Source organism: Ochotona princeps, chromosome 4, assembly GCF_030435755.1.
Source record: "Ochotona princeps isolate mOchPri1 chromosome 4, mOchPri1.hap1, whole genome shotgun sequence".
Lineage (NCBI taxonomy): Eukaryota > Metazoa > Chordata > Mammalia > Lagomorpha > Ochotonidae > Ochotona > Ochotona princeps.
The window spans coordinates 71,397,325-71,671,385 of record NC_080835.1 but is presented as its reverse complement, the minus strand read 5'-3'; the positions used below and the strand labels follow the sequence as shown (position 1 = coordinate 71,671,385).

The 274,061-nt window shown below is 48.4% G+C and overlaps 9 protein-coding genes, 1 long non-coding RNA gene and 1 pseudogene across 16 annotated transcripts; 4 read left to right on the top strand and 7 right to left on the bottom strand.

Moving 5' to 3' along the window:
* Positions 1-30,372: 30,372 nt before the first annotated feature.
* On the top strand, positions 30,373-63,720 carry TMPRSS4 (transmembrane serine protease 4). 4 transcript variants are annotated; one of them, XM_058663838.1, is made up of 13 exons: positions 30,375-30,633; positions 45,188-45,221; positions 48,616-48,732; positions 51,393-51,545; positions 52,315-52,444; positions 55,103-55,210; positions 56,023-56,063; positions 57,684-57,843; positions 59,117-59,283; positions 61,072-61,170; positions 61,373-61,515; positions 62,698-62,847; positions 63,235-63,720. In XM_058663838.1, the coding sequence occupies exons 1-13, from the start codon at positions 30,631-30,633 to the stop codon at positions 63,244-63,246; spliced, it is 1,317 nt and encodes a 438-aa protein (XP_058519821.1). In that variant the 5' UTR covers positions 30,375-30,630; the 3' UTR covers positions 63,247-63,720. The 4 variants fall into 4 exon arrangements, with proteins under 4 accessions (XP_058519822.1, XP_058519821.1, XP_058519824.1 ...); XM_058663839.1 differs by lacking the exon at positions 56,023-56,063 and having other exon boundaries at positions 30,373-30,633; positions 59,121-59,283; XM_058663841.1 differs by lacking the exon at positions 48,616-48,732.
* Positions 63,721-74,463: 10,743 nt separating this feature from the next.
* On the bottom strand, positions 74,464-91,933 carry SCN4B (sodium voltage-gated channel beta subunit 4). The gene is made up of 5 exons (XM_058662512.1): positions 91,637-91,933; positions 83,440-83,612; positions 82,402-82,630; positions 76,625-76,754; positions 74,464-74,980 (listed from the first exon to the last, which is right to left on the bottom strand). Exons 1-5 carry the CDS (start codon positions 91,695-91,697, stop codon positions 74,887-74,889), a joined length of 687 nt encoding a protein of 228 aa, XP_058518495.1. The 5' UTR covers positions 91,698-91,933; the 3' UTR covers positions 74,464-74,886.
* Positions 91,934-103,848: 11,915 nt separating this feature from the next.
* Positions 103,849-111,885, bottom strand: SCN2B (sodium voltage-gated channel beta subunit 2). The gene is made up of 4 exons (XM_004585118.2): positions 111,627-111,885; positions 105,561-105,727; positions 105,092-105,302; positions 103,849-104,514 (listed from the first exon to the last, which is right to left on the bottom strand). The coding sequence occupies exons 1-4, from the start codon at positions 111,694-111,696 to the stop codon at positions 104,315-104,317; spliced, it is 648 nt and encodes a 215-aa protein (XP_004585175.2). The 5' UTR covers positions 111,697-111,885; the 3' UTR covers positions 103,849-104,314.
* A 9,631-nt stretch (positions 111,886-121,516) lies between these two features.
* On the bottom strand, positions 121,517-148,054 carry JAML (junction adhesion molecule like). The gene is made up of 10 exons (XM_004585236.3): positions 147,905-148,054; positions 142,473-142,535; positions 140,078-140,232; positions 138,379-138,604; positions 134,326-134,438; positions 131,642-131,879; positions 127,741-127,879; positions 125,436-125,496; positions 124,728-124,811; positions 121,517-122,017 (listed from the first exon to the last, which is right to left on the bottom strand). Exons 2-10 carry the CDS (start codon positions 142,513-142,515, stop codon positions 121,925-121,927), a joined length of 1,152 nt encoding a protein of 383 aa, XP_004585293.2. The 5' UTR covers positions 142,516-142,535; positions 147,905-148,054; the 3' UTR covers positions 121,517-121,924.
* Positions 148,055-150,834: 2,780 nt separating this feature from the next.
* Positions 150,835-175,471, bottom strand: MPZL3 (myelin protein zero like 3). Its single transcript, XM_004585237.2, has 6 exons — positions 175,399-175,471; positions 163,167-163,333; positions 159,476-159,686; positions 158,093-158,258; positions 156,150-156,213; positions 150,835-151,519 (listed from the first exon to the last, which is right to left on the bottom strand). The coding sequence occupies exons 1-6, from the start codon at positions 175,469-175,471 to the stop codon at positions 151,493-151,495; spliced, it is 708 nt and encodes a 235-aa protein (XP_004585294.2). The 3' UTR covers positions 150,835-151,492.
* A 1,337-nt stretch (positions 175,472-176,808) lies between these two features.
* On the bottom strand, positions 176,809-186,753 carry MPZL2 (myelin protein zero like 2). Of its 3 annotated transcripts, XR_009245349.1 has the most exons (7): positions 186,436-186,753; positions 185,326-185,495; positions 184,124-184,334; positions 180,714-180,861; positions 179,701-179,776; positions 178,585-178,645; positions 176,809-177,997 (listed from the first exon to the last, which is right to left on the bottom strand). XR_009245349.1 is itself a non-coding variant. In XM_004585119.2 (6 exons), the coding sequence occupies exons 1-5, from the start codon at positions 186,491-186,493 to the stop codon at positions 179,713-179,715; spliced, it is 651 nt and encodes a 216-aa protein (XP_004585176.1). In that variant the 5' UTR covers positions 186,494-186,753; the 3' UTR covers positions 176,809-177,997; positions 179,701-179,712. The 3 variants fall into 3 exon arrangements, 2 of the variants coding, with proteins under 2 accessions (XP_004585176.1, XP_058519819.1); XM_004585119.2 differs by lacking the exon at positions 178,585-178,645; XM_058663836.1 differs by lacking the exons at positions 178,585-178,645; positions 179,701-179,776.
* Positions 186,754-194,550: 7,797 nt separating this feature from the next.
* LOC101524294 (ubiquitin-like protein FUBI) lies at positions 194,551-194,979 on the bottom strand (annotated as a pseudogene).
* Positions 194,980-237,019: 42,040 nt separating this feature from the next.
* LOC131480221 (uncharacterized) lies at positions 237,020-239,350 on the top strand. 2 transcript variants are annotated; one of them, XR_009245351.1, is made up of 3 exons: positions 237,020-237,232; positions 237,342-237,447; positions 239,261-239,350. It is a non-coding gene; the product is annotated as an uncharacterized LOC131480221 (long non-coding RNA). The 2 variants fall into 2 exon arrangements; XR_009245350.1 differs by lacking the exon at positions 237,020-237,232 and having other exon boundaries at positions 237,239-237,447.
* Positions 239,351-245,528: 6,178 nt separating this feature from the next.
* LOC101521312 (T-cell surface glycoprotein CD3 epsilon chain) lies at positions 245,529-249,018 on the top strand. Its single transcript, XM_012926920.2, has 4 exons — positions 245,529-245,889; positions 246,620-246,787; positions 247,566-247,612; positions 248,450-249,018. The coding sequence occupies exons 1-4, from the start codon at positions 245,802-245,804 to the stop codon at positions 248,504-248,506; spliced, it is 360 nt and encodes a 119-aa protein (XP_012782374.2). The 5' UTR covers positions 245,529-245,801; the 3' UTR covers positions 248,507-249,018.
* An 8,076-nt stretch (positions 249,019-257,094) lies between these two features.
* LOC101529860 (T-cell surface glycoprotein CD3 delta chain) lies at positions 257,095-261,852 on the bottom strand. Its single transcript, XM_004585120.4, has 5 exons — positions 261,663-261,852; positions 258,419-258,634; positions 257,841-257,972; positions 257,479-257,522; positions 257,095-257,242 (listed from the first exon to the last, which is right to left on the bottom strand). The coding sequence occupies exons 1-5, from the start codon at positions 261,715-261,717 to the stop codon at positions 257,177-257,179; spliced, it is 513 nt and encodes a 170-aa protein (XP_004585177.2). The 5' UTR covers positions 261,718-261,852; the 3' UTR covers positions 257,095-257,176.
* A 2,848-nt stretch (positions 261,853-264,700) lies between these two features.
* On the top strand, positions 264,701-273,731 carry LOC101521553 (T-cell surface glycoprotein CD3 gamma chain). Its single transcript, XM_058663837.1, has 6 exons — positions 264,701-264,896; positions 270,229-270,252; positions 271,132-271,356; positions 271,984-272,115; positions 273,148-273,191; positions 273,552-273,731. The coding sequence occupies exons 1-6, from the start codon at positions 264,842-264,844 to the stop codon at positions 273,615-273,617; spliced, it is 546 nt and encodes a 181-aa protein (XP_058519820.1). The 5' UTR covers positions 264,701-264,841; the 3' UTR covers positions 273,618-273,731.
* The last annotated feature ends 330 nt before the right edge of the window (positions 273,732-274,061 follow it).

Sequence of the window (274,061 nt, the reverse complement as noted above, 5' to 3'; positions counted from 1 at the left end):
TCTGGCCTGGCCCAATCCCTGTGGTCGTAAGGGGAGAGAACCAGCAGATGCGAGTTTGTCTCTCTCTGCTTTGCAAATAAATAAAAATAATTTTTTTAAAAGGGGGGAGTAAGTTCTTGAAAAGAAGGCATCGGATTATAAGAGGGTACTTTCGAAAGTTCATGGAAATAGCTTTAAAAATAAGATTAGGGGCTGGTGTACCTTTCATAAGAAATAAATAATGAAGAAATACTCTTCTTTTTTTTTTTTTTTGTATCTTAGGAGGTTTATTCCAGTGGGGCAGGAACGGGGTGGCGGGGGGAGGTGGTGGAGATCAGCGGAAAAAGGGGAAGGGGAAGGAAGGCAGGAAGGACCTGGGGGCCTTTTTGTCTGCAAGGTGTGGGGGGCGGGGTTTGGGAGGGTTTGAGGGCAGAACCCAGGGGATTGCTGCCTGCAGGTGAATGCCTAGGGATGATTGGTGAGTGGGCAGGGTTGGGGAAGGGGCAAGAAATACTCTTATTAAAAAAAAAAGATAAGCTTTTCTGTTGTAAAAAAAAAATACCTGAAATCCATATATAGTTTTTTCATGATGTTCCTTTTCCACAAATTTCTGGAAGACTCTTACTAGAGACCATTCAGACTTGAGAAGCCGTCCCAAGCCACAGGCATCTGCTGGCTGAAAAGGCACTGCCTACTAGGGAAGAAGCCAGAGCCTAACCTCAGTGTGACCTGGTAGTCAGGACCAGGGAGGGTGGCCGGCAGACCCCTGGGAGCCACTGTTTCCGCCCCTTCACTAAGTCTGTGTACCTACCCAGCAGGGTGCAGGCCTGGGTTCCTACACGGACCACTTCTTCCCTTTTGTGGTATGAGTTCTTTACTAAATTTATATTGTATTTTTTAAAGCTAAACCAAGAGAGAAAGAGAGAGAGAGAGAGAAGAGAGAGAGATGATTGGAAGTCTCCACGGGGATGGGGGCCAGAGCAGAAGCAGAGGGCAGTTCAGGTTCCAGGAAGAGGCAGATGGCAGGGGTGCCATGGAGCAACCACAGCTCCTGGGGAAGGGCAGACCAAGGGTGCCTGGAGTGCTGAAGAACAAGATGCTTCCTGGTTTCCATGGGCTGGTGTCCTGAGGCTCCAGGGGTGCTACCAGGAGGCCAGCAGGTGCAGTGGTTGGGTATAAACTCTGGATGCAGCTTGCCTCCCTGGCCCAGCTCCATCACTTGCAAATGGAGAGTCTTTGGCAAGTCTCTGTCCTCACTGAAGTTCAGTTGCTCTCATACTAAATATGTATAATTGCATTGGGAGGATTCATGAAGATGTGTGCATGAGAGAGAAAGAACACTTAGGAGAGGCTGTGGCACACGCTGAGTGCTCAGTGGATGCCCTATTGTCATTATTATTGTGAACTAGCACACTATGTTTTTTAAGATATTTCATAGCTCTCCACACGCAAGCCTCCCCCCCGCCCCATCCACACTCTTCCCATCAAAGCAGCCAGACTATTCCCTATCTGGCAAAGGGAATCCAACAGCCAAATGCTAAAAAGAGGGATCATTCTGGATGTTAGATTTCAGAAGTCCAAGCCCTAGAAGAAAGGGAAAGACTTTACAGCAGAGCCCAGTGGAAACCAGATTCATTCTCCTTCCCACGTTAATACAAAGGGCTGTTGCATGGAGAGAAGCAGCATGGGCAGCATGGGTTACACCATGTTGGCGGGTGCCAGGGAGGAGCCAGGTTCCCTGCTCCAAAGCCAAGCCCGGGAAAAGCAGTGATTCTGAGAGCTGGGAGAGCACTGGGGAGATTATGAGAGCCCCAATGGGAAAGTTGCACAGCATGGCTTGACCAATGGGGCATCAGACACCATGGTTGTGCCCCATGATAGTGTGGGAGTAGGCCAGTGAACCCATTGCCATGGGAGCCACTATGTCCCAGCAACTTCTGGGATGATGCACTTTGAAGAAAGAGGGGCAGAAAACGGGGTATCCCCAGTGCTGCTGAAATTAAAGTTCTGCCAGCTTGGCAAACTGGGACTAGAAAGAGAAACTGTATTTTCTGAAAAACAAAGAAGCATTTCTTCCAGCCCCTGACTTTGTCCAGGTGTGGGAGATTCATGCCTGCTGCTAAGACCAGGACGATGGAGAATGAGTTTCACTACATCCTAGGAACAGCCAGGCAGCCACCTGAAGCCCTTCCCTTGGCCTGCCCTGCAGGTGGGGCCATGGCCAGGGTGAGTTGGGAATGCTGAACGGTCCCACTACTCAGCCATATTCTGATGTGCTCTCCTACTGGGCCTAGAGGAGGGCGGGATTCTGTGTGTTTGTACCAGAATTAGTTAGAATTTGCTCTTGCATTTGGGCCCACATTGTTTCCTAACTTGTGATCTCTTCCGTGAGACAGCTGGGCAAAAGGGAGTTGCAGATGACACACTCCTGGACCCCAGTAATGGCACACAGCACAGAAGCGAGCCATGGCCTCCATCCCCCAGAATGCAGGAATCAGCTAGACTGCAGTTTGGGTCTCCCATGTAGGTAGCAGGAACTGGAGTACTTAGCTCATCCTCTGCTGCCTCCCTAGGCACGTGTCAGCAGGAAGCTGCATCAGAGGTGGAGGAGCACTCAGATATGGGATGTGGGCAACTGAAGCAGCATCTTGACTACTGCACCAGATATCCACCCCGTTCCCTTCTCCATCTTTCTAGAATTTTCCTCTAACTAATATTCTTGGCTTAGTCCACCTTTTTTTTAAATTGTTCTTTATTTGAAAGGCAGGAATATACAGAAAGAATCTTCTATCTGCCTGTTTACTGCCCCCATCCCCCAAATAGCCTCAAAAACAGTTGCTGGGTCAAGCCAAAACAAGGAGGCAGGAGCTCCTTCCCACATGGATACAGAGGCCCACGGCCTTGGGCCATCCTCTGCTGCTTTCCCATGTGCATTAGCAGGAAGCTGGATCAGAAGCAGAGCAACTAGGATTTGAACCAGTGCTCATATGGAATATCGGTGTCTCGGGTGGAGGCTCAACTTGCCCTGCCACCATGCCACTTCAGTCCGCGTTTCTACAGCCTGAAACTTTTGTGATAAAATACTTTATGTGGGGATGGTATTGTGGCCCCAATGTACCATACCCATTATCATCAGGTCACAAAAGCACTCAAACTTCCATTGTGTATAGCAGTGAGATGTACACCCACGTTAACCCAAGGCAGTTTGAAACCACAGAGATGCCCATGTAAAATCAAGTGCTTCACAGTCAGGTGCGGTTTGGTGCCATTTACATTTGTCCTCTGACCTGGGAGGAACCCTTGCTCTGAACCTGGACTTTAACCACAGAGACTCCCAAAACTTGTGTGTGTCTGGACTGGAGGGCCCAAGGCGAGACCAACGTCTGAATCACTTATTTTTCATCAGCCCCCCTCCCACAAAGAACCCAGAGCTCCTGGAGGAGGGGTGCCCTCCACATGACCCTGTGACTGCCCCCTTTCTCTCCTTGCATCACTTCCTTTCTGGGGATCACTGGCAGGCCAGGCCCATGGGCAGCCCTCCCTCTCCATGGCGCAGAAGGAGACCAGCACAGATGCGGTGCTCTCTCTTCATTTCTGCTCGGCCACTCTTCCCGTGACTCTCAGATTCAGGACTGGGGTTTGTATTAAGAAGGAGAAAAGCACGTTATTTGGTGATTGCTGCAGCCACCAGGTATGTGGGGACTTGGGATGCAAATCCAATGACACAATGCCACTGCTTCTTTGCCATTTTCCTCTTATTTCTTTATGTATATCTGCCTCGAAGACTTGTGTATCCCATGGTAGTATTTCAGCATTCCTGGGTCTACTCAGAACACCACCTTAATTCTATCAAAATCTCTTTGGAAAACTGCTTTACAAGCAAGATGCAGGACTCTCCTTATTCAATTGTTCACCTAGGTTGGGGCTGGTGTTGTAGCTCCGAGGTCTAAGATCCTGTTGGCAGTGCAAAACTTCCCCCAATTCAATTCCCAGCTGCTCCACTTCTGATCCAACTTCCTACTAATGTACTTGGGAAAGCAATGGCAGATGACTCAAGCCTCGGGCCTTACACCAGATAGAAGACGCTATTGAAATTCCAGACTCCTGACTTCAGCCTGGCCCATCCCTGACTGTTGCTGCTACCTAAGGAATGAACCAGCAAATGGAAAATCTCTCTCTCTCTCTCTAATTTGATTGTTACAAATAAATCTTGAAAAAAGGAAAGAAATGTTGATGTGTCTGTATAGCTTCATTGACTAAGCTTAGCATTAGGTCACAACACAAATGGGTGCATCTTTTACCAAACTTCGGCTTCTCAATGTCATTTTCCACCCCCAAGGAACCAGGGTTCCTTGGAGAAATACAAGAAATCTTTGTTACTTCACAAAGATCATGGAAAGTGAAATGAAAAGATCGGTTTATGTTGGTGCAAAAATTATTTTGAAATCCATGCACAGTTCTTCCATGATACATATTTTTCATAGACATTTTGAGCTGCTTTTGTAGCTGATTTCAGGATTGGCACAGAAAGCACGATGAACTTAAATAGCTTTCTGTGCCCAACAACCTGAAGCAAAGAGCTGAACAAGAATGAGGAGACAATCAAAAGATAACTCGGGCAGCATTCAGTGCACACATCAGTGCTCACTGGAGTATCCAGGTACAGAATGTCAGAAACAGCTGATTGGATAAAATAGAAGCTGTAACTACATAGACACTAATTAATTAAGAAGCTTGGTGTTAACCATATATGTATTTATATGGTTCCAAATTGTTCGCTACGTTAATCAAGTCACCCATGTGCTCATCAGCTACGAGAGCCACAAAAACAACATGCAGCCTCAGAGGGTGAGTGCAGAAGAACCCAGCATCATTTCCGGAACTTTCCTTCTAAAGATGCATAGCTTGAGGTTTTTTTTTTTTTTTCTTGAATAGACATCATAGAAACCCCAGCTGGGTGGCCAGCTTAGAAGGGTGCTGCCTGAAATTTGCTAGTATGAAGATCACAAAAGTCAAGAAAAGACTGTGGGAATTTTCACACGGAGGCAAACCACACAGACACGGCAATGGAGTGGGCATGGAGTCTTGCAGGTCAGACATCTGCATCCCACAGCTGAGAAGCTGGGCGCCACCCCAAGGATCCTTAGAGGCAGCAGAGAGAGCTCAGTAACTGGAGTGCCTGCCATCCACCTGCAGACAAACCTGGCTTAAACTCCTGGCTCCAAGCTTTGGCCTTGGCCCAGGCAAGCTGTTCTGGTTATTTGAAGTGAAGGTAATAAATTTCAGTAGGATTCAGACTGGATGAAAAATTTAAAATGAAATTTAAAAATAAAGTCACATCTGTGTGTTTCTTTTTCTGTTGTTTTTCACACTGTTATGTTGGTCTAGTCAAGCAGTTTTTTTTTTCTGCTGCTACTGCTGCTGCTGTTATTATTGTTTTGACTTCCTGATAACACTCTGACAGGATCCAGAAAAGTCAAGGGCAAGCCCCACCTACAGTCACCACAAAATGGCCAACACAGACTGGGTTTCAACAATCTTTCAATAAGCGACGAAACGGTCTCCCTTGAAGGTACTTCAAAACTCAAGCTTCAAAAGGCACTTCTGATGAAAGTGTTGAGGTTTCAGGAGTCTGCCAGCCAGCAAGAAGCCACTGTCGTATGCTGGGACAGTTCAGAAGCATAGAACAGAGCTTTAAAGGACAGCAACTGTGCTAGACGGAGGCGAACATGAAACCCAGCTTCACATATATGCACAGTGCATCCTGAACAAGATACTTAATGTCTGCCAGACCCTGTTCATTCAAGTATAAACCATAAATGATAAAAGTACCTGCCAGATGCAATTACTATACATGTATTTGAAATACCAGGAATGTACTTAATAAATATTAGTTGTCATTGACTCCTTGTTAAAACATCATTACTGTCTCCACCTGTACTCTCAATCTCATAGGCACAATTATAGGTTAAAACAGACTCAGAGATCACAGGGTGAAGGGTAAGCGCAATAGGGGAATAGTGATACTTGAGGTGCGCTGAGACATTTAGCAGAAGAGTGACAGGTAGAAGAGAGATCGGCCACCACAACACAGCACCAACCCAAGGCTGGAGCTGCGAGCAAAACTTCCCTTGGAATGGGTGTTCATCAAGTTACCAGTTATTAAGACTGAGTTGTGATTATGAATATTGTAAGGGAAATGAATACGACTTTTCTTCCGAGGTCCCTTGACTCTGAGCCCCAAGCCTCTCCCCGTGTGCCCTGGCATTCTGTGCTCCAGGAAGCAGAAATCCTTCTAGTCACCAATACTTGTAGAGTTCTCCCTGTGTGCCAAACCCTGTGCTGGACATTGGACAGGAGTGGGCAGGCAGTGTGTGGGGGGCGGGAGCCCTGCACTCACAAGATTCCTGTTCCACGGGGAGGCCTGTTGGGCAATAATCAACTTCATGGGCTGTTGCTCAAAAAACCTGTTCTATCAGTGGTCCTCAGGGTCAGAGCGTGATCAGCACTGGGGACCGGAATTAGTTTGGGAAGTCAGGGAAAGCGTCCCTGTGACGTTTCAGAAAAACCTCAAGATTGGCAGGAGTTGGAGGAAAAGCTCAGACCAGCACTTAGGGCAAAGAGAACCACCTATGCAGAAGAGGGAAGCCGCACAAAGAAACAATTGAAAAATCCATGTAAGACTGGAACAGGGAAGGCTACTTCCAAAAGTCTGTGTGAAAAATAGAATTAAGAGGTGATCATCTCGGTGTAAAAGAGAGAGAGAGAGATTCATGCATAGTTTGTTGAGCATTTGGTATAAAGAAAAAAGAGAGAGACATCATGCAAAGTTTCTTGATCACATGCCTTTTCCAGGAGCTGCTTGAAGATCTGCCATATCAGTGCTGTGGGGCAAGGAGGGAAGGACAGGGGAGACAGTGGGAGACGGGAACATGGGAAGAAGTAGAAGAGACTAGTGGGGCCTCATGACCCATACTAAGGAGTTTGGGCTTTAGTGTAAGAGCAAAGAAACCCACTCAAGCATTTAAGCCAAGTCATGTTATGACCAAACGTATTCTTTCTAAAACAAAACCAAACAAACAAGCAATAACAACAACAGAAACAATTACTCTGGCTATATGTGTTGACTAAATCAGAGCCAGAAGCATACGCTGGCAGAAACAAAAGGAAGGAGGCACCATACAACAACAACGGTCGAGAACTTCAAAAATCTTGCTTTCAATATCGGCTACAATCAATAGGAGATTAACAAGGAAATGGAAGATTTGAATAGTACTATAATGCTATAATGTTAACCACATCTAATATGTCTGTAGATCACTACAATCAAGAACAGAAAACAAAAAAATGCATTCTCAAGAGAACAAAGATCATCACGTGCTAGGCCATAAAACCAGTCTTAATAACATTTTAAGGATAGGACAGACCTGCAGCAAAGATACCCGCATCCCACATCCAAACACTCAGGCTCAATACCAAACTCTGCTGCCTAAATCTCCTTCCTGCTAACACAGACCATGCTGGGCGGCAGCAGGGCTCAAGTAGCTGGCTGCCTGCCATCCCCATGGGAAGCCTGCACTGAGTTCCTAGCATCAAGCTTTGATGCCGAGCCCAATCCAAGACTGTAGCACTGTAGCTGCTTAGAAAGTGAACCAGAGGAAACTCCCCATATCTCTCAAAAAAATAGAATTTAAAAAATGTAAAGGATAGAAAGAACAAAGTATGTCCTCTGACCATAAAAGTATGAAATTAGAAATCAATAGCAAAAAAGGGGGGATGGGGGAGAATTCACAAATATGTGGAAATTGAAGATCTATTTGTTATTTATTTTCATTGGAAAGGCGAGGCAGATAGATTTGCGGACAGACAGAAAGGTCTTTTATCTGTTGGTTCACTCCCCAAATGGCCATAATGGCTGAAGTTGAGCTGATCTGAATGAAGCCAGGAGCCAGGAGCCTCTCCCGGGTCTCCCACGCAGATGCTCAGTCCCAAGGCTTTGGACCGTCCTCTGCTGCTTTCCCAGGCCACAAGCAGGAAGGTAAAAGGAAAGTAGAGCAGCCAGGACACAAGCCAGCACCCATATGGAATCTAGTTCTTGCAAGGTAAGGAGTTAGCCTTTGAGCCATCATGCTGGACTCAAATATGTGGAAATTAAACAACACATTGTTTTTATTTATAACTAATGAATCGAAGAATAAAGTAAAAACTAGTTCAAGAGTTCACTGACATGAATGAAAATAAAGGTACCATCTAGCAAAACGTATTGGGTGAAGCTAACATACTAATTAGAAGAAAATGTCTATGTGTAAACGCTTATTTAGGAAAGAAGATCTCTAACCCTCCACTTGGATACACTAGAAAAAAGGGATAGGCCAGAGAAAGCAGAAGGAAGAAAATAACAAAGATTAGCATGGAAACTAATGAAATAGAAAAACAAGAACAATAGAGAGTAATGAGTGAAACCAAAAATGGACTCTTTGAAAACACTGATAAAATTGAAAAGTCTTTATCTAGATTAATCAAGAAAAAAGAGATGAAAAGACTCAAATGATTAGAATCAGAAATGAAAGAGGAGACATTACCATCAACTTTATGAAAAAGGATTACAAAGAAGTACTATGAACAACTGAACACCAACAAAACACAGAACATGCACGGAGTGGACAGATCACCGGAGACAGACTACCAAGACCGAGTGAAGAAGAAATAGGTGATCTAAATAGACACCACCTGCGAATTAGTAATCAGAGAAACTACCCACAAAGAGACAAACTCAGACAACTTTCCCACTCAATTCTGCTGCACAAAATCTTCAGACTGTTCCAAAAAGAGTAGACTTCCCAGCTTACTTCATAAGGTCAGTATTGTCTTGATGCCAAAAATCAGACAACACGTAGTAGCAAAAGAAAATTACAAGCATGTTATATGAATATAGACACCAAAATTCTCAGGAAAATACCAACAAGGCAGCACCAGCATCCTCCAAAAAGAATTATGCACAATGACCAGAAAGAAGGGCTTCCCTGAGTCTCTCTCAGGTTAGCTGAGCAACTGAAAGGTCAACTAATGTAATATACAGTATCAATGGAATCAGCTGTCATGTGACCATCCTAATAGATGCAGAAAGCTTTTGACATAATTAAGCATCCTTTTGTTAAAAAAAAAAAAAACTCCAGGCATACTAGAAGAAAATGTTCTCAACCTGGTTTATAACCTTTATGAAAAATCCACAGCTAATACATCATGGTAAGACAACAGAAAACTGACCTATCATATAATAACAATGAAAGATCAGGGCTACACTGTGGCATAGCATATTTAGCAACTGTTAGACTGACATCTCATAGGAGTGCTGGTTCAAGTCCTGGCTATTCTGGTAGAGCTCTCTGCTGATGCACCTGGAAAAACAATGGAAATGGCCCAAGAACTTGGGGTCTTGCCATCCACGTGGGAGACCCCAGTGGTACTTTAAGCTCCCCGTTTCGGTCTTGCCCAGCCCTGGCCTTTACAGCTATGTGGGGAGTGAACCAACAAATGGAAGATATCTTTCTCTCCCCATCTCTCTCTCTTTCCTTCTCTCCCGCTCCCCCATTCTACATTTCACATAAGTAAAAATAAGTCTTTTTGAAAAAAACAAGTTAGCAGCCACTGAATTCCAGCTTTGGAAACCCTCTCTGAAAAGATGAAATTTTAAAGAGAAGAGAACAAATGTCACGCTTTTCAAAGCTAAACACATGGCTTTGCTCACTGTTTCCCAAGTCTTCTTTCTCCTTGATGAAGTTCAGCCCTGAGATCCTCAGTCCAAAAGAACAGAGTATAGTGCAGACAAACCTTTCCAACACTGGGGTTAATGGGCCATGATCCCAGACAGGGACTGGAGTCAAGCCATCTGGGGCTGGGGGACAAGCACTGTGGGCCAAAACACATTTAGGAATCCTCCCCTAGTCAGGGGTGAATGTCTGGCAGGGGTTAGGATACCCACAGCCCATCCCTGAGTGCCAACTCCTCCATTTCTGACCCAGCCTCCTGCTAACACACGCTCTGGAAGGCAGCAGGTGCTGACGCAAGAATCAAGTTCAAGACTCTTGAATTCAGACAGGGCTGGGTTTATGGGATGTAAGTCAGCACATGGAAGGTGTGTGTGTGTGTGTGTGTGCGCCTTTCAAATTAAATGAAAACAAGTTGTTGCAAATTTAAGTGAGATATGTGTGTGAAAGGGAGAGTAGCATGATAGTTCTCAGATGTGTTCCTGGAACATGGAAGACAATCAGGAAGTTACTTTCCTTCACTTGCAGTGAAATTTTCTAGAATAACATGAGAATGCTGCTAGCTTGTTATTGATACACCAGCAGTCTTTGATCCACCAAGGCAGAAGCCAGCTGGGCAGAGAGCCCCATGAGCCCAGACAGATTTGCACTTGCCAGCATTTAGAAGTCTGCCTGTGATGGCCAATGCAGGAGAAAGCCAGTGGGCAGAAATGGCTATTTTCCACGACATAAAATGAATCTTTTTAGCTGAGGCCATAATGGTCTGATACGACTTTTAGTCTAGAATTACATGTGGTCTCTTTCCAAGCATGCAGAAAGATAGGCATGGACCTCTATGCTTGAGGAGAGGTGTATGCAGAACAGGCCTCAAGAAATTCCAAAGGGTTGGGTGATACAGCACAGCACATTAAGCCACCACCTGTGATGCTGGCATCCCATATTAGGGCACCAACTTGAGTCCCAATCTAGTTTCCTGCTGATGAACCTGAAAGGTAGCAGATGATGGCTCAAGTACTACTTATATAGAACACCTGGATGAGTCCCAGGCTCCTGGCTTCAGCCTGCCCCAGCCCTGGCTATAAACAAAAATAATAAGGAATAAATAAATCTGAAAGCAATAGGAAAAAAGAAGGAAGGAAGGAAGGAAGGATGGATGGAAGGAAGGAAGGAAGGGAGGGAATCCATCCTATGTATCAAGGACCCCAGCTTGAGTGTGAGCCAAGTTCTCCTGACAGTTTAGTTTTAAGACAGATGTAGAATAGGTGTTTCTGAATGCTTCCACATCCCGTGAGGATCCTAGAATAGAGCTGCCTGGGACTCATTCCAGACCCAGTCAGTCAAATTACCCCCAGAGGTGGGTCTTGGAGCCCCCACGTTTCAATAAGCTCCCCTGGCCACACTTTTGTGGCCACCGTGACCACACTGAGTGGGAAGGGCAGAGGCATGGGTCCGCACCTAGTCTAGGCACAGGAGGCCTATCACCCTCCCAAGTGGGAGACCCAGAGGAACCTCTTGGCTTTGGCTTGGGCCAGCTGTGATCATTGTAACCATTTAGGAAGTGAATTAGCAGCTGAAAGATCTCTCTCTGTCTCTGTAACTCTGACTTTCAAATAATAAATAAAACCTTTTAAAAGTATTTAAAATGGGCATAGTAAAAGATAAATAACAGGGTTTGGCACAATTGGCTATGCCTCCAACTTGCAGGTGCTGGGATCCCATATGGGTGTTTGTGTCCCAATTGCTCCACTTCCCATCCAGCTCCCTGCTTGTGGCCTGGGAAAGCAGTCAAGGACAACCCAAAGCCTTGGGACTCTGTACCCATGTGGAAGACCCGCAAGAAGCTCCTGGCTCCTGACTTCAGATTGGCTCAGCTCTGGGCCACTGCAGCCACTTGAGGAGTGAATCAGCAGATGGAAGAGCCTTCTCTGTGTCTCTCCTTCTCCCCATTAAGCTGCCTTTCCAATAAAAATAGTAAATCTTTTTTAAAAAGATAAATAATAATAAAAATAACAATGAGTGATAATAGGATAAAATGATGATATGATAATAATAAAATTTAAAAATAAAATTCATAATAGAATCAGCACTCCTGTGCCTTGGGACCATGATGAAGGAAAGTCAGGGTTAGCTGACCTCAAGCTGGGATACCACAACAGAGGATCTGATGACCAGCAGGGCTGCCTGCCGGGGGACTCACCGTGGGCAGCATACAGTGCGTGGGCATGCTGAACAAGGGGTGCAGCACAACCCAGCGGGATGGAGAGGGACAGCCCAAGAACTCAGCACACCACTCAGAACAACGTTCAACTGAAAACTGCTACATTGTTTATTCCTGGAATTTTCCATTTACTGTTTTCTAACCACAATTGACCGTAACTCAAACTGCAGAAAGTGAAACTGCAGATAAGGAGCCTGACAGCAGGAAGCCATCCCACAAGGCCCAGGTGAAGAAAACAGTTCCTCCCGGGTGTCAGCGTGGACCTCCATCATGGCACACATACCCACACCCACACCCCACCTCCTCACCTAGCACTGCATGCTCCAGGGCCCACCTCCCTGCCCAAGCACGCTCCCATGATGCCATGTCCTCTGGCCCATCAGCTCAGAGCTGACTCTCCCAGGTGCAGGGGCAATATCCCCGGTCCTTAAGTCACCCTGGAGAGGGATGATGAGCACCCAGGTTAGGGCAAGGAGGTGCTCAAGGTGGGGGAGGTGGCAGCAGCAGAATTTGGTGCTCAGTTGTATATGAGGGATAAGGAATCGATGAATGGCCAGAGACCAAAATTTATAAGGTGGTAGTCATTCTAATGTCCACCCAGGCAAGGCTTTCTTCCGGCAGCCGGTCTTGTCCTGGCAGCAGAGCCTGACAAACCGTTCCTGGTGCCTGGGTGCCCTCTAGTGGATGAAACAGTACCTTCCCGACAACTAGAGGCAACCCGCAAGGTAGGGCCAAACCCTCCGGGGCCTCTAGCAGTGCTCCCAACCACTCTTCCGCACAGCCAGGTGCGTCTGGGAGGGTCTCTCTCACTGGGAACCTCAAGCTCTACAATTTCTGTCGTTCCCTGCCCTGGAAAGCCCCCCTATCAGAACCCCTCCCATCCCCAGGCCCTATTCCACTGGCAGCTGCTTCCTGTGGCAACCAAGGCCAATCTGAGCCGATTCCTCATGTCATCGGGAGAATCCGCCCTGTTCTCTGGCTTCCTATGGGTTCACAGTGACTCCGACAGCCATGGCCTGGAGTGGCCTGCCCCAGGGACGGTGCTTGTTCTCATCACAGTTAGACATGATGCATTTGGGGGCCGTGCCTCCTACTGGTGTCCCTCAGCCCTCAGGCTCGCCAGGCACCTGGAGGAATCTGAGCCACAGACCCTTCCCCTACCGCTCTAAATAATTCATTCATCCCTCTCTTTTTTCCTACCACTTTATGCCTACCTATAAAACACCAACCTAATAGCCACCTCTCCCAGGAAACCCTCCTGGATTATTTACTGAATGACTATCCACTGTTCTGTTACTACAGAGGACAGGCAAGTGAAACTGGAACTACAGACCCAGGTCTCCAGCAACGGAGATGAGGGGCTGAGCTGTTTTTCTAGCAGAGATGTGGGGGCCACACACAGGGACCCACATGAGATAAGCATGAGGTCCCAAACATACAGGGTGCATTAGGAATGCATTCCTGGGCCTGGCGGTTAAAGTCCTCGCCTTGAACTGCCGGGATCCCGTATGGGCGCTGGTTATAATCCCGGCAGCTCCACTTCCCATCCAGCTCCCTGCTTGTGGCCTGGGAAAGCAATCGAGGATGGCCCAAGGCCTTGGGACCCTACACCCGTGTGGGAGACCCTGAAGAGGTTCCTCTTTCCCGCTTTGGATCGATGCAGCACCGGCCATTGCGCTCACTTGGGAGTGAATCATCAGATGGAAGATCTTTCTCTCTCTGTCTCTCCTCCTCTCTGTGTATCTGACTTTGCAATAAAAATAAAATAAATATTTTTTTTAAAAAGAGAATGCATTCCTGGGTGAGGGAATATCTGCCTGCACTGTGAAGGGTGAGCGAGCCATCAGCTGCCAGACAAGGTGAAGGGAGAAGGGCTTCCAGGCTGTAGGTGGAGGGGCAGAGAGACCAGGGAGCATTAAGGGCCCCATGTGGCCTGGCCGAGGCTGGTCCAGCGGGATAGTGCTAAAAGATCAAGGACAGGCATGGTCAGATGGATAGTTCTGCGAATGCCGGGGAGGAGGGTTAAGTACTGGTGAGAAGCAGGATCAGGCAAAGGCGACCTTCAGGCAGGTGTAAGGGTCACCCTAGAGAGGGATGATGGCAGCATGGCCTAGGGGAGGGGTTAAGTAAGAGCTGGGCATGGTATTCCAGGGCAGATGCAGGGAAGAGCAGCACCTGCAATCCATTGGGTGTTGTGGGTTAAATCCTGGTGGCTCCCAGAGTATTGACAAAAGTGACAGTGTGGGTGGCAGTGCCGCTGCTCAGTGGGCCAGAGAAGGCAGTTGCGCTACGTGGGCTCCAGGTGTCTGCCAGACCCCTAAGAGAAGAAATCCACAGAGGACAGTGGAGGCACACAGCCTAATTCAGGCTACCTCAGCACCCAGGTGTGACCTTGGCGGTGCATGAAAGCCCCTGGAGAGAATGAGTCAGAGAGAGGAGCCCGGGAGGGAGACATGGAGGCAGGGCTGGAAGCAGGGCCATCGCGTGGGAAGACAGACAAGCCCCGTGGAGAAGCCGTCCAGCCCCATCACAGCATGCACAGTTCCCATGGAACCAAGGGACTGGATGCAGATGACCGTGACTATGGGCTGTGGACTGGATGACAGCAGAGAAAGCAGTGAAAGAGAATGGCCATTGATTCCCTTGGGGAGCAGAGGTGTTGGGGCTGACCTCTCTCCCCTAGGCTGAGTGGAAACAGACATTTAGCAGGAGAGCTGCAGCAGGTGCAATGCTGAGGGAGAAAGACACATCTGGAAGAAGCGAGACTGGACCAGAATGACTTGTTGCAAAAGGAAAGATGCGGATCAGGTCCAGGGGACTTGCCTGCCAGCCATGATTACTGCCACGTAGAGAAAATAGGGTTTGGAGGGCTCAGTCCCTCCCCTGAAACAAGAGCTAACAGGGAGCATTTGGCTGTAGCTCTGTCTGTGGACTTGGGAGTGGTTAGGAAATGCAAGAAGTTAAAGCACACCTGCCTAGGGATCTCTCTCCATGCAGGAGGTCAGTCACTTGTCAGGAGCAGTGGAGCAGGCACAGCGTGATGGGAGGAGCCCAGAAAAACACTCAGGGCCACTGTGAGCATAGAGTTGCCCCTGAGCAGAGGAAATGACTGCTAGTGCTGGTGCTGAAGACCAAGCTCCTGCTGTTTGGTCACCTCGGTGTGGCTGAGGGCTGGTCAGCACCCAGATCCAGAGGTGCCATATGGGTGGAGGACTGCTTTTTAGGGGCTGGAGTTAGGCTGGGCAGGTGTCACAGCGAAAAGGACAAGAGGCCAATGTTGTGGCACGGAGGATTAAACCGATGTCTGTGATGCTGGCATTCCATATAGGTGCCAGTTTGAATCCCATTTGCTCCACTTTCAGTCCAGCTCCCTCCTAATGCACCTGAAAAAGCAGCAGAGAATGGCCCAAGTGCTTGGTACCTACATAGGAGATCCAGATGGTGCTCCGGGCTCCTGGGATGGGCAGAGCAGACGTGGTAAAAGCAAGCACAGGTGCAGACTGGCGTTTATGGTGCCAAGAGGCAATGTTTGAGGAATTACACACGAAGAGCTTAAAATAAATGATGATGTTCATCATCAGTTGTTCCAAGGCTGTCATCTGACACCTGGCTGCAGCAGCGGGGTAACCTCAGGCAGAGGATTAAACTTCATTGATCCTATGACCCAGCTCTCAGCCTGAATGCTGATAGGTGGCTCTGTGCCCTGGCACCCATCACCCTGGCATGGGGCCAGAGGTACAGTGTCCTCAGGCAAGGGGTGGCCACCACCTCCTAGGGCACACTTAGGCTGCTACACTACATCCCCTTGGGACTTCCCTACAGCCCCACTCTGCTGTTGGCCCCATCTCGGGTCAGAACTTAGCCTAGGCCAGGCAGGTGGGGAAGGGACTAGAGCTGGAAATGTCCCCTAAGAAAGGGAGTTGGTGCAGGCTGTGGGCATGTGTGCAGCAGGGGTCCAGCAGCCACTACAAAGCAAACCCAAGGAGAAAAGATGGTATGTATGTCAGGATGCCCAGCTACTGCCACGGGCTTCGGACAAGGACCCAACTGGAAACCACCGGTAGAAACAAAACTCAGAACTAGAGGAAGCTTCAGCGGTGGGTTGCTCTGCTAAAGGGAGGGGAGGGCAGTGACCCAGGTTGGGGACCCAGCTGGACTCTCCCTGGAGCACTGAGCGAGTTCCTCCTCCAGGTTGATGGCTCTGGGATACGACCCAGAGCACAGCCTAGGAAGCCTAGAGGAGGCATCCTGTAACATGGGTCAGACCCCTAGTCTGGGTGGGTCCGCATCTTAACAGCAAGGTTAGAGAGAGATCTTCCAGTTGCTGGTGTATTCCTCAAGTGACAGCAATGGCCAGGAGCACTGGGCCAAGCTGAAGCCAGGAGCCGGGAACTTCATCTGAATCTCCCATGTGGGTGGCAAGGCCCAAGCCTGGGTGCTGCTTTCTCCAGTGCATTATCAGGGGGTGGGATGGGAAACAAAGCAGCTGGAGCTGGAACCAGAGTTGCGAGTGGGATGCTGCCATCTGGACTGGCGTTGGGTAGGTGCTCTGATGTGATTCAACTTCCTTTCGGGGCTTGTCTAGCCAAGCAGGTGACTGATCTCTTGCAATGCCATCAAGAACTCACAGGTTTGGGATGCAGGATGAGGTTCCTGCCTGTGCTGGATGAACGTGTCAAGAAGTGCAGGTCCCACCCAGAGCTGCAAGGGACGGTAAGAGCTGGCAAGGGCTTGTTCTGTGTTTTATCTCTGATGAGCTCTTTATCTCAGCTACCTGCTGGGAACCAGGCAGCTGCAGGCCAACCTGCAGCCTACCTGCGTGGGATAAGGAGGAGGAGTGTCTGGGTGTGAGGCTGGGCAGGACTTGGAGGAAGCCACCAGCCTGATTCCCACGCTCACTTGGGAGTTCTTACACCACATCCATGCACCAGTCTCTCCCCGGGGAATGTTGGTGGAAGGCCTGTCTGCAGTCTCTGCCCAGTGCCCAGGCATCTTCTCCCCACCTTTCCTGCCAACAGGAATCTCCTCTCTGCCTACCTTACCCCACCCCACCTCACCCCCCTGCAGGTTGCAGCAGTCCACTCTGGGCACTAATAAAAGAGCTTGAAAAAAACAACCAGCCTGAGATCTTCTGGCACTAGACGGGCATGAGTCAGGGTTTTGCTGCAGCTCTGCTTTGCTCCTGCCCATGTTAGAAGCATCCCAGGCTGGCAGTGGAGGGTGGCAGAGGCAGCCCTGGAAGGCGTTAGCAATGGGAACTTGGAGGTGGCTGCCTCACTCCCTGCAGGGTTAGAGGGTTGTTCTCAGCCTCCTTCCCTTCCAGGCTGAGCCTTCTGTATTGATCTGGGTGCTGATGGGCCTGAAGCAGGTGCGATCTAGACCATCCCCGCCAGACCTGGGGGAGGCTGGGAGTCCCCGCTTCCTTTTTCCTGTTGGTTCCTGGCCCCTGCAAGGTTGGCCTCTGAATCCTTCTCCTGTAGGCCCTGAGGGCAAATGGGTCCTCTCACTACCTCCCCTCCTGCTTGGCTGCCTGCCTTCTTGCCTGCTAGGCAGACACCCACTCTGGCACCCTCTGGTCAGCATCTCTCTGCTGCCCCTGCCCCCAGCCCTGCACTCTCCTATCACAGCCATCCTGGCTGCACTGCAGGGACTCTGACGGGGTGGCCCCAGAGACCAGAGGAACCTCCCTGGGATGTGTCACTTCTGCCAGGTCACCTGTCCTAGCATGTGCTCCCAGCCCTGGTGCCCACAGATGGGACTCTTTGCACCACCATCTCAGAAACAAACACAAACTGCCCACAGAGGTCATGACCAAGCCACCGCAAACAAGCCAGGATGCAAACCACAGCCGCAGTACCTACACACCTCCTGCAGGAAGGGAGGCCAGTGAGAGACCGGTTGCTGGCCCGGAAGAGACAGAGGCTCAAACTCCACGTCTGAGCCCATCTCCCCACCTGCAGTGCAGAGGAAACAAGATTGACAGAGGGACTGACTGCATGAAGAAGTCACCAAAGGCATTTCCCAGGTGTTTCCTCCAGAGAGAGCTATTCATGTGACCTCACCAGTTGTGTGTGTGTGTGTGTGTGTGTGTGGTTTTCTTATAAGTAACGAAGGATTCTAGGGACTGGTGTGGCCGGTCCTCTGCTTGGGTCATCTTCCTCCTGGCCAATCAGTCACCACATCACCAGGAACCAGATAAGAGGAAGCAGGGGAAGGTGCCACCTTCACTGTTGGGAAGGTCCCAGGTCACCCCTGGCCCACTTAGGGCTACCCTCAGAGCTGCCAGCAGCTCTGGCAGTGTGGCCCTGCCTCTGACCTGGGTTGCTCTGGATGCTAATTCGCTGGGATCCATCAAGTTTGATTTTGTCTGCTGCCTCCCGCCACCTGCACCCCTTCCCCAGCATCTGTGGTGATGTATGTTCTTTCTCTAGCTGTGTGCATGCGTGTCACTGGCAGGGTAAGAGTCCAGCCACGTCCTGGGAGTCTCCAAGAGGAGCTGAGACTCTCACATTATGACTTCACAGAAGCCCCACTCCCAGCTGGGGAGTTCCTGTTTTTGCAGCCTGCAGCCCAGCAGCTGACGTGCAAGTGACAGATCCGCTCAGCAACCCACAACCGAGTTCATTTCCCTCTCTGAGCTGCAGGATCCTTGGCTTCTCCAGCAAGCAGCCTTGTAATTTTTTTTCTGTCCCACATCAGGTTGGGAAAGATAATGCAGAACAAATGTATCAAATCAGGCACGGACTTTTGTTCACAGCAGCCCTGAGTGCAGGCCAGCCTGGCACCTTGGACCCTGCCCCCAGGGACCCTTGTCTGCTGAAGCAAAGATCATGGAAAAGCTCATCACTCTCTTCCCATCACCCAGCTAGGTTTCCACAGGCTCAGCATCTCTGGCTTCTTTGATTTTGCCATTGGGAATCAGTGCCTAGGAGGAGGTTGGGCGGAGGGGTACTGGCTTCACATGCCCACTAATGATTCACTCCCCAAGCTGGCACAACAGCCGGAGCTGAGCCAATCCAAAGCCAGGAGCCAGGAGTTTCTTCCGGGTATCTCATGCGGGTCCATGGTTCCAAGGCTTTGGACCATCCTCGACTGCTTTCCTAGGCCACAAGCAGGGAGCTGGATGGGAAGCAGGGCTACCAGGATTAGCACTTGCGCCCACATTTTATCCCAGCACGTTCAAGGCGAGGACTTTCGCTGCTACACTGTTGCGCTGGGCCCATTCCCCACTTTCTCTCAGGATCTTCCTTGCCCCTTTAGTTAGAATCTGTCTACCTACCCACAGTACTCCAGCCTTCCAAAGAAACATGTTTTTAAAAACCAGGAGATTAGATAGTCAGCAAGTTTTCATTGATTCCACACCCTTATCTCCCATACAAACAGACTTCCAAACCTGCCAAAGGTGCAAGCTGGCAGCTCCTGGATCCTCACTGATTTCAAATGCCAGTCCCTCCCCTAGGGGGACCACATCAGGTGGACTAACAGCAGAGTGGTCCAGAAATCCCAGCGCAGGACTGACCAGATTCCCCCAGAAGGAAACATGGGACCACCTCAACAGGTTTGTGGAAAATCGAGTGAAAACACAAACATGAAAGACAAAAAAAAAAGTCTTCTGAAAACGCACAGCTGCACATACTGAAAAAAAAAAAAAAGCCCTATGTGGTTTTCAAGACATTTCTACACCAAATAAACTTTTCTTTAACTTTAACAAGGTTTCTTGAAGTCACCTCCTATTTCCGTTCTGCAGTCCTTCCTTGTGGCCAAACCCCTGGCCCTGCCCATCCTCTGCACCGCAGGCTGCCCACAACTTCCCTTGCCCTGCCCCCTCCTCCTCTGCCTGAGATGGTGACAGCCAGGACATGCCCAGCCAAATTGGGGTTTCCCAATTCCTGCGGCCTGGGCATCGAGGGGAGGTAGGCCGAGCAGAACAGATGGCTCAGAGGAGGAGGAACAAGTGCCCGAGACTTTGGGTTTCCCCGGGGTGAAAGCAGTGAAGGGCCAGGGTGTAATCCCTGGGACGTGTCACCCAGTAGCTGGCCAGAAATGTGAGGGCTGTACTGAAGGTACTGTGACTGCTCAGTTTGCCTCTTCCATTTCCTTCCAAAGTTAGCATGACATCACCTGCACCTGCCATGGGGTCCGTGGAGGCCGTCGGAGGCCTCCTGTGCCCAGAGGGTCCCCTGGCACCTCTGGCATGACCTGCTCAACACAGTCGATCTCTCTGCCTTCCTGCCTGCTCCACCCTCATCTGTATCAGCTATGTTGGTCAATCAAGTGGTCCCCTTCTTTCCTAGACTACCCAGAGGAAAGGGAATTCCCCTGGATTTCCCACCGTCCTGTGTGAATTCCGCTCCCCTTGCCTGGGTCGCCTAATCTGGATTCCCAGTCTGTCTTCTCTCACTGGAGTTTCTCACCTGTCCCCTGCTGTTTTCCCACCCCTACCTCTTCCTCCGCACCACTGCCAGCTGATCTGTCCAAATAACCACAACCAAACAAACGAGTCATCATCCTGCTTTGACAACCAGCTCCTGTGTTCTGGTTGCCAAACTTCTTTGATCTCTGCTGATTATTTTCAAATGTCAGCACCCACCTCTCGTGAATGCATGCTTATTGATGTATAAATTATGCCAACAGGCACCGCCATCGTTAGCATTGTGGGAAAGCCTCGTGCTCGTGTGTTACTCACACCTGGAGATTTCAATCTGTCCTTCAAATTATTTTGATAATCTGGATTCCTCTTTGCCAACTCCTTTTAGTCATTAGATTGCTGTGACTTTTAGCTTGAAATGTATCTCCTTTTCTCTGTATGTCTGCCTTTCCAATAAGAATAAATAAATCTTTTTTTTTTTTAATGTGCCCAAAGCCGTCAGTGGAAGGTTTCTGACAACCGAGCTATTTCACAGCTGGGTACATGTCCCAAAGAATTAAAATCAGCACAGCAGAGACCCTGTGTTGCCATGTTTACTTCAGTGGCTTTCCCTATAGCTGGACATGGAATCAACCTGGGCTCACTCAAGGACAAGTGCTGAATATCATTCAACCATGAAAAAATGCTATCCTATCATTTGCAGTTAAAAAAAAAAAAAAAAAACAAAACAAAACTAGAGGACTCTTTGCTAAGCGAGTAAGTCAGAGGAACACAAAGACTGAATTTCTCCCTCATGTGTGGAAGCTAAAGAAAAAAGTCTACATCTTGGAGATTGGGAAGCGGGGGCTGGGAGGGGTGAGAGACAGAGGGAGGTTGATAGCAGGGACCAGAACATAGTCAGCGAGAAGAGCTGTGTTCAGGTGCCCTACAGCTTGGGGACAGAGGACTACAGGCCAGAAGACTTTACACTTTATGACTGCCTAGAAATCAAGGGTTCAAAGTCTCCATGCAGAGAGAAATGAGAAGATGGAAATGCTAACTGCCCTAATCTAGACACACTGTATACATATAACAAAGTATCATATTATACCCTACAATAATACACACGTTTAACAAGAGGAGTGCATGTGGTGTCCTAGGGGAGAGCCCTGCCTCCCACTCCAGCTCCCTGCTAAGGCAAACTCTCCCTGGTGGGTAGTGCTGAGGGCTCCTGCCATCCACCCATGTGGGCAACCTGGATGAGGTCCCAGCTTTCAGCTGCATCCCAGCCCAGCTCTCATTTCTGGGGAGTGAACCGGTGGATGGAACAAAACAAATACATATACAAATGGTGAGTAAAAAGGGCCCGGTGAAGTGGCTTAGTGGTTGAAGTCCTCACCTTGCGTTCACCAGAATCCCATACGGGCGCTGGTTCTAATTCTGGTGGTGGCCCCGCTTCCCATCCAGCTCTCTGATTGTGTCCTGGGAAAGCAGTGGAGGATGGCCCAAAGCCTTGGAATATTGCACCCATGTGGGAGACCCAGAAGAAGCTTCAGGCTCCTGGCTTCGGATCAGCTCATCTCTAGCTGTTGCAGCTGCTTGGGGAGTGAATCATCAGAGAGAAGATATTCCTCTCTATCTCTCCTTCTCTCTATATCTGCCTTTCCAACAAAAATAAATAAATCTTTTTTTAAAAGGAGAATAAAGAGAGAGATGTCTTTTGTGCAAGTTTCTCACAATCAAGGCCACTAATGATTGCTCTTCCTAGGGCTGGCACAAGGCCGGCCTCACCAGGGTGCCCAGTGAGTGCCTGTGGCATTAGCTGTATTCTCCAGGCACACACAGCCTCCTCTCTGGGCCATGGGCAGGGGAGGAAGAGACACAAGGGTGGGGGGGTCAGGTGAGAGATACCCAGATGGTTCTGGAGATGAAATTAACCAAAACACTGGGAGTTTCCACCACTGGGCGGCATTCGTGTTTTGTATCACTGGCAACCCCATCCAGCGAGGTCAGGGGCACCCCTGAGCCAGCAGCCTCTTCCCACACTTCACTCCTTGGCCAAAAGCACTCAGTCAAGGCCGAGGCACCAACACCATCAATAAATTAGCATCTGTGGGGTGTGCCAAGGCCTGGACAGAGACCATCTACAAGCCTCCTCTCTTCCAACGGGGTAAACCCAGTGAGCTCAGTCCTTAATGCTTCGCCATTGACTCCATTGCCTGAGTCATCGCCCCCACATCCCTGTTCCTTCCTGCCTCAGTCAGGCCATCAGACGCTGTGTCAGCAACATCTCCACACTGCAGCTAGCCTGCCACCCGCACAAAGTCCGTGCCCTGGATCTGCCAGCCAAGCACAGCTGTGCAGTGTCAGGTCAGTTTCTGCAGTTCCCTCGCCTGCAAAATAGGAACCTTAAGACACAGTGTGCAGTTAGCAGTGCACACAGCAGCATGCATGGTCAGCCCTATGAACGACTTTCAGGGCAAAGTTAGGCAGAGAGTGCAAAACAGAGTGTAACTGTGCACATGTCCCTGCCTTTTCTCCTTCTCCACCCCTGTGGGCCACACTTTTTTTCAGACCTTCCACAGCCTTCACAGGTACAAGATAAAGGTGGGAGCCCAGAGAAGAGGTTCTGTGAGCACAGAGAGAACTGTGTTAGTTCCATCCCTGGGCAGCCATCACTTGCAATGCAACAGCCCATATAGGTGCCCATTTGAATCCCAGCTGCTCTGCGTCTGACCCAGCTCTCTGTCTGTGGCCTGGGAAAGTTGCAGAGGATGGCCTAAGTGTTTAAGCCACATAGGTATCTGAAAGAAACTTCTGGCTCCTCCATTTGGATCCATTGGGGGAGCGAACCAGTAGATGGGAAGGTATCTATCTCTCACTCTCTTTTTCTAACTTTCAAATAAATAAATAAATCTTTTTAAAAAGATTTATTCATTTTTATTGGAAAGGCAGATATATAGAGAAGAGGAGAGACAGAGAGGAAGATCTTCCATCCAATAGTTCACTCCCCAAGTGGCCACATAGGCTGGAGCTGGGCCGATCCAAAGCCAGGAGCCAGGAGCTCTTCCAGGTCTCTCACGCAGGTGCAGGGTCCCAAAGCTTTGGACCATCCTCCACTGCTTTCCCAGGCCACAATCAGAGAGCTGGATGGAAAGCGGAGCCACCACCGGGATTCGAACCAGTGCCCATATGGGATCCTGGGGAATGCAAGGTGAGGACTTTAACCACTATGCTATTGCATCAGGCCCAAATCTTAAAAAAAAAAAAAAAAAAAAAAAACACCAGAAAGCAGGAGTCCAGAGCTCCAGCTTGGTTTCCCACGCAGGTGCAACAGCCCAGCCACTTGAACCATCTTCTGCTGCTTTCCCAGAAGAATTGGCAAGGAAAGCATTAGATGGAAAGTGTAACAGCTGAGACTCAAACTAGGCAGCAGTTTAGCTTGCTTGGCCACAAGCCAGGCCCTTCGTTCTCTTGCTCTTGGGAGGATACCATGATGCCAGTCACACAGCATATCACAGCATCCATATCACAGCATCCTGCCCAATCTTAACTGATCATGTCTGCAAGGACCCTGTTTCTAAGCAAATCCATATTCTAAGCTTCTGCGAGTGATATATGCCACTCAGCCCTTTTATGGGTACCACCAACCCAGCAGAAGGTTCCAGAACAAGCTGTCAACAGAAGGCAAGATGAAGCCCTCTGGGAAAGGCTGGGAAGTGGGTCAGTTGCAGGTGGATGACTTGGAAGTCATGCAATCCTAGCTGAGTCCCTCTGCTTCTCTGAGCCTCAGTTCTCCAATCAAACACACAACACTCGGCTGAGAACGAAGTGCGTTGTTATGTGATGCTTCTTCACCAGCAGGTGCACTGACTTCCTCACCAAGACTGGATGAAACGTCCATACTCCCAGTGCCTGGTCCTCTGCTTCTGCTGAACCTGCCATTCTGCCTGTGAGAGTCATCTCACAACCCCCACACAGATGGGAACCAGCTGAGCTCACCAGCACCCATTTCCAAGGCACCAGGCACAAAGCAGGATTGTTTGATGAGGCAAGATTTCCTGCTGGTGTCTGGCGTTGAGAGGCTCAGCCAGAAGGAATCAAGCACAATGTCATCTGGTTAGGTTCCTGACCGTGGCCTACCCTCTCCTCAGCTTCAGGCCCCTGTGTGCACTGTGCTCCCCACAAGCAGGGCTGGAATTGCAAACTACTCTTCAGTGAGGTGCACAAGCCAAACACCTGGAAATGCAGAGCTATCGGCAGAGTGCAGCTAGCATGAGCCAAGCACACAGCTGGACATAACTCCCATGGGTCAGAGACAGCCCAACCCTGCCCAGAGCAGGAGAGCAGCCGCCTTGGGCTCTTCTCAGTTTCCATGAGTCACAGATGTGAAAGAAGCTAGCATTCCACACGCACAGTAGATGATGGGCAAAACCCTCAGGTCATGCCTTCTCCCCTCACCAAAAAGGTGGAGGATCCTGTCCTTACCAATACAGCATGGGTCTGGAATGCAAGTTTAAAACATGGAACAGGGCCCAGCATGGTAGCCTAGTGGCTTAAGTCCTTGCCTTGCATGAGCCAGGATCCCGTATGGGTGCTGGTCTGTATCCTGGCTGCTTCACTTCCCTTCCTGCTCCCTGGGAAAGCAGTTGAGGACGACCCAAAGCCTTGGGACCCTGCACCCGCATGGAAGACCCAGAAGAGGCTCCTTTTAATCAGCTCAGCTCTGGCCGTTGTGGTCGCTTGGGGAGTGAACCAGCAGACAGAAGATCTTTCTGTCTGTACTTCTCTCTGTAAAATCTGATTTCCCAATAAAAATAAATAAATCTTTAAAATATGTATACATATAAATACATAAGCAAAACATAGAACAACAAAGCTTGAGCAATGTGTGTGGCCAGCATGGCACATGGGTCATCAAAACAGCCAGGCTGAAGGGAATGATTCATGAACTTGGGACTGAGTTGTTCCTTTTCACTTTGGTACCATAGGTACGTGGCACTTCCCGCATGCCAGACACCGTGGTCAGTTCACAAACCTTAAGTTGCTCAATCCTCATGAACGCCCATGGGGAAAGTGAGGCACAGAGGTGAACCATATGCATAAGGCCACACAGCTGGCAGGCAACAGTTGTCACACAGCTAAGATTGACAGCTGTACAGGGAGCTTGTCCCATAGGCCTAGAGATTTTGAAAAGTTTGTGGCAAAGGGGATTAAAAGATGAGGTTACTTTGGATGCAAAAAATGATTATGGAAATGCAGGCATCTAAGAGTTTGTCAAAAAGTCAGGTCATTGCCTATTACAAATGGACCATGCATGGATTTCAACTGCCAATACACAGGCGAGGGGGAAGCCACCTCTGGAACCCCACCACAGACCCAGCAGAGTCACTGTGAGGTGGGTGCTTCTGTGGGACTGTTGATCTCACTTCGTAGACAGGAATCCCCCAGTGTAGGCGCAGAGGCTGTCAAATGGAACCTCATGTTTGGAACCAAACAAGAACAGGGAAGGTGCTGGCTTTGATGTAGCTGTTAATGACACTGCTTGGGCCACCTGCACCCCATATTCTAGTGCCTGGGTTCAAGTCTTGGCTCCCACTCTCTAGTCCAGCTTCCTACTAATGTGTTTCCGGGGAGGCAGCAGATGATGGCTGAAGTCTGTGGGTCCCTGTCACCCACAAAGAAGATCTAGATTGAATTCCAGGCTCATAGTCTTCAGCTTTGTCCAACCCTGACTGTTGAAGGCATCTGCGGAGTTAACTGATGGATGCAAGACCTCTAGCTGTCTTTGTCCCTCTTTTAAATAAATTATATATTATTTGTTGAAAAAATAAAAAAGAAAGAAAGAACTGAGACTCCTAAACCCTGGCTGGTGCCCAATCCCCTGTGGGCTAAGAGCCAGTCTTCCTCCTGTGACTTGGAGAAGGATGAACTTGTGTGCCCTCCACATGTGGGGTTGAAAGACAGCATGGCAGGGCATGTTCACTTCGGAGGAGTCACAGCAGGGGAAAGCGCCAACATATGCACCACACTCCACATGCCAGGCCCTTGTGCCTGTGGACAGAAGTCACGTGTCCTTATATAGTGCCCTCAGCCAAAGTCGGATGCAGGTACTGCTGTTACCTCCGTCTTACCAAGGAGGAAGCTGGTAGGGTTGGCAGTCAGGTAGTGCACCGGTGGAAGGCTGGAGCTTTAAGAAGCACCCACGTGGGCCTTGCGTGGACTGTGGAGAGGACCCATGATGGCCTCTGCAGGCCTCCAGGGACCTCTGAAGCACCACCCTGGCTAAGAATAAAAGACCTAACTCAGAAACTGAAATTCATTCTCCTAATTTGGGGGCGAGGGCAGAGTGAGAAGAAGGCTTCCTGCTGAGCCATGGGCTCCTGGCTGTCACAGCATGACACACATTTCCTCCACACTGTGCAGCACGGCTGATGGGGCACTGCCGACACTTGTCAGAATCTGATGCTCAAACACACCTTTGACTCCTCGGGATCAGAGAGAAGTTCAGGTGGGGAAGAGCAGGAGGGTTTTATGTATGCTGATCTCCAGTGTCTGATTTTAGCTCACCCCGAAGGACAGCATCTCTCCACTCACGTGGGCACATAAGAAGGGATCTGGACCAGCATGTCTCCCACCGTATAGTGCCTACGAATCACCTGGGGCTCTTGAGGTGCTACAGTTGGGGCCAGGGGCTCTGAGACTCAGCTTTTCCAACAAACTCCAGGTGGCACTGATGCCATCTGTTCTGGGACACCCCTATGAGCAAGGAGTAGGGATCTTGCTGTCTTTAGAAGTTCCCTGGGGAACTGCAGGCTAGGGACAAGCTGAGCACTCCAAGGCAGGCACTGCTGGGTTTTCTCCAATCGTGCTGTCTGATAGCACTGCGGAATATTATACATTATATAGGATACTTGTTGGGTGACTGGATGATGGAGGGGTAGATAGCCTATTTGGATGAGCAGGTGGATGACTGAGATGGTAACATTAAATGTACAATCAGCAACAACCAGCAGTTAATATATAACCCTAGAAGTTATTTATCTAGATAAAAATGTCCCAGAGGGAAATTAAGCTGGGGAAAAGGAGAACACAGTGAGGCAAGCTGAAAATAAGTTCCCTGAATTCCCCCTAGAGTTCTCTTTTATCTCCACAGTTTATCTTTTCATGCTTACAGGACTCTAGGCTGGAGCTTCTTTCCTCCAGTGCCCTACGAGGTGTGTATACTGGGCGCTAGTCCCCTCTCTCTCCTAATCCCCAGCACCCAGCACAAGAGCTGATTCCAGCATTCTGTGAAATGAGTAGGGATGACAGCCTCACTCACCAAGTGTCTTTAGGTGGCAGACACTTCACACGGATTACCCCATTTAATCTTCTGAACCATCTTATGAGGCCAGTGGGGATATTATTATCCCCATTTTATAGATGAGGAAGGCAGAGTTCAGGGAAACTAAATAGCATGCCCGTCATGCAGTTAATTGGGGGTTGAAATGAGGGCATAGGACTCGAGGCTATTGGAACCCATGGTCTTGATCAAAGTTGAACCAGTTTGTGTGAGGACTGAAGTTTAGACATTTTTGCAGAAAAACTATGCCCCCAAAATTCCTACAAAATTAAAAAAAATACAACCACTTGAGTATAAAAGAGTATTTCAAGAATTTTTTGGCAGGCCTGGCGGCGTGGCCTAGCGGCTAAAGTCCTCGCCTTAAACGCGCCAAGATCCCATATGGGCGCCGGTTCTAATCCCGGCAGCTCCACTTCCCATCCAGCTCCCTGCTTGTAGCCTGGGAAAGCAGTTGAGGACGGCCCAAGGCTTTGGGACCCTGCATCCATGTAGGAGACCCGGAAAGAAGCTTCTGGCTCCTGACTTCGGATTGGCTCAGCCCCAGCTGTTGCGGCCGCTTGGGGAATGAATCATTGGATGGAAGATCTTCCTCTCTGTCTCTCCTCCTCTCTGTATATCCGGCTTTCCAATAATAATAAAATCTTTAAAAAAAAAAAAGAATTTTTTTGGCAAATGACAGTAAAACATAACTATTTTGATGCCAAAAAAAAAAAAGTGAAATCCATGCACAGCTTTTTCACGATACATATTGTCCTCTCTCAAGCACCTGTGGTGCTGAAATCCTTCTCAGAGCCTTGGAAAGGGTTAACTCTGCCCCTGACCTTGACACACAGAAGGAAACAGAAGGAAAAGAAGAAGGATGAAGAAACATTGTCAGGGAAAGAGAGCAGGGTGGTAAAAGGAAGGAGAGATGGGAAAAATCCAAAGAGATCTGAGACAGCTGTCACAGCACGGAGAGTCGGAGAGTTGCATCTGGCACCTTCTCTCTGCAGGCCATCTGGAAACCTTGCAACCGCCTGCCCTCGAGCATCACTGTGGCCCTGCCCAGACCTGCCCACATGTCTCCTTCCCAGGCTCCCAGGACCTACCTGGATGTGAGGCGCAAATTAGAACAGGAGGGCTGAATCATCATGCCCCCAACAGCAGCCTTCTTGCTCTTGCCTGGCTCCCCCGAGTGCCAGGTGAGGCAATGCAAGCCTGTGTGCCGACTGTTCAGCAGAACTGAAGCAAAGGAAGGCCAGGTACAGGTGGTCCACCTGTCCACACCCTGACCACCTCCGTTTTAGGCAGAGGCCTGCCTGGATCTTCACAGCCCTGTCACATGAAATCACCTGCTCTGAAGTCCCAGCCTCTCGACTCTGCCTGAAATTTCCAGCTTGAAAGGCCATTGTTCTAGAGTAGGGGCAGGCTGGGGCCATGTTGGCTGGGAACAGCTGAGATTGGTTCCCACAGTTGCACCCAGGCATGGTCCCTCCACCTGCTCAGATGTCACTGAGGTCTGCCCAAAGTCATGTCATCTCAGACTGTATCTTGGGCTTTCAGACATTTGTGCACATGGCTAGCAGCAGCAGGAGCCCCTGAACACTGTGCCTCCTGGGGTTGCGGTGAGAACCGCAGAGATAATGTGTAGGACCACAAGTTCTGTGGAGGGGCTGATGCACAAGTCCCACCTGGGCAGGACTCCTGGGATGATCACAGCTGAGAAATGGCAGAGGACCTGGGCTTGCTCAGCCTGACCTTCACTGGCTTCCCACCATTGAGCAGGAGACAGGTCGCCAAGTCCCTTCTATAGCCTTCCTTCGGGCTACAGCTCAGGGGTTTCACCTTGCACATACCCCTGCCAGGGGCTGCTCCAGCCTTCAGCATGGGCAGAGGAGGCCTTGGTCCCAGATGTGGCACCTCAAGGATCTCCATGATCACCAATAAGCTGTAGGGCAGAATGCTTGCCCTGCTTATCCACTCCTTAACCGACACTGCCAGGCCCACTCGCTGCATTTCCTCTTCCTTATTCTTCTACTACACTTATGTGTTTATTTGAAAAGCAAAATTACAAAGAGAAACAGACAGACACAGAGAGAAACCTTCCATTGGCTGGTTCACTCCCTAAATGGACATAATGGTCATGAGCTGGGCCAGAACAGAACCAGGGACCTGGAACTCCATTGGGGTCTCCTACATGGATGCAAAGGCCCAAAAGACTTGAGACATTTTCCGTCGCCTTCCCAAGCGCATTAGTAGGGAGCTGGACAGGAAGCAGAGCACCTGGGCCTGGAACCGCAGCTCTGATTTGGGATGCCAGTGCTACAGGTGGTTGCTTAACTCACTGTACTACAACCCTGGCCCTATATCCCATCTTCTCAGGGGAAGAATTACCCTGCCCTGCAAAGCAAATTCTGTCAAGTGCCTCCTTCTGCTGAGCAAATTCTGTCACCCCAGTCCCACCCTTCGAACTTTGCATACAACTCCAAATCAAAGCACCTACACTGAAGGGGAGAGAAAGAGAACTGAGTTCCACATCTCCCTCAGCCAACACCTAGTTGGGTAGAAGCCATTCAGGTGGGAAGGCTTTTGGGACATCTTAGGTGATCTGAGGTGTGTCTCCTGCTGTGAGGCCAAAGGGCCCCAAGAGTGGAGAGCCCAGCCAGTGAATGACTCCAGGTGCTGGTCCAGCCCCTAAGGCGGGTGTCGGGTTACAAGACTCATAACCATTCCAGTTTGGCAACTTCACCTGTAGGGTTGATTTCATAGACCTGCCTACAGTCCCCAGATCACTCCTGGAATATAGCAGTGGGAGGTGGCCGGCTTGGGCAGCAAAGGCAACAGAGATGCTGGCCACGAGGCACCCAGGGCTGTCCTGCACTTCGGCGTCTTCCAGCCAGTGTTGACCAGGATTTCTGACCTGCCGGCCCACTTCCCAAGCCCCTCCTCCTGGGACCCAGGGGCTGCAGGGACATCACAGGATCACAGAGCCAGCATGGTGAGTGTGGGGGCCTAGGCTCCCAGGACTTGGGGGGAAGGGGAAGTTGGGTTCTCCATATGCAGCTCTTGAAGTGGCCCAAGAGGCCGTGGGCTGACAATTTCCTAACACCTCCCAGGTTAAATAAAATGAGGTCACAACCAAGCAACTCTGCATTCAACTCCTTACACGTCTATGCCCCCTTGACTTCCTCTCTTCTTCCACTGGCAGTGGCCACCTCCCACTGGTGCACCCAGGAAACCATGGGCTCGCTCTTCTCACCATTCCTTCCTACACCTTGCATGCTCTTTGGCCAAGTGCTTGCGAGGCTGGCTAGAGGTTGGCACTATTTTGCCAATGGCAGGGGACTCTTTTAACATCACGGTGGCGCTCTGCCACCCACAGGGAAACTGACTCCTTTATATTCTCAAGGAAATGGCACAGAGATGGCTCCACACTCCACACAGTCTCTGGCATTGGTGGTGACCACCTGGTCTCTGCCTTCCTCCTCCTCCTCCAAACACCTAGAGCATCCTCACTGTCTCAGGGAAAAGAAAATCCGCCTCCTCCCCCCAGGAGCAGGACAGAGCCAACCCAGCAGGGTCAGTGGCTGAATGTTCAGTGGGACCCAGTGGTCTTTCCCCCATCCTTGGGCAAGATGCATGGGAGGGGAGGGGGGCAGCTGTCCCCGCTACAGAGGCCCCTGGGTAACTGTCTCCTGACTCCCAGTCCCAATGCTTGCCACCACACTCTCAGAGAAGGCTGGCAGAGCACTGACCCCGGTGCTGGGAGGAACGGGAGGGGGCTTTTTCTGCTTTACTTGGGCATGGAGCCAGGACCACAACCCCAGCTTCTTGCTTCCCCAGACAAAGGAGGTGCCAGAGGGAGGCTCAGCCTGTGTATAAGGGTTCTTGGGGAGAGGTGGGGCACACCTGCCTGCCTGGCTGTGAGCTACTGGGAGGTGCTTTTTGGGGAGCAGCAGAGACCGGAGAAGCTTCCAGGCAAGATTGCCTGAGCCCTAAGGGCAGGAGGCCAGCTCTCGCCTTTAGCTGTGTTGCTTGATCCATTTGTCCTCGGACACTCATGTTCTTGCTCTGTGAAATGAGCAGAATAAGACCCATGGCAGGTGCGCATATAGGGTTGGTGGGGAGACGAACGGACTGGTATGGCTCTGTGAACCAGGAAGCCCTGCAAGCACGTAAGAGGAAGTCCCTCCAGGAAACAACAGCCCTGCGTCTCTGCCCTGGAGGTGGGAGGGTGGGTGGTGGCCCAGAGGGTGTGGGGGTCAGGCCTGGGGCTCCACCAAGGCAGTTTCCAGGGGTGGATCAGAGAAAACTGCTTGTGCCTGAGCTGCCATAATCCAGCTGTGTATAATAGTTTTGTCAGCTCCCTCCCACAAGGCCAGGACTGCTACAACTCCCAGCTCTGCGGGACAGGTGCCCTGTCTCAACCCTAGCTGGTCCTTCCCTCCCCAGCTCTCCAACATCTATGGGCCCCTCTTGGGGGCTGAGGGGCAGAGTTGCCCAGGAGCAGCTTGGTAACAAGGTTTCTCCTTGGCCTGGTTCAGCTGGGAGCACTGAAGCTGGGGACCATCCCAGGGCAGAGAGCAGAGTTCTATCCTAGCAGAGAAGGGGGATACTGAGATCTACTCTGTAGCTAAGGCCTGCTAGGGGGCAGGGGCAGGGACCCTTTAACTCACCATCCCAGCCTGAACTTCTCACTGCTGAGGGGGCCCCAAATACTGCAGGGTTGTTAGCACCTGTGGTCAATTCTAACCCTTCCAAATCCTTCCAACTGCTCCAGAGGGAGCTGCTCCTCCCTACACCCTAAGCTGCATCCCCCTTGCAGGGAGCTGGACTGGGCTGAGCTGGAACTCAGGAATGAGGTGGGGCAGCAGCCAGTCAGCCAGCAGTCAGGATCTGAAAGCACATGCAGCACCCTGCACAGACAGAAGCATGGGGCCCAGGAGTCCACAGCCCTACCATGTCATCCTGGGTTCAAGGGGCAAGCTGAAGGTCAGGCATTGGCAAGACCCCAGTGAACAAGACACCAAACAGAGGCTGCTCTCCTACCTGCTGTTTCGGGTCCCTTGCTGCCTGGCTAGAAGGACTTCATGTTACAGTGGTCCCTAAAGAAGCTGCAGCCAGCCAAGCACCTGCCACTGGCCATCCTCTATGTGGAATGAAAAATATGTAGGGCCCACCCTGAAGGGGCTCAGAAAAGAGGTACCCCAGAAGAGAAGCTGTGTGCCTGGGACCCAGAATGCTGAGCCAACTTTCTCAGCTGCTGGCTGGAGCAGCATGCAAACAGCAACACGGAGTAGCAATGTCCAGGCAAGGGACCAGTGTGTTGTGGCTGCAGCCAAGGACCCAGAGGACAGAGGTGTCACAGGCTGAGGTCTTGCCCCAGGGTGGTGGCCACATAGGCCTCCCACAGTCTTGCCGCCGCCCCTGCCCTGGAGGTCAGAGGGGTCTGAATGGAGCACTTGGCAGAAGATATCCTTCCCCGCCAGCCAGGGCAGCAATTGTCCAGTTCTGCTTGCTCATGTCATAAAAGGGCAGCACAACCCATCCATGATGGGCATCAGACATGTGGTCGTTGGGCAGATCTGGATCCTGCTGTCACAGAGCTTACAGTATATAGGACTGGAGGGCAGGGCTAGGCATCCATCAGATGAGCCCACAAGCTTGTGTTGACCTACAGTGGAGTTACATGCTGTGGTACAGCAGGACCTCAGGCCTGGGGGTTTAAGGGGTCTGGGAATGGAGTAGAAGGATGTGGGGGTGCAGGGAAAGTAAATAGGAGCAGCACCCCCATGCGCAGACACACCTGCCACCTCAGCCCCATCTCGCACCCTCCTGAACTCTTCCCTCCTCACCAAGGGTCAAGCTCTGTGCCTGTTGCCAACCTGGAGAAGAAGGCCAGGAGTCCCTGTGTGCCCTGGTCCCCCTCCCCACCTCAGCTTTTCTGCAATGCACCTGAGCTGAGACCCTGTGTCCACTGGTCTGGCCCAGGGGGCAGCTTGAGAAATCTGGGGAGCTGAATGTGGGAAGTGAGGTGAACAATCCATCTGGGCAGGAAGGTGGGCCAGGGGACAGAGGAGAAGAAAAAAGAGCCCCCAAATCCAGCTCTGGAACCCTAGGGAGCAGTTCTCCAAAGCCCCAGAAATAGCCTAGGACAGAAAGAGATGAAGACTGATCGCCACCCCTATGCTTCAAGATCTTTAGGGGTTCAGGGTTTCCAGGCATCTCTTATACCCTCTGTCTTCCTCCCTGCTCAGATGAAAACACCCGAAGTTCCCAACCAGTGATTCCCCGAGACAGTGGATTCCCCAAACTTGACACGTGCTAGGCAAACACTTTTTAATGAAGCTGCTGCCATGGGACAGTGAGGCTCTATCATTTAGCCCCAAACTTAGCACAGGACCTGGATGGAACTGGCACTTATTAAAACTTTCTGAACGAATACATGAATGAATGCCCTAAGTGATCAAAGCCTGAATCCCCTTCAACCAGCTTCCGATTTATTGGATACAGAAAGCAAAGTCTAAGTTCAACCTGAAAACATACCAGACTTGATATACAAGGTGTCCTGGGGTGAGGGAGAGACAGGCCCGAGCATGCCTAGATACCCCAGTGATAGGGAGGAGGGAGGCGAGACAGAGCCCAGGTGGCAATTGTGGAGACATATTCAACTCCACTTCCCCACCTGCCACTCCCATCACTTTTCTGTGCTCAGAACTACACTCCCTGCCTTGTGCCCAAAGCAGTAGCTTCCAGCTTCCTCACATAATTCACATGTACCTAGAAATGCTCCCAGAGTGGCAAACAAAAGGAACACTGGTGGCAAAGGTGGCAGAGACAACCCCTGTCCAGGGGCATAAGCCATGTCTTTTCGTCACAAAATGCCTTGCACGTTGGACTAGATGGGCTGTGCCCTCTAGCATGCTTTAGACATCACACATCCTCTCAGTTTTTTCCTTAATCACAGTCACGTGTCTGTTCATTCATGTGTTCATCCATGTGCTGTCTGGGTCTTTGGTTGGTGCTGGAAGAGTCACAGAAGAACATGCAGAATCTAGGTCCTGCACTGGATACTGCGTGGGTGTGACAGGAGCAGGTCAAACTGCTGCCGCTTTTCCAGGTGGAACGGACACCCAGCCACTGACCCAAGACATCTCCCAGGAGCATGGGTCCAGTACTCAGAGGGGAGGCTGTGGGAAGGACCCACTCAGACAATAAGCAGGGTTTGACGTCTCCAACCTAAGCAGTGAGCACCGACTTAGTTGGGATCTCCCCTCAACCCAGCCCCCGTCATATGGCTATCTTCACTCTGCTGACAAGGAAATCGAGGCACAGACAGGTTAGTGACTTGACCAGAGCCACTTTCTGGAGTCCCTGACAATCTGCCAAGAGGTGGACCCCAAAAAACAGCATTTGGAGTTGCCTCATTAGCTGCAGAAACAGAGCGCCCCACTTGCCACCTGGAGGCCCGTGGACTCTGAAACAAGCATGCATGGAGTGAAACCTGCATCCGCTGCAGAGCAGGGTGAAGGCAAGGCACACCTCTTGGTACCAAGAGAACCGTTCTAACAACAGCCCACTGAAGGTCATGGAGGAGGGAGCGAATGCAAGGATGCAGAACAGCCAGTGAAGCATGAGGTTCTTGGACATGCAAGAGGGCTGTGTAAAATTTCATACCCAGTGCTGCTTAGGGACAAAACACAAGGTACCATGAGAAGTTAAGGACAGAGAACTGACTTAAAGAAAGGAGATGACACATCGACCCAACCTGAGGCTGGTCGGGAGGAGACAAGAAGTTCCATGCAAGCTCTTCATAATCCCAGACCCCAAGGAGAGACCCTCCCACGGAAAGCTGCTGTAGAACCCCCATCTTGAGCCCAGAAAAAGGCAGAGCTGCAGGTTGGCAAAGCTGGTGGCTCTGCCCACTTCTGCCAGGCCTCTCCCCTGGCAGGCCACTCCCTGAGGGGGCCTACAGCCTTTCCTAGCTCCACCCTGGTCTCTACAGCAACCTGCACCTTGCCCTTCCCCGCCAGCTCATCTTCCATTTCCTGGAAGCCGTGGCTACAGAAAGTCATGGAGCACCTCAGGATGGCATCACAGACTTGAAAGGAAGCCTTTGTCCCTTGCCTCCCAGCGCCTCTGCCTTCTCTGACCTACATCCTCTCCCTCTCTTCAGGGAGCGTTCTTAGAAGGATCATGACATGATGGCAGGTCCTCCTTCTGTCCAGATCATCATCCCCAGTGACACTTTGACACTTAGGCCACTCTCTCCCTGCCCTGAAGTCAGGCCCCTTGGCCTAAAAAATCACAGAAAAGCTACCCTTTGTTGAGCTATTACGTTCACACCAGGTCCTCTCCAAGGTCCCATCCATGAATAATGAATCATTTCTCAGCATCTTCTATGTCAAGCCTTGGCCAGGTTCTATTTTAATTGCTATCAATTATTAATACAAATAATAGAATAGATGCTGCTTGGACACAAAGGCATTGTCTCCTGCTCTCTGAATGATTATTAATTATGTCATTATTGTTATTATTATTTGGCTAATGCACTCTGTATGGACCAGACAAAGTGCTATGCATTATGTCCGCTTTAGGGAGTCACTAGGAGGAAGATCTCTCTCTCTATCTCTCTCTCTCTCTCACACACACACACACACACACTCACACACTCACACACTCACACACACACCATTGAGGCTCGCTGAGGGTAAGGAACTCTGCCCAGTGAGTGACAGAAATAGGCTTCAGACCCAGATTTCAGAACTCCAAGCTTGTCCTCAGCAAAGTGCTGGCAAGTAGCAGCCCCGGCGGGAAGCACTTCCTGCAGCCCACGCTGTGTTTCTGTGAGCGGGCAGAGAGGTGGTAAGAGACTGCAGGGTATGCAACGGGAGTCCAGTGCACATAGAGGCAGCACACAAGTAGCATGGAGGCACTTGCTCTAGGAAGCTGGGTTCAGCCTTCACATCTACAAGTGCCTTTGCCAGGAGAGTGTCCCCCAGAGTACCCAGAACAAAAGAGAATGCCTTTGTACGAAACCACAGTGCGGACTCTTCTTGAACTCTGTGTGGTGTTGGGGGTAGTGGACCGATTTCCACCCACTAATCTCCCCCTGCAGTTCCAGCACCAAGTGAAGTACACCATGCAAAGTATCACATTTAACCCTCCCTAATAATACTAAGAAGTAGATTGTATTCTAGAAAACTTCATCCACTTGCCTGGGGAAGGAAACCAGCTAACTTGCATGCCTGTTCAGGGGAAGCCAGAATAGAAGACAACTCTCTTCAGACCAGAGAAACTACGACTGCTGTAACTAGGAAGACCAGTCCAGGAAAGGCCAAGATGAGCCAAGACCATAGAGGGCAGCCGAGTGCTAACAGCCTTAAAAAGACATGTTACTGCCAACGGGTGCCACGCCAGCAGCTCATCCTCACTCTGGTCCAGTGGAGTTACTTTTCTTGCATCTGCATTCTAAAGGAGGAGGCTGGGTCCAGGGACTGCTGGTGGTTTGCCTGAGGTTGTTCAGCAGGCCAGGAGGGGAATCAGACCCTCCAACCTCCAGCTCCCACTTTCCTCCCCAAAAGGACATCTCTGGACAAACACAGGGGTTTTCAAAGAGAGCTCTGACTCTCTGGGATTCTTCTGTACATTTCAGACTGCCGGCTGGGCGAGCAGCTCCTTGGCTAGGGGCACATGGCAACATTAGAAGGGCCTTTCTAAGCAGTCAAATCTGGAGCAAATTTCACTGGGAAAGCCTGTCCCTTGAGTTCTCTCAGGTCCCCTTCCATCACTGGCCAAGCACTCCCTTCCAGAGCACCAAAGTGGAGTCTCACCTTCCTTCCCTCGCTTCAGGAAGGCCAGGTAGGCTCAGATGGGACACCACCCTGGGGTGGAAGGAAAACTGAACAAAGAACAACTGTTGAGAGCTCAGGAAAGCAAGAGAGATATTAGGCTGCTTCCCTGGGAACCAGAGAAAAACCCAGGAGGGAGTTCTAAGAGCCCCAGCTAGCAGCAGTGTCACCTGGGGGCAGGGCCCTCCAATGGGGAACCAGGTGGCCCAAAGAGTTAACCCTCACCCTGCCCTTTACTTTGTCCCTCCACTTGTGAGCCAGAAATCACCCTCCCCGCCAGCCTTACCTGGAGTTAAGAACTGTACCTGAATACCAAGCCTGATCCTTATAGGCCAGGACCCGAACAGCAGGCTGGCAGCTACCTGACACCTCCCGTCCGCCCCAGGCCCTGCCCTGGAGCCATTATATGCCAGGATGGGGGCCAGGTGGTTGGCTCAGATTGCTATTAGGTCAGCACCTATGTAGCTTAGAACAAGATAAAATGGATTCTAATGTAGCAGCCCAGGCTGAGGTTAGATCTAAAGGAAAAGGCACTGCTGTAGGGACGCCTCCTCCTAGCCCTTGGCATGTGGAGGTGTAGAGTCCCATCTATATGTGGCCCAGCTGGGCTTGGGGTGGTCAGAGGATGCATGAAAGCTGGCATGATTAGTCTTCTCTAGAACCTTCCATATGCTCTGGGATGCTGCATCACAGCAGTATATCCCTCCACGTCACCTGTCATCGTCTTACCTGTCATGACAGAGGTTCCTCTGGCCAGCCTCACAGATAAATCCAACTGCCCAGCCCAGCTGCAGTGCAAACCGGCTCAGGTGAGAGAGCAGCAGGAGACCTCTTCACAGGCCCTCAGCACCAAGCCAGCAGAGGCTGAGCCCCACTCCAACTATGAGCAGCCCTTGGCTCTGCCCCCACCTCACCCAGAGTTTCCCCGCCCCCTCCCCTGGGTTTCCTGCACACACACACCAGCCTCAGCAAACTGTCTGCTACCTGCTAGAACCTCAAGGGACCCTTTCCTCCACCTCCTAGCAACAGCAGCATCCCTACCTCTAGATTTTCCCCCTGGGAGACCATGGGAAGGGAGAGTGTTGGTCCCTGTGGGAACCTAGAGCTGGCCCTGATGACAACAGGCCCAGGACATCCCCTAGGATGTGCCCCTTCTTGTCTCTCACCTCTGCCTCTTCTGCCTTCTTCCAGAGTTAGCTTTGCAGAGAGGAGAAAAGAGACAAGGGCCCAGGGCAAGCTACCTAGCAAGGAAAGTAGAGAGAAGGGCCAGTCCCTTTCCCAGCAGCAGTGTGGTGCAATCCCAGCTCATTGCCCTGGTAGGGTTTTAACCCTTCTGTCTGCTTCCTCAATTTTAAGACAGAGCTCCGCACTGCCAAAAGGGTCCTTGTGATTGACAGAAGTTGAGAAGTGTGCCCGAGGCCAGCAGAAAACTCTTCTTCCTCCAGCCTGGCTCTCTAAGTCCCTCATGCATCACACTAGCCCTCACCCCGTTTACCAACAAGAGTTGTCTGTGTCTGGCTTTGCCATCTCTGAACTGGAAGGAAAGCAGAACCCAGAATCATCCACTTGCCATTCAGAGCTGAGCAGTGCTTCTCATGGTGGAAGGGTAGGGATCCCCAAAGGAGCAGGAGGCACAGGAGAACTGCAAATCTAATAAGAGGGGATTAGGTGCTGAGGGCCATGCCCTGCAATAAACCATCAGGGTGGCAGTGTGGGGAGGACTCTCCTGCCCTGTCTGGAGGATGGTTTTGCAAAGCCTGAGCTGGAGTAAGTCTCCAGGTGCTTACTCACCAAGGCTGGGGGTTTCTCTGAGTTTTGGTCTCATACTAATGGCATGCAACAAAACTACAGCGAAAGTAGAGTGAAAAACCAAAAGGATCCAATGAGTTCCTGAAACTGGTGGAGGGAGGGCATGGAAAACAGCCCACTGAGCCCAGTAACCTGGACCCAAACGTTAGCTCTGCTACCAACTCACTACATAGCCCTGGTAGTCATCTGGACCTGCAGTCCGAATTTGGGGGTAAATTTTTAGGGTTGTTCTGAGAATTAAACACTTCACCATGTACAAATAAAGGGTACTATGTGCTTTCTAATGGCAGCCAAGGGCAGTGTTGGTCAGCCTCCACACTCAGGTCCTACAGTCATGTCTTTCTACTGCCAATAGAGACAACAGCAACAAAGACTGTGAACCAATTGGATAGCAGCAGGTGCTTTTCCATCACCCATCTGAGCCCTCTCCCAAAACACAAACACATACACACTTCCTCTACCTTGCCACCTCTGGCCTGGGCGCCATGTGCCCCAAGGGCCTGGGCATTCCCACTCCTGCCCCTGAACTCCATACAGCAGGGCTGTATTCCCAGATGAGCTACCAGCCAGGTCAGGCTTACAGGAGCCATGAGTCAGGACTCTGCAGGGGAGACTGAATCAGCCGAGCCCATGGGCCGCTGTCTTGGCTTGCACCCGAAAGGCCGAGCTGCTGCAGTTATAGCCAAGGGCCAAGTTTGATTTGGGGATAAACAAGATGTCCCCAGCAAAGCAGAAAAAAGCTGGTGGTCTCTGGTAGCCTTTTCATTTCCCTCTACTAATGCCAAGGCAAGGCACTCACCTTCTCTGGCCTCAGTTTTCAGATCTGAAAATGGGCAGTTGCCTGAGATGATCTCTGAGACCAGGGCAAGGGACCCACTATGGCAATGGGAACTACGTGAATAATCAAACCTGGCCTGGGACCCACACCTCTCTCAGCCCCTTTCCTCTCCCTCCCTCAGCTCAGGACTATGTCTGGGCTGAGAGAGGGCAGAGTTGCCTTAGGTCCCTTGTTTCCATCCTGCCCAGGAATGTTACTGCCATGAATGCATTCAATGATCACACACAACCCCCTGTTTCCCACTAGCATGATAGCCATGACCCCGGCATTTGTCAGCCCATCATCTCTGATCTCTGAGTGTCCAAGATGTTTGCCTAGGAGTTTTGAGGGAAGACAGAAAGATGGGTCACTAAAAGAAGGTTCCTAGGACAGAGCAGTGTGAGGATAAGACTCTTCCCTCCTCAGCCTCCCACATAACGTGACAATGGTGGGGTTTTATCTATGTATATATTTGAAAGAGCAGAGAGAGAGGAAGAGAGAGAAATAATCTTGCACCTACTGGTTCACTCTCCAAATGACTGTGAAAGCCAGGGCTGGGCCAGATCCATACCAGGAGCCTGAAACTCCATCCTGGTTTCCCGTGTGTGTGGTGGCCAACGTACTTGAGCCATCACCTGCTGCCTTCTCTGGTACATTTTTGGGGAGCTGGATAGGAGGTGGAAGAGCTGGGACTCAGACAGACACTCTGGTACAGAATACCAGGCACCTGCCCACAGGAACCTTGGATACACAATATTGGATGAATCACAACCTTTGATTTTCTTTATTCATGAGACAAACAGCAAGACAGAGATCTCCCATCTTTGGGTCCACTCCCCAAATGTCCACAACGGCTAAAGCGAGACCAATAAGAAATAATAATGGTCTCCCATGTGGTTGCCGGAGAGCTGATTACTTGAGCCAACAGGCTGTGTCTCCGAGGGACTGCATCAGTAAGTTTCCTTCACCCCACCATCCCCAACTAAAGCTAGAATTTAATAACTTGCATGCAGCCATAAGACTTTTTTTCACACTCATTCATGTCTGCCAGAGGCAGTGAACAAGTCTCTTCTATTTACCAATTCAAATATTGCCTCAACATCTTGGATAGGTCAGGAACTCTGCTAGAAGCCACCTGCCAATGCAAATGTCATCCCAAATTCTGTGCTCATCATTCCCACTTCATGAGATTCTATGCTATAGGTCATCTTTAGGGACTCACTTTTTCTCCAGATAGTCGATTGCTAATTCCATCATACTATTTTATGTCTGTAGTTTGTCTTGACTGCAGCACAATATTTTTATGCGAAGGTATCAGTCAGCTGCATAAAGGTTGGCCTGAGATGGAGTCCTAAAACTGAGGCCTGTCCACTGGTTCTTCCATTCAACACATATTTATTAAAAGCTCACTGCACACATGCATTGCAGGAGACATTGGGACACTGTGACTAAGAGGAGCGTCACAGTCCCTGTCATTCTGTTGACAGTTTTGATGGGTTTATGTTCTCTTGTCTGCAAACAGGAATAGAATGCTTTCCACAACCACTTCTCACTGTGTGGTAACTGAGTGATTCCTATGAGGATTCACTACTGTGGGTGCTGAATCACTTCAGGGGTGGGGAATCCAAGACCAGAATGTACAGATTCTAAGCCTCCTTTGTTCCTTTGTGCCTCAGCGTCAAGCACAACTCCAGGTCCATCAAAGGGGTATAGTACTTACTACTTCCACTAACACTAACATGCATGAGGATTCTGTATGAAGTGTGTGCAGGAGGGGTAGTTCATTTTGCCCGATGGTTAAGACACCACATAGAACACCTGCATCCCATATCAGTCGGCCTGGCTCCATAGCCAATTCCAACTTGTCTGCTAATGCACAGTTTGGACAACAGTTCAGGAAACCGAGTCCCTGCCACAAGCGAACCTAAATTGAATTCTTAGCTCCTGGCTTGGGCTTAACCTGGCCATTGTGGGTATTTGCGGAGACCGTTAAATAGAAACGTTATTTTTCTTTTTCTCTCTGTCTCTGACTCTGCTTCTCAAATAAAATAATGTTTTAAAGTTCATGAGAAAATGGAATTTAAACATTTATTTACTTCAGGGCACAAAATTCTGCAATCCATGCATAGTTAGCGCATAAAATTTGTTTTCATGAACTTTTCCAAGACTCCTCACAAATATGGATTTCTAAAAACTTTCACACCAAAAGAAGCATGTTTTGTTTTCCATGAACTTGTGGAAGCACCATCACGTGCACAATCAGACACTGTGAGAAAGAGTGAAATGACAAGGGTGCTCTTAGCCCCTTCTCCCAGCTTTCACGTCAGCAAACACCTGCTTAGTAAAAACCCAAGATCACCCAGTACTTGTCTTCCAAACACCTATGGGACCTTTCCATTTTTTATTTTTTATTTCCTTAATTTTACTCTATTTGAAAGGCAGAGAGATAGAGTGATCCTCCGTTTGCTGGTTCACTCCTCAAGTGCTCACAACAGCAAGGGCTGGACCAGGCTGAAGCCAGGAGCCCAGAACTCATGAGTAACAGGAACACAAGTACCTTAACCATCACCTGCTTCCTCCCAAGATGTATATTAGCAGGTATGGGAAGCAGGGGAGTGAGGGTTTGAATCAGGCACTATGTCAGATGCAGGATTCCAAGTAGAGTCTTAACTGCTGCATCAAACAACCACTCTATTTGGAACCTTTCTACCACCTCTCCACTCGGTTCTTCCAGGACCCCAGCTTATTCCTGCCATGTCGTTCAAGACCCAGTTCCCATATCACCTCCCCAGAGTGGTTCTATTCACCCCAATTCTTTCCCTCCACCTTTTCCACCCTGAGTCCCCACCAGGCATTAACTCCTCTCACTTTATTTTACTCACTACATAGCACCCCTCGCTCTCTGATCCTTTCTGGTGTATCTACCTATGGCCTGTCCCCTACCCCTACCCTCTCCTTTCTCTGGGGTGCAACTTCCAGCTGACTTGGAATAAGGGAATTCTTCTATCCAGCTGCAACAATTTTTTTCCCCTTGCTTTTGAATTTGTAGCTCCTGGAGAAGAGCCTGGGGCAATGTACCACTGTATGATTGCTTAGTTTAGTAACTATTTTATGCTACCCTTCCTGGTTACCGACCATTACAGCAATCCTTTTAACCCTTGACCTGAGTTAAGTGAAAGGACTTCATAAATAACTACATCCTAATTGTGTGTAAATTGCTGCCTGTGCTATTATTATCTAATTGTGTAAGGCAAGGTCCAAGCTGGCCTCATCTTCACCCTGGAAATTATTGCCTCAGTCCAGCCCTGGTGATGATAGCTGGAAAGGAACCTCACACAGCGCAGAACCCTCAGTCCAGTTCAGTCCACTAGTGTTAAACCCCAAGGGTACAAAGGCAGTAAGAAAGAAGGAATGGAAACAGGATCTGCCAACAGGAACAGAGCTGTGGGAAAACACTTGTGCAGAAGACGGAAGGGCAGCAGGAATACAGTGCACCTGACACTTCCCACTTACTCTCACAGGAGCCCTTGTGAGGGTATGATTTCCAGAGGGTGCACCTGAGCTCAGAGGATGAGGCTCTCACACGCAGTTGGTGGGACACAGATCCTAGGTCCCAACTTTGGGGTTTTGTTTCTTCTTATCCGTTTTGTTGATATAATGTGCATTCAGAGAAACACTCCAGTCTAAAACAGAACACTCAGTGAGTGCCTGCACGTGTATACACTCACATTCCATGTTGTACAGAAGCTTTCTAGTATCTTAGAGGGCTCCATCCACTAGCGGCCCCACCTCCCCAAGCAGTAACTACTCTTCTGACTTAACTTGAACTTCACCTCCTAAATTCTGACTTTACCTTCTAAACCTCATGCAAAGAGAACCAGAGTATATTTTGTGTCTAATTTCTTTCCTTCATTATATCTATGAGATATATCCATGTCATTGTACTTAGCAATGCTCTGTTCTCTATAGATTAATTCTATTCCATTGGATGAATACACCACATGTGTTTCTCTGCTCTACCAATGACTCACACTTTCTTCCAATTCTGAGTTGTTACAGATAAAACTATTATGAACATTCACATAGAGATTTCATGCTAGAATAGTGGACTCATTTCTCTTGGTTACATCTTGGAACAGAATTTCTGGGTCAGAGGATCATATGGTAATCATATGTTTGCCCCTTAGTAGAGCCAGTCAAAATCATTTTCTGAAATGTTTGTGCTGATTTCCTTTTTTCCTGCAACCTATGAGAGTTCTAGTTACTTCACATCTTCATCAACATTTGATTTTGTTGGTGTTTCTTTGAAAAGATTTATTTATTTTTATTGCAAAGTCAAATATACAGAGAGGAGGAGAGACAGAGAAGAAGATCTTCCATCCTATGATTCACTCCCCAAGTGACCACAATGGCTGATGCTGTGCCAATCCAAATCCAGGAGCTCTTTCGGGTCTCCCATGTGGGCACAGGGTCCCAGGCTTCGGGCTATCCTCAACTGTTTCCCATGCCACAAACAGGGACCTGGATGGGAAGCAGGGCTGCCGGGATTAGAACCAGTGCCCATATGGGATCCTGGTGCGTTCAAGGCAAGGACTTTAACCACTAGGCCACACCGCCGGGTCCTTGTTGGTGTTTTAATTATGGCCATTCTGGGTCTATGTAGAAATATTTCATTATGGCTTGAATTTGCATTTGCCTCATGATTAATGATATTGAACATCTTTAGATCATTAGTAGTCACTTCGGCATCTGCCTTTGTAAAGTGCTCAAATTTTTACAGAAATATAATATCTGCAAAAATAGGCAATCAATAAAAATGGACTCTAGAGCAAATTCATGTAGAGAATTCAAGAATGCACACAGCAACCCAGTAACCAGTTGTCTCTACAATGGCTACCTAGTTGCCATAATTAATAAACTAGTTGAATCAAGTCAAATTGGTAAATAAGTCTGGTTTTCATTTTTAATCAATTATCTGGATTTAGCAGGATAAAGGCATCGCAGCTGAGAACCAAGAACTGCTAACGCCAGTCTGGAGCGCCTCACTCAACTCACTGTTTTCCCTTCCATTACAGGATCCTGACAGTGATCAACCCCTGAATGGTGCTGGTAAGCTCAGATCTGTCTCCCTTGGTCCATCTCAGCCTCTGTGCTTCAGTTTCCTTGTAGATATCAAGTAAGAGGTCTGGTCCTTGAGAAAGTAGGACCGACAATCCTGAAACTCTAAGAACAGTGATGTTCCCAGTCATTCATTCATTCATTCAGATTTCCATAAAACCATGAGTGTCTGTGACACATCAGGCTCTTGACTGAATGCCAGGCTACCACACTCAGAGAAATACCTAAAGTCTCTGCCATCAGAGAGTGAATGATCTGGCTATGCTGCCAAAGAGCGAGCTGGGCAAAGGCTGCCGCTGGGAGAAAAAAAAGCAGCAGTGCTTTCCTGACTTACAGGAGAAAAATAAGGTCATGCTTAGTTCATAAAAATGTTCCTATATTTCAGGGTTCGTTTCCTCCCCTTATGTTTTCCCAAGCCATGTTTACCTATGCCTATTAGTTCTCTGGATCAGCAAAACACATAATCAAGTTACAGACTAATTTGAGCAGACCCAGGCTTCCTTTCACACCTTATCTATTTCTCAGTTCTGAGTCCCAAGTTAATAATGATCACAAGCATAATTTCTTTTTTTAAAAAAAGGATGTATATTTTATTGGAAAGGCAGATATACAGAGAGAAGGAGATACAGAGATAAAGATCTTCCATCTGCTGGTTCACTCCCCACAACAGCCGATCAGGAGCCAGGAGCTTCCTCCAAGTCTTCCACATGGACACAGGGTCCCAAGGCTTTGGGTCACCCTCTAATGCTTTGCTACACCACAATCAGGGAACTGGATGGGAAGTGAAGCAGCTGGGAAACAAACTGGTGCCTATATGGGATCAAGGAAACAAACTGGTGCCCAGTGGATGCAAAGCAAAGGTTTGACCACTAGGCTATTGTGCCAGGCCCCACAAACATAATTTCTAGCAAGTAACATGGTGCCTAGCTGGAACTCTGAGCTCTCATATGTAGACAGATCATATCTCCAGGTAACATCACCTGAATGCACCTGAGAATTCCCAAGCCAGAAAACCAGTCAAATTTGCAACCAGCCTTGAGGGAAGGAAAGATTCTGGTTACTCATGTGCTCATGTAGTGCTATGGATAAAAACCCACCAATGAGAAAACAGTCATCAAACCCAAGGTTCGTGAACTTAGAGTTGGTAGGAAACCCCTTCCCTTCCTGTTAAGGAAAGCAGGTGCTCCTTGTGAGCTTCTAGGGGCTAGCTGATTCTCCAAAAACAAATCAGCCTCAAACGGAGACTCTAAGGTGAACTATGTCAACCAGTGGATTCTGGAGAGATTTCATCATGCTTGGAGTGGAGAGATCGGCAGTAATTTGGAACTGTTGAACTATTGAAAGCTCATGAGCAGGACCCTCAAGGCATGCCCCACATTGAGGACCCTGGGATGGTGTCAGGTGGCTGTCCTCTATCCCAGGGTGTAGAGACATTTGGGAGGGTGGGTGTGGCTTCTCTCCTTGTTTCTCTCCTTCCCCCAGATACATGAAAGAAAAAAAGAGAATGTGGAAATGGTGATCTCACCCACTTCCTGTAGACCTTGACCCTAATCACCCTAATAAACTATGTAAAAATAATCAAAAATAAAAATAATTAAAACCAGCCTCTTGTCCCCCATTGTAGGTGCTCACTAAGTAAATCATGCACAAATGAAAGAATAAACCTCCCTAAGGCCACAACCATGAGAAAGAGGACAGTTCAGAGGGTGGGTTGCTCCAACTCTGTAAACAGGCTCAGCTCCTATTACTGACAGCCAACTCCAAGCCTAGTCCTGTTGTGTCACAGTCAACACTGCGGGCAGTCCAGATCGCCCAGTGCCCAGCCTCTGTGTCTGACGGCAGAGTTGCCTTCTAGAGAAACACATGCTTTAAGTGTTGCTCAGCCAGTGGATCCATTCCTGTTAGCATCCACCTGGCATCCATCTCCGGAAGGATGCCATTCTCTGCTCCTGAAGGCAAGGGGAGGAGATGGACCTGGATGGGATGATCCATCCTTCAAGGAGGAACTGAACAAATGTGTGAGAAAAGAGGGAAGGATCGCGCTTAAGAGAACAGAGCCCAGAGCAATTCATCTGTTCTATCTGCAGCTATTTGCTGTGTTTCTACAATGGGCCAGGCACGGGCCTAGGCACCAGGAACCCAGCAGGGGACAAAACAGAAAGTCCAGTCTTCACAGGAAGATGGAAGGAGGTAGGAAATAAACAAAATATGCAAAATGTGAAGTATGGTAAAGGCAAGAGTGCTTTGGGGAGAAAGGAAACAAAGCGGACCGGGAACACTGGATTTCTTTAACTAGGGAACCATGGAGGGCCATGCTAAGGTGACGCTGAAGGAAGACAAAAGAGAAAAGGGAGCAGCCACATGGAGGTGAGGGGCAAGAGAACCAGCTTGGTGTCTTCCAGGGTTGCTCCCTCCTCAACCCTCCCCAGAGGAGAAGTCCTGCAGCACCTGCAAAAAGAGCCTCCCTTAGACACTTCCCAAGAGGTGCACCTCTCAAAGCCTTCTCCGCGTTCCGTCTTCTTGCATAGCCATGTGAAATGGATGCATCATTATCCTGACATCTGCTTTAGCTTCCTACCTGGAACCCCTAGCTCCAGACTCTTCAAGAGTCATCATTCAGCATTTCCCATGACTCTTCACCACCCTCAGCATAAGGTCCATGCTGCTCTTGGAGCATCTCCACCTACAGTCATCCAGCCCACCTGCCCACAGGTTTGGTTGTACCTTCACACCTGGGCCAGTGCTGGCGTGGCACTACCACCGCTGCCACTGCCTGATTCTGCCTACATTTGAGTGCTGCAGTATCAGGAAGCTTCCCCCTGTCTTCCCTGGATGAGCCACTATGATAGCACATCTCAACACCCCCTGGGGGGTCCGGCATCTGTGTCCCTGTTTACCACCCACCCAAGTTATCATCTCCTTAAATGCAAAGCTCACACTGGGGACCGGCTGTGGGGGGACCCGGTTGAAGATGGAGTGATTCAGCCACAAGGATTCATGAAGCTTCTAATACTGTATTGGATGTCTCTGCCCTGCTGGAGCTCATGGTTTAATCCAGGCAGAATCTGAGAAAAGGAGATGAGAGCACAGTGAACAGGTACCCATCCAAATACAGGCCTGAGTCCTCTCCCAGGGTAGGTGCAGGTCAGGCCACACAGAGGCAGACAAGGGGACAGGCAGCCCACGCCTAGGCTCACTGAAAGAACCTATAAAGGATGCAATAAGCCTCATCTGCAGGAGTAACTGCCCCCTCTAAGTGTCCCCCTGCACCAGGACACAGGCATTCTTGCTGCCATGGGAGGCACCATGGCGACAGGCTGGGGCCGGCACAGGTGCACCCAGTGCTGACCACACGCCCTTCCTCTCTGACTCCTGTCTCCCTCAGATGCCGCTCATTCTCCCAGCAAGCCCCGCACCTCGCTGGAGACCTTCAAAAGGGTAGGGGTCCCCATCATTGCAGCACTGCTGAGCCTGGTGACCATCATCATTCTGGCTTTCCTCAGTAAGTGACAGTCCTCCTCGCCCATACCCTCTGACTCCCACCTAGCACAGGCAAGAGCAGGTGACCTGCATGAAAACTCTATCTCTACCCCTGCTTTGAAGGAAGCCTTATAAGAGTGGAAGGGGGATGTGAACTCAGCCGCTCTCCCACGCCCAGATGGTTGATTTCTACATGCAGACAGAGCTGCTGCAGTGGCACACCCTGTACAAACCCACGCGGGCCATGGGAGGTGAGGCACACCCCCTGCCTCCCCAACACTGGGATCTGAGCAGAGTTGTGCAGCCCTGCTGCCTGGAAGAGCTGGGATCATCTCCTCTTGCAATGAGGGGAGGGACAGCAGCTCTGTGTTCATCATGGCCAGTGCCTGGGATGCAGAGTGCTCCTAAGTAGGTTGTGGGATCTCAAGGAAGCTTTAACTGAACAAGCAGCAATGCCCATGTCCTAGAACTGGGTCCCATGCACAGGACAGCTTTGCTTGATCATAACTTCCACTTGCAGCACAAGGGACCCAAATAGAAACCATTCTCCCTGGGACGGAAACCCTGACTCTACTACTTGCTGGGTGACCTTAAGACCTCAGTCTCCTTGGCTGTGAGATGTTCTGCCTCCCTCGTAACTGTGAGGGTGACAGAGCTGGGACAGCCCCTCAACTGGGCTGTTTCTGTCTCGAGCTAGCAGGAGAATGCGGACTCAAGGTATAAACCCTACCCAAGTTCCCAACAGCTCCCACTGCATGTGAGATGTGCTTAATCTCATTCACTCTGTGACTTGTACTGACCCATGCTCAAGGTGGTTTGTCCTGGGATCAGGGTTAAACCATGTTAAAGTGAGCTTGCTTCCTCTGGCACCATGGAGAGAGAGAGAGAGAAGGCCACGGTTATGCAGGGAAAGCCAGGCAAGGCACAAACGTAGAACTCAGTGTAAAGCTCTCCGTGTATCTCCCAATTCTGCAATCAAAGGTGGTGGCCCAGTCCTCCCTCCTGGGCTAGACTTCTCCCATCCTCCCACACACACCACCACCACCACCCCCACACACACAGCTTTTGGCTTCTGGGGGGTGGGGAGCTTTGTCTTAACTGGTCTCATCTCTCTCCCAGGAAACTGGGGTTACCCTCTCCTACCCTGGAGTCCTAACCACAACTCAAGCTCCAGTGCTGTAGGAAAAACCCAACACCCGCTGCTTCTCACTTGTGTCCCATGAACCAGATGCATCAGGGCCAGCAGATCACAAGCTGGAACCCGGAAGGACTCAGGCAGACCCTGGCTGGATTGATCAAGCACTGTGTGGAAAGAAAGCCTGCTGCTTTTCTTCTCTTTCCCCTGTATAAATTCATAATGACACCTGCCACCTAAGACGCCCGCTGGCCGTGCATGAGGAACGCCTGGGAAGCCCCTAGCTCAGTGATCACTGGGACCACTAAGCCCAGAGAAGGAAGCACCAGGCCTAGGGAGAGTCCAGCTGGAAATGAGGGATCCTTCGTGCCAGCAGAGTTTGCTAATGAGTTCTCACCAGGAAGAAATAGTTAAGTGGCTGATAGATGTGTGAGTTAAAAAAAGAAAAAATAGGCAGCATCACACATCGAGGAGAGTGGTGCTTGGGCAGCAAAACAGCACAGAACACCAACCTCCTCATGCGTCTTTAAACGCCAGGTTAAAAGACCCTAGAACTGTACTTACTTGTTACAAGACACTTTCCTAACTACCAGCTTTCTACATGTTCCCCAGAGGCAGCATTATTAGCCACTGGACACAGGAGCAAGGGCAAGGGATTGGCGTGAAATTGCACGAACACAGAGTTGGGACTCAGAACATGCGCAGGACTCCCCGGCCCCTGTTCAGTCTCCTCCACTATGAGCAGAGGGCCCTGAGCCAGCCTGGATTAAGAGTTGGCTAGGGTCTATTTCTTTTTTTCAATATTTATTTATTTTTATCGGAAAGTCAGATTAACAGAGAGGAGGAGAAACAGAGAGGAAAATCTTCTGTCCACTGATTCATTCCCAAGTGGCCGCAATGGCCGGAGCTGAGCCAATCTGAAGCCTCACGAGCTGGAACCTCTTTCGGGTCTCCCATGCGGGTGCAGGGTCTCAAGGCTTTGGGCCATCCTCAACTGCTTTGCCAGGCCACAAGCAGCGAGATGGATGGGAAGCGGGGCCGCTGGGGTTAGAACCGACGCCCAAATGGGATCCCAGTGCGTGCAAGCTGAGGACTTTACCCACTAGGCTACCGCGCCAGGCCCTAGGGTCTGTTTCTAAATCCACCCTCCTGCAAACAACTTACATACATATACACACTCACATACATACTCTCACACACACATGCACAAACGCTCATTTGTATGCACATACACATTTACATACACACACACATTTGCATATATATACACTCACATTTGTGTGCAAGCACACAGTCCTACCCATACACTCTCACACTTGATTCCTCAGCCCTCTTGGAGGCCTGGGGCTGGTGATTTTTACCTGCACTCTGCACACAAGCCAGCTGGGGCCCAACACCCAATGAACCTGCTACTGAGTGGCAGAACAGGGCCTGGATCCCACACGTGCCAGTCTCCACCTGGACACTGTTCTCAGGAGCCTCTCCATGTCAGGGGCTGCTCACCTGACCCTCGGCCCTCCACGCCTCTCCTTGTTCTTGCCTTCCAGTCAAGGTAATTCTGGATAAGCACTACTTCGTCTGCGGGAATCCTCTGCGCTTCATCCCAAAGAGACAGGTGTGTGACAGCCACATGGACTGTGGCTCAGGGGAGGACGAGGAGCAATGTGTCAAGGTCATTCCTGAGCAGCCCACTGTGACAGGTGAGTCCAGGGATGGAGGTACAAGGGGGGTGCCACAGGAAACTGGCTCAGGTTCCTGGCCCTAGTAGAGTGTCAGTTTTTATTCCTTTTTTTTTTTTAAAGACTGATTTATATTATTTGAAAGGCAAAGTTACAGAGAAAAAGGAGGAAGACAGTGAGATCTTTAACCCATTGATTCACTCCTCACAGTGACCACAATGGCCAGGGCTGGGTCAGTCCCCAACCAGGATAACTCCATCTGGTCTCTTACATGAGTACACAGACCCAAGCACTTGAGCTATCCATGGTTGCTTGTTGAGGAGCATTAGCAGGAAACAGGACTGGAAGTGGAGCACCTGGAGTCCAAACCACTGCTCATACAAGATGTTGCTATCACCGATGGTGGCTTAATCTAATGGGCCACAATGCTGGTCCCTGCTAAGATTCTTTAGATCACAGTCATGTCTTATCTTCCTTGAGATCCCAGCACTTAACACCCAGTGCCTATTTGACAAACATATGTGGACCACAGCAGACCCTGCACCTGTCTCATTGCTACTGCACCCGGTTGGTCTTGAGAAGGGGTACTTTGGGATGACCTTATTAGGGAATCCCTTATTTTTGTGAGATCTGAGATCAGGATTGGTGTTGGATATGTCAGGGTAGGCCACCACAGGCAGTGCCAGCATCCCACACAGGTGCTTGTTGGGATCCCAGCTGCTCTATTTGAGCTCTGACGGAAGCTGGTTGGTCCCTACCCTCCAACTGACCCACATTCCTCCCCTTCTAGTCCGCCTCTCCAAGGACCGATCCACCCTGCAGGTGCTGAACTTGGCCACAGGGAGTTGGGCCTCTGTCTGCTTTGACAACTTCTCAACATCTCTGGCAAAGGCAGCCTGCAGGAAGATGGGCTACAGCAGGTACCCACCCTCAGCATCCAGTGGCTGCCCCTCACCCCTGAGAACCCGCTCTTTCTCCTGCCTCTGTCTTCCTCCTTCTTTCCTAAAAACAAGAGAGTCACGGAGAACTGTCAGGGAATCCCAGTACTTTCACTTATCAGCAACATGAAACTGAATCACTTAAGTTTCAACTTCCTCAGAACGTAATTAGGAGAAGAAATGCCCATCTTACAGGATGATGGAGGGGTCCGTGAGCGAATGCATGCTGCCCCCTCTGACACAGGGACACACACACATGCTCACACATGTGCTCACATTCAAGTACACACACAGTCACATACATGCTCACATACACTCACACATTGACAGTCACACATACATGCTCTTATGCACACACTCACACATGCTCTCACACACACTCTCACCCACATTCATGCAATCACCTACATGGTCTCACACATACTCACACATTCACAGTGACATACATGTTTGCACACACTCACATCTCCATGCTGGCACACACACACACATGCCCACACACACAAATATCAGCTCCTTTGAAATCCTCTCCCTGCCTCTGTTCCGCAGATCTTTATCATGGCTTTGCAGGAGGTTGCCCAGGCCCAGTTACACAGTAGCCCAGCTTGCCTGTTGATAATCTCATTGACTCAAATGCAGGATTCATGAGCCAGCTTTCAGTGGGCTCTTTCCCAGCAGAGCCCCTCCCCAGTGACCCCTGTGCTCTCAGCTGCTGGTGTCAAAAGCAGCTCCAGCTGGGGAGTGACTGTGCAGGACTATTAGTTCTAGGAAGGGCAACTGGCATGCTAGAGAGATAATTAACATTCCCGGGTCTCAGTGTAGAACCAAAAGTGCAGTTGGTATACTCTGCTTCCCTAATGGGCTCTGAGCGCGCTGTTAGGATAGCAGCTAGAAGGAGAGGGCTGGAACGGCCCAAGACCCCAGATTCCTTGACATCAGGAGTCTCTTGCCTGTTCTTACCTTGCATAATTTCATCTTCTCTCAGAGCCTTTGTCTTTAAAGGATGGGGAAGTGGGACAGCTAATCAGAGAGCTCCCTGGAGAAGGTGGCAAAGAGCCTGAGGTGCAGAGTTAAGCAAGTAAGTAAGCCCGGAGACCAGACAGAAACAAGAAGCATCAGGGGCAGACAGTACCAGTCAGTTGCAGAACTCTCCTGCATGGGTCCCTAAGGCGACCTCAGTGTGCTCTGCTGGACACAGCTAATGCGGCCTTAAACCCCCCTTTTCAACAAACGCTCCCAGCCCCTGACCCCTTCCTGCAGCTATCAGTTATCAGGCTTCTACTGTTGAGTAACCTCCCTGGGGCTGAAGGGCTCCCCATCCACCTTCATTCTAAAGGAGAAAATGGAATGTTCTCCTGGCACCTGCTCATCCTCGCTCGACCTGCAGCTCCCAGCCCCGCCTGACTGGAGCTAGCACCACAGGCTGAGGCCTGACCTTCAGAACCAGTGACTGGGGTTTCCAGGGCACTAAGCTCCCAAAGCTCTCTAAAGCCCCAAGCCGCCTGGATTCTTGGGCTTTACGCAAGTTTGATCTGAATTATTCATTGAAAAGGAATTGCTGAGCCAAATTGAGCTATGCTGGGAACGGCCACTTTCTCCTGCAGGGGCTTGTGTTTCCTCAATTTGCTTCCCATCGGCTAGGGGTCCATCTTGTCCTAGGACCAGGCAGAAGAGATCCAAGGGACCACCTGGTCTACCCATCCGTTTACAGAGGAGGAGACCCAGGCTTGGACAATGTGACCAAGAAGGAGAATGTGACCTCTTGAGCTCATCTATTAAACCAGTGTGAATGCCAGGATAAGAGCCAAGGTCCTGAAATCTCTTCCATCAGAGCCCAGTCCTCCCGGTCCTGGCTATGGGTTCACCCAGGCAGTGCTGGCACACATCACTCAATCAGGGTCATGGTTTGACCCCGGACCTCCATAAAGAGCATGGAACGTGAGGGTGGAATGGAGAAGAAGGGCAAGAGGGAGGTACAATAAAGGTACAATCTGAGAGGTAGGATTCATTAGGAAGACTTGTAGAGGAGGGGAAACTTAAACCCAAGATCTAAAAGAAAAAAAAGACGAACTTGGATTAGTAAGCAAAGGGAGGAAAGTGGCCCATGGAAGGGAAGCACCTGATGCAGGGAAGACTGATGCAGGCAGGTCCTGTCTCTGGGGGAACCGTGCTGTCCCTCGCCAGCAAAGTCAGACCAGACACCTTGTTTGGAAAATCTGATTTCCACATTCCAGTTCCCTCCTGGATAAGAAGCGAGCTCATCTGGTCCCCTGTGTCTGACTGTGAGCCGGAAGGGACCTCTGGGACATGTGAAATAATGGCAAGAGCTGGAAGTTGGGGCAGGGGAACCTTAACATTTCTCTGAGCTTGGAGTCTGGAGTCCTTGCCCAAGAAAGCAAGACTATGCCCACTCTGCATCTGCAATCCTGGAGTATCAAGGGAATGTCTTTCTTGTACAGCCAAACAGACCCCAACACCCTGGGCCCAGGTCCATCCCACACTCACACATCCGTGCGTGCACACACACACACAGACTCACACCTGCCACTCCCCACTGCCACTCTCTGTCACTCTCTCTCCTGGGAGTGGGACTTTCCTGGTGAGTGCCCAACTCACCACTCTCTCTCTCCCTCCTGATAGCACCAGCAAACCCACTTTCCGAGATGTAAAGATTGGCCCAGGCCAGCGTCTGGATGTCGTTGAAGTCACAGAAAACAGCCAGAAGCTTCAGGTGCAGAACTCAAGCAGGTGGGTGTCGGGGCCTCCTCTGATGCCATGAAGCTGACCTGGAGCCACCTGATTGCAAGTGGAATGCAAGGCAGACAATAGGGGTAGCTCCCAGGCATGGCAAGAACCACAGAGGCACATTTCTTCAAGGTACCCTGGGGGACAGCTGGGCAAATTCTGGCCACAGGAATGGATAAAGGCATCTGTCCTTCACCAAATGTAAAGCAATGCTTGGGTTATTGCCCTAGGTGCCCTGGTAAGCTACAGAGTAGGCAAGACTCCAAGGTCACTTTGTCCTTCCCCAGGCCAGCAGCCCAACACCCCAGGGCAGAGGTCCTATGGGTCCTTGTCAAGGTCCCATTCCTCTAGCTAACCACCCTGCATTAGGACACAGCATTGAGACAGTGTCTGACACACTGCAGTGAGTTGGCTCCGAGGCAATGCAGTCGAGGGCTACTTACTGGTCAAGGAGCAGAGCTGGAAAGGAACAAGTTTGGCAGCACAGTGAGCACTGGGCCAAATCCCATCCAAATCCCATTCTTCCACCTGGAAATCCAGCAGACTGTCCCAGGCTCTTCTTGCCTCTTGCTTAGGCTGCTGGGTACTCAGAGGGCCCAGCTCCCCGGCAGTGAGGGCATTGGAACTGGTCCCATGAAACTGAATGCTGATGCAATTGTTACGCAGTCCTCAGGGGTCAGAATCCTCATTTCCCAAGTCTCAGGTCCCAGAGAGGGTGGAGGGACTGGAATCAACACCGCCAGATGGCCAGAGGCCCTGCTGCCCAGGCTACTGAGGAGCAGAACCCACAGGGAGGGCTCTGGTCTCTCTTCCAGACCCTGTCTCTCAGGCTCCCTGGTCTCCCTGTCCTGCATCAGTAAGTATACCACATCTCTGAGGGTTTGGGGCTGGGACCAGCCAGGAGTGAAGAGGGAAGGCTTTCATCTTCCTCCTGGATTTCTGACACCAAGTTTCAGCTTGTTGGAGTCTGACCTTCTGCATTCGTCAGTTTTGTAGGTCACTGCCTGCTGAGCAGGGCTGAGGCTGTGAACAGCACACAGCCCAGGTCTGAAGCAGAGACCCGAGAGTGAGAGTTGGGAGACGGGGAAGTGCAGCGCTAGGTGCCAACCCTGGTCAGGACACACAGCCTCATTTGTCAGCACCTGCTCAGGGATCCATAGGCTGAGCAGACTCCCAGCAACTGTCTCCTGTCAGGTCCTGGTCAGAGGTAGAAATACCCAGGAAAGTGAGAGGATTGACCCCTGTTCCATCAGGAGGGAGAGATGCAAGACACATGGAAAATGCTAGGCTGAGCAGGAGTCACAGCTGGCATGTCACAGAGAGAGCTAGACCAGGGTCGGGCCATTCACTCCCAGCACGACATTGAGCAATACACCTCACCTCTCTGAGGTCTTTCCAGTAAGGCCCCCAGGGTGACTATATAGCCCATTAGAGGAGTGAGAGTTAAAATATTTCAGAGAAAGCAGAGAGCATAATGCAGAATTCAGTGGGCAGCACTGATTTTTTTTTCAAGATTTATTTTATTTTTATTACAAAGTCAGATATACTGAGAGGAGGAGAGACAGAGAGGAAGTGGAGCTGCCAGCATTAGAACCAGCGGCCATATGGGATCAAGGCGAGGACCTTAGCCACTAGGCCATGCCGCCAAGCCCGGCAGCACTGATTTTTAACATTGGACCCCTACATGTATGTCAGTGTATGAAGCCCACATACATTGGTACATACATATCGTAAAGGAGCTTGCTGACAGAGGGCACCCACAGGGCTGTGAGTAAGCGGGCCACCTGCCATGGAGAAGCTAGCTGGAAACCAAGTGGTTGTGAAAAGCCCCTGCCCAGCACACTGCCTGGCACTGAGGTAAGGGCAGCTGCCCTAGCCCCTCGGAAAGACCCTGTGGCATGGATAAGCACCGGGAAGGCAGGGAAGCGGAAGGGAGCTGGAACTGAGGACCTCCCTCGGCAGGGAGAAGGAAGTTGAGGAAAGGTGGATTTGGGATGGGAAAACCCAGTTTCTGGAACATTCTTCCCACTTCCGGGTCCCCAGGCAGCCTGTGGGTGTGTGTTTACCGTTACTCCATGGGAGCGGCTGGGGACACTCCACTTGGGCAGGGCTTTCATAGTTCTGCTGTTTGTTTTGAAGGTCACAAATTCCCAGCAAGCTGGGCAACACCCAGGTTCAGAGCCTAAACTCCTAGACATGTCCAAAGCCCCAAAACAGAGAGAGAGGCTTAGGGAGTAGCCTGTGGTCTGGGAACGCTAAGAACCTCCATAAATGATTCAGAACTGCCATGATCCACCCCAGCCCTTGGGTGCCAGTCACTGGGCTCTACAGGGAGGTAGACCCACCCACCCGCCCAGGGCCTGATTCCCTGCTTCCCCGCTTCCCCCTCCCTCCACCTCCACATTACCTCACCTCCCTCACCTCCAACCACCCTAACACTCCCCCTACTCCCACTCCCACTGCTTCCTGCCTTCAGACTGCGGACAGAGCTCCAAGTCACCTCGCGTGGTGGGCGGGGAAGAAGCCTCCATGTACTCCTGGCCCTGGCAAGTCAGTATCCAGTACCAGAAGCAGCACGTCTGTGGGGGCAGCATCCTGGACCCCCACTGGATCCTTACAGCAGCCCACTGCTTCCGGTAAGGTCCTGCACTACAAGGAAGCCCAAAGGGACCAAGGTCATGGGGGAACCCATGGTTTGTTTTTTTTTTAAATTAAGATTTATTTTATTTTTATTGGAAAGTCAGATATACAGAGAGGAGGAGAGACAGAGAGGAAGATCTTGCATCCGATGACTCATTCCCAACTGAGCACAACAGCCAGCGCCATGCTGATCCGAAGCCAGGAGCCAGGAACTTCTTCCAGGTCTCCCACACGGGTGCAGAGTCCCAAGGCTCTGGGCTATCCTCAACTGCTTTCCCAGACCACAAGCAGGGAGCTGGATGGGAAGTGGAGCTGCCAGGATTAGAACCGGCTCCCATGTGGGATCCCGGTGAGGACTTCAGCTGCTAGGCTACACCACTGGGCCCGGTTTATTTTCTAATACTCCCCACCCCAAACCCCTGTCGGCACCATTCTCTCTTATGAACCATGGCCAAGGTGTAGCCCCATAGTTAGACACTGGCTATGCTGCTCTCTGTTAGGCAGTGGGATCCTGGTCCTTCCAATTGACTGCTGTCCAATGGGAAGCCAGCAGACACTCAAGAGCTCTTACCTCACCGTGTCGTCATTCACTCCCTGAAACTTCAAGAATGCATTCCCTCCCTCTAACAGGAAGAGGTTGCAGAATCTGACATCACTGGTACTTTCTCAGTACATCCAGAAACAGAAAAATTAGGACACATCGATTCCCTTCCAGTTCAGCACAGAGAAACCTGGCCACACCTCCAGGAAGGGCCACATGCAGACCCTCCTCACCTTGGCTTATTCATCCAGCATCCAGTGCATACCTACAGGGTCTCAAGCTCCAGATATGTGCCCAAGTACAGCACTCAGTCCCCTCTGATGCCCTCAAAGGGCTCATGGTCTAGGCCAGTGGTTCTCAATCTGTCTCGAGACCTTGAAAAGAGCAACATGTCCTTGCCTGAAAACGCCACCTGCTGGTGTGTCTGGTGTTCAAAGAAACATGAGGACACAATGAAACTACCCATGGTGTAAGCGCCATGGGAGCCTGGTGGAGCAGATAAAGAGCGTTGGAGAAGACAGTGCCAAGGCACCCGGTGCTCAGGTTCAAGAACAGCACCTCTCCCAGGCCTCCAAGGAGAAGTTCCTCCCATGGAACTTGACTCCGCCCCTGCCCCACCATCAAGTCACAACCAGCATCACTGTCCCGTGTCACAGCTGGAAACACAGCCTTTGATGACACCGCCCAAAACGTGGCTCGGGCCCCAATCCGACAGTCTCTGTCCCCAGGAAGCATCTTGATGTGGACAACTGGAAGGTGAGCGCTGGCTCAGAAAAAGTGGACCACCTCCCCTCCCTGCCCGTGGCCAAGATCTTCGTCACGGAGTACAACACCACATACCCCAAAGACAATGACATTGCCCTGGTCAAGCTGCAGCACCCACTCACGTTCTCAGGTAAAAGTATGGACCTGGGGAACTTGGGTCCCCCAATGCCCTGGGGCTCTCCATACCAGCTGCAAGTCCGCTTTGTTCCTTCTACCACCTCAGCCCTCCCACTTATTTCCATCCAATGCAGTGAGGCCACCTCCAACTGTGCACCAACACCTCACACTGCCCCCTGCTGGAGATTTTTGGAAACTCCCTTTTCTCTGCACCCCCTCCCCCCCCCCCATGGGAATCACAAATTCCTGCAATCTTGGAATTTGAAGGGACTGATTAAAAAAAAAAAAATCATCCAGTCCCTCACCCAAAAGCCATGCTCAAGAGCCTCTTGCTCTCCTCCCAAGACAAGCAACTCCTCATCTTTCAAAAATAAACATCCTTTGCGTTTTTGTTAATAAAGTGTACTTTAAAAAAATTATTTATTTTTATTGGAACGTCAGATTTACGGAGAGGAGGAGAGACAGAGAGAAAGATCTTCCATCCACTGATTCACAGCCACAACAGCTGGAGCTGAACAAATCCGAAGCCAGGAGCCAGGAGCCTCTTCTGGGTCTCCCACGCTGGTGCAGGGTCCCAAGGCGCTTGGTCATTCTCGACAGCTTTCCCAGGTCATAAGCAGGGAGCTGGATGGGAAGCAGGGCTGCCAGGATTAGAACTGTCACATGCAAGGCTAGGACTTTAGCCGCTAGGCTGCAGCACCAGGCACATGAAATGTGCTGTTGAAAGATTTTTTTTAATGTTAATTTTATTTAAAAGGCAGATCTCCCAAATGCCAGTTCACTTCCCAAATGCCTGCAACAGTTCAGGGCTGGGTCAGCAACTCCATCTGGACCTCCCACATTGGAGTGGCAGGGACCCCAGGTGCTTAAGCCAGCACCTGGTGCCTCCCAGGGTGTGCCTTAGCAGAAAGCTGGATTGGACACAGGTAACAGCCTGGACCGGAAGTCAGCATGCCGGTGTGGGATGCAGATAACACAAATAGTATCTCAACCACTGAGCCAAAAGTCCTCCCCAGGACCCATTACTTTTAAGATGATCCGTGAATCTTTGCTTCATTTGACACTCTGTAATTAAAACAAGCATGATTTCAGTTGGCACTCCCCACTGCGGATTCCACAGGACAGTGGTCACTTGGCAAATAAGTTTGGGAAACATTTCCATACCAGAGCTGCCTTCTCAAAGTTTTTACTAAAAGTGTGCAATGCTTTTCAAAACTTTTCTTGGGTTCAGTCTGTATTTCATACCACCCTGATAGCATCCCACAGAGCAATGGTAAAGGAGCCCTAAATGGTGTGGCCCTTCCAGAGGGCACAGCTGCCAGGCGCTCCTGAACCCTGGCCCTGTTTCAGAATTGGTGTCTGGCATGTGCCTTACTCAGGTGTGGTAAGGTGACTAACTTGGAAGCACCTTTATGAGGAGAGAGAGAAGGGGACACATCAGGTCTCTCGTCATGGAGAGGATGGGCAAGGTACATGGGAAAGTGTGTGTGAACACGGGATTGTGTAGTGTGAGGAGCTATCTGGGTTCTGGAGTTTGAGCCAGTCCCTGGTTCTGGGGTGGTTCAGGAAGGGGTGTAGGGTATGGGGTCCAAGCAAGCGGCAGTTAGGACTGTAAGCTTTGCCTAGGTCAGTTTGCACATTGAAGGAGTCCTCTTGCGCAGCTGCTACCTAACTCTGGGACTTAACCAATCCAAATCTCTCCCAGACCAGCGAGATCCTCCTCCAGAATTAGCCTTGAGGTTAAAGCACAGAATAAAACCTTCAGTAACACATTAACTCCCTTCCTCTCGGCTCCTGGCAGATACAGTCAGGCCCATCTGCCTGCCTTTCTTTGATGAGGAGCTCCCTTCAGCCACACGACTCTGGGTGGTAGGATGGGGCTTTACAGAAGAAGGTGGAGGTAAGTCCTGGGTTCAGAACCAAAGGGCAGGAGAGGCCCTTGCATGAAGGTGGTGGGAAGGAGGATCATCCCTCCGGAAAATGCATCCTGGAGGACCAAACTCCAAGGTGCCAAGCCAAAGCAAAGTGCAAGTGAAAGGCAAGGCTTTCACACAAGTGTGTGTGTGTGTGTGTGTGTGTGTGTGTGTGTTTTCAATCTCCAGGGAAGATGTCGGACACGTTGCTTCAGGCGTCTGTGCAGGTTATCAACCACACACGGTGCAATGCAGAAGATGCCTACCAGGGGGAAGTCACCGATACCATGCTGTGTGCAGGCATCCCAGGAGGTGGCGTGGACACTTGCCAGGTGGGGTCTCCAAGAATCATGGGGAGTTCTGCGGGGGAGGGACAGAGGTCTGAGGGAGGTACAAAGACTCAGAGGCTGAAGGCCCCATGTGGTTTCTCTCTATGTGATGACAGAAGGAAGGAAGAGAGAGATGGAAGGAAGGAAGGAAGGAAGGAAGGAAGGAAGGAAGGAAGGAAGGAAGGAAGGAAGGAAGGAAGGAAAAGGAAAGAAGGAAGGAAGAGAGGGAGGGAAGGAAGAGAGGAAAGTAGGGAGGGAGGGATGAGGCAAGGGAAGGATGGAGGGAGGGATAGAGGCCAGTAGAAATTGAAGAATGAGTGGATGAATGGACAGATGTATCTAGGGATTGCTGCAGATGAGCAGAAAGATATCAACTTCATACACAAAGATGACATGACACTAGAGAACCCATCTCAAGCTGGATGCACCCTGCTGCATGTCCCTTGACCCTACACCACCAACCATCAGAACTGCTTGGCAATTTCTGCATCTATTATCACCACCCCATACCCCTAGAGGAATTTCTAAAACATTTTCATGAGAACCCCTATACCCTTTCCACTACATATCCAGACATTCAATTCCTTCATCTAAGAGGTATCTCCTAGCCATCTCTTGTGTGCCACAAACATGATGGGGTTTAGAGACAGATTCTGCCCTCAGGAAGGTCACAGCGATAGGAGTGCTAGAGGGAAGGGTGGGGGTGTGTTAACAGGCACGCATGCCATAGAGTTTAAGGATTTGCATGGAGGAAATCAGTGAGAAGGGCACCCCCATAAAAGCACCCTCCGCTCTCTGACATTTCTTGTTGTTTTGTCATTTGCTTGTCTATTGCCCATCTCTTTCCATTGATACTAAGCTTCCTGAGGGCAGGGATTTTTGGTTTTCTCATTCACTGAATCCCATTTGCCTAGACTATTCCCTGGCACAAAAGGGGTACTCTGTAAGTGGGCAACTACACTTGACAACTACCTAGTTAAACAAGGATAGCCAGACTCCTGCAGTCCCAGAAGGTGAAGGCACAACATGAGCAGGGACAGCCGGGCAAGGGGGACAGGGGTGAAGAGCACCAGGGAGCACCAGGGAGCATGGAGGAATCCACAGGCTGGTCCGTGGAGGGGGCGAGGAGCAGAAGCCCACCCCCAGCCTACCTCCCCCAGCAGCCTCTGTACTGTCTCCTCACAGGGTGACAGCGGTGGGCCCCTGATGTACCATTCTAGCCAGTGGCAGGTGGTGGGCATCGTGAGTTGGGGTCATGGCTGTGGGAGTCCAAGCACCCCAGGAGTGTACACCAAGGTCGCCGCCTATCTCGACTGGATCTATAATGTCAGGGAGGTGAGTGTCCTCCACTGTGCCTTCTCTCCCTCCCTCTTTTCCTCCATCCTGGGACTACTTACTTAACCATCCTCAACTGGGACTTCAATGCCTCTGAAAAGGTTTCACATCCTAGTAGCTTTCCCTCCTAGCAAGCAAGTAACAGCTTGAGAGTCCACCATAAAAGTCAGGCATGCCATAAAGGAGAGGGGCTGTGCAAAGCTCTTCCACTATTTATTTCCTGATCGAATGAGACTATCAGGACCTCTCCAGAGAGAAGATTCTAGAGTCTTTCTGGCTCCTAAGAGGGGAGAGCATGAGCAGAAACCTTTGAGGAAGGAAGATGAACTTTGCAGCAATCACCATGTAGTCCCATCACAAATTATTTGTCGTTTTCTCCCTCTGCAGTCCGAGCTGTAACACCGCTTCCCCTCTGCAGTGCTGGGAGCCACTTCTCTCTCTCCCAGACCCCATTGGGGATCACACAGAAGACTGACAAACAGCAGGAAGAGACCTCTGAGACTGCCCTCTCTGCCCAAAACCTCAGCACAGCTTCAAACAGCTCTGCGTTGTGCAAGAGATACCCAGAGCTCAGAGGCACCTGAAGATAGTCATCAGTTCCAGGTCAGCCTCCACCTGCAGACAGGCAGCGTGCTAATCGGGGTCAGTCTGGGAAAGAACTCTCCAGACCATGGACTTGAACCACATAAGGTTAGAGCCGAGGAGGAAAGGGTGTGAGGTAGCCTCTGCTTCTCCACTCCTCCCCAAACCTCCTGGAGCAAGGTGCTGGTCGTGATGGACAGTGCACTGCGCCACTGTGGGCGTCACTACTGTTACCTCCTGTGTTACTATTGTTACTCTATTGCACTGTTATTAAACGGGTGTGAAATGGTCTACATAGGCTGGCTGACTCCTGAATGAGAACCAAGTTAGGTCTATGGAGCCTCCAGTTGGGGGCCTGAGAGGAGACAGTCCTGGGAAGGCACTTGCTTCTCAAAATAGAGACAAGAGGAAGGAGGCATGGAGACCAGATCTGCTAAGTGGGGCAACAGGGAGCTGGAAGCTGGAAGGAGCCAGGGGTACAACCTCCATCCATCCCACAGGGGCCTTCTCCATGCCCTTCATGCCTGTGATGTCAGTCATACGCCAGGAACACATGCAACTTGGCTTAGGAGGGAATGATACTCAGTAGGGGTTCCTTGAGTAGCAAGAAGGAGATATTGCACCAGAGAACCCTTAAGATGGAGAAGAAGGGGAAGGGTCACCTCACAAGTCTGAGGTAGTCCCCCAGCTGAACACTCAAGTGTGGATAATCTGCACTCAAAGCACTTGGAGGACCAAGCTTCATGATGCCTCTGACAGCATGTGAAGGTCCAGGATTTATAAATCTATTCATTAATGGCTTAATGGGTTCTTGACCCAGCCCTGACTATTGTGAACCCTGGGTAGTGAACCAAGATGGAAGATGAAAGATCTTTCTCTCTCTTTCTCCCTCCCCATTTCCTCTCTATCACTCTACCTTTCAAATTGATAACTACTTTGTTTTTAAAAATCTGACAAACTAGGAGTAAGATGATAATCTGGGAATAATAAACTAAAATCCTAGATTGTCCTAGGGACAAAGACCTACAGACTAAGATCAAAACTAAACCTGGATCCCCTGCCAGCAAGGGTGCTGAGCTTGGGGCTCCCATGTGGAGGGGAGATGAGTGAAGGGGTGGCAGACGCCTGTTCAGAATCTCAGAGTTATGGGCCCAGCCTAGCTGCTTCAGAGCTGTTGGGGCCATCTTGGGTCAGATTTGGAGGGCTTGGAGGGATGGGCACACAAATGGGACTCCTCACCCTATCAGCCACTTATGGCTGGGGGTGGAGGGACCTGGCCTAGCCTGACTGTTTCGGAGCAGCTGGGCCATCTTGGCTCGGGTAGGCAAAGCACCAAATCGGCATCAGGCTCTGCCCACTGGCTCCTCATCAACCAACTCCGGGGACTTGAGGGTGTGGAATTACTGCCTACGGACATCCATGGATAAGGCCACAGTACATGTAGGTGAGGAATTAATCCTAAGGGACACTCAACAACAGGGCCACTGCACTTGCAGATAAGCGAGGGAACTGAGACCTGGTGGTTTGGAGGAGAGAGACTGGAAGATCTGTATGGGTCAGATTGATTCACCAGCCCACATGGAAGTTCTGAGATGGGCTTGTTAGCACAGAGCATCGCTGACCACCACATGCCACTCCACATGAAAGCTATGGTTGAGGGCCTGTCTAGCAGAGCTGGATTCCAGTACCCGACTGAGTGTCAGAACAGAGGATGGGTCACACCAGGTAGGGCCATGACACTAACCAGCACACAAAAGAACCAGGTCCAGGGGTAGATTCCATGGGGATAAGTGGGCCCAACCCTGTGGAAATACAAGTCCCACTGGTTAGCTCAAGAGTTGGGGTGATGATGGGCTGAACTAGGTGTGGACATGGAACCTGTCAACACTCACAGGTACTAGGACCAAGAACAGGCTGGGCAGATCCAAGCTGCAGCACCTGCATGTGCATCCTGAAACAGGGTGTGGGGCAGGCTGGCCTGCCTGCAACATCCACCAGCTCATACAAAGTCCAAAATGGAGGGGCAGGCTATCCCGAGCAAGAGCCTAGCATCTGCTGACACATGTGAGATCTGAGTCTGGGAGGGGGCCAAGTGGGAGAACCTGGGAAACTCCCCAGCAGGGTCATAACTCCTACTGGTGAGCACATGATACAGACCTAGAGGTCAGGCAAGCTGGGCAAGGTAGCCCCATCTACTGGCAAGTGTGTGGGTTGGTTATGGAAGGGGGCAGACCAGGCAGGGTCAAGCAAATCTTTTTTTTTTTTTTTTTCCAATTGTATATCTTATTTTTTTTTTTATTTTTAATTAATATTTAGCATTATGTGACAGTTTCATAGGCTTTGGGAATCCCCCTCCCCCTCCCCCTCCCCTCCCCCCTGGTGGATTCCTCCACCTTGATGCAGCATTACAGTTCAAATTCAATCAAGATTCTTTCCTTGCAAACATATATTAAGCATGGAGTCCAGCTACTTATTGTCCAGATGGGTTGAACAGTTTCTTGGGGAGACCATTTCTGGTCCGAAGTCAGAGCTGGTATAATATCATCACAGTCAATTAAGAGTCCCAATATAACATCAACAGCAATTTGCAATATTATGGAATTGACATAGTTTTGAGTAACCAGTATGTTAAAGGAAAAAAAAAAAAAAACAAAACCAAAGAACAAAATAACAAAAAAACAAGTCCTAACCACAACCTATGATTAGCTCATTGACATCTCAATTTTAGTTTATATACAGGACCGGACCGGCTGCTATATACCCCGAAAAGGCCACTGGGTACCATTCAGCTGTCTCATGTCTATTTCATTTTAGTATTTAGCCATTTGTTGTGTTGAAGTATAATTTTGTTGATCTTGGCAGATTTTGGGATAATCCAGACTGGCTTTTAACTCTAACAAGATATTTGTCGAGGGTCAAGCAAATCTTAACCCACTGGTGAGTACAGAAATCAGGCTGGAGTGCAGGTCATGCCGGGATAGGGTATCACACCTGCTGGTTTACATGAGCCAGGGATGAGAGCAGACTGAGCAGGGCCAGGCTGCAGCACCCACCAGTGAGAGAGAGTTGGGGCTGGGGGCTGGCTAAGTTAGGCCAGGCTGCAGAATCCGAAGGCAAAGGCGAAGACAAATGAGGGACTATGCCAGGCTGGGTCAGAGCAACCACTGGCATGCATGAGACCTGTGGATGGAACAGGCCTGATTGGGAAACAAAGGGGACATCGTGGGCAAGGTGTGATTCCCATTGGTGAATGTGACAGCCACCGTGGGGGTTGCAGTCTGGTCTGGATATGGCTGCAGGATCCCTTGGCATGGATGTGGGCTGGGTCTGGGATGCACCAGACTAGGCTAGACTCCAGCACCCACTGGTGCTCTACAGATCCAGGGTGGATGTAGGATGTAGTTTAGATCTCTACCCCTGTTGAGCCATGCGTGAGCTGTGTCTGGGTGTGTCAGGCTTGGTTGGGCTGTAACACCCAACAACAAGAACTGGAATGGGTGAAGGCCGGTCAGGAAAGGCCATTGTTCCTGTGGTACAGAAGGTAGACTAAGTAGGGCTGGCCCATGGACCCACCAGTGTGCGCAAGATCTGGCATTGGGAGAGATCCTCTGACGGGGCACATTCCCTGCAGGTGAAGGCAAGAACCAAGATGGGGAGTAGCCCAGACCAAGCCAAAATACAATATCCACTAGCATACATTTGGCGCAGGTTGAGGACAGATCAGGCTGGATCAATTCATATCACCTACTGGCAAATCCGAGAGTCAGAATGGAGCATGGGTCACGCCGGGTTGGGACACAATACCAGTCAGTCCACATTAGGGCCGGGACTGGGGGCTAGCAGGGCAGGGCTAGGCTGCAGCCTCCACCAGCATGAGCTGAAATTGGGGGTAGGCCAGGACTGGTTAGGCCATAGTACCTACTGGCAAATGCTGAGGTAAGGCAGGCTGAGCCGCAGCACCCAAACAGCACATGTGAAACCTGGGTGATGGTGGGGATGGACCCAGTGGGCAGGCTGTGGGAACCCCCCATTGGGCCACTACTCCCACTGGTGAGAATGAGAGCTGCGATGGGGGCAGACCAGGCTAGGCAGGGCCACAACATTTGATGGCCTACTCATGAGCTGTATCAGGGAAAAGCTGGGCTAGGCTGACTGTACCTTATGGTACATGCATAAGCTAGAGTGGCTGTGGGTGGGTTGGGCTTTGCCGCAGCATCAGCTGGCAAATGCTGGCACAGGAGCAAATTCTGTCAGGCGCAGGCATGGCTACACAGATGGTGGCACCCATTGGCACCAGTGTGGACTGAATAGTGGGGCTGGTTAGGAAGAACTGGGTTTTGATGCCCATTGATGTTTATGAGAACTGAATGGAATATGGGACAGACAGGACCTGCCAGCTGTACATACTGGCAAGCACGGGAACCAGGTTTGAGTACGTAGGGGACAGGATTGGGCTAGACTCCAACACCCATTGGTTTGTGTAAAACACAGGGCTGGAGACAAAACTTACCCAGCAACTGCAACTACCAGTGTGTGCGTAGGCTGATTTGGATGATGGACTGTGCCAGACCCCGTATTGGCCAACACATACAAGAATCAGGTCTGGGGTGGCCTCAGATGAGGTTCCTTTGGTGATTCCCTATCAACTGAAGCACTGGACTCAGAACTGCAACCGTGGAGAGAATTGCAAACTCCACGTCCTGACCGAGAAGCACATGTGTCGGAGCTGGATCTCCTCAGCGGCTCAGACGGAGCAGTGGACAGCATATCCAAATGGACAGGGAGGAAATGGAAGTAGATTGGAGCCTGCAGAGGACACCTGGTAGCATGGCAGAAGACGGAGGACAGAACAAATCGATCAACTACTCCAACCAAGCGTTGGCAGTGAATATCTGGGCAGACAGAGACTCTAAAGTGGACCACAGCAGCCAGTAGATTCTGGAGACATTTCATCGCGTTGGAGTAGCGGGATTGACACAGTTCAGCACTGTTGAACTATCAAAACCTCTTGAAAGCATCATGGTGTTGTAAGTTTCTATTTTTCTTCCTGTTGTTGATTTATATTGTGACTTTCCATTTAAGGGAATCAGCTCAGCTCCGGCCATTGCAGCCACTTGGGGAGTGAACCAGTGGATGGAAGCTCTTTCTCTCTGTCTCTCTTTTTCTCTGCAAATCTGATTTTCCAATAAAAATAAACCAACAAAAAATTGTGTAAGGCGAACATAATAACAACATTATGGAAATGCAATCAGAATTGTAAATCCTACAAACTGTTAAAAATAAATATGTTTTCAGAATGACAAAAATTGAAATTTACTACAAAAAACATCTTCTAGGTATATCTCAAGTGCTTGCTTTAGGAAGAAGGAAAATGGAGAGGCAACTGGTAAAAACAAATAAATCTTAAAAAGTTTGCCTATATAAATTTATAGCATTATTTTAGGTTAATTTCTTAAATCCATCTAAAATATGAGATAAAGCTGCATATAAGTCAAAAAGGATGGATAGAGTTGAAATATTCTAATGTTATGACGTTGTTCAAGAGAAAAGATAATACTGATAACGGTTTTGTTACATAAAATGTGTGTACCATATATTATGTAGTCAAAAAAGATAACCACTGGGCCCGGTGCAGTAACCTAGCGGCTAAAGTCTTCGCCTCGCACACGCCAGGATTCCATATGGGTGCTGGTTTTAATCCTGGCAGCACTGCTTCCCATCCACTCCCTGCTTGTGGCCTGGGAAAGCAGTAGAGCATGGGCCAAAACCTTGGGACCCTGTAGCCGCGTGGGAGACCTAGAAGAGCTCCTGGCTCCTGGCTTTGGATCAGCACAGTACCAGCCATTGCGGCCACTTGGGGAGTGAATCAGTGGACAGAAAATCTTTCTCTCTGTTTCTCCTCCTCTCTGTATATCTGACTTTGCAATAAAAATAAATAAATCTTTTTTTAAAAAAAAAAAGATAACCACTAACAGCATTGGAATAAAATGTTTCCCTTCCAAAACAATAGAAAGAATTAGATTGCTGACCACCACTCCCACTGGAGAGCGTGGGCTGGGATGCAGACAGACCAGACCAGGCAGGGCTACAACACCTGTGGATCTCATGTGAGCTAGATCAGGGAAAAGCCAGGCTGGGCTGACTGTTCCTACTGCTACAAGCATAAATCAGAGTGGGTGAGAGTTGTTTGGGCTTTGCCACAGCATCAGCTGGCAGAGGCTGGCACTGGGGGCTAATTCTGTCAAGTTAAACGCAGAACTACCTGGAGAGTGCATGATCTGGGAGTGGGAATGGCCCAGGAGGGAAATAATCCTTCTTGGGTTACCACTCCCACTGGAAAGCATTAAAACCAGGACTGGGGTAGGGATGGCTAGACAGAACAGCATCCGCCAGCATGTATGTGGGCTGGTAAGTAAGGCTGGTTGGGTTGAACTAGGCTTCAATGCCCATTGACATGTAGGAGAGCTGAATGGGATGTGGGACAGACTGAACAAGTCTGTTGTACATACTGGCAAGCACAGGAGCCAGGGTAGGGTCAGGCCTGGTAGGGGTTTTGGGGAGTCGCCCCAACTAGGCTGCAGCTCCCACTGGTTTGCGCGAAGATGGAGTATGTGGTGGGCAGAATCAGGCTGGACAGCAACACCCATTGGTTTGTGTAAAACACAGGGCTGGAGACAAAACTTACCCAGTAATTGCAACCACCAGCATAGGCATAAGCTGATTGGGGCAACAGACTGTTCCAGACCCTGTACTGGCATTCATGCACAAGAATCAGGTCTGGGATCACCTCAGACGAAGTTTCTTTGGGGATTCCTCCAACTGAACTGCTGATCTCAGAACCCCAACCATGAAGAGAATTGCAGGTTCCATGGTTTGACTGTGGAGTGTATGTGTCAAGCCGAGCCTCCTCAGAGGCTCAGATAGAACAGTAGACAGTATATCCAAGTGCACATGAAGGAAATGGTGGTCCATCGAAGCCTGCAGAGGACACCCGGTACCACAGCAGAGGACCCTAAGGTGGACTATGTCAGCCAGTAGATTCTGGAGAGATTTCACCATGCTTGCAATGGTGAGACTGGCAGCAGTTCAGAACTGTTGAGCTATCAAAACTACTTGAGCAGTGCCCTCAGAGCATGCCCCATGTTGGGGACCCTGCGATGGGGTGGGAGGTTGGGTGGGTCTTCTCCCTTTATCTCCCTCCTTACCCTAGATAAACACACAAAAAAATGTGGAAACAATGGTCTTACCCACTCTCCTGTAACCCTCGACCCTTTGTTCCCTAATCAACTATGTAAAGATTATTAAAAAAAAAAAAAGAATTAGATTGACACAAACAGAAAATCAAGCAACTCAAAAGAAGACAAGCAGAAGAAAAAACATTGAAAAGTGAAAAACTAGAATATGCAAAATGGAATTATTTTTAAAAAGCATCAATAATCAGAATAAATGTTAAACTTATTAACTAATATTTACAGATAGAAAAATTAAAATGTAAGAGACATACCCAGAACATCGGGCTATAAACTGCTAAACATTAAAAAGATATAAAAATATACAGAAATCAAACTGTTAATGAAATTTTTTTAAGATGTTTGCTTTTATTTGAAAGGCAGATTTACAGAAAGGAGAGACAGAAAGAAATTATCCATCTGCTGGTTAACTCCCTAAATGGCCACAATGATCGGTGCTGAGCCAATCTGAAGCCAGGAGCCAGGAGCTTTTTCTGTCTCCCACAAGGGTGCAGGGTCCCAAGCACTTGAGTCATCCTCCACTGCTTTCTCCAGTCCATAAATAGGGAGCTGGATCAGAAATGGCGCAGCTGGGACTAGAACTGTGCCCATATGGGATGCTCCTATGGGAAGGGGTATAAAACCATTCAGTGACACTGGAACCATGACCATGTTCATCAGCTCAAGGAGGGCCCTGGCAATGATTCTGGTCATCAAATGCCACTTTTCCAACTTCTCCAGAGAACTGAAGCTAAACAACCTGAATGCCTATTGCATATGCCAGGCACTAGGCATTTTTCATGTGTCCCCGCACCCAGGCAGGTCATGTTTTAGACATCACAGCTGACAAGAAATAAAACCTGAGGCCAGCACTATGGTGTATCAAGGTAAGCCTCTGCCTATGGTGCCAGCATTTCATATGGGCACTGGTTGGAGTCCCAGCTTCTCCACTTTTGATCTAGCTAATGTCCTCGGAAAGCAATAGAGGCAGACCCAAGTTCTTGGGCCCCTGCACCCATGTTGGAGACCCAGAAAAGACTCTTGGCTCCTGTCTTTGGATCAGCCCAGTTCTGGCTGTTGCAGCCATTTGGGGAGTGAACCAAGTGGCTAGATTCTCTCTCGGTGTGTGTGTGTGTGCATGTACGCACGTGCGTGCGTGTCCTCTCTGCCTTTCAAATAAAAATATTTTTTATAAAAAAAAAAAAAACAAAAGCCAACTCTTAATCAGGCACAAATGAAAACCTCCAAAGCCCAACATAGTAAATATAATTTTTATTTCATTCCAGGCAAAGCTAGATACAATTCTATAATGCAAAACATGTTGTCGAGGCACAACTATTCGGCCACCTCCATTCTGTGTGTGAACACAAGTCAGTGCTGAGAGGGTGCTCATCTATGCCTCCCCAGGTGCCTCCCAAGGCCATTGCTGCAGTCTGAGCTATAGTTCTAGAGGGAAGCTGACTATGGGTTGTCATCCAAGCCAGAGGCATAAACCATGCATAAGATAGTTGGAAGCACTGCGTAATGGGGGAAAGGGGCGGGGAGGGCAGGAACTCCAACCTGGGACAAAGTAAAGGAAAGCAAGCTGTAGGATTCTCCCCCTCCAAGTCCTCCCTCCTGGCATTCTGCCCCACCAGCCCTTCAATGGCAGGTGTCTGTCATGACAAGATGGAGTCACAGAGTAATGGAGTCAGAAGCCTGGCTGGCCTTCCTCTTGGTCTTTTTTCCTCAGTTTCCAGGGCCCCAACAGGCACATTTAGGCCAGCTGGAAGGCTCCTGACATGACCAGAATCTTTCCCATCATGCACAGGCCACCCGTCGCACACACCACTTCCTCTCAACCCATTGCTGGGCACGGCCTGAGCCCTACCACCCCCCTCCAAGGCCTCTCTGACATCCCAAGTTCACACAGGCTGCCTTCAGCTCCATTCCCACACCAGGAGGAACCAAGGCCTGAAATGCCAATATCCTATTTGGAGGTCAAGGGTAGGGAACTCTGAGCAATAGGTCTCTGACAGATGTCACTGTCAGTGCAAATCCATGTTGGTGTTTCTCCGTGCGGCTCAGGTTAGCACAAAGGCAGGACGACTCTTTGGGGTTTAGCACTCTTAGACCCCAACCACTAAGGGCCAGTAGTGCCTTCAGGCCTTGGGGCAACCAAAAGGGATGCTTCTGACAGCCTCAGGCTCTTCTGGTGAAACCACCAAGTAGGAAGCTTGAAGCCACACATCCCAATGTTACAAAGACTGGATGATTGCCAAGGGGGAGTGATGGAGAGAGCACATAGTAGGGATGAGACATGCAGAGGAAAACAGGACAGACTTGGAGCAATCCCACAGCCCTAGTGCTTGACTTCCCAGATTCCTTTCAAAAACCAAAACGATACATTTTTAAGCAAAACTCCCCAAGCCTCACAACAGTTCTGTGAGGTAGGTAAGTATGATTATACCCATTCACTAGATGGGGAAAGCTGAGCCTGCAGAAGCTCTGGGACCCATCTCTAAGCCAGCAGGAGTCCTGGCAGAGGAAAGGGAGGATGCTGTCCTTCCTCTGGCCCTCCAACCCCTGTGTCTTGGCTGCCTCCAGGCGTTGAGAGGAGTCGGGAAATGTGCAGCTGCCTTTCCCCATATTGACATCAGACAGGAGAAAGACATTTTGCATAAAGGCTGCTGGAAGAAGTCTTCTGAATGGCTGAGAGCCCTCTGTCTGCTCCCAATGCCAAGAAAAGCTGACCCCAGCTCATGATGGAGGCTGGACGGAGAAGGACAGGAGGGTGGGATCAGAGCATCAGGGGGAGTCTGTTACAGACTCACACAGTGGTGGGGGGAACCATCAGGATGCCCCACTTTCAATACCACCATATTCCCCCTCCCCCACCACCACCACCAATCAGAGACCCTGCAGAAATGCCTGGCAAAAGTCTCCAGGCTTGTCATTGGTCTAGAATCTGCAAGTGACACAACTCTAGCCTCACAGCCCACACACACACACACACACACACACACACACACACGACTTGAGGGATAAGAATGCTGGGAGCCCTGCCCCAGGCCCTGCTATGATGTCAGTTCTTGCAGGCTAGAATGGAGAAGTAAGAGCTGGGACCCAAGGAACTAAGGCACAGTCTAGCCCCACACAGGAGCATGTGCAAACTGGTTCCTGAAAGCACAGAAGAAAAGTGTGGGCAGCCTCTTCCTGCTCTTCACACTCCACCACCAACCACCCCGCCAAGCCTCAGGTGCGAGAGAGGGTGGCCCAGCTGAGCAGAAAACATCTTGGAAAAGCCAAGGGCCCTCAGCCAAGAAGAGGGTCCCTGAGACAAAGGTAGCCCCCCTTGACCCGGGGCTGGCAGAGGAACAGCCCTAGGGACAGGAGAGAAGATATGACGGGGCACTAAAGAGCAAGCCAACCAGACAGCAGGTTTCAGGGTGAGACCCCACAAGCAAGAGGACACCACCTGCTGTCTATGGGGAGGGAGGAGCGCCCACGGGGTGGCAATGGCCCTGCCACGCCAAGTTGAGCACTGCCAGCATTGCAGGACTAGGATGGGCCTTCCTCTGAAGCTTCAGTCCCCTCAGAGAATGCTAGTAAGATTCCAGGTCCCCTCTGGGAGTCCTTTAGCAACCCAGAAAACAGGGGCCAGGCTGGGTGGGAAGGGACCCCATAAGCCAAGGCAATCTGAGCTGGGAGGGCTTAGCAACCTGGAGCAGGGAGCTGAGATGCAGCTAGGTACTCCAGCGTGGGAGACAGAGAACACCCCCCCACTCCGCAAACCTAAGGCTCTTCTCTCATTGGCATCCCATCTCCAGCAGTCCCTGCCCCAGCCTACTCCCACCACCTCCAGGGCTAGCTCCTAGGTCAGTTCTCACCATCCCTCCAGCCCCTTTTGCAGGGAAACTAGGAAGAAAACCCAAGTCCAAGGAGACGGAGGGAGACTCCCTCTCCCCAGATGTTGGGAGAGCAGTCTGTCCATCCCTGCTTTCCTGCTTCTTGTCCTTCCTCGGCATCCCCACCCTACCACCAGCCTCCGTCCCTGGGGAGCAGCCCTGGCTGGGGAGGGGTAGGGCAGGACAGACACACCCCGGTTCCTCCCTGTCCAGAAAGACTACAGTTTGAGCCAAGCAGCAGGTGTCTCAGGCACATGGGTTCTACAGACAGACGGGGTGCAAAGACCAGCTGCATCCCCACGAGGCGCAGCTCCCTGTGGCTGCCCGGCCTGCGGCAGGGCTCACACTTTGGTGGGTGGCTTCTCTTCAGCCTTGGAGCCCGGCAGCCCGTTTTCTGTGTTGTCATTCCCGGAGGAGCTCACCAGGCACTCCTTCCTGGAGAGGAAGACAGGGGACACAGTGACAGGGATGTTGGGTTCAGAGGGAAGGGTGGACTTGACGAGGGGCTGCCATGACCCTTCACACCCAGTCCTGCGCCCTCTCCCCTGGCCTTCCACAGATCAAGAGACCAACAGCTAAGCACTCCATGCCTCCCTTTCTCCATCTGTAAAACAGACGCAGGGGCAGGAGGACTTAGAAGAGTGTCTGGCCCACAGAGGAATCTCATGGGGGCTTAACTCTCCCCCAAACTGTCTGAACAAGCTATAAATCCTGGGGTCAGGCCCCAAGGGGTTAAGAACCCAGAGATCTCAGTCCCCGCCGCCATGGCCCATCAGACCCCTCCTCCAGGAGCTATGACCACTTGGAGGGGCAGGGCAAGCCGAGGTCTGGCTTCCAATGCCTCAGCCTGCTGTGGGGCTTTTTCCTGCCCTTCCTCTCCCTAATTCCTCATTCAGACAGGCTCTTCCCTCTCAGCCCTCCCTCCCAGGGGTGCCTGCATTCATACACCCTTCCTCTTCAGGATTACCTTAGATCATCTGCAAAACCCACCACAGATGCTCATTATCCCAGAAATCCCTCCAAGCCCCTGCAGCACCATTTCAACATGCCTCCCCCTGGCATGACCCCTGTACCGGGTATGGCAGGTAGGATTCCCCATGGCACCTGATACAGAGCTTTGCCCCCAGAATGAAGAATGAGTGAATGAACAATCTCCAAATCTGCTCAATGGGTCAACAGGATGTGGTGGCAAAGGTTTTAAGCTCTGACGCCAAATGAGTCAGAGTTGAAATCCCAATTCCATAGCCAGCTATGTGGCCTCGGGCAAGTCATGTAACACATGGAGCCTTACTTGGCTAAAGCGCACATGATGAGTACAGAACATGCATGTCCAAGGTGGACCTGACCCACAGCAGGCATGTAGTGGAGGCCAGCAAGCATTCTCTACAGCCTTTCTCCATCTGCCAGAGGCCCAGCAATGAAGCATTCAGCCTTGTTGTGGGTGGACCCACGGTGGTTCCCATAAGGCACTGTGGGAGGCCCAGCTCGTCTCACCTGTCTTACTCAGGGCACAGCCCTCAGATGGCTTCTCCCTGCTCCGGCTTTGCAGGATACACTACCTGCTGCCAGGATGTGGCCTGACATCTGTTGCAGAAAGCCTGGGCCTGGGGTTTGCACCCCTCTGTCTCCTCCTTCCCCTGTCTCTTTCCCCAACCCCACCCCCGCCCCAGTGGACCTCAGTTCAAAGGATTCATCTCCCTAAGAGGCTCCACCTTCCCTAAAAGGGTGTTTCCATCTAAGAACCTCTGTACACATCTCTCTCTGTCTTTTGATAGATCAGGTCAGGTGACAAATGGAAAGGAAGAAATAAATGGATGCAGATTGGAGCCAGTGGGAGGTTCAAGGGCAACATGATTGCACTCATGTACTCGGTGGACCTAACAGGTTCAGTAAATTCATACTGGGAGGAAGATTAGAGGGAGCGGGGAGATGGTATGGGGAGCAGGGAAAGAATGGGGGAGAACTCAAGGACAGGCCAGAGAATGGTAGGGTTAGACAGAGAGGGTGGGAGGAGGGACCAGGGGCAGGAGGAGGCAGCCCAGAGGGCCGCAAGCACAGCGTGGAAGGGCACCTACTCACTTCTTCTCCCGGGTCTTCTTGAGGATGAAAGCAATGAACTTCTTGAGCAGCAGGATGAAGACGAGCAGCCCGATGACCCCGCCCACGACGGCCAGGATGATGAGCGTCACCGTGTTATCCACCTCCTCCACTGCAGGGCCACAGTGGGGGAAAGGGGAGAGAACGGAATGGAGCAGCAGTCACCTGGGGCAAAGCACTCCCATGCCCACCCCCAGGGGACCCCAGCCCTCCCCAGGTCTGCACCACTGAGCAGGGAAGCAGGAACCAGCATCCAATCAGGCTAAGGAAAGACCAACCCTCAGAAGCCCTCCCCATCCCCAGCCATCTCCACACAGGTAAGTTCTGGAACAAACCAGAAGTGGAACCCATACCACCCAGGTTTGAGTTGTGATTTCACCCCTAAATTGCCCAATAAGAACGTCATTGCTTCTTTCTAAGTCTCTATGGCCCATGCAAGAAGTTATTTCCATGGTGCCTTTTAGAGGATGAGAACACTCAAGTCAGAGATTCTGGATTTCATCTGTCACTGATTCAGGGGTAATGTTGGGCATATCATGAAGCCCTCCAGCTTTGGCTTCCTCATCTGGAAACTGAGCTTCCCAGCATCTTTCTGAGCCTGCTATAGCCACCATTTCCCCATCTCCCCTGATAACGATGCCATCTTCCCAACTGCTCTGATCAAGACCTTAGAGACATCCCCACTCCTCTTATTCGCTCAAATCTCTTACCCAATCCAACCCAAGAACCCTGATGGAAAACTCTAACTTCAGAAAAGTTCCAGGGGGCAGGAAATGTGGCCTGGTAGTTACGACTCTGTGTTCAGTTCCTGACTCCAGCTTCTGGCCAATGTGTGCCTTGGGAGTCACTGGTAATGGTTCAGGTAGTTGGATCCTACTACCCATGTGGGAGACCAGGATTGAGTTGTCAGCACCTGTATTTAGCCCCAGTTCAGCCCCCAACCCTACTCCAGCCATTGTAGATATGAAGGAATGAGCCAACAGAGAACAGCATTCTCTTTCTCCCTATCTTTAGCTCTTACTCTCAAATAAATTTTTTTGAAGATTTATTTTATGGTCTAAGGGTTGCCATCATGGCTCAACAGGTTAATCCTCCATCTGAAAGTGCCAGCTTCCCAAATGGGCACCAGCTCATGTCCCAGCTACTCCACTTTCCATCCAGCTTCCTGCTTATGACCTGGGAAAACAGTGAAGGACAGCCCAAAGTCCTGGGACTCCACACCCACGTGGGAGACTGTAAAGACTCTCTGACTCCTGGCTTCAAATCAGCTCAGCTCTGGCTGCTGCAGCCATTCAGAGAGTGAAAACCAGATGGAAGATCTTTCTCTCTGTCTCACCTGCTCTCTGTAGATCTTCCTTTCAAATAAAAATTTTAAAAATATTTTTTACAAAAAGATTTAGGGTTCAGTGCAATGACTTAATAGCTAAATCCTCATTTTGCAAGTGCTGGGATCCCATATGACCACCAGTTTGTGTCCCAGTTTGCTCCACTTCCCATCCAGCTCCTTTGTTAATGGCCTGGGAAAGCAATGGAGGACGGGCCAAAGTCCTGGGACCCTGCACCCATGTGGAAGACCAAGAGGAGGCTTCTGGCTCCTAGCTCCTGGCTTCAGATTGGCCCAGCTCAGTCCATTGCAGACATTTGGGGAGTGAACCAGTGCATGGAAGATCTTTCTGACCCTCCTCCTCTTTGTAAATCTGATCTGCCTTTCCAATAAAAATTAATTATTCCTTTTTAAAAAAGAATTTATAGAGAATCAAGATGGCACGATAGGGTAAGGACACATTTAAACAGACGAAGAAATATTAGCCAGTGTAAAGCAGAGGGCACATTCCAGGAGACAGGAGAGGACAGAACAATAGCAGAGGGACACCTGGAAACTGACAGACATGGGAAAGTGCAGACACAATGGCATGGTGTTGCAGTGACCAATAACCCAACAGCATTCAGCAAGCAGTGATCTGAACTGCACCATCAGCCGGAATTCTGACAGCAACAAGGGGGGAAATGATGTTCACCGGGAGCTCAGGAGGTGAACCCAAAGAACTGCGTGTCCTGCTGGTCTGTTTGATTTGACCAGGAGCAGAGACAGAGAGAGCATCAGGTCCCAAACGGGCAGTGCAGGAGCAGGGTAGATTTCACAGCCCAGTGGGCCTCCTAGAGCTGAAGTGGGTGTCATTTTGTGTAGGGAGACAAAGGCTATGGGACAGTACTGCACATGCATGGAGCTGGGAGTGAACTCATTTCTAGCTGTGTGAACTGCAACAGCGTGGCATCCTACAGGTTCCACACAAGATAGGACCTGATGGCCAGCAGATCAAGAACTCTAGTAGTGGCATATCAAGTACCATTTTGTACAGTGTGGCAAAAGCTTTAAGATTTCAGGGACAACAGTGAGCTGCACATGTGCTGAGCTGGAAGCAAACTCACTGAGCTCAGTGCATTGCACTAGTCCTGCAGAGAAAATAATACCGATTTCAGCATTGTACGGGTATAAATAAATAGGTCCATGTGTCCCCCACAGCTATCAGCCAACAGGTTCTGGTAAGATCACCACCACCAGCAACATAGCTATGTAGGACTCCTGGTGTCTCCCTAATCCTGGGAACTGCTCAAACCAGAAGTGGGACAAAGGTTGTACAGACAACAGTGCAGCCTCCGCATGGGATCACAGGATGTGAAGAGTGGTGAATCAGGAGCTGGGGCTATGGAGACCATGGTGGAAGTCTAACATAAGAGCCCAGACCTAGAACTTGCTGGAGGGAGTGGTACAAATGACTGCAAACAAAGAGCTGTGTACCAACCACAATAAGTAAAATCAAATTATAGACCTGTGGGTGACACAGCTTAGAAATATGCCCCCAGGAGAAAACTCTGCTAACTAGAAGTACAATGACCAAGAACAAAAGAACAGACGAAGGCACAATGAATGTTTTTGAAGACTCCCCTGCAAAAGGAGCAAAAGTCTTTGCCAACCTCAAAGTTAACTGAGGAAGACATCAAGAAAATGGGGGATACAGAATTCAAAACACTTGTTTTAAAGCTTCTGATCAACAGCAAGAAGCATGTAAAACAAGCATCCAAGGAATTCAAGCAATATGCCACACTGGAAATGAATCAAATGAAAGCTGATATATCAGAAATGAAGAATATAGTGAAGCAAACTAAAAGTACAGTGGAGAGTCTCCAAAATAGAATTAATGAGGCAGAAGAAATAGTATCAGAATTGGAAAATGTTTCCTGTCACCAGGGGGAACAAACAAAAAGCTGGAAGCAGAGCTGGGTTAAGCTAAAAAAAAAAAAAAAAAAAAAAGTATTCAAGAATTGAAAGACACTATTAAAAGGCCAAATATAAGAGCTATGGGAGTCCCAGAAGGTGCAGAAAGAGAATCTGGGTTTACAAATGTATTTAATGAAATAATAAGGGAAAAATTCCCTAATCTAGAGAAAGAATTGGGAAGCAACATCCAGGAGGGGCACAGAACTCCCAACAGACTTGATCAAAAGCGATCTTCACCAAGCCACATGATCATCAAACTCTCTTCAATTGAACATAAGGAAAAGATCCTTAAATGTGCACGTGAAAAAAAAAAGCAACTGACATATAAAGGAATGCCAATTAAACTCACAGGATACCTCTCCCAGGAAACTACAGGCAAGAAGAGAATGATGTGACATATTCCAGATTCTAAAAGCAAAAAATTGTTGGCCCAGGATAACGTACCCAGCAAAGCTTTCCTTTGTCTTTTAAAAATGAAATAAAATTCTTCCACAGTAAAAAAAAAAAGTTAAAAGAATATGCCTCTTGTAAACCTGCCCTACAAAGGATACTTAAAGATGTTCTCTTGACAGAGAAGAGGAATAGTACCCACCAAAACCAAAGGCAAATGCAAAGAACATCCCAGTAAAATAACAACAGAAGACTAAATCAATGAACAACCCATTGCCAACATGACAGGACCAAATTACCACCCATTCATATTAACCTTAAATATAAATGGATTAAACTCATCAATCAAATGTCATAAATAAGTAGACTGGATTTTAAAAAAAAAAACAAAACCCATCTATGTGTTGCCTACAGGAGACGTATCTCATTGACAAAGATCAGAGGAAACTATATCTCATGGATTTTGATTTGTTTTTGTTTCATCTCTTTAAAACACTTTCTTATTAAACTCTTCACTGACCCATAGATCAGACAGAAGCATCATTTTCTTCAAGAAAATGTTTGATTTTCTTTTTCATTTCTTCAGCAACACATTAGTCATTCAGTAACATGTCATTTAACTTCATGGCGTTTTTAATTCCTTTTTTTCTTTCTGCTGTTGATTTTGTTTTGTGGTTTTTCATTTAAGGGCTCTGTGTGGGCTCCTTGCCACACTGCTGCATGCTCCAGCCCTTGGAGAAGGGAAGCGAGCCAAAGTGGATGGCACTCTCACTTCCCTTGGCTCCCTGGCATCTTGCCAAGTCCCTTGGAGGTGGAGCCCTCTCCCTTGGTGCCATCACTCATCTGTAGAAGTCAGCAGCACCTGCCTCAGGTGGCCCCATTGCACATGCTGAGGGCTCAGCACGTACAGATGGACACAGACAAGAATGTGCTTAATGTGGATAAGCAAATGGAACAAGGGAGGCTGGGTGTGGGGAGTGATGCGGAGTGAGGACCCTGAAAGAGGGCAAAGGGGAAGGCGTGATTGGGAGAGTAGGCCCTGTGCAAAAGCCCAGAGGCAGATGCTTGGAAAGCAGTGAGGAAGTGAAGGTGGCTGCAGGCTAAGAAATGTCTCAGACCGAGCCACATTGCAGGGTCCTGTCTGTAGGAGGGATGTAGAGCCACAGGATAACTCTGAGACCTGAACATTCTCACACTGGCCACTGCACCAAGAAGAGAGGACAGTATGGAGACAATTTAGGAAGTCCCAGTAAACACCAGGGGGTGGGCCAGGGTGGCTGGGAGGACCAGATTCTGAAACAAAATGTCAGGGCCTGTATTGCAGTGCCGTTAATAAGCTGCTACTTGTAACGCTGGCATCTGGTACTGAAGCCAAGTGCTGGTTTGAGTCCTGGCTGCTCTGCTTCTGCTAGTGAGCCTAGGATGGCAGTGGGAGATGGCCATAGTTCCTGGGGGCCTGCCACTCAGCTGGGACCCCGGATGGAGTTTCAGGCTCCTAACTTCAGCCTGCCCAACTCTGGTTGTTGCAGCTTCAAATCAATCTGGTTACAGCCACTGGAAACATTTGAGGAGTGAACCAACAGATGGAAGACCTCTGCTTTCCCCTCTCGGAGGGGACATAGCATGTATTCTTCCACCCCTGTTTCTGTGCTATATCCTGTTTCAGTTCTTACTTTACCCGTCATCTACCCCTGAAAGACAAACACCATGTGTGCTCCGTAGCACTTGTTAGTGCAGTACCTGACGTGCAACCAACTTTCGCTAATAGAATCCACAAGAGTAGCAACAAGCGCCCTAGAGGGTGGGAGCTTTGCTGGTCACCAAACACTTGCAGGCGGCTTCTCAAACCACCCCTAACCCTGCCTGGAGAACGCAGCTAGATTCCCACGTTACATGTAGGAACACGGGGTTGGGGAGGCTGAGGACTTCCCAAGCTATTCTGCAGCACGTAAGCATTGCAACTGAATTCTCCCAGCCACTAGATAAAGCAGCAGTAACTCCTAAGTGTCCAGAGAAAGCAAACACCCACGGGCCCATCTCCCCATGTTAGCAGCCCGACCCCAGCTCCCTGGCCTTCCCCTGAGCATACGCTTATCGACGACTTGAAGGAAGATGGTGGCCTGGTGCTGGAAGTCCTTCTCCTTGGGGTTCTTCACGTGGCAGGTGTACTTTCCCGTGTCACTGAACTCCAGGCTGCGCAGCAGGATGGAGATGTTGTTCATCTTCTCCTTGGTGGTGCCCTCCAGGGAGATGCGGTCATTGTCCTTCAGCATCACCTTGGGGTCTGACTTCTCATTCTTCACAAGTCCTTCAATGAGCTGGGGAGGGGGGTGGATGGGGCAGAGAAGGCATCCACAAGAGAATCAGGGTCACCTAAGGCCCTGATCTCATGCCAGGGCACATCTCCTGGGAGCCTGCCCCTAATCCATATCCAGAGATTCTCCTGCCCGGAGCTTCCTCAGGCAGGCTGCACCTGCCCTGAATTCTGCCCACCTCGGGTTCAGGCCCTTCTCTTTCGGGCAGGTGTTCCTAGAGCCTACAGCTCCTACTACTGTCTCTGGAAATACCTTTTGGAGAAGGATTTCTCCAGTTCCCACTGTCACAGCCCACCCAACCTCGGCTACTGTTCTCTGGCCATCTGAAGGCTGGCCCGCCACCGAGAGCTGGAATAGTGCCATGGCTCTGTCCATCAGCGCCCCCTGAGGTCAACACCCAATTACATCCAGGGGACATTCATCTCAGATCAGCTCCTCTAGCGGACTACATGCCCAGGGATGCCCAGCCACACGTACCAATTCATTCAGCCACTGGCACACCTGCCCTCCCCTATCTTCTTCTCTTGTCTTTCCTCTTTTGGACTCTGCCCAAGACTGTCCAAAGACCTTTCTCACCTCTGGTTCTGAAATCAGACTACTCATTTCCACAAAGCCCGCTTTTGGGGATTGAGCAAGACTCTAGCACTCTAAAGATTCCAGCAAATCCCAGATTCCCACAAGACAACCCAAGCTTCCCTCCCCCACTCTAGCCAGCCCAGAGTGCCTCTGCAAAGCATGACAAAAGGAAGGAGTGGGGGGCGGCTGAGCCTGAGATGGGAGCCCTGAGATGCAGGCCGTCCTGTCCTGCTCACCTTCCGGTACGAATCACTGGCGTTGTAGGTCCACCAGAAGCGCAGGTTCTCGAAGCCAAAGCAGCTGGAGAAGGTGCAGGGCAGCAGGATCTCCGTGCCGTTGACGGCGTAGATGGTGGTGGCCTTGCCCACGGATACCTCCAGCGACAGGGCCACAGGGAGCAGGAAGACACCTGTGCAAGGCAACAGCCTCCCTTAGTTCCAGAAGGGGTGGCCTCAACAGGAACCCTGTGGCACTCGCGATGACCACCAGAGGTCACCCCAGCCCAAGAAAAAAGGCCCCTCGGCCGCTCCGCAGAGCCCGCTAGTCCCTCACCCTAAGACTCGGTCCCCAAAACGGTACAGTGGGCGAGTGTGTCCTGGCTGTTGCCTTGGCAATGTCCCCCAGGACAGCACGCGCCGTCCCCTAGAACAGCAGATTTGTGGACTGGAGAAGCGGGGAACTGCTGAGTCCCGCAAGGTGTGTTATCGGCGCGGTGAGAAGCCAGGGGCGGGGGTGTGCTCCGAGGGACCCCATCGGGTGGGATTAACCATCCTGTGTGAACCCGACATCCTCTGGCCACGCAGCGGGACCCCGAGAACAGAAGGGAAGCAGCAGCTGTGGTGGGGTGCGGCGCGGCAGGGAGATGAGGGGGGTCGGAAGGTCCGTAAGGAGCTCGACTGTCCGCCGACTCCGCCAAAGCCCGGGAGCCGCTGCAGCCGCTGGGTTCCTGCAGGAAGGTCCCGCGCGCCCGCGCGCTCTCCCCGGCACAGCAACGCGGCCCCTGCAGCTGGGACGCGGCGCTTCCATGCACGGCTCCCGCGCGCCCTCCTTGGTCGTACAGATGCCTCAAGGAAACCCCAACCGCCTCAAGGTCATGGGCTGGCAGGGGCACGGGTGGAAAGGGGCGACCAGCAGCACTGCTCCGGGCTTTGCCCTCGCTCTAGTCCCAGCTGGGAAATCCCAGCTTGTGGCCTGCTACTGGCGATAATGGCCATGAAAACTAGTATCTATTGAGCATTTATTTGCTATGCACCAGGCCCATCATCCACACATCTATCCTGTAAACCAGCTGGGCACTGTACTCCATACTACGTACCAAACAAGTGAGTCTGGAGAAATTAGCCAACCCGTATAGGGTAAATGAGAAAGAAACTTTTGCAGGCTCCTATAGAAGAAAATACTGCCCCCGCAACCATCAACACACCACACATCCTAAAATAGCCAGATCTGTTCCCCAGGGCTCTGGTGGGTACCGGGAAGTTCTTCCAATGAGCCCTCATTTTTGGTTGGCTGCAGTGGGTCCAGAGTTGATCTACAGGCTGGTTTTCAAGCTTGCAAGTGCCTCAGAATTCCGATTTTGCAGCTGCTCATTAGCGATTCTGGTGTTGCAGAATCCAAATTTCCACGAAGTTCCTGGGGAGGGGAGCAGGCTGTGGAAAGCACTGCTCTGGGCTGGGCCCACACTTTATGTATCAGGGCACTGGGGCTTAGGGCTGTGTCCCTCGTAACTCCAACCTTCGTCAGAATGCCGAAAGGTAGGCATCCCCTTTCCCATTCTACAGATGAAAAGATAAAGGTTCAGAGAGGTGAAGTGATTTGCTCCAGGCCACACAGGAAATGGCCAGCCTGGGACTCAGCCTTCACCCTAGCTAGGATGGGCATTTTACATGCACTGTCTGATGAATACTTGTAATGGCCTCAGCAGGTACTTAGCATAATGATTCCTGATGGACAAATGAAGAAGCCCGCTCTGAAGGATGAGTTTGCTGAGGGCCACACACGCAAGGAAACCACAGGAGGCATTGGGCAAGTGGCAAGGAGGTCTGCTTTTCCCGCATACCAGTGGTACTTCTCCAAATGAACCTGTTTCTTGGCACTGGGACCATGGTGTAGTGAGCTAATCCTCCACCTGCAGCGTCAGCATCCCACATGAGCACCAGTTTGTGTCCCAGCTGCTATACTTCAAATCCAGCTCCCTGCTTATGACCTGGGAAAGCAGCAGAGGATGGGCCAAAGCCTTGGGACCTTGAATCCACGTGGCCGACCAGAAGAAGCTCTGGCTACTGGCTTTGGATCAGCCAACCTCTGGCTATTGCAGCCACTTGGGAAGTGAATCAGCGGATGGAAGACTGCTCTCTCTCTCTCGTCTCTCATCGCTCTCTGCAACTGCTTTTCACATTAAAAAAAAATGATAATCTCTAAAAAGTCAGAACCTGCTTCTCCCGACTCCATTCCCCACAGCAACAAGGACAGGGGCCAACCTGGGGTCAGCATTAGAGGGCGTTCTCTGATGGGAAACCCCCCAGTTTGCTTCTTGCCCCCACAGGTAAAGACAAGATAGAGCACAGTAGATGAGCAGTGTTCAGGAGAAGACAGCTCCCGGAGAGCTCAGGGCCTCCAGTGCTCTTTTTTAATTTAAGATTTATTTATTATCTTTATTGGAAAGGGAGATATACAGAGAAGAGGAGGGACAGAGAGAAAAATCTTCCATCTGCTGGTTCACTCCCTAAGTGGCCACAACAGCCGGAGCTGAGCTGATCAGAAGCCAATCAGGAGCCAGGAGCTTTTTCCTGGTCTCCTACACAGGTGCAGGGTCCCAAGGCTTTGGGCCATCCTTTTGTTTTCCCAGGCCACAAGCAGGGAGCTGGATGGGAAATGGGGCAGCTGGGACACGAACTGCCATCCATATGGGATCCCAGCGTATGCAAGGCAAGGATTTAGTCACTAGGTTATTGCACTGGGCCCCCTCCAATGTTCTTCAGAAGGCACCTCAGGGCCCGGCACGGTGGCTTAGCAGCTAAAGTCCTTGCCTTGAACGTGCCAAAATCCCATGTGGGTTCCCATTCTAGTCCCAGCAGCCCAGCTTCCCATCCAGCTCCCTGCTTGTGGCCTGGGAAAGCAGTCCAGGACAGCCCAAAGCCTTGGGACCCTGCACCCACGTGGGAGACATGGGGGAGGTTGCTGGCTTCTGGCTTCGGATCGGCGCACCACTGGCCGCTGCGGTCACTTGGGGAATGAATCATTGGATGGAAGATCTTCCTCTCTGTCTCTCCTCCTTTCTACATTGTATATCTGACTTTGCAATAAAAATTTTAAAAAGATAAATCTTAAAAAAAAAAAGAAGGCACCCCAGCCTGGTGATGGGAGCCCTGAGGATGACGAGGGAACTGAAAGAGGAGCCAGACAGGCCTTCGCTTTTGGAGTCCTGGCCAGCATGAGATATCCAGGAGCACAGGATGTGCACATACAAGGGAAATTCTTATAGGTTGAGACCGTAGGAGCAACACCAGCAAGTGGGCCCAGAACAGGTGTAAGCCTCACAACACAGTGCATGGCCTGGCCTCACTGGTGTAGCTCTGCAGATGGCTTCCCTCGGACATGCACCAGCCTGTCCTCTGGAGCCTGGAGAGAGCAACAGAAGCCAGCAGCCAGGAGCAAACCTGGAAGTCCCACCAGCTGTGTCTGCACTGCTCAGGCACAGGGGAGCCCAGGGTCCCGCCTCCAATGCCACTCTCCTCCATGAGACCACCCCAGGCGAGAGAAGCGAACAAGAGCAAGGGCAGGTGTTGATCTCCTGGGGGCCCTGGCAGGCTGCTTTAGCTGGAGGACCACACTGGGCAGGACCCGCCAGCAGGTACAAGGTCAGTCTGCCGTACCTGTTGACCTTGACAGTCAGAGGTGCCAGTCCAGTGAACATATCCCACTCTAGGACTGGCATGGCTGTCTTCCCTATTCCCATGATGCTGGAAAACACAAGAAGTGCTTCCACGAGGGGGCACCCTGTGGTGCTGTTGGAAAGGGGAAAAGGGCTATGCTGTCCCTCCCCAAAGATCTGCAGGGACCCAGAGCACCCCTCCCTTCCCTTCATGACCAGTGTCAGCCACATATGCCTCCAGGCCACTCTCATAGCGATTTATCTGCCACCTGTGTATCCTGGATTATTTCCATGCAGTCACTTCCCTGGAGTGAAGGAGGTTGTATTTTCTTAAACTTAACTCCTTACAATGCCAAGGTGTGTGTATATGTGCAATGCACACATGTGTATGTGTACATGTGCATAGTGTGTGTTTGTGTGTACATGGGTGTGTGTGCATGTGTGCATTGGTGTGTTGGAAGCAGGGCCTCTTCCTGACATCATGGGGCTGACATATAGGCCCTCCTGTTGTCCAACATGCGCACTTCAGTCCTAAACCAAAGTTTGGCCTTTCCTCACTCAACAGCCCTAAGTCACTCAGCCGCTGTCTGAGCAGCTATTTTCTGAGCCATTCTCTCAAGTCCTCAGTCCTCTGCTATCCTCCTCAGCTGCTGGGGCTCCTCAAAGGACTGAATCAGGATTCTCAAGTTCTGTTAAAGTAAAAAGTACCTGGTGCACGTCAAGGTCCTTATTCAACATTCACAGAACCATCTGATGGCAACTGGCACCTATACCCAGGCAAGCATCCCATCACCTTATCCCACATGCACACAACCAAGGTGGTAGAGGGGAGTGAGCAGGGTGCTACCCACTCACGGTGAACTCCCATCTGGCTTTATTTTGGGAGTCAGACACTGGAGCTCTTGAGGAGACCAAGAGCTCCCAGGTTAGAGCAGGATGCAGAAAGTGGGTCCAGGGCCTGGCGGCGTGGCCTAGCAGTTAAAAGTCCTTGCCTTGAAAGTGCCAAAATCCCATATGGGTGCCGGTTCTAATCCCAGCAGCCCCACTTCCCATCCAGCTCCCTGCTTGTGGCCCGGGAAAGCAGTTGAGGATGGCCCAAAGCCTTGGGACCCTACACCCACGTGGGAGACCTGGAGGAAGTTCCTGGCTCCTGGTTTCAGATCGGCGCAGCACCAGCCATTGTGGTCACTTGAGGAGTGAATCATTGGACAGAAGATCTTTCTTTCTGTCTCTCCTCCTTTCTGCGTATCTGACTTTGCAATAAAAATAAATAAATCTTACCAAAAAAAAGTGGGCCGAGGCATCAGAGCAGGACTCCTTCTGGGGTACAGGCCCAGGAGCCTGTGGGAGGCAGGGCTGGGCCACACAAGGCCCCTGAGCCCAGCATCAAAGGAAAGATTCCAGCTCCTTCTCTCCCTGAGCAACCCGCCTGCTTCCTGCCTACCCCCAGGAGCTTTGCTGGGTAGCAGCATGCCCCTGAGACAGCGCTACAGGCTCAATCAAGACAGCTTTGCAAACAAGGTCACATAGTCAGCCTATGTCTCTGGCAAGCCACAGAGCAGGTATGCTGAAAGGGCCAACAATGGCCTGTGAAGGCACCCAGTGACCCTGGAGGGCCAGCCCTGGGGCCAGGTGGTTAGCTCCCTGGGTCTGCAGGTTGCCTGGTATCTTGAGGCTACCAGGAGGTGGCTGGTCCTCAGTTCTTGGGGACCCCAACTTCTCTCTGGGGTGCCTCCACGGGCCTGCTCTGACCACAGACTCAGAAAGCAAAGGAAGCATCATTTCTAGACTCAAAGCCGACCTCGCCCTCCACTCTCTGCTTCTTCTCCAGGCACTTGGCTTCCTCTGCCTGGGACGGAGCACCCTCCCCTTAATTGCATCCTCCTGAAACAAGCCCTTAATAAACATATGCCAAGGGAGAGAGGGTTGTATAACACAGCACCCTTACAAGTGATAATTAACACAGATCTCAGCAATTAAGCAAATCAGGGAACAATGGAAAGGGGTGGGTAGCACCACTCCATCGCCAATTCTCTGCAAAGAGAACCCACAGCAGCCTCAGCGGCAGTGACACAACCTTGCTCATTGGTACTACACTTGATCTTAGCCAAAAGGCCGAGAAAAGGATATCATGTTAGGTTTTCAAAAATAACATGGGGTTGGGGGGGGTGGCATTGTAGCATAGCAAATTAAGCCACTACCTGAAATGCTGGCATCCCATATGGGTGTCAGTTCGAGTCCTGGTTACACCACCTCTGATACAGCTCCCTAATAATGTCAGTGGAAAAGCAGCAGAGAATGACCCAAGTGTATGGGCCTCTGTTTCGCATGTGGGAAACTCAGATGAAGCTCGTGACTTCTGGATTTGGCCTGGCAACCCTGACTGTTTCAGTCATTTGGGGATTGACATCTCCAGGCACTTCTGCTGCCCCCGCCCCCACCTTTCTCTCTGTAAATCTGCCTTTCAAAGGAATAAAAACTTAAAAAAAAAAAAAAAAAAAAAAACTCACACTGGGCTCAGTTTGAGACATGCTGTGAGTTTACTGCTTTGTCCCCTGTCTCCACAACTGAAAACAGCAGCTCTGGGGTCCCCAAGCCCTTATGTTCCCATGCCACAGTCCAGAAAACCTCACTCCTTCTCAAACCCGAAACTCAACTTCTACTGACTTGCCCCCTCACCACCCTTGGATTAGCTGAGAGGCGGGGAACAACCGAATCCCAGCAGCCTGGAGTCTGTCCCATCTGAGTACCTCTCAACCATGTACCCTCTCTGGACCATGGCTCCCTCCTCCTTCACAGCATTCTGAGTTTGAGTTGCCAAAGTCCCTGCCCATTGTGATGCCTCAAGTCATTGCCATAGCTGCCCACGGACTGACAGCAAGGATGGGATGTGTGTGCTCTTCAGCTCAGGGCAAGGCCCAAGGAGCGCCCTGGCTGGGCTCCATCTGCAGGCCAGAGGGGCCAGGGGGCAGGGTCAGCAAGGCCAGTTCTGTGGCTACAGGGTCCCCACCTACAAGTCGCTCTACTCTGGCATGGGCTCCCAGACAGTGGCTCAGGGAGTCATCCATACTTGCCCCCATGGGCTCTGAGCCCACCTGATCCACTGAACAGTCTTTGCAGGAAACAGCTTGCCCCTAGACTCTGTAGCTATAAGCTCCCCAGTACATACACTCAGGCACAGTTTTCAGAGCCCTTTGCATTGCCCACAGACACCCAGAATATGCTATGAAAATCCTCACAACCCAGAACTAACATGCCACCCACCATCCAACCAGGCAGCTTGGGCAGGGGGGAATGCAGTATGGGAAAAACTGCATGACCCTGAGTTCCTCCGGGCGCCCTTGCCCTGGCATGACTGCAGCTGGGCTGAGAGGGAACGCATGTAGAGTGGCCATGTATGCACTCAGTGAAGACGACCCTCAGGCCTCAGAAGCCCACCTCTCTGAGCGGGCAGCAGCCATCTGTGCCAGCAGGAGAGAGGACAGCACAAAGTCTTTGTAGGTCACCACAGAATTGCAAATAGTGCAGTGGCCCCTAAGCAAAAAGATGCTGTCCCCCAGCCAGTAGGCAGTCCCCCTGGACAGATCTGCAGGCAGAGTGGGTTTACATAGCAGCAGGGACTTCTGCCTTCCCGGGCACCGCACAGACACCTCCACCACACGTGCCTCACCCAGGCGGGGAGCTGCTGTTGCCGGAAGTCCAATCTGACAAACATAAACAGAGGAGGTGTGGGTGCCAGGGATGGGGTCAGCTTACACATGGAAGTCCGGCTACGGTTTGTGATGAAATTTCATTCTGCATTAATAAATCTCAGGTCCTCATCTCCTGGAGCCAGCACTCAAAGCTATCATGTGCATTATAAATAGATCCTGGACCCTCTGCCACCTCTGGACAGGTCCCCTTCGATCGTCAGATTCACCCCAAAAATGGGAAGGACCAGGGGCAGGCCAGTCAGATTGTTCCCATGGATTATTTGTAGAAGCAAAAGGAGGCCGGTCCAGAAAAGGAGCTCTTCCAAGTCCCTCCAACCCCGACTACTGTTTAGTGTGGAGCTGCAGGGAACAGAGAAAGAAAGGCTCCCTCACCCCCACAGGTGCCCACCAGGGAGGGGTGCAAAACATCACCATCCCCCAAGCGGTGCCTGTGCAACCTCTACCCTCACGGAGCAGACCTTCACCCCTCCAGCCCTGCCAGCCTGACCCTCTGCACCCACGCTGCAGCCCCAAGTGCCGGTTTCAGACACCAGGAGCTGAAGGCACCAGAGACAATTTAAAAAAAAAAAAAAAAAAACTAATCCGGAGGACTGCCGGCTGGAGGGGGTGGGGGAGGTGCGGGGACAGGCACCGTCCCCGGCGAACACAGCTCTGGGCCAGGCGCATCGTTGGGGAGGAGGGAGGACAGTGGCCACCGTGCTCCATCTGTGTCGCCCTGCAAGGCCCAGCCCGTCTAAGGCGTCCCTCTTGATGAATGTCCCTTTCGGGAATCGGGGAGTTTGGGGGGGTGGGGGAGAGGGAGGGGGACGTTGACAAAGAGCAGAGACTAAGCTGGGGCCACCTTACCCAAAAGCCCAGTGCCCAGCCATCTCGCCGGGGCTTTGCCTCGATCCCCAGCCCCGGACATCGTCCTGTCCTCTGCGGAGCGCACTGGGAGGGCGCGGGGCTGGGCTATCCCGCACAGCCGCTCTCTCCTCCAGCGTTCTGCAGTCGGCCCCTAGGTTGCGGGAGAGCTCTGCGCCGCCGGTCGGGGCTCGGGAAAGTTAGCTGGGAGAGAGCGAGGGGAGGGAGGGGGAGAGCTAGGCGGGGGAGGCGCTCTCGCCCGCCGCCTGGAGCCGCGGCTGGAGGAGAGGAGGAGGCGGAGCGGAGCCGGGTGCAGGGGGAGGACGCCCGAGCGCGCGCAGAGGCGAGGGAGCCTGCGCCTCTGCTCTGGCTGCGCTCCAGCCGCAGCAGGGGCGGTGGCCGCGGGCCCATCCCAGGGCGCCCCTGCTCGCTGCACACTCCGGACTCGGTGCGCCCAGCCTCTTGGGCTCCTGGAGCCCTCCCGGAGCTGGGCAGGACCCGCCCACACTCCCCGCACCAGGCAGGCTAGGAAGCTGCTGCGGTTTGGCACTGCGGGGCCGGCCCGCGGTGGCCCGCATCCTCTCAGGCACAGAGCTGCCAATTAGGAGAGTTTGGCGGAGAGCAGAGGTGGAGCTTTTCGGGTGTTGGGAGGTTGTTGTGTTCTGCTTGGGAGAACAAGGGTAGGTGGTGACAACCTCTCCCGGGACCGGCGGGCACCGCGTGAAGGTCCGCAGCCTGTGCGGGGCGCAGCCCGGGAATGCTGTAGCCCAGCGTCCGAGTGCGACCCCACCCCATTCCCGCCCCAACCGGCTTCTGCAGAACGAACTCGGAAATCGCCGCTGCCGCCTGGGGACAAGCCGGAAGCTACTAATGCGGGTCTGGTCTGCGGCCTGCGCCCCACTTTTGCACCCCTGGCTAGGGCACATCCCTTAGACTTATCCCCTCTTCAGCTCCCAAACTTTCCCCACCCGCAGACTCTCTGCCTGCGTTTTGGGGCGGGCTATCAGGAGTCCAGGCTCACAATATGGTAGGAATCTGCCAGTTTTTCCCCAGACTACAATTCAAAGTGAGTCCACACTAGGGGTGGCCTAGTGGCCCAGCAGGTGACGCCACATCTTGGGACAGCCCTCAGAATTCCCGCTACTCCATTGGCATCCTGGGAAGACAGCAACTGCCGGCTGCAATGAGTGGGCCCCGGGCCACTGGCCCAAGCCTGGCTGTTGCTGGCATTTCCAGAGTGAAGCAGTGGATGGAAGCGTATGTGTCTCTCTCCCTGTGTGTGTGAGTGTGCTTCAAGTGGAAGAAAATAAACAAGTGTTTTCCTTCTGGGGTGCTTCCCCTCCACCACCCACTTTCCCAAACACTTTCCCCGTAGCCCAGCTCCTCCCTGTTGTCTGAGGACTGGTTCAAATTGGGACACACCCTTGCTCCCTGTTGGCCACACGCAAAGGCAGCCTCCATCTTAACCTGGGGTTTCCCAGGTGGTCCTGAGAGCCCCCTGAGGTTTCAGGTGAGATGCGAAATGTCTGACTTTCCCAAAAAAGAGGCCGTGTTCAGGGACCCTGGCAGCTCCACCACTGACTGCTGCCTGACTCAGTCTTGTGTGTGCCAAGGTGAACATGGTGATATTCACCTTATAGGATGCTTAGAGCAGGGCTGGGGAATGTCCAGCCCATGGGCTTTCCAAGGCAACCTCAGAAATCATTTGAGCCAAGGCTCGAGAGCAATAGCCTAGTGGCTAAATCCTTGCCTTGTATCTGGGCTATCTCTTCCAGCTCCTTGCTTGTGGCCTGGAAAAGCAGTGAGGATGGGCCAAAGCCTTGGGTCCTCGCACCTGCGTGGGAGACCAGGAAGAAGCTCCTGGCTCCTGGTTTCGGCTCAGCTGCAGCCATTGCAGCCACTTGAGGAGTGAACCAGCGAACAGAAGATCTTTCTCTCTGTATCGTCTTCCCTCTATATACCTGTCTTTCCAATTAAAAAAAAAAAAAAAAAACCTTAAAAACGATATAGAAATCATTTGGTCTGGTGGGCCCAAGCAGGACTTGAAATTCAGTCAAGCTATAGGAGGCTGTTTTTAAGTGGATTATTTTATACAGCCCATGGATAATGTGATAGTATCCAAATGATTCTTGGCAGAAAAAAGGTTCTCCACCGTCTGTGAGTGCTGGGGGATGGCCTCCACCCTGGGCTCACACTGGCCCTCCCCTGGCCATGTTTCTCCTCGTTGAGGAAGGAGTCATAGGACCATAGCCAGGGGCCTGTTCCTCTTCTGGACTGTCCTTCCAAGATCAGGGACCCCCGAGTTCCTTCCTCAGACATTGCTGAGAGGCCCCTTGCTCAGGGTTGTCCTCTCGGGAGCTGACGGTACAGGTGTACAGCTAGAGTTCCAGGAAGTAGCCAAGAGGTGAATTGTTTCCAGGCATGAGCACAAACCCCTGTCGCTGCAGCACTGGGGAAGGACATAGCCTGGAAATTCTATTTTGGACCTGGTCTTCCAGGTCAGCATGAAGGAAAGATAAACCAAAGGCAAAGATGCACATGAACACTTGGCTGGTTCTGTTTATGACTTGGATGCAGCGCCATGGGTCACTCATAGTCATTTATGCACCTGCTCCTGGCCTTGCCAGTATCACATGAGGACTTGACTCAGAAGATAGATTGTAGCATGCAGCAGTGCTTAGCAGGTTGTGCTCATGCAGCACTTCTCTGTGGCCCACAAAGCCTAAGCTTTGTTCCCTGTCTCCTGGTGGCTCCCACACCACATTCTTTTAAATATATATATATTTATTTTTATTGGAAGGTCAAATTTACAAAGAGAAGGAGATCTTCTATCTGCTGGTTCACTCCCCAAGTGGCCACAATGGCCAGAACTGAGTCGATCCGAAGCCAGGAGCCAGGAGCTTCTTCCTGGTCTCCCACACAGGTGCAGAGTTCCAAGGGTTTGGATCATCCTCCATTGCTTCCCCAGGCTACAAGCACGAAGCTGGATGAGAAGTGGAACAGCCAGGATATGAACTGGATAACCATATGGGATCCCAGCACATGGAAGGTGGTGACTTTAGCCACTAGTCAATGGCGTCAGGGTCCCCACACCACACTCACAGTCTCCCAGAACAGTGATCTGAACTGAGAGGAGGGAGGCCAATGGAAAGAAAGTGATTCCCTGCCCAGAGAAGGGGATGGCCAGGGCATGGAGTTGCAGGGGTGTCTTCAGAGCCTGGGAACTACAGAGGCTGGCCTCCCCCAGGCCCCTCCCCCAGGCAGCTCCTGTTAGCACCAGGCTAGGAGCCATCGTCCTAGGTTTTGTCACTCACACCACACTTGGCAGCTGTCCTTTGAAGAACACAGGGAGACCCTACAGTGGGACAGACACTGTGTTTGGGAAATACGCTGGTGACTAGAGGATGTTTGCATTGATAGACCACCTGCCTCAAGCTCAGCCCCTGGACCATGCCAGAATGGGGGCAGGGAAGGAGAGAAGGGCAGGGTTCTCTGCCTCCCGCTTTTGCACATGCGCACACACACACACACTAACCCACATACACAGTCTGATTGGGTTCCTGCTCACCTGCTTAAAAATCCCCTGTCGCTCGGTGGAGTGCAAGTGGGAGAGGAAACAGCAGCTTGTAGGGGGGTCTCTCCCTCTACCTACTGGAAAAGGACTGAGACAAAGTTCTCAGCTGTGGCCCCAACAGGCTTGACTCCTGGTGACAGGGTCATGTGCATTTCGGGGCTGGGGTGGCCTGGCTTAGAAATACCTGGAAGAGAACATTTTCAGGGATGCCCAGACGGCTTGGCCCCTGTGCCAAAGAACTGTCACAGAATTGTCCCTTCTTGGGCAGGAGGAGATGGGCTGGGATTCGAAGGACAGGAGGCTATTTACATGGAGGCTGGGATAGGCTTCTTTGAAGACTTCAGTCTAGCAGCTCTCTAGATCACATTGGTTCCGTGTGCCCCTCCCCCCCCCTCCTCCTGGAGAGCTGGGTTGGAACCTGGCAAAAGAGCAGGTGCCTGTTTTCCAGGAGGTGCCCATAGCCACGGGGGTGAGGGGGCAGAGCTGCTTGTGCTTTCCTCCACCTCTGATCACTTTCTGCAGGTGTCCTGGGCCACTGAGGATAGGTGGGACAGCTCCTGCTCCGCTCTTGGTTCTCAAAAAGCCCCCGAAGAGCCCTTGTAGGGGAGGAAGGGAAGCAGAGAGCTTTGATGAGGTCTCCAGAGCTATTTTGAGAAGAGTTCGTCCTAAGCAGCAAAGGCCTGGCAGGCAGCCGCCTTCCCCCTGCCTCCCCTATTGCCCTTGCTGCCGCCTCCCCCTCCCGCCTCCTCCTCCCCCATAAACCCTCGCGCTGCTCTCAGGGCATTGCAGGTAAAGGATGGAGCGGCTGGCGGCGGCCCGCGCTGACTCGGCTGTTGGAGCCAGAGGACACCAGGCTGGCTCTGCAGGGACTCCTCCAACACTTCCCCTGTGGCCCCGTTACCACCCTGCCCCGCTTCCCTGGGAATATTGGGATGCTCAGCATAACGCCAAGAGCCACCCTCCCCCAAACCCCTCAAAAGCTCTTCACCTGGCCCGAGAGTGACCCTGTGGTTGTAAACGGTGAGGGTGGGACTGCAGCCAAGCGTCTCCACCTGCATAGTGGAAACACCCACCAGTCCTCCCACCCGGGTCTCAGGTTGAGGTTGTAGGGATGCTACCCGCACCAGTCTTTGGAGTCCTCCTTCCTTGCCCCCAGGTCTGTTCTCTGTCCTTTCCTACTTGCCCCACCCCCACCCCCTGCGGCTCAGAGCAGTCCCAGCTTCCACCTCTGTTCAGAGGGGGTTAACCCACAACAGCATGCACAGAAGGGACCTGCGGGCAGGCACGTGGCTGGCTGAGCTAGTGGGCTGCCACCGGAGCCTGCCTGGCTCCCAGCACCCATGTGGAGTCAACGACCTGGGAAAAAGCAGACTCTTTCAGAAGCCTTATTCCAAGGCAGAGCTGCTTGCTTTTCTGCCATCTCCACTTTCTAAGGGCTCTGGGCGCAGGCAGGTACCCAGCTACCTCCCCCAGCCCCAGCTCTGCCTTCTTCTTCTGGCTTCCACCGGTTCTAGCCAAAAAAAAAAAAAAAAAATTTCTCTCCCCTGGCCAAGGGGGATGGGGAGCCCCAGACAGATGAGCTCATTGGAAGGAGGAGGGCCGAGGGAGGAGGGAACGGAAGCCTCCTGCCCAGAGAGGCTCATCGGACGTCCCAAGCCAGAGAGGGGGTGTGCCCTCTCCCAGGAGCAGGCCTGTGCCTCCCTCGCAGCAGCTCAGAGATGGGGTGAGTCCTGGGTGTCTCATGGGTTGGAGCTTGAAGCCCCCTAGGGAAAGGGCTCAGGCACCCTGCCCAGCCGGTTTTGGCCTCCCTGCTTTACAGGGCACACAGGTCGCCTGTTTTCTTATCAAGAGAGGACAGGGACTGGGTGAGGGGGTGGGGCAAGGGGAATTGCTGGCTGGACACATGGAAAGGCCTGTTGTCTGCCGCCACCTGCTACCTGGTCAGCTGAACAGTCAGTTTGGCCCCCTGTGGTCCTAGGCCGGGTCCTGACCCTGAGGATGGGTACCTGAGAATGACAAGGCTGGAAGCACAAAATGGCGTGGAGCACCCAGCAGGATCCTGAAATGGAATCTAAAGTTCCAGCCCTCTGGAACATTTTCAGTGGGGAAGTCAGAGTACTGTTGCAAAGTGAGGGAGGGGGTGTAGACAGCAGAGGAGGCGGGGGAGTGAGAGGAGTGGAGTTGGAGTAGTAGGGGAAAGAGGCATATTGCTCCAAGGGGCAGAGTAACTTGAAGAAGTGGCCAAGGAGAGGGGCTAGGACCAGGGAGGAAACCAGCCAGGCGGTGCAGCAGGAGGAGGAGCCGGGAGCAGAAGGGGGCGGCAGAGGCTGCAACACAGGGCCCTGGGGCTAAGGGCCAGGCAATGCCAGTGTGGGATGGGTCACCTCTGCTCCCAAACTCTTTGTACCCTTATGGGGGGGGATCCATGTCACTCTCCACACCCTCCCCAACCCATCCCTCACTCTGTGGGCTGCAGGGGAAACCAGCTCACAGCCCTTTCCCTGGCTGAAATGTGGTGGTGTTGGCCTCAGGCAGCCCTGGATTTGCATTCTGCCATTTCCTACTCTTATGCCTCATTTGTACATTAGTAGAGTAGAATCTGGGTAGCCCTAGCTGTAAAAAGAAAAGAAAAGAAAAGAAAAATGAGTGCGGTGGGGCGGGGGAGCGAGAAGGATGCACATTTTGGAGGCAGTCCCCAGCATGAAGGAAGCTAATAGAGGCAGAGTGCCCAGCCCAGTGTCTGCACACAGTAGTGTCTGGCAAGCAGTGGTTTTTCTTGGTAGCCTGGCGCTCAGCCTTCCACATCACTTGAGCATGCTATGAGGTAGAGCTGGGAGGGCTCTGGGACGTAGAAACAGGCCTGAGAAGAAGTGGGAGACTTGGCTTTGTCTTGAGGGAGAGGGGGCAGAAGGGTGAGTCTGACCTGGCCTGATCTTTGGGTAGGAAAACAATCTGGTCTCAACAGTCTCATCCTCTCCCCGCCTCTTCTTCCCTGTACACAGGGGTCTGCCCCACTCGGCATTCCTACCCCCAGTGACATGTCAGGCAAGGGCAGTGATGTACAGAAGGGGTGCACAGGTGACCCAGAGCAGGCGGTGGCAGTCAGTTGGCAGAGGCACAGGAGCTGGCTTTAACATGGGTCGTGTTTATCTGCAGGCCTGGAGAGTTAATCCCACTTCCGTCACTTGAGTTCTAAAAGGAGCGCTGCTGAGAGCCATTGTCGGTAACCTTACGGGCCCTGGCCTATGAATCTTCTCAATCACACCTCCAGGCTGTGCTTGAATACCTTCCGGGACGGGGATCTCATTACTTCAAGAAATTCAACCCTCTGCCTAGCTCTGGATCAATACCTGCCTCTGCCTGCCAGCCCTAATGTTTGGCCATGGGACAAAATGGAACAAGTCTAATCCCTCTCCCATGTGGCCACAACCAGCCACTGCCTTGGCCAACAGCTGTGCCGCACGCACATCCCCCTCCTGGATAAACTCACCTTCCTCCACCCTTTTGTCCACAGGAGGGGCCCTTCGGCTCTTGGAGCCAACAGTTTCCAGTCCCTTTGCCACTCGCTTCTAAGGAATGTGACCTAGCTGAGTTACACAGGCAGCTGCGCTGGCATAAGGAATTTTAGGTAGCCTACTCTTAACCTGTGACTTGGATGCTCAAAATTATTATCACCTAGTCCACCGCTCCCCAAACTCCTCTACCCACCCACCCCCGACTCCCAATTCATCAGTTCCCATCACTCCCCACCCCCAAAGTCCCCTTTCCTGGCCCAAGGTCTCCTGAGTCCTGAATGGGAATATCCAAAGTTAGCCACATCAAATCACCTCCCATAGAGCCCACGTGCCACACTGAGATGCCAGGAAATGGCTCTCAACTGGATTCTTATCCCCTGAGAGGGGGCTGGCACCCTGGCCATTGGCACGGTAGCAGGTGTCCAAGAGGGACGGGGCCTGGTAACAGGTGGAAGTCTAGGAAGCATGGAAGACAAGGCCCCCAAGGCTATCTGGACCCTCAGAGTCCCAGAGGGTCAGTAGAGAAGGCCCAGAGCTCTAGCCGGGGCTTGTCCTCCTGTCCCATGTCTACCAGGCCCTGCCCTGGACTCCTATCACCTGCAATGTTTGCTTGCCACCTCTTTCATCTGCAAAATGGGATGGAGACAAATAGTCCAGGAGAGGCCCATAGGCAAACAAACCCCAGAGTAAGGGAACAGGACTCTGAGGACTGCAGCCCAAGGACGTGGATTGCCTTTCACGCAGGTATGACATCAGGTCAGCCTGGGGGCGGCCTTCATCTGGGAAGAAAGTCCAGGACTCTAGCTGCGGCTCAGTCGCTAGCCGACTGCGTGTCTGTGGCTATGTCGGTTTCCCTCCTTAGCTAAGCACATACAGAAGCGTGAATGCCTCTTCCAGCTCAACCATCTGTGGAGGGGCAGGGTGGGAACAGAGAGCACCTTCAGAAGGTGTGGGCTGGAGCGAGAGCGCAGAGCCAGCCCCTGTCTGCATGCTGGACCCAGCAGGTGGCCCTCTTCTCTCGTAGGGTCCTCAGTTTCCCCTTCAGTTCTCAGCACCAGGGAGAGTAGGAGCTGGTTCTGCCCCTATCCCCTATCAGGCAAACTCACTATGCACTTGAAATTGTCACCATCTGACCCCCTGCAAGTTGGACCTTCCCTTTAGGGAAGACACCAAGCCAAGCCCAACCTCCCAGCAGCCAGGCCTAGCATGTATCCTCTAAGTGTTCTTGGAGGACAGCCCAGTGAGGAAGAGGTGGCTGGCCTGCTGGCCTGCTGGCCTGGCTGGAATCTTAGGGTCTGTGTTTGTCCCAGAAGGAAGAAGGCAGGACCCTGATGCTTCCTGCCTTGATTTCCATACCTGAGAAGTCGAAGAGCAGCCTTACTGGAATCCCTCAGAAGGACTTGGGAACTGCAATACGCAGACATTATTGTCAGTCGAAAGAGCTGTGCCTGATCAGTTAGAGCTGTTACCTTCTGGCTTCAAGCAGGCATTAGCACTACCAAATCAGAATTCCCCTTGGAGAGCCCCCGCCACCACCACCTCTCACCCCCGCACAGAGTCCCTAAGTTAGCAGGGAGCAGACAGAAGGAGACAGACAGCAGCAGAAAAGGAGGAAGCCACTGCTTAAGCATTTCCTGGTCGTTCTGCAAGCTGGAGCTTCTCTTGTTTGGCAAGTGTGTGTGTGTGTGTGTGTGCGCGCACGCGTGTGTGTGTGTATGTGTGTGTGTGTTAGAGAGATATGCAATGAGACACATGAGTGGAGACCAGGGGGACAAGCACCAGGGTGGGCCTAGGACCAGTGGAGCCCCTAGCCCTGGGGGTGGCCTTTGCTTGGGAACTTCTTAGAGCTGAGTCAGCAACCCATAAATAGGTTCCAGCAGGCAACCCGACTCCTTCACTGTGAAGTGAGGTGAGGGCAAGCGCCACTCAGCTGTCTCCTGTTCCTCCTTCTGAGCCCAGAGCAGGCCAAATAGATATCTACCTAACCACATAATGCTGGGAAACTGGGGCAGAGGGGCAGGTAAGAGGATGGCCCGTCTGCCCCCACCCCTCAGAGAAGAGGCAGCATCCATACAGTAGTTAACATGAGAGTCTCAGGGGCCACATTCATCTCAGCAGTAACTCCTCCCCAGAAGTAAGCATGCTGCCCTGCATGGCGAAGCGTGCATCCCAGGACTCCGGGAAGACAATGGGATGAAACACCTGTCCACCAGGCAAGAGGGACCAAGGCATTCTGATCCTTGGGTGGGGAGAGCATTGAGGTCCTCAGAGAACAGGGACCTGGCAGTGTCAGTGACACTGCCTGATCAGATCCTGGGCGACACCTCTGAAAACAAAAATCAACACGCCTGGGGTGTTCTGGGGAGAACACCTGTTTATTATAGCCCATAGATCCCAGCCACACACAGGCTGCCGAGGAGGCTCCGACCACTGCCAAATGTAGACCATCCAGCAGTAGGTCACAGACAATCCTTGCACCCTGCCGCCCCTCCCTACCACCACCACATCCACTCAGAAAGTGCATAAGTAGTCAGGTTTTCCCTTCCAAGTGCACAAAAAGCAATATAGAACATTCCGTTGTTTGCCTTTGGTGAATCAACGCAAAACTTTGCGAAGTGACCACAACCTCCCCCACAAAGGTCTGTTTTGGGGTGGGTGTCGTGACATGTTTCATATTTGTATATATAATATATCTAGACTTCTATAGAGAGACTATGTACAAATGCATTAGCAAGGTTCAGAAAAGGAAGACATCAGCAAGAGGCACAGCGAGAGACAGGGGCTGCCTATCCTTAAGACACAAGCAGAAAGGAAAATGTCTCCATTCCGCACCCGTTCCAACTGCACCAAGCCATTCATGTGGCCTGAGATGATCTTTATGGGCCTGGCCAGTGTGTTCAGCCGTACACTTGCTTAACCTGACCTTGGAGACGTTTGCCAGTTCGATCTCCCCAAGGAGACACACAGAGAAAAAGTCTGGACACGCTAAGACTTTGCTTTGTGTTTAACTGGAAATAAACATGGCGAAGTCCTAGTTAGGGGCCTGATAACTATTGCCAAAGCCAGTTCCAAGGCACCTCGAGGCATTTCGGTCCTGAAAGAATGTGCTTCGTTATTAGAAGCTAAACCCATGGGTTAGCCAGCCTGTCTGTCTTTACAGTGGCCCTTCATTAGGAAGGAGAGATAGATGTGGGGAACCTAGGTTCCCCGGGAGAGGCAGGGGTGAGGAAGGAGAACCAGCAACCTGGAACCCCACAGCATAGGGGTCAGCATGCAGCCAGAGGCGGGTTCAGGGCCAGGATAGGAGAAAGAGGCACAGCTTGCTGGCTGGGAGATGCAGGAAAGCGGGGTAGTGAGAGGACCGCGGGGGTAGTGTCCCACCGTGTCCCACCTTCCATACGTAGAAGCCCAACACTGGGCCCTGGCTGGGGAGGCAGCCCCACACGACCTCTGCAGGAGGGTCTGAGAGAAGGACGTGCATAGCAGGCGAGCACCTGGGGCAGCGATGGGTCCTGACATACCCCATTAGCTCAGGGGGCCTCCAGAGATCCATAGATTCACCCGTTGCTTTCCCTGGGCCCCCCTTGGCTAGAGCGGAGAAGGAAAAGGTCCCAGAAAGTCCTGGATTTCTTGACAGAGAGTTGGGATGTCAAAAGGAATCTTAGGAAAACTTGCAATAATGCCTCTAAAATGTTGTGAGTCCTGGAAATGGAAAATTCCCAGCATCAACGCAGGCTTTCACTCACTCTAGGATGGGGGGAGGGCACTTGGGAAGTGGCTGAGCAGTGGACCCTGAAAACTGCAGAAAGGTATCCCATCAACCAGGGCCTTGGCCAGCCTGAGGTGCCCACCGCCCACTTCCCTGCTCCCAGCTGGTTGGCTCCAAGGATGGGCAGTGTCCACCTGCTCGGGTCAGCCTGGCGGCTTTGCCCACCCCTGTTGGCAGTGTGTTGTTGGCAGTTAGGTACTGAGCCCATGACCTGGGCTATCCTCATCCCGCAGTAATCTGGCTAGTTGCCCAGTTCCCACTCGTGAGATGCCACTCTTCCTGGCCTCTGCCCGAGTCCTTGTAGCCTCTTCCTTCTCCTCTGTCCTCCCGCCCCAGGGCCGAGGGTTTTGAATCCTTTCTTTCTTCCCTGGCCCTAGCCCTAGAAGCTGTGGCTGCAGAGATAGAAGTAGATGCACCAAAAGGGGGACCTTGGTCCCTACCTGCTGTCCTGGCAGTCCCCGACTTGTGTATGGCTTTGAATGCATCCCTGGCACCTGGCACAGGGCCTGGCACACAGCAGGTGTTCCATCAATGGTTGTTGCGTAGGAGTGAGTTAAGCTCAAGCTCTCCTATGTTATTGCTCTTTCTCTCTCTCTCTCTCTCCCCAAATTGGCCAGCTGATGGCAGAGGCAGGGATTTGTCCCTGAGACTGTCACAGACCTGACTCCATCGCCTGTACCTAGACTCGTTGCCAGCCTGACACCTGGCTCCTCCAACCCAGAATAGGGGTGCTGAGTGCCTGGGAGCAGGTCCAGGGTCAGGTAAGCTGCCTCTTCCCCAAGCCCCACCTTCACCTCACCACCTTCATCCATCAGGTTGCTCCCCCTGGGGAAATCTGTGGCTCTATTGAGGCCAATTGGAGGCCAAGGAGCCCAAGAGTTGGGTAGAGCCCCAGGCTTGTGTCCACTGGAGCCAGCCTCAGTCTCCCCATCAGCGGTAGGGGTGACTCAGCCAGCTGGCTGAGCTCTGAGCATCTTCTAGCACTGTGCTCTCTGAGTCAGCAGTTTCCACTTTCATCGCTGTCTCTTAGGCTGGAACATGTGAGTAAATGGCAGTGAAGGTCGGCTCCCTGTAGACACCACAAGGGGAACAATGGGGACAGAGGAGCAGGTGACATGGATTGGGGATGGGACAGGGTGGCACTGGGCCTCCTGGCACTTCCCTCTGGCTCTTGTGGGTTCTGGCTTACCTAGACCCTCCTGGCACTTCCCTCTGGCTCTTGTGGGTTCTGGCTTACCTAGACCCTCCTGAAGACCGCCAGGAAAGTGCAATCAAGAAAGATCTCCCCCCTCCAACCCATCCTCCAACCTTGACTCCAGCCTTCCGGGGCTCAGGGGTGCAGCCCTTGCTGGGAGCTGCTTTGCCCTATCTGACCTCACCAGCATGCCCAGGGGACCAGGCAGCAGCAGGACAGTGTAGTGGCAGTTGGCAATAAAAGGGACAAGGGCCACACACAGGGCCCTGGACCAGGGTTCATGTCCATGTCACGCCAAGACCTTTCGTCCGGCTCCCCCACCTACCCCCACCCTGCCCTAATTTGTCTTCAGGACACTCCTAGGGTGCAGGTTGCAGCCCCTTCTGTTGCTGTCCCAGGCCCACACTCCCAGATGCCGTCACAGGTGTCCCAGATGGAAGACAGGCAATCACTCCTGGTGCAGGGCAGGGGGTAAGAAGTGAGGAGTTCCAGAAAGGTCCCAGCGTGGGTGGGGAGGAGGTCCTAGTTCAAAAGAAACACAACCAGAGAGAGCAGGGAGGGTGACACAGGACCGGGCAGGGAGTGGCAGGAGTCAGGGCCCAGGGAGGGAATGCAGGCCAGCCGCCTGCTACTTGGCGCCCTCGTCCGCGTTGCCCTCTCCATCCGTCTTGCCCTCTTCCTCCGTCTTCAGGTCGTCCGTGCTCAGTTTCTGCTCTTTTTTCCTCCTCACACACTTGACCACCATCAGCACCAAGATGACCACGGCCAGGAAACCCCCCACAGAGGCGCCCACGATCACTGCCACTGTGGAGTCCCGCTCGGGGGGCTCTAGGGGAGGACAGGAAGCAGGACCCGCTGAGCATCAGGGTCAGAAGCAGCAGCTCCTCCACAGCCCTGCTCCCCAACAGTCTCCCAAAACAATAAGCACAGAGGGACCTGATGCTCCACCTCTCCATAGACAGCACTGCTGTCAGCCCACGCAGTGCCGCCTCCCCATGCACCCCACCCCAAATCTTGAGTGTGGTAGAGGATGTCGGGGCCATGGACTTGGAAATCCAGCAGATGGAAAGCCAAATCCCCACTGGAGTTTTAAGTGTCACCGATTTAGGTGACCCTGCCTCCGTAGTGACCCACCTCCCCAGTCACTCTGCTTCCCTGGTAGCCCCTCCCCTCCTAAGGTTGCCTGTTGCAGATGCAACAAGAGAACTATACAGGGAATCAGGCTTGGTGTGTAAGCGCCTAATGAACAAAAGCTGCCATCATTAGATCAGTATGAGCACAAGGACACTCAAAGGCAGGGAGGCATGTTACAGAGGGAAGAGAATGGACACTTTCGGCCCAGCATAAACTGCCCATCTCCCTATACTTCCCATGGTACACACATCCTCCCACCCCGCAGCCTCACCTTCTGTGAGGACCCGCAGGCTGATCTTGCCATGGCCGCGATGGCGATCTGGCGGGTTCATCACATAGCAGTTGTAGGTGCCTTGGTCATCCAGCTGCACATTCTTGAGCGTCACTGACACATCATACTTGCTGGGGTTGCCTGAGAACTCCACACGGTCCTGGAACCGCTCTAGCTTCAGGTTGATGATCTTCATGCGGAACTGGAGGAACTGGGCGGGGAGAAGGGGACACTGACGGTGGGCCAGGAGCCACAAAGAGAGTGGGGCCTCACCCTCTGCCCACTCACCCTTTCCCCCGGGAAGGCTGTGCCACACACCTGGCAGCAAAGTCCCCTAGAGAAACAGCATCCATCACACCCAGGGCCCTAAGGGTGCTGTCCAGGACAGAGGCAGCTAGCGGACCAGGTGGGCTCGGTACTGGAGTCTCCCACCTCATCCCCACCCTGCTACATCCCTGGCAGGACTCACCATCTCCTCGGAGCAGTTACTGCAGCTCTGGTAGGTCCAGTTCAGGGAGAACTGCTTGTGGTTCACCATGTAGCAGGAGTTGAAGGTGCAGGACAGGCGGGCGTCAGAGCCGTTGAGGACACTGAGGATTGTGGGTACCGACACCTCCATGCTCTGTCCCGGGGGCACTGCGGACAAAGTCATATGTTGCTCAGGGCCCAGAGAGGGAAAGGAGGGACACGCCCCAGGCCACTGTCTTTCTCATGGGGTGGGAGAAAAACAGCACATAAGGGTAGCAGATGTAATGTTGGTGTAACTGGTGGGGAAGAAGGGAGAAGCAGGTTGGGGTGGAAAGGAGATGGAGCCAGGGACACTTGATGACCCTACGCCTCTTCCCAGACCACTCCGTGTTTACCATTCCTGTGCTGTGTAAGCCCTTCTACAGCTGCAGCTGCAAGTGCCCATGAAGCAGGCAGACCAAGGGCAGAGGGAGCTAGCCAAGGCCTTGCCCTCCCCACCTCAGGCCAGAACAAAACAGCAGGGGGAGGTCAGCCTAGCTCCTCATTCATCTTCTCTGGACCCTGATAGCAGCAGAGAGGACAGCCAGCGGGATGTGGGACCAGCTGAGGGGCCTGCTCCCAGAGTTTGGGTTGGAGAAGTCAGGCCCAAAATGAGGACCACATCCAGGCAGTTAGGGGGAATGGAGAAAAACACAAGGTAGGAATCCTGGGGCTTCAGGATCCTAGGAGGTGGCAGATTTGGGCCAGGAGACCCAGGTGCTGGGCTGAGGGAGGCCCGTGAACAGGGTGGAGTCTGCAGTGAGTGGTGGTTAGGGGAGCAGAGCCGCCATGCTCACAGTTACATGAGCACTTCCTGGTGTTGCCTCTCCCAGCCTTTCCCCCCCACGCTCTTTTTAAAGACCTCCTTGTCTCTCAAGGAGAAGCCGCACCATGCAGTGGTGAGCGTTCACTCACTCACTTTGCAGTGAAGTTAAGACCCCAGAGCCAGGGGTGGGTAGGTAGGTGGCACTGCTTCCGAACAGGTCAGGCAGGCTCCCTGCTCTGGGAGCTCATATTCTGGTGAGGGAACAGGGAGTGATCAGGGAAAACAGATGTCATGTGTGGCAAGAGCCCTGAGAAGTAAAGCAAGGTCAGGGGATGCTGGCAGTCAGCGCATGCACCTGTTACAGAGACCCCGTTTTCAGTGATTCTACATCAAGGCCTGGATGCACTTGGCACATCTGCAGTGAAGGAGCAGAAGGTTTTCTCTGGGCCAGCAGTGAAGCCTGGGGTCCTATAGCAAGGCCGAGGGAGGAGGGGACACAGAGGGCTGGTGACCAGGGTCTCCGGGCATGCCTGGAGGGACAGGGTCCATCCCAGGTTCTCCCACAGGAGGCATCACAGGCAGGCTCGGGTTGGGAGTGCCTCCTGAGGCTGTCAGTGAGCACAGAAGCTGCTGACCTGGAAGAGCTCAGGCAAGGGGTCTGATGAATGAGACCTCAATAGGCTGGGAGAGTCTGGGCATCCGTCTTTCCCTCTCCAGGTCACAGAGGGGGGCCAAGTGCTCTGCAAACTTTGCCAAGCTCTGCCTCACAAACAGCGAGGGCTTCCGGGGGTGTCTCTCTGGCCCTCCCAGCCACACCCTCGGGATGCCCTTGGGCTCCGCAGAGGTGTCTCCTTTCTACTGTTTTGCAGTAAGAAGCTGCTGCCCCCAACCCCACCCTGCCCCCAAGCCACAGTCCCGCAGCAGAAAGAGATGGAGGTTTGCCTAGAGCATCCTTCCACTCTATCCCTCTCCTGCTGGGTGGCCTGTGAGGAAGGGGAAGGGAAGAGAGGACAGGTGTGGGACTTCAGAACCGGGCTAGCTCAGAACTGCTGGCCCAGAGCCCCAGATTGGCGCAGTCTCAGCTGCGGGGCATGAGTGCCAGTGTGTCTCCCCAGTGGCCACCGGGGAGGCTGGGCCAGCCCCCGCCTGCTCTTGAAGATCCGTGCCCAGCACCAGGCAAGCAGCAGGGGAGGGGGGATGTGCCCCAAAGGAGTGCCAGCACCACCCCCACCCTGTGGGGACAGAGAACTCTGAGGCAAAGGAGCTGAGGGAGCCTGTCCCCAGCTTACTCCATGTCCCCACCAGGCCTGTCTAGATACCCCTTCATGGCCATTTTCTAGAGCCCCTGACATCGAATATTCTGGGATGCCTGCAGACCATCCACGTAGACCCTGCTGTCTTCCCCCCAGTGTCAGGAAGCACTCAGAACTAGAACTCGAACCCCTCCCATCCTGAAGGAGCCAGGCTTCCCCCGCTGTGGGAGGGTGGAGTAGTGGGGAATGGAGGGACAGACAGGCGCACTGCAGGCTCCCCCCACCCCCCCCCCCCGCCTCCCCACCAGTGGCAAGCCCCTGTGGGAGCAATGGGCAGAGCCGGGTGCCCTCCAGTGGTCACAGAGCTCAATGACCCAGTCCCATCCTCAAAGCAAAGAGGCAGAGGTGGTGTTCCCCACAGCCAGGGTAAGCCAAAGCTGGGAGGCCTTTCAGCAGGTGTCCCATCCGGCCCCCATATTTTACCAGTGAGACCACAAGACAGCCACATGGAGTGTAAGAGCCAGACGAGACCACACACATATGTCTAGACCCCTTATCCAAGGCTCCCACTTCATCCCATAGCCTCTGTAAAATCTAGGAAGCTCTGGGTCTTCCTGCTAGCTGGGTCGTCCTTAGAAACAAGAAGCCACCACTCAAGGTCAGAATATAAATAAGACTCTGGCCTCACGAACTCTGCTGCTTCAGGAACTCCCAGAACTGCAGGCTACAATGGTGCTCACATGGTGTTGCCAGCATGCTGGACGCTGGTGAAGTGGCCTATATTCCTCATTTCTTGTCATACAGCTGTTACCCCCGCTGCCTTCCCCGTGAGGCCACGCAGTACCAAGAATCATGCTGAGCAGCCCAAGTTCACAGCTGCCAAGTGCTGAGGCTTGGGTTTGAACCCAGGCTACTTAGCTCCAGAAGGCTGAAAGCCAGATGGCGATGAGACCTCCACTCCAAGGCTCCCAGGGAACAGCTCTGTTCCCACCTGCAAGGCAGGTGCAGCCCCATCACATCCGGCGGGCAGCCTGGACTGAAATCCCAATTTGAGGAATCTCCACCCGGGAGAACCCACCCTGCATACAGTTGTTCCACTTGGGACCCTGTCTCGGCTCTGGCTCTCTCATCACAGCTCCCAGAAATGATGTGACAGCCAACAGGTGCAGTCAGGATGTGACTTCTGCTCCTGCCTCCTAAACATCACCAGAGCTGAGCCCCCTCCAGGCACATCCGCTCCTCAGGCCCCGTCTGTCCCTGGTTCTACCTGGCCCTTTTTGCAAAGGTGCTCATCCACCCAGCACTGCCTCTGGCAGGGACCCCAAATTCATTCTCACCATGTGTGCCTCTTTGTAACCCCATGGTAACACTTGTGAGGTGCGTTTATTTTCACCGTGGTTGAAAAGTGACTGATTAGGCTGTCTGCTGCAGGTGAGTGGGAGTCCCCTTTCTGCATTGCTCCCCACCCCCAAGCCTCCAGTGGCTCCTGTTACTCTTCAGGCCCATTTCCAGCTCCTGGACATGGTCTTTGCCAGCCAAGTCTAGCCACACCCAGGCCTCTTCACCTGCCAGCTGCCATCCTGTCTTTCGTATGACTTGGTGGTACATGACCAGGGCTCCAGGACCTTTTACCAGTTAACTTTCTGGCACCTCAATTGTCCCCTCTGTAAAATGGGAGCAATATCAGGACCCACTTCGTGGGGGCTGTTGTGAGGATGCAACAACTCCCAGCAGGGGTACAACTGGACAGCTAACTACCTCACTATTGTCACCATTCCTGCTGTTGTCACAGAGCACACAGCTGTCGCCATGGTTTGGTTTAGTTTTGCTCTAAGCCTCCCCTGACACAGTCATGAGAGCAGCGGCCAGACAGGCAGCTGCAGCACCAGGGCTCTTGACCATCACTCTAACACAGCCAACTGTCCCCACCTACACACCCATGCACATGCTTCTGTGGTTAGCACAGCCAGACACACCGTGTCTCCAAACAACCCCACAGGCTCAGCCCTGACCCTGTCTGCACTTGCATTCCATGGAATCCCTCCATGCTAGAGGACCAAGGCCACCACAACCACTAAACTGTCATTCACGTGACCTTCTGCCTTGAAGTACCACTGGCATGCTTCACTACAGCAACATTCAAGTTCAAGGTCAAGGTCTCCATTTCTGCATCCTTCCCCACTCAGGTTCGTGGAAGATTTAGCTGCCTCCCACCACCACCTCACACCCCCACAACATAGCTCTCTTCACCTCTTCTCTCCCTCCCTGCTTTTCACCCAGCCCAGGGATCCGGTCCTGGCCACCGGGCGCCCTTCCATGATTTTCTTTGGCATGACTCTCATGAGGCTGCTTCATTCCTGCAGGAATTTCTAACTCTCAAGGGAGGTTTTCTCTCCTCCAGTCCAGCCTCTTGATGCACAGGCCACTTGCCCAATTTCCTCTCTGTTGACCTAAACTCTGACCAAGTACTCTCACTGTTGCAGTATCAAATCTTGAACAGTGGGGGCGGTAGAGCACAACGTTTACAAGAATGTGCACCTGTTCAAATCTCAGCTCCCTGGGTACTAGCTGTGTGCCTTATTGAGCAAGTTACTCAACTGCTCTGTGCCTCTCTGTGCTTCCCGTACCAGGAGTACAAGAACAACGTCCACCTCCCTCGACTGCTGTGAGGAAGAAGCCAGATGGGCAGTGACCCAGCTTGGTGGAGCCCCCTGCTGAACACAGATCACAAACATGCTGGGCAGTGGCACTGTGCTTTTGGTCTCCTATGCTGGGAACTTGGATCAGAAGCTCAGAGCGGGCTAAGTAAAGTGTCTGTCGTAATTAGGGTGATGGCAACAGAGGCTTTAATCCAACTTGTTCCCTGCAAGAGCTTCCTTAACATGCCTGCTTGCTCTTCCCTTGCAATGCTAGGCAATTCAGCAAAGCAAATAAGGCCTTCTTTTGCAGGCAGCCAGGGGCTCTGGGCTGGCTATCTCTGTTGAGTGTGCTTGTCCAGCACTCAGCACATCACACAGCCAAGAGAGAGAGCCTTTACTATGGGCAGTGTGTCCCTGAGCAGCCCATGGACCTGACTCTGTGGCTGCGCCGACAATGAACAGATGTAGCAGCAAATGATTTATTACACAAGCTTGCAAGGAACTCTCCAGCCCACCAGGAACTCTATGAGTGCTCCAGCAGAAAGTGAGCACTTTAGGACCCTTACGTAGGTTGTGTGTATGGCCAGGCCAGGCAGTTTTAAGGCTTGGTTTCCATGGCCCACAGCCTCACTCAGTCTATGGCCCCTGTCTTCTGCTTTGTTTTTGTTTTCCTCTTAAATATTTCACCTGACCCTTCTTCCATCCCAACTGGCCCACAGCAGAGATGCCTTCCCATCTGCTTTTTCTACTTCCACAGGTCTCCTAACCAGGAGCCCATCCCTGGGGTCAGCCTCCCACCTTTCTCTCTCTCTCTCTTTCTCTCTCTCTCTCTCTCTCTCTCTCTCTCTCTCTCTCTCTCTCTCTCTCACACACACACACACACACACACATTTTAACAAATCAGGGGGACAGATTTGCAGGAAGCCAGACCCAGCTTCAACTCTCTGTACCCCTCTCCCCATTCTCCCCCACACACCGTCTCTTGGGACCCTCTGTCCACCAGATTCCAATAGTCACAGTTTGCCAAAAAGCTTCTTCTGAAAGCCCATGTCCTAGCCCGGCCCCCACTCTGCAGCAGCTACCAATTTATATATTCACCCCCTGCCCTGCCCCCACACAGGTCTGCTTAAGGAAAATCCATGGAAAAATCACCTCATGCAACCATTATTAGCTCTGAGCAGCATTTGGTTCCCCTGACCCAAGGTGGCTGGGGAGCAGGTGGTCCCAGCATCTTGTGGACCCCATCACTTTTCCCCAGCACCTCCCCCACCCCACCCCAAGGGCACGGAGAGAAGCATCAGTAAGGTCTCCTTGCCTGCCCCCTGCCCGGTCTGAACCCCGGGGAGCATGCAGATGTGGGTCTAACTTACCCAGAGAGAACAAGAGACCGAGCCCCGTGAGGCTGAAGGCAGGGTGAGGTAGCCACGCATCTCTGGGCATTTTCAGAGACTGAGATGCTGATCGGGTGGGCTGTGGGAGAGGGTGATTAGGGGGCCAAGGACCACGAGGGGGGGATGGTGAGAGGCTACAAGGAATGCACGGATATACTTCAAAGGCATAGACAACATTAAGGAGGCTTTATTTCCATCTCTCTAATATGGCCGGCTTCTATGTTGCTGCTAAAAAGAGAGAGAGAGGGAGTGTGTAAGGGAAAGCGAGGAAGAAAAGGGGGGGGGGGATGGAGTAAATATTATGGTTAGTGGATTCCAAAAGACAAGTGGGAGGGCATAAAACAGTCTTTCTGAAAAAAGCCAAGTTCCCGGAACTTTTGTGTTCCCAGAACCAGCACTGCCTCTCTGCTTCACTGGGAAGCATGTTGGATTCTGGAAACTGCCAGAGGAATGCATTTATTTCAGCTCTGCTGTAAGGTGGGGGAGGAGTGGTCTTCTCCAAGTCATTTAAAAACACCTCACAGCAAAGGCCAAAGGGGAGATAGTTCCTGTGTCACTTGGCAAGTGTTCAGGACACTAGTTGGGGGGTGAGAGTTACAGGAAATACTGACTTCCTCTTTCTCTCCCATTTCCATGGAAAGCAGAACCGGTCCAAGAAGGCTGGTGTGCAAACACCAAAGAGACTTGACCGTGGAAAAGAGCAGAAACCTTTGGTAAATCCGTCTTCACCCACAGCAGCAGGAAAAAGGGATTTCTGGGACAATGTGAGAAGATACTGCTCTGACCTGGGTGTTCAGTTTTATTCAGGAATAGCCTTGAAGTTAACTCAATGTGGTATCATTGGGGGTATGGTATTGACCATCCTTATGCAGGCATGGGGAAATTCTTTTGCTGCCCAGGACCATCTGAGTATTTATAACATCGGTCACAGAACATACAAAATCATCAGCTTAAGGAGCAGCCTTAAGACTGGTGTCATGGCTTATCAGGCTAAGCCTCCACCTGCAATATCTCATATGGATGCCAGTTCAAATCCCAAATGCTCCAGTACCAATCCAGCTCCTGACTAAGGTATCTGGGAAAGCAGCAGAGCATAGCCCAAGTTCTTGGGCTCCTGCATTCACATGGGAGACCTGGAAGAAGCTCTTGTTTCCCAAATTCAAACCAGCCCAGCATCAGCCATGGAGGCTGTTTAGAGAGTGAACCAGCAGATGGGAAGATCTTTCCGCGCGTGTGTGTGTGTGTGTGTGTGTGTGTGTCCGTCCTTCTCTCTATAAATATATCTTTCAAATTAAAAATGTTTACCAAATAGCCTGTTGCCAACTTCCTTTTTGGAGTATTGACAGGTGAGGTAGTAAATTTGGATTTGCTCTTAAATGCTCCAGGGATCGGGGAGGGGAGGGGAGCAAAGCAGGTGACCCAAGACTGGTTGTTGTTGTTCTCTGTTGAAGGTAACTGATAGCGGGCAAACAGGGGTCTCCTGGAGCTGCCTCTTGCTCTGTGCGCACTGGTGATGCTCTTTTGTGTAAGGAGGACAGAAATGCCATAGTCACAAGGAGAGGACTTAGGGGAAGAGCAGCAAGGTGACCTCAAGCAGAGGGTGACCCTTGTCTCGCCGGGAGATGGCCAGGGTGGAGCCTAGGGGCCAAGAGATAGCATGGGGAAGGGCCTGTGTGCACTAAGCAAAAGCCCTAGCCAACCACATTGCCTGAGAAGTCGTCACATCTTTTTTCTTTTTTCTTTTTTTTTTTTTAAGATTTATTTATTTATTTATTTATTTGAAAGGTAAAGATACATACAAAGAGAGAGAAATCTTTCATCTGGGGCTTCACTCCCTAAATGACCAAAATGGCTGTGGCTAGGTGAGGCCAGAAACTCCACCCAAGGCTCCCATGTGAGTGCAGCAGCCCAGGCAGCTGGGCCGTCTTCTGCTGCCTTTCCCAGACATGTTAGTAAGGAGCTGGATCACAGCAGAGCAGCCAGGACAGGAACCAGTGTTCTTATGATATGGCTGCATCGCAGGTGGTAGCTTAACCCGCAGCACTACAATGCTTGCTTCTTGGCTGCATCTGTACCCTGGTACAGATGATTGATTGCCTTTAGTCCCTTTATTCTTCGTCTTTTTGAAGAAGTTGTATTCCTTTATTTGAAAAGCAGAGTTAGGGGAGAGACAGATCTTCCATCTTCTGGATCGCTCCCCAAACAGTCACAAAGGCTAGGACTAAGCTAGGCCGAAGCCAGGAATCAGGAGCTTCTTCCAAGCCTCCCACATGGGCCCAAGCACTTGGGCCATCCATCCATCACTCCTTTCCCAGACCAAGAGTAGAAAGCAAGTTTGGAAGTGGAGTAGCCAAGACTTGAACCTTTGCCCAAATCTGGTGCCAACGCTACAAGTGGTAGCTTAATCTGATATGCCTACGCTACAATGCCAGCCCTTCTTATTTTTCTTGGCACTGTAAATGAGGAAGCCAGGGCTTAGCTCAGGCAGAGCTAAATCCAGATTCAGAATGAGGTCCTGTGGAAGCTGGGGCTTTCCAGCCTCCCACGTTGGGTGTCACCAAGGGAGGGGAACATGAAACTAACTCCAGGATTGTGTAGGGAGGGTGACATACAGGAAGATCCCCTGTATGTCCTGTGTGGCAGGTGCAGGGGGGTCTGACTTAGGGCAGTGGCTCACAGATGTCAATGAACCACGACCCAGGAAAAAGCCTAGATGCTGTGGGCAGTGGGGAATAGACGTAGGGATGCAAGTGACAGCTGGCTGAGGCCTCTGCAAAGGCCAGAGCCAAGGCAGGGCTGCCCGAGGCGGCCGGCTCCATGCTGACTTGAGCTCAGATGCCATTGCCAGAGCCTGTCACTTGCCCAGGGCCTGGCCTGGGCCAGTTGTCTTTCTAGTGCACAGTCCACAGGCAGGAATCTCAGGGGCAGAGAGGAGGGGCAGCCTGCATGCATAGAGTCCAGAGAGGCATCCTCCAGTGGCCACCGCTGGGCCCCAGCCCTGGCTCCCCTGGGGCCTCCTCCCTGTCAGTAGCTCACAGGTGTACCCAGAGAGACAGCTGACAGCAACAGGGCTGGGCCCCTGGCTCCAGCTCCTTGGTCTGTCAGATCCCTGCCAAGGCCTCTGTCTGCAGCATGGCCACCAGGCTCTGCCAGCAGACATTTGTCAGCCCCGCCCAGCCCTGCTGCCAGAGATTTTTAGTTTGACATAGCCGGCCTCTTCCTTTTTCTGAACACAAGGAAGGATGCTGTGAGAGAACCAGAAACTGAAGTTCAGCTGCTTACCTGCCTCCTGTGAGCCCGGAAACTTCTATTTGGAAAGCACCTGAGGCAAGAAATGGATCCAGAAGTTCTGCTTCTGTCCAGAATTAAGCTGTGAGAGTGGGGTGGGGGGTACCTAAGCTTGGGACTGCCTTTGAGAGCAGGGGAGTCCTGGCAGGCAGGGAAGGAGAGAGGGCAGGGGGACCTAGCAGGTGAAGGGAGGGGTGATGGAGGTTAGGGCAGTCATGGGGGATGCCCAGAACTGCCACAAAGTGCCCTGAACCTCCAAGAAAGTAAACATTCCTGGCCCCTGCATGACAGCCTAGTGGCTAAATCCTCACCTTGCATTCACCAGGATCCCGTATGGGTGCCGGTTCGTATCCAGGCTGCTCCATTCTCATCCAGCTCCCTGCTTGTGGCCTAAGAAAGCAGTGGAAGTTGGCCCAAAGCCTTGGGACCCTGCACCTGCGTGGGAGACCTGGAAGAGGCTCCTGGCTTCTAGCTTTGCATTAACTCAGCTCCAGCCATTGCAGCCACTTGGGAAGTGAACCAGTAGATGGAAGATCTTTCTCTGGGTCTCTCCTTCTCTCTGTAAATTTGCCTTTTCAATAAATAAACAAATAAATAAAGGTACACATTTCTTGGGACTGAATAAATGCTTGGGGAGCAGAAACTCAAATCTATGCTAACCAGGATTGGAGGCCCCAGGATCTTACAGGCTGTCTGGGAGGAAGCCCTGTGGTTTTGGCATTTCTTCCCGGTGACATTGATCACAGAGATTTGACTCAACATCATTCAATTACCTGCCCTGCTGGGAGAAGCAGTGTCACAAACAATTCAAAGAAAGCTGTAGTTCACTTTTGCCTCCAAATCTTGCTCCCCAAAGTATGTTTCCCACCTCACCGCACCCACTCCACTAGGCCAGCATCATCAGTGTCATCTTGGATGCTCACTGGATGGAGTCACTGGCTGGCTCCACCCCAGACCCATGGCTTCCTAGCTAAATTCCACCACTCCTCCAAGGTTTATTTAATTTTTAGATTTCTTTCTTTCTTTTCTTTCTTTCTTTTCTTCCTTTCTATTTCCTTTTTTTTTTTTAAGGCAGAGTGACAGAGAGAGAAAGAGATATTACTTCAGCTGGCTCACTTCCCAGCTGGTTGTGATGATCCAGGCTGAATCAGGCTGAGGCCAGGAGCCGGGAATCCCACCCACATCTCCCACAGTGGATGCGGCAGGGGCTCAAGCACTTGGGCCATCTTCCACTGCTCTCCCAGGTATGTTAGCAAGGAGCCGGCTCAGAAGCAGCTGGGACTCAGCCGAATTGGCTGAGTCTGTCTCCATTTTTTAATCACATCTCCAGAGGGTTCTTGAGCATGTTAAAGGGTGAGAAACACTGCCTGCAACACACATTAAGTTCGCACCCCATGAGCCAGGGCTGGTGAGAGCAGTAAAGCAGAAAGGAGCCTCGGACTGACAGCCTGAGTTCACAGGGCACACAGCTGTTTAAGGGCTGCCGGGGGAGATCCATCTGCCTCACCTGCAGTCTCCCTTCTCAGCCCTCAGTCCACCAGCCCTTGACCCTTTGTGCCTTAATCAACTATGTAAAATTATCAAAATAAAATAATAATTTTAAAAACAAAAGAAAGGAGATGGGGAGAGACGCTAAAGGTTTGAAGAAGGGTTTTGGGATTCTAAGTGTTCCCTGACTCATCCTTGTTGGACAGGAACCTATAGCTAAAAGGTTCCCCATTGGTGGTCTCTTAACCAGTTAGGAAATGACTGGGTGAATCTTGTATCACCCACTTGAAGGTGTGGCCAAGGTTTCAGTGGCTTGACCGGTCTCACTATGGAAAGTGAAACCACACAAAAGTGTGATGCTGATGTCTACCCAATGACCCTTACTTCTAAACATAGCAGTGTTAGGAGTGAGGCCCCAAAAATGAATGGCTCTGCTTTTTCTTTTCTAAGAGGAGTATCTCGCAGTTTAATGACAGTGTGCATTTATTCGTGTCTATTAACAATGCACAAAAAGGAAAAAAGCTCACAAACACTCAGCACAATTCCATAAGGAAAAATGACTGAGACAGAGAGCAGCTGTATCCCAGGGTTCTGGAAGATACATTCCTGGAAAGGGGGGGATCTAGTTCCAGCGTAGGGAGGGGCCTGGAAAAGGCATGTTCAACTGCAGGATACATGGGTGATTTTAAAGCAGCAGACAATGGCCCAAGTATCTGGGCTTCTGCACCCACACAGAGTAGACCTTGATGGAGTTCCAGGCACTTGACTTAGACCTGGCTCAGCTATCTAGGGAGTGAACTAGTGCGTGGAAGGTCTTTCTGTCTCTCCACTTCCCTATCTCTCAGTAGATCTGCATTTCAAATAAATAAATAAATCCTTTTTTAAGATTTATTTATTTTTATTACGAAGTCAGATATACAGAGAGGCGGAGAGAGGAAGATCTTCCATCCAATGATTCACTCCCCAAGTGACCGCAACGGCCAGTGCTGCACCGATCTGAAGCCGGGAACCAGGAACTTCTTCCAGGTCTCCCACATGGGTGCAGGGTCCCAAAGCATTGGGCCATCCTCGACTGCTTTCCCAGGCCACAAGCAGGGAGCTGGATGGGAGGCAGAGCTGCCGGGATTAGAACCAGTGCCCATATGGGATCCCGGTGCATTCAAGGTGAGGACTTTAGGCCTCGCTAGGCCACGCTGCGGGGCCCAAATAAATAAATCTTTAAAAAAAATCTCTGGAAGAAAATAAGGCATCACATCTCCCCATGAAACAATTAGAGGGCAACAGAAGAGAAAATCTGATCAAATGTAAAGACACATAGAAAGGTGTGAGAAAGGGTAAGTGGGAAAAGAGCCAGGCAGGACAGAGCAGAGCCTTCATGTGAGCAGGCAAGAAGGGAGATGGCATCCCAGGTGGGAACGCCTGAGAGCAGAGATGCAGACAGGTGGGGCAGAGGGTACAAATGGGAGGAAAGGGAGCTGTTGAGGGGCAGGTGGATGGTCCCCTCACACCGACAGCAATGAACATAGGATGCAGAGTTCAGGCAGGTGCCTGGGACAGTGACCCCATCACTGTTCTCACCATCTCTGCCATGACAAGGGGCTTTGCTCTGTGAGGAAGCCCCAAGTTCCCTCTTGTTTGCTGCCCAGGAGCTGGGCCAAGAGCTGGGTTTTGCGGAAGTGGTCAAGACTTGCCTTTCTTCCCTGGAAGAAGATGATCACATCTGCAAAGCAGCTGGTCAGAAGGTCAGGGGCCCTGAAGAGGCTGGCGCATGCTCAGCTAGAGGATGAAGCAAAGGTCTGTGTCGGCAGAAAACTTGGACTGTGTATCTCCTCAGTGCAAAGAAATCGAGCCAATGGGGCTGGTGCAATGGCTCAATGGGCTAATCCTCAATCTGCAAGTGCCAGCCACCAATATGAGTGCCAGTTCATGTTCCAGCTGCTCCACTCCCCATCCAGCTTCCTGCTGATAGCCTGGAAAAGCAGTGGAGAATAACCCAAAGCATTGGGACCATGCATCTCTGGCTGTTGCAGCCATTTGGGGAGATAACAAGTGGATGGCAGATCTTTCTGTCTCTCCTTTCTGTAAATCTGACTTCCAGTAAAATTAAATAAATCTTTTTTAAAAAGAAAAGAAACTGAGCTAACACAGAGTTATCACAACCTGCTCAGACCACACACAGAGAGAGCTAGTATTTGTAAAAACAAATTGCCAATGCTGACACATGGACATACCAGAGACATATGTGTAGGGACCAGGACTAGCGAGTGGGTGGCAGCAAGGAAGAAGAGATCAAAGGGCCAGCAGCCCTGAAGGAAGCTCTTTCCCCATGGGCCCCCAGTGCACAGGCTGCTGTGTGCAAAGCCAGTAGCTGGGCTCTCAGCTGCTAGGCTCTCCATTATTCATGGTGACCCTACCCGTGTCCTTGGAGCTGCTTTCTATTGGCAAAGGTCTGTATTTTTGGAATCTTTTGAATGTGGTAGTCTGGTGTTCTAGGGACCAAAAATGCTGCAGTTCAACTTGCTTGCTAAAAGATCTTCAGTGCAATGAATCCATCATGCTCAGCTTCCAGGAGCCTCCCAGAGCCGGGTAAGGTCCTTGCCTGGCCTCAGCTTTCCCTCTTTCTCCCTCTTCCTTGCCTTCCTCTCCATACTCCCACAAAGGAAACACAGGTGTTTTAATAAAAGGACTTCACATCCACAGAAATCAAAATTGAGAGGGGACTAAGTCACAGAAAGTATTGTTCCCCACACTGCTTAGTTAAACCTGGACAGCACAGACTGGCTGGGGTGACAGACACAAAAGAACCAGTTCCCAAGTGGCAAGAGTTGGGAAGATAAAGCTACCCGGGGTGGGGGGAACCCACTGGAGGGGGATGGAGGGCTCAGAGCAGACACCATCCTCCATAAACGACTTCATTTAATCATTGCAGAAAGATCCAATGAATTTCCTTTCATATTTGGATGGTCCCCAACTTGCGACAGTTTGAGGATTTTGCAACTTTATGGTGATGCAAAAGGGCCTGCATCCTGTAGAAACCCTTCTTGGAACTCTGATTGCTTCTGGAGCTAGCACTATTGGGTACCCGCTCTCATGGCTCTGAGCAGAGCAGGAGCTGCATCCCAGGCAGCTCTCCCGTACAAGGGGACACCACCCACACTCTACCACAAAATGCCTTGCTGAGTGAAAATGTTTGGTAAGTTGGGGATATTAAATGTGTTTCACCTTAGAGTATATATTTTTTAAAGATTTATTTTTTTTTAAATTGGAAAGTCAGATATACAGAGAGGAAGAGATACAGAGAGAAAGATCTTCCTTCCTTTGATTCACTCCCCAAGTGATCTCAATGGCTGGAGCTCAGCCAATTCGAACCCAGAAGCCTGGAATTTCTTCTGAGTCTCCCATACGAGTGCAGGGTCCCACGTCTTTGGGCCGTCCTCGAACGCTTTCCCAGGCCACAAGCAGGGAGCTGGTTGGGAAATGGGACTGCTGGGACATGAACTGGTGCCCATATGGGATCCCGGCGTAAGCAAGAGGAGGACTTCAGCCATTAGGCTGTCACACCAGGCCCCAGAATATTTTCAACTTACCATGGTTTTTTGGGACATAATTCCAAGTGGAAGAGTAGCTATGTAGAAGAGACAGCCTCAGAGAATGTGAGCAAACCATGATATTGAAGAGTCAAAGAGACAGAGCCAGGGTTTAAACCAGGACTATTTGGCCCTGAAGCCCATTCCCTGTTATATAGGATGCCTTCTTATTCCTGGGCTGAATAGACACCTGCATCCAGGTAAAGGATATGAGATAGCAAGCAAGTATTTTTTTTTAAGTTTTAGTTTTTACTGGAAAGGCAGTAAAAGGCTTAACATACTGCATCACAATTCCCCTCATGCAGGTGCTTTCCATGGTCCTTTGCAGGGCTATTTTCATTTCTGGTCAAGTTAGTATTTCACAGTGCAGACTTGCGCTCTGAGCCGTGACAGGTGGACAAGAGGATGGGTCCTGGAAAAGGAAGAGCCTGCCCTTCCTCCTGCTCAGTCACTGCTGAGTCCGAGTCAACACTGTGAGTGAATCTAGTTCAGATGTGGAAGTGACTACACCTCCATGGGCAAGGTACCCGCTGGGGATCACATGGACCAGCTGCCCAGTTCATGTCCAGCTTTATCCCAATAACAGTGCTAAATTCTGAGCAGCAGGAGGTAAAATCACCACTCAGCCAACTGACCCTGTGTCCTGCAAGCCACTTTCACAGTTGCATGAGAAATTTCAGGAAGGAGCTCCTTAGCCCAGGAAAAAAAATGCTACTTAATAACCCCAGAATGAAACCACTTCCTCTCCATGAACCCTGGGACAGAAAACAGCTTACTCTCCCTCCAACCACCTCCTCCCCGCGTTTCTGCTGCTTACTTGTGTCCTAACCAGACCTTGCCTTCAAAACAAACATGCTCCTTATTTAGATTCTTTGGTGAAAAGGAGCTACTTAGCAACGCTGATCCACAGCTCAACCAGGACGATTGGCAATTGGCAAAGGAGGGTGTGCTCCAACAGCACCTGATGTTTGGGGAGTCCCAGGGAACACAGCCCCTATTACGGCTATATCAGAACTCAGAGACGCTGCTGCGCAAACAGTCTCCTAACATGGGCTCGCTATGACAAAGTCCAGGCTAGTCCCCCGAAGCTGAAAGTCAGAACCAATAGGTTTTGCTTTTTTTAAGACCGGTTTATCAAATGTTGGGATGCTAACCATAAAGTACAAGAACTCCATGTTTCCAGATCAGGAGGTCAGTCGGGGCCATCCACTTGGTAGAGCAGGGGAATCCTTTGGGGAAAAAATCCTTTTGGAAAAAATCTGTGCTCCAGCCAGAATTCCCAATTAAGAACTGGGGAGAGACCCAGCAGGGAGCCACCACCACAAAAGCTTTGAGTTCAACCCTAGAGCTGGCTTCCTGCCCGCTTCCTCCCTGCTCCCAGCCCCAGGTAGGTGGCCCAGCCAGTGAGGGTTAAGATCTCCTAGCTCTCCTCTAAGAATTCCACTTGCCCCAGGAGTCCCTCATAGAGAATTGGCAGCTGCTCAGTTAGGACATAAGACTAGACAGTTCCATGTACCACATTTATTTAGGGATAACTTAGCAAAGGGATCATTTGGGTTGGTTCCCCTCCCCCCTCCCCCACCTCCTCTGGGAATCCTCCCAGTAACTCATCTCCCAAGAACATCCCTCAGACCCAGCATCTGATCCATCACAGTATCTGCAGCTACTTCAGTGTTCAGCCAGGTTCCCCAGAGCCAGGAGCCACGGTCACGGCCATGGCAATGTCCTCTCCCCTCATCGGGCCCATCCTTCTTGAGCTGTGTCCAGCTTTGCACTGGGCTCCAAACCTTCCATCTCCAGTCCTTTGAACAAGCAAGGAGGCAGGAGGAGAGCTCCCAGGACAGGGTCTAGAGCAACAGGCCCCTTGGAGGAGCACCTCAGCCACTGAGGAAGGAAGGGGATTCTCTCTTCGGTTCAAAAGGTTTGCTGTGGCCGTGGCAGTCCCCCAGCTGACGTCTTCCCCAATGGATTATTTGAATCTGATTTCAGCGAGGGTCGCACTGGGTGCTGTGGGGAAAGAGAAGAGAAGAGAAACCACACGGCTTTGCAAGAGGCAGCTGGGCAGCAGTGTAGCTCCCATTCCCACAGGTCCAGCCTGGCATGGACCTTCCCCTGCCTTATCTCATTAGATCCTCAACACCCAATTTCAGGATTTGGCAACTGGAGTACAGAGAGCCCGAAGTACCTGCCAAAACCTTCTGGCTGCCAAGTCCCAGCCAGGGAATTGGTCCCATGTCCATCTAACTCCAAAGCCTGTGATTTTTTTTTAAAGCATTTATCATTTATTTGAAAAGCACAGACAGAGAGATCCTCTATCCTCTGATTCACTCCCCCAGATGGCCACAATGGCTGGGGCTGGGCCAGTCCAAAGCCAGGAGCCAGAACTTCTTGGTCTCCCATGTGGGTGGCAGGACCCAAGGGCTTGGGCCATCTTCCACTGCTCTCCCAGGCCATCAGCAGAGAGCTGGATTGGAAGTGGAGCAGCCAGGACACAAACTGGCACCCCCATCAAATACTGATGTCAAAGACACCACCTTTACCCACTCTGCCACAACACAGTCCCACAGGGCAGAGAGCCTTACAAGGAGAGAATAACAAGGTGCCTAACACTGTCATGCCTGGGAACCCAGGGAGTCGTGGGTACCAGGACCCACTCTGCACATACTGAGGTCCCTTGCAGAAGATGGGTGGATCACCTACAATCTGCATAGCCTCCCATACACTTTGCATCATCTCTAGGTCACTCATTATAATACCTAATACATCACAGAGGCTGTGTAAGTATTTGCTATATGATATTGTTTAGAAAATAAGAAATACAAACCCTCAGTACAGAGACACATTTATTTTAAACATATTCTCCATCCATGGTTGGGTAAACCCAGAGATGAGGAATAGGAGGAGGACAACTGTATATTTAAGTAAACTGAGGCAATCCAACAACAGAAGACATTAAAATGGCTTCTGCTCCCCATCAGAGAATGCTCCTGTGTGCAGGTTTCCAGCACGTGGCCTGCTGTGCAGAGTTCACCCCCAGACTCATTGTGAAACCCCCACAGTATTTTAGAATCTCTTAACCAGGGGGCTGGCAGGGGGCTGGCAGGGAGCTGAGCTGTGAAGATGCCCACATCTCAACATCAGAGAGCCTAAGGTTGATTTCTGGCTCTAGTTCCCAACTCTGGCTCCCCACCAGTGCAGAACCTGGAGGGCAGCAGAAGGGTCAGTGTTGATGGCTCAAGTATTTGGGTTCCTGCCACCCACATGGGAATCATCAGCTCCTGGCTCCAACCCTGGTCCAGCTTCAGCTGTTGCAGGCCTCTGAGGAGTAAAGCAGCAGATGGGTGCTCCTCCTTTCTCTGCTTCTCAAATTAATAGCAATTTTTAAAAGTCAACCAGTGGGCCCAGCATGGTAACCTAGTGGCTAAAGTCCTCACCTTACACATGTGAGGCTCCCATATGGGCATCAGTTCTAATCTCATAGCCCTGCTTCCCTTCCAGCTCCCTGTTTGTGGCCTGAGAATGCAGTCAAGGAAAGCCTTAGGACCCTGCACCCGTGTGGAAGACTCAGAAGTTCCTGGTTTCAGATTGGCTCAGCTCTAGCCGTTGGCAGCCACTTGGGGAGTGACTCATCGGACAGAAGATCTCCTCCTCTCTCTCTCTTCCTCCTCTCTGTATATCTGACTTTTCAATAAAAATAAATAAATCTTTTTAAAAAACAGTTAACCAGACCTGAGGGCCTTTTGAGTTAGTGGTCCGGCCCCTCGTCACCCTCCCCTGACTTAGTCCCTTTCAAGATGAAGGTGGGGCTGTTGCAATGGAAGCATTGCACCTGAGGAAGGTGGGCTGTGAGGACAACGACCACTCCTGTCTCACATCCACCTTGGACAGCGGCAAGGCAGGTCTCTAAGGTCGGGCAAGTCCCTGCAGCATCACAAGGCCTTAGCAGGTGGAGGGTGCAAGGAGGAGGAATGGAGCCTATTCAGCAGCAAACGCAGAGTGCAGCTCATGTGGTGCTTGGAGGAACTGGGCCAGGGCTCTCACGCTCCCTCTGTTGCAGTCAGCTGCCAGTCATGTGTGCCCAGTGCCGCTATAACAGGAACAGACACAGACCCTTATGAACACAGGCCTCCTGAATGCAGTTGAACACGGCTCCTTAAGGCCTACAATGTGTTTACAGAGAGGACTGCCCCTCTCTGGCTGCAGGCATGACCTGCACAGGGGGGCCTGTCCCAGGTGCTACATAAGGCTGAGCAAAGGGAAAGCTGCCATCAGACTATAGCGTATCCTATGGAATTCAGTACATAGTGTGTACAGCAATTGGGCTGTGTGAAGTTTTAGTAAACGCATGGCATTAAAACTCTAATGGCTGGGAGGAATCCTACTTGCAAAGATTTGATCTCAGTGTCTGTACTGGGCCTTGTTCAGCACAGGGCTGTGCTGATGAGACAAACACACCATCAGTGACCTCTGGCAGTACCTTTTAATCCTGAACACTGAGTATATGGCAAGCTGGATATCACCACTCTAATCCAGGGAAGCTTCCTTTCTCAGGTTTTCCTCCTGCTTAGAAGCATCCCCACCCCCAGCAAACAGGCCCTTAGGCCGGCTTAGCCTTGCCCACCACCCAAGAGTTTGCTACATCCTTCCCAGCTTCTCTTCTTTGTTCCTGCACCCCTACTGCATGCCCAGTTCATCTGGGACCCCAAGTCATGCTCACCATAGTCATGTAGGTGGCTTCTGATCTTCCACTTTGGTCTTCCTCTATCACTTCCCGTGTGGCTATGGAGGAGTAAACGTGTTTCTGAAGGGGAACAAATAGCCAAAAGTTCTTAAAAGTCAAGCAAACAAGGGGCATTATTGTGGCATGGCGGGTCACCAGTATCCCCTAGAACAGCTCTAGTTGGAGTCCCAGCTGCTCTGCTTCCTATCCAGCTCGCTGCTTGTGTGCCTGGGAAAGCAGAAGGTGGCCCATATGCCTAGGCTGTGCCACCCTCATGGAATACCCAGAGAGCATTCCAGGCTCCGACCATCCTGCCCAAGGTCACTTTTGCAGAGCCTTGGGAACCCCTGGAAGCAGGCAGGGCAAAACCCTGCATCCTTATCCATGCTCTGCTGGTGGAGTTCAGGGAAGTGGTAGCGCCCTCTGGCTCCAAGTCCAGCACACTTTGCTTGGCTCACTGCTGCTGGAGCCAGGCTGGTCCAACTGACCTCTACCACACTCCACTCCTCAGAAGCGATTATCCCAGGGACAAGGAGTCCCTGTCTGCTCCATTCCTGGACCTGGCCTTCAAGCTGAGACATTAGACCACTGAGACTTGATTCTGGGGTTGGGGAGATGGAGTGAGAATGGCTTTAGAGCTTCGGGCTGGGGCTGCCTCTAGCTGCTCTCATGATGCAGAGCAGGGCAGCAGAAGAGTTCTCTTACCTCTGGCTCACCCTTCTTGGTGTTCTCCAGGCTCTGCACCATTGCTGTAGAATTTGCTGAACTGCAAGGCAGGGAAAAGCATGTGGCATTAACCAGTACCACTGCTAAGTCACAGGTGCCTGCCTAAGACACACTTCCCCCACCCCCAGTCTAGAGGAGGGGCCGCCCTTTGCACATTCCAGAAGCTGGCAGGTGCAGCAGTTATACTGGAAAGCAAGAAGCCATGCTGGAGAGAGCTGAGGCTGGGAAACAGCCTCCCCTCCCTGCTACCCCTCTAACTTCTGTCTGTGGTGGGAGCCATGAATGAAGTGTGAGTTCATCTCCCCCCACCTCCCGGGAACAGGAAGCTGAGCGTGAACCAGCAGGGGGCAGCAGACGCCAGCCGAGACAACAGCTCCAGGGTTCGGGCTTTTCCCAGGCGAGAGAGCTGACTTAGCCCCCACACAACCCAGCCAAGCTGAGCTTGCACCCTGCCTCTGTCCCAGGCCCTTGGCCTTTCATCTCTTGAGCATTTGCCAAGTTTTTCTTTGTTTCTATGTTGACCTATGCAGTTTAAAAGGATTAAAAGTTAGGAGATTTTGATGCTGTTGTTTCAAAGTGAAAATACTTAAATCTGAAATGATAAGTTGTATGGTATTATTATTGTACAACAGTTTAGGGATATGCAGCCAGCTGCAAGTGGAAGTTCCTGGTCAGTCCTACTCCTCCTCTCCACATCACAATGGTCATTTCAGCACTATCCTTCCAAGCCTCTCTGAACTTGAGCAGAAGAAGCTCACAAAGCATGCTTAGCACACATGCTGCTGAAGTGAGCTCTACAGGTCCTTTCTCACCAACTGAGATCAAATGGCACAGTTTAGACATTACTTGAGGGTCATTCCACGTTATTGTGCCCAGGATTGTGCAGTATACCAGTGAAAGCAAAAATACCCACGTATCAGTCTGACTACCTCTTTGGAATAGACTGCCGGGCATGGAAACACTGCCCTCCAGGTGGAGGGAAGCTGAGGGCCAGAGAGGCATGGCGAGCTGACAGGTGACAGGCTGGTTCTTGATTCTGTGCGCTGAGCACTGACCAAAGCAAAGATGAAGCTAACCAAGTCCAAACCCAAATCAGAAAGGCCCAAGACCTGCAAACCAAGTGAGCACAAGTGCTGCCAGTAGAATGTACATTCTTTTTTTTTTTTATTGAAAGGCGGATATACAGAGAGGAAGAAAGATAGAGAGGAAGATCCTCCTTCTGATGGTCCACTTTCCAAGTGACCGCAACGGCTGGAGCTGAGCCAATTCGAAGCCAGGAGCCAGGAACTCTTCCAGGTCTCTGACGCGGGTGCAGGGTCCCAAGGTCCTGGGCTGTCCTCAACCGCCCTCCCAGGCCACAGGCAGGGAGCTGGATGGGAAGTAGGGCCGCCAGGATTAGAACCGGCGCCCATATGGGATCCTGGGCATGCAAGGCGAGGACTTTAGCCACCACTATGCTATCGTGCCCGGCCCAGAACCTACATTCTATGGGCAAGGTCACTCAAAAGTCAGCTCTACTCGGTCTTCATGGGACACCTTTCCATCAATTATTGGGTAAAGCAGGGGACATGAACCTGCTTACAGCCAGCAACAGAGTAGTGACTGTGTCAGAGCATCCAGGCATTTCTGGGAGAACTTCTGACATTCACGTCACTCCCCAAGGACCTCGAGGGCCCTCGTGCAGGAACAGAATCTCAGAGGAAGAAGATGCTCCTTTAAAGGAAATCACTGGCTGGGCTCAAGATGAAGGCTTCTGATAATCTTACCCACTTGCCTGTAGCCCTTGAACCTTTGTGCCCTAATTAACTATGTAAAGATTGCCAAAAATAAAATTTTAAAAAATGGAAAAAAATAATAAAGATGAGTGGAAAGAAAAAAAAAAAAGATGAAGGCTTCTGCCCTGGGCATACCATGTGAAGATTTCCAACCTATTTCCTTCCAGCAGTGAGAGGCACTACCAGAATTGTATAAACCAAATCTCTTAATTATCCTCTCCCTGGGTCCCAACCTGAAAGGGAGCTTGCACCCTCTGTCCCCTGCCAAAGTAAATGAAGATGCAGCAGAAACACCTGTGGAATCCCAGCAGCACAGCACACAGGGCCAGGGGTCACATGTGATGACATCACAGCACATGACAACCAAGACAATTCCATTTTGAAATATCACCTTCCATGAATATACCACAGCGGGGACTGGGGGGAGGGGCTGTGTCCCTCTTCCACGTGGGTTAGAAGCAGCCCTACAGCCCTGCCTTCCACCCCGAGCAATGAGGACAGTCCCATACCTCTTACTGCAGTGAATCTTCTTCACAATTAATATCAAGACAGCAAGCAGCAGAATCGTGGTGCAGACAATCCCCACCAAGATCAGCAGCTGATTCCCACTCAGGACCTCGGGTCTGTCCGTTCCTGGGACCACCAGAGCTTGGAAAAAAAGAAAAAGCAAAGAGAGCATCTCAATACCCCAGGAAAGAGACAGTGCCCCATACCAAGAAACAACAGCCAGGTCAGGAGGAGAGACAGCCGGCCAGACCCTACCCTATACAGGAACACTATGGATATTGCTTCCTTAGACTGAAGACCAAAGTCCGACCCCCTTGCTGGCTCCAAAATGTAGATTCTGGGTGGGAGCATAGGCTACCATCTCAATGATCATGGAACTGCCTTTAACATTGACAATTCTGCTTTACATTTTGATTTACCAAATCACCTAGAAAAAAAAAATCTTGGGCTTCTTAGGAGCTGCTACTGTCTCCATGAACAAGCAAATGTTTTCACAAGAATACACACTACAAATCTGAGCCATGTAGTCATGACACCAAGGAAGGTCATTGGAGGCCTTCCACCCACATGGTACCCTGCTCTCATGGACATCTAAATACACGCATCAGCCTTCTCCTCCTTCCCGACACCACTCGGCAGAGACTTGAGTTGAATAGTGGCCACTGCCTCCAGAGACGGAGACAAAGCTGGAAGCGGAAAACCACAGGCTGCTCTGGGGACTCAGTCACCAGTCTGCATGAGGCACAGAGAGGCCAAGAGAACAGGATGTCAGTGTTTTGAGACTGCCAGTTGAGGTTCAAGCTGAGTCCTACAGCAGACACCTTGTTTGTGGGACAGATAATAAAGGGAATGGCAGTAGGAAGGTTAGGCACGGGTCAGGAGGCTTCTCAGGACAGAGCCGTTAAGAACAGGACATAGAGGGTCTCATGCAAAGGGTGCACCTGTAGGCCAGTTGGGAGTTAGGCTGCAGAGATAACAGGGGTCAAATCAGGAAGGATCTCAATAACTCCACCAAGAAGTTGAGCATGTTTCTGCAATCTGTGGGGAAATAGGCCTGAAGGGCTCTAAGCCATGGGATGCAAACGTGCTAGTTTGTGATTAGATGGATGGCACCATGAAGAATAAGGTAATGAATGGGAATTGAAAGCATAGACAAATCAGACCCCTACAGCCCAACACACAGCCAAAGACAGAATCAGGCGCCAGGGAAGGCCTTCAAGGAAGAATGCATCAAGTCAGTGGTGGAAATGATAGGAAGCAAGCTGAAGTTAGAGGTCATGAGAAAGGGAAGAATCAACTACAACCCCCCAGGTTCCAGTTACACAACTGTACAGGTGGACCAGATGGCAGGGAGGGCAAGCAGGGATAGTTTTACACACATTGTATCTGAATAACCTGTGGAAATTTGGGGTGGAGTTGAGCTAAATGAGGGTGCTTCAAAAAGCCTGCCAAGGAGTGAGCCATTCAGCTGGTGGTTAAGATGCCTATGCCCCAAATCCAAACTTGTAAGGGCAACACCCAGCTCCAGCTCCTGAGTCCAGCTTGCTGCCAGTGCAGACTGTAGGGGGCAGCAGCGAGGTTCCTGCCTCCCATATGGGGACCTGGATTGAGTTTCAAGCTCCTGGTTCCTCCCCAGCCCAGCTCTGGCTACTGATGGAATCTGGGACACAAACCAGTGGAGGGGAACTCTCTGCATGTCTCTGCCTCTCAAATAACATTTTTAAAAAATTTCTTTAAGCTTTTAGTTGGTGGAAGGTGGAATTGAAAAATAGTTTGGGGAATAAAAACCCAAGGAAAATCTTTTCATAACATGTACTTTGAATAAACAGTTTGAAGACCCTTGTCTGTATGGAATTCAAAATTATTTTATAGCCAAATACACTTTTTTTTTTACAAAGGATTTACATATTTATTTGAACTCTGTCAGAGTTACAGACAGAGAGGGAATGGGAGAGACAGAGATCTTCTACCTGTTAGTTCATTCCTCAAATGGCTGTTAACAGCCATGGCTGCAAAAGGCTGAAGCCAGGAGCCAGAGGCTTCATCCAGCTTTCCTCTGTGTATGCAAAGGTCCAAATACTTGGGTCATCTGCTGCTGCTTTCCCAGGTGCATTATCAGTGAGGCAGAGCAGCCAGGACTCAAACTGGTGCTCATCTGGGTGCCAGTGCTGTAGGCAGTGGTTTCATCTGAAGTGCCACAGCATCATCCTCCTGTATTTATCTTGTCATCTTTTTATCTATGAGCTTTTGGGGGCACCCTCACACACACATACACAGTCAGTGCTCTGTAGCCTGGAGGTCCTCATCTGTGCCTTCAACCATGTATAGAAAATACTTCAGGAAAAAAAAATTTGAACTGTGCAGAATTCTTCTCTCCTTGAACAATGCAATATAGTACTAACTACGTGACATTTCCATTGTGCTGGGCATTGTACTAATCCAAATATGATTCCAGTTATAGGGGAAGGCATTATGTCGGTTTTGTATAAACTCTGAATCATTTTATGTAGGAGACCTGAGTGTCTGCCAATTTTGGCATTTGCAAGAGGGTTGTGGCCAGCACAGGATCTATATATACAGAGGTAGTGTCCAGTTCAACCATGGTTACAATGCTGAGGACAGATGACAAGGACAGATGACGAGGGCCATCAGAGGTCTAGACTACTGCAGAGGCATAAGGAGGAGTTGACACAGCACACTGAGGAGCCAATGGGCCACGAGACAGTGAGACACTAAGTGCAGAGTGCTTGGCTATGCTGAGAGAGAAATATATCATTAATTCTGATGAGTGTTGGGCACACAGCTCTCAGTAGAGGAAAAACCATTGTGTGGTATACTTTAAATGAGTCAATCATAGGATATGGGAAATATATCTAGGGAAGTTACTTTTAAAAATAAAAGAAATACAGGTGAGAGCTCATAGGTAAGGACACAAACAAGAAGACGAACTAGACAGCTTACTATGCCCAAGGGTGGAAGTCAACAGAAAGCCAGGGTGTGAAAGACTCTGAAAGAGGGGAGCAAGACGCCTCAGCACAGGGGCCAGGAAGCTGGGGCATGGCAGGCCCCCCTGCGCATCAGGACAGAGGGTTGCAGCAAGAACAGCATCAGGCATAGTCACTCTGTTTGTGGACAAGGAGGGCTGGAAAGTTGGGTGGTATTCCCATTGTCCCCACATGCATTTTCCCTGGAAAGCAGAGGGGAGACTTGTGGGCAGATGCACAGCTAGATAGGATGGTTCTTAAGAACTCCACCTGCCCTCCTGCCCACTCCAGACACGCCTGCTAGCTACCAACAAGAAGGGCACTTCCTAGACTTGATCTCACAGAATACCCCATCCTCTGTGCCCCCTCTAACTGCCAGCCAACCCCAGCCAGCTCCTAAAGACCTAGGCAAAGTTCACAGGCCATACCCAGACTAACCGGCTTGTGCTTTAACTTTAATCCTCACTTATCAATCTCTCTAGGTCAACACATTGATTCTTTTTATTCTCCAAGGCTGTGGAGAACTGTGATGGCCCTGATACAGAAGCTCTAATCAGAGAACTCCGCTCAGTTGGCCCTAGTGGCCTGCCACTTATCACCAGCTCAGGGCCCCGTCCCTGCCCACCAGCACCTTGGACAAGAATTCAGCCCTTCCTTGTTGAAACTCTTCCATCTTTATATCAGAACATGACACTGGCAAGGAGTGGGGTCTGGTCTGGCCAAGGCCTCATGTTCACTAAACGTTGCTTTCTCCACCAGCAGGGCCACAGCTAGAGAGAGGGTAAGCCAGGCACTAAAAGAGCCAAATAAAAAGCAGCCTCACTCTTGGGGCAGTGCAAGTCAAGAGCCCCTACAGTTTTGCTCTGTCTGCCAGCTAGGGGGCCCCTCAGTCCCCCACCCCCCACCAAATGTTAGCTACTTTGAGCTTCTTCCCGTGTCACACTCAGCACGACTGTTTTCCTGAACACCAGGCTCCCCAGGTGGACACAGCAGGTGTAGTTCCCGCCATCAGATGCCTTTACTTCCTGGAGCACAATGGAGCCATCATGGTGGGAAATGTCCCCCACCAGATTCACCCGGTTCCAGAAGCGGCCCGAGCTCTGGGAATGCCCCATGGGCATGTTGTGTTTGTGGTAATAGCGCAACACGGTCTCCTCCTGGGAAGGGAAAGAGAAAAAAAATAAAAGCATGAGATTGTGAGGACAGGGCAGGGGACAAAGAACTCAAGACTCACAAGACTCCAGTGCATGAAGGCAACCGGCTACTGCCAGGAGTGCAGAATGGCAGCACACTGTATACGCTCACACCTGTGTGCACACACATGGACTTGAGACACAGGACCAGCAGTTTCTGCCTGAACAGAGAGATGGGAAGGAACTTTCGCTGCTTTTATTCTCCCTTTACTTTTTATGGCATCTCCAGGTAGGGTTTCCAAAGAGTACCTGAGATGTACTTCAATGCCCAACTCTTCCTGTCTTCTCAAAGCAGTTTCTGCTTGCTTTGTCCAGCTCAATACAGGACGGTGCTGCCTGCCTGACACTCTTGTTTTCATCCTTAATTCTTCTCTTTCATGCACCGTTCATGTCCAACCCCCCATATGAGTCCAATCCCCCCAACCACCAAATTAACTACAATCCCACCATCCCTCCACTGTTAGAATTCTGGCCCTTCCCACCCCACCTATCACTTGCATTTTTCATTTCTCTTCCTGCTTATTCTCCACCATCATCCCTTCTCAGCAGCGGAAACTTTAAAATGTTAATTAAGTCATGACACTCCCTTATGTAAAATGTTTCCATGCTACCCTCCTTCCAGGACTCTTAAAAAATATGAGGCCAGGGCCCAGCACAATGGTCCAATGGCTAAGCCTCAGCTTGCAAGCATTGGGATTCCATATGGGTGCCAGCTGGTGTCCTAGCTGCTCTGCTTCTCATCCAGCTCCTTGCTTTTGGCCTAGGAAAGCAGTAGAGGATGCCCTAAAGCCTTTGGGTCCTGCACTTGTGTGGGAGACCTTGAAGAAGCTCCTGGCTCCTGGCTTCAGATCAGGTTAGTTCAGGCCATTGTGGCTACTGAGGGAGTGAGCCAGTGGATGGAAAATCTTCCTGTCTCTCTTTCTCTATGTAAATCTGCCTTTCCAATAAGTATAGATAAATCCATAAGCTGCTCCATCCCCCTCTGCCCTTTTGATTCCATCTTCTACCTGCTCTTCCTTTGTCTGCTAGAATCAACTCACTCTAGCCACACTGACCTCCTCATTGCTTCCTGAGCACGTGCCGGGGGCCATTGCATTTACTAACTCCCTGTAACAGGAACATACCCCCTAACACCAACAGCCCCTAGAACCACACACTGTTTACTCCCTCACTTCCTTCAGGTGTCTGCTCAATTGTCACCTCATTGGTGAGGCTTTGCTGACCACAAGTAGAAAATAACAACCACAAAACCCTGCCTTGCTCTCTCTATCGCCCACTGTGACTTAAAGCAGTACCCAGCTACTTCTTCATTATCTCACTGTACATCTCCCTCCATGGCAACAGGGGATTTGAGCGCCCATCACATAGCAGGTACCAAAAAAACCCCTCACTGTCTGAACAAACGCATGGTAGAATTTTTAATAAAAGAGTGCATTATTGATTTTTGTAAGCTTTTATTAAAAAAAAAAGCAACAGGTATACAGACACAAATACATTTGGAGAGACTTGGCCCCCAACTTATCTCTTGTGACTCAAATTCAGAACTCCAACTCACACCCTTTTCTGCTATAGTCCCTTGAGGGACAACATTACCTGGCTGTATGATGAGCTCCTGGAGTGAAGGTGGGACCACTTGCAATTCCCCAAACTCCAGTGTGCCACCCTTTCTGACCCATATTAGAACACAGGAATCAAGCGAGTGCAAAGGACCTTGTTAGAGGGATGATCTGAAATCTGCTGTCATTTAAAAAGTGAAATTCTCTTGCAAACTTTGTATCTTATCTTTTCACTAATATGACCTTTGTGTCATAGCCTGACCCATAAGCACACCTTCTCGGGACCCTACCTATCTGGTGAGCCGCTGTTCACTGTTGCACAGAGCTCCGCGGAACCAGCCTTCACTCTGGTTCCAGGATCACACCAATACCAAACCACCTCACACTTCCTTCAAGACAAAGAAAGTTCTCTCATCACATGCCTGAGGCCGAGGAGCACAGACAGGAACGTAATTCCTAGTAAAACTAAGAGTACGATCCTCCCTATGTCTGGTTCATGGCTTTCCTGGTCAGATTCTCCAAGTTCTCCCCTGAGCCTGCCATGGGCTCCCCAAAAAGGAGGAAGGTGGATGGGGTAACCAAACATGGCGGCCATGTCAGGTACAAGATGCTGTACATGTTCAATCTTGCAGCAGCACCATGATAACCCTTAAAGCAAGCTGTTTCTCTTTCTCCTACTCCTTTTCTTCCATCACTAGAGTCAAGTTTCCCACCAGGAAATTATGCCCAGTCAAGCAGCCGAGAAGGCCCAGGACGACCTCTTCAAGGCCCAAGCACTTGTACCACCACCTCATAGCCCTCCCCACACCGCCAGCCAAAGGCCCTCCTCCTCAGCGAGGCTTCCCCCACGTTACCTGGACTCGCTCTCTGGAAGAGAATGTCCAGTCCACCTGGGTCACGAGTTTCTCTTCCGTGCTCTGGAAAACACACCCCATCCGAATCGAATCACCTACTTGGACTGTGAGCTCTGGGACAAAACAGTAAATCAAGTCAGATCCACCATATATACTCCATAGAAGCCCAAGAATTTCTAGAAGCGATAATATTCAAAGACTGTTAGCAGCAAATCAGGGCTGCCTGCAGACAGGGTTCATATTATTTCCACAGATGATCCCAGATGACCCCAGAGGCCCTTCACTCAAAGCATTAAGAAACCCCCAAGAAATATGGGTGCCCTCTAACTCACTACCTTTGATCACAATATTTGTGATCCCTTTCATTCTTTCCTCCTTTTCAGAATCCCTTTTATGTGCTGCAACTCTACATCAAGTTTGCACCCCCCCACAAAAGTCCTGAAGCCCCTCTTCCTGTTCATCACTGAAGCTACCCACATCTGCTCAGCATCAACAGGAAGTGGGAAATTCTACAACTCACTTTTATTTATAACCCACTGCTTTTCCTCACTGAAAAACAAAATGAATTATGAGTAATTTCCTTCAGCTCTAAAAAATTATTTCCACAAGAAATCTTAGGACTAGCCAGGACCCGGAACTCTTTGCTAATTAGGACAGGAGAGCAGAGAGTTCCATCTCAATTTTTCCTTGTGTCAATGCTGCACTCTCCTCTCTACCCATCTCCTACCCCCACATTCACTACAGAAGTTGTTCCCAGAGATTCTTCAACAAGGAGACTTGTAGAAAGATGCTTCTGACCTCTCTATGATGCTTGGAACAGAGCAACCATGAAGTTATTAAGGAAATGTAAGGCGGGATGGGTCACAGCAAGATGCAAGCCTGGGTCTTAATCAAGTAGATTTCCCGCAAAGGAACACTGGATAAAGTGCCTGCATTGACCTGGCATTCCATCTACTTTCCACCAGGACATCAACTTCCTGCCCAGCAGGAGAGAAGCACAATGGGAGGAAAGAGAAAGAAAATAGTAGGAACTCTGAAGTCAGTGGAGGGTATTATTTTGAAAAGAATAAAACTTCACTCCAAAGAATACTGGTAGGGAGGATGCCTGGCTCTGTCAGCATGTTATGACCTAAACTCTGGTGGGTCTTTGTTTTTGCGGGGTTTTAAAATATATATATTTTTTCATTTGGAAGGCAGATTTTACAGAGAAAGAGGAGAGACAGGAGAAGTCTTTCATCTGCTAGTTCACTCCCCAAGTGGTCACAACAGCCAGAGCTAAGCCAATCCAAAGCCAGGGGCCAGGAGCTTCTTCTGGGTTTTCCACGCAGGTGCAAGGACCCAAGGACTAGAGCCATCCTCCACTGCCTTCCCAGGCACGTTAGCTGAAAACAGGATTGGAAGTAGAGCAGCCAAGTCTTGAACCAGCACCCATATGGATGTTAGTGCTGCAAGCACAGGATTAGCTTGCCACACTATGCGTGAGCTCCTAAACACTGTTGGATTTTTTTAAGATTTTTTTTTTATTGGAAAGTCAGATATACAATGAGGATGAGAGACAGAGAGGAAGATCTTTCGTCCGCTGACTCACTCCCCAAGTGACCGTAATGGCTGGAGCCATTTGGAGTTGATCCAAAGCCAGGAGCTTCTTCTGGGGTTCCCACACAGGTGCAGGGTCCCAAGGTTTTGGGCTATCATCTACCACTTTCCCAGGCCACAAGCAAGGAGATGGATGGGAAGTAGGGCTGCTGGAACATTAGTCAGTGCCTATGCAAGGTGAGAATTTTAGCTACTACCACACCAGGCCCTGTTAGTTTTGTTGGCTTGTTTGTTTGTTTTGTTTTGTTTCTTTTTAAGATTTACTTATTTTTATCGGAAAAGCAGATTTTTAGAGAGAAAGAGATAAAGAAAGAAAGATCTTCTGTCTGCTGGTTCACTCCCCAAATGACTACAACAGCCGGAGCTGAACCGATCAAAAGCCAGAAGCCTCCTCCAAGTCCATGTGGGTACAGGGTCCCAAGGCTTTGGATCATTCTCTACTGCTTTCCCACGCCACAAGCAGGGAGATGGATGAGAAGCAGGGCCTCAGGGATTAGAACCGGCACCCACATGGGATCCCAGCATGCGCAAAGCAAGGATTTAGCCGCTGAGTCATTGTGCCGGGCTTCTAAACTCTGTTTTTTAAAATGTAATTATGGCAGTAGAGCAGTCTCCTGCCTTTCCGTATCCAAGGCAGGTGCTAGGTAGGTGAAGCACATGAGAGGGAAGGGGAGACAATCCAAAGGCAATTGGCCCAAAAAAGCAGAGCCAGTGCCCAATCCCAGGTCTGTGCCAACATAAAGCTCAAGCTCTCTCCCTCTCTTTATTGGACCCCTTCATGTAAGCAGGATGGCTAATCCTCAAGCAAAATACAGAAGGTTGATACTTCTATTTTCTCTGTAATTCTGAAAAGCAGAATTACAGAAGGTGTGAAAGATGTCAAGCCACAGAAAAAGCACACACTGAAAGGTGAGCTTTGCAGAGAGAGGGACAGATGACTTTGAAAGTGGGGTTTTCACACTGAAGAAGATGAGCTCCTCAGAACCACTCTCCATGGAGCCACGAGGCAAAATGGTCACAGGTTATGTTTACTCTCCTTTGGGCTGGCAGTGAAAACAAATGCAGGATGCCCCACCAGCCCCTGGGCCCATCCTATTGCCCTCTGACTCTACTCCAGCCTGTGTCCATGGCTTCCTCACGTCTTGGGGCTACCTCCTGTTCACTCCTCTGTCTCTCTTCGAAGCAGGGAAAAGCATCCATCTTGTAGGCTGTGTTTGTCTAGACAAACATTCAGATACAGCGTCAAATGCCAAAGGCAGAAAAAGGAAACACAAGAAAACCTGGGGGAACATGGGTATCTGATTTGCTTCTCCCTCCTGGAAAACCAGAACTTTGAAACTGGCGGGGGGCGGGGGGGGGGGGCGGGGTGAGGAAATAACAATAGAATAAAATTAAGAAAAATTAGGAGAGCGGCCAGAAGCCGCGTTCTACAATTCTGACTCTAAGAAACAAGTTTAAGGTGGGGAACACCAATTCAGTTCCAGAATTTCACTCATCTCATAAATGCTTATGTATTGCTTCCTCTGGGCCAGGGGTCGGGCCAGGGTTCATCAGAGACCAAGAACAGAGATACCCAGGAGAGCAGGGAAGACACATGGAACGGGTGTGAGGAGCATTACCAAGGAGATGGCCAGGTGCTCTAGGGGAGCTCATCAGTACAGCTGAGAAGCTAAGGGCCCTGGGGAGTAGTCAGTGCCAGACAAGCCCCGGATTCCAGCTGCCAAAATGAACTACAAAATTGTGCAAGGCCAGATTCCTCCAACCCACACTTCTAAAGAACGCCTCCAGTTCTGTGGTTTTCAACTGTTTTTTTTCTTTAAATATTTTTCATTTATATGAAAACAAAAATCTTTCATTTATATGAAACATTATATTAATATAGGGAAACAATTTTAGAAGCACTAGATATCACTTGGCTTGGATCTCACTCGTTTATTATAAAAGAGATTTACAGGGGTGGGATTGCCGGTGCAGCAGGTAGAGCCACTGCTGGGCACATTAGCATCTTACATTAGAGTCCTGGCTGCTTCACTTCCAATCCAACCCCCTGACAATATGTCTGGGAAAGCAGAGAAAGATGGCCCAAGTGCTTGGGCTCCTGCCACCCACGTGGGAGACCTGGATGGAGTTCCAGGCTCCTTGAACCCCTAACAAAGACAGCTATGAAATACAGACATGGCATGAGAGCGTATGTAACTGCTGGCAAGTATCAGGATGCAGTAGGTAACACATGGATCTCATTTGTCAGAGATGTCAGGATGCACATGCTGGTCAAGTAATTTACTAAATGGGTCCCTGGCAAGTCACTTAACCTCTCCAAGCCTCAGATGGCTCCTCTGAACTACTAACGCAATGCTTCACTTGCAAACATTGAAATTTTGTTGCACATAGAAAGAACATTTCCCAGCCTCTGGCATACCTGTGCACTGGCCCTTCTCTAAGGAAGTATCTGCATACCTTTGGGCTCCTCTGGCAGCACATGCAGTGTCACAACCTTTTTGAACACTGTGCTCTCCCTTTCCAGGCGGATCTCACAGTTATAGGTTCCCTGGTCGGCCTTTTGCACCTCTTGGAGCAGCAGAGAACCATCCTTATTCAAGACGTCCCCTGCCAAGTGCACACGGTTCTGGAAGCGCCCCACTGGCACGCTGAGGTTGGCGTAATAGTATAGCACATATTCATCCTGGAAGTGACACAATGTGGGAGGAAATTAAAAAAAAAAAAAAAAGCTGTCAGACCCGAGTGTTTGGATTCCAAAGATCTTGTTAGACTGGGTGTTGGATCTCATAGCTAGCACACTGGTTGGGACACCTGCTTCCTGTATGGAGTGTCTGGGTTCCAGGTCTGACTTCACTCCTGACTCTAGTTTCCTGCTAACACACACCCTAGGAGGCAGAAGGTGACAGCTGAAATGACTGAGTGCCTGCCACCTATTGTGGGAGATTTAGGAGTAAATCAATAGGTTCATTCTTTTTACTTCTGCATGTGTATCTGTTTCTCAAAAATAAATAAATAAACAAGCAAAAGATCCTAGTATGTGGAAACAGCACAATTACGAGCAAGTCCCAGGTAGCAATTACAATGTATCCAGCAACAAGCTCAGTGACTCACCATCTACAAAGACAAGTGAGAAGTTCAGTACTGATTCTTTACTTCTTGCAACCTGAGACAGAAATATAAACACTCAGTCTGAAGATGACCCTAAGTATGCCAACTGAGTTTCTGAAAACCATCTCTCTCATGTTCATCTTCTTGGCTGTCATGCCCCCGCCCCGCCCAGTTCAACAGCTATCAAATGCATAACTGATTTGCGCTGGGCCTGTAGGCTGGTGTTCCCGGCAGGCTGGCTGCCACTCTTTTCACTCTGCCCACAAAAGAAGGAGTCATGAGCAGGAAATGATGACAGGCTGGAGGGGAAACCCTGGGGGAAGTCTTACTTCTACTTAGACCAGAGCTATATCCCTCCTAGAGTAAAATCAGCACAAAACTGAGTGATAGTGGGAGTGTAGGGATAAACAGAATGCACTCTGAGCTGCCAAAGCAATGCTTCATTCACAAACATTAGGTTTTTGTTGCTAGTAGGAAGTCGCAAAGGGTCCTGACATACCCCTGTCTCTACAGGCTCTGATGAGATTCTGCTTCCTTCTGCCTCTGACCCTCGAGAGCTCCTGAGAAGACCCTTGCCCAGTCATGCAGCACCTGCCAATCTTAGCATTTCAAGCAGCCACAGAAGACAGAAGGTCGATTCCCCCACTACAATCCCAAAGAAGTAGGGTACTGATGAATCTGCACTCCACTCTCCCCAAGAGAGATCATCATGACATCTGTGTTATGCCCAAGTCAGATTTCCTCTGGTTAGACCATGGGGACCACTCCCTCACTCACCTGTGCCAGTTTGCAAATGGCAGAGGGAAAGAATGCCGTGTGTATGGCTCCTATGATCCCATCAACAACCTAGAGTTAAGCACTATCATTACCTTCCTCTTCATGGATCTGGGAGGCCCAGTGATGACCACGCCTTACCCTACACCCACAAAGCCCAAGCTTTTGCACCATCACATCATGGCACCTTAACAGGCGTTCTCCCTCCCTGTCTCTGTCCTGACACCCCTAGCCAGGAGGCCTCTGCTGTACAGTGAGGCTTCCACCCAATTACCTTGGCATGCTCTCCAGAGGAGAATGTCCAGTCCACCTTGGTTACAGGTTTCTTTTCTGTGGTCTGGAAAACACATCCCATCAGAGCTGAATCACCCACACGCACTGTCAGCACGGGAGAGGACACAACCACATCACTCAGGCCCCAGCAGCAATCTATGAGTCAAAGGCAAGAGACACATGGTTGAGACAAATACCCTCAACAACAAACATCAGTGTGCACCACTCAGTGTTGGACCACCATCAGCCTCCACCCGAGGGATGCAACATGGACCAAGGACTTGAAGACCACTTAAACCATCATGGCAGCTCCAAGGCTAAGAGAAGCATCCTCTGGTTTCCTATAGGACTTGGGTCAGAGGGCTCTGCAGTCTGCCTAGTGCAGTAGATGTTATCTGGCACTTCTCCCATGGAGTCCCTTCCCTCTTCGCTTCCAGAATTCTTGAGCCCCTTTGCTCAGATCATCAAACTACACACCCACAAACAGGAAATGAGATGTGTCTTGTTCCTAAGTTTCCTACTGGTTCCCTATCTGAAAAGCCAAATCAGGGAAAGCACTGGTTTCTTTTCTCCTTTTTTTTTTTTTAAACTCTAACAAAAGCCTATCTCTGCATTTGCTACCAAAGTCCACGCTGGCTGTGCTGCAGGTTAGCATGGACTACAGGTTCCCCCTGGAACTCACACTGGAGTTGTTCTCTCCTAGCCTGACTCATTCTAGCTTTGCCATCAGCCCTGGCTTTTCACCCTCTGGGTGTTGCCACACACTACCTACTCACTCTCTGGAGCTTCATGTTGTTCAAGGAATTGCAAGAAATCACTCAGAGAAAATAATCTTAGCCTTGGTATTTCTGTTCTCAACAGTCAGGCTCTACACACTGAGACAACAGAATCAAGAAAGACAAATTTAGAAGCCGCGTGGCTCCTAGGAAGGCGAGCCAAGTGAACGCATATGGGAAGGGACAGATGCTGTGCCAGTCCTTGCAGCCAAGCTGTTTTCCTAAGAGGAGAGAGCGAGCTTCCTGCCCAACAGCAGGCTCACCCAGTAGGGAGGATGGAAAGGAAAACATGAACTCCAAACCCTTTGGAGGGAGTTGTTTTGAAAGAAATCAAAAATGAGCTCCAACAACTAACAATATGGAATTTTCCTGTGGGGAAGCACAGAACAAATCTGCATGTGGCTACAGAGATAAGGAGTAAATTTAATGTAATATTAAGCACACTATTTGTAGAATGAGTGATTTTAAAAAGCAATAATAGCAGCAATGAAAGCAAAGAGAAGCTAAGGTCCAAATCATACTTTTAGCAGTGAAATCATCAAACAAAATGAGACTGTCCACAGAGGAGGCAAACTGTTCACAAGGAGGTACAAAGCACCTTGAGGTCACCAAGACAGCACCCACAGGGGTTGGGTGGGTGACTTTCTGGGGACAAGAGTGATCACTGCAGACGTCTCCACAGGTCTCTGAGAAAATGGTCTGATGCCCTCTGGCATAGTTATCCTGCATCCATGAAAAACAATCTCTAGTGAATGCAGATGACATGTGTGTGTGAACATAGATGTGTATACATGGTGTATGTGTGTGTGTGTGTGTGTGTACACTTTCTGTGCCTGGAATCCGAGTAAAGACAACCCTATTGTGCACTTTGCTGAGTCCATGTTTAAGGTGCTCTCTGCAGGTCAAAATATGCTGACATAGAGAAAACTAAAAGGCTACAGGAATGAAGCACCAAAGTCATTTCTTCTCCCCACAGAGCAACATGCCTGGGCTGAAAAGAAGACTGGGGAGAACGGTGTGGGAGAGGACACTGCGGACAGATCTGAGCACCTTGACAAAGCGCTGATACAGACAGGGGACCCAGCCTGCACAAGGAAAAGGCCGGAGCAGGCCCCAAAGAAGGAGATGGAGTGAAAGTGGAAGTCTGAGTGGAAAGGAAGGCCCAGGTGGGGACTGGAAAAGGGGTAGGAGGGTTCCAACCATAGGAAATTGGCAAAGAGCTCAGTGCATTTGAGGAAGCATTAGGAAGCTGGTGTGGCTGAGCCACCCAACAATGAAAGGGATTCCAGGCCTGTGTTTAGTGATTTCAGCTTCAGAGCTGACTGGGCTATGGTCTTAAAGACAGCAATATTAAGTACAAAAATGTCATAGAGAAACTTCTCTGGAACATAGAAAAGGATCCCAGGTCGAATGGAAACAGAGGAGGACTCCAGTTTCCAAGAAAGAGCTTTGTGATCTGGCTTCTAGATCAGCTGTTTTGACCAAACTATGAAGCTCCAGGTTTAAGGTTTCCATTTTTAAGAAACCCAGGGGGTGAAAATATTTAAAAAGTGACTTGTAAAACTGCATGAGACTTAGGAAATATCATAAACCCCTCTCAGTTTCTTGGTTTCTACTTACTCAGTGACACAGAGATCAGGATGAGTTTCACTGGGCAAAACATGCTGCTCTCAACTTCTCAATCTTAAGGCAAATGAAAACAAAGTCAGAATATCATATCAGAGAAATCCACTAATTTAGCCAACCCACAGTGAATTCTTATGTGGGGTGCAATATTGAACAAGAAAGGGGCCAGCATCATGGCTCAATTGGCTAATCCTCCACTTCCAAATGCCAACATCCCATATAGGCACTAGTTCTTGTCCCAGCTGCTCCACTTCCAATTCAGTTCCCTGCTTATCATCTGGAAAAGCAGTGGAGGGTAGCCCAAGACCTTGGGATCCTGCACCTGCATGAGATCTGGAAGGAGTTCCTGGATCCTTGCTCCTGGCTTTGGATCGGCTCATCTCTGGCCGTTGTACCCATTTAGGGAGTAAACCAATGGATGAAAGATCTTTCTCTATATAAATTTGCCTTTCCAATAAAAAAAACGAATCTTTAAAAAGAAAAGAAAAAGATGAGGTCCAGGCCCAATTGCAGTTTGTGGGTGAAAGAAGCTGCAAATGGATGGATGAAAAAGAAAATGCAAGAAGCCTCAGTGCTCGCATGAAACAAAACACGGCCATGTTTGCACAGTCACTTGGGGGCTGTACAAGATTGGCCTTAAAGGGAGGGAAGCTGAGAGCTGTTTTTCAAGGGGAAACAAAAAAGGCAATGATTAGATCATGGCCTGGAGATGATGACCCTTAGCATTCCACAATCTGAGCCTTCCACACAAGCCAAAAATGACCAATGCCCAGCTCAAACTTGTCATCTTTCCCCAAGTAATGTTTAGAATTAGTACTTTGAATGAAGAATGTGCTGACCCTCCAGGAAAAGAGACATTCGAGGAAGTGGGGGAAATGTAAACCCAGCTCGAGGAACTAACCCAAGTGTGAGACATAAAGAAGTGCTATGAAAGACCCAGACTAAGCTTGTTTTGTTTTTGGTTTTGGTTTGTTTTACTTTTTAGAGGTGAAATAGCCTAGGTGAAGCAAGAATTACACTTTGAGCAGGCGAAAGTATTTCTTTAATGCTTACAATCTCTGTGGTATTAATTTCATTGCCTGCACTAACTCCTGGGAAAGGATTTCCTGTTCCACACAATGCCCCACCACCCCTGCCAAATTATTCAGTTTCACAGAAGAACCTGAACTTCAAGGAGTCACAGTTCAGCCTGTCTTGGCTTTCTACTACTATACCAGGTATCAGGCAGGACCCTTGTACTCCTCACCACCCTGCCCCTTGAAGAGTCCATCTGAGAATCTACAGGAAGAAAGGTGTCTTCACTTAAAGCCAACCCTCCTGGCCACCTCTGTTGGGGTGTCTGGCATTCAGGGTGGTTGTTTTTCTTTGTTTTACCCAGGAGATGCCTTATTTGTATGTTAATCAAAAAAAATCCTCCACCCAGAAAATCAGGACCAAATTTCTCAAGGCAGTTCCTAGGTGCCAGCTGTGTAGAAGTCAGTTGAGCTTGCCTCATCTCACTCTCCTTGCCTACAACACGGGGATAATGAAGCAAAATCACATTGGATAATGTAGGCAACAGTGGTTTGAAAACCAGGAAGCAGTACCAGAAGAATACCCTGTTTTTGAGAAGAAAAGAGTCAGGCAGAAAAAAAGCCTGCAGCTTCAAGAGAAGGCTTCAGGTCCCGAGCTTCCACCTTAGTCATAACAGCAAAGGATGAAACAGCAGACACGGGAAACATTCCTGTCTCCATTTTGAACTCCATTGTAATAATGTAGATGACAACTACACTGAGAAGACATTCCAAGAGTTCCATTAAGTTTCCCCAAACAGAAGTGCAGATAAAGAAAACACAGCTCTCTCTGCACACAGCCATGGTCCTATTCATGCTTCATGTTCAGCACCTCACCCAATACATACTCATACATAGATGGGAGCCACAAAGGGCTTCCTTTCTAGCATTCCTTAACTTGAGCTCAACATATCCAGACCCTTGCTACCTTCTGGATGAGTCCTTCCCCCAGGGAACTGGTGGTGTTCCCTCTGCCCAGAAGACAGCCGCTATGGTACTACTCCGCCATCTGCACAGAGGAGTGATGACTATTTGGCCTGTCACCAACCCCCACTCAAGTCTGAACGGTCTCAAGCACAGGATTCCATGTGTCTCACTGGTATTTGTGTTCCACTCCCAAGCTATAGCACCTGTAGAGTGGTGGGCACGTGCTGCACAAATGCCCCTAGTTGCCAATGCAACCCCGACATCAAAATCAACATAAAGGCATCCTGCAACTCTACCACCCTGCTGCAAGCAGAAACCAACGACCCTAAAAAGATTCTGCAGCTAGTCCCCAAGCCTGAGTCACTCAGTGCCACACCCAAAATCACTTTCAAACAAATTCTTAGAAACGTGCACACTATCTGGTTAATAGAAGAGACCCATTTTCAGTGCTAGCCATTCAAACACAACATCAGAACTCAGCAATCATGAAAAAAGAAGCAATGGTTTCAGCAGAAAAAGAATTGGAATTTTAAAAAAAGATTTATTTATTTTTATTGGAAAGGCAGATATACAGAGAGGAGAGACAGAGAGGAAGATCTTCCATCCAATGATTCATTCCCCAAGCGGCCGCAACAGCTGGGACTGAGCCAATCTGAAGTTAGGAGCCAGAAGCTTCTTTCCGGGTCTCCTACATGGATGCAGGGTCCCAAAGCATTGGGCCGTCCTCGACTGCTTTCCCAGGCCACAAGCAGGGAGCTGGGTGGGAAGTGGGGTCGCCGGGATTAGAACCAGTGCCCATGTGGGATCCCAGCATGTTTAAGGCAAGGACTTTAACAGCTACGCTACCACACCAGGCCCCATTTCTTTTTTTCTTTTTAAATTCTCTTTGTGGTTCAGATGTTCCGTGAACTTGCTCTTTGATCTTTGGGAAAAGCATTCAGCCTCATTCTTAACCTTAAGAAATCAGACCTTCAACTCATTTTGCTACTTAACAGGGCACCACACTAGAAACCAGTAGGGCAAGAATGTAACAAACGGGCGGAGGTCCCATACCAGGCACTGGGCACTTTCCACATTCACTCATTTAATCCACACCACAATTCTGCCTCAAGGTCTTACAGATGAGGAAACTGAGGCACAGACTGCTGAGTAACTCATCAGAATAGGTGCCAGGGCCATAATTCAACCTGAAGCATTCTGGGTGTGAAGTATTTTGCTTCTCCATGTATGTGAAAGTCATCAGCTTTGCCATGAAGCTTCTCTGAACTTTTTCAAACAACAATATCCCTGAGTGTAATTCCAGCTCCTGTTGCTCACACCCTCACCCCACGAACTGTTGCTCATCTTTGAGATGCAAGTTAGAATGTCATTTGGCTGGGACATTTCTCCACAACCAACTGTCTCGGGTCGTATGTCTTACTAGTACAGTACTGATCTTTGCTCTAGGGCATTTATCACGATTTCTAATTCTCTATTTATGTACTCCTTTCAGTAAAGCCTTGCTCCCCAGTGCCCAGCATGCCCTCCCCCCCTGACCATAAGCTTATGGCTTATGCTGTCCAGATCTACTGCACTTCCAGCATTGGCCCAGAAGCAAGCACCCAGGAACATTGCACGACTGCTAATCAGCTGAGCCTGCAACACCTTGAACACCTGCCAGCAACACTTTAGCCAAATTTTAATTTCTTAATCAATTGGAAAAGATTCAGAGATTCCTATCATCAGGGATACAGTTGTTGCCTAACAGTGGGGAATACATTCTGAGAAATATATTGTTCAGTGATTTTGTTGCTATGTGACCATGATAGAGTGCACTTACACAAACTCTAAAGTCAGGGAGTGAAATAACCCATTGGGACCACAATTGTAGCCATAATCCAGTGTGACAAAACTATCATTATACAATGTATAACTATATGCACACACATACAGTATACACACATGAAAATTCTGAATTATATATAAATATGCAATTACATATATATGTAACATAAGATTTCATAGATGAAAACATATTTCATACATTTATGAATTTCACATATAAATACATATAAAATGAATCACAGCTTTGAAACATCCAACCAAAGCATTCAGAAGCACCTTAATAACAAGTGTCATTTAATTTCTTAGCTTCTATCTGCTTCCTTCTCATTCCAGACACAGATTGATCTTGTAGGCAGATATTCTTGAGAGAATTCAGCATAGCAAGTCATCTCATATGTTGGCCAAACATTTTGATCTGAGTTCACAGCTCTTTTAAGACATAACTCCTAAAAAGGAGCTTTCATCACTCATGGAGGGTTACAATCATTGGGATCTCCCTTTCCTATTATTATTATTGTTGTAAAGGAATTGGTACCAATACACAATTAAAATAGAAAATAAAACTTTATGAGATAAACTAATGACAATGACCCTATGACAGAGAATATGAAAACTGCCCTCAATTATCATAATATTATGAGACAAAATAAGAGAGCAGTGTCATCTCTGTCAAGAGTCTGTCGCTAGTGGAGAGAGTCCACCACCATGCCAACAGGCACCTGCATAGCATTGCCTCACATCACCCACCCAGCCACAGGGCTAAGTCCCCCTCATCTTGCTTCATAGTGCCACGCGCCTCACAGCTCTCAGGTGCTTTGAAGTATAGAAGCATCCTTCAAGAAGCTCATGGCAAATGGAGCTAAAAGATCTAGACGCAGAAAGGAATTAAAATCCTTACATGTGGAGAGTTTTCAAAAAGTCCACTTGAGTTTCTAATTTCCACGAACTTTTATAAGTACTCCAGTTCAAGTCCATATAACTGCTCTAAGGTGTAAACCTCTTACAACTGTGCTCTTATTTTTCCTCCCAAGACCCCTTAATGCACACTGGGTATCACACAACTTCTGGAACACAGTGCAGGATACATCTGGCGACCCTCCTCTCAAATGGTACCTGTGACATCAGCAGGTACTCCAATTCCCTCCTTCAGACAGAATTGTACCTAAACCATCTTATGCTAGTCTTTCCCAAGGTCAGTATTATGCCAAGGAAGTGAGGATGATAGCCTCACTCTCGGGAGGCTTGCACTCTTGGCTATTAAAGATTAGATGCAGGCATGTCTACAACAGGGAGAGCAGTGAAAGAGGAATTTTGCCATGAGCTCAAGGACAGCCAGTCACAGCTCTACCTGTAGCCACAAGCAACCTAAAAGCTAAAACTTTACTGTCATCATTGTCACTTACTCTTTTATTAGGAGCCTACCTCATTCACCTTTTTCTGAAGATCTTAACCTAAGTCACTCAATATTATGGAAATTCAAACTGCACATACCAGACCACCATATAGTAGTGGCCCTACAAAGACAGACTGTTCTGGGATTGTAGCCTTTCCACCCTCAAGCTTTGTCAAGTAAATCCAAGAAAGTTCAAACAATGACTGGAGAAATGCACAGCAATCGCTTACCCAAGATGCAGGTCCCCAGGAGAAGCGGTGCGCTGAGGTCTCCAGCCACAGCAGTCCCCACACCCCAGAGGAGATTTCTGCCAGCCCTAAGGGTCAGACTCAGAGCAGATCAAGTGCGTGCGTGCTGAGGTAGCTGCAGACACAGAAACAGGAACCTCCCCACCAAGCTTCTCCTTTCACTCATCTGGCCCAGCAGCCACAACTTACTTATGCTTTCATTCTCCAGAGACAATCAGCTAGGCTTCCTGGGATGAGCCTTACCTCCTGGACTTCTGCAGGTGCCAGACCTCCACCCCCACCCCATTTCTGCAGGACAAATTCTCTGAGGAGAGGACCTTGATGGCATTAGGCACACGTTTGCTGAGGAAGGGCTCAGCTTCAGGAAAATGGAAGACGATTTAAGAGAAACACAAAATGTTTCACTCTGGATTTGGGAATTCAGCAACCTCTCAGGGTTTTCTTTCAGCCAAAGGGTGCAGTCACCCAATCTCTGGTTCAAAGAGTTGCCTGCTCAGTCCTGCACCGCACCACCTAGACAATGTAGATTTCCTCTGATCCTGGGCTATCAGTGTTTGCAGAGGACAGCCAGCAGGTCATTCTCCTAGAGAAGCCCTTGGGGACCTCCAACATCCTGAATGAGAACTCAAGGCTCCTTGCCTGAAGGGCTTTAACTCACCTCTTCAAAAATGAATGTTCTTGATGTACACACTTTCAGCCTTGGCTGGATCTCTCAGACAGTGTTGTCCCACATCACTTGTAAAGTTGTTGGATGCCTGCTCTTCAAACCTGCGCCGCGTGGTTTGTAAGAGGTGGTAAGCTGGTGAGCCTTAGTTTCCATAACACAAATACTGCCACCATGACCTACTTCAAGCATCCAGTAGTCTAACACTCAGTTGGCAAAGTTCCTCAAAAAATGTCATCATCAGTTCTTATCACAGTAGCTGGCTCTCGTAGACCACCAATGGTATGTAGGTTCTTGCTGGAGTAGAGCTCCAGCCAGTTGCTTGACGCTGAAAACCACAAAATCCCCCTCTCTTTCACATGACAAGTCTGAAACACAGATGCACACCAAAAGGCAGCCGGAAGGCATAAAGAAGTTTATTAATTATGTTGTGGTAAAGATACCAAGAGTTACAGTATCTGTGCACATGGCCCAACAGTGCATACCCTCTTATAATACAAAGGCCAAAAAGGCAATGAGATGCAGCAGTTAACAGTCCAACACTGGAGGCAAAGGAATGGGGCTTCCCCTTGGGGAAGCAAGGTTTTAAGCTGTGCAGTTAAAGCCTTGATCCTATGACTCGTCTTAGAGCTCCCTGTAGAATCGTAACTACAAGCAACAGTAGAACATTCACACTCGGGATTTATCCTGCAGGGTTTTTTTTGTTTGTTTTTTTGTTTTGGAAAAGATGTGTACTCTTCCCTCTTAAAGCACTAGTATCCATGCTGGAAACTGCAGGAAACTAAGAGATTTCCCATGTGGCCCAAAGTCACAGTAGCATGGGAGAAACAACATACTTTGGAAGTTCACATTTTGTAATAGAATTTAGAGACTAACGCAAAATAAAACTCATAATGGAATGAAACCATGAGTAAAGGCGTTAGCTGCCAGAGAAAGATCCTGAAAATCTTTGACCCTTTCTAGCTTGTCTCCAAGTGATGAAAAATAGTCTATGGAGTGACAAAAACAAAGGAGAACTGAATCTTGAAAGGTATTCAAACAGCAGGTGAGACACAAACTTCCTCTGTGATCCCTCAGGCAGGCAGGTACGCACCTACTGCTTCATGCTCCTTCGAGGACAAAAGCTGTAACCAAAGCTCGGTGCAAGCGGTGAAGTGGGAAACCACCTATAGTCTACAGCCAGGATTTGACCACAAACTCATGGAGTAAATTGTATCATCAATTTACTCCTTCACCGCAAAGTGTTCAATGGCTTAGTGATTTCAAAAGGAAGGGATTGTTTCAAGTCACTATGTCTAAATATTCACAAAGCACCCATTACTGAAAACAGCAAACATCCCTACTGGGCACATCTTCACAACATACTTGCAAGGCAATTATGGGAAGACCCAGATCAAACTGGATTTCCCATTTTATGGGATGTGGTTTTGAATGGGTTCCAGAAACATCATCTCTTTTGCAGAGAAATGAGACCCATAAGAAGTTCCCCTCACAATTAGATCTTCTTCAACCCTCCAAGGTCTCCACAACTTTATTCTTGCTCAAATCGCTTCTTTTGTCTGTTATGGTGTCAAAATTGGTCTCATTTGGATTGGCCACAGACAACCACATCTTTAACAAGTGACCCAAAGAATTGTAGCACTTAAACCACTGGAACTGGCAACTGCCAGACCTATCTTTACTTCTGCTAAGTCCTTAGCCAACCAGAAATAAATCACAGCGGGCAACCAATCAGATTCTCTGCTTTGTGAACCAACAAAGGAGGCCAGGGCATTTCCTGCAGGCAGATCTGATGACCCAAATTTTTAAGATGAGACCTTGACTATATATATATTTGTGTGTTTGTGATTTTATGACACTTACAATATATAATGCTTTAATATGAAAACCTCTTGAGGTACCAAGGGAAGACCATGGAGAGGGAAATTCCTGCTGAAAAAACAAAGATGAGGAAGGTGACAACTTTTGCTTCCCCCAATGCAGAAGTGAACCTCACCACACTTTCACACAGGCCTACTTAAGCATATAATGCCAGTCCTTCCCGACGTTGTCACACATACATCCTCACGTTCTGTGAAAAACACAAAAGATATGTAAGTCATCATCAGAAATACACTGCTGTGGGAGAATGGACAGCTGCTTGCAAATCATTATTCACCCATAGCTGGTAGCATATTTTAGAAATCAACACTTTGAAGAACAATGCAAGTGGCAAAGATTTAAGTGCAAAAAACTGCTAAATATTCTTTTCAAGATTTTTTCTGGCCTCTAGACTGAACGAAATCAAGAAGGAAACCACAAATTTGTCAGCTACAAAGAAATAAATCTGCCTTGGGCCAAGGAGACCTAAAACAAAACGAAGCCAGAACTCCTCTATCTTTTCCACTCCTTGCCTTAATTGTAAACCGATGACACTTTATTTAACACTTTAAGTAAAAGCAATCCAATCACTCTGGATCCTCCCAACTCTTCAGAAATGAGAGTTAATGCTTCAAGTCTTCCAAATAAAATAGCTGCATTTGTTAACCTAAGGCCTCCATGCTATATACTAATTCACAACTGCTGAACAATTATTTTGGCATCAGCAGTGTGGCAAACTTTCAGAAACAGAAGAAAACACTGAACCAAAAAGCATCCTTTTGTCCAAAAGAAGACTTCTCATTCCATTTGAGAGCAGTCTGTTGAAAGGGAAGTCGTGAGTTTCTTCTGAGGGTTTCTGAACAGTTTATAAATATAAAAACACAATACTTCTTCAATAAATAAGTGGCTCCTAGTGTCTTCACTGACAACCTCCCGAATCTTTGTCCCTGCCGTCCAGGTCAGCTCTGCTCCTCCAAGAGGTCTCAGCTGCCGGTGGGATGGGGTCGTTACTGTTCCTAGGTGACTCTATCTCCCGCACGCTTTTCTCAATAGGTATCCTCATAGTCGGAATCCTGAAGGGAGAGAACGGCAGGTGTAATGGCAGCAGGTGCAGCACAACGCCAAGATCCACACATTTATCCTCCAAATAAAACATGGCATGAAGTGACAATAAGAGTGAAATGCCACTGACTCAACATGCCTAAATTCCCACGAAGTGTCCCAGGACCTCAATGTAATCTACATATATTGGGCTAATTGATTTGCTGGCTTCCTTTTTCTCGGCGAATAGTTATGTGAAACCTCAACCTACAAGAAAGGGCTCCTGGCTACAGCAAAAAGTGCAGGATTGTGTTTAGAAAGTGAATTGAGGGGTCACTCTACTGTTGAGTTCTACCCTTGCTGGTCGTGTGATCTTGTATGAAGTTATTTCACTTCTCCAAGAGTCGGTTTCCTTGTCTATAACACAAGGACAGCAAAAACACCTGCACTTGATAGAACTGTTAATGTGAATTAAAGAGAACAATATATAACATTGCATAGGACCTGGCACTTTGTAAGCATTCATTGGAAAATTAGCTACTAAGAACATTATTCTGATTATTCAAACTTATTCATGGGAATCTGTTGTGGTATCGCAGTTAAAGCCTCTGCCTGAGACACCAGCAAACCCTAAAGGTATGTGTTCATGTCTTGGCTGCTGTACTTCCAATACAGCTTTGTGCTAACAGCTGAGGAAAACAGCAAATGAGAAAATGGCTCAAGTTCCTGGGTCCCTGCCACCCATGAGGGAAGTCCAGATGAAACTTTTGGCTCCTGGCTTCAGCCTGGCCCATCCCTGGCTGTTGCAGCAATCTGGGCAATAACAAATGGAAGATTCTCTCTGCGTCTCCCCTTACCCCAACTCTGCCTTTCAAATAACTTTTAAAAATAAAAAAAAGGAATACTCTTATTAATTACATCTGACTTCAAGTGGGCCAACAGAGCTCCTTGATACATCAAACATCTCCAGACAATCCATTCTCTACTTCCCCTGAACGATATTTTGTACCGTTTCACCTTTACCCAAACCTCAATACTTCCTCCCACCACTGTCAGCTAACGGCCTTGTTTTCTGCTACCCCTGGGAAAAAAGAAGCAGTCACCAGGGAACTTCTACAAGCTCCCATCATAATTACCCACTCACCATGCAACTGAGTCCATCTAGTTGGCCTTTCCTAGTTGTACCTATGCTTCCTGCCTCCATCCAGGCCAACATCTCTGTTTGTGCACCAGATCCTGCCATTATCCCAGCAATCCTCTCTTCTCGCTCTCTACTGGCCATTCCTCACAGCATTCAAATCTGCTCAATTTCTCCCATCATAAAAAGGAAAGCAGGGGCCAGTGCTGTGGCAAGGCAGGTAAAGCTGCCATCTCCAACATCAGCATCCCTGTAGGCGCCAGTTCACATCCTGAACGATATTTTGGCTGCTTTAGTTACAACCCAACTCCCTGACAATGGCCTGAGAAAAGCAGTGGATGACAGCACAAGTACCTGAGTCCCTGCCATCCATGTGGGAGACCCAGATGAAGCTCCTGGCTCCTGCTTTTGGCCTGGTCCAGCACTGACCACTGATACTATCTAATGAGTATCCCTCTAACTCTGACTTTCAAAATAAATAAATCTTAAAAAAAAAAAGAAAGAAAAGAAGAAAATCTTGACACATACCTCCCTCTGCCTATTTCCCTATTCCCCTGCATTCACCCACAGCAACACCTGAAAGCGTTGTTTCTATTCACTGTTTCTGGTGCATTTCTTCATAATCTGTTGAGCCCTCCTCCTCCAGGCAGGCTTTCATCCCCACTATTCCACTGAAGCTCCTTTAGCCAAGATCACCAACGGCCACCACATCACCAAACCATCCAGTTACCAACATGCAGTTCTCATTTACTTGATTTCCTTTAATCACTTTCTTCATGTGGCTCCCAGGATACCACATTCTCCTGATTTTCTGCTCAACTCACTGGTTACAGCTTTTTACCTTCCTTTATAATTTCTCTTCTTCTCCCCAGCCTAGAACCTAGGTGAGCTCCAGACTTAGTCTTTTGACTTCTTGTCCTTCTGTACACATTGACTTCCTTGATGGTAATGTCTCTATTAACTTCTCTGTTAGTGATGCCTAAGCCTCTATCTCCTATTGCGATTTCTTCTCTGAACTCCAATCCACAGTTGCTTTTTCCATATCTCTACTTAGAAGTTTAAGAAGTATTGCAAACTCCCTATATCTAAACCCAACCCCCAGTCTTCCTCCTAAAACTGGTTCTACCCATAGTCTTCACATATTAGAAAATGGCAAGTCTACCCAGTTGCTCACACCAAGAATCTAGAATTATCATCGATACCTTTCATTTTCCCACAGACATGCAACATCAATAAATCCTTCTGACTTAACCTTCAAACTAGAATCTTAATATTAACTACTTACTGCCTTCAGCAGCAGCAGCCTGGCCCCAACTTCTACCAGCTTCTCTCACCTGGATTACTGACAATGCCTCCTAATAAGGCTCTCTAATTTTGTCATGGTCCCTCACTAGCTTACTGGCTCCCCTAACTCAATTGCCAAAGTGATACTTTCAAAACAATTTTGAAATTTGATTTGTAGTGCTTTCTTCTCAAACCCTCTAATGGATTCCATTTCATTAAAAGTATAAGTCATTTCAACCACATGTAAGGTTCTATATGACACAGCTGTTGCATTATATCCTGATTTCAACAAACAGTATTCTTTGTCTTGCTCTCCGCATCCCAGCCACTGCACTTCCTGCTCTTCCTAGTATACACAAATCATGCCCCTGCCGAAACCCTGGCACCTGCCACTTCCCCTGCCTAAAGGGCTACTCCACATCAGCCATGCAGCTTGCCTTCCATTTCTTGTAGGCATTAACTTAAATATCAACTTCTTGGCAGCATCCCTAACTCATCCTAGCTAATATCACATCCCTATGAAGCCATCTCATCCCCCTTTCCCGTTTTATTTTTCCTCCTGGTGTTACACATCACCTAACAAACTACATGGTCAATTCATGAGAGACTGGTTCCAGGACTCTTATGGATACTAAAATCTGTAGATACGCTAGATACCTATATAAAATGGCTTAAAATCTGCCTATGACCTGTGTACATCCTCCTGATTGCTTTAAATCATTTCTAGATAACTTACAGTATCTAATATAGTATGGCAAGTGTGCAAACTGTTGTTATGCTGAGTTTTTTAGGTACTAATGCAAGGCAGCGAAGTCTGTTCATGTTCAGTACAGATGTATGTCCTTCCTCCAAATATTTTCCATCCTCAGTTGAGTCCACAGATGAGAACCCCATGGATACAGAATGCTGACTATATATTTTCTTTATTTTTTTAAGTACACATAGTGTTCATTCCTCCATTTAACAGGAGGTGAAATCTCAACAGAATCTTGGAGAATGATAAGTTTTCTAAGTGAAGAACAATAAGTACTTTAAGGAGATAGATAGATAGCTCTATAGATATATATATATATAGAGAGAGAGAGAGAGAGAGAGGTCAGTTTGTTCACTGAAAGTGCCTAAGTATCTACAATACTGCCCAAAGCACATGTCAGACACCCAATAGCTGTTGAATGATACATATAAAAATTGGGACCAGAGTTATAGTGCAGTGACTTTAGCTGTTGCCTATAATGTTGATGTGGGCATCCTATATCCAAGCTCTGGTTTGACTCCCAGCTGCTCTGTTTTCCATCCAGATGGGCCAATTGTGGCCTTTTAGGGAGTGAACCAGCACAACCAGGGAAGATTTCTCCCTGCCTTTGCCTCTCCTCTTTTTGGCACTCTGTCTTTAAAAAATAAATAAATAAAATTAATTTTTAAAAAGCCCAGACATTTATTTAGTTTTAACACAGAAAATAACCATACAAACATTGATTAACTTTTGTGTTGTTCTTTCCACTGGCACTGTCAATGTTTCCTTTCTACTTAGGACAGCCAAATGTATAGAAGAAAGAGAAACCAGAACTCTGCAATGAGTGCTGGGTTGTGGTCACTTGACCAAGTGCTGAACTTGATAATAAGAATAGGGCTCAAGTTTAGCCTCCACCTAGACAGGAATATTTCACGTGAGGTCATAGGGCTGTTTGCTTGCTTTCATCTGGCCCATGTCAGAGAGGCCCTCCTCCTTGGGTTCTAGGACAGCCACTCAGGCCTGAGTCACAGGAAATGCTCAAGGGGAGGCATAACAACTTTCTGACACTGAAATCCCAACCTGAGCCTTTCATGTGGCAATCTACTGAGAAAAGTCATCAAGCTGCCTAAACTTTCTTTTGTTCTAAATCCCTGACAAACACTGAGCTTCAGCAGAAAAATGAAATTCGGGGCTCTGAGTCCAGCCTGAGTGTCCTAGGATGAATCCAGTGTACAAGACATTCCTCTTTCAGGATTTCCTGCATGCATATACTGCTCCACGCAGCTCTCTCCCTAACCTAAGAACACTAGTCCATACTCATAAGAACGGAAAAGAAAATTATGGTGACCACTGCGGGGCTTCCCTGGGGGCAGAAGGCTTTGGGCAGAGTCTGGTTCATTCTCTGTGTGGTCCTACCTGCACAGCTCCTGCTGCCACAGAGAGGCAAAGGCCTGCTAAGTCAGCTGAAAAGTGCGACATCAACAGAGAAGAACTAGCATGGACTTACCAGGCACTCAGCACAGCGGACACAAAGCTTTGTCAGGCATTCATCATTCTCCTCCTGGTCAGTGCTACAGAAAGGGGACAGAACAAACCACAATGATCACTGTGTTTAGCAGAGGAGCACATGGCAAAGTACAGGTATGGAAACTGACAGACCTGGTGTTTTATTCTGGTTTTGCCACTTACTAGCTAGGTGACTGGGCAAATTATTAAGCTCTAAGAGCCTGTTCCTTCACCTGTAAAATGCAGACCTTATCATACATCCTTTAAGCATAGGCGGAAATAAAATACAAACACATGTGAGACATGTACCATGCAGTGCCCAGCAGGTAGTATGTGCTCAGCAAATAGGAATGAGTCATAATTGTTCATTCAGAAATGTACCAAGAACCAATAACGTCTGGGCATTGTGCTGTGCTGGGGGTAAAAATATAAACAAAACATGGTCCCTTGGAGAGCTTACAATCTCATGGAGGTGAGAAACCTGTTAAAACTTAACAAATAGAGGTAGGTGCTGTGTCAACAGCAGATGAAGCCATTAAAATGCCCATATCCTAGAGGAGTGCTTGGATCAAGTGCTGACTCTTCTGTACTTCTAATCTGGGGACCTGCTAATGCACCTGGGAGCAGAGACTGCTGGCCCAATTAACTGGGCTCTTGTCATGCGTGTGGGAAATTCAGATGGAAAACCTGGATCTTGGCTTTGGGCCAGCCCACCTTGTGCTTTTATAGACATTCGGGGAATGAATCAACAGATTGAAGATCCTTCCTCCATGCCCCATCATTTCAGCCTTTCATATAAATCTTCTAAAACAAAACTTAAGCATGTTACAACAGGATATGTGGTTAATGTTTTAGTAGTGTTAATGTCAAACTGCTGTGGCAGCAAAGGACAGGGTGTGCCTACTCCCCCCTGATGGTGCCAGGGGCACTCGAGAGAAAGCCTACATTTCATCTTGACTTGCAGGAGAAGAATGTGCTTCCAGATCACTTCTTGGCCTTTTGGCAAAGATCAAGTGTAAGAATGTGCTTCCAGGCAAGTAAGAAAGAAAGGAGGGTAACATAGGCAAGAGGGAAACTTTGCCTGAATACAGTGGGGCCAATGAGTGGCAGGAAACAAAGACAACAGGGTCAGACCATAAAGGTGAGCTTAGAAACAGACAGCTTGAGCAAGCATTTGTCATCTCTCTGGGGCCACAGAGGCCTTGTGCGGGACACTCAGGCCATCACATAAAAGCATCAGGGTGTGTGTTGTAAACAGTTGAGAGAGACAAAGAAGGAAAACTTGGGATACCCTCAGAGAAAAACCATCCTTGCCAGGTTAAGAACCCCTGATAAACACAATGCAGAATCAATGGGGTTTTTATGTTTTGCTTTTATTTCTTTTTCTTTTTTAAGTAGATCTGTCTTCAGGGTAAACACAGATCATAGCAGCTCACCAGCAGCATAACATTTATAAATGCTCTGACTACCACAAACCACTTAGCTCCCGCAGAGCATCTGCTGACCACAGATGCACCCCTGATTTAAATGCTTTTGTCCTCCAAAGCTATTTTTGAAGCTTCTTTCATTGCTCATGTATTTTCCTATCAAAGGACATCAGTTCAAGATCAAAACACAAAAGCAAAAGGTGGGAGAATAACTGATTTGGGATTTCCTCCCAACTTTGAAAAATGAGATAGCAAAGTCCAAGTTCATATTTGGGACTATAGCACTGTACGATCTGATTTCCAAAGCGGGAGACCGGGGTGATACCATCAACCCCTCCCTCTCTCTCCAAGTTCCTAACCCCAAGTGTCACTTGCAGCCTCCTTCCAGTACTTCTGTGTACAGCTATTCTCTTCAAAAGGAAATCTCACCATCAAAACTGAAGTCAGCGTGGCAGAAAAGAAGCAATGTAGACACAGGCATTTGTGCACCGCCCCCCCAGAGTGGGCTCACACTTACTCGTCAGACACCTCAATAGATGACTTCTTATAGCCAGACTTGCTCCTTTTATTGAGCCCTGCAGCCTTCCGGCCCATTCTCACCAGCAGCAGGACCACCACCACTGCTGAGGGAATGAAGACAAGAATGGAGAGAAGGGCCACAGAGGAGAGCATTGTGCCAAAACCTACAGAAGGAAAAAGAAGGTGAAAAGACAAGGACATATGCACCTGCTTCCTGTGGATATCAGCTGGAATCTACTTCTGCTCCCATATTTATTGTGGTTACAGAAGGGATAAACTCATGGTGGAAAAGGAAGGATACATACACAAGGACAGTGAAGGATAAAAACTGGGGGGCCATCATTGTTGCTCAGTGGATTATACCACCACTTGCAATGCCTGCCACTCCACAGAGAAATGCCCCATCCATTTACTCAGGGGCAGCCATATAGTCACAAGACCTGTGGTCACCTGAAGCTTTAAAATTCAAATAGGAATCACAGAAAAAAAACAGGCCAGTACTCACACAGAAAATGCCATTTCTAAAATAAAGGGCCAGCACTTTGACACTGTAGGTTAAGCTGCCTCCTACAGTATGAGCATCCCATATGGGCACCAGTTTTCAGTCCTGGCTGCTCCGTTTTTTTAATTTTATTTATATGTATGTTTTTTAATTATTATTGAAAAGGCAGATATACTGAGAGGAGAGACAGAAAGATCTTCTGTCCACTGGCTCACTCGACAAGCGGCCGCCAATGGCCAGAGTTGTGCCAATATGAAGCCAGAAGTCAGGATTTTCTTGCAGGTCTCCCGTGTGGTGCAGCATCTCAAGGCTTTGGACCATCCTCAACTGCTTTCCCAGGCCACAAACAGGGAGCCAGCTAGGAAATGGAGCAGCCAAAATATAAAGCGGCATCCATATGGGATCCCACTGCAAGGCAAGGCAACTAGGTTATTGTACTGGGCCCCACTGCTCCAGTTTTGATCCAGCTCCTTCCTAATGTAGCTGGGAAAGCATTGTAGGATGACCCAAGTGGTTGGGTCCCTGCACCCACAGTGGAAGACCAGAAGAATCTCCTGGCTCCTGGCTTCAGAATGGCCCGACTCCATCCATTGTGACTATTTCATGAGTGACCAGTGAATGAAAGATGTCTCTCTCTCTTTTTTTTTCTCCCTCATTCTCTCAATCTATAACTCTGCCTAGCAAATAAACATGACAAATCTTTGGAAAAATAATAACAAAAGATCTACAAATTCATCCCAACAGAGGTATCAGGAGGGCAGAAACATTTTTCCAACACAGTGACCCAGGGACCAAGTGCCTTCCAAAGGCAGCTTGGCTTGGGCAGGGTCTCCCAGAGGTACCAGCGTGGTCGCAGAAGGTCGGTGGTGGCGAGCTTACCCCTCTCGGTGACCGTCAGCTCCGTCTGGGGGATGTTGTGGTGCACATCTGGGGGGTTCTTCACAGCACAGCTGAACGTGCCATTGTCCTTCAATGTGAGCCTGCTTATGCTTATGGACGCATCCCCTTTGTACACGTTTCCAGCCCAGGAAATACGATCCCGAAATGTGCCAGCTGTGGTTGGGTACTGGAAAGACTGGTAATGAAAAATCTGGGAAGGCAACATCAGAGGAGAGAGTGAATTTGGAAATGCAATAAAAAAACACGGCTGAGTAGATCCCAAATAAAAAAGTTCATAGAATGGGGTATATTCTAAATCGGGCTTTGTTTTATGTTTTGTTTTTTAGATGCTTTTAATATAACTGACTATTTAAGAAAACTGACCATAAAAAAAAACTGATGAGAGGGCCTGGCATGATAGCCTAGTGGCTAGAGTCCTTGCCTTACATGCCTAGGATCCCATATGGGCACTGGTTCTAAGCACAACAGCCCCACTTCCCTACCATCTCGCTGCTTGTGACCTGGGAAAGCAGTAGAGAATGATCCAAAGCCTGCACCTGCTTGGGAGACCTGGAAGAGACTCTTGGCTTTGGATTGGCTCAGCTCCAGCTGCTGTGGCGGCTTGGGGAGTGAATCACCAGATGAAAATCTTCCTCTCTGTCTCTCCTCCTCTCTGTATATCTGACTTTCCAATAAAAATAAAAGAAATCTTAAAAAAAAAAAACTGATGAGAGAATCCTAGCAAACTAATCCTTGTGTCTCTGCAAAAAATTCTTCCCAAAGTTTTAAAGCAATCACTCTCAACCAGAATTTCCATTCTTCTGGAGGCATCTGAAAATATTTAATTGTATTTATCTGCTTCTGACCAATAATTGCATGTATTTAACAACTCCCAGGGATGTTGTTAAGCAGCCTATAGTGCCTTGGACAGCCCGCCACAACAAAGCTCATATAGTTCAAATGTCAACGCTATCAAAGTTTGAGTTACTAAGGCAACACCTAATGTGTGTGTGGCACTTTACAGCTTGCAAATGACTTTCACACATGTTCTCACTGGGGCCTCATAACAATACTGAACTGTGTGATTACTAGCGTAATTAGTCCAAACAGGTAGAAAGGGAAACAAGACCAAAAACAAAAATGAAGGAAGTTTCAAAGGAATACAACTAGTAATTGACACAAGAGAGATTTGTTTATTCTCAAAATGGCCAGGAGGGTGTAATATAATTCAGCCTCTCCCCCCAAGTAATCTACGTTGGCAGCTAAAACAAATGTCAGTCAAATGCTCGGTAAGTACTTAATTAATGTGTGTTCAATTAAAACTATGCTGCTTTGAACTTGGTGATCAAACACATCATCACCCAAAGTACCCAGGACCGTTGGGAGGTGGCCTGGGCAAATGCTACAGCACAACACGACCTCTATCTTATGCAAGATAGAAGCCTTTCCTCTTTCTTTGTTTGCTTGTCACTTTCCTACTTACCAACTCAGGCCTCTGCAACCATCAATTTGCCCAATTCTGAACAGTAACTTCCTAAACAATCTGCTGAATCACTTACTGCTTCCTTTGTTCATAAATTCTTTGGACAAATATTTTGCTCACAGCTGCCTTGCGTCAGGTACTATATTAAGCAGAAAGACACAGCAGGAATCCCCTAGGCATAGCCCCCCTCTTTTATAACTTGCATTTTAGTGAGAAAGAGTGAGGTAGACGATGCTCACCAATGACTATAGGCACCGGTCAGTAGGAAAAAGTTTGAAATTCACTAACAAAAGAAGGCATAGGGGTCAGTACAGTAGGACAGCAGGCCAATCCTCAACCCTGTAGTGCCAGCATCCTATTCAGGTGCCAGTTGATGTCCCAGCTGCTCCACTTCAGATCCAGCTCTCTGCTTAGAGCCTGGGGGAAAAAGTGAAGGATGGTCTAAATCCTTGGGACCCTGCACACACATGAGAGACCCAAAAGAGGCTCCTGGCTCCCAGCTTTGGATCAGCTCAGCTCTGGCCTTTGTAGCCATTTGGGGAGTGAACCAATGGGTGGAAGTCCTTCTCCATCTCTCCTTTTCTGTAAAATATACCTTTCAAATAAAAATAAAATAATCACAACAAATACATATATTCAAGATTCATTTATTCTTATTGGGAAGTCAGATATACAGAGAGGAGGAGAGACAGAGAGGAAGATCTTCCGTCCAATGATTCACTCCCCAAGTAGCTGCAATAGGCCAGAGCTGAGCCCATCTGAACCAGGAGCCAGGAGCCTCTTTCGGGTCTCCCATGCAGGTGCAGAGTCCCCAGGCTTTGGGCTTTCCTCGACTGCTTTCCCAGGCCACAAGTAGGGAGATGGATGGGAAGCTGGGCTGCCAGGATTAGAACCGGCACCCATAGTAATAAATATTTTTAAAAAGAAAAGGCCTAACATGCTTCTTCAAGATCAATCTAATCTATGAGCATTTGCTAATTGGTCAATCTGAGAGAATCCTGATTATGCAACAACAACATCACGTGATATGACCTGAAGGGCTCCCTCTCTGCAACTGGGGTAAGTGTGCTGATTTTCTGACCGGCCTCACAGAGTACTTAACTGAAAAAAGAAAAAAAAAAAAAAGGACATGTGTGCATGTAAGATTTCCAACCCAAGCAGCTCCCCCACGGCTTGCGCTGATCTATTTTGGCTAGAAAGAAAGAGCTGAATAAGGCCAGCCAAAGTTTCCTTATTGCTCAGAATAAAAAGAACTATTTATGTCTAAAGAAAAAGAACCTGTAAGACAGCCTGGCTTCCTCCATTCAAGCCACCTACCTAACTCCAAGCTATGTGTGGCCTTTAACACTGCCTCCAAAAAGAGAATTCAAAGATTACACATGAAAAATCAAAGAGAACATCTTTTAATAATGGAAACAGAACAGATAATTTAAGGATAATTTCGAAAATACACTCTTACATGCACCTGTGACATTCACGTTCCTGAATAGCATTTATCCTGAGTTAAGACTCCTGCTGGGTGTTTATACATATATGTGTGTGTTTATACATACATATATATACATATATATAATGTTTATGCATCCATATTGTAATATAGATGTGTGTGTATATATAGTATTGCAACCTTCAGTTAGACACCCACAGTGGGATTTAAACCATAAACACGCTTTTATATGTGTGAAGGAAGTATATGGCCTCTAGTATTCCAAGATCACCATTTCCTTTAGTGGTGTCTGTATAAATCAATGCAGATATTTACACACCAGGAGTAAATACCAAGATAAATCTACAGATAGGCACACAGCTACACCCACTAAGTCAACTTGGTAACACAGGAAATGAGCGGCTTTCAGAGAAAGGGTATCTGTGACTAAGACGTACAGAATTTTTCTACCCAATGGTCTGGAGGTGCCCTTTTAAATACACCACCTCTGACAGCAAAGCCACAATATCCAGGCACAAAAGAACAACAAGGAAAAAAATCAGACCACATTTCTTCTGAGTTTCTGACAGTTTCTTTCCCCCCTATAGCTGATTTGCAGATTCTTACATGGAAGACTAAAAAGTACACTGCGACCAAATAAATCTCCAGGAGTGGAACCCATCTACTGTTTCCAAGGCAAGAAGCCCTCAGGTGTGCCTGATTGGCCGTGAAAGGATTTAGACACCAAACTTGAAAGAACTCCAGGGAAAGTGTGCACTTACCGACTCTGTGCGACTGCTGCTGAGAGGGCGGTATGTCCAGTCAATGGTCAGCTTGTCAGTGATATCTGAGGTTGACTTGAAGGTACACCTCAACTTGACCTTTTCTCCAACATAGCCTTGGACGTGGGCATCTGCGTTAATCTCCAAGGAAAGGACGATATAAACACCTAGTCAAAGTAAATTCAAATGCTTAACATGTATTCATTTGGAAGGTATACACAGAGTATGTGTCAACAATAGATATGCTAAGGATCTTTTTTTGGACTCTTGTCAAAAAGCCAGAGCAATGAATAGCTTCTCAGGCAAACCCACAAGGGGCAAGGAGCTAACATCTACACTAATCAAACACAGTGTTTTAATCACTTTGTGAGTTTTAAATATTTGTTTGACAGGCAGTTATAGAGTGAGAAGGGGAGAGACAGAGATCTTCCACCCGCTGGTCCACACCCCAGATGGTCACAATGACAGGATCTGAGCTGGTCCAAAGCCAGGAGCTTCTTCCAGGTCTCCTGCATACGTGCAGGGCCCGAGGATGTGGGCCAGCCTCTGCTGCTTTCCCAAGCACATTACAGGGAGCTGGATTGGAGGTGGAACAGCTGGGAGTCAAATCAACATCCTTATAGCAAGTGGATGTCACAAGTGGCATCTTTACCCACTAATCACAGGACCAGTCCCTCATTTTGTGATCTTAAATCACAGACTGGTTGCTTAGGTAAAAACTAAAAGTCTGGTCATAAAAGCATTTTTACGAATACAAGCTTGTAATACAAAGAAGTGGGTCTACTCCTAAAAGAAACATCACATCTGTCACTGCTTTCCATAACCTCAAGACACACAGAGACAGAGAGAGCAAGGATGTGGCAGCCTTTGTGGTCTAAGTGACTCAAGGACAGCACACTTATAACACGCAGTAGCACTGCCTAATCATCAGCAGACTGATAATACACGACTAGCAAATGCTCTTTTTCAAAGATTTTTTTTTAATTGCTCTTACTTTCTTAAAGTTGGTTAACGAATCTGTATCCATTAAGGGAAAAAAAGGGTAAATCATGGGAGAAGGGGAGTATTTGACACAGCAGTTTAGCCGCCACTGGAGATCCCACTACCCTGTATTTGTGCCAGTTCGAGTCCCAATCAGCTTCCTCGCAATGCACCCTGCCTGGGAAACAGTTGATGTCTCAAGTAACTAGGCTCTTGCCACAATGTGGAAGATCCAAGCAGAGTTCCAGGTACCTGGCTTTGGCATGACACAACCCTGGCTGTTACAGGTATTCGGGGAGTGAACCACAAGACCGAAAATCTCTCTCTCTCTCTTTCAAATATATACATTATATGTGTGTGTGTGTATGTATGTAAATCATAGAAAGGTTAAACAGAACAGTTGAAAGCATTCTACAATACAAAAATGAAGATTTGTTTTGTTTTGTTTTGTTTTTTGAAAAGCAGAAAGCCAGACAGTGCTCCCATCTGCTGGTTCACTTTCCAAATGCCCACAATAGCCATGCCTGGCTAAGCAGGAAGCCAGGAGTTGGAAACTCTATACAAGTCTCCCATATAGGTAGCAGAGACCCAACTATTTAAGTTTCTGCCACCGCCTTCTAGGACGCACAATAGCAGGAAGTCAGAGTAGGTAGCAAAATTTGGGCACACAGAAGCAGGATGCAGGGCAGGCAGTCTGGATGGGGCTGGCCCTGACAGACCAGATGCATCCCCTGAAGATCAGTTTTTAATCTTCTATAGACTTGCTCTTTCCAAACCATTCTCTTTTTTTTAAGATTTATTTATTTTTATTCCAAAGTCAGATATATAGAGAGAGGGGGAGAGACAGAAAGGAAGATCCTCTGTCCAAAGATTCACTCCCCAAGTGACCACAATGACCAGAGCTGAGCCCATCCAAAGCCAGGAGCCAGAAGCTCTTTCAGTTCTGCCATGCGGATGCAGGGTCCCAAAGCTCTGGGCTGTCCTCAACTGCTTTCCCAGGCCACAAGCAGGGAACTGGATGGAAAGCAGGCTGCTAGGATTAGAACCAGTGCCCATGTGGGATCTCAGCATGTTCAAGGCAAGGACTTTAGCCACTAGGCCATGGCGCCGGGCTACAAACCATTCTTAATTTTTATATATATGTGTGTGTGTGCGTGTGTGTGTGTGTGTATGTATATGTATATATATGTATATGTGTGTGTATATATATATATATATATATATATATATATATAGAGAGAGAGAGAGAGAGAGAGAGAGAGAGAGCAGATTTACACAGAGAAGGAGAAACTGAAGATCTTCCGAACACTGGTTCACTCTCCAGGTGGTTGCAATGGCTGGAGCTGAGCTTGATCTGAAGCCAGGAGCCAGGAGCCTCTTCCAGGTCTCCCAAGTGGGTGTAGGGTCCCAAGACTTTGGGCCATTCTCTATTGCTTTTCCAGGCCACAATCAAGAAGCAGAATGGGAAGCTGGGATGCTAGGACACAAACCAGCGCACATATGGGAGCCCGGCATATGTATGCATGGTGAGGACCCTAGCCACTAGGCTACAGTGCTGGCCCTCCAATCCAACTTTGACACTTCATCTCTGCTGCTCCCAAAACTGGTACATTTTTTTTCTCTCACCACTACTTTCTTCTTTCAGAAAACAGTGAGTACAAACTTATCCTTCACTTGGGGGTCATGTTTTAGAAAACTGAGTCACCAGTACTCTGCTTTCCCTGCTTCCTTGTCTATTTCAATAAGCCATAATTCTTCTGGGGGTCAAAGGCAAACAGAGGAGCAAGATTTCAGAAAATAGCAAACCCATATGATCTTGAAAGCCAGCAAGCCTGGGCCCGGCGACATGACCTAGTGGCTAAAGTCCTCACCTTGAACTCATTGGGAACCCATATGGGCACCAGTTCTAATCCCAGCAGCCCCACTTCCCATCCAGCTCCCTGCTTGTGGCCTGGGAAAGCAGTCGAGGATGGCCCAAAGCCTTAGGACCCTGCACCCATGTGGGAGACCCAGAAGAAGCTCCTGGCTCCTGGCTTTGGATCGCCGCAGCACCAACCATTGTGGTCACTTGTGGAGTGAATCATTGGACAGAGGATCTTCCACTCTGTCCTCCTCCCTATATATCTGACTTTGCAATAAAAATAAAAAAGAAATCTTAAAAAAAAAAAAAAAGAAAGAAAGAAAACCAGCAATCCCTCTAGCTACAGGCAAGATGGTGCATTGACAGAGCATACAGACTTCTAAACCCCAGCTCTGTAGCCATAGCAAATGCCTTTTCTTCTTCACTCCCTCTGGGAATGACAGTGAGGTGAAATATCTCTAATCAGAAAATCTCTGAGCTCTAAAATCCAAAACCTTTTGCAAATGACATGACACCACCAGTGGAAAAGTCCACAACTGACCTCCGGTGTCAAGTTGCAGTCAAAATACAGCCACACTGGGGCAGGGGCAGACCTTTGTATCTTGCATTAGAATACCTGTTTGAGTCCTACCTAATCCACGCTTTGGACACAGCTTTCTGCTAACGTAACTGGCAGGCAGCAAATGACTGCCCTAAGTATCTGGCTCCTGGTAGTCATGTGGGAGACCTGGATGGGGCTCCTGGCCCTCCAGCTACTGGTTTGGGCATTTCCTGGCTCCTGGCTTGAGTATGGCCCAGCCCCAATTGTTGCAGGCATTTGGAGATGGAAGATATCTTTGCAAGCTTCATGTTCAGAACCAGAAACCCACATAGAATAGAGTTCAGCTTTAAATAAGCTTTATTGGGAGTGATCCCAGGCAAGGTTTACTGGCCTGGTACAGACAGTGAGCCAGGGAAGTCCCACCGAGGGGACGCGAGGGATTGTTTCACTAGGGGGCTGTGGAGGTAGGGTTTGGGGAGCAAAGGAATGTGCCTTCTGGAGTGTTATAGGCTCCCTTCAACTTTGGTGGGTCCATGTGTCACTGCTGGACTGCTGGCCGAGGAGGAAACTGCTTTCTGGTGCGGCCTTCTCAGCCACCCTTCTCAGACTCCTCCTAGACAGCAACTTGCCCATCCCTGCTGCGCCTCACGATCTTCCAAACCAGAAATGGAAGATACCTCTCTCTCTCTCTCCCTTTCAGGTCTCTCTCTCTCTCTCTCTCTCCACCACTCTTTTAAATAAGCAAAGTATGTATATATAAGCAAATTTTTCAAAGTAAAAAAAAAAATTCTAAAAAAAAAATCTAAAACCTGAAGTACTCCTGGTGATTCCATCTCTAACAGTATTTATCTGAGAAGGTCACAGTGAGGAGTAAATGAGAACACAGGCAGCTCTAAATGCTACCCTACCCAGTATCAATGCTCAGTGCACATGATATGGCATCGCTACGTCAGTGCCACCTCTTCAGCTCCGCCCACACGCTCAGCCTTTCCTGGCACACTTGTGAGTCATCAGTTCCACATCCTTTACCTCTGCCTGCCCTGATTCATTTATCTTGCTCCACTCTAAACCATCCAGTTAGCTCACATTCCTCTGAAGAGGAGGAGGCCAAGGCAGGGCTCATTAACCAGGACTGTAATAGGCATCTGAGCCATCCCACACTGTGAGGGCTCCTCCTGGCCTGTTCACAGATCCTTTCTGCATCCGCGATGCGAAACACACATTCCTTCCATGCCTTCGCACTGCTGCTGCCCTAACTGGAAAGCCCTCATCCATCAGTCCCCATCTGTCCTGACCTGCCCGAATGAAAAAAAAAAAGTCCTCAGTCATCACAAAACACCCAGGCCTACAACCGACACAAGTATAGCATGAAGATTCAAAATGCGGATTTAGAATTAGCTAGCCTTAGGTTTGAAACTTTTTTTTAAAAGATTTATTTATTTTTATTGCAAAGTCAGATATACAAAGAGAAGGAGAGACAGAGAGGAAGATCTTCTGTCCGATGATTCACTCCCCAAGTGAGCGCAGTAGCCAGTGCTGTGCTGATCCAAAGCCAGGAGCCAGAAACTTCCTTTGAGTGTCCCAGACGGATGCAGGATCCCAAGGCTTTGGGCCATCCTCAACTGCTTTCCCAGGCCACAAGCAGGGAGCTGGATGGGAAGTGGGGCTGCCACGATTAGAACTGGTGCCCATATGGGATTCTGGCACGTTCAAGGCGAGGATCTTAGCCACTAGGCCACCGTGCCAGGCCTAGTCTTGAGTCTTAATGCAGCCACTTTCTGGCTGTGAGAACTTGCATCAAAGTTTCCTGACTTCTTCAAGTTTCAATTTCTTCATTTGGTAACTGGGATCACAAAGTCCTACCTCACTGGATCACTGTGAAGACTCACCATAACTAAAAAAAATATAGCTGAAATGCTTAGTATATTCACCTGGGATAAAAACTTGACATAAATGTTAGTTATGATTGTCAAAATGAGTACCATATGCATTCAAAAACCTTCCATAAATCCCTATTTGACTATGGAATAAAATTCCAACATAACAATTTGGCTCCAAAGTTTTGTCACTCAACCACCTGTACATTCCATCACTATACATAGAGAGTCCTGGAATTTCTCAAGTGCCCTGTGTTCTTTCTTTCTTTTTTTTTTTTTTAAAGATTTATTCATTTTATTACAGCCAGATATACAGAGAGGAGGAAAGACAGAGAGGAAGATCTTCCGTCCGATGATTCACTCCCCAAGTGAGTCGCAACGGGCCAATGCGCGCCGATCCGAAGCCAGGAACCTGGAACCTCTTCTGGGTCTCCCACGCGGGTGCAGGGTCCCAAGGCATTGGGCCGTCCTCAACTGTTTTCCCAGGCCACAAGCAGGGAGATGGATGGGAAGTGGAGCTGCCGGGATTAGAACCGGAGCCCATATGGGATCCCGGGGCTTTCAAGGCAAGGACTTTAGCCGCTAGGCCACGCTGCCGGGCCCGCCCTGTGTTCTTTCATATCCCCATGCCTCTCTTTGAATATGTCTTTGTCATTTCTCTACCAGTGCTGCCTGGGTTGCCCTCCTACCCCACACCATATCCCCAAGAACTTCGACACCCAGCTCAAATCATCAGCCTCCTGGGTTATATTCCCTGATGCAGACCACTATTCTGTCTTCAATATTCTCATAATGGTTAGTACAGAATGCTACTTTAACACATGGGTCATGTACCTAATTTATATGTCTACTCCCTCTACTCAAGGCAAGCACCTTCAGGGGAAGGCATCAAGCACAGAGTGAGAGACCAGTCACCAAAAATTTTAGTATACTGGGCCCAGTACAGTAGCCTAATGGCTAAATCCTAGCCTTACTATATGGATTTCAGTTTGTGTCCTGGATGCTCCACTTCCCATTCAGCTCCCTATTTATGGCTTGGGAAAGCAGTCGAGGATGGCCCAAAGCCTTGGGACCCTGCATCTGTGTGGAAGACCCAGAAGAAGCTCCTAGCTCCTGGCTTTGGATCAGCTCAGTTTCAGTCATTGGCAACCACTTGGGGAGTGAACCAGCAGACAGATTTTTCTCTGTCTCTCCTCTCTGTAAATCTGCCTTTCCAATAGAAAATAAATATTAAAAAAAAAAAAAGAATAACCCTACTCTCAGCTCTGTATCCAAATCAATCATTACAGCCAGTGTTCTGCTCATAAACAAAGAATTTTCCTTACACTCTCTCCAGAACAACCCAGATACATATTTATAAGTTGGGTTTTACAATCTCTGTGGTAAATAATGCCTATCATGGCTAATGTCAAGCTACAGAAAGCAAGCACTTGAATGCTGCATTAGGGAGTGATGTAGTTAACTACTACTTCTTGCATACACACCATCCTCTTGACAGATTTGGAGTCAACACATGACTTAAACTGACATAATAAAAGTGACTTTCAGAAAGTATGCTTGGAAGGTTATGTCTTGGGCATGGCACGATAGCATAGTGGCTAAAGTCCTTATCTTGAACGCGTAAGGATCCCATATGGGCACCAGTTCTAATCCCAGCTCCCTGCTTGTGGCCTGGAAAAACAGTTGAAGACGGCCCAAAGCTTTGGGACCCTGAACCCATGTAGGAGACCCGGAAGAAGCTCCTGGCCCTTGACTTTGGATTGCCTCAGCTCCAGCCATTACGGCTGCTTAGGGAGTGAACCATTAGATAGATGGAAGATCTTCCTTTCTGTCTCTTCTTCTGTCTGTATATCTGCCTTTCCAATAAAAATTAAATCTTACCCAAAAAAAGTTATGTCTTGCCTCCATTCTATGTCTAGAAATTTCCTCACTCCTTTCCTCTAACTCTTAGTCCAAGATTGAACTTCAGTGACATCTTCAGGAAGTCTTCTCTTCATCCTCAGATCAGGGACAGCTCCTCTACATGTCTCTGGTTTCTACTGGACTTGTTTCTTTTTTAAAGACTTATTTATTTGTTTGAAAGGCAGAGTTACAATGAAAGAAAGAGATTTTCCATCCACTGATCACTTGCCAAGCGACCACTGCTCAGAAAGTAGAACATCTGAGACTCAAACTAGCACACATAATGGATGCCAGTGTTGCAAGCAGAGGCTTAATTCATTATGTCACAGAGCAAATCCTATTTTCCCCTCTCTTACTACCTGATTTTCAAGTTATCTGACTTGTCCATCTTCTCCAATACATCATGTGCTCAACAAAACAAAGCTTACTTAGCACAGTGTAGATGCTTAGTGATCATTATCCAATTACATCAAATCAATACAGTTTCAAAATTACTATCAACTACAAAATGATAAGTTCTGAGAAATAACAGCTACGTGTCAATAACAGTTACGTGTCAATCCTTCTCTTGTTAGTATATCTGACTTCAATACTTCTGAGCAAGACTTTTTATCATAAAGGTGTTCAATTTTAAATCACTTTACTGATGTCTAAAAATTTAAATAAGTGGGTCATAAATGTAGACTTACGAGGCACATTAGGCTAAGCCACCGCCTATGACGTCAGTACCCTACACCAAAAAGTCAGTTCCAGTCCTGGATGCCCCAGTTCTGATCCACTGCCTGCTAATGTTTCTGGGAAAGCAGTGGAGGATGGCTCCAGTACTTGGACCCCAGCCACACATGCAGGAGACCTGGATGGAGCAGATGAATAATTGATATCTCTCTCTATCTCTCTCTCTCTCCCCCCCAACCTCCACATCCCTACTGCCTCCTTTTCCTTTTCCCCCTGTTCTTTCCACTTCCTACCTTCATCCTTTTCTCCCTCTCTGTGACACTATGCCTTTCAAACAAATAAAACTAGTCTTTAAAAAATGAATATTGGGGACCTGGCATGGTGACCTAGCAGCTAAAGTCCTCGCCTTGAACACACCAGGATCCCATGTGGGCGCCGGTTCTAATCCCGGCAGTTCTACTTCCCATCCATCTCCCTGCTTGTGGCCTGGGAAAGCAGTCGAGGACGGCCCAAGGCTTTGGGACCCTGCACCCGTGTGGGAGACCCGGAAGAGGTTCCTGGTTCCCGGCTTCGAATCGGTGCAGCACCGGCCATTGCGGCTCACTTGGGGAGTGAATCATCGGACGGAAGATCTTCCTCTTTGTCTCTCCTCCTCTCTGTATATCTGACTTTGTAATAAAATAAATACATCTTTTTTAAAAAATTAATATCAGCAGGAGCCTGTGGTGCCAGCATCCTATATGGGCAGCAGGTGGAGTCCCAGTAGTTCCACTTCTAACCCAGCTCCCTTCTAACAACCTGGGAAGGCAGTAGAGGATGGCCCAAGTTCTTGAGAGACCAGAAGCTCCTGGCTTCTGCCTTCATACCAGCCCAATTCTGCTCATTGCAGCCATTTGAGGAGTAAACTGGCAAATGAAAGATCTTTCTCACTCTGTCTCTCCTTTTCCCTCTGTGACTCTATTTGAAAATTTTAAAATAATACATCTTTAAAAAAATCCATAGTGAGAGGGGTAAGCATTTAGCTTGTAAATTAAGACACCATCTAAAAATGTCCTCACTACATATCAGAAAACCTATGCTCTATAACCAGGTCTGGCTCCTGACACCAGCTGCCCACTAAAGCTGACTCTGAGAGGTGGAAGCCACACATCTCCTGCCACAATATGTAAGATCTGAACTGCACTTCCAGACCCTGTCCCAGCTGCCATGGGTATTTGGAGAGGGGCCCACCAGATAGATTCTCTCCCTATCTTTCTTTTTTTCTGCCTCTTTCTATCACAATCTCTATCTGCCCCCACATAAATGTTTTCAATGCAAAATCTTTTTAATTTTTACCAAAAAAAGTTTAAAAAGCAGTTGTAGACAATGAAGATCCGTGGTGAACTAAGCTGATTTACACTACACTGTCTGAATTCGGAGTTTGGTTCCTCTGGAGGGAGTGGAATAATGCTGGTAAGAAGAGCAAGGAAGGCTTCTAGGATGCCAAGGAATGTTCTAGATCCTGATTCAGGTGTCAGTTATTCAATTTTGTTTCATTTCTAAAAATTCATTGAGTTCTACATTTTATATGTGTACTTTCCCATAGATAGATGATATTGAAATCAAAAGGCTTTTAATATCAATGAATGCTAGTTTGTCTCTCCCACTCATAAGGACGGAACAGGAAAAACAACTTTCTAACACAAAATTCATTCAGAAACTTGCACCCTAAGCCTAAGGACCTTGCAGCTATTTAGCTTTACACCCGAGTAAAAAATCGAACAAAACCAAAAACACTGTTGCCAAGTAAAAACGGCCAACTATTGAAATAGTCATAATTAACAATTTAATCGACAAAATAACAATTTAACACAAGCAATTTTACACATTTAAAAAATTAGATGAACATGTCAAAACAAATGTTTTATACTCCATTTTCTCCATTATTCATTTTATACTCCAAATGTTGTATACTCCATTTTTCAAAATATAAACTGCCAGGAGCACACGTTGTGTTGCAGTAGGTTAAGCTCCCACTGGCAATGCTTGTGTTCACACTGGAGTCCTGGCTTCTCTGCTTCTGATCTAGTTTCCTGCTAATTTGCCTGGAAAGGCAGCAGAGGATGGTCCAAGTAGTTAAGCTGCTAAGTTCCTGCTGTCCAGGCAAGAGATCCTAAAGGAATTTCTGGCTTCTGGCTTCACATTGCCCGTCTTGGCCATGGGAGGCATATGGCAACTTAATGAAAATCTCTGTCTTCTCCTCTCTGCCTTTCAAATAAATAAATCCTTTAAAATAGAAAAATCAGCTTTAAAAAAAATCTGCCCATCTTTGACTCACATAATTACACACTTAAATGAAAAAATCTTAAAAAGTGAAGAATCCAAGACTCCTACTCTATCATTTCAACATAATTAGGCATCTGATATAGCAAGACGAGACATATAACTTAGGGAGAATTCAGACAAGCTAGTAATTTTCAAAGTCCTTTCGGAAGAAGAGGAAGGCATGTAAATACTAGTATGAAACCAAAGTTCATTACCTAGCAAATTCAGAAGCAATACCAGGGGCAGATATTGGGCAGTGTGGTTAAGATGCTGCTCGGGATGCTCTCATCCCCTGCCTGGTCCAGGCCCCTGCCACTCTTCTTCCAACTGAGGTTCCCGCTAATGTGCAGCCTGGGAGGATGCAGATGAGGGCTCCAAACTCAGGTCCCTGTCACCCACAAAGGAGTCCTGGATTGGTTCTGGGTTCTGATTTTGCAGCCTTAGCTGTTATAGACAACTGGGGAATGGAAAATCTCTAGCTCTCTGTTTTCCAAATAATTATTACAAAGACCAAAAAAAAAAAAAGGATGAAACTTGAAAGCATATTAAGTAAAATTTAGTAAAAACCACATACACACTATATGATTCCATTTATATGAAAAATAGAGAATAGCAAAAACCATAGACATGGGAAGAGCACTGGTAGTTCCCAGTTACTTGGGGAAGGCAGGAATGGTTATATGGTTTCTCTTATAGGTGATGAAAGAAAATGTTCTAGAATTGATTGTGGTAATGCTTTCATAGCTACGAATATTAAAGTCTGGTGGATTGCATAAAATGGTTTACAAAGGGTAAATCTTATGGCAGATGAACTGTATTTCAATAAATTTTTAAAAGGCAAAAGATTAACCTATTCAACAATTACATAGAGATTATAAAATTAACTTTAATATTTGATAGAATTACTTGGTCTGCCAGATTGGAAAAATTATCATCAATGGGAAATGAGGGAAAAAAACCACTTTCAGAATTTTTTTTTCTCAACAGGACACTATTTCAGCATCTCCCATGGTTGTGTACGTGAGATAGAGAACTCTCCTTTGGAGTGACACATAAGCCAGACTAAATACTATATTGCAAAAATGAACTAGCTGAAAAACTGGATACTGCAACACAAGTATCTGGGAGAGAGCAGGGAGTGTATTGGGAGTATGAATATTAGTCACCAAATAAATGAAACTTCCCAGTCCTACCTGTTGAGATTTAGGACATCTGAAGTCTGTGTGTGTAATATTTAAGGTCCCTTTCAGAAATCTCCATTACATAACAGGGAAATAGCATGAAGCTCACAATTCACTTTAATGCTATATTAATATCTGATTTCCCAGGAAGACACATACTAGCAAAATCCAGGGGGAAAAAATCGCATCCTAAAAATGCACATAATTAGGTTGGATTGAAATTTATGCAATTTGAAAATCGCATGACGGCAAAACCTATTCAATTGTCAAAGATTATGTCATCAGAAAAATACCGTATTTCTGGTACTAGTTTAAAAACTGAAAACTGAATAGAATTCATATGTCCTTTCTCCCGGCTTCTGTTTATTTGTCATTAAAATGCTAAACAGGTTACTTTTTCCCTTAACAGCATATTTATCACAATGAAATCACATCACATTCCTTTCTTGATCCATGAACATTTTCTTTCAGAGCCTCTGAAAATCACTTACAAAAAATTTAAATTACCAACAGTCATGATTTCCTCTCCTACAGTAACTGCAGTCTACTATCGACTACAAGCATTGCCCTTATCACAGAGCGCAGCGAACCACAGAACACCCGGCCGCTGCTTCCACCCCAAAACCAGAGGCCACACGCCCCCGCAAGCCAGCCCCGCTGTGGTCGCCCCGAGCTCGGCCGTAGCCACAACCCCACGCCAAAGCACGCGAGGCGGTCGGGCTCCGGGCGCCAACGCCTGAGGGCGGCGGAAGGAGCCAGCAGAGCCCAGCCATTCTCTCCCCTCCGCCCGCACCCCAACGTCAAGCAGGGGCTTGCCTGAGACCACCCCTACCCGGAACCGGAAAAGCGACCATCTTCCCTTAACTGCCCCCCCGGCCGGAAGTGGAGTACTGCCAGCCGAGGCACTCACTCTGGAAGAAGAGCGCGCACAGCAGTGGCCAGAGCGCGCAGCTACGGGCTCCAGCGGCTCGTCTCTGCTGCATCCCGACAGCTCGCCAGGTGTTTGCACACCTTGTTTACGGCTCTCGGGAGCCAGCCAGGTGACACCGGAAGTGACGGGAGGCCAAAGGAACACTTAAGATGGCGCCCGGTAGTTGCCATAGGAACGTGGCATCGCTCCAAGACTACACCTGGCTTCCCTTTTAGGTGGGAGATAAGACTGCAAAATCTAATTTGATGTTTATTCAACTCTGCAGGACGAAATAATCTTGATTCTCTGGGTTCTAGTGTGGAGCTTTGGGTGTTTTGTGTTTGCCTCTTGAGATCTAGTGAAACTCAGACTAGATTGCCTTCAGTTTAGAGTTCAGACAAACCAAGATCACACCAGAACAGTCAATAAACATGTTTCAGGCCTGTGGCCAGTATGAACCTGAAATTCCTTTGGTTCCTGTCCTTTTTAACTGTACCTATTAGAACCTCCTGAATTGGGCGTTTAATAAAGTTACCCTTGCCAAAGTCACCCAGGGTTTGGTGGTGGTGGTACATCCCTCTGCAAAGAGGTATGGGTGGCACAGAGGTATGGGTGGCTCAGTACTGAATTAATCTGTACCCTGGAATTGTCCCTACGTTTAGTCAAACCAGATAGGAAACGAAGTGTGTATCAGCTTTGCGGGGAGATTTAATAACTGGTCAACTTTCATCTCCCTCCCCTTTACTAGACTTAAAAGCTGGTAGTTTTCTCCATAAAGTAATGACAGAGTAAATTGTGTTGTTTTGTTTCAGAAGACTCAAACTAAGCCGTAGCGCTATACAGCATTCCCAGCTATCCCTAGCTTTTCATTTGTTCAGTGGAATTCTATCCCTTATTAACTTCCAGGTTGTTTCTAGCAACAATACTTTTAATGAAGCTAAAATATATAACCATTTGTTTGCTGTATCAACTGTATACATTTTTAAAGGTTTGTCTATAAGCAAATAGGTCATTGATAATTCTTTATGTTAAAGGTTTATTTACATATGTTTAAGGCATAATAAAAATAAATTACAATATGAAAGTACACTTTTAAAGAGACACTAAACAACAAGGGCCATGTTATCCCTTGATATGTAACATCTGTTGCTGGCAAAACTCTCCATGAGTTTGTGCTTCTTCATTACACTTACAGAATACCATCCACGCCACCTGCTTGAAGAAATATCCAGTTATATTTTCAAAGGTTGAATTACAAAGAAAAATAAATGTAGGTCAAAGCTAGTACAAACTTCCAATCTAGTTTTCCATTTCAAAACTGGGTATTGAAATTTTAGTGTTTCAAACAGGGTAAAAGAATGAGACAGGTCTGTAACACATTTTAGAAAATGTAAATTATATCAATTAAAAAAAAACATACTATTGGAAAACAAATCAAGGCCCAGCACCTTTAACTACAGATAATCTATTTGAAAATTCTAGTTCATTAATAAGACATAACAGCTGCAGTCCAGCCAGTAAAAAAGAGAAGTAAAAACTGAAAATACTAAGCTTTAAGAATGGATCAAGCCCTTAAAATTTTCAGATACTTTCTATCTTTTAAATAAATGTTGCTGTAGTTTAAGTTTAGAAAGAAACTAGGCACTTTGTAAATGGTACTGTTTGTTAGCCAACTGACAGACTGCTTTACCTAAGAATTTAAAGGAACAAAGAATAAAATTCATTCCATTAAAGTAGTTTTGATACAAAAAAAAAAAAGAGAGGAATGTAAATCATCTCTTCCAGTTAGAGGTTTGTGAACGACTGTGCAAGATCATCACTTAGGAGTTGGGTTTTTTTCACCACCAGCCCTCACCCTCAGTTTTCTGAGCACATAATACAGTACTTCAGAAGCCTTCTGTGCGACTCCCGAATGATTCCAGAGTGCAAATGAACACAGACTTGGATCTGTTGTAGATCATTCAGTCGAGGCAGGGAGACATAGTGAACCTCTGTCAACAAAAGAATCTCTGCTCTTGATTACTTTCCACAACACAGACAAAAGGTGACAAATGAGTCATCCTGAAGTGCCATTTGCCCGGCTATAATCCTGTCCGGAACTCTGTGTAGTTGTTATGTAATTTGGACTTCGTGCTATTGTAAGCCTTGGAGTGACCAACAGAAACAAAACCTGTCGCCTGAGACGTTGGAAGAAATCCAGTAAAAGTTGTGTTCCCTGCTAAAGGTGAACCATAAAAATCCAGCTGCTGCTTTGACAATTTGAGTTTAGGATTGACTGTTAATAAATGGGTACATAAGTCATAATCCTGAAGGATCAAGATTAGGAACAAAAAAGTGGCTTCTCAGTTTTCAAAAGCTACTGAGCATTTGAGCAATATGTGTGCTCTGCAGTCAAATAAAACCTTCTCCGTGAGGCTTGTGAATCTGGTGGTGTTTGTTCAGGAAGAGTCCTGGAGAGTCTCCAGGCACCTGTTGCTTATCTAGGTGGTTCTCTGATGCAGGACTGGTTAGAAAACAGGTCACAAGGGAAAAGCCAAAGCTGTGTTTCCATTAACTTCCAGGACTACCAGGAATCTTGTTCTTGGAAACCTTCAGCTTCCTAAAATATAAAGCAAAAATTTTAAATGAGTAGTTTATGTAAGAAGGGTGTAGTCTCTAGCATGGTGAATACACACACACATACACACACACACACACACACACACATATATAATTTGTTGTCCATTGTGAAGGAAATTTTTCTTGTTTTCTCCCTAAGGTTTTTGTTTGCTTATTTGTTTGTTTTATTTGCTTAAAGGGCCAGTGTGTTGGTACAACTGGGTAATCCTCCACCTCCAAGTGCTGGCATCCCACATGGGTTTCAGTTTCTGTCCCTGCTGCTCCACTTCTCATCCAGGTTCCTGCTTGTGGCCTGGAGCAGTGAAAGATAGGCCAAAGCCTTGGGACCTTGCCCTCTTGGAGGAGACCTGAAAGAAGATCGTGGCTCCTGGTTTAGGATCACCTAAGCTCTCATATAGCAGGCATTTGAGTAGTGAAGCAGTGAATGAAAATCTTTCTGTTGCTTCCTCTCTGTGTAAACCTGCCTCTCCAACAAAACAAAAAAAAATTTTTTTTTTGTTTATTTGCTTATTTATTTGAAGGGCAAAGTCACACAGAAATCCTTTCACTGGTTCACTCCGCCAGTACCTGCAACTGTAAGATCTGGGCCAGATGGAGGCCTGGAACCGGAACTCCACATCTGAATCTCCTGTGTGGGAAGCAGGGAGTCATTGGCAGGTGCTGGCGAAAAAATAAATAAATCTTTAAAAAAGAGAGGATATCTCTGCCTTTGTCTCTGCCTTTCTTTATTTTTTTTTTTTTTGAAAGATTTATTTATTTTATTACAAAGTCAGATATACAGAGAGGAGAGATAGATCCAAAGCCGGGAACCAGGAACCTCTTCCGGGTCTCCCACACGGGTGCAGGGTCCCAAAGCTTTGGGCCATCCTCGACTGCTTTCCCAGGCCACAAGCAGGGAGCTGGATGGGAAGTAGAGCTGCCAGGATTAGAACCGGCACCCATATGGGATCCTGGTGCGTTCAAGGCAAGGACTTTAGCTGCTAGGTCACCATGCCAGGTCCCTGTCTCTGCCTTTCAAAAGAATATGAAAGTAAATAAATAATAAAAATTTTTTTAAAAAATTTGAAAACCAAGGGCCAGCACCATGCATAGCAAGATAAGCCTCTACCCGTGGCGCTGGCATCCCATATGGCATCAGTTTGAGCCCTGGGTGCTCCACTTCCCATCCGGCTCCCTACTAATGCACCTCAGAAAGCAGTAGAAGATGACCCAAGTCCTTGGGCCTCCTGTACCCCTGTGGAAGATTCAAAAGAAGTTCCTAACTCCCAGCTTCCACCATTGTGCCATGTGGGGAATGCAACAGCAGATGAAGGCCTCTGTCTTTCTGTCTCTCCATCTCTACCTATAACTCTTTTTTTATTTAAATAAAAATACATAAATCTTTTTTTGAGTACTAATCTTTTCATTAAAAAAAAACAATTATTGATGATGATAGTAAATATAACTCCAAACACCCAAGTAACTTTACAGTTCTCTCAATTTTAATGGCAGTTGAGTCTAGCTTCTCAATGCGTTGCACAAAATACTCTCAAGGAAGAGTACCCATAAGACTAATAGAAGACTTCTCTGCTGACCTAGCTTCTCTGCTTTCATACAGGAAACAGCTAACAGCCTTACAAAGTGACCTGGGAAATTCACATGAGAGCTGGCCCAGCGGGATCGGGAGCTGTCTGTGAACCTTACCTTCTAGGAATGTTAATCTATATCTTCCAAATACACTGACACCTTTTTTGCTTGGTTGAGCCTTTCCTCTTCTTTTCTGTAACAAAGAAGCAGAAAGCAATTGTCTGCTCAACAAGAAAGAAAAAGGTGGCCAATGCTACATGGAAGGCACTTCTGGCCCAATATTTTGCAAAGAATTACGTGCAACTGGGCTCAAAGCCCAGTTTCTGGTGAGCTAAACCCCTAGTGCCATCTGATTAGTGGTACTTCTGCCTCCACGTTACCCAGGGGTTTGGACTTTTCAGTTATTCTCATGGGAGACCCCAGTGGAGTTCCTGGCTCAGACCTGGTGATTATGGCTTTTGGAGAGTGAACCAGCTCACAAAAGATCTCTTTCTCTGTCACTATGGATTTTAAAGAAGTAAGTGAGTTTTTAAGGGGGAAAAAGGCCACAAATTTTATGCTACCATTGATATGATATGTCTACAATAGGTAAATCCTTATACGAAAGTAAGGATTAAAGGATATGCAACTTCCTGTGGAGAGAAGGTTTAAAAGTTTCCAGAAATTACAGTTGTTGCACACTTTGGGAATACTAAGAGGGTAAATTCCATGGTATGTGAATTTATCTGAATTTGACAGTATGAACACCTACTGTCAACACAGCAGTTTCCTAAACACTGATTCACAGTTACCTGTCCAGCCCAGTAGTTCTTACAAACATGTGATTCACTGGAAAAGTAAGGGATTATTTTAGAAAAGCTTCACATAAGCAGGTTTTTATAACACCACATCTCACACAGGGAAAAAAAATCCTATGATGAAATCTTTTGTGAAATGAAGAGACCTTTCCTAGGGTCACTATTCGCAGCCTAATTTATCCTGCTTCTCAACTGGAATTCTCTAATTCAGGATTTACTCAGGGGGAAAAACATCTGTTTACAACAATTCTTTAGCCCCCTTGCAGAATGCCAATATCAACAGTCATGGTAGGAAAGTGTTAGAACATTTCTCCCAGAACTGCCCCGCCTTACGAGTGTATCTCCACCACTTTATTAGCTTCCTCGGCCCATCGTTTTTTCCGGAAATGCTGGAAGAGGACCACCCCGATCACAATGATGATCATCAGTCCACAGGCTGAGCCAATGGCCAGAGCCAGGAAGTACATCTCAGAGAAGCGTGCTGTGAAGAGAAACATGCAGGGATCAAGTCTGGCTCAAAAGTGTAGATGACTGCAATGAAAGCTAAAGATGTCATGAAGTCGGCTTCTCCTTTCTGCTCTTTTTAGGGATAAAATACCACTCTCCCTTGTCAACCTTAGGAACATTAAGGATGTCTCATAGCCCACTTGAGTGATTTTCCAAGTGTGGTCCTTGGAGTGACAGCTGTAGCCTCACCTAAAAAACTTGGATACAAATTCTCAGGGCCCACCTCACACTTCAGGAGTGAGAAACACTAGGGGTGGGGCCCCAGGATGTGTTTGAGCTTGTCCTTCAGGGAATTAGGATGCACCTAGAGTTCTAAGTACTGGTTGGACTACCTGAAGGGGTAAGTTTATTGCTAACCTAGTCAAATCTACTGACCAACCCATTTCTCCCTGACTCTGTCTCACCTCTGTCATGCAGTCAGCCATTTGTTTAGCTGTATTAAGGACCTACTATATTCCAGGCACTGTGGTGAATTCATAACTAAATCCAGTAACCCAGGAAAAGGCCTGTATACAACACTCTGAAGCATGCTGATCGTGTCCTTTATCTTGATTTCTAATTAAAACTTCAGTAAGTGCTCAGAGCGAGAAAGGACCTTAAAGAATGTACAGTCCAGGGGGCTGGCATTGTAGCTCAACAAGCTAATCCTCCACCTTCAAACACCAGTATCCCATATGGGCTCTGGTTCATGTCCCAGCTGCTCCACTCCCCATTCAGCAACCTGCTTGTGGCCTGGGAAAAGCAGCATAGAACAGCCCAAAGCCTTGGGACCCTGCAATCTCATAGGAAACCCAGAAGTTCCTGGCTTCAAATCAGCTCAACTCTGGCCAGTGCAACAATTTGGAGAGCAGAGAGAACCAGCAAGTATAAGATCTTTTTTTCTGTCTCTCTTTCTGTAAAATCCGCCTTTGATATCAAAATAAACATTTTCTTTAAAAAATGTCTAGGGCCCGGCAGCGTGGCCTAGTGGCTAAAGTCCTAGCCTTGAACACGCCTGGGATCCTACATGGGCACCGGTTCTAATCCTGGCAACTCCACTTCTCATCCAGCTCCCTGCTTGTGGCCTGGGAAAGCAATCGAGGACAGCCCAAAGTCTTGGGACCCTGCACCCGCGTGGGAGACCCGGAAGAGGTTCCTGGCTCCTGGCTTTGGATCAGCACAGCTCCAGCCATTGCAGTCACTTGGGGAGTGAATCATCAGACATAAGATCTTCCTCTGTCTCTTCTCCCCTCTGTATATCTTAATTTGCAATAAAAATAAATAAATCTTTTTTAAAAATAAATAAGAAATGAATGTCTAGCCCAGAGGTTTCCGGCCTGGAGTTGACGGAGAGTGAAGGAGGAGAGTAATCTACAAGCCCACAAACTCTATATTATGGGGCTTGTGTGTTAGACCATCAGACTAATCCACCCTATGGTGCCAGCATCCCACTTGGGTGCCAGCTAGTGTTCTTGCTGCTCCACTTCTGATCTATCTCTCTAGTTATGGCCTGGAAAAGCAGCAGAAGATGGCCCAAACCATGGGGACCCTGCACCCACATGGGAGATCCAGAGCTCCTAGCTCCCAGATTTGGAACAGCTCAGTTATAACCTTGGTGGCCATTTGCGGGGTGAATCAGAGGATGGAAGATTTTCTCTGTCTCTCCTCTATCTTTCTGTAAAATCTACCTTTCAAATAAAAATAAATCAATCTTTTTTCTTAAAAAGAAAAAGAAACTTGTATTTGTCTCCATTTTGTGGGAATTGGCTCAGGGCTTTGACTAGATTCTCAAAGAGTAGTGACCCTGATGTGGTTAAGTATTTCTTGTCCAACTTGTTCATTTTGTAATTGAAGATGCTGAGGTTCAAGGGCATTATTACTTCTTGCTATATTCAAATGACTTCTTTCTCCAAGGCCACACAGTTCTTTATTGATAGAGCCTTGGGGGATGGTTTTAAACTGCACTAGGAGGAAGGGCATTTGGCCAAGCAGACAAGATTCCACATCCCACATTGGAGTAGTTGGGTTCACCCTGCGGCTCTGGGCCCTGACTAGCATCCTGATAATGCAGGCCCTGAGAGGAGGCAGTCATAATGACTCAAGTGACTGTATCTCTACCACCCATGTGGAAAACCTAGATTGTGTTCCTGGCTCCCAGCTCCGATTCCTGCTCTGGCCCTGCTCCCAACCCTGGCTGACTTGGGCTTTTGAGGAGTGAACCAGTAGATGTGAAGCCATAAGCTGCCGATAGGAATTAGAGGACATGGACATCTTATCACTTTACAGACTTATATATTGAAGGTAATAACATCATGCGTTGGTTAATGTGTAATTTCAAATACCAGCTCTCCCATTTACCAGGTGTGTGATTTGGAGTAACTAACTTCTTTTAGCCTCACTATCTTCAGTTATAAATTCGAGATAGCAATATTCATTTCTTGGGTTCTTATAAAAATTTAATAATTCATCTAAATGGGTCCATGCTATGCTATGATCATTTTCATTACAATTCAGAACTTGGGAAATGTTTATGTTTTAGGCTCACTAGGCTCCTGGCTATGTCGCTCTCACATCACAGATGATGGACATCAGCTTTACATCTAGCTGTGAAGTGGTGGCAATGAGAGAGATGTTTTTCAGAAGGATTCCAGTTTATGCCTCATGACCTAGGTTGCAGGAACTGCCACATGCTAGAGCACAATTTCAGAGTAAAAATGATTGGGTATGAGTTCCAGTTTCCTCCCTGATGAAATAGAAGGCACTACGTACACTATCAATGGATAAGGAACATAAAAAAGAAATGAACTGTATCATATACAGCCCCTGATCCATGGGAGGTACTCAGTGCACACTGGCTGCCATCTCGGGGATCTGCCTCCTGGAGTGGTGTAAGCAGTAAGTCAGATAGTCCTCGTGTAGCACTTGGGGCAGTTCCTGGCCACGAGCACTCCATAAGCCATCTTAAACAACTGAGTGAATGAACAGATCCATTGTGCATCTTTTATCAACATGTCACTTCCTCTGCCTTTCAAAATTTCAATGGCATTTTTGTCAAAGATTCCCTGGACCCCTTTGTGCCTTTCTGTTTCTTTCCTCAAGTAAACAAAGCCTTTCTCTTTTTACCCCCAAAGCTCTTCAGTTCAGCTCTGAAGTACCAGCCCCTCCTTGCTACCAATCCAACCATCACAGAAAACTGTCGCTCTTTATCTGTCACTTCTCACCACTTCCCAGAGCCATATTTCCCTCGTGTAACTTACCAGTGTGCACGACGCTCAGCCGGATCTCCCCGATCAGCCCATCCACATCAGGTGGGTTCTTCACCTGGCAGGTGTACGTCCCATTGTCATCGAACTGCAGCTTCCAGAGCAAGATGGAGACATCATAGCGCTCAAGGTTCCCGTCCCAAGCCACCCGGTCCTTGAACCGCCCGCTCATGGGCTTGAAGGGATCCACATGGTAGTAGAATACCTAGAAGGGAGAGATGCCAAAAGATCTTGCTTATCCTGCCTGCGGTGAGAAGGCTAAGATGGGGGCAATAGGGCCTGGTGCAATGGCTCGATGGCTAAATCCTCAACCTTACAGCGCCCAGGATCCCATTTGGGTGCTGGTTCCTGTCCCAGCGGCTCTACTTCCCTGTTCCCTGCCTGTGGCCTTGGAAAGCAGCAGAGGATGGCCGAAAGCCTTGGAACTCTGCATCCACATGGGAGACCCAGAGGAAGCTCCTGGCTCCTGGTTTCAGATCAGTTCAGCTCCAGCTGTTGAAGGTCTTTCTGTCTCTCCTTCTCTCTCCAAATCTGATCTGCCTTTCCAATAAAAATGAATAATTAAAAAATGAATAATGGGCCCGGCAGCGTGGCCTAGTGGCTAAAGACCTTGCCTCGGGATCCCATATGGGCGCCGGTTCTAATCCCGGCAGCTCCACTTCCCATCCATCTCCCTGCTTGTGACCTGGGAAAGCAGTCGAGGACGGCCCAAAGCTTTGGGACCCTGCACCCGTGTGGGGGACCCAGAAGAGGTTCCTGGTTCCCGGCTTCGGATCGGCGCAGTACTGGCCGTTGTGGCTCACTTGGGGAGTGAATCACTGGACGGAAGATCTTCCTCTCTGTCTCTCCTCCTCTCTGTATATCTGACTTTGTAATAAAAATAAATAAATCTTTAAATAAATAAACAAAATGGGGAAAGCAAAGGAAAAAACATGCCCAACTGTCCTGCCTTCAGTCGCCTCCTACAATCTCTCACTGCTCCTTCCTGGCATCTCTGCCTCTGTCTCTCTCCCTCTCCCTTTCCCTCTTTCTCTCTTTCTCTTCCTCTCTCTTCTCTTTCTCTGCACCCACAATTGTTTCCCAGCTGAACCCTGTGCCTATAGCTACAGAAAACACAGGGAGGGCCAGAGAGATGGACTGGCTTAGTATTTTCTTAACCAAGGGTCCCCAGGAAAGTGACATTCCCATCTACTCACAAACTGCTCTGGCCCTCCATCCTGAGGACGAAAATTCCAGGTCACCGTGAGCGCGTCGCCCACGGGGGCAAAGCTGGAGAAAGTGCATTTTAAGCGTGCATCAGTCCCGTTAACAGCCTCCAGCACCCGGGAGGTGTAAATTTCCACAGCTGCCGCCGTAGGCCAGTGAGCTGCAGTGAAGGGAAAGGAAGGGTTATTGGGAATAACTCACACAGATGCTTTGAAACGACATGTCGGGGAAGGGTGGAGTGTGGGCCGGTTCTCATTCTGACTTCACCCAGAGTCGCTGCCCATAACTTAGGCCAACTTCTCAGAGTCTGCATTCTCCGCCTCGACCCTCCCATTCCATCCCATGACTACAAATACCTCACCCAGACCTGACCATCACCGTACCACCTTCAAGCTGGTACAGCAAATGCCAACACCGGCAAAAAATAAATAAAACACTGATTAGCCATGTTGTTATGCATTAAGATTAAGCATTAGGTATAGTGTATAAAATGGTTTTCAGGAGGTCGCTTTCCAGAAGCAGTCCTTAGCATGTGGATTTGCTGCTGCAACTGGACTCCTGTTGAAATGGAATTGATCAGCTCCAGACAGCCTATGCCTGCCTGCACCTCTGAACTGCCGTCCCACGAGGCATTTTTGCCATAATATTTACATTAAAATTTGTGTGGTTGGAGCAGTTCAGCAACAACCACAACAAGTCTCTATCACTCTGCTTGTAACGATCGGCTTTCCCAATGCCTCAAGAGTCCCAGACAAGACCCACAGCCTGAAATCCAAAATCATGCGGAGTCCTGCCAGCAACAGAAAGTTGAGAGTGCCCACAAAAAAAAAAAAAAAAAGTGTGTAACCTGAGATCAGAAAGCCGTCCTCAGTGCCCGAGCACACCTAAACCTGTTTGTCCCAAAGCTTTCCGCCTCCCACTCACCCCCCCGTCCCCTCCCCCCCAAAAAAAAACCCCACCGCCTTGGGCTTCTGTAAAGTCCACCAAAGCCAACTAACTGCACCTGCGGCTCAAGCTCCCAAACCAAACTCCTACCTTGAGTTCACTTTACACAGCAGGGTGGAAAGAGGAAACGCTGAGTGAAGCCCCGCGGCTCTTACCTGTGAGCTGTAAGCCAAGGAGTAGCAAAAACACGCGCGTGGGGTTCTTGCCATACATGAGGGAAACCCAGGCTGGCCTCCAGAGACCAGACCGGGCAGACGGGGCGCGCCGACACACTCACGGCCACTCTGGGAGCAGGCACGGCGTTCTCGCGGGGGGGAAAGAGCCAAGTCCCTCACCTATGGGAATCTGAGCGCCCGTTGAGTCATGCCGCTGGCCCGGGGCTCAGTGCAGGAATGAAAGGTGGGGCTCGAGCTCCAGGCGTCCTGCTCCTCCCTCCCCCTCACCCTCTACCCGGCGAACACCAAAACTCAGCAGTTCCTATCTCTGCCTTAAGCTCATCAGACTGAGCTCTGGCCCCTGGACGGCCTCGGGAAAGAGCCAGAAGAGGTGGTGCCTGATGGAAATGTCCCAGGCTGCTTTGAGTTTGGCTCACACACGCCCTTTTTAAAGGAGGCTTTAGGCATTTTGGGAAGGGAACGTTGAAACCACCTAGCATGCCCCAGGTGATAGCCCCAGGGGGGCCACACTAACCCCAGACTGGATTCCAACAACTCAGAGTCAGAATTCCTTTGCAGTCAGAATTCCCAGCCCTGCTACACTCGATTTTACTTGAATGTAATGCTAGGATTTCTGCCCCTTGTCTAAACTGTAGATTTCCCTGAGACTGAGCTGAACATAAACTTTGCAAGTCAAATCTCATCATTTCACAATCCTTACCTCTGCAATATAAAGAATCCCGCTTGGCCCGGCCTAGCCACTGAAGTCCTCGCCTGAAGCCTTGGGACCCTGCACCCACTTGGGAGACCTGGAGGAAGCTCCTGGCTCCTGGCTTCGATTCGGTGCAGCTCTGGCTGTTGCAGCTGCTTGGGGAGTGAATCAACGGACGAAAGATCTTCCTCTCTGTCTCTCCTCTCTGTATGTCTTACTTTCCAATAAAAAAATTTAATAAATAACAAATAAAAATAAATTTTAAAAACAGAATCCCACCCATTCATCCTCCATCTTTCATTTCTTCATCTTTTCATTTCTTCATCTTTCATTTCTTGGAGTAAATATTTATTTGTTTCTTTGTTGGAAAATTAGTCACACAGAAGGGAGGAGGAGCAGAGACAGGACAGATCAATACCTTCGTTCACCCTCAAATGGCCACAATGGACAGGGCTGAGCCAGGACAAAACCAAGAACTCCAGCCAGATCTCTCGTGCGTGTGGCAGGAGCCCAAGTACTTAAGCCAGCATCCGCTGCTTTACCCACTACGTGACAACCTGCTTTTCTAATGACAACTTCACTTCCACAGCGTCCAAGTGAAGTGTTCCTGTTTTATCAGCTAGGATGTTGAAGAAGTGTCCTAGGGAAGGCAAAAGACCCTCCTTTCCCATCTTGCCCCGCCCCCAGTGGCAAGCAGCCAATAGGTGGCAAAACTAGAATTTTCCTGGCTTTGTGCAAGTCAAAGTAACACCTGTAGAGGAAACTCCAGGAAGAGATTTTTTATTAACTGTGCACCGGGTTTTGTCTGCCATTACTGAGGAATTCAAATGAGAGAAGCTGCCTCCCAGGAGTCGGCAAAGAGGGTGGGTACTTGTTGCGGACGAAGGGAGAAGCCGGTAGGAACGGCGGGGAGCAGGGCGGGGACTACACCTGCTGTTAAGAAGGGGTCAGACCAGCAGTGTGGCTCTGAGCTGAGAAAGCTTTGCCCTTCTCCCCGGATTAGCCATTAGATACTCTGTAGTGATTCATGAACTCTCCTAACTGAACCCTGAGACCCAGAGGTTGCCAAGAGGAGAAGCAGGGAACAGGCGGAGTGAAAAAGAAAACATCAAGAAAAATATCACCCCCCAAGAGAAGCAGATTACAGAAGAAAAAGGAGGAAAACAGGAGCACATGGGGAGATGACACAGGCATGGAGCAAAAAAACAGGTGGCCACGAACAGAAAGTCATTGTTGGAGTAGAGAACCCCAGGGGCCACCCTGGATGGAGATGAGTCCCATGCGTGCCAGCATGAATGCCTTGGAACAAGCACGTCTGGGCACAGAGCAGCGGACAGTTTCATCCTAGAGGACAGCAAGCAACCTGGACTCAGAAGGGCTGCAGACCTTTAAAATGGCTGTGAGGCCAGGAGACAGCCTTTCCTGTGTAGGTCACTAGAGTTCAGCCCCAGGAGCCTGGGAAAGAAAGAGAGGTGGGAAAAAAATACAGCAAACTTGACCTTCTCAGTTGGCTTTCAACTTCGTGCAGTTTCAAAGGAGGAGCAGGGAGAGCCTGGGGATCGGAAGCCGACAGCAAACTGCAAACGGCAGAATGTGGTGAGAGGTCAAGTTACAGGGAGTTGAGGAGTACAATGAAGGGAGCGGGAGAAGAATGAGGGCAGCCCAAGTGAACAAGCCGCCCGTTGTCGCAGGCCGCAGCAGAACCTCTCCCCAGGTAGCCAGCCACCCCGCGAGCTGGCGGCCAGCCCTGCTCCTAGGGGCCGCAGCTGCCCTGCTCAGCAAAGTTCAGATCCCTGGCTCAGTGCCTGGCAACGCCCAATTCCTTCCAGTTAGCCTGAGAGGCTGCTACTCACCCAGCTTCCCTCCCTGGCTGAAGAAAGAGGCCAGGAAAGAGGTCAGGGGCTGGGACTCCTGCACCTGGAGGCAAACGCTACAAAGAGGCTTGTTTGCCCGCTGAATTCCCCCAGAGACTAGGCAGCAGCCGGACTTTGATCAAACCTGGAGGCGCCTGCACATAGCCTAACTTGTAGTTAGAGATTCAAGGAAGGAATGTACAATGCTCCGGACCACTTACATCACTTTGAAAATGTTTCACCTGTCCCAACCCTCTACCCATTTCCCTAAAATATTTCTAGTGGAAAGCTAGACCTTGGCCAGGAGAAAACACACAGGGAGCTTAAAAGACGAAAGAGTTCGTCTGATCACAGGGTACAAAAACTGCCTGTCTCAACCTCCTTGGCAAAAGCATTCTACATGTCCTGCTAAGAAAAACGTTACTAAAAGTTTGTTTAGGGGGTTAGCATTTGGTCTGCTATTTTAAGATGCCACCTGAGAGGCCAGGGTGGTGGCCTAGTGGCTGAAGTCCTTGCCTTGAACGCACCGAGGTCCCATATGGGCGCTGGTTCTAATTCCGGCAGCTCCACTTCCCATCCAGCTCCCTGCTTGTGACCTGGGAAAGCAGTCGAGGACAGCCCAAAGCCCTGGGACTCTGCACCCATGTGGGAGACCTGGAAGAAGCTCCTGGCTCCTGGCTTCAGATCGATGCAGCACCGGCCGTGGCGGCCACTTGGGGAGTGAATCATCAGACAGAAGATCTTCCTCTCTGTCTCTCCTCCTCTCTGTATATCTGACTTTGCAATAAAAATAAAATAAATCTTTTTTAAAAAGAAAAGATGCCAGCTGAGACACCCACATGCCTTATTAGAGCGCTTGGATTCAATTCCCACTTCTAATTCCAGTTCCAGCTTCCTGCTGATGCAGACCCTCAAAGGCAGCAGTGATGGCTCAAACAGCTGGGTCCTTGTCACCCACACAGGAGACCTGGATTGAGTTCCCAGCTCCCAGCATCAGCCCAGTCCTAACCATCACAAGCATTTTGGGAATAAACCAGTGGATGGAATCTCTCTCTCTCCCTCCCCCAACTCCTTTCAAATAAATAAAAAGAAATCTAAAAAATAGTAATAAGGGACAGGTACTTGGCACAGCTGGTTAGAGCTGTTACTTGAGACATCCACATACCACACTGGAGTGCCTGATTCGAGCCCAGCCTCCTCCATCTTCAAACCAGCTTCCTGTTAATGCACGTGGGAGGCAGCAGATGATAGCCAAGGCCTCAGTTCCTGCCGTCCACATGAGAGCACTGGATGGGGCTCCTGGCCCAGCCCCAGCTGCTTTGAGCATTTGGGGAGTGAACCAGCAGATGGAGGATCCTTGTCTGCTTATCTCTTTCTGCCTTCAAATAAAATTAAACTAACAAACACAATTTTAAAATAATAGTGATAACTGTTTGCATGTGCTAGGCTGGACAGGCAAAGGAGAAGAATAAGATATTTCTGTCTGAGAAAGGGGTATAAACTGCCATAGTTGGAACTTTCGCATTCTGTTGCACAGAACAGACAGGAATTCTGGAAAGAGAGGCCTTCCCATTGGAGCCAATGGGATGGGAATGCTGTATCCACAGGGACCAGTAGCATTTCCCTCCCAACCTAGGGCACAGGCACTAGGGGTGAACCCTAAGAGAGGCTGGGTGCACATGGCCAGTGCCCTCATTCACCATCTAAAGAACGTGACCTTGACAAATGTGAAGTGGAAGGTGACTAACATGTGACCCAATGGCACAGTTAGAGAAGGCGTGGAAGTTCCAGGTACCTCTTCATCAGTATCCTTTTGAATATCCTTCATCATACACAGATAAGCAGGTGTGTGTGTGTGTGTGTGTGTGTGTGTGTGTGTGTGTGTGTGTGTGTGTGTGCTGGAAGAGCCTCCCTAGAATGGAATTACTTTGGAGTTTCCCAGAATTATTAAAGAGAAAAAAGAATGGAAGCCTGGAGATAAAAACTGCTGACTCTGCAGGCTTTTTCACAGGCACCTACCCAGAAGCCAGGCTGAAAGTCCAGGCTTGACACCTGTTTCAGAGGACAAAGGGAGCCTGCCCGGACCAACTCCAGTCTGCAGCAGCCCCTTCTGAAATATGCCGGTCTCATGTGGGCTTTTCAAAGAACCCACGGAGAAGCGGGCTCCCAGCCGAAAGAGTAGGTGTGTTCCTTCTGATCCCCTGCTTGCCTCCTGTTTCCGAAAGATGCTCCACAGCAGGTTTGGCCAGAGACTGAGCTCTCAGCAGTTAGCAAAACCACTGGAGGGGTGCTCCCCTCTCTCCCTAGTCACTGCGGAGCTCACACACCTCCTCTCCTAATTAGGGAGGAAAGGCACCTGCTAAGGAAGGGACTCCACGCTTAACCCTTCCGTCACTCTCAAGGGAAGCTGGTGGGTGGCACAGGGGTCCAGAGATAGGACGCTGAAGACTCTCACGAAGATGAAGGGACCTGGATCCATAAGTCCCCGTCAACCATATGTACCACATCTGTGGGATGCAGGCAGAAGGATTTACACTAATAGAGTGTTAATTGATTAACCCATGATATCCCAGCATCCTATATCAGGAATACTTAGAAAATTTAAATTAAGCAGTAAACATACAAGTTACAGTAGCTCTGAAATAAAAATTATGCTATTTGGGTTCTATTCTTTTAAGAAAAGCAAATGGCACAAACTTTACTGTAAAGTTATTTTTACTGAACATTCAACTGAACAAAAGATCATGCATAGAACTGATATAAAATATAAGAAATTCATTTGGGGGATGCTATAGCATAGGCAGTTAAGCCTCCAGCTGCAGCAGCAGTGTCCCTTATGGTTGCCAATTTGAGTCCTGGCTGCTCCACTGTCAACCCAGCTACCTGCTAATGTGTCTGAGCAAGCAATGGAAGACGGCCCACCTCTGCTTGTGTCTCACATGGGAAACATGGAGGAGGCTTCTAGCTCCTGGCTTCGTGCAAGCACAGCTCTGGATGTTGTAGCCATTTGGGGGACTAAAGCAGTGGGTGGAAGATCTCTCTCTCTCTCCTTCTTCTGTTGTAACTCTGCCTTTCAAATAAAAATGAATAAATCTTATTTAAAAATGGATTCATGAACATATTTTCTAGACATTTTATTTCAAAGGAATACACTATACTTTGAATTAACAATGATTGAAAATAGCTGTTCCACACAGAGGACACTGGGATAATGGTTTACTGCAGAGTGATGTGTGGTGCACTACGCTGCTGCCTCATAAACTCTAACATGCTGCAACTTGTGGAGCTGACAAGCTGTGGTCTGTGTTCTCATACTTTCCCCGAACAATTCTTGCACTAATTACTAGGACATCAGCGCTCAGCAAGAGCAGTTGAGCCTGTGAAGACCATGGAGGCAGTAATGGGGTGTTTTATATAAACAGTTATGGCCATAATATATAGTGCTTATAAATTTTAGAAATAAACAGAATGTACTAATGAATGTATTTTAATATTCTGTCAATTATTGTGTTGTTTGTTGTAAATGTTAAACACTAACAGTAGAAGAAAATGAAGGGGCCCGGTGCGGTAGCCTAGTGGCCAAAGTTCTTGCCTTGCACGCACAAGGATCCCATATGGGCGCTGATTCTAATCCCGGAGGCCCCATTTCCCATCCAGCTCCCTGTTTATGGCCTGGGAAAGCAGTAGAAGACGACCCAAAGCTTTGGGACCCTGTATCTACATGGGAGACCTGGAAGAGGCTCCTGGCTTCCTGTTTCAGTATGGCACAGCTCTGGCTATTGCAGCCACTCAGGGAGGGAATCAACAGACAGATCTCTCTGTCTCTCCTCCTCTCTGCATATCTGACTTTGCAATAAAAATAAAATAAAAATCTTTTTCTAAAAAATTGAAGAACTGTTGAGTGAATTTTCTGGAGACTAGTGAAATATCTGACGTAATAAAATCCCACTAGATATAAATAAAGAAGGATAAGGCTGATGATGAAGAAATGTGTGGACCAGCAGGGAGAAGTGTTCCAGGGCCCCTTGAATTGCATCCTGAGCCATGTGACCTAGCTGCTGAGACACATGGATGCTACTACTATTGGTGCATCTGTCTGTTCTCAGGGCAAAAAGAATATAGGGCAGACATCACTAGATAAGAAGGGAGTAATCATGTGGTCCAGTGTCTGTTTGCAGGCCAACAGGTACCGAATACTCCAAACACTAAATTAGAGAAAACACTTATTCTGAATGCAAGAGGAAAATGAAGGATTTGTTGGAGCGTTCCAACCCAGTAGAGATTTTTCAAGAAATTTTAACATCCAAAATATATAATAATGTTAAAGAAATTATGCTGGGTCTGGTACAATGGCCCAATTGGCTGCTCCTTTCCTTTCAAGTGCCAGGATCCCATATGGGCTGCCTCACTTCCCATCCAGCTCCCTGCTTGTGGTCTGGGAAACAGCAGAAGATGACCCAAAGCTTTGGGATTCTGACACCACATGGGAGACCTGGAAGAGGCTCCTGGCTCCTGGCTTCAGATCAGTTATAGTTATTGCGCCCACTTTGGGGGTGAACCATCAGATGGAGAACATTTCTGTCTTTCCTTCTCTCTGTAGATCTGCCTTTCCAGCAATAACAAATTGATCTTTTTTTAAAGTAAAAAAAGAAACTAAGCTGTTCTGCAGAAGGTAAGAATAAATTTGAAGTACTTAGTGCATCTGAGTTTAAAACATTTTAAAAATTCTTAGGTTATCAGGTTACCATAAGATACCCTCTATAAGAAACTGCTGTCAAAGATGATTATTTGGATATATTATTAAAAATACAAAGTCAAGAAAAAAATTCCGGACCTGGCACGGTGGCCTAGCAGCTAAAGTCCTCGCCTTGAACGTGCTAGGATCCCAAATGGGTGCAGGTTCTAATCCTGGCAGCTCCATTTCCCATCCAGCTCCCTGCTTGTGACCTGGGAAAGCAGTTGAAGACGGCCCAAAGCTTTGGGAACCTGCACCCGCGTGGGAGACCTGGAAGAAGCTCCAGGCTCCTGGCTTCCGATTGGCTCAGCTCCAGCCATTGTGGCTACTTGGGGAGTGAATCATTATACAGAAAATCTTCCCCTCTCTCTCCTCCTCTCTGTATATCTGACTTTGGAATAAAAATAAATAAATCTTAAAAATATATATATAGCATCCCTAAAGTGAAAGAAAGAAAGAAAGAAAGAAAGAAAGAAAGAAAGAAAGAAAGAAAGAAAGAAAGGAAGGAAGGAAGGAAGGAAGGAAGGAAGGAAGGAAGGAAGGAAGGAAGGAAGGAAGGAAGGAAGGAAGGAAGAAAGAAAGAAAGAAAGAAAGAAAGAAAGAAAGAAAGAAAGAAAGAAAGAAAGAAAGAAAGAAAGAAAGAAAGAAAGAAAGAAAGAAAGAAAGAAAGAAGACTTCCTTCTGGGCCCAGCAAGACAGCGTAGCAGTTAAAAGTCCTGGGCTTGAATGCGCTGGGATCCCATATGGGCGCCGGTTCTTTTTTTGGGGGGGAGTGGGCGAAGCAGTTTTATTAGTTCCAGGGTTGCCGGGGTACCCTAGGAGTTGGCATTGGGGCCCTTCTTCTTGCCGAAGGTGGGCGCCGGTTGTACTGCATGCGCCGCTTGGCCCGGCCCGTCTTCTTCTTTTTCTGCTTGGCCATCTTCGGAGTCTGACCTCGCACCTTCCAGCATGCGTCCAGCCACCTCCAGCGTGCTCAGGGCCTGCACCCCGCACTGGGCCAGGACGGCGTCATCCTCCAACGGGGTGCCCGCGAGCAGCACGACCTGGTCCTCCGGGGCGATGCCCTCCAGGGAGGCCACATGAACCTTGATCTGGGCGACCGTCTCCTGGCCGGTCACCTCGAGGGTGTGGAGCTCCTGCGCGCAGACGAACAGCTGCATGTCAGCGACTGGCGAAGCAAAGCGGCGCGTGTGTGAGATCCGAACCGCGGAACCTCCCGCCGCCGCCACCAAGATGGAGCCGAGAAAGAGTTTGGGCGCCGGTTCTAATCCCAGCTGCTCCACTTCCCATTGAGCAGTTGAGCACAGTTCAAAGCCTTGGGTTCCTGCATCCATGTGGGAGACCTGAAGGAGGTTCCTGGCTGCTGACTTCAAATCGGTGCAGCACCAGACATTGCGGCCACTTGGGGAGTGAATCCTCGGACAAAAGACCTTCCTCTCTGTCTCTCCTCCTCTATGTATATCTGATTTGCAATAAAAATAAATAAATCTTACATACATATATAAAAGAAAGAATTTCCAGGACCCGTGCTATGACATAGCACGCTAAGCCTCCATCTGCAGCACCAGCATTCCATATGGGTGCCAGATTGTGTCCTAGCTGCTCCATTTCTGATTCAGCTCCCTATTTATGACCTGGAAAAGTATCAGAGGATGGGCCAAGTCAGCTCAATGATAGAAACAAGAAAAAATAGAGCCTGTGTGCCTCCCCCAAAGGCAGAACCCCTGAAACAATTTCAATCATGATGTGGATAAATACACTGGCTTGATTTTCGAATTTTCTGTTTCTACTAGAGACTTTAAAAAACTATATTGGCCTTTGTTTACTTGAATATTTGATGTGTGTATCATAAATGTGTAATTATGAATTTGCAAACAAAGACAAGCAAGATCACTTGAACTCACTGGGCTTAAAAAAAAAACTACATCTATGTCGCATACCTAAAACAGTGCCGTGAAAGCACTCAGGAGAACGAGGGCCCGGCAGATTGCACCTGAGACGTGGTACATCCTCCAACAGCCAGAACCCTGACAACGCCAAAACAATGCCATGCCATGTGAAACGGGCAGCATACAGTCCAAAATGTAGTGGCATACTTGATTTATTTTTATTTTTATTACAAAGTCAGATATACAGAGAGAGGAGGAAAGACAGAGAGAAAGATCTTCCGGCTGATGATTCACTCCCCAAGTGAGCGCAACAGCCGGTGTGCTGTGCCGATCTGGAGCCAGGAGCCAGGAACCTCCTCCAGGTCTTCCACACGGGTGCAGGGTCCCAAGGCATTGGGCCATCCTCAGCTGCCTTTCCCAGGCCACAAGCAGGGAGCTGGATGGGAAGCGGGGCCTCTGGGACTAGAACTGGCGCCTGTATGGGATTGTAGTTTGTGCAAGATGAGGACTTCAGTCGCTATTTTTATCTGAAAGCCAGCTTTACAAAGAAAATGAGCGGCAGAGAAAGACTTTCCATCGATTGGTTCACAAAAGGCAAACAATGAGAAAAACATCAAAGTAGAGATGGATATGCATATTCAGTATGCTATTTCCAGCCTTTGATCTATACTGCAATGTGGATAAATCTTGACAACATTGTGCTAAAATGGAAAAAGCTGTTAAGGCTGGCACTGAGGCATAGCAAATGATGCTTCCACCTTCAGTGCTAGCATCCTATATGGACACAGGTTCAAGTCCCAGCTGCTCCACTTATGATCCAACTCCCTGCTCATATATCTGGGAAAGCAGAGAAAGATAGTCTAGGCACCTGAGTCCCTCCACACGCATGACAGACCCTGATTTCATTCTGGCCCTGTTGTGGGGTAGGCAGCCAGTTCAGGGACAGGAGCTTGGAAGCCACTCCCCCACGACCACTTAGGCTTCTGCCCACCTATTACCACCTGGAACCTGAGAGGAGGCGGGATTACATTGCTGTGTATCCACTTCCCTCGCAAGCCCCCATAAATGTCCATGCTGAAGAGGGGCTTGCTCTCCTAGTCGCATGCTTCCATTGCTCTGGTACTCTGACTCTTGGCCTTTCCTGGTATCTGACTGCTCTCTGGACTCCCACAGACATTCTCTGAGGGCAGGTAGTCCCTGAGCGTGGACCCCGTCTGTCTGTATTCCTCACCTTCTGTTCACTGCTTGGGTGGGACAGTAAAGATAGCAACGCCAAGATGCTTTGTATTTCTAATTTGTATACTTTCAAGAGTTCCAGGAGAGGTGAGGCCTAACAATAATGTAACTTAGGCAGAAAAGCCAGGAAAGGCGAATGTATGAAGCTTTGTAAATGTGTCCAAGTTGTTCGCTGTATGTCTCTTAGGATAACTTACATTGCTGGGGAAGCTGGGACATAGGTCTTCAGCTTAACAAATGGATTTCAGGGTAATGAACATTTGTTTGTCTCAGAGTCTATATTCAGACTGGATTGCCACATGGATTTGTCATTTGTTCATTTCTAGTGGGCTCTGTTATCACCAAGCTTGGTTAATAAAGACTCCTTAATAAACCGTAGACTTTAGCGTGATCTCGCTCACACCCCACAACAGCCCAGCCCTGGCTATTACAGTAATTTGGGAGTTAATCAGCAGATGAAAGTGCTTTTTTGCCTTCCCTTCTATCTCTGTTTAACTTTTCAATATATAAATCCTAAAAAAAAATGTAAAAAGGAAAAAAACACTATACATAGAAAGACAATTGCTATTTGATTCCCCTTAGAAGGGCCACAGAGGAGAGAGAAATCCATAGAAAATGGAAAGGCAGTTGCTTGCACTGAAAAGGAGGAAAAACAGAGATCATTGAGTTAGCAGGTTTCAGTTAAGTGGCTAAGTTTCAGTTTGGGAAGATGAAAAATCCTGGAGGCGGATGCCTTCAGTAGCATTAAACTGAGCATTTCCTCTCTCTCTCTCTCTTTTTAAGATTTGTTTATTTATTTTTACTGGAAAGGCAAATCAGATTTATGAAGAGAGAGCAAGATGGAGAAAAATATCATCTACCTACTGATTCACTCCCCAGGTGGCTACAATGACCGGAGCTGATCCAGTCTGAGGCCAGGAGCCAGGAGTTTCTTGCAGGTCTCCCACATAGGTGCAGGGTCCCAAGGCTTTGGGCCATCCTCTATTGGTTTCCCAGGTCACAAGCAGGGAGCTGGATGGGAAGTGGAGCAGCCGAGACACAAATGGGCATCCATACGGGATCCTGGTGTTTGCAAGAGGAGGATTTAGCCACTATTGAACCATTGCACCAGGCCCTGAACTACGCATTTCAATGTTAAAATGTGATGTTATGCACTTGTTATATGATTATGAAACAGGAAGTGGAATTATTTGGTTTCTGTTTGAAATGATGAAACTGGTTGTCTCATGGGTCTTTGAGTCCCACACAGGATAAGGAAAGCATTATTCTGGATTGGCTTTGAGGACCAAAGAAGACAATGACAGTAACTCACTCCACATGTAAAGCACTCAGTGAATACTGGAATCTTAGCTGTTATTGTCATTATGTCAAGCTTTGAAGAGGAATACGAGGTAGGCAGGAGGGCGCAGACATTTGAGAGATGATCCCAGAACTAGAGTGGAGTAGGTGCCACACCCAGTAAAGAAGAAATGGATCACTCAGCTGCAGTTTGGAGAAAGGTGGCCAGAGAAATGTGGGGAAGCAAAACACTACTCCCATTCCAGAGGGACAAGAATCCACCTGAAAGCAAACAGAGGGAATGTAGCTTAGGTATTGAGAGCTCTGGGGCGGTAGAACATGGGGGCGGGAGCATGACCGGAAGTGGAGGTAAAGAAGAGCAGGTGTGAAGAGTAATTTTCAGAGTCCTAGCACAGGTGACAGGGCAGAAGTTGAGTTGTTGTGACATCTTCCCATGAGATAACTGTACAGAGACAATCAATACTGTTCCCTGGAGCGAGGCTGACCCTCCAGCAGCAGGAGGGATCAAAGCCAGAGGTCTCCTCCCAAGGCCAACTGGTTTAAATGGGTGAGGTGCACGATGGCTTCCAACATGACCTCCAGCCTCACTGTAATTTCATCTCCATGGGGAAAATCATTCCCACTGGCACCATAATGACATTATGACACTCATCAATGACAATCAACAGAACACAAAAGAAAAAAAAGAAGGCAGCTCCCTGCATCAGAATCATCAGCCCCCTTTTCCAGGAAACCCGAGAGTTTCTTGTCATTCCTGCAGCCCCGTGCCTGACTCTGCTGAGCAGCTGATCCAAGCCTGACTGCTTCTCCCTCACCCAGTCGTTTGTGTGGGTGACCTTCAGCTTCGGCTTCATTATTGGCTTTTGTGACCTGATCTGGGGGGGGGGGTCTCTCCTCCCCTCCAAAAACAGCAGTAAACATACTATTCAAAGCTCATGGCAAGCAAGACGTTGTTTTGGGTTCATAGACCAGACCAAACCAGAAGGGACTGATTCATGCTAGCTTCTTCCTGATGACACTGAACTCTGAAATGGGCCAGACTCCAAAAAAACAAAACAATAGTGAATTAGTAGCAATCAATCAAAAAGGACCAATTCACCCATCTCGTGTGATAAGAAAGTCACTCCCCTCTGGTCTCTTTGACTGTAGAAATGAAAAGACATTCTTCAATCTTTCTCTCTCCTATTCAAGCAGAACGAAAAGAAAGAACCAACTCACCTTGGTCCCCTAATTCTGTTTGTTCCAGTCCTTCTTTGCTTATGAATCCATCCTCTCTGCTAAGCTCATGGTAACACTCCTATTTTACAGAATGGTAAGAATCACAAATATCAATTGTATCTTTTTTTTTAATTGGAAAGTCACAGAGAGGAGGAGAGACAGAGAGGAAAATCTTCCGTCTGATGATTCACTCCCCAAGTGACCACAATGGCCAGTGCTGCGCCAATCCAAAGCCAGGAGCCAGGAGGCTCCTCCGGGTCTCCCACGCAGGTGCATGGTTCCAAGGCTTTGGGCCGTCCTCAACTGCTTTCCCAGGCCACAAGCAGGGAGCTGGATGGGAAGTGGAGCTGCTAGGATTAGAATCGGTGCCTACATGGGATCCTAGGAGTATTCAAGGCGAGGACTTTGGCCGCTAGGTCACCGCGCCTGGCCCTCAATTATATCTTTAACCTGAATTTGTCAGGGTGCCAGAGCTGTGTTACAGTAAGTTAAGCCACCATCTGTTGTGCTAGGATTCCATATGAGTGTCAGTTTGGGTTCTGTCTGCTCCACTTCTGATCCAGATCCCTACTCCCTGCTACTGTCACTGGAAAAGCAGCACCAGATGGTCCAAGTGATTGGGCCTCTAGACCCAGGTGGGAGAACCAGAAGAAGCCCCAGTCTCCTGGGGTTTGTGTACAATGGGCTGGGCTAGGTCTCCACTCCCACTGAACCACGTGATAACTGTGTCAGGGTGTCAACCAGGTGTGGCTGGGCTGTAGCACCCAACAGTAAGAACCAGAATGGGTATGGGCCTATTGGGCAAGGCCACTGTTCCTGCCAGGACAGGAGGCAGACTAAGTCACCCAAGGCCAAGGACCCACCAATGTGCACAAGATCTGCCCCTGGGAGGAGATTTGATAGAGGAGCTCAGGGAACTCCTCTGTCAGGATGCAACACTGCAGGTGAGCGCAAAAACCAATGCTAGGAGCAGCCAGGCCAGGTTATAGTACCCACCAGCATATGTGAGGATCAGGTCTGGGGGTAAGACCAGGCTGGGCCAGTTCATAACACGCACTGGCAGATCTGATAAATAGGACAGGGTATAGGACAGGCCAGGTAGGACCACAGCAACAGGCAGTTTACATTAGAGCCAGGACTGCGGGCTGGCTGGGCCAGGTTGGGCAGTAGAACCTGCCAGTATGAGCTGAAACTGGGGGAAGACAGGCAGAGTCAGGCTGCAGCACTTGCTGGCAAATGTTGAGGTGAGATGGGCCATACCAGACTGGGCCACTGCAGCCACCAGCATACAAGAGACCTGGGCGAAGGTCAGGGGTGCGAGCCCAGAGGAGTTATGGGGACTCCCCTACTGGATCACTGCTCCTGCTGGTGAGCTTTGAGAGCTGGGACTAGGGACAGACCAGGCCGCGCTGGGCTACACCTGTAGGCCTGAATGTGAACTGGTTAGGGGGAGAGTCAAGCTGGGCTGGCTGACTGTATCCATTGGTACAGGCATGAGCCAGAATAAGCGCAGGTTAGACGGGCTCTGCCGCAGCTTCGGCTGGCAAGCGCTGAAACTGGGGACAAGTCCTGTTGATCTGGACTGCAGAATCACTAGAAAGTGCAAGATCTCGGGTAAGGAGTAGGCCCAGTAGGGAAACTGTGGGCACCTCTCTGATTGCAGTTCCCAGTGGTAAGCACAAACCAAGACTGGGGACAGGCCTGGCTAGACAGGTGGTGGTACCCGCTGGCATGAGTGTGAGCTGGAGGGTGGAGTCAGTTGGGTTGAGCCAGGCTTCAATGCCCAGTGATGTATGCATGAGAGCTGAATGGGATGTGGGACAGACCAGACCAGACCAGTCCACTGCACTTGCTGGCAGGCACAGGAACCAGGGCTGGGGGTCTGCCCAGTGGGAATTACTGGAGGTCACTCTGACTGGGTTGAAGCTCAGGATGGTGTATGTGAGAACCCAGTGTGCAGTGGGTTGGGTTGGTTAGACCACAGCATTGATTGGTTTGTATCAGAGACAGGCTGGAGGTAGATTTGACCTAGAAATTGCAACTACCAGTGTGTAGGTAAGCTGGGATGACATCGGGTGGCTGTTCCCCATCACTGGGCGCTGGGGCGGTTGGGAGGCTGGGTGTGGTTTCTCCCCTTAGAAATAACGATCTCACTCACTTTCCCCTAATTCACTACCCTTCCCACCCTGATCAACAATGTAAAGAACATCAAAAAGAAAAGAAAAGAAAAGAAGAGAAGAGAAAAGAAAAAAAGAAACCCCGGGCTCCTGGCTTCAGACTGGCTCACCCTGGCTATTGTGGCTATTATAGGGAGTGAATTAGCAGATGAAGATCTCTCTCTCTCTCTCTCTCTCTCGCTCTCTCGCTCTCTCGCTCGCTCGCTCTGTAACACTGACTTTCAAATAAGTCCTTTCTTTATGATTTTTTTACATTATAAAGTAACGGCCGGAACTGAGCCAATTTGAAGCCAGGAACCAGCAGCTTCTTCCAGTGCAGGGTTCCAAGACTTTAGGCCATACTCGACTGCTTTCCCAGGCCACAGGCAAGGAGCTGGATAGGAAGCAGGGCAGTCAGGACCTGAATCAGCACCCATATGGGATCCTGGCATGTGCAAGGTGAGGACTTCAGCCTAGGCTACTGCCCTGGGCCCTCAAATGAATCTTTATAAAAATCCTGAATTTGGCATAGTTTTTGGTCAGTATTTGTTGGGATAAGCCAATCTAGGCTCGCAACACATTTCTGAAATGGAGATTCCTGCCAGTCTGAAGTTTTTAGACGCTTCTAGAAGATATTGTGGGAATAAGTCTAGATGAGATATCCGAAGCCCCGACGGAATGGGGAAAGATAAATTCCTTAGGGAAAAATCAAAGAGCTGAGAAATCCCTAAGGGAAAGGAAGATGTGATAACCTCAAGAGACACATTAAGTGTGTCCACTGAGGGCCCGGAGCCACAGCCAAGAGGCTAAAGTCCTCGCCTTGCATGTGTCAGGATCCCATATGGGTGCCAGGTTTTTTTTTTAAGAGTTTTTTTTTTTTAAGATTTATTTATTTTATTACAAAGTCAGATATACAGAGAGGAGGAGAGACAGAGAGGAAGATCTTTCGTCCGATGATTCACTCCCCAAGTGACTGCAATAGCCGGTGCTGTGCTGATCCGAAGCTGAGAGCCAGGAGGCTCCTCCGGGTCTCCCACACAGGTGCAGGGTCCCAAGGCTTTGGGCCATCCTCAACTGCCTTCCCAGGCCACAAGCAGGGAGCTGGACAGGAAGTGGGGCTGCCACGATTAGAACCGGTGCCCATATGGGATCCCAGGGCATTCAAGGCAAGGACTTTAGCTGCTAGGCCACACCGCCGGGCCCAAGATTTATTTATTTTTATTGGAAAGGCGGATATACAGAGGAGGAGAGACAAAGAGGAAGATCTTCCATCCGATGGTTCACTCCCCAAGCAGCCGCAACCGCTGGAGCTGAGCCAATCCGAAGCCAGGAGCCAGGAGCTTCTTCTGGGTTTCTCAAGTGAGTGCAGGGTCCCAAAGCTTTGGGCCGTCCTTGGCTGCTTTCCCAGGCCACAAGCAGGGATCTGGATGGGAAGTGGGTTTCCGGGATTAGAACCGGCACCCACTGAGCCCGGCGTAATGGCCTAGTGGTTAAGGTCCTCGCCTTGCATGCCAGGATCCCGTATGGGCACCGGTTCTAATCCCAGCAGCCCCACTTCCCATCCAGCTCCCTGCTTGTGGCCTGGGAAAGCAGCCAAGGATGGCCCACAGCCTTGGGACCCTGCACTCACTTGAGAAACCCAGAAGAAGCTCCTGGTTCCTGGTTTTGAATTGGCTCAGCTCCAGTCGTGTGGTCACGTGGGGAGTGAGTCAGCGGACAGAACATCTTCCTCTCTGTCTCTCCTCTTCTCTGTATATCTGACTTTGCAATAACAATAAATAAATATATATATTTTTTAGAAGTGTGACCACTTAAAGGAAAGGAGAAAGGAAAATCATCCACAGAAAATGCTGTCTTGGAAGCCAAAGGAAGGTGCAGCATTCAAAAATGAACACTTATGCAAATTACCAAATAGTGCCAAAAGTCAAGTCAATGGTCTCACTGAAGCTGTTTTGCAGGGAGTGAAGTGGGAGCTGGGAGCCAGGGGATTCAGCTCCTTGAAGGAAAGAACTTACTAATAGGGAAGGGGGCTGATGTGGCAGCATAGCAAGCTAATCCTCTACCTGCAACACCAGCATCCCATAGATCATGTCTTAGCAGCTCCACTTCCCATCCTTCTCCCTGCTTGTGGCCTGGGAAAGCAGCAGATGATGGCTCAAGGCCTTGGGTCTTAGCTTTGGATCAACTCAGCTCTGATCATTGTGGCTGTCTGAGGAATGAGCCAGCAGATAGATCTTTCTCTGTCTCTTTTTCTCTCTGTAAATCTTCCTTTCCAATAAAAATAAATAAATTTTTATAAAACAGAAAAATAAAGCGGAGCAGGAAATGAAGGGTTTTTGCTTTTGGTTTATTTGCTGGCTTGAGGATGGAAAAGCGCTCATGTGTTAATGCGTAGACGAGGAAGGGCCTCTGTCAGTGTCAGCCACGGAAGGAGAGTGTTCAACTATTTAAAATGGTTTCAGGTGCTACCTTCTAACCCACTGTACACTCTCACAGGCCAGTGCTAACAGTGTGGCCAATGTAGACAGATAAAAATCCCAAGATAGACACAGGCAAGGTTAACGTTGAAGGTGAAAAGGTTGGGACAGAAAGGTGAAGTCTTCATTGTGTATGTGTGTTCCCTAGGAATGGCTCCTATCTTGTTTATGTAACAAAGGGAATTGATCCTCCCAGAATGAAGGAAGGAGAGACAAGTGTCAGAGAGTGAGAAGATCTGCCCCAGTGGTAGACACAAATGAGAGAGGAAATGGGTCCAAGTCTGAGATGCAGAGATGAAGCAGCATGACCCAGGCCCCCTAGCTGCTGACCAGTTAGTTTCAAAGGCAGGCCTGAACAACGGACAGGTCAACCAGAGCCAGTCTCAACCCATTCCACAATGCCAGCCCTGCTGGACTTGACTCATGTCTTAGCTATTCTAAGGATGCATGAAGTCAAACCTCAGCCGCACCCACAGGTCACTGTTTCACTGGGACGCCTTCACTTCTCCCAACACTGTTGTAACCTTTCTGGAACTTTGGAAACAAAATCAACGAAACCAGCATTAAGCTCCTTCATCTCAAAATCTCTCCCCAAAGAAAAAAGGCTGGTGCAGAAACATGTGGAAACTGTGTCTAATTCAGACAAATTATGAGTTAATTTCATCACTGTTTTCCTCTTGCTTCCCATTCTTCTCCTCCTCCTCCTTTTTCCTTTTAATGATTTTGAGCAAGTGTCAGGCACTGACCTGAGAAATCCAAGTATGAAAAATGATAAGATCAAAAATGATAAGATCTCAGTCCTCAAAGAGCCGAAGGCAAAAAGTAAGTTGTCATGTAGGGTGTTGCACAATAATCAGGTGCTTACCACCTACAAGGGATAGCCCAGGCAGGTGGAGACACTCTGTCCAGGCGCATCAGGGCTTAAGATGTAAGAAACACAGCCTGGTGCTGTGGCACAGCAAGTTAGGCCAGCATTTGCAATGTTGGCATTCCTTAGCAGAAGGCAGTCTTGTATCCTTATTTTCCCATCCAGCTCCCTGCCGCTGTGCCTGTAAAACTAAAGAGAAATTCCTGGCTGCTGGCTTCTGCCTGGTCTAGTCTTAGCTATTGCATCCATTTGGGAAGTAAACCAGGAGGCAAAGAGAGACAGAGAAAGCTCTTCCATCTGCTGATTCACTTCCCAAATGGCTGCAACGACCTGGAGATGAGCCAGTTCAAAGCCAGCAGCCAGGAACTTCTTCCAGGTTTCTCGCATGGGTGCAGGGGCCCAAGGACTTGAACCATTCTCCTCTGCTTTCCCAGGCCACAAGCAAGGAGCTAGATCAGAAGTAGAGCAGCTAAGACATGAACCAGTGCCCATATGGGTTGGTAGCACTGCAAACAGAGGTTTGGCCTACTAAGCCGTGGTGCCAATCCCTGCTCTGCTTTTTTAAAAAGAGGCAAGAACAGCAGAAAGGAATTCATAATGGTGAGTCTTTTGTCTCCATTAGGTTCAAGGATGTTTCCTTAATTCTAATGATGTCAGGAAAATTCTAACATATAATGGAAATTCCATTTATTTTACTTTGTTAAAGCTTATTAATTTGAGAGAGAGAGAGAGCACTTGTTTCCTCCAAATGCTTACACCAGCTAAGGACCAAAGCCAACAGCCAGGAATTTAATCCAGGTCTTCCCCACAGTGGAATTAATCCACTTGAGGCATCCCCACTGCATCCCAGGGTCTGCATTAGCAGAAAGCTGGAGTCAGAAACCAGAGTCAGGACTCAAACCTAGACACTCCGTGGGCATTTAGCCAGCATCCTAACTGGCAACCCAATGCCCACCCCCTGTAAATTCTAACATGAACATGAAACCAAAGGCCACAGAGATTTGTCAGTGATGCTAAAAAGGCTAGTCTCTAAATAAATAAACCCAACAGGCATCCTTAAGGGATGTAACACACAGGTTAGGATTTAAGCACAGGTAAGTGGAAGTAGCTGTGTGAAGCACTCCCTGGATCGGGCCATTAAAGAGGCGTGAGGAGCAGGTGGTCATTAGTGGGCAGATGGAGTAACTACAAGCGCTGAGTGAAGAGGACCTCGGCTTTCCCATCGCTGCCTGCCCAACTGTCCCCAAGCCCAGCTAACATGGGCACTTCGCTCAGAATGCACACACGTGCTGGGAGAAGACAGCTGAGCTTGTCAGATAGCCTGCCTTGGGAGAGCTCACTGCTTGCCCAACAGGCTCACGGCAAGACCTGACTCGAATGTCTCATTCAGTGAAGCTGTTTCTCCGCCCTGGGCTTCAGCAACCTTCTGTCCAGTTCCTTCATTGACTGTTACTCTGCCTCTCCTTCTTTACTCTGATTAGTTTTCTCGAAAGTGTCAAACTTCTTTTTAATTATTATTATTATTTGCCTATTTTGACTTGAAAGAGTTACAGAGCAAGAAGAAAAGAGAGAGATCGTCAGTGCTTCTCAAAGAAACACAAAATCTGAAAGTAAGGCTTGGAAGATATTAGCATTTGACAACATTCAAGGCCACAGTCAGAGAGCTGGTGGGATGGGATAGCACAATGGCTCAATTGGCTAATCCTAGGCCTGCAAGCGCCCTGAGGATGCTCCTAGCTCCTGGCTATTGTGGAGTAAACTAGTGGATGGAAGATCTTTCTCTCTGATTGTCCTTCTCTCTGGCAAATCTGCTTTTTAAATAAAAATAAACAAACCTTTTTGTTTTTAAGGATTTATTTATTTTTATTGCAAAGTCAGATATACAGAGGAGGAGAGACAGAAAGGAAGATCTTCCATCTGATGATTCATTCCCCAAGTGACCGCAACGGCCAGTGCTGCACCAATCCAAAGCCAGGAGCAAGGAGCTTCTTCCGGGTCTCCCACACGGGTGCAGGGTCTCAAGACTTTGGACCATCCTCGACTGCTTTCCCAGGCCACAAGCAGGGAGCTGGATGGGAAGTGGAGCTGCCGGAATTAGAACTGGTGCCCACATGGGATCCGTTGCATTCAAGGTGAGGACTTTAGCTGCTAGGCCACAGCGCCGGGACCAAAATAAACAAATCTTAAAAAAAAAAAAAGTCTTGCCCAAGACCAACAACCTTACTAGGAGGGTCCCAGGCACTCTTCTCCACACTGTGCCGATAAAGCCCCTGAGGAATCTCACCAATTCCACGCCCAGCAAGTCTTCTACCCAGCAATCGCAGAAGGAGAGGGAAGAACAAATGGCAAGGCCCTGGCCGTAAAAACTCCAGGCTGAATGCAGGCTGACATGCCTGTGTGGCCTGTCAGGTGTATCCTCGTTAAACTTTGCCACTGTGACGGATGGGCTAATACGGAGTTAGGATCAGGTACCTTTTGGAATGGGAGTCCCTTTAAAAGTCAACAAGATGCTTGCTTCTACCCAGAAGGTGCTTCTGGCAAGTACCGTCCTACCCTTCTAGTTTCTGGAGAATAGAAGGAAGTTGGTGGTCCCACCCCTCTGCCTGCTTTTTGTTTTATTGTGAGTAAACTAGCTGGAATTACAACTCTGACCTGCTCCTGGATTTTGTCCCCACCCTCTCTCACTGACTTAGCTGCTGTTCTGCTCACTGGAATTGTGCTTAAAAGAGAAAACTTGGAACATTTTCTCCAGGATCTTGGAAACCTCCTGACCGCTCCAGTAGAAGGTTTCTGACATAAAAAATCTCACTTTGTTCACTGAAATGGTTACATTAAAGTTCTTTCCTGTGAGTCAGGAACCAAGGTTGCGGCCGTCGATCCCTAGTGTCAACTTTCTGTCTATCTCACTTACTGCTCCTCTCTTGTCACGTCTAAAATTCTTTTCTTATGTGAAGACAACCATCTGGGAAAACAGTCTGCATGTGAACAACTTCACATTTTCACAAAGCACCCCAGAACAAAAATTCTGAGCCAGGAGGCAGATAGATGTGCTTCACTTATGAAATATTTGTAAAGGGGCCAATGCTGTGACATAGTGGGTAAAGCTGCCACTTGTACATGCATCCCATATTAGTGCCAGTTCAAGTCGCAGTTGCTCCACTTCCCATTCAGCTCCCTCCTAATGTTCCTAGATGGTCTAAGTTCTTGGGCCCATGCACCCACATAGGAGACCAGAGAGAAGCTCTTGGCTCCTGGCTTCAGATTGGCCATTCTCTGACCACTGTGGCCATTTGGGGAGTGAACCAGCTAATAGAAGATCTCTGTCTCCTGTCTCTTTGTAATCCTGCTTTTCAAATAAAATAAATAAACCTTTTTTTTAAAAAAAAGAAGTGGTCCATCTCTATTTAAATACACACACATATATGTTAGCATATATTTGTTAATACTGGTAAGTACACATGATTATTTGAAGTTTATCAGCCCTAATGCACAGTAGGTGCTCACCACATATTGGAGAGTGGGGCCCGGCATGATAGTGTAGCGGCTAACATCCTCGCCTTGAGCGCTGGTGCTAATCCCGGCAGCTCCACTTCCCATCCAGCTCCCTGCTTGTGGCCTGGGAAAGCAGTTGAGGACGACCCAAAGCCTTGGGACCCTGTACCCATGTGGGAGACCAGGAAATAAGTTCCTGGCTCCTGGCTTCAGATCGGCACAGCACCAGTCATTGCAGCCACTTGCGGAGTGAACCATCGATGGAAGATCTTCCTCTCCTTTCTCTGTATATCTGCCTTTCCAATAAAAATAAATAAATAAATAAATCTTTTTTAAAAAAAAAACCCAAATATTGGAGAGTGACAAAATTGATCTTGGATTGGCAGAAGTGAATGCTTTAGGAAAATGGTGAGAGTGATATGGAGGCATAAGGCAACAAATTAGGTAGGAAAAGGTGAGCTGGACCCAGGAATGGAAAGCAGGAGACGCCATGATGGTCACTGGAAGTTAAACTCTTAGTGGAAGTGGCAAAACATCTCGTAAAGCCTGAGGCATACTGAACTCCACCCATGCCCCATCCATATGCAAGTGCAATCAAGACATCACCCCTAACACGGCTCAGTGGGAAGGGCCTTCGGCTACTGTTGTCTGTGCTTGGGGCTCCCTCTCTGGTCTTCTCCTCTCTTCCCACAGGCCACTCTCTGACCCACTCATGACAGCATTTCTCCATGTGGGGTGTTCACACTCACAAGAACACATACCCATGCTCTCTTGTCAATCAGTCTTGTTCTTACTTGATACTATATTCAAGCTCTACTGTGAATTCTTATCTCTTTCTTTCCAGGAAAGATCTTCAAATAAAGGTTAAGATAATTAAGCCCATAACAGAAGCAGTGTGTTTTGTTTGTATTTCAGGTTTACTTTTATTTGAAAGACAGAGTTACAAAGAGAGGAGAGATAGAGAGAGGGATCTTCCATCTACAGGGTAACTCCCCAAATGGATGCAACAGTCACAACTAGGCTAATCTGAAGCCAGGAGCCAGGAGCTGCTTCATTGCAGCACCAGTTCAAGGCCTGGCTGTTGTGCTTCTAATCCTTCTTCCTAGTGAACTTGATAAAGAAGACGGTCCAAATGCTTGGACCTTTTCCATCCATGTGGGAAACCTAGATGCATTTCCAGGCTCTTAGCTTTGCCCTGACACAGCCCCAGCTACTGTGTCCATTTGGGAAGTGAACCAGCACATAGAAGATCGATTTCTCTCTCTCTTTCTCTCTTTATCACTCTGCCCTTTAAATAAATATTTTTCTTTCTTTTTTTTTTAATTTAACTTTTGATGATGTTTACCTAATTGATTAGGGTGGGAATGGTAGTGGATTAGGGGAAAGTAAGACTATTATTTCCTCATCTCCATTTTCTTCTTCCTATATCTGGGGCAAGGAGGAAGACAAGAGGAGAAGCCACACTCTGCTTCCCAACCACCCCAGCGCCCAGTGATGGGAAACAGCCACCTGATGTCATCCCAGGGTCTCTGAAGTACAGCATGTTCTGAGGGTTCTATTCAAGTGGTTTCAAAGTTCTTACATGCTGTCGATCTTGCAGATCCAAGGATGAGGAAATCCTTCCAAGGTCCATTGGTTGACATAGTCCACCCTAGAGTCCCCATTTGCCCAGAAATTTGCTGTCAAGCTTGGCTGGAGTAGTTGACCAATTTGCTCTGTCCTGCATCTTCTGCAATGGTACCAGATGTCCTCTATAGGTTCCAGTGGACTACCAAATCCTCCATGTACATCTGGGTATGTTGTCTACTGCTCTGTCTACTGAGGAGGTCCCATTCAGTCACATGTACTGCACTGTCAGATCACATGTCCTGCCGCTCTTCCCATGACTGGAATCCTGAGTCTGGTGGTTCAGTTGGGGGACCCTCAAAGAAATCTCATCTGAGGTGATCCCAGACCTGACTCTTGTGTGTGTTCACCAGTACAGGGTCTGGCTCATTCTATCACCCACACCAGCTTACCCACACACTGGTAGTTGCAATTTCTAGGTCAGATCTACCTCCAGCCTGTCTCTTACACAAACCAATCAATGCTGTGGTCTAACCAACCCAACCCACTGCACACTGGGTTCTCACATACACCATCCTGAGCTTCAACCCAGTCAGAGTGACCTCCAGTAATTCCCACTGGGCAGACCCCCAGCCCTGGTTCCTGTGCCTGCCAGCAAGTGCAGTGGACTGGTCTGGTCTGTCCCACATCCCATTCAGCTCTCATGCATACATCATTGGGCATTGAAACCTAACTCAACCCAATCAACTCCACCTCAAATACATTTTTTTCTCTTAAATATTTGTTTATTTTTATTGGTAAAGCAGATTTACAGATGATAAAGAGAAAGATCACCCATACACTTGTTCACTCCCCAAATGACCAGTCAGAACTGAGCCAATCCGAAGCCAGGAAACAAAAGCCTCTTCTGGATAGCCCATGTTGGCACAGGGTCCCAAGACTTTGGGTCATCCTCTACTTATTTCCTAGGGAACAAGCAGGGAGCTGGATGGGAGGTGCAATAGCTGGAACATGAACCAGCACCCAATGGGATGCTAGTACTTGCAGGAGGAGGATTCAGCTGTTTGAATCATACCACCGGGGCCTTAAATAAATGTTTTAGAGGGGATATATTTGTTACTTTCTATCTTATCTTTAGAAGGAAAAAGTCCATGAAAAAGAATTATTCTAGCAATAAAATCACATACAAAAATTTCACACGCTATTTTCATTGTTCTTTTCATATGTTTCATACTCCTCTCTCACTGCTTTTACCTATTCATGCCCTTTCTTCTCTCTTAGAATGTAGATGTCATTATGGATGTTCACACACACACACATACACGTAAACTAGGACTGTGCCAGGCCCTTCTTTAAACTCCATATTTATAAAGTGATGGAGATTGGATCAGGTGACTTGCACGGCCCCTTGCAGCCCTTGGCATTCTAAGAACACACTGTTCTGATGAACAATGCTTCATGGACTGGAAACTCAGTCCTATTTAGAAACCCAGGATGCTGTAGGCCTCATGACCACTTGGCTTCCCTGTGGATATGCTGACAGCTTCAAAGCTGCCCTGAGAGCCAGGGAGGGTCAGGCTGCGGCTGCCAGCCCCTCCACTTCCCGCTGAGGTCTGATGCCTTCGGGGCAGGAAGCAGGTTGGACTGGTTGGCTCAGAAGCACTTTTGGTGGAAAGGGCTTCACAAGGGCTAGTCCAGACAGACAGGTGAGTCAGAGCGAGAGTGAAAGCCCGCCCACCTGGCTCCGTGGGGGGCCCGCCCCCTGCTCTGAAAGAGAAAGGGGCGGGGGAAGCCTTGTACACAGGGCTTTCTTTCCCCACTTTGCACCAGCCCTGTACAAGTCAGTGTCTGCTATAGCTGCCCCAGCAGTAACTGACAGGAAAGGAAGCTTCCAAAGAGCAAGCAGAAGATGAGCATTGAAGGTTGTCACCCTGGGGGGCAGGGGTTGGATTGCAGCGACTGAAACCCGTGTATCAGAGTCCTGCTGTCAGGCTTTCCCTCTGCCTCCCTGCTCATGCTGCTCCGAAGCAGAAGTTGACGGCTCAAGAGCTGAGTACCATGTAGGAGACCCAGATGGAGTGCCTGGCTTCAGGCAGCAGTCTGGCCCAATCCTAGCAGTGGATGGAAGATTTCTCTCTCTCCTCTCTGTCACTCTGTTTCAAATAAGTCATCAAAAAAATAAAATTGTCATCTTAGGTACAAACTTCTAAAAACACTAACATTATTCCAAACACTTACTTTTTTTTTTTTAAGATTTTATTTATTGGGCCCGGCGGCGTGGCCTAGCGGCTAAAGTCCTCACCTTGAATGCCTCGGGATCCCATATGGGTGCCGGTTCTAATCCTGGCAGCCCCACTTCCCATCCAGCTCCCTGCTTGTGGCCTGGGAAAGCAGTCGAAGACGGCCCAAAGCCTTGGGACCCTGCACCCGCATGGGAGACCCAGAAGAGGTTCCAGGTTCCCGGCTTCGGATCGGCGGGTACCGGCCCGTTGCGGCTCACTTGTGGAGTGAATCATCGGACGGAAGATCTTCCTCTCTGTCTCTCCCCCTCTCTGTATATCTGACTTTGTAATAAAAATAAATAAATCTTTTTTTAAAAAAAGATTTTATTTATTTATTTTTATTGGAAAGGCAGTTCTACAGAGAGAAAGACCCTCCATCCATTGGTTCACTCCAAATGGCTACAATGGCCCAAGCTGAGCTGATCCAAAGTCAGGAGCTTCTCACAGGTCTCCCACATGGGTGCAGGATCTCAAGGCTTTGAGCCATCCCCTACTGCTCTCCTAGGCCATAAGCAGGAGCTGGATGGAAGTGGAACATCAGGTACACAAACCAGAGCCCATATGGGATTCTGGAACTTGTAAGAGGAAAATTAGCTGATTGAGCCATCATGTGGGCCCTTCGGTTGTTTTTCTTGTTTTTGTTTTGAGTTTTATTTACAGCGATAAGGAGAGACAGAGAGTAAAATCTACCATCCACTATTTCACTCCCCACATAAACACAATGATAGGAGCCAAGCCAATCCAGGCCAAGAACCTCTTCCAGGTCTCCCATACGAGTGCAGGGTCCCAAGTCTCTGGGCCATTCTCCAATACTTTCCCAGGCCACAAGCAGGGAGCTGGCTGGGAAGTAGAGCAACCAGGACATGAACCAGTGTCCATATGGGATCCTGGCACTTGTAAGGTAGAGATTTCGCCAATTAAGCCATTGTACTGGGTCCTACTACAAACATTTTCAAAACAACTTTTTTGTAGCCTGGTACGATAACCTAGTGGCTAAATCCTTGCCTTGCATGCAACAGGATCCCATATGGGCACTGGTTCAAATTCTGGCTGCTCTAGTTCTCATCCGGCTTACTGCTGACTGCTTGGAAAAGCAGTCTAGGATAGCCTAAAGCATTAGCACCCCACACCCATGTGGGAGACCTGGCTACTGGCTTCTGATCAGCTTAGCTCTGGCCATTGCAGTCATATGGGGAGTAAACCAGAAGATGAAAAACCTTTGTTTCTGTTTCTCCTTCTCTCTGCAAATCTGATCTGAATTTGCAATAACAATAAATAAATAACAATAAACAATAAACAATAACAATAAAAAAACCTGAGACGTGGCACCCCACAGCTTACTAAAAGTCTCTCCAGTGGGATGTGCATTCTTGCCTCTCTCCCTCCCTCCCTCTCTCTCAAGATTTATTCACTTTTATTGGAAAAGAATATTTCCAGAGAGAAGGAAAGACAGAGAAAAGATCTTCCATCCACTGGTTCACTCCCCAAATGGTAGCAATGGCCAGAACTTAGCTGATCTGAAACCAGGAGCCTGGGTCTCCCATACAAGCATGGAGTCCCAAGGTTTTGGGCCATCCTGCACTGCTTTCCCACACCATAGTCAGGGAGCTAGATGGGAAGTGGAGCAACCATGACACTGACCCAGCCCATGTGGGTTGCCAGTGCTTCAAGGTGGAGGATTAGCTTGTTGAGCTAGTACACTGACCCCAGCTCTTTTCATGCATTGGAACCTTCATCCTCCAGCCCACGACCAATGTCTGCTCCTTCTTCCTACATTTTCTGGCTTCTTAAGTCTTACTTTTCAGGTTCAGCAATTTGCATGCTTGGTCTTCCCTCTCCCTGTATTTACAGATTGTTCTGTCAGCCTGAAGCCAATGAACATTTGTTTATGTATAGAAATTCAGTTCACAGCCCATGAAGCCTCGTGGACCTCTGGAGCTAAAGTTCATTGTGCCTTTAGCACCTGTGACATTTGTATCACAACCTTTGCAGAGCTATAGGGTCATTGCTTTTCATGCACCTTCCTGCACCTTAGCCCAAGTCCCTTAGGGACAACTTCCGCATCTTCTTTGTCCCACCTCTGTTAGCACTTGACAGAGTCCTGGTAGGCAATTGTTTTACTGAGCAGCCTCGGTGCATCCTTAGGGACACCAAGAAGTACAGAGCTCCCTCTGGTGGATCTTAACGAACTACAAGAATGAAGACCTGAAGCTTTACCCCATCTTTTTTTTTTCTATTAACAATACAAGCCTATTTTTTTGTCGTTGTTGTTGTTTCTTTTTTTTTTTTTTTTAAGATTGTTTGTTTGTTTGAAAGTTAGAGTTACAGGGCCCGGCGCGATAGCATAGTGGTTAAGGGCCTCGCTTTGCATGTCCGGGGTTCCCATATGGGCGCCGGTTCTAATCCCGGCAGCTCTACATCCCATCCAGCTCCCTGCTTGTGACCTGGGAAAGCAGTTGAGGACGGCCCAAAGCTTTGGGACCCTGCACCTGTGTGGGAGACCCGGAAGAAGCTCCTGGTTTCTGGCTTCAGATTGGCTCAGCTCCAGCCGTTGCAGCCGCTTGGGGAGTGAATCATCGGACAGAAAATCTTCCTCTCTGTCTCTCCTCCTCTCTGTATATATGACTTTGTAATAAAATTAAATAAATTTTTAAAAAAGCTTCAGCACAATAAAATGTTTCCATCTATTTCAGCAGAACCCGATTTATAAATCAGTCTGCTCCACATTGAGGGGGATCTGGTCTCTGCTGAAGGAGCAACACAGAGGGAAAGGCTCCCTTGGGGCTGACTGTGTGGCCAGGCAGAGACAGGGTTTGATCAGCTTATTGGAACCATCCAGTAGGAAGTTTGAGGCAATAGAAGTAATGCCTGGTTGGCACCTGTGGTTGGAATGAGTGTGAGGTAGGCTTCAGCTTGGTTAATGGTATTCCACAGTGATAGATCCACATCCGTCTAATGGGCTCCCCTTTACTTATTTTAACATTTTAATACCATTATCGTGTCTGAAAAGAATGAACAATTCCAAGTCTGGTGCAACAGCCTACTAGTTAAATCCTCGCCTTGCAACCACCAGGGTACCACATGGGTGCCAGCTCCTATCCCAGCTGCTCCACTTCCCATCCAGATCCCTGCTTGTGGCCTGGAAAAGAAGTCAAGGATGGTCTAAAGCCTTGGGACCCTTCACCACATTAGAGACATGAAGAAGCTCCTGACTTGGGGTCAGCTTAGCTCCAGCTGTTGCAGCCACTTGGGAGTGAACCATTGGATGAAAGATCTTTGTCTCTCCTTCTCTCTGTAAATCTGATTTTCCAATAAAAATAAATAAATCTTGAAAAATGAACAATTCCTACCTATCAAATATCCAATGCTAAAATTTCTAGTGATTTCATGTACCTTATAAAATATCTTCACAATTTGTTTACTTAAATTAGAGTCCAAATGATATCTAAAATATGCAAGTGGCTAATTTGATTTCTAAGGCTCTTTTAAAAAGATCGATTGTTTTTATTGAAAACGCAGACTTAGAAAGTAGGAGAAACAGACAGAAAGCTCTTTAATCCACTGGTTCGTTCCCCAAGTGGCTGCAACAGCCAAAGCTAAGCCAATTTGAAGCCAGGAGTTTCTTTTCAGTCTCCCATGCAGGTGCAGGGTTCCAAGGTTTGGATCATCCTCTACTGCTTTCTCAGGTCAGACACAGGGAGTTGGAATGGAGGCGGAGCAGCCAAGACTTGAACCAGTACCCATATGGAATGCTGGTGTTTGCAGGCAGAGGACTAGCCTACAACACCAGGATGCCAGCCCTACCCTTCATCTATTTGGTTTTTTTTTTTTTTTCTTTGTAATTTACATCTATAGACACTGGGCCATGTGTCTGATAGAATTTCCCACAGCGTGCTTTTTTGCTTTTTTGCTCACATCGCCACAATGGTCTTTAAAATATATCTGCTCTGGAGGGGACCCCAGAGTGGAACAGTAGGACAGGAGAATGTTTGTATCCTAGTCCCCTAGTAACCTCCCAAATGCTTTCGCCACAGAAGCAGTGGATACCTCATCAAGGACTGTCAGTATGAGCACCAAGGACCACACCCCAACTGCCAAGGAGATTACAGGGAATTTGAGTGTCCTCATAAGCCAAGAACTCTGAGGTCAACCATTCCCTTTCGGATCTCCCACATGGGATGGAAGAAGCCCAGAACACTCCTTACAGGGTCTAATGACACTAGAACAACAGCCATGAGCCCTGGGCGGTCCTCAGAAATAGAAGAATAGTAAATCTAACTTCTGGACTCAGGAGAGGAGCTTTCTCTGGTCCTTACTTAGTTCCAACTTTGGCTCCCCATCCTCTCTTACAATGACCATCAGGGTCGCTCCGGAGCCCCCAAAATTAGATCAGATAGACACAGAGAGACCAATAAAGAAAGCATAGAACAGACAAGCAAAAGTCAGCTTGGACTCTCATATACTTCACTAGGTAGGATGCAAAGATCAGTTACTCCTCACTAAGTTATTGAAGATTTCTCTGAGTACCCCTCCTAAAACTGCTCTGCTCCTCAATTGTTAACATATGGCTTGTTAGACTTATGAGCCTGTTTGGATTATCCTAAAATTCACGAAGTTCAGTAAAATCTCGCCTGAATACTATAAGCTGCTAAATATAAATATGAAAAAAAAAAGACACAAGACAGCTGAATAGTAAGTACCCTACAACCATTTTAAGGTTTACAGCAGTCGGTTATGTATAAACTAAAATGGAGATGTCAATGAAGTAGTTACAGGATGTGGTTAAGAGCTTGCATTTTCTAACACATTGGTCATTCAGTAGCATGTTAGTTAACTTCATGATGTTGTAAATTTCCATTTTTCTTCCTGCTGTTGAATTTGTGTAGTGGCTTTTCATTTGAAGGAATGATATTCTGCTATCTCTACTTTCAGATCAAAGATGTTCTCCCAATGAAACTGTTGTATTTATCTTGACAATAAGGCACTGAACTCTCTGCAAGGTCCATGCCCGCAATGATGGAATTATGACTGCTTATGAGCTGTACTACTGTAATAATATGGAGGGAATCTGTATGGGTGAGGGCTTGGGGAGGGGTTGGGAGAATCCCAGAGCCTATGGAACTGTGTCATAAAATGAAATAATAATAATAATAATAAAGAATAAAGCATATCTGCTGTGTACTAATTGCTTAAACCTAATGACTTAGAGCAGTGGCCTTCGATCTATAATGAGCATCAGTGTCACCTGGCTGGTTTGTGATATGATAGCTTGCTGAGGCCCACACCCAGAGTCCCTTAGCCTGGTCTGGGAAAAGCCCAGGAAATGTTCATTTCTAATGAGTTCCCATGTAATGCTGACGATCCTTGAGAACCAGTTGGTGTAAATTAGATCAAGGTTCCATCAGGTTCAGGTCTGATGTCTTCAGGTTCATCGGGGAAAGATCAGCTTTGAGAACAGTGTGTTGATTAGTCTGCTCCAAGGATTGGTATACCTTGTGTGAGGATAAATTCAGATTATTTCGTGCTGTGGTTTAAATATGTTTTGCCCCCCTGTCCCCTGCCCTGAACTCAGACAGGAGTTCAAACCACAGGGCCACTAATTAATGGTGTTAAGAGGGTGGAAACTTAATCCGACTGCAGTGTTTCTAGGTGGGTAAATTAGAAGGTGATTAGATTAGATGAGGCCATTAGGGTGGGCTGCCCTAGATTGAGTCCTGGTGACTTCATAAGGAGGGAAAAACCACACAGTGCAGGCAGAGCCCCAATGCCCAGCAGAGTGTGAAGTAGCCTAAGGCCACCCTTCTTTGCACCTCCAGAACCGTGAGCTGAAATAACCGTGTTCTTCATAAAGTTGCCTGCTTCTGATATTTTATTACAGGAATGAAAAGCTGACTCTTACAGAGGGAAATTTGAATACACCTATCTAAATGTTAAGGGCCTTTGGCCCTTCTATTAGAACTTGCTGTTCAAAGAGATATGAATAGACCTTTGATGTCCCTCTGCCAGATGTCAAGACACAGCCCTGGGAATGGGAATCTGGGAGGCAGCAGGCAATGATACAGGTACTCCCTGCCATCCACAGGGGAGATCCCAGTGGAATTCCCGGCTCCTGGCTTTGCATTGCCCAGTCCCAGCTATTGTGGGCATTTGGGAAGTTAGCCAATGGATGGAAGATCTCTCTCTCTCTCTCTCTCTCTCTTTCAATCTCTTCTTCCTCTTCTCCCACCCCATCACTCTGATTTTTGATTGCATAAAAATAAATAACTAAACATTTATGTTATTCAAAGATCTGTATTTTTATTGGAAAGAAATATTTACAGAGAGAAGGAGAGACGCGTAGAACAATCTTCCATCTGCTGGTTCACTCCATAAATGACCGCAATGGCTGGAGCTGAGCCCATTCAAAGGCAGCAACTTCTCCCAGGTCTCCTATATGTGTGCAGGTTCCCAGGGCTTTGAGTCATCTTCCACTGCTTTCCCGATGGAATGTAGGGCAATTGGGACATGAACTGGTGCCCATATGGGATGCTGGCATTTGGAGGTAGAAGATTATCCAGTTGAGCTATCATACCAGACCCAGTAAGTAGATATTTCAAAAGGAAAAAAAAAAGTTGCAGCATTGCAAGACAAAAACATTCTGGAGGAGCCAAATCCCTGGTATAGCACATTAAGGCTTGGTTTGCAACACTGGCTTTCTGTATGGGCACTGGTTCAAGACCTGGCTGCTCCACTTTTGATCCAGCTCCTGCCAATGCAGGGAAAGCAGTGAAAGACAACCCAAGTGCTTGGGCCCCTGCACCCACATGGGAGACCTGATGGAAGCCCCAGGCTTTGGCCTAGTCCAGCCACTTTGGAAGTGAACCAATAGATGGAAGATGTCTCTCTGCCTCTCCCTCTTCACCTCTTCCTCCTCTTCTCTATAATCCTATCTCAAATAAATAAAAATTCAATCATAAAGAATAAAATCCTGGAGGTTGCCTGGCTGAATGCTACTGAACTGTACACTGAGAAATGGGGAAGATGGTAAATGTTATGTTATTTGTATTTTTACTATAATCTTAAAAATCATCCTGAAAAAGGAAATGGGGCCATTGCCTAGGGGTACAACTCTGCTAGATAGAAGATAAGATCTGTTTGAGAAGGTAGAGGGCAGATGGTGATTCTGGAGAGTACCAGGAAAGAGGAAGCTCCAGGCTGGTCCAGAGGGCTGTGGTGCTGACGGAAGCCAGACACCTCGAGGCAAGTGTCACTGCCTCCCCCTGCTCATTTTGGAAAGGCGCTGGAGTGAAGCCAGGGTGAAGGAAAGTGCTTGAATAATGACTCACTGTTTCCCAGAAGGTGTTTTGGAACTGTGCAGGATACCTCAAGCACTGATTGCATGGGGACTAGAAATACTGGCATCCTGCAGGTTACAAGCACAGTTCGGTGAAGTCAAGAATGGCCCTACCTCTTGCAAGATTTCCAAATGGCCCATGGAACATTTAAGGAGCTGAACAACTTAAATTTTGTTATCTCTGGGGCTAGACTCTAACTCCATCTTACACAGCAGTTTCTACACATTGAATTGTCCAGGAATAAAGCTTCCATAACTTTTTTTATTTGAAAAGCAGAGCCACAGAAAAAAGGAGAGAGAGCGAGAGATCTTCTGTTCCCTGATTCACTCGCCAAATAGTCATATCCCAAGTGGGTGCAGGGGCCCCAGGCCCTCTGCTGTTTACCATTAGTAGAGAGCTGAATCAAAGTAGACCAGCTGGGACTGGAACCAACACTCACATAGGATTCTGTCACTAAGGGGGAAGCTTAGTCTACTATGCCCCAGTGCTGATCCACAACATATAATTTTAAAGAAGACTCATTTGGGCCCGGCAGCGTGGCCTAGCGACTAAAGTCCTCGCCTTGAATGCCCCGGGATCCCATATGGGCGCTGGTTCTAATCCCGGCAGCCCCACTTCCCATCCAGCTCCCTGCTTGTGGCCTGGGAAAGCAGTTGAGGACGGCCCAAAGCCTTGGGACCCTGCACCAGCGTGGGAGACCTGGAAGAGGTTCCAGGTTCCCGGCTTCGGATCGGTGCGCACCGGCCATTGCGGCTCACTTGGGGAGTGAATCATCGGATGGAAGATCTTCCTCTCTGTCTCTCCTCCTCTCTGTATATCAGACTCTGTAATAAAATAAATAAATCTTTAAAAGAAAAAGAAGACTCATTTGTTCAGAATTTAAACCATATTGTTCACCATTTTGGAGAATCAATTCAACTAAAAAGTCTGCATTTGAACCTGAGCATTTAACTGTTTTTTTTTTTTACACAAGTGAGCATTCAACTCTGTTTTTTATTGCAATTATGCCAAAGGATTTGACTTATTATCCATTTGCCTTGTGCTCTTATTTTCTATGTTTTTAATATTTATTTATTTTTGTTGGAAAAACAGATTTACAGAGACACAGAGAAACAAAGAGAAAGAGCTTCTATCTGCTGGTTCACTCCCCAAGTGGCTGCAACAGCCAAAGCTGAGCCGATCCTTAACCAGGAGCTTCCTCTGGGACTCCCACATGGGTGCAGGGTCCCAGGCTTTGGGTTGTCCTCGATTGCTTTCCCAGGTCACATGCAAGGAGCTGGATGGAAGTGGAGCAGCTAGGACATGAACAAGTGCCTATATGGGATCCTGGTGTATGCAAAGCAAGGATTTAGTCACTGAGCCACTGCACTGAGCCCCATATTTCCTCTTTACTTGGAGTATTATATGAATGTGGGCACAAGTGTCATGTGTAGGTGGGACTGCATTTATCCTATTTCGTTGCAGGATGGTGAAAGGGATGTTAGGAGTTAGCTGAAGAGGACACTTGTCTCGCAGGCCTAAGCGGCACTGCTTCGCACCAGTACTCTGCTTCCTACCGTGGACTGTGCCATCCCAGCTAGCAACCACTTGGTGCTGGAAGAGAAAAATCCTCAAATTGAACAGAGACATGGGAACAGAAGCCTGAAAGATGGGAAAAGCAGGATGGCAATGTCTACATGTCGAGATGACAGATGTATGCAAATTATATTCATACCTTTTCAAAAATTAGCCTCCATTATTCTTTTCTTCAAAAATACTTTAGCTAGTTATGTAAGTCATACATATTCATTACAGAAATTTTCCAACATAGAAGCTACAGCAAGGAAAAAAACTACAGGAGGAATTTTTTTCACTTATATGCTTTAAATGAAATATAATTTTATTATTAGATTAATTTATCACCAAGATCATTATAATTTGTTGGATTTGCTTACAACTAAGCATTACCAATTCACATCATCATACTTATTTCATGAGTGAGAATAAAGGGTTTTTTTTGAGAATAAAGTTTTAATCATGTTATTATATACATGGGCCATCTTTACAGGGAAGTCTAATATGATTTCTTCCAGTTTTCCCAAATATTTACTCACATTTTACATGGATAAGACTATACTGTGCAATTCTGTATTTTTAAGTTCTATTTTTGATATTGCTTATTAGTTTCAGAGGGATGTATGCTTGGGGGCTTCTGAAGAGCATGAGGAGGGTCAGGTAGGAATGAAGGTTAGTGTGACATGTTTCAGCTTGGTTTTTTTTTTTTCCTCCTGTATACACAGGTGAGAAAGAGGAGAAAGCTGCTCTTAGTTGTCAAAACCACATCAGCACCTGGGGATAGGCGGATGGTCCTTTGATGATGCCCTAGAGGCCCTGATGTGGGGGGAAGTGCTCTGAGGGTGCTACTTCAGTGGTTTCAATAGCCCTGAATACTGTTGGTTTCATTGCTCCAGGGTTGACAAGTCCACCTTAGTGCACCCACAGATCCAGGAACATGCTGCAAAGCTTGATCAGGAGAGTTGTCCAACCTGTTCTGCTTTCCATCCTCTGGTGAAGCATTCAATGTCCCCTGCTGGCCTAGATGAGCTGGCCATCATGTCTCCCGTGTGCATCTGGACATGCTGTTCACTGTACAGGCATCAGCAACTGAGGAGGCCCAGGCCTGATACACACTCCAGGGTCAAACTATACATCCTGTGACTTTCCCTGTGGTGGGAGTCTGAGTCCAGCCATTCAGTCAGGCAGTACCCCAAGAAACCTTGCTTGGAGTGACCTCACACTTGACTCCTAGGTGCACCAGCCAGGGCAGGGTCAGGCGCAGTCTGTCACCTGCACCAGCCAATGTACATGCTGGTGCATGCAGTTTGATCAGTTCCACCTCAGCCCCATATCTCACACAAATGGATAGATAGTGCATCCCAGCCCAGCCAGCCCGCCACAGACAAGGTCCTCACACGTACCAGTGGGTGCTGTGCCCTAGTTGAGGCAATTCCCAACAATTGACACCAGGTTTGCCCCAGCTCCAGTTTTTGCAAGTGCTAGCCTCTGCTGTGGCCTAGCCTGACCCAATCTATATTCCATCTTGCTCTTTTTCTATTTTAAGATTTTTTTTAAAAATTATTTTCTGGAAATGCAGATTTATAGAGAGAAAGAGAAACAGAGAGAAAAATCTTCCATCTACTGGTTCACTCTCCAAGTGACCACAATACCATAACTAAACCAATCCAAAGCCAGGAGCCAGGAGCTTCTTCCAGGTCTTCCACACAGGTACAAGATCCCAAGGCTTTGGGCCATCCTTTATTGCTTTCCCAGGCTACAAGCAAGGAATTGGATGGAAAGTGGAGCCAGGAGGGCCCAACACGGTAGCCTAGCGGCCAAAGTCCTCGCCTTGCACGCACTGGGATCCCGTATGGGTGCCAGTTCTAATCCCAGCAGTCGAACTTAACATCCAGCTCCCTGCTTGCGGCCTGGAAGAGCAGTCGAGAATGGCCCAAAGCATTGGCACCCTGTACCCATGTGAGAGACCTGGAAGAGGCTCCTGGCTTCTGGCTTCAGATCAGCTCAGCTCCAGCCATTGAGGCTGCTTGGGGAGTGAATCAGTAGACAGAGGATCTTTCTCTCTGTCTCTCTTTCTCTCTGTATATCTTACTTTCCAATAAAAATGAAATAAATCTTAAAAAATAAAAAAAGAAAGAAAGTGGAGCCAGGATATAAACTGGCACTCATATGGGTTCCAATGCTTGCAAGGTAAGGATTTAGCCACTGAGTCATTGTGCCACCCTCACCCCAATCCTGTTCTCCTGTAACCTGTGGATGCTGTGGCTCAGCCCAGCCCTACCCACCCTCAGACCCAGCTCTCATGTGACCAAACAGGTGCCACAGCCTGGCCTGACCTGTCCTTTACCTATTCTGGCTCATGCAAGCACCAACAGGTGCTGGAACCAGCCCAGTCTGAACCAATGAGTGCTGAAGCCTTGCCTAGTCTGCCCACAGCCCAGCTGTCACACTCAGCAGTGGGAGCTATAGCCCAGCAGGGGAGTCACCATAGTTCTCCTATAAGGCCCATTCCCAGCCCCTGGTATTATGTGTACTGATGGGAGCTTCAACCCACCCTAGCATGGTCCTTAGCAAGCCCCAAAGCCTTGGGATCTTGTACCTGTGTGGAAGACCTGGAAGATATGCAGTCTAAGCTCTCACTGGCAGGTGTTGCAGCCCAACCCATCTGGGCATAGTCCACATCCTGTCCTGGCTCCTGTGTGCCACCAGTTGTTAAGGCCTGTCCCGGCCCAATCTGGCCCCAGACCCTTCCCACAAAACAAAACAAAACAAAACAAAAAATGTTAACAAGTACTACAGTCTTGCCTGGCCTGCCCCACCCCCAACCCTGGTTCTTACAGTCCTTAGAGAGAACTGAGGCCTAGTAGGAGAGTTCTCCAAGTTCCCCTACCAGCCTAATGGCTAAAATCTCACTTTGCATGCACCGGGATCCCATATGGGCACCAGTTTGTGTCTTGGCTGACCACTTACCATGTAGTTCCCTTTCCTTTTCCCAGGAAAGCAGTAAAGAACAGCTGAAACCCTTGGGAGCCTGCATCCTTGTGGGAAACCCGGAAAAAGCTCCTGACTCTTGGCTTCAGATGGACTCAACTTCAGTCATTGCAGCTTTTTGGGGAGTGAACCAGCGGATGGCATATCCTTCTCTCTGTAAATCTGACTTTCCAGCAAAAGATAAATAAATAAATAAATCTAAAACAAAAGAGGAAAGAAAAGAGAAGAAAAGAAAGAAGTGGAGCAGCCAGAGCCTGACGCGATGGCTCAATAGCTAAATCCTCACCTTGTAAGCACTAGGATCCCAAAGGGCACTGGTTCTCGTTCCAGCTGCTCTGCTTCCCATATCCAGCTCCCTGCTTGTGGCCTGGGAAAGCAGTCAAGGACGGCACAAAGCCTTGGGACCCTGCACCATGTGGGAGATCCGGGAGATGCTCCTGGCTCCTGGCTTCGGATCAGCGCAGCACCAGCCATTGCAGTCACTTGGGGAGTGAATCGTCGGACAGGAGATCTTCCTTTCTGTCTCTCCTCCTCTCTGTTTATCTGATTTTCCAATAAAAATAAGTCTCTTTTAAAAGTTTTTTTTTTTTAATTTAAAGAAAGAAATGGAGCATGCAGGATTTGAACCACCATTCACTTGGGAGGACTGGCTTGCTACGTCATCACAATGGCCCTCATGACTAGTTTTATGATCCTGTCACTAAAACGGAATGCCCATGAAATCACATTCCCTCCTAGCAAAGCCCCATTCTCTGCTCTCCTTCACTGCTGCATTGAGAATTATCAACCTAGCTTTCCTTAACTTTCATTTATGCTGCTTTAAAAAAAAAGTTTATTTACTGGAAAGACCAAATTAGAGAAAGAGAGAGAATCTTCTAACAGCTGGTTATTCCCCAGATGAATGCAATAGCTGGAGCTATGCCAGTCTGAAACTAGGAGCCAGAAACTTCTTCCAGGTCTCCCACACAGGTGCGGAGGAAAAGGACTTGGATCATCTTCTGCTGCTTTTCTAGGCACATTTACAGAGAGCTGGAAGGAAGTGGAACAGCCAGGAATTGAGCTGGTGCTTATATGGAATGTCTGCGCCACAGGCAGAGCCTTTCTTTACTCACTGTGCCAGGGCATCAACTCCAGCTAAAACCTAATTCATATGTTTTTTCTTTTATGATTACTATTTTGGTATCATAATCTATCTTTGCCTATTCCAAAGTCATACAGATGTTATCTTATTTTTTTCTAGAAGTTATATAACACTTTATATCTGAATCATCTCAAGTTAATTTTTACACATGGCTTGAGATAAGGGTTGAATTTCATTTTTTTGCTTACTGATATTGATCTAGTTTTTCTAAGACCATTTGTTGAAAAGACTATATCCTTTTCCCCATTGTATTATCCTGGCACCTTCACTGGAAAATCAATTACTTTTATGTGTCAAGGCTTATTTCTGGATCCTCCATTCTGTTCTACTGAATGGCATGGCATTCTTATGCTAATTGTAATATTACACTCGACAATACCTCATAGGTCAAAGATAACTCAGTAGGAATTAAAATACATTTTACCTGAATCAACACAAGTTACAATTTGTGGGAAACAGTGAAAGCAGTTCTTATCTATAGGCCCCAATGTATATAATGCAAATGCTCCTCAATTTGCATCCTGATCAAACCATGGTAAGATGAAAAATCTCTAAGTCAAAATGCATTTGATACACTTAAGCTACTGCATTAGGTTAACCTAGCCTGCCCAAAGGGTGTTCAGAACTCCTTTACGATTTGGTCGGGCAAAATCATCTCACACCATTGGCTTTTTAAAATATTTATTTTAAGATTTATTTGGTTTTATTCAAAAGGCAGTTAGAGAGGAGGAGAGACAGAGAAAGAAAGAGAACTTCGGTAGGCTGACTCACTGTCCAGTAGCCAGAGCTGGGCCAGTTGGAAGACAGGAGCTAGGAGCAAGGAGTCAGGAGCTTCTCCTGGGTCTCCCAGCTGGGTGCAGGGACCCAAGAACTTGAGCTATACTCTGCTGCTTTCCCAGGCCATTAGCAGGGAGCTGGATTGGAAGTAGAGCAGCTGGGATTCTTACATGAGATGACACTGCAGGCAGAGGCTTAGTCTTCTATACCAGGATGCCAGCCATGAGATTTATTTTATTTATTTGAAAGGTACAGTTATACAGAGAGAAAAAGAGAGAGAGGGAAGGAGAGAAATCTGTCCTCTGATTCACTCTCCAAATGACCACAATCACCAAAGCTGTGTCAGTCCAAAGCTAAGAGCTTCTTCTGGATCTCTCACATGGGTGCAGGGTCTCAGGGCTTTTGGCGAACCTCTGCTGCTTTCCCAGGCCACAGCGGGGAGCTGGATGGGAACTGCAGCCCATAATGAATACCAGTGCTGCAGGTAGAGGATTAGTCAGTATGCCACCATGCCACTCCCAAGAGAGTATTTTGTTTTGTTTTAAGATTTATTTTATTTGCTTCAAAGACAGAATTGCACCGAAAGAAAGGAAGAAACAAAAAAGAGAGATCTTCCATTCACATGTGAACTCCATCAAATGCCTGCAAAAGAAACTCTGTCTTGTCTATTCCTCGTTCTGTAATCCTGACTTTAAAATAAGTAAGTTGGGGCCCGGCATGGTGGCCTAGTGGCTAAAATCCTCACCTTGTGAGCAGTGGGATCCCATATGGGTGCTGGTTCTAAACCTGGTGGCCGCGCTTCCCATCCAGCTCCCTGCTGGTGGCCTGGGAAAGCAATTGAGGATGGCTCAAAGCCTTGGGACCCTGCACCCACGTGGGAGACCCAGAGGGGGTTCCAGGCTCCTAGCCTAGGATCGGCTCAGCTTCGGCCGCTGCAGCCACTTGGGGAGTGAGCCAGCAGATGGAAGATTTGTCTCTCCTCTCTACCTTTTCAATAAAAATGAAATCTAAAAAATAGGTACAAGTACCTAGAAAACAGTTTATTATCCACTGAAATTGAACAGAGGCATAATGCAGCAGCACCTCTCCTAGGAACACAGTCCACATCATCGTTATAACAGCCCCCAGCTGGAAACAACCCAAATGTCCTTCAAAATTAGGATGGGTGATAAACTATGGTGTTGTCATATGGCAAATAAATGAACATAAGTGAGCTACCACTGCATGTGACAACCTATAAGACCTTCCTGACAATGATGCTGCTCAAGACACACCCGCCACTGCAAGGAACCAATCCTAAAGTAGTTGGTGCCAGAAGCAGTCCTGCACAGCAGGCTTAAAGGATGGGAGTCTGCAGCCGAGTAACAGGTGGAAATAAAACCCCACCACCAGTGGAGGGGCTGTGGGAGTTCCACGAGAACAAGGTCAAAGGGGAGAGGGGTCCACTTGTTTGGGAAATGCCCCTGAACCATGGGAAGCTCCTGTAGAGCAAGGATTGTGGAATTAGGGGACCATCACTTACAGCCACTGATGAGGACAGGCTCCGACCAATGAGTTACTGGAATTAAGAGTATGAAAGCACCACCCACCACCGACGGCATTAAAAAAGGGAATTCAACTCATCTCCCGCAGCCAGAGGGCAGACTGAGCCCAGAAACAGGGCTTAGGTACAAAAGTGGGAGAATTTCAGAGGAAAATGATTTTACCAGCTTACATTCAAATCAGAGCGATGTTATTTTTTAAAAAAAAGATTGAGCAAAGGACCTGAAGACCCTTGGCCCTCTAGATTTCACTGAAGCCAGTGTGTGTAGGCCCACTTGTTCAGAGCCCTGGGAGAAGGAGGTGCCTTTATAAATCAGGATCAGTAGGCTGATCCCATACCTCCAAGTGCTAGCATCCCATATGGGTGCTGGTTTGTGTCCTAACTGCTCCACTTCTCATCCAGCTCCCTGTTTGTGGAAAAAGCAGTAGAGGACAGCCCAAAGCTTGGCACCCAACACCTATGTGAGCGACCCAGACAAGCTCCTGGATCCTGGCTCCTAGCTTTGGATTGGCACAGCTCTGGCGAAAGATCTTTCTATCTCTCCTCTCTATAAATCTGCCTTTCCAATAAAGATAAATAAATCATTTTTTAAATTAGTTGATTATTTTTAAAAAGATTTATTTTTATTGAAAAGTCAGATATACAGAGAGGAGGAAAGACAGAGAGGAAGATCTTCCATCAGCTGATACACTCCCCAAGCAGCTACAACAGCCAGAGCTGTGCTCAATCTAAAGCCAGGAGCCAGAAACCTCTTCCGGGTCTCCCATGCAGGTGCAGGGTCCCAAGGCACTGTGCCATCCTTGACTGTCTTTCCCAGGCTACAGGCAGGGAGCTGGATGGGAAGCAGAGCTGCCAGGATTAGAACCGGTGCTCATATGGGATCCCGGTGTGTGGTAGGTTGCCATTAGTCTACCGCGCCAGGCCCTAGTTGATTACTTCTTAATAAGAAGCCATCAACTCATCTCAGCACCTGTCGCTTCAACTGCAAATCTCAAGATGCTCTCGCTGAGGAGGTGGTGCCAGGCCTGCTAGAAGAGAGAGATGAAATGTCATGGCACAACAGGACTTGTGAGTGCTCCATGAGCCAAGTGAGAGAGGAGTGAGGCTGGGTTGGTGTAGGGCCCTCTCTGTGACACATCACTTACCACCCAGCACAGGCCACGGGACATGGATTGAGAGCAACACCAGGAAGCTTGTCAAAGTGTGGGAAAATCATTGGTCTTTGTGAAGGGAAGCTCAGAGACCTGCAGGGGCAGACTATGCAGAAAAGACTGGAAAGGCACAAAGAAGTGGGCACTCTAGAACTTGCAAAGACCAGGTGGCAGCACTATACTTCCTTTTTTTTAGGATTTTATTTTTAATATTGTTTACATAGTTGACAGGGATGCAAGCCCATGTGGGCCTCAGACCAGGCGTGGATAAAGGTGGGTGTGACACATGTTTCAGTTTTTTTTTTCTCCTGTGTCCACAGAGAGGGAAGGGACTGCTCCTTGTTGTCAAAACCACATTAGAGGCCCAGCGCAGTAGCCTAGCGACAAAAGTCCTCACCTTGCACATGCCACGATCCCATATAGGCACCAGTTCTAATCCTGGCAGCTCCACTTCCCATCCAGCTCCCTGCTTGTAACCTAGGAAAACAGTTGAGGACAGCCCAATGCCTTGAGACCCTGAACCCACATGGGGAGACCCTGGGGAGGTTCCAGGCTCCTGGTTCATATCGGCTCGGCTCCAGCTGTTGTGGCTGTTTGGAGAGTGAATCAACAGATGCAATATCTTCCTCACTGTCTCTCCTCTCTGTATATCTGATTTTCCAATTTAAAAAAATCTTAAAAAAAAAACCATACAGACACACCATATCAGCACCTGGGGATAGGCGGATGGTCCTTTGATGATGCCCTAGAGGCCCTGATGTGGAAAATAGTGCTCTGAGGGTGCTACTTCAGTGGTTTCAATAGCCCTGAATACTGTTGGTTTCATTGCTCCAGGGTTGAGAAAATCTTTCAGAAGTCTGTCGGTTGACAAGTCCACCTTAGTGCACCCACAGATCCAGGAACATTCTGCAAAGCTTGATCAGGAGAGTTGTCCAACCTGTTCTGCTTTCCATCCTCTGGTGAAGCATTCAATGTCCCCTGCTGGCCTAGATGAGCTGGCCATCATGTCTCCCGTGCACATCTGGACATGCTGTTCACTGTACAGGCATCAGCAACTGAGGAGGCCCAGGCCTGATACACACTCCAGGGTCAAACTATACATCCTGTGACTTTCCCTGTGGTGGGAGTCTGAGTCCAGCCATTCAGTCAGGCAGTCCCCCAAGAAACCTTGCTTGGAGTGACCTCACACTTGACTCCTAGGTGCACCAGCCAGGGCAGGGTCAGGCGCAGTCTGTCACCTGCACCAGCCAATGTACATGCTGGTGCATGCAGTTTGATCAGTTCCACCTCAGCCCCATATCTCATACAAATGGATAGATAGTGCATCCCAGCCAGCCAGCCCGCCACAGACAAGGTCCTCACACGTACCAGTGGGTGCTGTGCCCTAGTTGGGATGACCCTCAACAACCCTTATCAGCCTGCCTTCAGCCTCAGTTTTTGCAAATGCCAGCCTCTACTATGGCCTAGCCTGACCTTATGCACGTCCATAGGTATGACAGCATAACTCAGTCCAGCCCACTCCCAGACCCTGCATTCACATATGCTCACATGTACCACTTCTTTGACCAGCCTGGCTCACCTTCAGCCCTGGTTCTTGTGCTCACTAGTGGGAGGTACAGCCTAGCACAAGTCCCCACAGTTCTCCTGCCAGGCATGTTCTCAGATCCAAGATCTTGTACCTGCCAGGGGAGTATTGTGGTCCAACCTGAAACTACTTGTACCAAGTCCGGGCACTTGCCAAGTGGTGTTGCAGCCTAACTCAACTGATCTGTACCCATTCTGGCCCTCATGCACACTAGTGCGTGTGACAGCCTAGCCCAGCTTGGCTAGCCCCTAGACCAGCCCACCACCGGTCCTGGCTTTCACACTCACTAGTGGAAGCAGCAGCACAGAATCGGAGTCCCTGAAGTATCTGAAATTCTCCTACCAGGGCTGTCCCACATCCTTTCTGGCTCTTGCAAGTGCAGTGGATGTTGCACCTCAACCCAATTTGTCCTACCCCCAGACCACACCCACATGCATGCCCATGAGTGCTGAAGTCTTGCCTAACCTGGTCTGCCCAGAGTCCCACCTCTTGCACTCACCAATGGGAACTGAGCCCATCAGGGGAGTCCACAGAGTTCCCCTATCAGGTCCATTCCCAGCTCCAGGTCTTGCATATGCTGGCACATGCTTCTACCCAGCCTGCAGTCTAAGCTCTCACAAGCAGATGTTGCAGCCCAGCCAAGCCGGGTGAGGCCCACACCCTGTCATGGCTCTCATATATGCCAGTGGTTGCTAAGTCCTAGTCTAGCCTGGCCTGGCCCCAGACCTGGCCCACAAAAACGCTGAAAAGTATTTCAGTCTTGCCTGGCCCAGCCCCAACCTTGGCTCTTATGGTCCCCACAGAGATCTGCAGCCTAGTAGGGGAATTTCCCTAATTTCCCTATCAGGCCTGCTCCCAGCCTTGGATTTCACATGCACCAACTGGGACAGTGGTCCACTTGCCAGAGTCTGTCCTCAGTCCTGGCCCTTGCATGTTCTGGTGGGTGTTACAGCCTGGCCTCACCTGGCCTTCTCCAAGCCCCTGCCCCCATGAGTGTCAGGAGAGCTCCTGTCAGGTGAACTGCATGGTCCAGTCTGGCTTGGCTCATCACCACCCACAACTCTCCGTGTAAACCAACAGGTGCTGCAGTACCACAGAGGCAAACCTACAAGTGCCTTATAGAATCTGTCCCTAGATCCAAGTTTCTCATGTTCTGGAGGGAGCTGCAGCCCTGCCTGACATGACCCATCCCCTGCTCAGACACTCAACAGTGGGCACTGTGGTCCAGCCCAGCCAGGCATGCTCCCTAGGCTTAGCTTGTGTGAGTGCCAGCCGGTAACTGGTGATGCTGCTTAGCTCAGCCCAGATGCCCCTTGTGGGTGAGTGCCTTGGCCTGACCCAAACATGCTGTCCCATTTTCCCCCTCTAATCCACTTCATCTCAGTTCCTTTGCCTACCTGCAAGTGCAGTGGTCCTGTTTTGAGGAAGACCCCAGAAATCATTCCTTCCTTATCAAACATGTCCTCAGCTACTCCCCAGAATTCAATACCTCTCCAGTCCTTCCACAGGTAATCAGCAACTCTCCCACCTAGGAGTCAGGGTGACATGTTCTACCAGAGTTCCCCACATTTCCCACTTATATTTAAAAAAAAAAGAATAAAAAAGAATAAGTAACTATGCTGGCATACTGGTATAGTTAACATAAATTTGGCATTAACCACACCCAGAATGCTTACCAGATATTAGCTGCTTTTCTCCCAGCAGTGTAACACTTGTCTATGTACAAGGCAAACTAGGCAGTTGCCTACAGCTGGGGAGCACTTCACTTTCAATGCAGGAAGCTGCAAGACTCAACTGCCAGCCCCAGGACCTGAGTCACAGGCATCTGTTGAGGTAGCTGCAGAACACAGTATTCTTACAGGTGCTTTACCTGTAGCAAATGAAAAGTAGAGAATGAATAGTGACATTTTCATTTTATATACATCCAACGACATGTATGTGTGCATATATGTGCTTTCCCAGAGGAGATCCAGGAATGGATGAGCAGGTGGCCAATGTGAGCTTCCCCAGTGGGAAGTCACAATCCACTTCTGAATTTTCAGGTCACCGCTACTTCTCCTACCCAGAAGACACCTGAGAGAGAGGCCAGGGTTCCATAAGAAAGGCCACTACTACTGTCCGGTAGTGAGTCTCATGCTTCTTCCCCACAAACACCAGGGTCATTGACTCATGTTTTCCAGGGTTGTTGGATATAGAGTCCAAGTTGATGGTTCTAATCAGGGTCACCAAATGCCTAGCACCATGGCAGAGGGGAGGAAGAGAAACAGAGAATAAGGTGAGATAAGGTGACAAATGGAGGCTTGGCCCAGGTGGCTCTCACAGACCCACTCATTTATCCAGTCCCCCAGAAGCATAAGGGTGGACACAACCCTCGGCAGAACTTCAGCATAGTGCTCTTATCTGTAGATAAGAAAAGTCATTGGAGATCCCTGACACTTTCCACATCTCTCAGTCAAGATAATAAATGAAAAATTAAATGTCATCCTAAGGAGAATGTTAGAGATTAATGTCACTTCAAAGACTTAAGACATGGTGATCTCATAATATCCCACATTTAGTTCACTGATTTTGTCTTTCCAAAAACAGAAGAATCATTGTGAATGATAATGTATTAACAAAAACTAAGTAACAGCTATTCCAAGTGTTAACTTTATTTATTTATTTTTTTATTCATTAATTACATTGTATTATGTGACACAGTTTCATAGGTACTTGGATTCTCCCACCCCTCCCCAAACCCTCCCACCATGGTGGATTCCTCCACCTTGTTGCATAACCACAGTTCAAGTTCAGTTGAGATTCCCCCATTGCAAGCATATACCAAACATAGAGTCCAGCATCTTAGTGTCCAGTCAAGTTCAACGGCTTCTTAGGTATACCCTCTCTGGTCTGAAGGCAGAGCCAGCAGAGTATCATCCCGATCAATTAAAAGCTCCAACATACCATCAGCAAAAATTTACATCATTATGGAATTAATTGACATAATAATGAGTAACCAATATGTTAAAAATAAATGCGAGGTTTTTTTTTAAAGATTTATTTATTTTATTACAGAGTCAGATATACAGAGAGGAGGAGAGACGGAGAGGAAGATCTTCCGTCCAATGATTCACTCCCCAAGTGAGCCGCAACGGCCCGTGCGCACCGATCCGAAGCCGGGAACCTGGAACCTCTTCCGGGTCTCCCACGCGGGTGCAGGGTCCCAAGGCATTGGGCCGTCCTCAACTGCTTTCCCAGGCCACAAGCAGGGAGCTGGATGGGAAGTGGAGCTGCCGGGATTAGAACCGGCGCCCAAATGGGATCCTGGGGCTTTCAAGGCTAGGACTTTAGCCGCTAGGCCACGCCGCCGGCCCCAGATCTCTCTCTTTCTCTCTCCTTCTCTGTCACTTTGACTTTCAAAGAAAAATAAATAAGCCCAAAATGAATAAATATTTTAAAAACATTTTTTGAAACTGCAATTGACATAAAAGGGTGAGGGGCGTTCTCCAAAACAAGGCATCAACCAGAATTCTGCCAAAACATAAGAGGTAAAATTTTGATATGAAACAGTGGATTTGAGCAGTTGAGGGGTGGACTGCTGGGATACTGGGCACCATCCAGGTGTCCTCCCCAGCGCCCCACTCCCCAGTTGCTGGGATTGTTGTCCCCTGAGGGCTCACAGGTGAGCTGTTCCACAGGCATGGCCCTCAAGGGAGCAGCTGCCTCACTCCCTCACAAGTTCACACCCCGGTGCTGTGAACGGTTCACATCCAACCACCAACCGAAAGTGCCTCTTGCTGCAGTTCAGGAAGCACAGAAGGGTGTCCCCTGTCCCCCTTGCCAGCCTGAGAACTCGCTGTGGCAGTGGCATTGGCGGAGGCCTCTGCTTTTACTCCCCCTTCTCTCTCGATGGATTCTGCCTCCCTCACCTGCTTCTCTGTGCACCAATGCGTACAAATCACCATTTCAGAGTTTGTTCCCAGGGAACCGAGCTAATGCCCATGCACGTTCAGCATTAGGAAGGAGACCACCAGAACACCAGAAAAACAATATGAAAGGTTAAATGTGGCTTTCTCCAGGGAGAGTAACTGGGGGAGGCAAAGTGGAGTAGGGAATTGTTGTTATATGACCTTTTGTGCCTTTTGTTGTTTGTTAAGATTTATTTATTTTTATTGGAAATGAGTATTTACAGAGAGGAGAGACAGAAAGATCACCCATCCACTGATGCACTCCCCAAATGGCCACAACAGCCAGAACTGAGCTGATCCACAACCAGGAGCCCAAGGAGCTTTTTTCAGGTCTCCCACACAGGTGCAGGGTCCCAAGGTTTTGGGCCATCCTCCACTGCTTTTCCAGGCCGTAACAAGGAGCTGGACAGGAAGTGAAGCAGCCAGGACTAGAACTGGCACCCAAATGGGATCCTAGTGCTGCAAGGTATAGGATTAACCAACTGTGCCAGCCCCCCCCTTTGTTGTTTCTAACATGTATATGTTCCCTTCTGTAACTAAAACACTTACTAAAATATTGAAAGAATTCTGTTTTAAATCATTCTGTTGCTTTCCACGGCCTTTAGAAAATTCCTCCTCAACTGGCACCTGCTGGGTTTTCTATCGTGTGTGTGTATGTGTGCGTGTGTGTCTTTTAAGATTTTTTTTTAAGGGCCCAGCGGCGTGGCCTAGCGGCTAAAGTCCTTGCCTTGAATGCACCGGGATCCCATATGGGCGCCGGTTCTAATTCCAGCAGCTCTGCTTCCCATCCAGCTCCCTGCTTGTGGCCTGGGAAAACAGTCGAGGACGGGCCAAAGTGTTGGGACCCTGCACCCATGTGGGAGACCTGGAAGAAGTTCCTGGCTCCTGGCTTTGGATCAGCATAGCACTGGCCATTGCACTCACTTGGGGAGTGAATCATCGGACGGAAGATCTTTCTCTCTGTCTCTCCTCCTCTGTGTATATCTGACTTCGCAATAAAAAAATAAATCTTTTAAAAAATTTAAAAAAATATTTTTTTTTAGAAGGCAAAGTTCCAGACAGAAAGGAGATACAGAAAGATCTTTATCCACTGGTTCATTCCTAAAAAAAAAAAAAAAAAAAAACGCAACAGCGGGAAAAGAGTCAGGCTGAAGCCAGGAAGCTAGAATTCTATCTGGGGCACCCAGGTGGGGAGCAGGTGCCCAGATACTCCAGCCATCTTCTGCTGCCTTCCCAGGTGCATTATCACAGAGCTGGATCAGAAATGCAGTCAGGACTCATACAAGCATTTATGTGGGATGCCAGCATCCCAGGCTGGAACTTAATTCCCTGTGCCACGATACCTGCCCCCTTCTTGACAAATCTTCTCACTCTCTATGTTCAAGTCACTCTGGACCTTCCATTTCTCTTCCTTGTCTCTTGGCTTGCGCACACACACACACTGCTCCCTCTGGAGCACTTGACATATCCTGTCCTGATTTACTCTTAGACTCTCTGTACCTGCTAGATACCTTTGGCCCCCCCTCCCTCAGTCCCTCAGCACCTACTTTCTTAGCATCAGTCTCCTACAGGTGTCTAATATTCACCTTTCTTTTCTTCCTGTCCAAGGACTATCTTTGTGACTGCTATGTTACTAGCACCCAGTACATGACTACTGAGTGTTATGTACTTATGTTTTAATATGTAATTCATGATTTAATTTAATACTTTAATATTAAACACATGGTTCTTGTAACAATGGTTTCTAGAATACATGTTATGTAGTCTGTTTGGGCCTGACTTTGCTCAAGTATGAAATGGGAATAAAAATAATACCTTCCTTAGGAGTATTTGACCTGCTGACTAAGATGCCAGGAGGCTGTTTGCCTACATCTCATGTGTCTCATGTATCTGAATATGAGTTCTAGCCCTGCTCCGGATTCCAGTTTCCAGCTAACGCACACCCTGGGAGGCAGCATTGGGTCATTCACTTGGGACATCTGAATTGAGCTCGCAGTCCCCAGCATCACCTCAGCCATTGCTGATGCTTAGGGAGGGAACTAGCAGAAAGCAGCTATCTGTCTCTCTCAGTCTCTCTTTTTCCTCCTCTCAAACAGATATTTTTAAGAATTTTAAGTACCTACCTTTGGAGGATTGTTTCAAGGATCAAATGATAAAAGGTTAGTAGAACCTGCAGCACAGTGCTGGGTTAGAGTACTGGGTTAGACTACTGGGTATAGGTTGGTAGAACCTACAGCACAGTGCTGGGTTAGAGTACTGGGTTAGACTACTGGGTATAGGTTGGTAGAACCTGCAGCATAGTGCTGGGTTAGAGTGCTGGGTTAGAGTACTAGGTATAGGTTGGTAGAATCTGCAGCACAGTGCTGGGTTAGAGTACTGGGTTTTAGATTGGTAGAATCTGCAGCACAGTGTTGTGTTAGAGTACTGGACTGACATATGCTTGCAAATAAAGCAAGTCTGTATCAACTTGCAATCAACACCAGCAGGTTTTGAGACTATCGCCTTTAAGTACTGTGTTTTTAGATGTTCACGTAATGATTATAGGGGGAAAAAAAACCTGACATCTCATGACTTTTTAGTTAGCACATATTTGTTTCTGAGATGATGCCAACTTGTTGCTCCTTGCCGGGGACACCATAGAGAAAGCCAACACTCAGTGCTGCTCTCTCTTCCTGTCACAGCTCACGGGGGGCGGGGGGGGGGGGAAGGAGGCAGGTTCCAAGAAAGTAGTCCCAGAGTGCAAGTGCACGGCACATAGCTTGGGCAGGTGGACAGCAGATGTGTTCTCATTTCATCAGCAGTCTCGTTCTCATCCTTATGGGATGGTGTGGAGCCCAGCACTCCTCAGCCAATCTAGGTAGACGCAGGCCTTGACCTTGAACATTTCCAAGTGACGTAGAACCCACAGGCCCAGAGGCCCCCAACAGCTTCCTGTGTGGGGTTCAGAAACCCGCCTTCCCTCCCAGCCTCAAAGGCTTGTTTCGGAAAATGGTGAGTCTCTCTGCAGCAAGCCCCTTTCACATCCTGACTTGGGGGCGATGACCCAGGGGTCTTCAGCCCTAGCAAACACTGCAGAAGAGTCCTCTGGTTTCTTTTTCAGAAGTAAGAAGCCATCACACCTGCGCCATCTTAGTGCACTGAGCGTCCAGGGAGGAGGATGGGGCCAGGCACTTGCCGGCGGGTCCTGGGACTCTGGCTCCTAGCAGGTGAGCAGGCTGGAGTGAGGGAGGGGGACTTTCTCCCAAGTGTTGGGAGGCTCGCAGCCTCATTTTCCAGAGATGTGAGGGATCTGTGCTACATTACGGGGGGTGGTGGGGAGAGTTTAGGGCTAGTGATAGCTGCTACCAACAACAACAAAAAAATACGACCCATGTTTCCGGGGAGGCCATGCAGGGAACAGCCCAAGGAAAGCAAGTGAGCTGATCACCTCTCTTGAGAACAAAGAGTTCTCTCTTCCTTTTTGCCATGACCACAAAAGAGACTGGAAAACTAAGCTCCACACTTTGGGAAAGACTGGACGATTGAACCAAAACTCTGCACAGGATTAGTAGTTTTTATACAAAAAAAAAAAAAAGCTTACAGTGAATGAGGGCTTTCAATTAGTTTAGCTTTTTCTGAAGCAAGATGGGTTAGACATTGATAAATACCCTAAAACACTTATGTGTCTCCCAGGAGATAATATAAAATCAAGTTTTTCACTAAATATGTCTCATTTACTAAAGGGCCAAAAATTCATGAAGAAATCATGCTTTACTTGCACAGCCTGATTTAACCCTTACCTCCATCTTGGACGGCAGATGTCCTAGTTCCTATGATAGAGAAGTAGAAACGGATCTTTAAAGCTCAGTGGCTTACTTGAACCCACACACTACGTGCCAAAGGTGACCTGGGAAAGCAGGAGGCTCTGACCACACTCCCGGTCGGTGCCTAAGGGGCTGCAGCAGCACCAGAGGCAAAATGGCTCAAAATGGGTTCTCAGACAAGGCCTGGGGAGTGCTACCACAACTGGAGAGCTTGTAGCTCTGAGCCACAGCTGGGACCCCTTCAGCTTGCACGTTGCTCATCTGGGGCCCTGGCTTACATGCAACCTCTGCTCTAGGAGTCCTGGAGAAAGGACCAAAGGGCACATTCTTACTAACTCTGAGGTCTGTTAATCAGCTACTGGTTCAGGGAACACACCGAGTACAAGGAGACAGGATAGGACCCCAGCAGGAAGTGGCCATTTTTTCCCATGCCTGTGGTATAAACTATGCTTTCCTTTAAGCAGAATGAGGAGGAGGAAGAGAAACATCAAAGCCCCCAAGCACCCCTGGGAATATCAAATCAGGAGAATGTTGTCCAATGTGTTTTGGAACCCGGAGTGTCTTGCCCCACATAAAAGCTGTTGGGGAAACTGTGGTCCAAATGTAGAGAGCCCTTTTAGGCACTGCCTGGAAGACTGGACAAGTCCATATTCTTGCCAAATGGGGAGATTCCCAAAGGTCCCAGAGGAGCTGTGGTCAGGCCAGTCAACACACAGGCTCCAGCTGATGAGTAATCATGGTTTCGAGTGATTGCACCTTGATATCAAGCTGAAAACAATGGAAAAACTGAGCCATCCACTGAGCAGCAGCCAGAGATGGAACAAGAATCTCAACATTTGTACCCAGCAGAGGACTCGGTTCTCTTTCACTGTTACAGAACAATTAAGTTGCCAAATTATTTTGCTTTTCCTCAGTTGGCTGCCAAACAGCCCCTACTTTTGTTAAATGTTCAAGTCTAATGCTCCTGGAGGCTTCCTTGCTCTGCTTCGTCCGTAACTGACAAGGAACCCCTGGTTGGTATCCAGCTGTTTGTACTCTGTCTCTGGGGTGCAGGAAAGACTGATCCAGCCCCAGTGGGTAGCGGGGAAGCAGGGTGATGATAAGGAGAAGGACTGCAGATGTTCCTAAATGGACATTTTACACTGCAGCCCTTTTCCTGTTTGGAATTACAAACACTCATGCCATTTACTGACTTTGTCTATTATTCGTTTTCTAGTTGCCGTGTGGGGATTGGAAGGTGAGTAATGCTTTCCATTTTCATTATAACATCCACCATGCTTCCCAGTATTTCTGATTGGAGCTTTCTGTGGGCCCCCCATTCCATCATCTCCTCCTTTGCCTGCCCTGCGTGAGTTTACAGATGGCTCTACACAGAAGAGGGAAATACAGAGATCCCAGGAAACTGTGATTCACAAGAAAAGACTGTTCATCAGATAGAAAGTGCCAAGTTTTCACTTGCTGGCATGTTATAGTGGATACAAGATTTTGCGAGAGAACGTGAGGCCAAAATATGTGTGCAAGGTTATGTGGAATAAGCCTGGGGCAACACTCAGCATCATCCAAATGGTCTGGATGTGTGTACTCAGGCTTGTCTATGTACAGGCACATGCATAGAAAGACATCAGCCTTGCCTGCACTCACTTTCTTACTTAAAAAAATATATATTTATTTTACTGAAAAGCAGAGTTATATGGACAGGTAGAGACAGAGAGTGAGAGACAAAGAGATCTCCCATCTGATGCTTCATTCCCCAAATGGCCATATCATCCAGGCATGATCCAGGCCAAAGCCAGGAGCCAGAAACTGCACTGGATCTCCCACATGGGTGCCAGGGTACCAAGCAGTTGAACCATCCTCCGCTGCTTTCCTGGGCACATTAGTAGGGGTCCTGGATGAAAGGTGGAGCAGCCAGGACTTAAATCAGAGCTCATCTGGGATGCCAGCATTGTAGGCAGCTGCTCAACCTGTTGTGTCAGAACACCAGCCCCCAGCCATTATCAATCATAGGAGTGTCAGGAGTGTCCCAGTAACGGAAATCTGTCTATTCAACCAGCTCCTCTAAACTAAGACAACCAGTGTTGTATTAAAGATAACCACAGGGCCGGCGCATTGGCTCAACTTGTTAATTCTCCACCTCTAAGCGCCAGCATCTTATATGAGTGCTGGTTCCTGTCCCAGCTGCTCCATTTCCCACCCAACTCCCTGATTGTGGCCTGAGAAAGCAATAGAAAATGGCCCAAGTCCTTGGGAGCCTTCACCCAAGTAGGAGACCCGGAAAAATCTGGCTCCTGGCTCCTGGCTTCAGATGAGCTCAGTTCTGACTGTTACGGCCATTTGGGGAGTGAACGAGTGGATGGAAGATCTTTCTCTCTGTCTCTCCTCTCTGTAAAATCTGCCTTTCAAATAAAAATAAATAAATCTAAAAAAGAAAGAAAGAAAGTAGTCAACCACCGCATGTCTGCGTCAGTGGCACTGACTAATTTGATCTGTCGGTAAGAACTATGTTTGTAAGTAGCCATCTGATAATTAACGTGAGATGTAAGACCTGACACGGCTTGGGGACTCTAAGATCCATATTTTTCTGACATTTGAGGGACAAGTTGCAAGTGGTGGGAGCAAGGTGTGATGCTGGCCACCAAGAGGAGCATCATTAATGGCTTCCTATCATTTCTTTTTCAGGTGATGGAGACACTGGTAAGAGCATTTTCACTCCATACAATCTCTTTGCAAATGTGGAACAAAAGTAATAGAGGATACTTACAGTCAAAGAACATGGAGAACCAGAACTGCTAGAAGGAAAGCAATTTCCTACATGAGATGTGCCTGCATCTGTTGCTAGCCGTCAGATCTGATTATTGCTATGCATGCATGTATCCCTGAGTGTGATGTCAGGTAAAAACAGGGGCGTGTGTGTGGGTTGGAACTACCAAGCACTTTTTAAAAGTTTATTTAATTATTTATTTAAAGACAGAGTGACAGTGGCCAGCACTGTGGCGCACTGGGTTAAGCCATTATCTGCAGTGTCAGAATTCCATGTGAGTACCAGTCCTGGCTGCTCCACTTCTGATCTAGTTCCCTGCTGATGCACCTGGGACAGCATCAGAGGATGGCCCAAGGCCTTAGTCCATGCATCCACATGGAAGACTCAGATAAAATTCCTGTTTCTTGGCTTTGGTCTAGCCCAGCCCCATTTGGGAAGTGAACCAGCAAGTGGAAGACCTCTCTGTCACTCTTCCTTTCAAATAAAAAATATGTATTAAATTATATATATAAAGGCAGAGTAACAGAGGAAAAAAAAGGAAAGATCTTCCACTCATTGATTCACTCCCCAGTTGATCACAATAGTCAAGGCTGATCCAGGCCAAAGTTGGGAATCCAGAACTCCATCTAGGAATCCAAGTACTTGAGCCATCATCTGCTTCCCAGGGACTTTAGAGGAAGCTGGATTGGAAGCAGAGCATTCAGACTCCAACCAGGCTCTTTAATACAAATGCAAGCATCCCAAACAGCAGCTTACACTGCACCACAATATCAGTTCCTATCATACGCATTTTAAAAAATGAGATCCTGGAAGATAAAAAACAGTGTCTTATTTACTTAGCACTGTATCTTGCACACCAATCAATCCTTTTTAAAGACTTATTTGTTTGACACAGGCTGGCAAAGAAGGAAAGAGATCATCCACTCCCCAGATGGGCACAACAGCTAGGGCTGGGTCAAACCAAAGCCAGCAGCCAGGAGCTTCATCCAGGTCTCCTACATGGTTGCCTTGGCCCTGGACATATTTATTGCTTTACAAGGCATGTTAGCAAAGAGCTGGATAGAACTGGAGTAGCCATGATTTGAACCCCCACCTACATGGGATGCCGTCACTGCAGGCAATAACCTAACTCACTGTACCATAATGTTGACTTCCTCAGTGAATATTTTCACATGAAGAAATGAATGTATCTGCTCCACTTCTGATCCAGCTCCATGCTGGTAGCCTGGAAAAGCAGCAGAGGCTGACCCAAGCTCTTGGACCCCTGCACCCATATGGGAGACTCAGAAGATCCTGGTTTTCAGCTTTGGACTGACCCAGGTCTAGCCATTATAGCCATCTGGGGAGTGAACCAGCAGATGGAAGATCTTACTCTCTGTCTCTGCCTCTCTTTCTCTCTCTCACTCTCACGCTAACTTTCAAGTAAGATAAATGAATCTCTTTTAAAAAAAAAAAGGATGAGCTTGTATTTTAGGGAAGAAGACTATTTTAGGCCTGGGAGATAAAGCTACATAATGTGAGATTCACTGTCTCTGACATTAGGTGGGCATGCTTGAATCTTGGCTCACCTCCCTACTTCTTGGCATTTCTAGTTGGACATCGCTGTGCCATAGCATCACCATGTGTAAAATGGAAATAATAATGGTGCCTGGGGTGTATGGTTGTTCTGGGAACTGAACAAGTAACAAAGCACTGGTGAAATCTAGCTATCATTATATGGAAAGCACATTGATTATAGATAATGAGCAGTAAAGTTTATTGGGCATCTCTGTTCTAGGTGTTGCCCTACATATATGTTTTATGTATTTTCCTAATATAGAGAGAAATTATATTAAGAGAGGATATTTATTTATTTATTTGTTTATTTATAAGAGGCAGAGAGCAAGTGAGTACAAACTCCTTCCACTTCACTCCCCAAATGCCCACAACAACGGGGGTTGCATCAAGCCGGAAGCTGGAATTCAGGAACTCAAACCAAATCTCCCATGTGGGTGGCAGAAACCCATGTACCCGAGTCATCTTTACTGCTTCGCAGAGTCTGCATCAGCAGAGAGCTGGAATCAAGAACCAGAGCTGGGACTTGAACCCAGTACTACAAAGTGGAACACGTGCATTTTAACTGCTAGGAAGGGCATCTTTGTCCTAAATATTTTATTTGAATTCCCTTCTTTAATAGTTCTGATATTCCTATTCTACAGATAGAAACCAAGACTTAGAAAATAAAATCCGGGCCCAGCACAGTGGCCTAGTGGCTAAAGTCCTCGTCTTGCACAAGCCACAACCCCATATGGGGACCGGTTCTAATCTCAGTAGCCCCACTTCCCATTCAGCTCCCTGCTTGTGGCCTGAGAAAGCAGTAGAGGACGGACGAAAGCCTTGGGATCCTGCACCCACTTGGGAGACCCGGAAGAAGCCCCTCGGGCTCCTGGCTTTGGATCAGCTCAGTTCCAGTCACTGCGGCCACTTGAGGAGTTAATCAGCAGACGGAGATCTTCCTCTCTGTATATCTGACTTTCCAATAAAAATAAGCAAATTTTAAAAAAAAAAAAAAAGAAAGAAAATAAAGCCTTCCACCACAGAGGTATATAGATTGATGGGAGACTGAAGTTTGTGTTCTTAACCATTGAGAGATGTTGTCTTTAGCTGTGGGTAGCATGTCCATGAGCCCACCTGTGCTAAGCATAAACCTGTAGGCTCTTGTATGAGCGTGTCTCAGCTCTGCTACTGAGTTCATCCTGTAGCAATTCTCTTTTCATTTTCTTTTCAAACAAGCATACCAAGTAGAGTAGGTCTTTTTACTTGGGTTTTATTGATGACGTCAAATTCATGTTGTGTTTCTAAGAAACATCAGGATTTAAAAGCTATGTGAAAGTCACCATAATATCAACTGTGTATTGTTATGCTCAATCTAATTGCTAACAAGGAAAAGTATATGAAATAAGAAGAAAGATGTTTGATCTGTTATAAAGGACTCTGATGCCGAAAAGAATTTCCAATTCATGAGAACTAGGTAAACCAGGAATCAAAATTGTGCTCTTTCAGGAGGACACTCACCTAACAGGACACTGTGTCCTAGTTCTCCATGTTAACAGCACAGTGGGGGAGATGACAGCCCACAATAACCTGGTATATTTTGTATGAATGAAAGACACTTCAAGGCTCTAGCCATAAAGTGTTGATCAGCACCCATGTCATTTGTGTATTGAAAGGTTTGCAAACATGTACAATTACCGCTAACTTTTTTAAAACATTGCAAAGGAAATTTAAAAAAAATCAAGAGCATTCTTTCTTTTATTAGCATTTGGGGCTCCTTCAAACTTGTGGAAAATGGCAGTTAGGGAGAAGTTTATTTTGGTGCAAAAAGAAAAAGGACATTCATGCAATTCAAGAGACTTCAAAAATTTCATGAAAATGTATACTGTGAGAAAGCTATGTATTTTGTACCAGAATGATTTTGCCTTGTAGATGCATTTTTCCATGAACTCTTAGAAGTTTCCTCATATTTTCCTTTAATTATACACATAGCACAACAAGGATGATTATACCAACTCAGCAGGTGCTATTAATTAAAGAATGAACAATGCCAAAAGTCATATAAAGAAGCTAATTCTCCCCAGACTGCAGAAGTTATCAGCTACTTAGTCACATGACTTCAGTGCACCTGAATTCCTTCTGTCTGGTAAACGCATGTTATTGAGATGGCTTCACACTATTTAAATCTATAAGCACAAAAATACAGGGCACTGCTAGAACGACTTAAGAAGGAAGATAAAATAAGAAAGATTGGCACATCTTTCCACAGAATAAGACATCTGTTCCAGAATGTGAAATTCTGGCATATGAAGTATAACCTGACAATGGAAAAGTCTACATGAGAATGAACAGAGATGACACTAAAATTCTAACTTATCCCACCATATATGTAAGTCCTTAACTTGAGTACCTGAACTCTGGCTCCTAACTTTGGCATTCTTGCTAATGCAGACCCAAGACAGACAACAGTGATGGCTCAAGGACAGCGGTTTGTGCCACCCAGGTGGATGGAGTTTCCAGTTCCTGACTTCAGCTGGCCCAGTTCCAGCTGTTGCAGGCATTTGGAAAGGAACCATGGGATAGGATCTTTCTCTCTCTCTCTCTTTCTTGTTCTCACTCTCTCCCTTGCAAATAAAACCTTTAGAAGATGTGGGGCTCTTTATCATTGCATCATTTTGTATCTACATAGAATGTCATTTTGCCTAATGTAAAATACTAGACTCAAACATTTCTGGAGGGAGTGGCACTGTGACACAGCATTTTAAGCCACTGCCTGTGATGCCAGCATCCCTGGTTCCTGACCTCAGCCTGGCTCTGCCCTGGTCACTTGGGAAGTGAACCAGTGGATCCAAGATCTCTCCCTCCCTGTCTCTTCCTGCCTCTCTCTGTAACTCTTTCAAATAGAGTAAATACATTTTATTTTTTAAAAAAATAAGATACACAAAAACCAGCTTTATTTTCTCATCAGTGTTTCCTCTTATCATTTTCAGGTTCTTTGGCAGAAAAATGTGAGTTCATTGGTTTTTTCTTGATGCTCTCTCTGGGGATACAGTTTGGTAGGTAGTAGAGAAAGAACTGAAGTGTTCCTAACAATAGATTCCCACTGCAGCCCTTGTTTTGTTTCTCACCACCATCCACCCTTCCTGATGGTGGTTAAACCCTGAAGCCTTCCTGGCTTCCCTTTTCCACCCCCTCCAGCCAGTAGAGCCCCATCTGTTGAGGAAATCCAAAATTGGGATGACAGGTGACTTTCAGTATTTGGTTGGTCTTTTTGTCACTAATTTGCCTGATCTGCCTGGTTTCTCACACCCATTCCTTTTATCTTCTCTCACACTGCTCAGCATTTAAAGTCTCCATCTCCGGAAAAAGAGTGGTACTGACATGCCCTCTGGAGCCTGACACTGACAACATAGTATGGAAAAAGAATGATAAGGAAAAATCAACTGATGGCCTAGAATTATCCATGGATAACTTTTCAGAAATGGAGGATAGCGGATTGTACACCTGCGTTGCACAGCAGAAGAGCTTTCATCTCTACCTGAGAGCAAGAGGTAACGTACATCCTCTAAGGAGGACCACTTCCAAAAGGCTTCCTAAGGGCTTCCTTTAATCCAACTTGTGCCATATGGCATCAACATTTTCTGGAACACAGACTTAATAACCATACAGAGCTGTCTGTGTGAACCTGGCCAGCAGTTGATCTCACACACAGCAACTTCCAAAATTGCAGGATGTCACACCCAGAATCACAAGGCACCAACAGGGGGTTTATCTTTTGTTTGATCCCGAGATCTGTTCTTCTGGCGAACTTGCAAAAGAGATGCCAAGCCACTACAATAGGATGTCAGAATCTAAGGTATACATATAATGATGCTAGATAATGTTTATTGAGAGCTGAATTGTCAAGCACTGGTATGAAACTTACTTGTCAGGGAGTGTTGTTTTTCATGTATTCCTTTCCCCAAACACCAGTGAAACACTATTTGCTTTGCAAGCTTTGTAGATGAGGAAATGGAAGTAAAAACATATCTCATAATTCTTAGAGCTAGTGAGTAACAGAGCTGGGACTTGAACCTAGGACTGTTGGAGTCTAGTGCGTCTATCCGTAACCACTCCATTGCTTCTTGTTCTGATTATTGTAATGGAGAGATTCAAAATGTGGCAAGCATGTCAGAGTTGAAGAGCAGAATCATCTACGCTTGTTCCTTTCTCATCTCCAGCATGCTGGGGCTTTGCTTTCCTGTAATTTCTTCTCCTCTTTCTGCCCTTCTCCCTGAACAGTGTGTGAGAACTGCATGGAGCTGGATCTCATGACAGTGGCCTCAGTTGTCGTAGTTGATGTCTGTGTCACTCTTGGCTTGCTGGTGCTGGTCTATTACTGGAGCAAGAACAGGAAGGCCAAGGCCAAGCCTGTGACACGAGCAGCAGCTGCTGGTGGCAGGCCCAGAGGTGAGACCTTACAGAGTTGGGTTGGAAGAAATTCTTACCAAGAGGCACATCCAGCATAGGGCACTGACAGGCAGCGAGTCCATGGCTAAGTTCAAATAGCTTCTATAGAATAGTTGTTTATATAGAGTAGTTGCACTTGAATGTGGAACATCAGCTACTTGAGTCATCAAACTGGTCCCTCAGCTCTGTTTCTGATCCAGCCTCCTAATGTAATCCTTGACTACCATAGGTCCCTGCCAGCCTTGTGGTAGAGCCAGAGTGAGTATCTGGCTCCCAGCTTTGGGTTGTTTCAGGCATTTGGAAAATAATCTGCCAGTGTCTCTGTCACCCTCTGTCTCTGTCTCTCTGTTTTCTAAATATCTTTTTTAAAAAATTAAATTCCTACCCATTGTAGGTATCTGGGGAGTGAAATAACAGATAGAAACCCCCTGTTCATGTCTTTCTCTCTACTTTCAAATTGAATTTTTTTAAATCAATAAATAAATGGATTAGATTCTATTTTCCAAGTTGTGAGAAGAGAGAAGTTAGTGTCTTTCTGCCTTTTCCTGTCCCTTTTTTATTGGAAAGAAACAGCAGGATTTCAGGCAGAGGAAAGTCGCCAAGTGGTGTAAATTATGCGGGCATCCTTAGAGAGGGGAGGAAGGACAGCTGGGTGGGCAGAAGAAGGAGAGGAAAGAGCAGACGGGTTGTGACCCTGAGTCCTGGACAGTGCAGCAGGTTCCATTCCCTTCCCCACCCCCCCATGGAAATGCGTGTTCTCTCCCTCCCTCTTCTGCAGGACAAAACAAGGAGCGACCACCCCCTGTTCCCAACCCTGACTACGAGGTAACAGGGGAGGGAGACGGTGGAGAGAAGGTGGGGGAGGGGCACGGGGGTGGGAGGCTTCTCTAAGGCAAAAGGAAACAGGACAGCACAGCCTGCGCCATCTCTGCCTCTTTCGTGGGGGACAGCAGGACCCTTTCAAAGCCTGCTGGGTTCTGCAGCCTTGTGGGGAGGGAGTGCGAAGGGTTGGGGCAGCAGAAGTTAAGGCAGAGACACACTCTTCTTTCTTTGTTTTACTCATTGACCTGAATTCAGCCACAAGGAATACCATCAGCGTGAATCAGTTCCATGCTGATATTCCACCAGCATGCACTTGTACAGAAAAACCAGTTCCTAAAATATGAAAATCTTTCCCTGGTAAACAGTCTTAAGTTTCTCCTGACCCCACCTTCTGTCACAGGATCCAACGCTTCCCCCACCAACTGCCTCTTGCCCTGCTAACTAGAGTTAATGCCTGGCATGGGGGTGTACCACTGGGGATTGTTCTGGTTGGTTGGAGTGTGTGCTCTGGCTGTTGTTGAATATTTTGAATATCACACCTGCATAAACTCAACAAATATTTACAGAGCACCAGCCAAACAGGTGGTGTTTACTTTCACTTAAATGGACATGTTTAAATCTAACAGGTGGGTATTTAAAGTCGCATTTTTTGAGATAGGAAAGCCAAGGTTCGCAAAAGGAGGCAATCAACTCCGAGTTTCTGTCATTCCATGCCAAGTTAGAACTTGAGCCTACCTGCCAGCTCCAAAGTTCTTTCCACGGATCTTCAGTGCCTTTTCTTTCTTCAGAACTACTTCCTCTCAAACCCTACTGACCAATCCCTTTCTATTCCACCTCCAGCCCATCCGGAAAGGCCAGCGGGACCTGTATGCTGGTTTAAACCAGAGAGGCATCTGACAGCTCCAGGAATTGCTGACTCCCCTGCTAGTCCTAGCCTTGGCAAGCCTCGGAGCCCCCAAGAAAAATGTTCCTCAACCTGGTGATGAAGTCCTGTGGCCTAGTGCCCAGCTGCCCACTACCCACCTTCTTACTGGTGTCTGATCCTGGGATTTGCTGTTTCCTTGTCCTTGGAGACATCACCACTAGCCTTGCCCCCTGCACCTGGCCTGCCATTGGTTCTTTCATTTCTGTTACTCACTCTCCCTCCCCCTCCCATGTTGCATCTGCCTTCAGCTCCCTCCTTCTGCTGTGTATGAGTTGCCCTCTGCCCCTAACTATTCCATCTCTCTTCCTATTTTTCCAGCTTTCTTTTTGCAACTCTCCCAGGGATGGACCTGGTAAATATGGGCCACAGTCCTGCCCCATCCAAAGCTCCTTGTCCATGGCCAACCCTGATTAACCTTCCTGTCATGGTCACTGGTGCCCCGACTCCTCTGAGCAAAAGAAAAATAAAGTGTCTTTGACTCAAAGAGTTGCTGTCCCTCTTTTCTGGAAGGTCTCCGAGTCTACCTTGCTTCCTAACACAGCTCAGATCCTTGCTATCTTTGATTACACTCATGGCTGTTCATCCAGTACAAGCACTAGCTGTTCACAGCTGATGTGAATATGTGAAATTTTGTTTGGAGAATTTGGAGTCAGGAGAGAGAGAGAGAGAGAGGAGAATGTTATTTTCTCTTAGAGGAAAACAGCAAAGGTGGCAGAAAATGGTAGGTCCCTAATGGGGTGATCAAATCAGAAAATGGATGGCTAGGACAAACTGAGGCCATGAAAGCAAGTGAAGATACCAGAAGGTTAGGGTAGGGGTGTAAAGGGGTTGAGGATGGGACACAGCTTTCAGAAAACTGCCAGGAAAGGGCGCTGGGTCCCTCCTAAGTTGGGTTGGCGGGAAGTGTGGGAAGAAAGTGCTCTGGGACAGCCCACGCTCTGCACCCTGGGAGGCAGCTGCCTGCCAGCCAGAGACAGGGCTGCGGTTAGGCAGCACAGGATGTGGGCTGTGAACTGGGAGGGAGAGAGCGGCAGTAACCAGGGACCAATGTGAGAGAGCTTGCTTCTCAGCCTCCCACAGTGCACACCCAGCTGTCAAGACTGCAGGCCACAGGAACCCAGACAACGAGAGGTTCTTTTAGCCCAGCTTGCAACAGTGAGTTCCCTTCCCTCCCTCTCTGTGCTCAGAACCCTGCCTGCTGACCACACGGCTATTTCTGTGTGACCACCACGCAAAAGCCATCGGTGATTGGCTCCCTCTGCATGCAACACACACTTGCTTGGCTTTGGCCTTGGAGCCCCAGCTTCTGTTGGCTGGTCCCTGTTGAAGTGCCCCCTTCTCTCCCTCTAAGCATCTCAACACACTTGCCCAAGAGGGGCAGTGATGCCACTCATCATCAGCAGGTTGGCATGGGGTGGCAGTTTTTGTTCTGGGTATAATTTGATTGTACCCAGTCACGGAGAGGCCTGGCTCAGTGGGACACAGATAAAATAGCTAACATTTATTGAATGTTTACTATGCCCTGGAAATCATATTTAGCACTTGACATGCTTTTTATGATGACTCCACAAGGTGGATGTTGTCATCCCATCTTACAGATAAGGACAGGAGGTTCATGCAAGGTAATTCATTTGCCCACAGCACACAATAGTGAGGGGCCAAGGCTGTCCAACTGCAGCTATCTGGCAGTGACCAGGATCACAAACTGTGTATTTCAATGTTCTAACTTAAAAGGTTGTAATTAATTAATTACCTCAGTACTCCTTCAAGGAGTGCTCTCCTTGGGGAACCCAGGCAGTGGCATAGCGACCTAAGCCTCCACCTGCACCTATAAGCACCAGCATCCCATATGGACGCTGGTTCTAGTTCTTGCTGCTCCATTTCCAATCCAGCTCTCTGCTTATGGCCTGGGAAAGCAGCAGAGGACGGCCCAAGTCCCAGAGCCCTCCATCCACATAAAAGACTAGGAAGAAGCTCCTGGTTCCCAGCTTTGGACTGGTTCAACTCTGGCCATTGTGGCTACTTGGAAGACATCTCTCTTTTCTCCTTCTCTCTCTGTAAAACCTGCCTTTCTGATAAGAATAAATAAGTCTTTTAAAAGAGGTGCTTTCCTTATTATTCATGTGGCAAATAACACAAGGTTCAAGGCTAAAAGGCTAAGGGGCTTGTAATTACTAGCAGAGCCACATAGACAAGAATAGTGATGTGATTCAGCTGCAGGGAGTGCTCCAGATGCAGGGGGGACTTAAGGAAGTGGGAGAAGCCCATCGGGAGAGATTTGAGCTAGATCTTGCAGGAGAAAGGTAGACAACTTGAAGGGGAAGGAGAAAAAGACAACTGGAGAGGAGGGTGTGAGCAAAGCTCTGAAGGCAGGCAAGCAACTCCAAGAGCAGTCAATCCACTGCAGGGAAGAAGGGAACTGGCTCTTGACGAGTTCCTGCTCTCTGCAGACCTGTACTTTGCTTCAGTAGCCACTCAGTTCCTGGCGCACCACTGAGCCATGTTGCAGATTCACACTGACTTGCAACAATATAAGGAACTGAGGCTTCTGGAATCCAAACTCGAGTCCTTCAATTTGCCTTCTCCACAAACGTCCACTTTTGCCTTGTTGAGATACTGTGAGCACAGAAGGTTTGCAAACTCCAGACTCGGACCTTGGTGGTGCCAAGCCACACCAACACAGAGGCTGGCCGTCCTCTTCTCCATCCCTGCTCAGCTGTCTCTTCCATCCTCCTGTGTGGCTGTGCTACATCTCCCTGGCTTTTCCTGGGCGTCCACCCAGTCCCTGCCCTATATGCCCCAAGCACATGAAGGTCACTCCAGCTTCATAGAGAAAAAGAGCTACCCCTAGGGCACATGGCCAGCCTTTCACCTGCTTTCTCATATTCTCTTCCAGTCCAAAAATTGGACATTACTTCAAACCCCAATCCTCCTCAACCCTGCTCACATGTTCCAGGGTCTCATGGGTTTACCATTCTCATCCCCCAGGTTTGTTCCCCCACCTTTTTTTTTAACATCTATGTTTTTATTTTATTTAAAAGGCAGATTTACAGAGAGGAGCAGAGACAGAAAAAAATCTTCTATCCATTGGTTCACTCCCCAAGTGGCCGCAATGGCCAGAACTGAGCCGATCCTGGCTTCAAACAAGGAACTTTTTCTGGGTCTCCCACATAGGTGCATGGCCCAAGGCCTTGGGCTATCCTCCACTGCTTTCCCAGCCACAAGCAGGGAACTGGAGAGGAAGTGGAGCAGCCGGGACACGAACTGGCATCTATATGTGATGCTGGCATTTGCAGGTGGAGGATTGTCCTACTGAGCCACTGTGCCAGCCCCAGGATTGTATCTTTTGTCTCCATCCTTGCCCATCAATGCTTCCATCCTGTGCTAACAAAAGCTCTCTCCTGTGACCCTGCTAGCCTCCTGCCCAGGTACTTCTTTTTTTTTTTTTTTAAATAATTGTTTCAGTTTTATAATGATTACATGGTTGATCAGGATGAGAAGGAACAAGGATTAGGGAAAAGTTGATGAACTCATGGTTTCCAAATTTTCTATTTCTTCTTGTTTCTGGGGGAAAGGGAGAAATAATGGGGGAAGCCACACATGACTTTCCAAATGTCCCAGTATCCAGGGATGAGGAATTGCCACCTGATATTAACCCAGGGTCCTGATATGTGCATATTCCGAGGGTTTGGCCCAAGTGGTTTGGATAGTTCAGAAATGCTGTTGATTTCACCAATCCAAGGATGATGCAGCCCTCTCAATGTCCACTGGCTGACATAGTCAACCTCAAGTCTCCATTCACTGAGAATTTTTGCTGTCATTGTTTGGCAGTGGTAGTTGTCCAATTTGTTCTGTTCTCCTTCCTCTGCTACAGTACCAAATGAGCTGCCATCCCTGCCCAGATACTTGTACAGTGTTCTCTGTCCTCTCCAGCTAGAGAAGCCTTTGCTAGCTAGGTCAACTTCCTCCCTTCCCTTCCAAGTTCACCCCTTCATATTCTGGCTTCCTTCTCCACCCTTCCAGAAACTTCCACACAGGCCCCAGCACTCTCCTTCTCACTGGTTCCAGAAGGCACCGCCTGAGCCTTGCAAAAATAGACCTCTTGACTATTAAGACCACTTGAGCAAGTATCTCAGAGCATGCCCCACATCCGGGACTTTGGGCGGGTGGGAGACTGGGTGGGGATTCTCCCTCAATATCCCCCTTCACCTCAGATACATAAATAGTATAATAAAATACATATTAAAAAAAATAGACCTCTTGAGGGTACGAGGAAGGCTGGCAGTTCATTTCCATGGCACCACCTCTTCCTCCTCCTCACTTCTCTCACTGTTCTTCTCACCCTTCCTGGGAGCTCCCACCACCACCCTGCCCCTGCATTAGCTCATACCTGCTCCATAAACTCTGCCGGAAGGAATCAAAACAAGATGTAAAACAGATTCAAACAACAGTTCCTAAGATTTTGGATACCAGACAAAAATGAAAAATAGGACAAAAGCAAGGGAACTGAGCCAGTTAGCTCCAACTTACTACCTAGGAAGAAATTTCAGGCCATGGTGTATAGCGGGGAACCTAGTACCTGTAGGAGGGGAAAAAACAGAGATGGAAGGGCACAGTTTCTTTTTCTCTCTTTTTTTTAATTACTTCATTTTGACAATATTTACATAGTTGATTAGGGCAAAAAGGGTCAAGGGCTACAGGAAAATGGGTAAGACTATTGTTTCCATTTTTTTTCCCTGTATCTGGGGTAAAGGAGGAGTTAAAGGGAGAAGACCCACCCAGCCTCCCAACCATCCCAGGTCCCCAGTGTGGGGCATGCTCCAAGGGTCCTGCTCAAGTGGTTCTGCTAATTCAACAGATTTGAATTGCTACCAATCTTGCCATTCCAAGCATGATGAAATTGCTTCAGAATCCACTGGTTGACATAATCTACCTTAGAGTCTCTGTTACCCTGATTTGCACCACTAACACATGGCTGGGGTAGTAGATTGATTTGTTCTGCCCTTCATCCTCTGTTGTGGTACCAGGTGTCTCCTGCAGGTTCTGATGGACTACCATATCCTCCATATGCACCTGGGTATGCTGCCCACTGGTCCGTCTGAGCCTGTTGAGGAGACTCAGCTCTGACACTAGCATTCCGTGGTCAGATGACAGAACCTGCACTTCGCTTCATGGTTGGGGTTCTGAGTCTGGCAGTTCAATTGGGGACATTCCCAAAGAAACTTGTCTGAGGTGATCCCAGACCTGATTCTTGTGTGCTTACCAGTACAGGGTCCAACACAGTCTGTCGCCCCAATCAGCTGATGATTGCAATTGCTAGGTTGGTTCTATTTCCAGTCCTGTCTTCCTCATGAACGAATGGGTGTTGCAGTCCAGCCTGATTCTGCCCAGCACACACTCAGCCCTCACACAAACCAGTGAGAGCTGCAGCCTAGTCAGAGTGACCCCCTATTTACCCTACCAGACCCACCCCCTGCCCTGGTTCCCATCCTTTCCAGTATGTACAGCAGACTAGTCCAGTCTGTCCCACATCCCATTCAGTTCTCATACATGTCAACAGGCATTGAAGCCTAGTTCAACCCAACCAGCTCCATTATCCAGCTCATGCACATGCTGGTGGGTGCTGTTCTGTCCAGCCAGTTCTGCCCCAGTCCTGATTTTCATGCTCTCCCAAGAGGGAGGTGCCCACTATTTCCCTTCTGGGCCCACTCCTGGATCATGCACTTTCCAGGTGGTTCTGCAGTTCAACTTGTCAGAATTAGTCCCCAGTGCCAGCATCTGCCATCTGATGCTGCAGTAAAGCCCGACCCTCACCCATCCTGATTTATGCTTGCACCAGTAGGGACAATCAACCAAGCCTGGCTTTTCCCTGATCTAGCTCACATGCAAGAAGGGCACAGTTTCTATAGTTTATAAGATAAAGTATGAGAGAGGTGAGATGTGCACACAGAGAAAACTCCAGATATCTGAAGAGGACTTCCTTCATGATTAATCCCCTCAAATCTTAGCAGTGATTGTACCTATTGACAAACTACAGGAGGCCAAAGGAGAGATTACCTGGAAGAACTAGAGGAGGAGAAAGAGTGGCTTTCACACAATGTTGGAAAGTATCCCTATGACCTCCTGGCTCAAGGAGCATCAGCAGAGGTTGATTGTGTGAAGAAGCAAGTGTATCCCCAGCCTAGGATGCTCAGAGTGTCAGCCTCTCCCCTTTCCATCCAGCAACCTGCTAATGCTTCCTCTTCCCTTTCCATCCAGCAACCTGCTAATGCCTCAGGGAAATCGACTTAAGTGCTTGGGTGCCTGCAATTCACTTGGAATACCCAGATGGACTTCCAGGCTCCTGGCTTCAGACTGGCCCACTCCTGGTCATTGCAGGCAATTGGGCAACAAACCAGCAGAGGAAAACCTCCACTGCTTTCCCAGGCCATAATCAGGGAGCTGGGTTTGAAGTGGAGCCACCAGGACACAAAATGGTGCCCCTATAGGATGCTGGCATTGCAAAGCAGAGGATTAGCCTTTTGAACCATCATACTGGGCATCAGATGAGATTAATATTTAAATCAGTGGACTTAAAAAAAGATTTACTTATTTTTATTTGACAGAGTTATAGAGGGAAAGAGATACAGAAGATCTTCCATCCACTGATCCCAAATGGATGCCAGGGTCAGAGTTGACAGGTGCTTCTTCTGGGTCTACCACATGGGTGCAGGATCCCAAGGCTTTAGGCCCGTCCTCGACTGCTTTCTAGGCCACAAGCAGGGAGCTAGATGGGAAGCAGAGCAGGCGGTACATAAACTAGCACCCATATGGGATTGTGGAGCCATCTCACTGGGCCCAAATCAGTAAACTCTGAGTCAGATAATCCTCCTTACTGTGAGTGGGCTTCCACCAATTGAAGATCTTAAGAGAAAACAAGACCAAGGTGCTCAGAAGAGGAGAGAATTCTGCACCAGACCCCATAGATACCTATATTTTTAATACATCTCTCAGACTCCCAAAGGCAGAGCCACCATCAACCCACTGGCTGGAGATGATACTTATCAGATCACGCCCTCACCTCCTCCCAGCCCTGTGCTCAGCTTTCTAAACAGGTGGTAAAGGGCAATGTGTTTTAATCACAGGATTTCTGATTCCAGATTTTCATACAGCAGGCAGGGACAGGGTAGACTTGGGTGCCAGGGAAAAAAGATAAACTTGTGCTCTCTTTTTAAAGATTTGTTGATTGACTGATTTGAAAGGAAGAGTTATGTGACAGCCCAGATAATAGAAAATGGCATCAGTAAGGCTAGACTGAAACATTGAAACACTTCTGGGACATGACCATAACCTGACCTTTGCCATAACCTTGGGTTCTTGGAAAGCCTATCACAGTGCTTATCACAAGATGGTATCTCATTCCAGAATGAGCTCTTGCTTTTCTTTTATAGTTCAGGCTATAACTGATTGCCCCAAATTGTTTTTTGTAAATAGTATTACCTGGTTCTCTTGTGGGATGTGACTTTTTCTGACTGGATAGTTTAAAAGTGCATGATGATAGGATAATTTGTGTTGTGCACTGATGTAAGCTTGGTTGATCAAATGCTCCCCATCATATGCCAGTACTCTCTTAGCTAGCTGATCATTGCCTAAGATCCCCTGAACACAGCTGCACACAGCTGCAACCCTCTTCCTTGCATGGTGCAATAGGACAGTCCACCAGTCAGCGCCATCCAGTGAATGAAGACTCCTGAGCTTCTAAGAGTCTGCCTCCAACTCATTTCTGGGATAGATTTGGTGGACTTGCAACAAGTTATAGAGTAAAAGAGAAGCAAAAAGAGAGAGATCTTCCATTGGCTGGTTCACGCCCCAGATGGCTGCAATGCCCAGGGCTGTGCCAAGCTGAAGTTGGGAGTCTGGAATGCCATTCATGTCTCCCATGTGGTTGGCAAGGGTCCGAGCATTTGGTCCATCTTCCATTGATTTCCCAACATGTTAGCAGGGAGCTGGATCAGAAGTGGAGCAGTCAGGACTCAAACTGGTTTTCATATGGGATGCTGGCACAATAGACAAAGGTTTAACTTGTTGTGCCATGGTACCAGCCCAAATGATACCCTCTGCACAGAGGAAAAGAGGTACTGAGGGGACTGAGGCTGAGACACCCACACATACACAGCTGGTGATAACTATGCAACACTGGGGTCACAAGCTAAGGCAGTCCCTTAGCAGAGGACTCTATTACACACATCCTCCCCTCTGAAGTTTGGTGAGAAGTGAGCCCCAGGGCTCCTTCATGTCTCTGCCACCCCCGCTCATGATGTCATGGAAAATTCCGTGTGGCTGAGCTCCAGAACACAGCAGCCCATCCTCAGCTACTAGGGCCGTGGCTAGGAGCTGGAGTCAACAAGCAGCAAAATGTGGTGAGGCAGACCAGTCACTGCCGCCCATCACAGTGGTACACATGAAGCACAGGAAAGCAAGAGGTGAAGGAAGGGCATAGGTGGGCAGGGAGACAAGGTCCCAGACACACCAGGATGATTCCCATCCCCTGCCCAGAAGCCTCAAAAAGCTATTCAGCCACTGAATGAAAGAGGACATCTTTATTGCCTGAGCAATGAGGAAAAGTTGATGAATGACATCTTCAAAAGGCACCAATCTGGGAGTCATTTGTTCCGAGGCCAGTTTCCTCCAATACGGCTGTACTGAGCATCATCCCGATCTCGAAGGGGCTGAGACATGAAGGGGAAACAGAGAGACAGGCTCAGAATCCTGCTGGGGAGAGCCCAGCACACCCCCAGGAGTGAGCATTCACACCCGATCTTCAGAACACCCACAAGAATGAAGCCCTTACTGGGACCCTTCACACATGCACACACACACACACAAAACACACCCAGCGTCAGCCTCCCTCTCCGTACTCACTCCTCCTCCCAGGCTTGCCTCCCTCCCTCCCCTTGGGGCTCACCTGATAGAGCTGGTCATTGCTCAATAGAGTTTGAGTGTCTGCAGCTGGAAGAACCAAGGATAAAGAGTCACCAAGGGAGTAGGAAGCTGGGACAATGAGACCCCTACACAAAGCAGGGGGGGCTGTGACTATCACACACACACACACACACACACACACACAACTACCCACCCACTCACTCTACCCTCTGAGAAGCCTGCATGAGCAACATGGACTTGAATTCTTTCAACAACCAGTCGGGGCTATCTCTAGGGGATTGCGAAAGTGACTCCCACGTGAAACTGACTCTACTACCAACCCCTTTCCTTGACTGATGTGTGAGCTCATTGGCTTAAGCACAGAGAATCAGTCCCTCTACTCACTCCCAGAGATCCTTCCAGTCTCATGTCCAGAAAAGCAGTAGACTCCCAGAGCGAGGAGCAGGGTGGCAATGATATCAGTGATGATGATGCCAGCCAGGGTGGCCGAGTCCAGCTCCACACAGTTCTGGCACACTGTGGCCGGGGGTGTGAGGGAAGTAGAAAGAGAGGAGATGCAGAGGTTTTTCAAGGTTGGGGAATCATGTCTGCATCCTAGGGCAGCCCTGGGATCTCGCATGCCAACACTCAACCTTCAATAAGAAATGGGACAAAGGCCTGCTGACAGCCTGGCTCCTTCCACCTCCATGCGTCATCCAAGGACCACCAGGGCAGAGCTAAGAGACTCCCTTCATTTTGTGGGACCTTAAATGAGGCAGTGGGCCAAATCTCTATCCCAACCAAGACCCCTACTCTTTCTCTCATTCTGAACCCCACCACCCCAAACCCAAATCATGCTATTACAAGAAGGATCCCAGTTTACAAACAGAGCAGGTGGATTCACCAAAGTCCACTCCAGTCGCAAAGTTCCCACATCCAGCTGCCCCTCCTTTTCTAAACCAAAGGGTCCCAGAGGCACATACTTCGATAGTACACTTGCAAGATATAGCCGTCGCTGGCTGGATCATCTTGTCTACATGAATATTTTCCTCGTGGGTCCAAGATGCGTTTTCCCAAGTTCAGTCTTTTATTGTCTTCCATCAGTGTTCCCTCTGTTCCCTCAATCTGATTGAAACTGGTATTGCAAAGCAAAAATACACTGTCTTCCATTTCCTCAACATTTATCTTGAAGGAACACACTAAGGGAAAAAAAAAAAAGAAAGAAAGAAAACAGCAGAGTTGAAGACAAGTCTCAGGTCCACACCAAACCTCCATTCTGCTGGAGTTTCTGCTAAGAAGCACCATTTTTCCAACCTACGACAGTTGATGGCTTCAGAGACAAAGAGGGACAAAAGTTACAAGAGAAAGGCTTCAGGAGGCTCCCCATGCTTTGCTAGGGATGCAGAGCAAGAGAAGAACAAGTCTTGAGGGATCTGACACTAAAGAGAGAGCCACTGGGGCCAGCACTGTGACTCAACAGGCTAATCCTACAACTGCAGGCACCAGCATGCCCATGTGGGCACCAGTTTGTCCCAGGTGCTCCATTTTCTTTTCTTTCCTTCTTTTTATTTTAAGATTTAATTAATTAATTAATTAATTATATTGGAAAATCAGATCTACAGAGAGGAGGAGAGATAAAGAGAAAGCTCTTTTATCTGCTAGTTCACTCCCCAAGCGGCTGCAATGGCCGAAGCTAAGCTAATCCAATCAGGAGCCAGGAGCGTCTTCCAAATCTCCCACACAGACAGAGGGTCCCATGGCTTTAGGCCATCCTTTACTGCTTTCCCAGACCACAGGGAGAGAGCTAGAAGGGAAGTGGAGTGGCTGGGATACAAATCAGTGCCCATATGGGATCCCAGTGCATGCAAGACAAGGAATTTAGCCACTAGGATATCACACCAGGCCCATTTTCTATCCAGGTCCCTTCTTATAGACTGGGAAAGCAGCAAAGGATGGTCCAAATCCTTAGAAATCTGAACCCACGTGGAAGACCCAGAGGAAGTTCCTAGCTCCTTTGGATCAGTTCATCTCTGGTCATTGTAGCCATTTGTGGAGTGAACCAGTAGATGAAAAAAATCTTTTTTTGTCTCTCCTTGCTCCATTAACTACAACATTCATTTTCAAGTCTTTTTATAAGGTTTATTTATTTTTATTGGATTTATCTTTTTAAAGATTTATTGATTTTTATTTTATTTTATTTGGCCTGCACCAGGCCCAAAAATAAATAAACGTTTAAGAGAGGGGGTGCCTGACATGCTAGCCTAGCAGCTAAGGTCCTCATCTTGCATGCACCGAGTGTCCCATATAGGCACTGGTTCTTGTCCTGGCAGCCCTGCTTCCCATCCAGCTCCCTGTTTGTGGCCTGGGAAGGCGGTCAAGGATGACCCAAAGCCTTGAGTCCCTGCATCTGTGTGTGAGACCCGGAAGAAGCACCATGCTCCTGACTTCAGATCGGCTCAGCTCCGACTATTGCAGCCACTTGGGGAGTGAATTGGCAGAAGGAAGACCTTCTTCTCTGTCTCTCCTCCTCTCTATATATCTGACTTTCCAATAAAAATAAATCAATCTTTTTTAAAAAGAGAAAGAGAACCATGAAACTGGGATGACCTAAGAATCTTCTTGAAAATGGGTTCAGACCACTGAATAGAAGCTGTGGGGGCAGCACTGTGACACAGCAGATAAAGACACTTGCTGTGACACTGGCATCCCCTCTAGGCACTAGTCCATGTCCCAGCTGCTCCAGTTGTGATCCAGTTCCCTGTTAATGGCCTGAGATAAGCAACAGAAGATAGTCCCAGTCCTTGGGCTCCTGCATCCATGTTGGAGACTTGAATGAAACTCGGTTCCTGGCCCTATCCTGTGGCCCAGTGCTGGATGTTAAGACCATTAAGGCTATCTGGGCAATGAGTCTTTAGCCAGAAGATCTCTCTTTCTCTCCCTCCCCCCTCCTCTCTGTGATTCTAACTTCCAAAATAAATTAAATTTTTAAAAAGTAAAAGGGTAGTAGACACAGTTGAAGTAACAAAAGATATGAAAAGGCAGGAGAATGTTACTTGAGTGGAAATGTCCACATTTTTCCCCAAGAAAACTAGTGATTCTGCTTCCTAGCCACCTGCAACACCCCCACTCCTCATCGCACCAAACAACTTCCAACAAAGCAGCACTCTTGGGACTGCATCCTCCCCTCCAGGGCCAGTGGTGCTTGGGGGTTGGGAGAAGCTGGTAGGAGGTAACAGCCCAGTGCTCTAGAAGGAGTTTGGGGAACCCAAGGAAGGGACTTTTGTTGCCCTAACCCTGTTTAAGAAGAGGGTAAGAACAATTATTTCTTCTTCTTCTTTTTTTAATCTATTCTTGAACCTTCACACACAGTCAAGTTGAAAGGCACAGCACCTTCCAGACCCACTGAATTGCCTTCACAGCCTGGGTACACCTGCACAGCCCACAGAGGTGCTGGATTCAACGCCTCCAATCCCCTTTTCCCTAAGCATCATTGCCAGGTTGAATACAAGAGGGTCCTCTAGAGAGACCCAAAACAGCTGTCACCCATGGCTCTGAAGTCATTTGTAAGTATACAGCTGGGGACCCAGGGAGCGTCTGAGTACAGCAAATGTCCCCACACTCTGCAGCCACGGCTTCCTCGGGATCTGTTTCCAGTGGAGATCCTGTGTGTCCTGGGAAACCGATTATTAGGGTGATCATATGACCTAATTTGTCTGAGCTGAGGAGGTTCCTGGGACACAGTACTTCCAGTTTTAAAGTTAGGCAAACTACTATGAGTTGGCATCCTACTGACCATGCAATAACCTACCCTCCCTCCTACTCCACCTAACGATCACTTTTCTTTTAAACCGTTCCTGAGCACTGACGCATGGTTCTGAGTGGCAACACAATAGCTCCAATGGCCAAAAGTTCCAACCCAGAGGCCATGGGCCCTACACATAGCAGTGCATGGAGCTCTGCTTCCGTATCCAGGCCTCAGCTCAGGCACACACACACACACACACACACAGTGAACCTTTTCCTTCAACTCCCTAACTAAGGTCTTGGAGAGGTATCAAACTCAATTTATGTTCCCAGATGGAATCAGTCTCCCCAACCCTGCCCTACATCCCAGCCTAGCTCTCCTAACACCTCAGGTTGTGCGTGATGAATTTCAGCTAGAGCTATAAAACCAACTTCACATGGTTTTTGCCCCTCTCATTCTCTCCCCGGAGAAGCCTTATGTACCTTGAGAAAGAAGGACAAAGAGTACCAAGCCAGCCAGAAGCCCGCCATGTTCCATCTTCCAGGGGAATTCATCCAGCAGAGAGCAAGCTAGGCCCCAGAACCATAAGCCAGGCAGAGAGCTGCTCTCCCCAACTGGCTGACGAACAAGAAGACAGTGGGGGAGGGGCTGGAAGCTGCCGGCTTCTCTGCTGTCTGCCACAGTGATAGAGGCTGTGAGGCAGGGGTAGGCTAGGGCGGGGCAGGCAGGAAGCAGGTGCCTGCGGCTCTTTTACTGGGGGGCGGGGGTTGGCAGGGAGGGAGCTGAAGGGAGAGCAGAGACTATGGACTTTTTGGAAGTGAAAAGGGATTTGGGATCTTTGGAAAGCATTTCTGAGTCCCTAATGACAATGATAATGTGACATTTGCTCACCACCTGAAAAATGGCCCCCCAGGCCTGGCGCCGTGGCCTAGCAGCTAAAGTCCTCATCTTACATGCACCGGGATTCCATATGGACACCGGTTCTAATCCTGGTAGCCCCACTTCCCATCCAGCTCCCTGCTTGTGGCCTGGGAAAGCAGTGGAAAATGGCCCAAAAGCCTTGGGACCCTGCAACCACATGAGAGACCCGGGGGAGGCTGCTGGCTTTTGGCTTCGGATCGGCACAGCACCGGCCGTTGCAGTCACTTGGAGAGTGAATCATTAGATGGAAGATCTTCCACTCTGTCTTTCCTCCTCTCTGTATATCTGACTTTGCAATAAAAATAAATCAATCTTTAAAAAAAAAAATGGCCTCCCATCCAATCTCTCCTAGGAAACAGTGGGTCCAGTTGCATGAGCCATATAACTCCTGGGTGCCTTCTCCTATTCCCAGTCTTTGTTATGACCCCTGACTGAGCTGCCTGACACCCCAGTTCTAGCAGGTTCTGGTCAGGAGGAGGCCAGGCTTTAGTGTCCTCCCATCTCTAGCCAGAGAGTTGAATAATGGCCCTAGTACTCTCAGGCTGAGAGACTTGAGTCAGTTGAAGTTTTCAAAACTTCATTCACCCACTATCAATAGAAGGAATTGAACAAATTGAGTGGTGCCTAACACAGAGTATGTGTTCAATAAGAGCTAGCTGGGCCAGCATGGTGGTAGAACAGGGTTGAGCTGCTGCCTGATCACTGGCATCCCTCATGGGCATTGATTTGATTCCTAGCTGCTCCACTTCCTACGTAACTCCCTGCTAATGTCCTGGGAAAAGCAGAAGAAGACAGACCAAACATTTGGGCCTACACATCACATGAGAGACTCAGTTGAAGCCCACAGCTCCTGGCTTTAATCTGACCTAACCACAGCTGTTGCAGCTATTTGGGGAGTGAACCAGTGGATGAAAGACCCCTCTCTCTCACTTTCTCTCCCTTTCTGTCTGAAACTCCATCTTTCAAATAAGTAATTTTTAAAAATGATGTAGTTATCATTAACAATATAACTTTAGAACACATATCGTGGCATGCCCACATCTCATTTTGGAGAGTCTGATTCAAGTCCCAGCTACCCACTTCCAATTCAACTTTCTGCTAATGCATCCTGGGAGACAGCAAAAAACAGTTCAGTGTTTGGGTCACTTCCAAGGGAAACCTGGATGGAGTTTCTGGATCCTGGCTTTGATCTGACTCCCTACCTGTTGCTGTGGGCATTTGGGGAGTGAACGCAAAGGAAAGATCTCTTACTTACTCTCATTCTGCCTTTGAAACAAACAAATCTTTGATGTGTGTGTGTGTGTGTGTGTGTGTGTCTGTGTGTTATTGACTTAGAGGCAGACTTATGCCTCTCCTAAAAAACAAGGATTTTCCTCATGGGGGCACTGGGGAGCCCAAGCTCCTCGTGTTACACAGTTAGAGTATGTATCCCTGAGCACACAGCATGTCTGTCCTGCAGCATAGCAAGAATCCTGCTACTTTGTGTGACCTCACTATCTAGACAGCAAAGAGAATGGAGACCTAAGAATCTGAAGACTGGAACCTAGCCTGGCCCCCAGACATGCACTGGCCTGTCTTGTGGGATATACCCTTCCTAGACAGGGTACCTCTTTGATGATCTCAAAAGGACAGTGAAAAAAAAAAAAATCCTGGTAGTGTGGTGCAATATGATAAGCCACCACTTGTGACACCGGGACCTATATTAAAGTGCTGCTTGGAGGTTCAGCTGCTCAGCTTATTGTTTTGCTTTATTTATTTATTTTTTAGATTTATTTATTTTCATTGGAAAGTCAGATTTCACAGAGAGGAGAAACAGAAAAATCTTCCATCTGTTGATTCACTCCCCAAATGGCAGTAACAGTCAGAGCTGAGCCCATCTGAGGGGTCTCCAATGCAAGTGCAGAGTCCCAAGGCTTCAGGCCATCCTTGACTGCTTTCCCAGGCCACAAGTGGGGAGCTTGGGAGGTGGAAGCAGCCAGGACACAAACTGGCATCCATATGGGATGCTGGAACCTGCAGGTAGAGCATTAGCCAGAAGAATCATTGCACCAGCCCCAACTGATCAATTTCTTATACAGGTTCCTGCTAATGTGCCTGGGAAAGCAGCAGAAGATTGTCTAAATGCTTGAGTCTCTGCACCCATGTGGGAGACCCAAATGGAGTTCCTGGCTTCTCACTTTGACGTGGCTAGCCCTAGCTATTGCAATCATCAGTGGATGAAAGACCTCTCTATGTCTCTCTGTTTCTGTTGCTCTGCTTTTAAATTAGTCCTTAAAAAAAAAAAAAAAACTGTTTGAAAGCCTGGACTGAGGCGGGTTTTCCTTCAAAGCTCCAGCCCCAAATGCCTGGACGCCTTAGTTTAAGAACCACTAGCAGTAAGCAGCAACAGGAGGTAGACCGTTAATGTCATGAACAGAAGAGGCCCAAGGTCAGCTCTCTCTCAGCATCAAAGCTGCTCTCGATGCAAGCAAGAGTCTCTGAGTAAGAATCCAGAACCCTCCCGCTTCTTCCCCACCACCTCCACCTGCCATTGTTAACGGAAAAGCAAGAGACATCTGCACCTGCAGCCCTGCTGAGGCCCCTGCTGCCCACACTTGAAGCGGCGGGTGAGGCTGTGGGCCTTGGCCTTCACATACAGGCCTCCACCTGCAGGGGGCTGGGTGGAGCTGCTCTAGCTGCTGCACAGGCTGGCTGGCGGCTAAGGGCTGTGCTGCACTTGGGCAGAAGAACCGAGGCTGACATGGAGCAGCAGAAGGGTCTAGCTGCCCTCATCGTGACTGTTTTTCTTCTTCAAGGTAAGGGCCTGCGAGGGGGTCTGGCAGCCTGGGAAGGACTGAAAGGAAAAAGTCATCACTGGCCAGAAGTATCGGGCTCCTCAGTCTTGAGCTACTTCAACCGCCATCTTAGGGTTCAAGGAAGCAAGGGCAAAAATGGAGGCTTTTACTATGCCGAGTCAGAGAACTGTGGTGTCTCATAGAGGAGATAAGGTCCTGCTGTCTAGAGAAATCAAAATAGAGGACTTCAGCCAGAGAAAAGACCCTGCCACCCCATCTTAGGCTTTGATGAAGCCCAAAAGGGCATGAAGTCAGGAAACTGGAAGGAAGAAGTGTGCGTTCCCATTGCAGAGCTGAAGGTAACAGTAGACTCTGAAACGGTCATTCACTTGCTTGGCCAGTGGCTTAATTGGCTCAGCAGATACAGGTAAGGTCCTAATATGTGATGGTCAAGGGGGATATAAAAGCAAATAAAAAGCTGCTGCTCTCATGAGCTCACTGTCTAATTAAAGAAACAAGTTTTGACATCAGATTGAGTGTAGGGCACAGTACAGGGTGAATACTCAGTTGGAAATATCCAACAGGAAGTAGATGGGATGGGTTGATGCCTAGAGTCTGAGCAGGCTAAACTTATGAAGTCGTTCAAATACTGCAAGCACTATGTGGAATGTGAGGAAGATGGGACTGAGGGTGGAATTGTAAGAACACCACCTTTTTTTTTTTTTTGAGAAGCAGAGAAACAGACTAGAAGGCAGCACTCCCAACAGGTGGTTCACTTTACAATGCCTACAACCAGGGGTAAGGGGTGGGCAGCAAGTTAAGTCACCCTGTGCATCCAATATGGGGAGTGCTGGTTCAAGTTCTGGCTGCTCTACTTTTCTGAAAACAGCCTTCCTGCTAATGTGCCTGGGAAGGCAGCAGATGATGGCTCAAATACTTGAGTCCCTGCCACTCAAGTGGGAAACCAGCATGAAGTTCAGTGTTCCTGGCTTCTGGCTTTAGCATGGTCAAGACATGGCTGTTGGGGTCATTTGGGGAGTAAACCAATAAATGAAAACTCTTTCTCTCTCTCCTCCCATTCCCCGTTTATTTTTAAAACTTTTAAAATTCATTTTTTATTTTTATGGTACAATTCCATAGGGTCTGAGATTTCCCTACCCCTTCCCCAAATTCCCACTGCCCAACTGATCTTCCCTATATCACCACAACAATACAGTCCTTCATAATTAGCCATAAGTCCGACATCTAAAAAAATTTAACTGTGGGGCCTGGCACAATGGCATGATTGGCTCCAAGCACTGGGATCCCATATGTGTGCCAGTTCATGTCCCAGCTGCTCCACTTCCCATTCAGCTCCCTGCTTGTGGCCTGGGAAAGCAACAGAGGATGGAACAAAGCCTTGGGACCTGCATGGGAGACCCAGAAGAAACTTTTGGCTCCTGGCTTCAGATTGGCTCAATTATGGCCATTGCAGTCTTTTGGGGAACAAACCAACAGATAAAAGATCTCTCTCTGCCTCCCCTTCTATCTGTAAATCTGCCTTTCCAATTAAAAATAGCTAAATCAAAAAAAAAATTTAACTGTTGTCAGTTTTGGTTTTCCACCCTTATTTACTCATTCCTTCACTTACACATTCATTCGACAGATACGAAGCTCCTACCATGTTCTGGCTACCATCCATAAAAGTTGAGCACTGCACAAGTTCTAAGACAGTTGACCCCTTTCATTTCCTGCATCTGTTGACCCATGCCTGCCTCTCCTACCACATCCTTTACCTATAGCCACATTACCTCCCTTATCCTTTCTCAAATATGTTCCTCTGCTTGGTTATTCATTCTGCTCAGAACAACTCTCTGTGAATTTCTACTCTTCCTGAAGGCCCAGGCACTTTGTCATAAACTCTTCAACAACAGCATCTCATTTTTCACATCACCACCCTTTTACTTCACAGTGGATGCTCACACACAATAGGTCATAATAGAGCTTAATACATGTTTGGAATAAGTGCAACTGAATTGAATTCCAGTGCTAGGTAGTATTTTTTTTTAAGATTTTTTTTTTTATTTGAAAGGCAGGTTTACAGGGAATGAGAGTCAGAGAGAGATCTTCATCCACTATAGTTCACACCCCAAGCGGTTAGAACTACCACAGCAGAACCAATCCAAAGCCAGGAGCCAGAAGTCTTTTTCAGGTCTCCTACATGGGTGCAGGTACTCAAGGATTTGATCCATCCTCCACTATCTTCCCAGGCCACAAGCAGGGAGCTGGATCTGAAGTGGAGCAGCTGAGACATGAACCAGTACCCATATGGGATACTGGTGTTGGCAGGTGGAGGATTAGCTTGTTGAGCCACAGTTGCAGCCCCTCTAGATAGTATTTCTACTACACAACTCTACTACTCTGAGTTTGGAGGCCAATTTGAGCATTGATTGAATTGCTAGCTCTTGCTGGGACCTACAGGGTTTCTGTAAGAAATGATGACCAGCACTGAAGATTTTGGAAGGAGCTCATCTCTAACAGGCTTTAGGGCAGACATTGTGACACAGAGAGTTAAGTTGCCACCTGGAATTCTGCATCCTATATTGGGGTGTCAATTAGAATGCTGCCTCCTCGGGCCTGGTGTAATAGCTTTAGTGGCTAAAGTCCTTGCCTTACATCTGCTGGGATCCCACATGCGCACAGGTTCGTGTCCCGGCTGCTCCATTTCCTTTCCAGCTCCCTGCCTGTGGCCTGGGAAAGCAACAGAGGATGGCCCAAAGCCTTAGGACCCTGCATCTGCATGAGATACCCAAAAGAAGTTCTTGATTTCTGATTTCCTATCAGCTCAGCTCCGGCCATTGCGGCCACTTGGGGCGTGAACCAACAGATGGAAAATCTTTCTATCTCTCCTTCTCTGTAAATCTGACTTTCCAATAAAATAAATAAATAAATAAATAAATAAATAAATAAATAAATAAATCTTTTTAAAAAAAGAATGCTGCCTCTTATTTTTATTTGACTTCCTACCAATGAATCCTGGAAGGCAGCAGATAATGACTGAAGGAGAGAAATATTCCATAAAATATTATTCAACAGAGAAATATTTCATCTCCACAAATGACCACAGCAGCCAGGTCTGGGCCAGGCTGAAGTTAAAGCCAGACACCATGATTTCCCACAGGGGCAGCAGGAGAGTAAGAGCTTGGACCATCTTTTACTACTTTCCCCAAATACATTAGCAAGAAGCTGGATCAGAAGCAGAGCAGCTGAGACTTGAACTGTCACTCCAATATAGGATATTAGCATCACAAGCAGTAGCTTAACCCACTGTAATGTCAGCCCCTCAAATAAGTGGTTTCTAAAAGTGTGAAAGGCTTTGGTGGGAGTATACCCACTCTTTGCTGGAGCTTCAACTGCTAAAAGAGCAAATCTTTCTGGTTTGCGTGGGCAATGCCCATATGTATACTGCAGTGTAATTCTGAAAAATGAAGTCTTCAGAGTTGTCAGACCCCACAGGGCAAAGGATGATCCCCAACAAGACTGTCCTTACTGTAAATGCCAGGCACAAGAACAGCCATCTCTAGATTACTATACTTCTCATGACCCTCTCATGTTTGATAGTTTACTAGAATGGCTCAAAAACCTCAGGAAAACATTTTTACTATCACAATTTTACTTTGAAGAATGAACTTGGGGGTTGGCTAGTATATTGGCATCCTGGGTAAAGCTGCTCCCTGAGATATCAGCCTCCCATATGGGCGCTGATTCATATCCTAGCTGCTCTGTTTCCAATCTACCTCCCTGTTAATGGTCTACAAAAAGCAGCAGAAGATGGCTTAAATGTTTGGGTCCCTGTCACTGACACAGGAGACCTGGTAGTCTCCTGGCTCCTGAATTTGGCCTGGCCCATAACTGGATGTTTTGGCCATCTGGGAAGTAAACCAGTGGATGAAAGATCTTTCTCTCAGTCTCTCTCTTTGCCCCTCCCTTCATCCCTATTCCCCGCTCTCCGTAACTCTGACTTCTAAAATAAGTAAGTAAATCTTTTGTAAAAAAAAAAAAAAAAAAAAATTAAAATAAAAAGTATGAAATCAGGACAAACCATAAAGCAGGGTCCGGGAGGGTCCTAAACACAGCACTTCCCTGTGGAATCAGCACACAGGGCCCTCCCAGCACCTTAATGTGTCCACCAACCAGGAAGCCCCATGAAAGTTTTATTGAAGTATCATTACATTGGCAGGATTGATTGGACATTGGCTGCTTGACTAAGCCCAACCGCACTTCTTCCTCCCCAGACTGTTAATACTGACTTCAAATCCCTGATCCTCTAGCTATAAAGTTTGGTTTTAACCAACCTCATCTTGAGCCATCTCCTTAGTACACACTTAGGGGTAGTCCAACAATCCACATGATTAACAAAGTCACTCATTTGTGAAATTATAATGGCTTAGAAACTCCTTGCCAGGAACCTAGGAAAACGGCCAAACAAAGCCTTTGTTATCACAGGAGAAATTTTGTATAGACTAAGGAAAGTGCTATATAGACCGTCAGGTCCACGGACTAGGATTTCTCTCTTTTTTTTTTATAAAATTTCTTTTATTAAAAAGATTTATTTATCTTTATTACAAAGTCAGATATACAGAGAGGAGAGACAGAGAGGAAGATCTTCCATCTGATGATTCACTCCCCAAGTGACTACAACGGCCGGTGCTGTGCCAATCCAAAGCCGGGAACCAGGAACCTCTTCCTGGTCTCCCACGCGGGTGCAGGGTCCCAAAGCCTTGGGCCGTCCTCGACTGCTTTCCCAGGCCACAAGTAGGGAGCTGGATGGAAAGTGGAGCTGCTGGGATTAGAACCGGCACCAATATGGGATCCCGGCGCGTTCAAGGCGAGGACTTTAGCCACTAGGCCACGCTGCCAGGCCCAGTTTCCTTTTTTTTCTTTTTAAGATTTATTTATTTTATTGGAAAGGTGGATGTACAGAGAGCAGGAGAGACAGAGAGGAAGATTTTCCGTCCAATGGTTCACTCCCCAAGTGACTACAACGGCCGGTGCTGCGCCAATCCAAAGCCAGGAGCCAGGAGCTTCTTTCCGGGTCTCCCACGCGGGTGCAGGGTCCCAAGGCTTTGGGTCGTCCTCGACTGCATTCCCAGGCCACAAGCAGGGAGCTGGATGGGAAGTGGAGCTGCTGGGATTAGAACCGGTGCCCATATGGGATCTTGGTACATTCAAGGCAAGGACCTTAACCATTAAGCTATCACGCCGGGTCCTAGGATTTCTCTTGACCTTAGTCTCAGGTGACTGTAAAGGCCCTTCAAGGCCTCTGAACAACTCCAGGTCCATCTGATCCTCTGTCTCTGTTCTGTCTCTACAGGTACTATGGCCATACAAGTCAAAGGTAGGAACAATGGCTTTGAACCCTTGGGCCCCAAGGATATTTATGGAAATACACAATTTCCACAAAATTAGTCCTATCAGAACAAGCAGTTCAGAGAAAATGGGGTGACAGGTGGTGTTCCTGTGGTCAATCAAAGCAATGGCCTGCCAGTAATATGATCTAGGCAAGCAACTAGTTCAGGGTCACATTTGGAAGCCACACCTTCCCCACCTATGTAATCCTTTCTGCCAACGTGTGAGTCAAATGATGCTCACCTATCATCACCTGGAACCTGATGGGGATGGTGTTGCATTGTTGTGTAACCACTTCCCTCTCAAGATCTCATAAAAAGCCCATGATGGGGGCGGGGCTGGGAATCTCTCTTGGTCACATGCCTCATAACTGCTTGTTCTCTTCCTTCTTGTGGATAAGCATTCTTCCTTATCCTTTCCCTTTCTGGCATGCTCTCTGAACATGGCCCACGTATGTCTGTATTCCCCACCCTTTGAATAAACTTTACCACTTGCTTAAGCTGTGTCTGTGCTTAAAATGCTTTTTAAGCAAGAGACAAGAACCTGGAAAATAAATACTTAGCAAAAACACTAGACCACAACACCAGGACCTGCTGTGGGCAGTTTTCCTGTTTAGCTCACTGCCTCATCCTTGCAGAAGTAGCACCCTAATAGCAAAACATTTCAAGTGTGAGTCCTGGACCAACAGCTTGGGCTTCACCCAACAGCACATTAGAAATGTAGAATCTTCCCTGCCCACACCTGCTGAACAGAACCTGGGGAGCTAACAAGATCCCCACAAGTGCTGATGTCTTCTTTTGGCTCTTTGGGGCAGGGAGACTCTCACAGGCAAAATCTGTAAAAAGAACCATGGCTTTTCCTTTTTCAGATCTTTTCATAGATTTGAATGATACGCGAGACGATGGCTCAGTACTTCTGACTTGTAAACTGCCAGGCACAGATATCCTCTGGTTAAAAGATGGGAAGGAACTGAATTCCCTAAATACAGACAAAAATACATGGAATCTGGGAAGTAGTACCAAGGATCCTCGAGGGATATATTCATGTCAAGGATCCCAGAAAACCACAGCAACACTTCAAGTATATTTTAGAAGTATGTGATCTCTTTTGGTTTGTTTGTTACAAAATGAAGCAGTATCTGTGGGCTTACAGTCCAAGGTGAAGGCGGAAATAGATGCCAGCTACGCAGTGGTGTTTTCGCCAGGTGCTCTTACCCTCAATTTGCCCCCTTTTTAAAAAAAAAAACAGTAATACAGATCCCACAGCTTCTTCAAAAAGTATAGCCAGTACCATAAAACCTTGATTACCTTCAGGTGGGTTCCTTGGATTGGAGTAATTCTGTAACTCCTATGAACTGAATTGGGGCAGCAGGAGGCACAGTGGGTGGAGCAGAGAGGTAGGGGAAATTGCAAGAGGGCAGCAGTAAGGAGTAGAAGGCAGCTGAGCACAGAGAAGGGAATATGGTCTTCCTTTTAATGCACAGTTTCTAATAATAAGACCACATGGGCTCCCCCAGGACAACTGGAGCAGGGTGGGAGAACATCAAAGAAGCCATGAGTCCTCTTTCCAACAATATTCTCTTGCCAATGCCGCCCACAGAAAGAGTAAACTGCTGCCTTAGACACAGGTATTATTGCTGGTAGGCAGGAGGGAAAAAAAAAATCCAGGAAACCCAATCTTCACACCCCCAAGGAGATTTAACCTCTCCTTTTCCCTACAGTGTGTCAGAACTGCATCGAGCTAAACGCAGGCACTGTTTCGGGCTTTCTCTTTGCTGAAATTGTTAGCATTTTCTTCCTGGCTGTTGGGGTCTACTTCATCGCTGGACAAGATGGAGTGCGCCAGTCAAGAGGTAAAGAAAAAGAAAAAAATGTGTTCTTAGATGACAAATTGGACCACTTGAGATCCTCAGCTTCCTTTCTATCGAAACAGTCCTGGTAGAAGAGACTGAGTTGGCAGGTGCTGATACTGTGCGTGGTTGAATAAGGCTCTGCCTCAAATGGGGCAGGAGGAAAAGCACATGTGATCACAGCTTATTTACCCATCTCAATGTCCAGGTGTCTCTGCATTTTTAAAAAACTGTTGAGGGGCCAGCACTGTAATATATAGGATAAAGCTGCCACCTAAGGTGCTGGCACCCCACATGAACATCAGTTTAAGAAACAGCTGCTCCACTTCCAGTCCAGCTCCATCATATAATGGCCTGGGGAAGCAGTAGGGTGTGACCCAAGTGTATGGGCCCCTGCATCCATATGAGAGACCTGGAAGGAGCTTCTGGCTCCTGGCTTTGAATCAGGCCAACTCTGGTGATTGTAGCCATTTGGAAAATGGACCAGCAAATCAGGAGATGGAAGATTCTCTCTCAATCTCTCTATCTCTCTCAAACAACATTGATTATTTTTTTTTATGATACAGTTCCATAGGTACAAGGATTCTCCCCTTCATTTCCCCATCCCCCTTAAATAAAGAAAACTGTTGCAGCAAATCCAGGTACAGAAAGGTGACTCACAAAGTTCCAAAAACAATTTAACAAAGCAAATGCACTCACATATTCAGCACGCAGGTCCAGAAAGAAACTATGTCCAGCCCCCTCGGAGCCTCACCTGTGCTCACTTTCAGCCACCATGCACCCCCAAGGATGAACACTCTCATGACTTCAAACAATAGAGAATGAGCTGGCTGTTTTTATTTTTCATGTAAGAGGATACATGCACCAAATATTCTTCTGTATGGCTTCTTCTCAACAATATGCTTGAAAGACCCATCAATGTTCTTGTGTGGACATGATTCTTATTACTACTTAGTATTGTTTTACATACCTATAACCCAAAGTATTACCCATTCTTTCTTGTATATGTGTGGCTTTTTGTCTTTGTTTGTGCAGCTTCAGATAAGCAGACTCTGTTGCCCAATGACCAGCTCTATCAGGTAAGAGAATGAGGTCTGAAGGAGATCTTGCTACAATTAGTGGAGAAAACTTTGGGATTGTTGGGGGTGTGGACACAAATAATTTGAAAAACACTTCAAAGGTAAGAAATTACTAACAGCATAAGAGAAGCTGGGATGGTTAGCCATTTGGGCAGAATGAATGAAGTAAGAGAAAGGTGGGAGGAACCCATGAAGAAATTATATACAGAGACTGCATGCATATTCTTGCCGTCTTCCCACCCTGGGACCAAAAGTCCACATACTAAAACCTTGCATTATAAAAAGATTCCATAAATATCATCTCATTAATTCATTAATAGACAATGGAAAATGAGCTTTTGACCATGCTGTTGCTTTTAGCCCCTCAAGGATCGGGAAGATGACCAATACAGCCACCTTCAAGCAAACAACATGAGGAAGCACTGAGCTTGCATCAGGTAGATGGTTTCTTCAGCATATCTCCTGAGAAAGCTCGTAGGCACTGCCTGTCCTCCAAGCTGCTGCCAAGTCCACCTGCCTTCCCCGAGCAGTTACAGGAATCATAGTTGTGTGTGTGTGTGTGTGTCTGTGTCTGTGTGTGCATGTATGTGTGTGTATGAATATGTGTGCAAGCCTTAGAGATACTGAATAGTAATCTTAACCTGTATTGGGGTTTCCGGGTGTCCACACTATGCTGTTTTAGGCTAACTGATGCTTCATGCCGAAGCATTATAGGAGTAGAAGCAGCATTTCTCCCTTCTGTCTAACCAGGTTGCCAGGTGTGACAACCAAAAAACTGTGTCCAGACTTGTTAAGTTTCCTTTGGGGAGCAAAGTCATCCTCACTTAATAACCACTGATCTGGGCCCAGCACAATAGTGTAGTGGCTAAA

What these genes read in the sequence shown, in the direction of transcription:
- SCN2B (XM_004585118.2), bottom strand. Translation starts at nt 111,696, where the DNA reads ATGCCCAGAGATGCGTGGCTACCTCACCCTGCCTTCAGCCTCACGGGG. An exon ending in CGGTCTCTTGTTCTCTCTGG is followed by an intron (nt 105,728 to 111,626) that starts GTAAGTTAGACC and finishes CTTTGTCCGCAG; the next exon opens with TGCCCCCGGGACAGAGCATG. An exon ending in GTAACTGCTCCGAGGAGATG is followed by an intron (nt 105,303 to 105,560) that starts GTGAGTCCTGCC and finishes CTCCCCGCCCAG; the next exon opens with TTCCTCCAGTTCCGCATGAA.
- JAML (XM_004585236.3), bottom strand. Translation starts at nt 142,515, where the DNA reads ATGTTTTGCCCAGTGAAACTCATCCTGATCTCTGTGTCACTGA. An exon ending in GCTGCCAGAGGAGCCCAAAG is followed by an intron (nt 134,439 to 138,378) that starts GTATGCAGATAC and finishes GTTTTGTCCCAG; the next exon opens with AGCTCACAGTCCAAGTAGGT. An exon ending in CTTCCAGAGAGCGAGTCCAG is followed by an intron (nt 131,880 to 134,325) that starts GTAACGTGGGGG and finishes TTCCCTTCCCAG; the next exon opens with GAGGAGACCGTGTTGCGCTA.
- LOC101529860 (XM_004585120.4), bottom strand. Translation starts at nt 261,717, where the DNA reads ATGGAACATGGCGGGCTTCTGGCTGGCTTGGTACTCTTTGTCCTTCTT. An exon ending in CTTTGTCCTTCTTTCTCAAG is followed by an intron (nt 258,635 to 261,662) that starts GTACATAAGGCT and finishes TTTTTCCCTTAG; the next exon opens with TGTGTTCCTTCAAGATAAAT. An exon ending in GACTGGAAGGATCTCTGGGA is followed by an intron (nt 257,523 to 257,840) that starts GTGAGTAGAGGG and finishes TGGTTCTTCCAG; the next exon opens with CTGCAGACACTCAAACTCTA.
- MPZL2 (XM_004585119.2), bottom strand. Translation starts at nt 186,493, where the DNA reads ATGTATGGCAAGAACCCCACGCGCGTGTTTTTGCTACTCCTTGGCTTA. An exon ending in ATGGAGGGCCAGAGCAGTTT is followed by an intron (nt 184,335 to 185,325) that starts GTGAGTAGATGG and finishes TCTCCCTTCTAG; the next exon opens with GTATTCTACTACCATGTGGA. An exon ending in AAAGTGGTGGAGATACACTC is followed by an intron (nt 179,777 to 180,713) that starts GTAAGGCGGGGC and finishes TCTTTGTTACAG; the next exon opens with AAAAGAAGAGGAAAGGCTCA.
- TMPRSS4 (XM_058663838.1), top strand. An exon ending in GGTCTCCCTGTCCTGCATCA is followed by an intron (nt 56,064 to 57,683) that starts GTAAGTATACCA and finishes TCCTGCCTTCAG; the next exon opens with ACTGCGGACAGAGCTCCAAG. An exon ending in CTTTACAGAAGAAGGTGGAG is followed by an intron (nt 61,171 to 61,372) that starts GTAAGTCCTGGG and finishes TTCAATCTCCAG; the next exon opens with GGAAGATGTCGGACACGTTG.
- MPZL3 (XM_004585237.2), bottom strand. Translation starts at nt 175,471, where the DNA reads ATGCAGCAGAGACGAGCCGCTGGAGCCCGTAGCTGCGCGCTCTGGCCA. An exon ending in GTGCGCGCTCTTCTTCCAGA is followed by an intron (nt 163,334 to 175,398) that starts GTGAGTGCCTCG and finishes TACTTTGACTAG; the next exon opens with GTGTTTATATCGTCCTTTCC. An exon ending in TCCGCTGTGCTGAGTGCCTG is followed by an intron (nt 151,520 to 156,149) that starts GTAAGTCCATGC and finishes CTCTCCCTTCAG; the next exon opens with GATTCCGACTATGAGGATAC.
- LOC101521553 (XM_058663837.1), top strand. Translation starts at nt 264,842, where the DNA reads ATGGAGCAGCAGAAGGGTCTAGCTGCCCTCATCGTGACTGTTTTTCTT. An exon ending in TATGGCCATACAAGTCAAAG is followed by an intron (nt 270,253 to 271,131) that starts GTAGGAACAATG and finishes TTCCTTTTTCAG; the next exon opens with ATCTTTTCATAGATTTGAAT. An exon ending in TGGAGTGCGCCAGTCAAGAG is followed by an intron (nt 272,116 to 273,147) that starts GTAAAGAAAAAG and finishes TTGTTTGTGCAG; the next exon opens with CTTCAGATAAGCAGACTCTG.
- LOC101521312 (XM_012926920.2), top strand. Translation starts at nt 245,802, where the DNA reads ATGGATAACTTTTCAGAAATGGAGGATAGCGGATTGTACACCTGCGTT. An exon ending in TCTCTACCTGAGAGCAAGAG is followed by an intron (nt 245,890 to 246,619) that starts GTAACGTACATC and finishes CTCCCTGAACAG; the next exon opens with TGTGTGAGAACTGCATGGAG. An exon ending in TTCCCAACCCTGACTACGAG is followed by an intron (nt 247,613 to 248,449) that starts GTAACAGGGGAG and finishes TTCCACCTCCAG; the next exon opens with CCCATCCGGAAAGGCCAGCG.
- SCN4B (XM_058662512.1), bottom strand. Translation starts at nt 91,697, where the DNA reads ATGTCCGGGGCTGGGGATCGAGGCAAAGCCCCGGCGAGATGGCTGGGC. An exon ending in GCTGGGCACTGGGCTTTTGG is followed by an intron (nt 83,613 to 91,636) that starts GTAAGGTGGCCC and finishes TGCCTTGCACAG; the next exon opens with GTGTCTTCCTGCTCCCTGTG. An exon ending in CCAGTGATTCGTACCGGAAG is followed by an intron (nt 82,631 to 83,439) that starts GTGAGCAGGACA and finishes CCCCCTCCCCAG; the next exon opens with CTCATTGAAGGACTTGTGAA.